Source organism: Salmo salar, chromosome ssa27, assembly GCF_905237065.1.
Source record: "Salmo salar chromosome ssa27, Ssal_v3.1, whole genome shotgun sequence".
NCBI lineage: Eukaryota > Metazoa > Chordata > Actinopteri > Salmoniformes > Salmonidae > Salmo > Salmo salar.
In genome coordinates this window covers 16,542,894-16,831,251 of record NC_059468.1, presented here as the reverse complement: position 1 = coordinate 16,831,251, position 288,358 = coordinate 16,542,894, and the positions used below count along the sequence as shown (strand labels likewise).

General features: G+C 43.1%; 6 protein-coding genes and 3 pseudogenes across 8 annotated transcripts in view; 2 read left to right on the top strand and 7 right to left on the bottom strand.

Annotated features, from left to right (window-relative positions):
- Positions 1 to 31,064, top strand: part of LOC106588593 (RNA polymerase II subunit A C-terminal domain phosphatase-like) — a 130,440-nt gene extending 99,376 nt beyond the window's left edge. The window contains 1 exon segment of the mRNA XM_014177744.2: positions 30,389 to 31,064. Coding sequence (XP_014033219.2) covers positions 30,389 to 30,533 — 145 coding nt within the window. The 3' untranslated portion in view covers positions 30,534 to 31,064.
- Positions 31,065 to 52,253: 21,189 nt separating this feature from the next.
- Positions 52,254 to 91,401, top strand: LOC106588589 (potassium voltage-gated channel subfamily G member 2). 2 transcript variants are annotated; one of them, XM_014177741.2, is made up of 5 exons: positions 52,254 to 52,813; positions 53,153 to 53,212; positions 67,428 to 67,743; positions 67,954 to 68,536; positions 86,387 to 91,401. In XM_014177741.2, the coding sequence occupies exons 3-5, from the start codon at positions 67,550 to 67,552 to the stop codon at positions 87,116 to 87,118; spliced, it is 1,509 nt and encodes a 502-aa protein (XP_014033216.1). In that variant the 5' UTR covers positions 52,254 to 52,813; positions 53,153 to 53,212; positions 67,428 to 67,549; the 3' UTR covers positions 87,119 to 91,401. The 2 variants fall into 2 exon arrangements, with proteins under 2 accessions (XP_014033216.1, XP_014033214.1); XM_014177739.2 differs by lacking the exon at positions 53,153 to 53,212 and having other exon boundaries at positions 52,256 to 52,813.
- A 9,670-nt stretch (positions 91,402 to 101,071) lies between these two features.
- LOC106588591 (solute carrier family 66 member 2-like) lies at positions 101,072 to 112,693 on the bottom strand (annotated as a pseudogene).
- Positions 112,694 to 115,479: 2,786 nt separating this feature from the next.
- On the bottom strand, positions 115,480 to 117,475 carry LOC106588575 (thioredoxin-like protein 4A; annotated as a pseudogene).
- A 10,446-nt stretch (positions 117,476 to 127,921) lies between these two features.
- On the bottom strand, positions 127,922 to 130,466 carry LOC106588588 (thioredoxin-like protein 4A). Its single transcript, XM_014177738.2, has 4 exons — positions 130,150 to 130,466; positions 129,672 to 129,853; positions 129,445 to 129,548; positions 127,922 to 129,208 (listed from the first exon to the last, which is right to left on the bottom strand). The coding sequence occupies exons 2-4, from the start codon at positions 129,822 to 129,824 to the stop codon at positions 129,037 to 129,039; spliced, it is 429 nt and encodes a 142-aa protein (XP_014033213.1). The 5' UTR covers positions 129,825 to 129,853; positions 130,150 to 130,466; the 3' UTR covers positions 127,922 to 129,036.
- Positions 130,467 to 131,083: 617 nt separating this feature from the next.
- Positions 131,084 to 144,953, bottom strand: LOC106588587 (activity-dependent neuroprotector homeobox protein 2). 2 transcript variants are annotated; one of them, XM_045709308.1, is made up of 5 exons: positions 144,557 to 144,953; positions 143,434 to 143,488; positions 143,008 to 143,129; positions 142,593 to 142,697; positions 131,084 to 135,137 (listed from the first exon to the last, which is right to left on the bottom strand). In XM_045709308.1, exons 3-5 carry the CDS (start codon positions 143,113 to 143,115, stop codon positions 132,474 to 132,476), a joined length of 2,877 nt encoding a protein of 958 aa, XP_045565264.1. In that variant the 5' UTR covers positions 143,116 to 143,129; positions 143,434 to 143,488; positions 144,557 to 144,953; the 3' UTR covers positions 131,084 to 132,473. The 2 variants fall into 2 exon arrangements, with proteins under 2 accessions (XP_045565264.1, XP_014033212.1); XM_014177737.2 differs by lacking the exon at positions 143,434 to 143,488 and having other exon boundaries at positions 144,557 to 144,952.
- A 2,839-nt stretch (positions 144,954 to 147,792) lies between these two features.
- Positions 147,793 to 155,384, bottom strand: LOC106588586 (nuclear transport factor 2). Its single transcript, XM_014177736.2, has 5 exons — positions 155,290 to 155,384; positions 154,752 to 154,872; positions 153,888 to 153,959; positions 153,689 to 153,787; positions 147,793 to 148,158 (listed from the first exon to the last, which is right to left on the bottom strand). Exons 2-5 carry the CDS (start codon positions 154,848 to 154,850, stop codon positions 148,042 to 148,044), a joined length of 387 nt encoding a protein of 128 aa, XP_014033211.1. The 5' UTR covers positions 154,851 to 154,872; positions 155,290 to 155,384; the 3' UTR covers positions 147,793 to 148,041.
- A 698-nt stretch (positions 155,385 to 156,082) lies between these two features.
- LOC106588585 (biogenesis of lysosome-related organelles complex 1 subunit 4) lies at positions 156,083 to 160,529 on the bottom strand. The gene is made up of 5 exons (XM_014177735.2): positions 160,149 to 160,529; positions 159,915 to 159,986; positions 158,922 to 159,023; positions 158,632 to 158,766; positions 156,083 to 156,780 (listed from the first exon to the last, which is right to left on the bottom strand). The coding sequence occupies exons 1-5, from the start codon at positions 160,446 to 160,448 to the stop codon at positions 156,691 to 156,693; spliced, it is 699 nt and encodes a 232-aa protein (XP_014033210.1). The 5' UTR covers positions 160,449 to 160,529; the 3' UTR covers positions 156,083 to 156,690.
- Positions 160,530 to 162,413: 1,884 nt separating this feature from the next.
- LOC106588584 (partitioning defective 6 homolog gamma-like) lies at positions 162,414 to 209,277 on the bottom strand (annotated as a pseudogene).
- Positions 209,278 to 288,358: the final 79,081 nt, after the last annotated feature.

Sequence of the window (288,358 nt, the reverse complement as noted above, 5' to 3'; positions counted from 1 at the left end):
ATTTTAAAAGCACCAATGACTTCTCAGTATGTTGATATAATGTAGACACATCAGAACACAATGAGCTGCTTTCTGCCTTCCACTGCATATTTTAGTCTTTAATTCATCCTGCATTAATTGACTAGCATTATGCAAAACCAAGCTAAGTGTTAATATAGATGTAAGATAAGTCAAACTGGGACACAGATCTCTGACTTAAAACACTACGTACTCATCGTACTGTTGCCAAAGCTTTTCTCTTGATAAATAGGTATACAGATTTGGGGTTTTAGTATTGTGAGTTCCTGTTGAAAGGTAGTAGTGAACCAGAAGGAATGAAACATTAGATATGTGGTTAATTTTTCTCTACAGGATCAGGACAGTACGGTTAGTAAGAACGAGTGGGTTTGGGTTTTGCAGGAATCATGCAACATTTGTATATTTTTAAATGTATGCTCTCAGAATAGTTTAGACTTTGGCGTCAACAGAATAGCTAGCTCATGAATTGTTTTGAGAACTTCTGTGTAAACGTTGCTGTAAAAAGTCACAAACCACACCTTGCTTGGACTGTATTTTATTTGGGTGTTTTTCCTGTATCGTCACTGCCTTCCTTTCCTTCCCAGCCATCTCTGCCCTCAGGAGTGGAGGGGGTTTGTTTTGTAATGTAATGCAGTATTTAGGTTACAGGTGCTGCATACACTACTTCGCTACTGTATTCCTCTTCAATGTATCTGCGTCCGTCAGGATGGTCGCGCTATCTGCGTCCATCAGGATGGTCACAGTTTAGTCTGAGCCAGAGCATATTAAAAGTACTTACAGTTGAAGTCAGAGTTATTTCAGCTTTCATCACATTCCCAGTGGATCAGAAGTTTACATGCACTCAATTAGTATTTGGTAGCATTGCCTTTACATTGTTTAACTTGGGTCAAATGTTTTGGGTAGCCTTCCACAAGCTTCCCACAATAAGTTGGGTTAATTTTGGCCCATTCCTCCTAACAGAGCTGGTGTAATTGTCAGGTTTGTCGGCCTCCTTGCTTGCACACGCCTTTTCAGTTCTGTCCACAAATTTTCTATAGGATTGAGGACAGGGCTTTGTGATGGCCGCTCCAATACCTTGACTTTGTTGTTCTTAAGCCATTTTGCCACAACTTTGGAAGTATGCTTGGGGTCATTGTCTATTTGGAATAACCATTTGCGACCAAGCTTTAACTTCCTGACTGATGTCTTGAGATGTTGCTTCAATATATCCACATCATTTTCCCTCCTCATGATGTCATCTATTTTGTGAAATGCACCAGTCCCTCCTGCAGCAAAGCACCCCCACAACATGGTGCTGCCACCCCCGTGCTTCACGGTTGGGATGGTGTTCTTCGGCTTGCAAGCATCCCCCTTTTTCCTCCAAACATAACAATGGTCATTATGGCCAAACAGTTCTATTTTTGTTTCATCAGACCAGAGGACATTTCTCCAAAAGTATGATTTTTGTCCCCATGTGCAGTTGCAAACCGAAATCTGGCTTTTTTTTATGGTGGTTTTGGAGCAGTGGCTTCTTCCTTGCTGAGTGGCCTTTCAGGTTATGTCGATATCGGACTCATTTTACTGTGGATATAGATAGTTTTGTACCTGTTTCCTCCAGCATCTTCACAAGGTCCTTTGCTGTTGTTCTGGGATTGATTTGCACTTTTCGCACTAAAGTACGTTCATCTCTAGGAGACAGAACGTGTCTCCTTCCTGAGCGGTATGACGGCTGCATGGTCCCATGATGTACATACTTGTGTACTATTGTTTGTACAGATGAACGTGGTACCTTCAGGCGTTTGGAAATTGCTCCCAAGGATGAAGCAGACTTGTGGAGGTGTACAATTTTATTTTCTGAGGTCTTGGCTGATTTCTTTTGATTTCCCCGAGATGTCAAGCAAAGAGGCAATGAGTTTGAAGGTAGGCCTTGAAATACATCCACAGGTACACCTCCAATTGACTCAAATGATGTCGATTAGCCTATCTGAAGCTTCTAAAGCCATGACGACATTTTCTGTAATTTTCCAAGCTGTTTAAAGGCACAGTCAACTTAGTTTATGTAAACTTCTGACCCACTGGAATTGTGATACAGTGAATTATAAGTGAAATAATCTGTCTGTAAAAGTTTTGGGAAAAATTACTTGTGTCATGCATGAAGTAGATGTCCTAACCGACTTGCCAAAACGATAGTTTGTTAACAACAAATTTATGGAGTGGTTGAAAAATTTGTTTTAATCACTCCAACCTAAGTGTATGTAAACTTCCGACTTCAACTGTATACAGAGAATCATTCTGAACATATTTAACAGAACATACAGGACCAGAAACAGTTTGAACACGTACTCATTCAAGGGTTTTTCTTTGTTTGTACTATTTTCTACATTGTAGAATAGTAGTGAAGACATTAAAAACTATAAAATAACACATCAAATCATGAAGTAGCCAAAAAAGTGTTAAACAAATCTAAGATTCTTTGAGGTTCTTCAGTTGCTACCCTTTGCCTTGATGACAGCTATGCACACTCTTGGCATTCTTTCAGCCAGCTTCATGAGGAATGCTTTTCCAACTGTCTTGAAGGAGTTCCCACATATGCTAAGCACTTGTTGGCTGCTTTTCCAACAGTCTGCGGTCCAACTCATCCCAAACCATCTCAATTGTGTTGAAGTGGGGTGATTGTGGAGGCCAGGTCATCTGATGCAGCATGCCGTCACTTTCCTTCTTGGTCAAATTGCCCTTACACAGCCTGGATGTATGTTGGGTCATTGTCCTGTTGCAAAACAAATTATAGTCCCACTAAGAGCAAACCAAATGGGATGGCGTATCGCTGCAGAATCCTGTGGTAGCCATGCTGGTTAAGTGTGCCTTGAATTCGAAATAAATCGCTGACAGTGTCACCAGCAAAGCACCATAACACCACCTCCTCCATGCTTCACGGTGGGAACCACACATGCTGAGATCATTCGTTCACCTAGTCTGCGTCTCACAAAGACACGGTGGCTGTAACCAAAAATCTAAAATTTGGACTCACCATTCCAAAGGACAGATTTTCACCGGTCTAATGTCCATTGCTCGTGCTTCTTGGCCCAGGCAAGTCTCTTCTCCTTATTGGTGTCCTTTAATAGTGGTTTCTTTGCAGCAATTCGACCTTGAAGTCCTCATTCATGCAGTCTCCTCTGAACAGTTGATGTTGAGATGTCTGTTACTTGAACTCTGTGAATTTATTTGGGCTGCAATTTCTGAGGCTGGTAAATCTAATGAACTTATCCTCTGCAGCAGAGGTAACTCTGGGTCTTCCTTTCCTGTGGTGGTCCTTGTGAGAGCCAGTTTCATCATAGCTCTTGATGGTTTTTGCGACTGCACTTGAAGAAACTTAAAACATTTCACAAATTTAACTTTTAACAAGGCACACCTGTTAATTAAAATACATTCCAGGTGACTACCTCATGAAGCTGGTTGAGAGAATGCCAAGAGTGTGCAAAGCTGTCATCAAGGCAAAGGGTGGCTGCTTTGAAGAATCTCAAATATAAAATATATTTTGATTTGTTTAACACTGGTTACTTTTGGTTATTACGTGATTGCATATGTTATTTCATAGTTTTGATGTCTTCTATTATTCTACGATGTAGAAAATAGTAAAAAATAAAGAAAAACCCATGAATGAGTAGGTGTCCAAACGTCTGACTTGTACTGTATAGACTGGATTGTAATCAACACATTATCAGAATTTATATACAGTGAATGATAATCAACCAAGCAAAATTATTAATACAGCGTCAATCAGAGTTTTCATAATGATAAACATGTTGGGCATTTATGCCTTTTTTCTTTTGGGTAAAAGAAGACTACAGAGACTGTGGATTATTTCAATCTTGCTGCTGCTTTGGGCTTTTTCACTCTGCTCAGTGCAGAACTAAAACACAGAGACAGGCTGTCATCAGCCTTCGCTGCCTATTGTCAAATTTGTTCCTTTGACGGGAATGGAAAGACGAGGCATAAGTATCGCAGCAACATGCTTTGGCTGTTTTCTCGAACTCTTTTTCTCTTTCTTTCTGTGGTTGTGCGGCAGGTAGCCTAGAGGTTAAGGGCGTCGGGCCAGTAACCGGGCAAGGCTCTTAATAACCCTATTGGCTCGTGTAAGTTGCTCTGTATAAGAGACTAAAACATATTTTGTCCTTCTCTTTCTTTTGCCTCTCCCCCATCCTCCCTCACTCTCTCTTCTCTTCCTCCCTCCCTAAACTGTAGCTAGAGAGATGTGTATGTCTGGCACGCTGCCCTTTTGTACAGGGGATTGACTAAACACCTAATTTCCATGTTGTCGTGAAATATAGAATTTCAAACTGGAATGTTCCTTTCATTTACATATTTTCTTCTCTGCCAAATTATTTTTATTCCATCCAAAGTGAAAAGCGGATTCCCTCAGGGGTTTCTATGCGGTGTTATATAATTGGTGGGATAGCTGCTGGTATAATCTGTTTTTATAGTTTTATTCCCTTTGCTTCTTGAGCCGTCTCTCTCCATCCTGCTGCTGCATGCCGCTAACTACACCAGACCCTGTCCACTGTCACATAAGGAGAGGAGTCAGGAGCACTCCCTTGCCGTTCACTCTGCATAGTCAGATGATGCAACAATGTTAGTGACGTGCTGCTTTCAAAAAAAATTCTATAGCTTACACTATTCGCTTGGGTATCATACTGTATGCAAACTACTGTTTGTCAGTGTTACTAAAATAATGAGTGTTAGCCGCTAATGCTAATCGGTAGTTAGCTGGCTAGCTAGCTTGCTAAATGTACTAACATCTAATTGGGGTCACCTGGAAACACTGACTAACTTTGGTACCTACCCTGTAAATAATTCCTCACTGGCTTATTCATTTGTTGTCATGTCAAACAACAATGTATTCAAGGTGCTGCCCACTATATTCCAACTCTAGAATTAGAATAATCACCCAACAGTTCAATTAACTAGGCCTAGATGTTTTTGCCCATATCATGCTGCGTGGCACAGTGTGGAAATGATAAAAGTGCAGGGAATGCAGAAATTGATAGATGTGTAAAATATTTTTGTTTGGAGTTGGATTGAACAGTATAAATGGAGAAAGCCCCATTTGAAAGTACTTAGTAATTTGTGTTGGCACCCCTATGGTCATGAACTACTTAAAAAGCATATTTAGAACTTTTATTATTCAAAAACATAAAATACCATCATACCGTGAAAAATATAGTGATGTGATATTTTGTCCGTATCGCCCAGCCCTACCCACCTGTGGAGGGAGAAGGGAAGATTAAGAGTGTGACACGTGTTTGACTGCCTTCCTTCCTGCCCCACTGCCTCTGTAGAGATACTGAGACTGCGTTCCAAATAGAACTCTCTTCCCTATGTAGTGCACTTCTTTTGACCAGCGCCCTATAGGGAATAGGGTACCATTTGGAACACTACCTGAGCCTACTGAGCCCTGCACTGTGCTGGTGCTGCCGTCTCTAGCAGACAGCAGAGACGTGACAGGCTTCTTTCAGCAGAGCAGACCAGGGCAGTCCAGCAGGAATATGTAGTATAGCGCTAGCCAACCTGTCCAGAGTTATTCACACTTCCAGCCAGGCTCTGCTTCTCTCCACCTCAGTTGTTGCTGTGGGATGAACAGAGCGGTGTGTGAGGGAGGAGAGAGAGCGGAGGCAGACTGACTGTGAGAAATGGGAATGCTTACTCAGGCTTTTCACAAATACTAAAAAGGAAGAGACGAAAATGCACGAAGAAAAAAACTGCAAGTAATCTGACCTAGTTTCCAGTTCCCTTCTCTCTCTGTTCTAAGCCAGTGGTGCAGGAAGCATTTTTCTTTTTATCCTCTTAACCCTATCAGTCACAAGAACCCAGCAAATAAGCTTTACATTTATCTGACTTTCATTTATCTGCATTTTCAGCCTTTTATATTTAGCCTCACAATGAAGTGTTTTACCATTTTATTTTCAGGACAACCATGGCTACAATCTGACAGTTGCAAAACCTGATTTAAAAATTAATTTATATGAATGCTGTAAGTACAGAAATGGTTTTCTCGATGGGAAATGAATATCCAACTAGTCAGTTGCAACTGTGTGGAGTTTTGAGTTTGTGACAGCAGCTTTGAGCTTATTACAGTATTATAGACACTGTCCTGGATTTCCAATGATCTATGTAGAATAACACCTTACCTTCTAACAGCTCTTGCGTAGCTTGTGAGCGTCATATAGCAAAAGATGTTGCACGTGCGAGTTCATGATCGTCTCAACTTGTCATAGACAGCTTGTAATAGAATGGTTTGAGCTACAAATTATTTTTTTTATGACCTGGCCCGGGCCCCTTCGGGATCTGCCCTTGTCTCATAAACACCGCTCTGGCTCAGCCTCCGTTAAACACACACATTCACGTCCTAAATCACGCCGCCGCGATGGTGGGACTCATCGGGTTAATGTGATTCATCTGCCGGTTCAAACCCGGATCCCATGTGTGCCACAGGACTGTGTTAGCCCGCTAAGCCTTCAGGTGTCAGGCCAGGTTACTCATTACACACGTGTGATTCGCCGAACCACCTCGAGTAGATATGATTGGGCCACGTATCAAGGAAGGACGGTGTGTGATTCTCCTTCCTCTACACTCAGTGGGATCTTGCCATTAGTATGACTGGTGGCTCCATGGTTACTGTAGGGGAGGACTGTCTGATACCATGATGCAGAGCGTGTCAGAGAGCCCATTAGGAATGACGCATCACACGGGGCCGAACAGGGCAATTAGTTGTCAGACGAAGTACATGAAGGGGGCGAGGTGGTGTTGGAGTAGGAGGGTGGTGGTGGTGGGAGTCGTCATGTTCTTGGCTGAGTGGTGTTATAGGCTGCTGGTAGAAAGGTGGGTGGTTACCACTCCGACTGTACCTTCATTATCTCTACAAGCCAAGTCTTACGTCTGAGAATATACCGTTTTCCCATCGCCGACAGTCGTTCTGGTTTTCCCATGTTTACTTTCAGCTTTTTTGAAGTCCTCTTTGTAATCTGTGCAGCTTTCTGTTGAAGGTGCATTATTTTGTCTTGTGCCAATTTCACCACCTGGGAGAGTTAATGAGTAGTTGAAGTTGAAAGAACTCTTTCAAGTCGGCGTCTGAGAAGGAGTTCCAGGTATCTCTGTTAGTTCCTGTTCTCTCCGAGCTGTTGATTTGAAGCAGCTGCTGACTTGGACACCAGGATAAAAGTTAATTTAAAAAACACACAACTCTGCAAGGTCTGTACGTCCTGCTGCTTTTTCTCCATCATCCTGGCTTGCTGGGCCTTTTTCCTCTCATCTGCCGAGAGTTAAGATGAGACCATTATTCTATGTCTCGTGGAATCTGTTTTCTGTCTCTGTGTTAGCTCTGCAACCCAGCATGCAGTCTGCTGCAAGTGACAGGATAAGACTCCTAAGTATGTGTTCTGCTACAGGTCACAGGGTCAGACTAATAATGGTGCCGGAGGAGATGGCTGCCATTTTACAGGCTCCTAACCAATTGTGCTATTCTGTGTGTTTTTTTGTGTTATTTGTAATTTATTTTGTACATAATGTTTCTGCCACCGTCTTATGACTGAAAAGAGCTTCTGGATATCAGAACAAGTGGGTAACCCGCCTCTAGCATCAGTCCTATTAGCCAAAGCGTAATCGTTGGATAATAAACTGGATGAGATCCGATCAAGACTATCCTACCAACGGGACATTAAAAACTGTAATATCTTGTTTCACCGAGTCATGGCTGAACGATGACATGGATAACATACAGCTGGCTGGGTTTTCAGTCCATCGGCAATATAGAACAGCTGCCTGCGGTAAGACAAGGGATAGCGGTCAGTGTCTATTTGTCATTAACAGCTGGTGCATGAAATCTAATATTAATTAAGTCTCGAGGTTTTGCTTGCCTGAGGTAGAGTATCTCATGATAAGCTGTAGACCACACTATTTATCAAGAGGTTTCAGCTATATTTTTCAAAGCTGTTGATTTACCACCACTAACCGATGCCGGAACGAAGGCCGCACTCAACGAGCTGTATAAGGGCATAAGCAAACAAATAAATACTCGTCCAGAGGTGGCACACGTAGTGGCCGGGGACTTTAATGCAGGGAAACTTAAATCCGTTTTACCTCATTTTTACCAGCATGTGCAACCAGAGAGGAAAAAAACTCTAGACCAGATTTACTCCACACACAGAGACGCGTACAAAGCTCTCCCTCACCCTCCATTTGGCAAATATGACCATAACTCTATCCTCCTGCTTACAAGCAAAAACTAAAGCAGGAAGTACCAGTGACTCGCTCAATACAGAAATGGTCTGATGGCGCAGATGCTAAGATACATGACTGTTTTGCTAGCACAGACTGGAATACGTTCCGGGATTCATCTAATGGCGTTGAGGAGTACACCACATTACTCACGGGCTTCATCAATAAGTGACATCGGCCCCACAGTGACCGCACGTACACACCCCAACCAGAAGCCATGGATTACAGGCAATATCCGCACTGAGCTAAAGGGTAGAGCTGCCGCTTGAATGGAGCGGGACTCTAACCCGGACGCTTATAAGAAATCCAGCTATAGACTAAATGACTTATTTGCGGATAAGATTTTGTCATTTGAGCAGATGGTCGAGAAATATCAACTCCCAAAGCAGGACCTTTTCCGTTTCCTACAAGTAAGACATTATATTCTGAAGAGCACCACCTTAATTGGCAACCCTGATATGTCTGTCATTGAAAGAATGCTTTTCTTCCCACAAAGGAAAATGTCTGTAAGTCTGTTTTATGGTGCTTTAAGGTCCTTTTCTGCTGTCGACACACAGAGGGTGAAACGTGTGGGAGAAAGAACTGTCTGTTACTATTGACGAAGAGATGTGGGAGGACATTTGAAAATATGCAAAAACAATATCTATGTAATCGTACTAGAGCAATTCAATTAAGAATAATACACAGATTGCATATATCCCCAAATCGCAGACATGCTTTTAGCCCCTCTTCCACTTCTCCTCAGTGTCTTAAATGTAAAACTGATACAGGCACCCTAACACATTGTTTATGGTCATGTACCAAAATACAAAGATATTGGTCTGGTGTTCTGCAAGAAATTGAAAAGATCCTAGGGGTCGATCTAGAATTGGACCCAGTCTCTCTACTGTTAGGTCTCTCTAGTAGGCATGTCACTTCTGTGGGTAAGAGGAGGCTTTACAACATCCTCACCTTCGCACCGAGGAAAAACATACTTTTACAGTGGATTAGTGATAAGGTTCCCTCTATTAAAGATTGGCATAAGATACTATTTGAATGGGTGCCCCTGGAAAATCTGACATGTACATTGCATTCTAAGACAGATCAGTTCTACAAAGTATGGGAACCTTACCTAAATTACCTAGAACCTGAAGTATCAGCTATTATGCTGCGAGGATTCTCTTAGAATGGTGATCTATGTATTTCAGAATTACACTGTGGGGAACCCAACTTCTTGGTTTAAACTGAGCTTTTTTTACATTTATTTATTTATTTTTAAATTTCTGTTTATGTTTGTTTAAAATGTATGTATTGAGAGACGCAATGAGGGGGATGGGGTGAGAGAAGCGCTGAGCGGGGAGAGGAAAATGGTGTGTGTGTACGTGCGTGCATACATACGGATATGTGTAAGTGAGTGCTGTTTTTTTTTGCCTTGTCTTTGTTGTTGTATCTCTTAATATGGGTGAAAATTGTGAAACTCCAATAAAAATACTGTTACAAAAAAAAAGAAATCCAGCTATGCCCTCCAACAAACCATCAAACAGGCAAAGCGTCAGTACAGGATTAAGATCAAATTGTCCTACACCGGCTCTGACGCTCGTCGGATGTGGCAGGGCCTGCAAACTATTACAGACTACAAAGGGAAGCACAGCCACGAGCTACCCAGTGACACTTCTATGCCCGATTCGGGTCAAGCAACACTGATGCGTGCATGAGAGCACCAGCTGTTCCGGACGACTGTGTGATCATGCTCTCCGTAGCCGATGTAAGACCTTTAAACAGGTCAACATTCACAAGGCCGCAGGGCCAAACGGATTACCAGGACCTGTACTCAAAGCATGCGCTGACCAACTGGCAAGTGTCTTCACTGACATTTTCAACCTGTCCCTGACCGAGTCTGTAATACCAACATGTTTCAAGCAAATGACCATAGTCCCTGTGCCCAAGAACACTAAGGTAACCTGCCTAAATGACTACCGAACCGTAGCACTCATGTCTGTAGCCATGAAGTGCTTTGAAAGGCTGGTCATGGCTCACATCAACACAATTATCCCAGAAACCCTAGACCCACTCCAATTTGCATACCACCCCAACAGATCCACAAATGAAGCACGCAATCTCTGTTGCACTCCACACTGCCCTTTCCCACCTGGACAATAGGAACACCTATGTGATAATGCTATTCACTGACTACAGCTCAGCGTTCAACACCATAGTGCCCCCAAAGCTCATCAATAAGGTCAGGACCCTGGGATTAAACACCTCCCTCTGCAACTAGATCCTGGACTTCCTGATGGGCTGCCCCCAGGTGGTGAGGGTAGGTAGCAACACATCTGCCACGCTAATCCTCAACACAGGGACCCCTCAGGGGTGCGTGCTCAGTCCCCTCCTGTACTCCCTGTTCACCCATGACTGCATGGCCAAGCACGACTCCAACACCATCATTAAGTTTGCAGACAACACAACAGTGGTAGGCCTGATCACTGACAACGATGAGACAGCCTATAGGGAGAAGGTCAGAGACCTGGCAGTGTGGTGCCAGGATAGCAACCTCTCCCTCAACGTGATCAAGACTAAGGAGATGATCGTGGACTACAAGAAAAGGCGGGCCGAGCACACCCCCCATTCTCATCAATGGGGCTGTAATGGAGCGGGTTGAGAGCTTCAAGTTCCTTGGTGCCACATCACCAACGGACTGTCATGGTCCAAACACACCAAGACAGTCGTGAAGAGGGCACGACAAAACCTATTCCCCCTCAGGAGACTGAAAAGATTTTGGCATGGGTCTTCAGATCCTCAAAAGGTTCTACAACTGCATCATCGAGAGCATCCTGACTGGTTGCATCACTGCCTGGTATGGCAACTGTTCGGCCTCCGACCGCAAGGCACTACAGAGGGTAGTGCGTACGACCCAGTACATCACTGGGGCTAAGCTTCCTGCGATCCAGGACCTCTATACCAGGCGGTGTCAGGGGAAGGCCCTAAAAAAAGACCCCAGCCACCCTAGTCATAGACTGTTCTCTCTGCTGCTGCGCGGAAAGCAGTACCGGAGTGCAAAATCTAGGTCCAAAAGGCTTAATAGCTTCTACCCCCCAAGCCATATGACTCCTGAACAGGAGGCTACCGTACTATTTGTGTTGCTGCTACTCTATCTATGCATAGTCACTTTACCTCTACGTACATATTACCTCAACTAACCGGTGCCCCCGCACATTGACTCTGTACCGGTACCCCCTGTATATAGTCTCGTTACTCTAATTTTGTTGTTGCTCTTTAATTATTTGTTATTTTACTATTTTCTTTCATTTTTGTTTACTTCGGTTTATTTAGTAAATACTTTCTTAACACTTATTTTTTCTTAACTGCATTGTTGGTTAAGGGCTTGTTAGTAAGCATTTCACTGTAAGGTTATATTCGGTGCATGTGACAAAATATTTGATTTGTCTGTGTACTAGTCTGCTGCTTTTCGAAAATGTCACATCTGCTCTCCGTCTGCTCTGCACTGTATCCTCCTATATAATAATGTCATACTGTGTTACCGCTCCATAGCTTTAGAAATGAATCTGGTTTTCTCTTTGAAGAAATTGAGTTGTTCCAGAGGTAGTGGTGGTTTGGTGTTTATCTCCAGACGAAGCTAGCGAATGGAATACTTATTTTCTTTATCTTTGATAATCCTGTTTATATTGATACTTTTATCCCTGTGGTTTATCCCTCGATCTTCACCTCATCTATATTTTGGTGGTGCCTCGTCATCCATTGATGCGTTTCCTAGTAGTATTTGGAGTATTAGTAGTAGTATTTATTTGGATAGTCTGGATTTTTCATCTGTAGACGGTCTACAGATGGTCATATCTATCTGTTGATAAGCAACTGCTTGCTATGGATACGGCTAGGGTAAGGGTTAAGTGTTAGGTTAGGGTTGGTAGATTCGGTAGGTAGTTGAAATGTTACTGATGGTCTGTAGAGCATCTACAGATGTTCTATCCAAATAAAGTGTTACCTTACTCGGAAGCCTGTTGCCATTAGATGGCCTAATGAAACCTGATAACCTGTAAAACCTTATGGCCTGTGATGTTGTGGCCAAGTGTGAACCCATTACAGCCGTGTTAATAGCGTCATTACGGAGCAGAATCAAACGGGCCCAGGTCAAAACGGCTTATTGAGTTACAGACCGGAGACAATAAAGAAGTATTAGTTTAATTACCCTCCATCTTGAAGCTGGGATTGGTCCTCAGGGAAGCCTGATGCTCGGATTGGTCGGTCCTCAGAGAACCAAGCGGAGTCGAGTGTGAAGTGAAACATCTGTGCTATTGAAAACAAACGACTTGAAAGCATGCAGCACGTGTTGCATTGAAATGGATTACGTTGTGTCCTGAGCTGTTGTCAGTGATGTTGTTGCTCATAAAAGACACTGCTGAACGCTTAAATGTTTTTATTATGCCTGTAAAAAAAAATGAAGATGCAAATAAGGTCATGGTTGAGGTTCCAGTCAGATTCTGTTCCCCCATGGGATCTTGGTTAGAATGCTGATTGTTTGTGGCAGGCATCTAGCTTTGAATGCCTACTCATAATTGGTTAAAATCACAGGATGCATACCGATGATGACATTGGGAACACATTATCTTCCTCAATATGTTTTACTACAAAACATAGAAACGCACCATTTTCACACATGTTGATGTTGGGGTGGTGCTGGACATGATTCATATAAAGTTGGTTAAAAAACAAAAGGTCAATTGAAATAGGCTATGCAGTAAGGCCAGGGTAATACAGTAGTATGCATTTGTGCTTCTATATTTTTGGAACGTGAACTAGATTACCTCCAGAGACCAAAATCCCCAAATCCCAAACTAATCTTTAATATGTTCAGGAAGATGTGAAGAGGCTGAGCTGATAAATAAATTAGCAAGGTTTGGCACGGTCAAATTCCATGACTAAATAATGAGTCATCACGGATAAGGAAGCTGACTTGGTACTGAAACGTGTTAGACCTGCGTCGAGGTGTCGTGTAATCCTCTGGGCTCAGCTCCCAGGGTGCGTTCCAACGGCACCCTATTCCCTAGTGTACTACTTTTGGCTGTTGCATTTTGGACACAACCCAGTGAGAAACCACCTCCAATTGTCACAGAAGTCCGTGACAGTCCTGCCAGAGGTGTGTCTGTGTCTTCAGGGGGAACAGAGAAAACCGTTGACTCGTATGAAAGGAAGCCCGGACCCTTTAATCTGGTTGTGATGGACGTGGGAGGGCCAAGGGACTGTGTGGACCGGTGAGGACTCACTGGTGAATCCACACACTCGGCTCTCATGTCCAGCTGAGACTGAGATGGCTTTGCTTTGGGAACCTCAGCAGTTTTGCACTGTGTTCGTTCTGTGTTGGTCATTGATGACACAACTTTGTGTGAAAGGAGAAAGAGAACGTTATTTATAATGTGGGTGCGTGTTGTCGTGCTGTTTTGCATTTCTGTATTTTTCATTCCCCTGCTCTTCTTTGAAACAGTGATTTGTGGTTTCAGCATGGCTAAGCAAAGCTCCCTAACACATCCCTCACAACTTGTCCCCTCCTTTTCCTCACCAAATGCCGTTCTTTCATCTTCCTCTGTTTGGATCTTTAATTAGGTTACAGAAGAACCAGGCTGTGCCCCAAATGCCACCCTATTTCATATATATACTTTTGACCAGAGCTCTATGGACATGGGCAAAAGTTGTGCACTATAAAGTGAATAGGGTGCCATTTTTAATGTTTTTTATTTCACCTTTATTTAACCAGGTAGGCCAGTTGAGAACAAGTTCTCATTTACAACTGCGACGTGGCCAAGATAAAGCAAATCAGTGCGACACAAACAACAGAGTTACACATGGAATAAACAAAACGTACAGTCAATAACACCATAGAAAAGCCTATATACAGTGTGTGCAAATGAGGTAAGGTTAGGGAGGTAAGGCAATAAATAGGCCATAGTGGCGAAATAATTACAATTTAGCAATTAAACACTGGAGTGATAGATGTGCAGAAGATGAATGTGCAAGTAGGGATACTGGGGTGCAAAGGAGAAGAAGGAAAAAATAGGTAGTTGGGTGTGCTATTTACAGATGGGCTGTGTACAGGTGCAATGATCTGTAAGCTGCTCTGACAGCTGATGCTTAAAGTTAGAGAGATATGTCTCCAGCTTCAGTGATTTTTGCAATTCGTTCCAGTCATTGGCAGCAGAGAACTGGAAGGAAAGGCAGCCAAAGCAGGAGTTGGCTTTAAGGGTGACCAGTGAAATACACCTAAGGGTGACCAGTGAGCTGAGATAAGGCGGCGCTTTACCTAGCAAAGACTTATAGATGACCTGGAGCCAGTGGGTTTGGCGACGAATATGAAGCGAAGGCCAGCCAACGAGAGCATACAGGTCGCAGTGGTGGGTAGTATATGGGGACACAGTGTTAATAGAAAAAGTATTTCTGTAGTATTATGGTGTTTTTAATCAGCTGTTCATATGGTGACTACAGCTGCCCATATGGGAACTGCTGGTGCACCGTGATAAGTTCTGTACTCTGCATTCTCTGTTTGCACTCGCAATACACCTTAGCAGAAGGAAAGCCCCCCTTTAATCTCTTTAGTGTACTTGAAAAGTTTCACTCTCTTTCTCCTCTTCCTCTATGTATTAAGTCATACCTCTTTCTTTTTCCCCTTTTTTCTGTCTCTCTCTCGCTCTCACAACCACTCTGTCTCTCTCCGTCTCTCGCTCTCTCACTCTCTCTCTCTCTCTGCCTCAAAGCGGTGTGTAACTCTAAGCTGTCAGATGTGTTCTCAAGAACAGCTCAGAGCTGCTTCAAGTCTCTTCTGCCGTGTCAGGGCTTCCACCACACTTCCTTCTACTCTTTCTCTCTGTCTCTCTGTTGCTCTCTCTTCCCTCCATTCTCTCTCACACACACCCCTCTCCTTCTGTCCCATCATCACCACCTCTTCCTCTGTATTGCATAACCTGAATTTGCTTTGAAGAGACCCGACGCACCAAGAGAGGAAAAAAATAGATGTGTTTTGAGTTATTTAGCCTAGTCATTTGGCGCTCACCTCTTCTCCTCAGGTGAACTGCACTACTCTTCTCCCTTCTTCCCTCCCCCATTCTTCTCTGCTGGTGTTACCCTTTAGCGTCTCCCTAGGACACAGGACTCCCACAGAGCTGTTACTGCTTCTAACAGTTCTGCTACAAGACCATGGTGCTTGCCTACGGAGCTGAGGGGAACGGCACCTCCGTACCTTCAGGCTCTGATCAGGCCCTACACCCAAAGAAGGGCACTGCGTTCATCCACCACCACCTTCCGTAGACACCTGAAACCCCACCTCTTTAAGGAATACCTGGGATAGGATATAGTAATCCTTCTAACCCCCCCCCCCCAAAAAAAATGATATAGATGTACTATTGTAAAGTGGTTGCTCCACTGGATATCATAAGGTGAATGCACCAATTTGTAAGTCGCTCTGGATAAGAGCGTCTGCTAAATGACGTAAATGTAACTAGTGGCTGTCCTGTCCTGCTCTTATCTGTGGGGAACGTTAACTCCCAGATACTGGGTTGGGTACTGCTGCATTTCCTGCAATGCAATGCCCCACCTCGCTCTCCCAGACCCCCTGTATCCTGTGTTATAGTTGTGTGATTAAAATACTGCTGCAGAACGCCAGCTTCTGCAATACCTTTCACTGCCCAGTTCATCTTGTCATATCCTCAGGCTGTGTTATTGTTGCCTGGACTGTCTTGTGTGACTAAAATACACAGCTCTGAGACAGGAGCGCTTCAGGTCATCTTTATCCTCCCAATCCTGTTTTCTCTCATCAGTATGTGCCATTTACATCAGTTACCATCAGACTAATAACGTTGTGTGGAGCTGGACTGGCCTGGTGAGGCCCACGGCTGTTAGATCACCATCACTAGGGCAGGTGGCTGGGGAGCATGTTCTATCCATGCCCTGAACATAATCACACACACACACACACACACTCTCTGCCTCCGCAAACACACACACACACTTATTAGTCACAGCGCGCGCACACACTGCCTCAGGACACACACCGCCTCACCACAGCACACACAGCCTCGTCACAGCTCACAGATAATAGCATTAGGAAGTGATTTGAGATGCGCCTTGTGTAAAAAGAGAAAGCTGTTTGTCTTCTGTTCTGAATCATCCATGTGTGAAGCGGTCTCTGACTGTGTTTAATTACATCAACCAGACCGTAATGTTATTGACATGTGGGACAGACCCAGGCACACTAGATCACATTTAGATGAATGCACCAATCTCATTTTAAAGATAACTTGAGCTTTTGATTACTTTTTAAAAAGTTAGCTTTCTCGACCTGACAGTGGTAATTTAAAGATGCAGAATGAGTTGTTAATAAATCTGTAAGTTACCATGGTAACAGCCAGTAACTATTTCTACTGAAGTGTTCGTTTGACAGTCTGGTCCTGTGGTCTCTCCATGTCCATTACAGAAGCTTTGTATGTTGAACTCAAGGACATGTAAGGAACCCATTTTGTGTCCCTATTGGGCCGCGCTACTATTACATTGCGTAGTGATTTCTAGGAGTTGTATAGTGTTGTTTCTCACTCTGTCTCTTCCTTCCCTCGCTGAGTGGTTCAGAAGCACGTTAGTGGTGCTCTGTCATTGGCTGATCTCAGAGGTTATAATGAGGAAATGCAAATGAAGGAGCTATTTCAGAGGGTTCCATCATCTTCGTGTTGTAACAGAGTCTAGCAGCGCCTGGGAGGAGTAATGGGGAAGTGTCCATTTAGAGAGTTAGGTAACCCTGCTGCAGCAGAGCAGGTTGTGGGACTGGACAGACATACACAGAAGAGTGACAAGTAAACAGATCTATCCTCCATCTTTTCTCTCCCTTCTCTTTCTCCCCCGCCCCCCCTCTCGCTCTAGAGTTTGCTTCTCTGTCTCTCCTTCTCCACTCCTCCCCCCTTTCCCTCCATCTCTCTCTCACCCTCTCTATCTGAATAGAAACCCAGGGGTCTCTTTTTAATAGAATCATGCTGATTGGTCTTCTCCCTAAATTGATATACTCTATGTAATACAGAGGAAAGAGACATTTGGATATAGATCTGGCGTTATTCTCTGTGTTAAACTGAATTGAACTCTGATGGGCTCTGTCCCTCCCTCTGCCTGGACTGAATCCTCAGAGGAACTAGAGTTAGACTTTGGCCCCTGACCTTTCTGTGCAGACCTTCAGATGAATAGATTACTGGAGCTTTAACCATAGCCAAGCCACCATTACTCAATACGCAGCAGGTTGTTAGAGAGCGGAGTACCACATTGTTTGGGCTAGTTAAGGAGTACTTTAAGGGCAGAGCCCTGAGCGCCTTGCTAATTTGAGATGCTGATGATGAGAAAGGGATAGGGAGGAAAGGGAGAGGAGGAATTGGGGAAGGGAGAGAAAGATGAACAGTAGGTAGAAAATGCAAAACTGTCTAATGAAACGTAAAGTTGTTTCCTGATTTTTAAAAACCTGTTGTTTAATTGATGGGGAGTTGGTTTGAAAGGGTGAGGTGTTGCTTGAGTGTGTGTTGGATTAGTAGCCATGACGCTTGTGTCTGAGATGGATGGTAGTCATGTGGAAAGGAGAGCAGTAAAGGAACTCCCCCTGCTGATATACACACAGTGGCTTCGGAAAGTATTCAGACACCTTGACTTTTTCCTCGTTTTGTTAGGTTACAGCATTATTCAAAAAAATTTGCTAATTTCTATTTTTTTAAACCATGAAATATCACATTTACATAAGTATTCAGACCCTTTACTCAGTACTTTGTTGATGCACCTTTGGCAGCGATTACAGTCTCGAGTCTTGGGGATGACGCTACAAGCTTGGCACACCTGTATTTGGGGAGTTTCTCACCTTCTGCTCTGCAGATCTTCTCAAGCTCTATCAGTTTGGATGGGGAATGTTGCTGCACAGCTATTTTCAGGTCTCTTCAGAGATGTTCGATCGGGTTCAAGTCTGGTCTCTGGCTGGGCCACTCAAGGACAATCAGACACTTGTCCCGAAGCCACTCCTGCATGGTCTTCGCTGTGTGCTTAGGGTCGTTGTCCTGTTGGAAGGTGAACCTCAGTCTGAAAACCTGCTCCAGAGCCATCAGGACTTCATCAAGGATCTCTCTGTTCCGTTCATCTTTCCCTTGATCCTGACTAGTCTCCCAGTCGCTGCTGCTGAAAAACATCCCCAGAGCATGATGCTGCCACCACCATGTTTCACCGTAGGGATGGTGCCAGGTTTCCTCCAGACGTGACGCTTGGCACTCAGGCCAAATTGTTTTATCTTGTTTTTATCAGACCAGAGAATCTTGTTTCTCATGGTCTGAGAGTCCTTTAGGTGCCTTTTAACTCCAAGCGGGCTGTCATGACTTTTACTGAGGAGTGGCTGCCGTCTGGCCACTCTACCATAAAGTCCTGATTGGTGGAGTGCTGCAGAGATGGTTGTCCTTCTGGAAGGTTTTCCCATCTCCACAGAGGAACTCTAGAGCTCTATCAAAGTGACCATCGGGTTCCTGGTCACCTCCCTGACCAAGGCCCTTCCCCCCCGATTGCTCAGTTTGATGCTCTAGGAGAGTCTTGGTGGTTCCAAACTTCTTCCATTTTTAAGAATGATGGAGGCCTCTGTGTTCTTGGGGACCTTAAATCTTTGAGATATTTCTACAATATAAACAGGATGCACCTGAGCACAATTTCAAGTCTCATAGCAAAGGGTCTGAATACCTACGTAAATAAAGCTGTTTTCGCTTTGTCATTATGGGTATTGTGTGTAGATTGAAGATTTGATTTTATCGATTTTAGATTAAGGCTGTAACTAGTGATGCACCGATATGACATTTTTGGCCGATACTGATATCCGATATTTTCCCTGCCAAAAGAATTATACCGATATTTAAACTTTTAGCAGCCTTTTAACCATTCTAGTGCAGTTAAATAGTTAACACACACACATGGACGCAGCGGTCTAAGGCACGGCATCTCAGCATGAGGCGCCCTGGTTCAGTCCAAGCTGTATGACATCTGGCTGTGATTGGGAGTCCCATAGGGCGGCGCACAATTGGCCCAGCGTCGTCCGGGTTTGGCAGGGGTAGGATGTCATTATAAATAAGATTTTGTTCTTAACATACTTGCCAAGTTAAATATAGGTTACACACACACACCATACTGACCAATAGGTTATTTTGTTGGCATTTACATATGTCCCAATTACCAGTAAAACATAATCAAAACCTATTTCTTTCACTTACTTGATGTGCTGTTTCATTGTTCAGTCATTTCATTCTCAACCAGGATTTATATGGAACGCCGTTTGGGTCTTTGCATGTCAAAAAATAAAACAATGACCAGTAGATAACACTATTTGACGTGTCAGATTAGCTTGTTGACCAATCAGGACCTGATCACATAATAATTTAACACGTTCATACATTTTTTACATAGTGTAACCAATGTGCAATAACTATCACTTGTATTGCATGTCACAACGATTCATCGATACGTATGCTATGATGCTGGTAAAGTTGTCTCGCGCACCTACAGTGCTGGTCATAAAAACCGCTACCTAGCTCATGGATGTGAACAATGTTCTTCCCCAAAAAGAGCAAAACTACAATCTGTTTCAGAAGCTAAAGTTAGATGTCATCATCTAAAATAACCCTAATTTATAAGACAGTTCTTAATTGATTAATGGTGGTCGGACCCATCTATGTGAAGCTAGCCACAATAAGGATTAGCCACAATAGTGGACTTTGCTGTTAGCTTTCAAAATAAAAGTATGGCATAATTCTACTCTTTGTATTAATTTGCATCACTGTCAATGACATACTTTTATTTTGAAGGCAAACCGCAAATTCTGCTATTGTGCCTAATCCTTATTGTGGCTAGCTTCACAACACATAACCAAGTCCGGTCGAGCCTCACTAGCCAGATGAAGCTAGTTGGCTGCTTATAACGTTAGCTTTGGGCAACAGGGCTAAGTAGCTGGCTAGCTATTTATTTTTATGAACTGAAGTTCAATTTCAATAGGCGAACAGATAGTGGCAACCTAGCTAATACTTACTCACAAGGATTCCTAAATCATTGCTAAGAATAATGAAAATGACTGCAGTTTCTTCTGGTCATTGTTTTCAGGCTGGTTGTATTGGTGCTAGCTAGGTACCAAGCTAAAGCTAGCTACCCCAGATGTTGCGGTCGAACAAATTGTTTTTTTTACCAACGCGGTATTGTAAACACATCGTTCGTGGCCGGTGTTTGCAGACTTTTTTGTACAGCTTTGACAGTGTTACTGTATCTTTTTTGACACGCAAAGACCCAAACGACGTTCCATAGTATGTATGTCTTGAAGCTAATAGTAGTGACGCTATTACTGTGTAACTCCTATAGGGCAACATCTGAAAAATAGCTCACTTGGTAGTGTGTACCGGTGCTCGACCAGTCGGCGAAAGCCAACATCACCCACGACAGAACGGTTGATTGTCAATGAATTCCACTATCTTGGCTTTAATGGATTTCGCCTTTTGAGTTGTCTCGCTGAAATGTTCTTACACTTTCAAATAACTGCTCGATCCACACAGCAGACATTGTGGGCTAGGTTATGAATGCTGTGGCACGTGTAGCGCAAAATTCTACGTGGCGTCATTTTGGCATGTACCTTCGTTATATAAACTCAGCAGAAAAAAAAACATCCTCACTGTGAACTGCGTTTATTTTCAGCAAACTTAACATGTGTAAATATTTGTATGAACATAACTATATTCAACAACTGAGACATAAATTGAACAAGTTCAACAGACGTGACTAACAGAAATGGAATAATGTGTCCCTGAACAAAGGGGGGGTCAAAATCAAAACCATCAGTCAGTATCTGGTGTGGCCACCAGCTGCATTAAGTACTGCAGTGCATCTCCTCCTCATGGACTGCACCAGATTTGCCAGTTCTTGCTGTGAGATGTTACCCCACTCTTCCGCCAAGGCACCTGCAAGTTCCCAGACATTTCTGGTCGGAATGGCCCTAGCCCTCACCCTCCGATCCAACAGGTCCCAGACGTGCTCAATGGGATTGAGATCCGGGCTCTTCGCTGGCCATGGCAGAACACTGACATTCCTGTCTTGCAGGAAATCACAAGCAGTATGGCTGGTGGCATTGTCATGCTGGAGGGTCATGTGAGGAGGAGCCTGCAGGAAGGGCACCACATGAGGGAGGAGGATGTCTTCCCTGTAACGCACAGCGTTGAGATCGCCTGCAATGACAACAAGCTCAGTCCAATGATGCTGTGATACACCGCCCCAGACCATGACAGACCCTCCACCTCCAAATCGATCCCGCTACAAAGTACAGTAAACGCGAATCCGACCATCACCCCTGGTGAGACAAAACCGCGACTCGTCAGTGAAGAGCACTTTTTGCCAGTCCTGTCTTGTCCAGCGACGGTTGGTTTGTGCCCATAGGCGACGTTGTTGCCGGTGATGTCTGGTCAGGACCTGCCTTACAACAGGCCTACAAGCCCTCAGTCCAGCCTCTCTCAGCCTATTGTGGACAGTCTGAGCACTGATGGAGGGATTGTGCGTTCCTGGTGTAACTCGGGCAGTTGTTGTTGCCATCCTGTATCTGTCCCGCAGTTGTGATGTTCGGATGTACTGATCCTGTGCAGGTGTTGTTACACGTGGTCTGCCACTGTGAGGACAATCAGCTGTCCATCCTGTCTCCCTGTAGCGCTGTCTTAGGCGTCTCACAGTACGGACATTGCAATTTATTGCCCTGGCCACATCTGCAGTCCTTATGCCTCCTTGCAGCATGCCTAAGGCACGTTCACGCAGATGAATAGGGACCCTGGGCATCTTTCTTTTGGTGTTTTTCAGAGTCAGTAGAAAGATGTCTTTAGTGTCCTAAGTTTCATACTTAACTGTTACCTTAATTGCCTACCGTCTGTAAGCTGTTAGTGTCATAACGACCGTTCCACAGGTGCATGTTCATGAATTGTTTATGGTTCATGGAACAAGCATGGGAAACAGTGTTTAAACCCTTTACAATGAAGATCTTTGAAGTTATTTGGATTTTTACAAATTATCTTTGAAAGACAGGGTCCTGAAAAGGGGACGTTTCTTTTTTTGCTGAGTTTAGGTATGCACTTTGCATCGATATTGCACATTAGCGTTGAACTACACATCGGCCGATACAGATGTTGGCATTTTTAGCTAATATCGTCCGATTCCAATATGTTCAACGAGATATCGTGCATCCGTAGCTGTAACGTAACAAAATGTGGAAAAAGTGAAGGAGTCTGATGGCACTGTATACACACACACACACACACATACACACACACACACACACACACACACACACACACACACACACAGACAGACACACAGACAGACAGACAGACAGACTCCCCCCTGAGTCTGCCTATTAATGTCTGAAGGTAGAGCGGTTACACAAATAAACACACACATTTCGCTGTCAGCAGCCAGCCTTCCCTGATGGGATCAGTTTGATTACCCTACTGCTCAGATGACAGCCTGCTGAGTTGGCCCTGTTTTGATAAGATGACAATAATAAAACCTCATGTAACTGCTGTGATAAAACAACTATAATACTAGACATCATTAAACTCTGTTCACCACATGACCTTACTAAAACATCAGCATGTAATACATTTTATAAATTGTATTTGTAGATTCGATTATTAGTAGTAAGTAATAGAAACCAGTAACGGCTTCTTTTCACAAAGCAAGAAGAATATCAACCCTCAAGCGCGCACAGTCAAATAATTTGCCGTAAACATAATCACCAACACTTGATAAATAATGTAAAAGATTAATTGTATGAAGAAACCTTTGTGGAAATATATCCTTGATATTATATAGAAAGAAGAGTCAATTATAGATGTACAGTAGTTGTTTTTATATGCATGTACAGTAGACTATGGATACGTTTTGTATTTGCCTACTCTACAGGCCTAAAATGTGTTTTTGTTTCTCTCGCAATGAAAACACCACAATGTAATACATTTGATAAATGTTAATTGTAGATTTGATTCGTTGTAGGGTAGTTGGGCCGTAACCCTGGTATAAGGTATATATGGTAATCTGGAAAAAGCCTGGGGATGTTTTTTTTAAGTAAATACCTGCAGTCAACTTCTGCAATACGTTAGGAGATAAAGTAAATTGCATTCTTGATTTCACCTCTCGCAAAATTCTTCATTATGAAGCTTTCCGGTAGTCCCCATTCACATGGAGTTTGTTTACATAACACAATGACGAGTCCGAAGCCTTTTGAGTTACTCAAATGATCTAATTTCAGTAGGGAATTCATAACTAAATGTTTGCCACCTAGATATGACTATTAAGTTAACTGTCTAAAATGTGCTAAATGCTCTGCAGTTGTACATTTGTTTTGCTAATTTAGTAGTTAGCTATCTAGCTAAGTGGTTAGCTTCTTCCAAAATCAAGCATTCGCTTGTTAACAGCAGAGAATCCATTCCTGAATCAAGAGCCTTGCTGGCTAATATTTTTTTCCGTGCTTACCGCAAACTGTGAGTAGTATTTTTGAGTTACTTGTATAGTTTAGGTCATATTTGTGATGTGCTCGTCGTTAGCATTTAGGTAGCATTCTCTATGAGATTTTACATGTATTTGTTAGCATTGCTAACCTTCGTATTACAGACTGTCAGTGGGGTTGGAAAACCGTGGCCATTGTGTTCAGTGCCGGTATTACAGAATATCCCGGTATGGCACAAGGTCTGTATGAAGGTATGACAATCTGGATACCGCCCAAGCCTAGCCAGTACTGTTATTCCAATGTGCAGGGGTACTGGAGGGATTGAGGAAGGAATGTACATGTAAACAAGTGTAAAAGTGTATTTTAGCTGGATAAATACAAATGTAAATGTGTTCCGTCTGACCACAAGTCAGAGACCACTATGATGACACACCAAATGCGTTCGATGGATCCTTTTTGTCCTCTTCTAATGCCTCTTAAGGAGAAAGTAATCCAAAAGTTACCTGTCCAAGATTGTAATAAGTATGGTAACTAACATATTACATTTAGAAAGTAACCTACCCAACCATGAGTAAGTAATACAGTCCAGTAACAGCTTCTTTTGATGAATTATAAAGAAAAGAGTCATATCAACCCGCAAGGCGTGCGGTCAAATGATTTGCCGTAAACATGAGCATCACCACTTGTGCTTATGGTGAACAACAAAATCAAACGGCAGTGGGGGTTAGTGGGACAAACTGACAGAAGACCACTAATGAGAGAGCCACCTTCTCTCTCTCTGGAGGTCTGTGTGGTGTAATCCTACTGTACACATGCCCCTACCTGCCTCATTAGCATCATGCTAACAAGCCCTCTGCTGAAGAGGTGTCACTGGGTGGAAAGGGGAGATGCCACAGAGCGAGGAGGGGAGAGGGGGGCATGTTTAACCCTTCACCCCCCTGGAGGGATCTCTGTGGGCAGAGAGAGGAGAGTCCCTCGGTCTTGAATATACATGGTATCCTCGCACTCTGTTTGGTTTCACCCCACCCACTCTGGCTTTATTGGCATGGGAAACATAAGTTAACATTGCCAAAGCAAGTGAAATAGATAATAAACAAAAGTGAAATAAACAATAAATGTACAGTAAACATTACACTCAAGTTTCAAAGGAATACACACATTTTAAATGTTATTATGGTTATGTACAGTTATAATGATGTGCAAATAGTTAAAGTACAGAAGGAAAAACAAGTAAAGAAATATGGGTCGTATTTACAATGGTGTTTTGTTCTTCACTGGTTGCCCTTTTTTTGTGGCAACAGGTCACAAAGATTGCTGCTGTGATTTCACACTGACATTTCACGCAATAGATATGGGAGTTTATCAAAATTGCATTTGTTTTAAAATTCTTTGGGTCTGTGTAATCTGAGGTAAACACAGTTGAAGTCGGAAGTTTGCATACAAACCTGACTCCGTTACACCAGCTCTGTCAGGAGAAATGGGCCAAAATTCACCCAACTTATTGTGGGAAGCTTGTGGAAGGCTACCCGAAACGTTTGACCCAGTTAAACAATTTAAAGGCAATGCTACCAAATACTAATTGAGTGTATGTAAACTTCTGACCCACTGGGAATGTGATGAAAGAAATAAAAGCTGAAATAAATCATTCTCTCCACTATTATTCTGACATTTCACGTTCTTAAAATGGCCAAAATATATATTGCACCTGGGCTGGAATAATACATTATGGCCTTTCTCTTGCATTTCAAAGATGATGGTACAAAATAATACAAAATAACGTTTTTTTTTCTTTGTATTATCTTTTACCAGATCTATTGTGTTATGTTCTCCTACATTCCTTTCACATTTCCACAAACTTCAAAGAGTTTCCTTTCAAATGGTACCAAGAATATGCATATCCTTGCTTTAGGACCTGAGCTACAGGAAGTTAGATTTGGGTATGTCATTTTAGGCGAAATTGTAAAAAAAAAAAATGGGCGGATCCTTAAGAGGTTGTAGAATTTGATTGCTTTTTACTGTATTTTGATAATTAGCGGGTATCGGGCTAATTCTGCTCTGCATGCATTATTTGGTGTTTTACGTAGCACACGGGGGAAGTTATTTTTTAAAATTTATTTATTTACTCCTTTTCTCCCCAATTTTGTTGTATCCAATTGGTAGTTACACTCTTTTGCCATCGCTGCAACTCCCGTACAGACTCGGGAGAGGCGAAGGCCGAGAGCCGTGCGTCCTCTGAAACGCAACCCAGCCAAGCCACATCGCTTCTTGACACAACGCCCGCTTAATCCGGAAGCCAACCGCACCAATATGTCAGATGAAACACCATACACGTGGCGACCGTGTCAGCGTGCATTGTGTCCGGCCCTCCACAGGAGATGCTAGTGCGCAATGGGACAGGAACATCCCTGCCGGCCAAACCCTCCCCTAACCCGGACGATGCTGGGCCAATTGTGCGCCACCCCATGGGTCTCCCGGTCGCGGCCGACTGCGACAGAGCCTGGACTCGAACCAGGATCTCTAGTGGCACAGCTATCACTGTGATGCAGTGCCTTAGACCACTGCGGCACTCGGGATGCCCACACGGAGGATATTTTTGCAGAATCTCAATTTGGTGTTTGTCCCATTTTGTGAATTCTTGGTTGGTGAGTGTACCCCAGACCTTACAACCATAAATGGCAATGGGTTCTATAACTGATTAAAGTATTTTTAGCCAGATCCTAATTTGGATATCGAAGTTTATGTTCCTTTTGATGGTGTAGAATGCCCTTCTTGCCTTGTCTCAGATCGTTTACAGCTTTGTGGAAGTTACCTGTGGTGCTGGTGTTTAGGCCTAGGTAGGTATAGTTTTTGTGTGCTCTAGGGCAACGGTGTCTAGATGGAATTTGTATTTGTGCTTCTGGGAACTGGACCTTTTTTGGAACACCATTGTTTTTGTCTTACTGAGATTTACTCTCAGGGCCCAGGTCTGACAGAATCTGTGCAGAAGATCTAGGTGCTGCTGTAGGCCGTCCATGGTTGGGAACAGAAGCACCAGATCATCAGCAAACAGTAGATATTTGACTTTAGGTCCTAGTAGGGTGATGCCGGGTGCTTCAGACTGTTGTAGTGCCCTCGCCAATTCATTGATATTAACAGTGCCTTGACTTATTCCAAATGCTGTTACATTACTGCCTTATTCTGAAATGTATGAAATAGAAAAAAACCTATCTACACACAATACCCCATAATGACAAAGCAAAAACAGGTTTTTAGACATTTTAGCAAATTTATATATACTAAAAAACTTAAATAAATAAATTAAAATTTGATTAGTCACATGTGCCAAATACAACCTTACAGTGAAATGCTTACTTACAAGCCCCTAACCAACAATAAACTTAAAAAAATATGAATAAGAAATAAAAGTAACAAGTAGTTAAAGAGCAGCAGTAAAATAACAGTAGTGAGACTATATACAGGGGGTACCGGTACAGAGTCAATGTGCGGGAGCACCGGTTAGTCTGGTAATATGTACATATAGGTAGAGTTATTAAAGTAACTATACATAGATCATAACAGAGTTGCAGCATCATAAAAGAGCGGGAGGGGGACAATGCAAATAGTCTGGGTAGCCATTTGATTAGATGTTCAGGAGTCTTATGCCTTGGGGGTGGAAGCCTCTTGGACCTAGACTTGGTGCTCTGGTACCGCTTGCCGTGCGGTAGCAGAGAGCACAATCTATGACATAGGTGGCTGTGGAGTCTTTGACAATTTTTAGGGCCTTCCTCTGACACCGCCTGGTATAGAGGTCCTGGATGGCAGGAAGCTTAGCCCCCGTGATGTACTGGGCCGTACGCACCAACCTCTGTAGTGCCTTTAGGTCAGAGGCTGAACAGTTGCCATACCAGGCAGTGATGCAACCAGTCAGGATGCTCTCGATGGTGCAGCTGTAGAACCTTTTGAGGATCTGAGGACCCATGCCACATCTTTTCAGACTCCTGAGGGGAAATATGTTTTGTCGTGCCCTCTTCACGACTGTCTTGGTGTGCTTGGACCATGTTAGTTTGTTGATGATGTGGACACCAAGGAACTTGAAGCTCTCAACCTGCTCCACTACAGCCCTGTCGATGAGAATGGGGGTGTGCTCAGCCCTCCTTTTCCTGTATATCAAATTTACCTAAGTATTTAGACCCTTTATTCAGTACTTTTGTTGAAGCATCTTTGGCAGCGATTACAGCATTGTCTTCTTGGGTATGACGCTACAAGCTTGGCACACCTGTATTTGGGGAGTTTCTCCCATTCTTCTCTGCAGATCCTCTCAAGCTCTGTCAGGTTGGATGAGGAGCGTTGCTGCACAGCTATTTTCAGGTCTCTCCAGAGATGTTCGATCGGGTTCTAGTACAGGCTCTGGCTGAGCCACTCAAGGACATTCAGACACTTGTCCCAAAGCCACTCCTGCGTTGTCTTGGCTGTGTGCTTAGGGTCGTTGTCTTGTTGGAAGGTGAACCTTTCCCCAGTCTGAAGTCCTGAGCGCTCTGGAGCAGGTTTTCATCAAGGATCTCTCTGTACTTTGCTCTGTTCATCTTTTCCTCTATCCTGACTAGTGTCCCTGCCGCTGAAAAACATCCCCACAGCATGATGCTGCCACCACCATGCTTCACCATAGGGATGGTGCCAGGTTTCCTCCAGACGAGACGCTTGGCATTCAGGCCAAAGAGTTCAATCTTGGTTTCAATAGACCAGAGGATCTTGTTTCTCATGGTCAGAGTCTTTAGGTGCCTTTTGGCAAACTCCAAGTGTGCTGTCATGTGCGTTTTACTGAGGAGTGGCGTCCGTCTGGCCGCTCCACCATAAAGGCCTGATTGGTGGAGTGATGCAGAGATGGTTGTCCTTCTGGAAGGTTCTCCCATTTGTCATTTTTTAAAATGTTCTTACGTTGTCTGCTTGAAATGTTTAGATTTGATAGGGAAGCTGAAAGGTCAAATATACTGTTTAAGGCTTTCAACTGCCAAGTTTATATCTCCACTATTTCAGTGAAATGTTTTGTCCACGAAGTTGAGATTGAATTTGTTGTTACCTAATAGTTTTTTGGTACGTTTCTACACTACTTTCCTTCCATCTATAGCATTTCTTAATGTTGTGCAGTTCCTTTGGCGTTGATGGCTCATGGTTGAGTATTGTTTCGTTCAGGTAGACTGTGATTTTGCTGTGATCTGATAGGGGTGTCAGTGGGCTGACTGTGAACACTGAGAGACTCTGGGTTGAGGTCAGTGATAAAGTAATTGACAGTACTACAGCCAGTGGATGAGCTATAGGTGTACCTACCATAGGAGTCTCCTCGAAGCCCACCATTAACTATGTACAGAGCTGCAGGAGTTGTGACCCGTTTTTGTCATAGTTGTGTCTATGGGGGCATATTTGGGAGGGAATACTGTCACCTCCAGGTTGCTGTCCCCCTGTGTGCTGAAGAAGTATCAGGTTCTTGTCCAGTTCTGGCATTTAGGTCGCCACAGACTAGTACATGTCCCTGGGCCTGGAAGTGTTTGATCTCCCCCTCTAGGATGGAGAAGCTGTCATCGTTAAAGTATGGGGATTCTATTGGGGTGATATAGGTAGCACACATGAAGACATTTTTCTCTGAGATAATTTCCTTCTTAATTTTGAGCCAAATGTACCTGTTTTGACTAATTTAATAGAGTGGGTTAGGTCTGCTCTATACCAAATTAGCATACCTCCTGAGTCTCTTCCCTGTTTCACACCTGGTAGTTTGGTGGATGGGACTACCAGCTCTCTGTAACCTAGAGGGCAACCAGTGGGTCCGTCTCCTCTATACCATGTTTTTTGTAGGATGGCAATGTCTGTATTTCCAATTTCTTTGAAGTCTGGGTTCCTGCTTTTTAGGCCAAAGGCAGATAACCTCAGACCTCGTATATTCCAGGATGAGATAGTAAAAGCTTTGTGTTCCATAGTGTCTAGTGCTCTTTCTCTCTTCCTGTATCACGCACACGGAGTGTTCTGTATGTGTGACTTTCTATTACGGCCTCTGTCTCTCTCCTTTGTTCTCTGTCCGTCATCACCACAGCACAGTTTGGTTCTTTTAACATAACCGAGGCTTCACATCTCCTAGCAGTTGTCTTTTTCTTTCTTAGCCTATTGTGAGTGGCGTCGGCCGGGGGAGAATGGAACCACGGCAGCAGTAACTAGACAGCTCCAGTAGAATAAAACTACTCTCTCATTACATCAGACGTGTTACTGTTAGAGCAGTCTTATGTGGATCAAGGCAAATTATTTATGTAGCGATGAATCCTTTTCATGTTGGAAAGGGAGCTATGCGGTTTGGTACATCAGTAACTCCCTGTTCTGTCTGAATATTGTTGCGATAAGATCTTGCATGCAATAGTTACCGAAGACCAACACAATACTGTTCAGTCTTCAAGTCTGTTTGTTTCCTCAACATTGTTGCCTTTGTGTTTTGCTGTGTTGCTCTTTCTGCTAATGGCTAAATGACATGCCTTCAGTATGATCTATACACATGATAACATCATGCATATTAGTAGAAAATTCCATTTGTAACAATAGCCGTATGTGAGTGTCAAGACATAAGGTTTTACTCATCAATCAACCAATCTCTCCCTCTTTCTCCAGGGGACAGAAGCGCAAGCTTGAGGAGGAAGAGGGGGAGTCGGCAGACGAGTCCACCAAGGATTCTAACGAGGAAGAGGAAGGAAGCAGCTCAGAGGCTGATGAGATGGCCGCCGCCCTGGATGCGGAGCTTAACGACTTCATGTGACAACGCTGAATTTGATTTGGACAAATGAACTGGATGTTTGATTTGGACGTTTGTGAACAATGACTCACAGAAGCACTCCCCCGAGTTATCCCTGCAGCTTTTCAGCTACGTGGTACCTGAGAATCATTCTGTCTCTACGCTGTGTGTGTGCTTGTGTTTTAACGAGGTGAATGTGTTGTACAGAATGAAACGCTAGGTTAGTACAGTAGGAAAACGTTGGTGTGTAAATATAGTTGTAGATCATTTTTAGGGTTAATATAGGAACTTTCGACAAACACATTTGTGGTGTTTTATTGTGAAATATAAATAGGATGTTTTACTTGAGTTTCTTTTTCTATTAAGACTTTTTTATATAAATTCAACAAATTATTAACTTTATTCATTGGTCATATGATGCCAAAGAGTTTGAACTAGGCCAATCAGAGCCTGCAGCTAAACATTTTACTCTTGACGTCACATTCTGTGATCCTATTTCCTGTTGTTTTTTTTAGGGGTTGATCATTAAAACGTTGTTACCGGCAGAAAGACTAAGATGCCTGAATGTGTCCCATTGGATCTTTTCCTCTGTTCTTCTCTACCTTGGCGCTGGTACCAGAGACATATATAGAGATCGATATGCATGTATGACACCTTATAAAGTCAACTGAGCTATCTGAGACAAACACCCAGGATGCACTGCAATATCAACATCTTCATCATACCACCATTAGTTATCAGCAGTCTATCTTTTGACTGACCTGGCTGAAAGCTCAAAGCAGGAAGTATAGGAGTTGCACTGTGGCAGTCATCCTGGCTCCACCAATGAGATTTGCCGGTCCTCCTGGCTCTACCAATCAGCGGTGCCGGTCCACCTGGCTCCAACAATGGTCTTGATCAACATTTCCAACACCAACTAATATGTGTTTTACTTCGAAGGGTTAGCTGGTCTAGACCATAGATGACTCTAGTGCCCAAAAGCCCATTTTAACATGGGCAGCGTCATTGACGACTTTCACCGTTTTGAACTAGTCAACTAGGTTGGACTTTCTATGGGTTAAGGAAGGATCACATAATTCCATCCAGGTCATCAGCCAATGAATTATACTCGTAAGCGAGCATTCCATAACTCAGGTGGCAGTAAATGGGCAACCGTGGCTTTATATCTGTTCAAACAACACACTCCAGGTGGCAGTATGCACCCTTTCAGTTAGTTTGCCAACTTATAGAAATGGTAGTAGAAGAAAATGGACTACTTGAAAATGGACTCAATGGCACTGCAGGTTTTCTCAGACGCAATAATGGGACAGATACAGTGATGCCATGTCTATCTAAGTCTATGGTCGAGACCCAATTACCTGTCAAAAGGTTATATGGTCAAGACCCACCAACCAGGTCACTGCCACCACCTCCCCTCACTGGAGCCTGTGATGGTGGATGCATTTTGTTGTTTTGCTTTATGCCATTCTTATTAGGTCTTACAGCTACTTCTATCAGGTGATTTATGTTTTAGTCAGTTGCGGAGTGATATGCTAACGGCTACATTTCAGCCAGGTTATGGAGTTCACCAAGTGTCGTAGTGTCAGCTGCTCTTAGTAGGGACATCCAACGTTCAGGCTGCTGCACAGACACTACGGATGCTCTAGTCTAGGGCGCCTGGTTAAATTGTGTTTGAGAGCATTTTTTAACTCTCTAAATTGTTAAATGTGTAAGAAATAGATGCAATTGTTGCAATAGTTTGTGAGTAGGAAACATAACACTGAGTATATAAAACATTAAGGACACCTGCTCTTTCCATAACATGGTGAAAGCTATGATCCCTTATTGATGTCACTTGATAAATCCAATCAATCAGTGTAGATCAAGGGGAAAAGACAGGTTAAAGAATGATTTTTAATCCTTGAGACGATTGAGACATAGATTGTGTATGTGTGCCATTCAGAAGGTGAATGGGCAAGACAAAATATTTAAGTGCCTTTGAACGGGGTATGGCAGTAGGTGCCAGACGCACCAGTTTTATTGTGTCAAGAACTGCAACGCTGCCAGGTTTTTCATGCTCAACAGTTTCCTGTGTGTATCAACAATGGTCCACCACCTAAAGGGTGGGAAGCACTGGAGTCAACATGGGCCAGCATCCCTGTGGAACGCTTTCAACACCTTGTAGAGTCCATGCCCCAACGAACTGAGGCTGTTCTGAGGGCAAAAGGGGGGAGTGCCTCAGTGTTAGGAAGGAGTTCCTAATGTTTGGTATACTCAGTGTATATATCATCTTAAATTGACATGTTGAATTATTTTGCCATATTATTTTATTTTCCTCTAATTTCCCTAATGTGGACACTTGCTGTTACTACCTTACACAAGCTTGCATTTACACCCCATAAAATCTCTATTAAAGTCGTTGGCCACACACCAATATACGGATTTGACAGTCCGACTATCACCCAAATAGCAGCCAACCGTTGTCACTGTCGATATCCTATGCCGCATCGTGATTCGTTGAAGTTAACTAACAGAAAAAGTGGTTTGTTCCCTTTTCCGTGATGGCAGCCTCCTGAAATGAACATCCGATATTCCAAAATATAGATATAAGCCTTCTACAAGTCTTCATCTAACCAACCATGTACAGTGCCTTCAGAAAGTATTCACACCCCTTTTTCAAAATGTCATTGGTCTAGACACACTGTACCCCATAAAGTCAAAGTGGAATTATGTTTTACAAATGTAATTAAAAATGAATAAATTCAGGAGTAAAAATGTGCTCGCATAATAAGTTGCATGGAATCACTCTGTGTTCAATAAGTGTTTTAACATGATTCTTGAATGACTACCTCCTCCCTGTACCCCACACATACAATTATCTGTAAGGTCACTCAGTCGAGCTGTGAATTTCAAACACAGATTCAACCACAAAGACCAAGGAGGTTTTCCAATGCCTCATAAAGAAGGGCACCTATTGGTAGATGGGTAAAAATATTTTAAAAAGCAGACGTTAAAAATCCCTTTGAGCATGGTGAAGTTATGAATTACACTTTGGATGGTTTATCAATATACCCAGTCACTACAAAGATACAGGCATCCTTCCTAACTCAGTTGCCGGAGAGGAAGGAAACCACTCAGGGATTTCACCAAGAGGCCAATGGTGACGTTAAAACAGTTACAGAGTTTAATGGCTGTCATGGGAGAGAACTGAGGATGGATCAACAACATTGTAGATACTCCACAATACTAACCTAAATGACAGAGTGAAAAGAAGGAAGCCTGTACAGAAAAAAAAATATTCCAAAACATGCATCTTGTTTGCAACAAGGCACTAAGTAATACTGCAATAAATGTGCTAAATCAATTTACTTTTAGTCCTGAATACAAAGTGTTATGTTTGGGGCAAATACAATACAACACATTACTGAGTAACACTCTCCATATTTTCAAACACAGTGGTGGCTGCATCATGTTATGGGTATGCTTGTAATCGTTAAGGACTGGGGAGTTTTTCAGCGTAAAAAAACAATGGTGCTAAGCAGAGGCAAAATCCTAGAGGAAAACCAAGTTCAGTCTGCTTTCCACCAGATGCTGGGAGATGAATTCACCTTATCAGAGAACAATAACCTAAAACGCAAGGCCAAATCTACACTGGAGTGGCTTACCAATTTACAGTTTTAACTTAAATCTACTTGAAAATCTATGGCAAGACTTAAATGGTTGTCTAGCAGTGATCAACATCCAGTTTGACAGAGCTTGAAGAATTTAGAATAAATATTAATGGGCAAATGTTTTACAATCCAGGTGTGGAAAGCTCTTAGACTTAGACCCAGAATCACTCACAGCTGGAATCACCGACAAAGGTGCTTCTACAAAGTAGTGACTGTCAATACTTATGTAAATTAGATGTATGTATTTCATTTTCAATGGATTTGCTACAATTTCTAAAAACATGTTTTCACTTTGTCATTATGGGGTAAGTGTGTAGCTGGGTAAGATAAAAAATATATATATATACGTAATCCATTTTGAATTCAGGCTGTAACACAACAAAATGTGGAATAAGTCAAGGGGTATGAATGATTTCTGAAGGCACTGTATAGGTTATTCCAAGTTTCCGTGTGGTCTTTGAGTAGTGTTAGTTTAATCAGCGCTATAGCATGAACGTTTGCCCCGTCTATTGATTTCGGAGTGATATGGAAGTGATTAACAAAAGGTGTGTTGCGTTACACTTACCACGTTGGCGACCCACTTGATTCAAAATGCAACACTTCAAAATGGAGCTGGCTGTCTTCTACATGTTCTCCTCTAACCAGTGATGTACACATTATAGCCTGATTCAGTGTGGTTTTTCAGCTGTTTTAACAGGATGTGCAACCTCATCTCACCTCTCTCGTGCAATTGTGTTCTCCAGGTTGTCCTCTAACCAGTGGTGTAAAAATATCTCCATACCCCCACAGATCTATGAGTGATTTATTGCTACAGTACTTGTCAAAACAAATACAAGTCATATGATTACTATTGTTGTAGATGGTACATTTTGTGTTAGGTTTTCAAAATCACAAACTGCATATCGGTTATTGATTTTGGCTCTTTAATAGTGTTTTGACTTTGGGCTATTTATCAAAATGTCTTGTCAACAGAAAGCAGTGACAGCATGATGTTCAATTGAACTTTCAACGTTAATTTCCAATGGCATTGTACTTAATCAGGTAAAAACTGCTGAATGAGTCCAATAACGTGCTGTGATTGATTTATTTTGATGAGACCGTGCATTCGTAAACTATTCAGACCCTTTACTCAGTACTTTGTTGAAGCAGTGATTACAGTCTCGAGTCTTGGGTATGACGCTACAAGCTTGGCACACCTGTATTTGGGGAGTTTCTCCCATTCTTCTCTGCAGATCCTCTCAAGCTCTGTCAGGTTGGATGGGGGAGCCTCACTGCACAGATATTTTCAGGTCTCTCCAGAGATGTTCGATCGGGTTCAAGTCCAGGATCTGGTGGGCCACTCAAGGATATTCAGAGACTCTTCCCAAAGCCACTCTTGTGTTGTCTTGGCTGTGTGCTTAGTGTCGTTGTCCTGTTGGAAAGTGAACCCCAGTCTGAGGTCCTGAGCGCTCTGGATCAGGTTTTCATCAAGGAACTCTCTGTACTTTGCTCTGTTTAACTTTCCCTCGTTCCTGACTAGTCTCCCAGTCCCTGCCGCTGGAAAAACATCCCCACAGCATAATGCTGCCACCACCATGCGTCACCGTAGGGATGGTGCCAGGTTTCCTCCAGACGTGACGATTGGCTTTCAAGAGTTCAATCTTGGTTTCATCAGACCAGAGAATGTTGTTTGTCATGGTCTGAGAGTCCTTTAGGACTCCAAGCGGGCTGTCATGTGCCTTTTACTGACTGAGGAGTGGCTTCTGTCTGGCTTGATTTGGGAGAGGGCTGTTGTCCTTCTGGAAGGTTGTCCCATCTCCACAGAGGAACTCTGATGCTATGTCAGAGTGACCATTGGGATCTTGGTCACCTCCCTGACCAAGGCCCTTCTCCCCCGATTGCTCAGTTTGGCCGGGCGGCCAGCTCTAGGAAGAGTCTTGCTGGTTCCACATTTCTTCCATTTAAGAACGATGGAGGTTCTTGGGGACCTTTAATTCTGCAGACATTTTTTTTGGTACCCTTTCCCAGATCTGTGCCTCGAAACAATCCTGTCTCGGACCTCTAGGCCAATTCCTTCGACCTCATGGCTTGGTTTTTGCTCTGACATGCGCTGTCAGCTGTGGAACCTTATATAGACAGGTGTGTGCCTTTCCAAATCATGTCCAATCAATTGAATTTACCAATCAAGTAATAGAAACATCTCAAGGATGATCAATGGGAACAGGATGCACCTGAGCTCAATTACGAGTCTCATGGAAAAGGGTCTGAATACTTATGTAAATAAGGTATGTTTTTTTATTTTGTATAAATTAGCAAACATTTCTAAAAACATGTTTTCACTTTGTCATTATGGGGTATTGTGTGTAGATTGATAAGGATTTTAGAATAAGGCTAACGTAACAATGTGGAAAAAGTCAATGGGTCTGAATACTTTCGGAATGCACTGTATACCAGAAATCACCAAAACGGGTTTGCCCTGCCTGCTCTTAGGTCATTTTAGAATCCAGGGCTGCGATTGTTCAAGGGTGAGAGGTCATGGGTCAGGAGTTAAAGCTGTGATGCTGGGTTCTCACCCAGAACATTAACTGCCACTTCATTATTAACCTGATTAGATAGATAAAGATGAAATAGTTATTTTTTCATTGTGTTTAAGCCATTCACCCCACCCTTGCTTGTTTTTCTCTATTCTGTTTTGGTTTGTTATTATTTTCAATGAAAAGACTGATGTGTAAAAGTATTTGTATATTCTATTTCATACTTGACCTGACAGAAAATATACTTTTCGTTTAATAAATATTTGTTGTTTTTTTAAATTGTCTTTGAAGTGTGTCTATCTCAATCTCTGTGTGTGTGTCTGTGTTGAGAAAAATAACAAATAGCGAGTTCCCAGAGGTAAATCTGTTTGGTGCTGAGCTCAGTGGTGGCATTGAGCAGCAGTGGATAGAGATTTGTTTAGCCAGTCAGACTAACAAACTTTACGAACAATGTCTCTGTTGGAGGAAAAGCAGGCAGTCCATTACCTCTGGATGAACTGCTGCTGGCCCAGATATGGAGCGTGCACATACCATACACACACTATACTCACCACACACACACACACACACACACACTAGTGTTGTTTTACTTCACATCTCTGGGCCTCATTCCCCCCCCCCCCCCCCACCATGTCACAGGAAAAAAAGGATTACTTCAACATATGGTCATAAGAGTGAGTTGATAGACTGGCAGTGAGCCACCGCATGTGACTTTATGATAAGATGATTGGATATGAACTGAGACTTTGTTGTTGTGGCTTCTTAGGTTGTGAATTAATTATCCCTAGCTTCAGTCAATATGTCTACTGAAGCTCTGTGGAGTCTGACAGACTGACGTCGATCTACCTACATGGTACTGAAAAATGCCTTGACAGCAAACTACTTTTTTCCTCATTTTTCTGAAGTTCGGCTGATTATGAGTATTGATTTGGGACATTTTTTACGAGTAATATTAAAATTCAATCTGTTTTTGAAATGCTTACTCACTAATAGACCTGTACTCACACGATTTTAATTGCACCTTTTGACATTGTTGATCAATGGAAAATGGATTGAATCTGAAGAAATCCATTCCCAGCGACCATTAGGCCCTGTGCCAGACATCCCTCTCACACGACTTATTGATACATGTGTAATGATGTGTAACGAATGGAGTTTATTGAACCTATGCTTCTCAAATGGCACCCTATTCCCTACATATAGTGCATTACTAGTGCACTAAATAGGGAGTAGGGTGCCGTTGGAGACCATTCTAATGTATGGAACCTGAAATGCACCTCTGGGTTTCTCATCATCACAGAGACAGTCTCATTATCTGAATGTACATTACACAGCAGGAGTCATCATGTAGAAGTTGATTAGTAGTGTGGAATGATGGGGAGGGGGTGGAGACCAAGGGACTGTAACTGGGGAGAAAAACATGAGACTTCCAAAGCATTTTCATTCTCATTTTCTTTTTAACCATACTCTTACTCTCCAGACAAAGAGCCTAGAATATAACGTAGCGTTTTGTTGTAGCTGATCTTCTTCAGAGATGGTCTCATTGATCTCATTTACGCAAATGTTTTATTCAGTGTGACATTAGTTTTCCATTAGGTGTAATGTAAAATACAATCTATAAGTCTCTGTACAAGTATGCTATATACAGGCTTTACAGTTGTCTGTTTAATGCCGTTAAATAATTTAAATGGGTGTTAGTTCAAGGGAGGCACGTTTGCTACATGAGCTGTAGCCTCTCTGGGTTCCGAGATTACATGAGCTGTCAACTATGATGTGTTTAGCTTCTGTAAGAACAGGGTATCTCTACTCTTTTCATAGTACCTTGTCCTCTTCTCTTTAAAGGTAGCAGTTTCCCCTGTGAACTTTAACCTTTCCTGAAGGTAAAGACATATTGTTGGTGAGCAAGTCAGCCATCCTACAGATCTCCTATGTCCCACAGCTCTCTCCACATCCCAAGATACCACCCTTAAACAGGGTTGTTAGAGTGTCAGGCTTTGCTCTCCTGTATGTAGGCCAGGAAGAGGAAACCAAACCGGCTGGTAGTGGAAAGGTGTTCAAGCAGAAAGGTTCTGTTAACGGGAGATTGAGGATGAATGAGCACCCTGAGTTCACCAATATAGCAGCATGAGCATCAAAGTTATTACTCAAATCCATTACAATCAATGTGGTTTGTCATGAGAATATATGTGGGGTTGTGTGGCATATACTTTTGAATAAAGCGTCATTCTTCTTTATTGTCAATTATCGAAACTGCAAGAAATCGACGATTTATTGCATAAATTGGTTGGGCTGGCAGGGGTGCGTGAGGGTACCACAGTAAATCAACTCTGAGTGTTGCTCCCTTAACACAGCAGATGATGGAGGGATGCTGCTCAGACGCATGACAGAACACATTCAATCATCATGCAATAGTGTTCAAACCGCCCGGCCGGGCTTTACTGTCATCGATCAGTAACATACTGCCGCCTTGCAAGTTTCTCAAGTTCTGTTTGAATGTTTTTTTCAAGTTAACATCAGGATTAGACTAGTTTCTGAGTGAACCTCCAGCTGCCTCTCACAGGGGCTGTGTATGCTTCCCAAATGGCACCCTATTCCCTATATAGTGGGACCCCTATGGGCCCTGGCCAAAAGTCATGTGAACTTTAAAGGGAATAAGGTGTCATTGGAGACGGCCCGTGTCCTGGTTGTCCTGCTTGCAGACTGAGTAAAACCAACTTTTGAAAACATGTTTTTTAAGCTATTGAGTGCTTCCCAGTCTTAGCTTCCCAAAATAACTGCTGGACTGTATTTCAATAGCTGCAGTGTAAATCAGATCATGTGTTTAGTGCTGCTGGTAATAACTGGGTCAGTTCAACAAGACAAGACAGCAGCTCATGTGTGTTTGTTTGTGTGTGTGTGTCTGTGTGCTGGTTCAGGAGCAACTATTCCGTGCCAGCGGTGCTACTGTCAAAGTGAATGAAAAATGACTTCGTTATTTTTGCTCTGTAACTCAGTCATGTCCCTCTCACATGCTTATTACATATCCCTCTTTGTCTGTCAGCCTGTGACTCTGTCCCTTGTGTCAGCCGTAGTGACAGGGCATATTATTCAGAATCCCAGACCTCAACAGCCAATTTCTGCTCCTCCAGTCATACAGCGGTGGGTTGTTAATGCTGTGGGTATTTTTGTCCAACGGCAGAGTAGCGTTTTAGCAGCTGCTTATTTTAAATATTAAAGTGGAGTACATTATGGCAGCATGCTCCTATTTGACTTTATAAATCCATGAATTGACAATGTAATGGAGGCTTTAAAATAAAATAACGTCACCAGAGCTCACAAAGCGGTAGAAAGCCTGAGTGGACCCCTTGTGACATCACAGATGGAACTGGGAATAAAACTATGTGTTGCATTAGAAATGTTTCATCTGAACTATACTGGGTTCAGTAAGAAATAGTTGGACTTGGAGATTTGACAGTGCTGTGCAGATACCATTCTTCTCTTTATCTCTGAGACATTACCTTCATTATTACCTTCTAGGAACATTGGATTTCTTTATTGTAGCTATGTATATTTTCAACCGAAATGTTCTTGATTATTTGTGCTGCAATTTCCCTCTCACTGTGCAAAATCCATCGAAATTGCCTTGAGTCTTTGCACAATTCACTATTCCCTTTAAAGTAAGATGAACCTTCAACCAAAATACCAGGAACCCTGTATTTTAGGTAACACCTGCAGCCATGTCTTTGATGACCCTTCTGAACTTGACCTTTAGAATCATGAAGTTTATCTCAAAGCAAAACCAGAGGTCTGAGGGGTCCTGTAAATGTCCTGATGTCCATTTCCATGTTCCACCACACAGTCACCAATCACCATACTTCCCTAGGTCGCTTCACAAGGATTCTGACAGAGCTAACAAGCTACACAACAACCTTCCCTTTAAATATCCTCTCTCTCAGATGGCTTCTGTGTTTTTATCCGCTAGCTGTTACAAGGCTAGCTCATCATACACAGACAGTCAATGAAGATCATCAGATTGGCTTATACATTTTTTCAAGAATCCCTACAGTATAAATTATTAGTGGGAATAATCATATTTTCATTGATGGTGAGATATTATACATTGAGGGAATTTGTATTTTGGGAGTTTCTCCCATTCTTCTCTTCAGATCCTCTCAACCTCTGTCAGGTTGGATGGGGAGCGTTGCTGCACAGCTATTTTCAGGTCTCTCCAGAGATGTTCGAACAGGTTCAAGTCCGGGCTCTGGCTGTGGCAATCAAGGACATTCTGAGACTTTTCCCAAAGCCACTCCTGCGTTATCTTGACTGTGTGCTTAAGCTCGTTGTCCTGTTTGAAGGTGAACCTTTGCCCCATTCTGAGGTCCTAATCGCTCTGGAGCAGGTTTTCATCAAGGATCTCTCTGTACTTTGCGCAGTTCATCTTTGCCTCAATCCTGACTAGTCTCCCAGTCCCTGTCACTGAAAACATCCCCACGGCAGGATGCTGCCGCCACTATGCTTCACCGTAAGGATGGTGCCAGGTTTCCTCCAGACGTGACGCCTGGGATTCAGGCCAAAGAATTCAATCGTCATTAGACCAGAGAATCTTGTTTCTCATGGTCTGAGAGTCCTGTAGGTGCCTTTTGGCAAACTCCAAGCGGGCTGTCATGTGCGTTTTACTGAACAGTGGCTTCTGTCTGGCCACTCTACCATAAAGGCATGATTGGTGGAGTGCTGCAAAGATGGTTGTCCTTCTGGAAGGTTCTCCCATCTCCACAAAGGAACTCTAGAGCTCTGTCTTAGTGACCATCTGGTTTTTGGTCACCTCCCTGACCAAGGCCCTTCTCCCCCGATCGGGTGGCCAGATCTAGGAAGAGTCTTGGTGGTTCCAAACTTCTTCCATTTAAGAATGATGGAGGCCACTGTGTTCTTGGGGACCTTCAATGCTGCGTAAATTTTTGGTGCCCTTCCCCAGATCTGTGCCTGGGGAAGGATAACACAATCCTGTCTCGGAGCTCTACGCACAATTTCTTCGACCTCATGGCTTGGTTTTTGCTCTGACATGCACTGTCAACTGTGGGACCTTATATTGACAGGTGTGTGCCTTTCCAAATCATGTCCAATCAATTGAATTTACCACAGGTGGACTCCAATCATCTCAAGGATGAAGGTTGAAACCGGGATTCCTCCATGAAGAGCACACTTCTCCAGCATGCCAGTGGTCATTGAAGATGATCATTTGCCCACTGAAGTTGGTGAGGACGACGAGCACGCAGATGACCTTCCCTGAGACGGTTTATGACAGTTTGCGCAGAAATTATTATTTGGTTGTGCAAACACACAGTTTAATCAGCTGTCCGGGTGGCTGGTCTCAGACGATCCCACAGATGAAGAAGCTGAATGTGGAGGTCCTGGGCTGGCGTGGTTACACGTGGTCTGCAGATGTGAGGCCTGTTGGACATACTACCAAACTCTCTAAAACAACATTGGGAGGCGGCTTATGGTAGAGAAATGAAGATTAAATTCTCTGGCAACAGCTCTGGTGGACATTCCTGCAGTCAGCATGCCAATTGCACGCTCCCTCAAAACTGCACATTTTACAGTGGCCTTTTATTGTCCCCAGCACAAGATGCACCTAAGAAATGATCATTCTGTTTAATCAGCTTCTTGATATGCCACACCTGTCAGGTGGATGGATTATCTTGGCAAAGGAGAAATGCTCACTTCCTGGGAGGTAATACGTTTTTTGTGCATATGGGAAATGTCTGGGATCTTTCATTTCAGCTTATGATACATGGGATCAATACTTTAGATGGTGCGTTTATATATTTGTTCAGTGTAGCTTTCCTAGTGTAATGGAACCAATGGCATAGTCCCCAAAGTGCAAAACACTCCAGACCGGCTCAATTGATGAGAAGCTTCTAGGGTAGAATAGCGCCTGGAGATATTTAGAGAGACTTTGAGGCTTTACTGTTTGGATATGAGGGATCATCATGGTTTTCCTTTTCAAGTGCTGTGTAGCCTCTTAATTAATGTTGGCTTCCCCAGCTTCTTGGAAACTTACACAGTATGTGCTTGAATAGTTGAGCCTCACGGAAAAACTAGCAGTGCACAGTGCTGAGGTCTCGGATGCTGTTGTCGTCACACTGTGATACATGATTCCAATCGCCTTCCATACATTCCAGGACCTTATAATAGGTGGGCTGACAAAAAGACAAACTCTCTAACATCTGCAGCATAAGACATTTCGTAAGAACCATGACAGTAGCTGTAGTATACAGTATACTGTTTGGCGGTTAAATGTGAGGTGGAGAAAGATGATGAGGAGGAGGAGGATGACGCCCACAGCAGCAGCCTACCAAAAAGTCTGGGTCCTTTACTGTGATGTTGTCTTTTTGTAGAAGGTGGAGGGTCAGAACTACCTCTTGTAAAAACTGCCTCTCAGCAGCAGGCTACTGTAGTGGCATGAGTTGTAAATAAAGTTGATTTATTTCATTGTAAATACTTTACTGTGAATATATTTGGGTGAGTGAATTTCCTTTTTAGCTGGACATGTGTCACGATTCATCTCAGGAATATAATTTATTTGTCCGCCACAGAGAGAGCTTGTTCTTAATGTGATATCAAATGCCATCAAAGGAGTTACTATACTGATAGACATACAGTATACCTTCACCTTCATATACATACTGTACATCCTGGTAAACTTTTACTATACTGATACTATACTATATTACTATACTGATAGACATACAGTATACCTTCACCTTCATATACATACTGTACATCCTGGTAAACTTTTACTATACTATACTATATTACTATACTGATAGACATACAGTATACCTTCACCTTCATATACATACTGTACATCCTGGTAAACTTTTACTATACTGATACTATACTATATTACTATACTGATAGACATACAGTATACCTTCACCTTCATATACATACTGTACATCCTGGTAAACTTTTGTTTTACATACTTCACATGTACAGTAGGCCTACCTACTAATTACCGGGGTTCTTCTCTTTCACTCTCCTCTCTTCAGTCGTTGTCTTACGTCAGATGACATCACTCCTGCGTGATACTCGTCCCTCAGTGCAGGCAACGCTCTTCAGTATTACACAACACAAGTCTCCCTTTCAGAAAGGACCAATCAGAAGATGAAGGGTTCTGACATCACACGGATGCTCTCAGTAAGATGATGCATTATTGAATCTCTTCTGCACCTTCATGTCTACTTTACCAACTACACACACACTTTTCTCTGAGATGTGCCACAAAACTACACACACACACACTCCTCCCAGAGACATGCCACAGTTCCCCCTCTCATCTCTCTCTTTCGCTCTTCTCTCCTCTTCTGTTCTCTTTTCTTGCTCTCCAACTCTCAACGCTCCAGTAAAACAAACACACTCTCCGTAGCGTCTCAGTAGTCCTGCAGCGATGGCCCCCCGTGGTCAGGTGTGTTTACATCGTCGTCTTTGAAGAGGTCACAGATAAAGAGGTTCTGAGAATTGAAGCTGAGATTATAGGAAGAGATGACATTATTGTGCTCCTTGTCCTGTAAACGAGGGTTGTGCAGGCAATTCAGTTATCTAGTTAGGAAATACTGAGACACTTAATAATAACATTTGAGGAACATAGATCTTTAGCTGCCATATACCTGTTCATTTCTACTATACATTTACACTTCTATTCTTAGGTTTGACAATATAGAATCTATACATGGTACCATGTTTGTGAAATTGTGTTTGAATGTGTTTGCCTAATTTTAATCTAATTTCATCTAATCAATTAAAGTTTCATGGAACTGGATTGAGTGCATTTTTTATGAGGCATATTTACAAGGGTTATGGATTTATATGCAAAGCTGATCTCTGTTAGTGGTTGGTGCCTGTTGGGTCTTTATCAATATAACCAGAGAAGCAGAGGCGAAGCCAGAGATTTCACTCTCGCCAACATCTGTCCAAAATAAGACCAATGCGTTCCTATGAGCTTAAATTGGACCTAAGCTTGTCGACCTGCCTTCCCGCCTTTGGGACAATGACTCCTATTGTTAGGGCGGAGACATGAGCATCTCGTCGTTATATTCAGATCTCAGATATCTCCCACGGGGGATCCCTTCTAAGACCTGTATAGTAGCCTGGTTGCCAGTCTCTATTACCTAACACTCCACTCCTTCTACTTCGTGTCAGAATACACTAAGAATATATATTGACAGAATACAAGGAATGACAACCAGTCTTCCTGTTTATCCCAACGGTATGTCATTGGATTTGATCTTAGTTGAGCTCCAACCTCACAGCAGGCTATGAAAGGAAAGACATCCTATCGTGTATACATCCCTCTCTTCTCTCTCTTCTCCGCTGTAGGGATGCGAGGGTTCATATGACTAATACAGCTGACTCAGAACCTGTCAATCACATTAGCTGTTCTCTCAGCACCCTTTAATTTCTCTCTGATGGACGGAGAACTTAAAGAGCAGGAGTGAACATTTCTCGCCTCAACTCAGATCCAGTCAGCTCTCTCCTCTAAGGTCTGTCTATGACGGATCCCTGCTGAATGCACTCCCAGCTCCAAGTCATTACGCAAGTAACATTTCAAAGTAGAGCAATTGAAAATGAGATATTATCTATGATTCAGACTTACATTATCCAAATGGGCACTTTATTCAAATGGTTGTGACTATTAATTTTTATTAGCTTGTTATAATTCATTTGAATGCTGCCTTTAAGTGATAGTTTCTCTCCATGCTTTTCTCGGCGAAGTAGAAGGCAATAAGGTTGAAAGCTTAGCCAGAATAAAAGGCAGATTTGGTAATAAATGTTATTTCGAATAGAGATTTGTACTTTACGTTTGTGTTGGTGTCGGTATATTTGTGTGAATATTTATCATTATTATGTGTGCCCATGAAATGCATTTGTGAAATATTGAGTGTGCGTGTGTGTGTGTGTGTGTGTGTGTGTGTGTGTGTGTGTGTGTGTGTGTGTGTGTGTGTGTGTGTGTGTGTGTGTGTGTGTGTGTGTGTGTGTGTGTGTGTGTGTGTGTGTGTGTGTGTGTACAGTACCACTCAAAAGTTTGGACACACCTACTCATTCAAGGGTTTTTCTTTATTTTTACTTTTTCCTACATTGTAGAATAATAGTGAAGACATCAAAACTATGAAATAACACATATGGAATCATGTAGTAACCAAAAATGTGTTAAACAAATCAAAATATATTTTATATTTGAGATTCTTCAAAGTAGCCCACCTTTGCCTTGATGACAACTTTGCACACTCTATGCATTCTCTCAACCAGCTTCATGAGGTAGTCACCTGGAATGTATTTCAATTAACAGGTGTGCCTTGTTAAAAGTTAATTTGTGGAATTTCTTTCCTTCTTAATGCATTTGAGCCAATCAGTTGTGTTGTGAGAAGGTAGGGGTGGTATACAGAAGATAGCCATATTTGGTAAAAGTCCAAGTCATTACTTTAAGACATAAAGGTCAGTCAATCTGGAAAATTTCAAGAACTTTTACAATTTCTTCAAGTGCAGTCGCAAAAACCATCAAGCTCTATGATGAAACTGTCTCTCATGATGACCGTCACAGGAAAGGAAGACCCAGAGTTACCAGCCTGAGATTGCAGCCCAAATAAATGCTTCACAGACTTCAAGTAACAGACACATCTCAACATCAACTGTTTAGAGGAGACTGCGTGAATCAGGCCTTCGTGGTTGAATTGCCACAAAGAAATCACTACTAAAGGGCACCAATGAGAAGAAGAGACTTGCTTGGGCCAAGAAACACGAGCAATGGACATTAGACAGATGTCCATTGGTCTGATGAGTCCAAATGTAAGATTTTTAGTTCCAACCACCATGTCTTCGTGAGACGCAGAGTCGGTGAACGGATGATCTCCGCATGTGTGGTTCCCACCGTGAAGCATGGAGGAGGAGGTGTGATGGTGCTTTGCTGGTGACAATGTCAGTGATTTATTTAGAATTCAAGGCATACTTAACCAGCATGGCTACTACAGCATTCTGCAGCGATACACCATCCCATTTGGTTTGTGCTTAGTGGGATTATAATTAGTTTTTCATCAGGACAATGACCCAACACACCTCCAGGCTGTGTAAGGGCTATTTGACCAAGAAGGGGAGTGATGGAGTGCTGCATCAGTTGACCTGGCCTCAACAATCACCCAACCTAAACCCAATTGAGATGGTTTGGGATGAGTTTGACCGCAGAGTGAAGGAAAAGGAGCCAACAAGTGCTCAGTGTGCAAAGCTGTCGTCAAGGCAAATGGTGGCTACTTTGAAGAATCTCAAATATATAATATATTTTGATTTGTTTAACACTTTTTTGGTTACTACATGATTGCATATGTTATTTCCTAGTTTTGATGTCTTGTAAATTGTAAAAAATGAAGAAAAACCCTTGAATGAATAGGTGTGTCCAAACTTTTGACTGGTACTGTGTGTGTGTGTGCGTGCGTGCGTGCGTGCGTGCGTGCGCATGTGTGTGTGTGTACAGTATGTGTACATAGAGAATAAAGCAACCCAATAATACAAACTAATCTAAACATAATGCATGTCGGCACTGTTCTGGAGCTAATTATGATTGTGTCAATTTAATATGGGTCAAGAGTGCCACAATTACTGTGAAAATGTGGTCATCGTGTTCGTGCCTCTCCATTTGCACAGAGCAGAACTGAAGAAGTGTCACGATTGTTTTAGGAGTGGACCAAGGCGCAGCGTTTGTATCGTTCCACATTTTTATTTCAACTGTGAAACTATGCAAGACATACAAATAAACTAATAAACAAAACAACAAACCGTGACGAAGCGGTGCAACATACACTTACTCAAAATAATCTCCCACAAACCTAGTGGGAAAAACAACAACTTAAATATGATCCCCAATTAGAGACAATGATGACCAGCTGCCTCTAATTGGAGATCATTCAAAAAAACAACAACATAGAAATACAGAAACTAGAACCCCACATAGAAATACATAAACTAGACAAAACCCCCAACATAGAAAGAATAAACTAGAACCAACATAGACATAAATAACCTAGACAAAACCCCCTGTCACGCCCTGACCTACTCTACCATAGAAAATACAAGCTTTCTATGGTCAGGACGTGACAAGAAGTGATATTTTGACATACTACTAATGAGGGCATGGTTTGTCCAAACATAATCTCTTGTGGATAGACTACGTAAACATCTGACATCTGGATTAACTGGGATTAGTCCAAACAGCAAGGGAGGGTGACCCAAGCTTTTATGATTTGCCCGTGACCTGAACACTTGCGTTATCTCACCAAGCTAATGCTTCGTCTATAGTATTTTCCTTGATTATTCCTAATTAGGAGATGTTTCCAGTGTGGTTGGCCAGCATGACATTGTAGGAGAGCCTGCTGTGGTAGTTCCATTCTAAAGGTTTAAACTCCCCTCATCCTGTGTATCATTGATCCGTAATGGCTGGGAACAGCCTAGTCTGGTTAATCAATACCTGATACTGAGAGCAGCATCATTAGGAGTCATTAGTTCAGAACAAACAGAACTGCATGTTTAACCTCAGTGGAAACACACTGGTTTAAATGGCACTCTATTCCCTATTGTGGACTTCTTTTGACTGGCCATCTGGTCAAAAGTAATACACTATATTAGGAATAGGGTGCCATTTTGGTACTCACAACAGACTATAAATGAAAAGGTAGGCAGCATAGCGGTTAGAGCGATGTGCCAGTAACCGAAAGGTTGTTTGTTCGAATGCCTGAACCGACAAGGTGAAAATTCTGCCGATGTGCCCTAGAGCAAGGCACTTAACCCTAATTGCTCCAGGGTCGCCGTTGATGGCAGACCATGGCCATGACCCCACTCTCTGGGATATGCAAAAAAGCACTATTCCAAATCACACCTGTGTATTAATACACACGTGTACATGTGAAAATAGGAAGAAATTCTATTTTACCTTTATTTAAATAGGCAAGTCAGTTAAGATCAAATTTGTATTTACAATGACGGTCTACACCAGCCAAACCCCGGACGATGCTGGGCCAATTGTGCGCCACCCTATGGGTCTCCCAATCATGGCCGGTTGTGATACAGCCTGGATTTGAACCAGGGTGTCTGTAGTGACGCCTCTAGCACTGAGATGCTGAGCCTTAGATCGCTGCGCCACTCGGGAGCCCAAATACTGTATATGGTGACCAAAATAATAATTATAATTATACAGTGGGGCAAAAAAAGTATTTAGTCAGCCACAAATTGTGCAAGTTCTCCCACTTAAAAAGATGAGAGGCGCCTGTAATGTTCATCATAGGTACACTTCAACTATGACAGACAAAACGAGAAAAAAAAATCCAGAAAATCACATTGTAGGATTTCTTATGAATTTATTTGCAAATTATGGTGGAAAATAAGTATTTGGTCAATAACAAAAGTTTATCTCAATACTTTGTTATATACCCTTTGTTGGCAATGACACAGGTCAAACGTTTTCTGTAAGTCTTCACAAGGTTTTCACACACTGTTGCTGGTATTTTGGCCCATTCCTCCATGCAGATCTCCTCTAGAGCAGTGATGTTTTGGGGCTGTCGCTGGGCAACACGGACTTTCAACTCCCTCCAAAGATTTTCTATGGGGTTGAGATCTGGAGACTGGCTAGGCCACTCCAGGACCTTGAAATGCTTCTTATGAAGCCACTCCTTCGTTGCCCGGGCGGTGTGTTTGGGATCATTGTCATGCTGAAAGACCCAGCCACGTTTCATCTTCAATGCCCTTGCTGATGGAATGTGGTTTTCACTCAAAATCTCCCGATACATGGCCCCATTCATTCTTTCCTTTACACGGATAAGTCATCCTGGTCCCTTTGCAGAAAAACAACCCCAACGCATGATGTTTCCAACCCCATGCTTCACAGTAGGTATGGTGTTCTTTGGATGCAACTCAGCATTCTTTGTCCTCCAAACACGACGAGTTGAGTTTTTACCAAAAAGTTATATTTTGGTTTCATCTGACCATATGTCATTCTCCCAATCCTCTTCTGGATCATCCAAATGCTCTCTAGCAAACTTCAGACGGGCCTGGACATGTACTGGCTTAAGCAGGGGGACACGTCTGGCACTGCAGGATTTGAGTCCCTGGCGGCGTATTGTGTTACTGATGGTAGGCTTTGTTACTTTGGTCCCAGCTCTCTGCAGGTCATTCACTAGGTCATCCAAACGGGGGGTGTGGTTCTGGGATTTTTGCTCACCGTTCAAATACTTATTTTCCACCATAATTTGCAAATAATTTCATTAAAAATCCTACAATGTGATTTTCTTGATTTTTTTTCTTCTCATTTTGTCTGTCATAGTTGACGTGTACCTATGATGAAAATTACAGGCCTCTCTCATCTTTTTAAGTGGAAGAACTTGCACAATTGGTGGCTGACTAAATACTTTTTTGCCCCACTGTGTATACCACGTAGCAGACACTTTTATCCAAATGGACCTACAGTCATTGGTGGATGCATTTTACGTATGTGTGGTCCTAGAAATCAAACCCACAATCCTGGCGTTCCGAGCGCCATGCTCTACCAACTGAGCCATACAGGACCACTGTATTCCACTCAGACTGAGTCTTCATCTCTTCTATACTTTATGTCTATGGCTTTCCCTCATCTTACTTTCCCCTCTCTGCCTCTTCATCCTCTTCCATCCCTCCATCCTAAACCTCCGACACAACCCTGAGAGTGTGTAAACATAATCATGGTTTTAAAAACTCCCAACGAGCCACATGGAGTCAGCAGATTGTCCCTAAAAGGGGTTGGTTGGACAGGAGGAGTGGTGACAGAGAGCGTGGAACCAGAGTTGATGCTGTAGCTCCTCCCAAGCTGGTGTTGCACATTCTAAACCCCGTAATTCATCAATTTCACAAACCGTAGGGGCCGTTTAATAGTGCTATAACGTAATTCACATTTACTCATTTTAATGGAATCTAGTTTCTGCTGATTTGTTGCTTTCTTGTACAGGGTGGTAGGAAGAGGTAAACCTGTAATGTGCACTCAGAAAACCTCCTGAGGACATAAAAGCCTTTAGAAGTAATTAACAATCAATCAATAGACTATAACTCTTTCTAACACAACTTCATCTCTTCCCATTTCATATAGTTCAAGGTTAATCTTGTCTACAAGTCGGCTTTCTCTCAGCAATTTGAGGCTGGGGACAAGGTTAGCTCCAGGCAAACCCCCCAAAAATGTTTATTTTAGGGAACAGTCTCTAAAACTTTATCTTTTCCACCAAAGTTGAGACATTTTGGTATCACCATAAAGTTACAGAGACATTTAAATGTCTGAGGGACATTACGAATCAAGCCTAGACAAAAGGAGGCATTTGCTCCAGATCTTATCTAACTACTTATTATCTCTTGCTCGATACTTCTGAGGAATGTTTTCTTTGAGATGAGACTTTGTGATGTCCCAATGTAGAAAATCCAATTAACTTTATCCTCAACAAAGTTTTTCAGTTTAATCAGTAAAATTATTCCACTGGGGCTCACATCTTCAGGTGAAGCTGAATTACATCATAACCTGAGTCATCCTTCACCACAAAATGATTTTATTTCATTGATATGCCATAGTGGTAACGGCTAATTAACACTTTTAATCAAATCACTGAACAGTAGGATAGACTTCTCTGTCTCCCTCTAGAGGTGAGGGACTAGGACCTGTCAGCTGACTGATGACTTTACAGTGAAAGGTACCAATGCTCAAGCTCTCATAGTTAGACCTCATCATAACTAGGGTCCAGAGTTACCGGGTCAGGAAAAACTCCTGGCCCCAACTCTCTATTTCTATATTTGTATTTACTGTAATATTTCTTGAGAGGCTAACTCAATCCAGTCACCACTGAGTGTGGCAATTATTCATTCCAGCCAATGGTGTGCTTGCTGGTGAATAGGCCTAACAGTATCAGTGTAAAAATGCCAGGTCATCACCTTCCCTGTGTCAACCCTCATCTGTTTCCAGGCTGTCCATCTACAGAGGTCCATCCTTCAGACATTCATTAGTGATGTAATGATTATCCGGGTTTGCTTCGTTTCTTCATCCATCAAACACATTAAGCAATTACAGCCTTGTGACACAGATGTGTCCTATAGTATTGATATATGTTGTAACAGACTCACGCACTGAAATGAACAGGCAAATGATGTATTTCTGTCCCTGGCTGCTACCTGCTTTGTAAGATAGGCATCGATCATCACACCTATCAATCAAGGAGGACGTCCTCACCAGCCTCACCATCCTTCACTTCCCCTCTTCTATTAGGGATTCCTCAATTTTGGTGGACTATCACTCTAAACCATTTATTTCATAGGCCTACACCATAGTCGACGGTAGTCCTACACCATTATAGGACAATGAGGAGGCTATAACCATGTAATAATGCAATAACATAACTGCAGTAGTCCTAGCTGTGTTTATCCCGTCGATATTTTATAACTCACAGAAAGTTCCAAACTCGAATTATGCATAACCTATATTTTATTTGTACGCACACAATTCACTTGTGCGCATTTAATCATTTGCATGCCTCATGATTTTTTTACATTTTTTATTCTGCAATCACAGAGTGAGCTACTTGAATTGGCTGTTGGAAGCAGAAGTCAATTCAGGGAAGAAGCGAAGCAGAGCAGTGCGCGATTTTGTAGCGTGAGCAGAACAGAGTGTCCGACTCCAAGACAGTCAGAGAAGAGACGTAAAATTGGAATTATCTCAGAGCAGCAACACCCATTCATTGACGCTGGGCTCTTCTCAAATCCGCGGCGTCTTTTCTAACTGTTCTATCGTGAGTCTCGTCCGGTTGAGTGGGTTATTTTGTTCATTTCAGTCCCTTCGATTTAAAACAATCAAAGTAGTTTTCAGTATTTTCATTCTTCTATGCGGGTGTGCAGCAAGTTTACCAAACCTTCAAACCTGCTCCTAATGGTTCGGAAGTTACCTGGGATTGAGTGCACCTGCCCTGGTATAAAGTCAAATACCAAGTTAGGACCATTTATTCAGAGGACGGAGTAGATTGGACCATGTGTTTTATGTTGACCAATATGCGCTTTCTTAACTGATATCGAAATGTGGGGAAGTTCTCTGCCAATGGACACAAGCCGAACACAGCGGGTAGGTGTGATAATCATGAATGATATTTCAATGTTTGTACAGACACTTACAAAAATGAATGCTGAATAAATATTTGTCTAAGTGTTGGCGTGCGCGGCGAATTTGGGCTACCCGGCTATTGTCGGCTATGCTGTAATGTCCATCCATATTATAGGCTAGCTAGCCTAATGTTTATTTACGGTGCATGTTGTGTGGATTTTAAAAAATCATTTTAAACTCTTACAATGAATTACTTGTCCAACGCCCCCCCCCCCCTCTCTCTCTCTCTCTCTCTCTCTCTCTCTCTCTCTCTCTCTCTCTCTCTCTCTCTCTCTCTCTCTCTCTCTCTCATATCCCTAGGCACGGTAGGCTACGGCAGCGGCTCTTTTTTGCAAGATGGGCAAAATCTGACAGAGACAGGTTGAAAGTTGTCTCCTATATAAAATGAATCTCTAGATTATTTCAAATATAGGCTTTTAAACCGGAGTATTCGGGGTTTGATCAACTTGGCTCAGTGCAAGCATTCTGGATGCCAATAATTGTATAACCCCAAAACAAATGGGGCTATAACTGTATATAACGCAATAGAAAGGATGTTTCTATTGTAGGCGTCTAAATGTTACCCTCTGGGCTAAACTCTGTCTTGAACCTATCATGTACCCTTATCAGGGGATCCACCATACAGACTATTTGTTTTTACAGTCAATACCTGGGAGATTGAGTTATTTTCAAGTCAATGGGTTATACACCCTTTGAAAACAGCTCCTACCCTCTCGAAGGGCTCTCCTTTTACTGCCTGTATGGATTATCTATATATTATACACTCCTCCCGCATTTCATTAACTTGTTGAGGTGTGGACTGGACTGGGGGTCGGGTTAGGGTGGAAGTATAGGGATGTGGACTGGGGGTCGGGTTAGGGTGGAAGTATAGGGATGTGGACTGGGGGTCGGGTTAGGGTGGAAGTATAGGAATGTGGACTGGGGGTCGGGTTAGGGTGGAAGTATAGGGATGTGGACTGGGGGTCGGGTTAGGGTGGAAGTATAGGGATGTGGACTGGGGGTCGGGTTAGGGTGGAAGTGTAGGGATGTGGACTGGGGGTCGGGTTAGGGTGGAAGTATAGGGATGTGGACTGGGGGTCGGGTTAGGGTGGAAGTATAGGGATGTGGACTGGGGGTCGGGTTAGGGTGGAAGTATAGGGATGTGGACTGGGGGTCGGGTTAGGGTGGAAGTATAGGGATGTGGACTGGGGGTCGGGTTAGGGTGGAAGTATAGGGATGTGGACTGGGGGTCGGGTTAGGGTGGAAGTATAGGGATGTGGACTGGGTGTCGGGAGGCTGGTACACATGACACTTCTCCCATTTGTCCTATACGTTTCCCAGAACCACATAGACAGACCATGTAATACGTGAGGATTTACAGGGAGAGATGATTACCTTCAAGACCGATGCTATAGGTGAGATCAACTTTATTGCCCTCAAGGAGGAAATTAGTCTTAGTTGAGCTACGATGTCCGTCTCTAAACTACATGATACAGCCACCATAGACCACCTGCATTTCATACATCACATTCTACCAATAGAAAAACAACCACTGTTTTGTGTGGTTGTGTAAAGATGCAAATGTGTGGAAAAATAGAGAGACTCGCCTGAAAGTGTTATTGTTGATGGACTTCTCATACCGGTGCCTGTACAGAAACCAGTGCTCTACTGTGCATCTCAGTGGCATCAAACAGCGTCTCTAAGTCTTTACCTTGAGGTTATTTATCTGATACTGTACCTTGGATTCTCTCTAAAGCCCTTTGCAAATTAACAAAGTATCACATTTTTAATAACAAAACTACCCAACTACTAAGATTCCATTCCTTTCTGTTTGAATAGATCATCTGAGTATTGGTCCACTAGATAGCTCACATCTGATACATGTCACATTTTTTGAATATCTACTTTCACCTGGTGCAGTTTATAATTGCTTTCATTAATGGTGTGTTCATAAATTCAATCTGTAGTGCTATAGTGCGCTCAGTGTGCTCTGGGCATTCGTAAATTCAGAGCGTTTTCACTTTGTCCATTCTTAAATTCAGAGCCTTTAGCTCTAGGATTGAAAGATGGCGCCGACAGACATGGTCGCCTCGCTTCGAGTCCTTAGGAAACTATGCAGTATTTAGTTTTTTTATGTATTTCTTACTGTTACCCCAGGAAATCTTAAGTGTTATTACATACAGCCGGGAAGAACTATTGTAAATAAGAGCGACGTCAACTTACCAATATTATGACCAGGAATGCGACTTTCCCGAAGCGGATCCTCTGTTTGGACCACCACCCAGGACAATGGACATAATCCCAGAAGCCGACCCAAAACAACGGTGCCGCAGAAGGGGCAGACGGATCGGCCTCCTAGTCAGGCTCCGTAGACGTGCACATCGCCCACTGCTCCCGAGTATACTACTCGCCAATGTCCAGTCTCTTGACAACAAGGTAGATGAAATTTGAGCAAGGGTTGCCTTCCAGAGAGACATTAGAGATTCTAACATTCTCTGTTTCACGGAAACATGGCTCTCTCGGGATATGTTGTTGGAATCGGTTCAGCAACCGGGCTTCTCCATGCATCGCGCAGACAGAGATAAACTCATCTCTGGGAAGAGGAAGGGCGGGGGTGTATGCTTCATAATTAATGACTCATGGTGTAATCATAACAACATACAGGAACACAAGTCCTTTTACTCACCCGACCTAGAATTCCTTACAATCAAATGCCGGCCATATTATCTCCCAAGAGAATTCTCGTCAGTTATCGCCACAGCGGTGTACATTCCCCCTCAAGCAGACACCAAGACGGCCCTCAAGGAACTTCACTGGACTCTATGTAAACTGGAAACCATATATCCTGAGGCTGCATTTACTGTAGCTGAGGATTTTAACAAAGCAAATTTGAGAACAAAGCTACCTAAATTCTATCAGCATATAGATTGCACTATGCGCAGGTGTAATACACTCGATCACTGCTACTCTAACTTCCGCAATGCATACAATGTAGAGGTTGACCCGATTATGATTTTTCAACGCCAATATCAATACCGATTATTGGAGGACCAACATTTTTTTATATATATATTTGTAATAATGACAATTATAACAATACTGAATGAACACGTATTTTAACTTAATATAATAAATAAATAAAAATCTATTTAGTCTCAAATAAATAATGAAACATGTTCAATTTAGTTTAAATAATACAAAAACACAGTGTTGGAGAAGAAAGTAAAACTGCAATATGTGCCATGTAAAAAAGCTAACGTTTAAGTTCCTTGCTCAGAACATGAGAACATATGAAAGCTGGTGGTTCCTTTTAACATGAGTCTTCGATATTCTCAGTTAAGAAGTTTTAGGTTGTAGTAATTATAGGACTATTTCTCTCTATACCATTTGTATTTCACCTGCGCATCTCTATACCATTTGTATTTCACCTTTGACTATTGGATGTTCTTATAGGCACTATAGTATTGCCAGCCTAATCTCGGGAGTTGATAGGCTTGAAGTCATGAACAGCGCTGTGCTTCAAGCATTGCGAAGAGCTGCTGGCAAACGCAGGAAAGTGCTGTTTGAATGAATGCTTACGAGCCTGCTGCTGCCTACCACTGCTCAGTCAGACTGCTCTATCAAATATCAAATCATAGACTTAATTATAATATAATAAACACACAGAAATAAGAGCCTTAGGTCATTAATATGGTGAAATCCGGAAACTATAGTTTCGAAAACAAAACGTTTTATTCTTTCAGTTTTATCGAACGGGTGGCATCCATAAGTCTAAATATTGCACAACCTTCAATGTTATGTCATAATTATGTATAATTCTGGCAAATGAATTACGGTATTTGTTAGGAAGAAATGGTCTTAACACAGTTCGCAACAAGCCAGGTGGCCAAACTGCTGCATATACCCTGACTCTGCTTGCACAGAATGCAAGAGAAGTGACACAATTTCCCTAGCTAATAATGCCTGCTAACATGAATTTATTTTAACTAAATATGCAGGTTTAAGAAAATATACTTGTGTATTGATTTTAAGAAAGGCATTGATGTTTAGTGGTAGGTATGTTGGTGCAATGACAGTGCTTTTTTTGCGAATGCGCTTGTTAAATCATCACCCATTTGGCGAAGTAGGCTGTGATTCGATGATAAATTAACAGGCACCGCATTGATTATTTGCAACGCTAGTTAAACAAGCTAGTTAAACTAGTAATATCATCAACCATGTGTAGTTAACTAGTGATTATGTATGTTTTTTATAAGATACGTTTAATGCTAGCTAGCAACTTACCTTGGCTCCTTGCTGCACTCGCTTAACAGGTGGTCAGCCTGCCACGCAGTCTCCTCATGGAGTGCAATGTAATCGGCCATAATCAGCGTAAAAAAATGCAGATTACCGATTGTTGTGAAAACTTGAAATCGGCCCTAATTAATCGGCCATGCCGATTAATACAAAGCCCTCCCCCGCCCTCCCTTGGGCAAATCCGACCATGACACCATCTTGCTCCTATCGTCTTATAGGCAGAAATTCAAACAGGATGTACCAGTGACTAGAACCATTCAACGCTGGTCTGACCAATCGGAATCCACGCTTCAAGATTGTTTTGATCACGCAGACTGGGATATGTTCCAGTCAGCCTCAGATAACAACATAGATCTATCCACTGACTCGGTGAGTGAGTTTATAAAGAAGTGCATTGGAGATGTTGTACCCACTGTGACTATTAAAACCTAACCCTAACCAGAAACCGTGGATGGATGGCGGCATTCGCGCAAAACTGAAAGCGCGAACCACCGCATTTAACCATGGAAAGAGGTCTGGGAATATGGCTGAATATAAACAGTGTAGTTATTCCCTTCGCAAGGCAATCAAACAAGCAAAATACCGGTACAGGGACAAGGTGGAGTTGCAATTCAACGGCTCAGACATGAGACATAGGTGGCAGGGTCTACAGGAAATCACGAACTACAAAAAGAAAACCAGCCATGTCACGGACACTGACGTCACGCTTCCAGACAAACTAAACACCTTCTTTGCCCGCTTTGAGGATAATACAGTGCCACCGACCTCGCCCCTCCCCCTTCTTCGTGGCCAATGTGAGTAAAATATTAAAACGTGTTAACTCTCGCAAGGCTGCTGGCACAGACGGCACCCTAGCCGCGTCTTCAGAGCATGCGCAGACCAGCTGGCTGGTGTGTTTACAGACATTCAATCGCTCCCTATCCCAGTCTGCTGTCCCCACATGCTTCAAGATGGCCACCATTGTTCCTGTACCCAAGAAGGCAAAGGTAACTGAACTAAATTACTACCGCCCCGTAGCACTCACTTCTGTCATCATGAAGTGCTTTGAGAGACTAGTCAAGGAACATATCACCTCCACCTTACCGGCCATTCTAGACCCACTTCAGTTTGCACACCGCCACAACAGGTCCACAGATGATGCAATCGCCTGCACACTGCCCTATCCCATCTGGACAAGAGGAATACCTATGTAAGAATGCTGTTCATTGACTACAGCTCAGCATTCTACACCATGGTATTCTCCAAGCTCATCATCAAGCCGGAGGCCCTGGGTCTCAACTCCGCCCTGTGCAATTGGGTCCTGGACTTTCTGGCAGGCTGCCCCCAGGTGGTGAAGGTAGGAAACAACATCTCCACTTCGCTGACCCTCAACACTGGGGCCCCACAAGGGTATGTGCTCAGCCCCCTCCTGTACTTCCTGTTGACCCTCGACTGCGTGGCCATGCACGCCTCCAACTCAATCATCAAGTTTGCAGATGACACAACAGTAGTGGGCTTGATTACCAACAACGACGAGACAGCCTACAGGGAGGAGGTGAGGGCACTCAGAGTGTGGTGTCAGGAAAACAACCTCTCATTCAACGTCAACAAAACAAAGGAGATGATCGTGGACTTCAGGAAACAGCAGAGGGAGCACCCCCCTATCCACATCGAAGGGATAGCAGTGGAGAAGGTGGAAAGTGTTAAGTTCTTCGGCATACACATCACGGACAACCTAAAATGGTACACCCACACAAACAGTGTGGTGAAGAAGGCGCAACAGCACCTCTTCAACCTCAGGAGGCTGAAGAAATTTGGCTTGTCACCCAAAACCCTGACAAACTTTTACAGATGCACAATCGAGAGCATCCTGTCGGGCTGTATCACCGCCTGGTACGGCAACTGCACCGCCCTCAACCGCAGGGCTCTCCAGAGGGTGGTGTGGTCTGCAGAACGCATCACTGGGGGCAAACTACTTGCCCTCCATGACATCTATAGCACCCAATGTCACAGGAAGGCCGAAAAGATCTTCAAGGACAACAACTGAAAAACAACTTCTATCTCAAGGCCATCAGACTGCTAAACAGCAATCACTAATTCAGAGAGGCTTTAAGACCCAATCACTGGCCACTTTAATAAATGGATCACTAGTCACTTTAAACAATGCCACTTTAGATAATGCCACTTTAATAATGTTTACATATCTTACATTTTTATTTTTTTATTTATTTATTTTACCTTTATTTAACCAGGTAGGCAAGTTGAAAACAAGTTCTCATTTACAATTGCGACCTGGCCAAGATAAAGCAAAGCAGTTCGACAACATACAACAACACAGAGTTACACATGGAGTAAAAACAAACATACAGTCAATAATACAGTAGAAAAATAAGTCTATATACAATGTGAGCAAATGAGGTGAGATAAGGGAGGTAAAGGCAAAAAGGCCATGGTGGCAAAGTAAATACAATATAGCAAGTAAAATACTGGAATGGTAGATTTGTAATAGAAGAAAGTGCAAAGTAGAAATAGAAATAATGGGGTGCAAAGGAGCAAAATAAATAAATAAATACAGTAGGGGAAGAGGTAGTTGTTTGGGCTAAATTATAGATGGGCTATGTACAGGTGCAGTGATCTGTGAGCTGTTCTGACAGCTCACAGATCACTGCACCTGTACATAGCCCATCTATAATTTAGCCCAAACATTACTCATATCATATGTATATACTGTATTTTATACCATCTGTTGCACCTTGCCTATGCCGCACGGCCATCGCTCATCCATATATTTATATGTACATATTCCCATTCACCCCTTTAGATTTGTGTTTATTAGGTAGTTGTTGGGAAATTGTTAGAATACTTGTTAGATATTACTGCACTGTCGGAACTAGAAGCACAAGCATTTTGCTACACTCACATTAACATCTGCTAACCATGTGTATGTGACCAATAAAATGTTATTTGATAGGAGCATTCAGAGCGCACACTGGACGCTCTGGCCGAGGAGTAGGGTTGATCCGAGAGTTCTGACCTCACAACAGTAGTCAAGCACCCACGCTAACTGGCTAATGTTGGCTAGCTTGCTAGCTACTTCCAGACACAAATGAGAGAACACTTCACTCTGACCATTTTACTCACCCTAACAGAGCTGGTTAGGCTGTTTTCATGTTCTCCAGAGCGTTGGGGACTGCAACTGTGTTGCTGACAACAATTTAATTATGCTTTTTTGCCGACATTTACTGACACCGGCCATATTCAACGGGTGTTGAGCGTTCATAAATTCATCAGTTATTCTGCGCTCTGGCACGCTCAGACGAGAGTGTTATGAAATCGGAGTAGATAGCCAGAGTGAATTTACGAACACACCCTAAAGGGCTGCCTAAATAGGCCACAATTATCATGCATCCAAGGAAATGAGTGACACAAACTCATTTCTATAACCCCCCGGGGCAAGAGATGGACTTTAGAAAATACGTTTTATAACCTGCAAACTTTTATTTGAAGTGAATTCATTAGAATGGATTTTTTGGTTTTGTAATTTTCATTACCCCATCTTGGGCTTTCAGAATGTTTATGGTAAATGTGTATTTGTGAAAGTGGTTAGTGAAGCAGGATTATGCTTCCATGTTTCAGTTGTTCAGTCAAACACCAGCAGCACTAAGAAAGAAATAATCAATTCCACAATGTTACAACAGCCAGGACTGAAAGAGCAGCGCAGCAGCTCTCTGTTATCTCTGCAGATAAACGTTTAGTCCTTCAAATATGGATATTGGCTTATTCCCCAAACCATCAGAGCACTGTCACAGACACTATCACAGATTAAGTTGGAAGCCCAAATCACTCTAGTATGGCAGGATATGTAGAGTAGACATGTTGCTATGATACAATATCTTACTACAGAGACTACACGGGACTCCTTTTTGAGAAGGATGGTGTAGTCCCTCCAGCGGTCACAACTGGTGAGCACTACCTGAGTGAGGCTACTTATAGCTTGCCATCAGTGCAAAGTCACAGAGGACTAACTTGTGTTTCACATCTCTCAGTAGTTCTGTATGTAGGACCAAGCATTGTACTACCCTCAGATTGATGATCTGTCTAACTAGCAAGACGGCACAAACGGATCTGGGACCAGGCTACTGTCTCAGCATTCATTATTATGTTGACTACTAGTCAAAGGTCCTATATGTATGAATACATGGTCCATCATAAAGATGTAGGATCTTCATTTTACCAGTATTGTCGTAGCAAAATAATCCTGCAGCAACAGCATTTTAACGTTTAGTCTATACTGTTGCTTGATCGGTGGTTAGGCTATTAGCTGGACAAAAGTAGGCTACATGAAAAGTGCAATTCTGTTAATATAACCATATGTTAGTGCAAGTTTTCAGTTAGTTTATGTAAATCACTGAGTTAATCTGCATTTCCTGCAGTACAGGAAAATTGTCAGCAGTAAGAGTGATCAAATTTAAGATGTTACACCTGTAAGTGACGACAATGTATGGTCTATGGCCTTTAGATCTCCTGGGTGTTATGTCACGCTCCATAACCTTCTCCTCTCAGCGGTGGTGTTCTGTGCATTTATGGACCTGTCATTTTCTGAGAGAGAGAGAGATAGAGAGGGGGCCAGTTTGACTGACATTGCTAACCAATTACATTTGTGTACCCTACACAGAATACTTTTTACATGTAGTTACATGTAATCTGATTACATAACGAGTAATTATAATCAGTTAAGTTACCCGGAGAAATATTGTAAGCAGATTACAGATACTTTTGAAAAACTAGAGTATTACTTCTTGGATTACTTTTAAATTCAGAAAGGACGTTTGCAAAAGAGTACATGATGACACCTTTCTGTTTTGTCAATGATATTCAATTCATCATTGAAAAAAGGCATAACTGTAAGTTTGTTCCATATGAGCGAGTCTGACCACAAGTCAGAGACCACTATGATGACAGGTAACGAGTAAATGTATCAAATTAGAAAGTAACCTACCCAACTCTGGACAAACACACTCAATTATCTGCACTTGACCCTGAATCCATTCCCATTTTTGTGCCCCTTTTGCCCATTGTAAAATAAAACAAAGAGCATGTGGTAAATACATTAGGACACATAAGGCTTCAGCAGAAGACGTGACATTTTATCTGGGGCCTATTTTCCCCTTGGTTGTCACATCAGTACGTGTGAAAGGAGCGTTACTGAGCCAATCCACCCAGGCACTGGAGCGCACTGACACGTTTCACTGTGTTTAATCAGCAGGTGATGGATACTCCTGGCTCAACCTTGTTTTTTTCTGGACTTTCTAAATCTGCAGTTGTCTTTCATGCATACACATTACAGCATTAATACATATATTCTGTCCTGCTGTCACCTTGTCTGTCTTTCTCTCTGTTTCTCTTTCTCTCCCTCTATCTGTTTCTCTCCCTCTGTTTCTCTCTCTTTCTCCCTGTCTCTCAGTCATTAGTGTAGCAGCTTTCACCGCTCTACATTTTTTTTACATTGTAGAATGATAGTGAAGTATGAAATAACACAAATGGAATCATGTAGTAACTAAAAAAGTGTTAAACAAATTAAAATATGTTATATTTGAGATTCTTCAAAGTAGCCACCCTTTGCCTTGATGACAGATTTGCACACTCTTGGCATTCTCTCAACCAGCTTCATGATCTATTCCCCTGGAATGCATTTAAATTAACAGGTGTGCCTTGTTCATTTGTGAAATTTCTTTCCTTCTTAATGCGTTTTAGCCAATAATTTGTGTTGTGACAAGGTAGGGGTGGTATACAGAAGATAGCCCTATTTGGTAAAAGACCAAGTCCATATTATGGCATGAACAGCACAAATATGCAAAGAGAAACGACAGTCCATCATTACTTTAAGACATGAAGGTCAGGTAATCCGGAAAATTTCCACAGGAAAGGAAGACCCAGAGTTACCTCTGCTGCAGAGGATAAGTTCATTAGAGTTACCAGCCTCAGAAATTGCACCCCAAATAAATGCTTCAGAGTTCAAGTAACAGACACATTTCAACATCAACTGTTCAGAGACTGCGTGAATCAGGCATTCATGGTCGAATTGCTACAAAGAAACCACTACAAAAGGACCCCAATAAGGAGAGACTTGCTTTGGCCTAGAAACACGAGCAATGGACATTACACCGGTGGAAATTTGTCTTTTGGCCTGATGAGTCCAAATTTCGCGATTTTTGGTTCCAACCGCCGTGTCTTTGTGAAACGCATAGTCGGTGAACGGATGATCTCCGCATGTGTGGTTCCCACCGTGAAGCATGGAGGAGGATGTGCCTTGCTGGTGACACTGTCAGTGATTTATTTAGAGTTCAAGGCACACTTTAACAGCATGGGTACCACAGCATTCTGCAGCAATACGCCATCCCATCTGGTTTGCGCTTAGTCCCACTATCATTTGTTTTTCAACAGGACAATGACCCAACACACCTCCAGGCTGTTTAAGGGCTATTTGACCAAGAAGGAGAGTGATGGAGTGCTGCATCAGTTGACCTGGCCTCCACAATCACCCGGCCTCAACCCAATTGAGATGGTTTGGGATGAGTTGGACCGCAGAGTGAAGGAAAAGCAGCCAACAAGTGCTCAGCATACAGTATGTGGGAACTCCTTCAAGACTGTTGAAAAAGCATTCCAGGTGAAGCTGGTTGAGAGAATGCCAAGAATGTGCAAAGCTGTCATCAAGGCAAAGGGTGGCTTTTGACTGGTAGTGTGTGTTTGTGTATATAGTCCTCAACTGGCAGCTTCATTAAATAGTACCCGCAAAACACCAGTCTCAACATCAACAGTGAAGAGGCGACTCCGGGATGCTGGCCTTCTAGGCAGAGTTGCAAAGAAAAAGGCTGATCTCAAACTGGCCAATAAAAAGAAAAGATTAAGATGGGCAAAAGAACACAGACACTGGACAGAGGAAGGCCAGCATCCCAGAGTCGCCTCTTCACTGTTGATGTTGAGACTGGTGTTTTGTGGGTACTATTTAATGAAGCTGCCAGTTGAGGACTATATACACACATACACAAACACACACTACCAGTCAAAAGCCACCCTTTGCCTTGATGACAGCTTTGCACACGCTTGGCATTCTCTCAACCAGCTTCACCTGGAATGCTTTTCCAACAGTCTTGCCAGTTGAGGACTTGTGAGGCGTCTGTTTCTCAAACTAGACACTCGAAGGTACTTCTTGCTCAGTTGTGCACCGGTGCCTCCCACTACTCTTTCTATTCTGGTTAGAGCTAATTTGCGCTGTTCTGTGAAGGGAGTAGTACACAGCGTTGTACGAGATCTTCAGTTTCTTGGCAATTTCTCGCATGGAATAGCCTTCATTTCTCAGAACAAGAATAGACTGACGAGTTTCAGAAGAAAGGTCTTTGTTTCTGGCCATTTTGTGCCTGTAGTCTAACCCACAAATGCTGATGCTCCAGATACTCAACTAGTCTAAAAAAAGGCCAGTTTTATAACTTCTTTAATCAGCACAACAGTTTTCAGCTGTGCTAACATAATTACAAAGGGGTTTTCTAATGATCAATTAGCCTTTTAAAATGATAAACTTGGATTAGCTAACACAACGTGCCATTGGAACACAGGAGTGATGGTTGCTGATAATGGGCCTCTGTACGCCTATGTAGATATCCCATAAAAAAATCTGCCGTTTCCAGCTACAATAGTCATTTACTACATTAACAATGTCTAAACTGTATTTCCGATCAATTTGACATTATTTTAATGGGCAAAAAAATAGCTTTTCTTTCAAAAACAAGGACATTTCAAAGTGACCCCAAACTTTTGAACGGTTGTGTGTGTGTGTGTGTGTGTGTGTGTGTGTGTGTGTGTGTGTGTGTGTGTGTGTGTGTGTGTGTGTGTGTGTGTATGAGTTTCTCAAAAGATTTTGGAAAAGTTTTAATGTTTTCCTCTTATCCACCAACAGTCACAATGTGTCCTGTTTTGAGGTTCAGAACATTGGCAGCTTCATTAAATAGTACCCGCAAAACACCAGTCTCAACATCAACAGTGAAGAGGCGACTCCGGGATGAAATGAAACTGATGAAAGTTTTAGTGTGATGCTGCATCATGAGGAAGAGTTTTGTGGCTGACAGTAGTTCATTGTGATCTAATTTGGTTTCGTATGAATCATTTAACCCTCGCTACACAGAGCTGCATTCTGTCAGTCTTAAGACTGGAGGGTGCCATTGGAAAGTGCCACATTTTAGGGGTTTGTTTCATCAGCTGTGGTTATACTGATGTAAAAATCTATGTTGGAATAAGAAGATTAAAACAAGACATTATTGCTGCAGAATTAATTGCACTTTTTCTGTTGTCATAAACAAAGTCAATGGCCCATGAAAGATTAATCACCGGAAGTTTTACGAAGTATATCCAACCTGTTTGTTCTTTTCTTTGTCGACATTCCACAGCTAATTGCTCTGTATTTATTTTAATTTAGTGAACCTTGATAAACAATCCTTTAAAGAGAAGCATCTCATTTAGGGCCTCAGCGATGCGTTAAATACCACAACAATTTAACGAATTTCTCTCTCTGCATCGGGGTTCCTGCTGATGCAAAACTTGTTGGTGTGATGAGAGAGAGAAAAAAGGAGCCTGAAGAGTGACTTGTACAGTGAGGGAAAAAAGTATTTGATCCCCTGCTGATTTTGTACATTTGCCCACTGACAAAGAAATGATCAGTCTATAATTTTAATGGTAGGTTTATTTGAACAGTGAGAGACAGAATAACAACAAAAATATCCAGAAAAACGCATGTCAAAAATGTTATAAATTGATTTGCATTTTAATGATGGAAATAAGTATTTGACCCCCTCTCAATCAGAAAGATTTCTGGCTCCCAGGTGTCTTCTATACAGGTAACGAGCTGAGATTAGGAGCACACTCTTAAAGGGAGTGCTCCTAATCTCAGTTTGTTACCTGTATAAAAGACACCTGTCCACAGAAGCAATCAATCAATCAGATTCCAAACTCTCCACCATGGCCAAGACCAAAGAGCTCTACAAGGATGTCAGGGACAAGATTGTAGACCTACACAAGGCTGGAATGGGCTACAAGACCATCGCCAAGCAGCTTGATGAGAAGGTGACAACAGTTGGTGCGATTATTCGCAAATGGAAGAAACACAAAAGAACTGTCAATCTCCCTTGGCCTGGGGCTCCATGCAAGATCTCACCTTGTGGAGTTGCAATGATCATGAGAATGGTGAGGAATCAGCCCAGAACTACACGGGAGGATCTTGTCAATGATCTCAAGGCAGCTGGGACAATAGTCACCAAGAAAACAATTGGTAACACACAACGCCGTGAAGGACTGAAATCCTGCAGCGCCCGCAAGGTCCCCCTGCTCAAGAAAGCACATATGCATGCCCGTCTGAAGTTTGCCAATGAACATCTGAATGATTCAGAGGACAACTGGGTGAAAGTGTTGTGGTCAGATGAGACCAAAATGGAGCTCTTTGGTATCAACTCAACTCACCGTGTTTGGAGGAGGAGGAATGCTGCCTATGACCCCAAGAACACCATCCCACCGTCAAACATGGAGGTGGAAACATTATGCTTTGGGGGTGTTTTTCTGCTAAGGGGACAGGACAACTTCACCGCATCAAAGGGATGATGGACGGGGCCATGTACCGTCAAATCTTGGGTGAGAACCTCCTTCCCTCAGCCAGGGCATTGAAAATGGGCCGTGTATGGGTATTCCAGCATGACAATGACCCAAAACACACGGCTAAGGCAACAAAGGAGTGGCTCAAGAAGAAGCACATTAAGGTCCTGGAGTGGCCTAGACAGAAAATCTGTGGAGGGAGCTGAAGGTTTGAGTTGCCAAACGTCAGCGTCGAAACCTTAATGACTTGGAGAAGATCTGCAAAGAGGAGTGGGACAAAATCCCTCCTGAGATGTGTGCAAACCTGGTGGCCAACTACAAGAAACTACAACTACAAGAAACCCAACAAGGGTTTTGCCACCAAGTACTAAGTCATGTTTTGCAGAGGGGTCAAATACTTATTTCCCTCATTTAAAATGCAAATCAATTTATAACATTTTTGACATGCGTTATTCTGGATTTTTTTGTTGTTATTCTGTCTCTCACTGTTCAAATGAACCTACCATTAAAATTATAGACGGATCATTTCTTTGTCAGTGGGCAAACGTACAAATTCAGCAGGGGATCAAATACTTTTTTTCCCTCACTGTATCTGGTTCATCCTGAGATTCTGAAGCAATTCGTCCCAATCAACCGGTGGAAGTCATTTCTAACAAACTTTCTTTCATCTGCTTTGTTTCCATAGAGCCCAGCCCTGCTCCTGGATGGGTGAGGTCCCTGCCAACCCAGTCGGCCACTGAAACCCCCTTCCCCCCACCTCTCGCCTCCCAACCAGGACCCTCTAGGTCCTCCGGAGGAGCAGCAGGGATGTATCAGGAGGTGGCCTTCCTAGCGGGCAGCACGGAGAAAGAGTTCACGCCCTTCCACTTCCCCATTGAGAACCAGCAGGAGGTGGTAACCAAGAAGGGTGTGTTCTTCAAGCGGCAACGGCTGCTGCGGAGGCCCAATGATGGGCAGGAGGAGAACGACCTATCAGCCGTCATCAACGTGGGCGGGATCAGGTACAATACCAACAGAGTCAAGAGTTCCTGTGTTCATCTCGATAATCAATAGTCCATAATCAGAAGATTTTGGGTGCAAGATTTAAAAGGCATATAATCCAGGCATTGGTCTTGCTGCTGCTAAAGAGCATTATAACTTGACGAGTATTTCAGTGACTATTGTGCAAAGTCGTTGTGCAGCGGTAACATTGTGTGTTTTCCTCTCACCAGGTACCGTATCCCCTGGTCCGTTCTGGAGGAGTTCCCTCTGACGCGGCTGGGCCGGCTGAGGGGCTGCAGCTCATTGGATGAGATCATGGAGGTGTGTGACGACTACGACGACGGGTGCCAGGAGTACTTCTTTGACCGCAGCCCATCTGCGTTCCGCACCATCGTGACGTTCCTAGCAGCAGGGCGGCTGCGGCTGCTGAGGGAGATGTGTGCCCTGTCCTTCCAGGAGGAGCTGGTCTACTGGGGCGTGGAGGACACCAGGCTGGAGTGGTGCTGCCTCCGAAAGTTACGCATCAGGCAGGAGGAGCTCAAGGAGCAGCTGAGGATGGAGGAGGCAGAGCTCACCACAACCCTGACCCCCCAGAGCTGTGAGGATGGGCAGGGGCACGCCGGAGAGGGAGGGGGGGAGGAGGAGGAGAGCCGCATGGCGGGGTGTATGCGCAGGCTGCACGACATGGTAGAGAACCCTCAATCTGGACTACCTGGGAAGATCTTTGCCTTTTTGTCGGTGGTGTTTGTGGCCATCACCGCAGTAACGCTCTGCATCAGTACCATGCCCGACCTCAGGGAGGAGGAGGAGAGGGTGAGTTCACTTCCTGTTTACTCCCTACTCACAGGGTTTTACTTCTGGGTCACACTCGGGTGGGTTATACATAGGGCCAGGAGTTTGACCTAACTGAGTTACAGACCTGGAAACTCTGGGCACATCCATATCTACATTCTGCTCTTAGTTGGATGATGTTTGAGGGACAATCTCCACATAGTGAGTCTTCCCCCTAATAGTAACTAATCTTCACAGAGGCAACGTGATGGCTCAGGGATGTTGTCAGGGACGACTGCCACACTACAACTCCAATCACATTAATACCAGATTATTCCATTTGTCAGATCACTGCTGCTGCTGTTAAGGCACTCTCGTCTTGCTCTTATTCAGGCAATAAAGGAATAATTAACCGAGAATATACAGTGCCTTCAGAAATTATTCATACCTCTGGACATATTCTATTTTTTTTACAGCCTGAAATATTAGCTAATGTATTGAAAATGAAATACAGAAATCTCTCATTTGCATAAGTATTCACACCCCTGAGTCAATACATGTTAGAATCATCTTTGGCAGCGATTACAGCTGTGAAACTTTCTTGGTAAGCCTTTAAGAGCTTTGCACACCTGGATTGTACAATATTTGCACATTCTTTTAACAATTCTTTATGCTCTGTGAAATTGGTTGTTGATCATTGCTAGACAGATATTTTCAAGTTTTGCCATAGATTTTCAAACCAATTTTAAGTCAACTGTAACTAGGCCACTCGGGAACATTCAATGTAATCTTGGTAAGTAACTCCAGTGTATATTTGGTCTTGTGTTTTATGTTATTGTCCTGCTGAAAGGTGAATTTGTCTCCCAATGTCTGGTGGAAAGCAGACTGAACCAGGTTTTCCACTAGGATTTTGCCTGTGCTTAGCTCTATTCCGTGTATTTTTATCATAAAAACAGTCATAGTCTTTGCCGATGACAAGGACGCCCATAACATAATGTGTTGTGTTGGATTTGCTCCAAACATAACGCTTTGTACTTAAAACTAAGTTAATTTCTTAGACCAATTTGTTTTGTAGTTTTACTTTAGTGCCTTATTGCAAACAGGATGCATGTTTTGGAATATTTCTATTCTGTACAGGCTTCCTTCTTTTAATTTAGTTTAGTATTGTGGAGTAACTACAATGTTGTTGATCCATCCCCAGTTTCTCCTGTCACAGCCAGGAACTCGAACCGTTTTAAAGTCACAATTGGCGTCAAGGTCTATATCCCTGAGTGATTTCCTTTATAGTGACTGGGTATATTGAAGTGTTAATAATAACTTCACCATGCTCAAAGGGATATTCAATGTCTGCTTAAATTATTTTTCATCTACCAATAGGTGCCCTTCTTTGTGAAGCATTGGAAAACCTCCCTGGTCTTTGTTGTTGAATCTGTGTTTGAAATTCACTGCTCGACCAAGGGACAGATAGTTGTATGTGTGGGGTACAAAGATGAGGTTGTCAATAAAAAATAATGTTAAACACTATTATTGCACACAGAGTGAGTCCATGCAACTTATAAAGCTCCACAGTGGACGTGTCATAATATCCATACAATCTAGCGGTCAAACAGGGAAATGGTTCCGATCGTTTTTCCACCATTCATTTTTCCCATAGGAGATTTTAGAAATACTTAAAATAAGGGCTGTGGTTTGTGTAGGCTTACCCTTGCGTGACATTTTGATAACCGTGTAAATCTCTCTCCAACAAGATGACTATTATCAATATATTTGGCTCTTTTTCGAAAATGCTAATTAGCATCAAAGTAGACATCATGCAAGACTACAAATCCCTGAAAGCCTCTGCACATCATCTTTAGCTAACACCTTTACTAACAGGTATTGTGTAAATTTAGCCAATTTATTCATTACTACATTTAGTTAGTTAATCCAAACTGTACCTCTATTCAGCAGTGTCATCCAGATCATGGCATTTGTAGTTCTATTAGATATCCACAGTAGCAGCTAATTAGCATTTTATTTTGGGAGCTAAATACAGGCAAATATATTGATTTTAAAAATCACCTTGTCCGAGAGAGATTTACGTGGTTATCAAAACGGGTAAATGTGGGCTTACATGCAACACAGCCCTTATTTTAAGTGTTTCTAAAATCCACTATGGGAAAAATGTATGGTGTAAAAACAATTAGAACCATTTCCCTGTTTGACCGCTAGGTTTTATGGGTATTCTGACACATACTGTGGTACTCTGTGTGACTTGTTTAGCACTTTTTTTACTCCTGAACTTTATTTAGGCTTGCCATTGCAAAGGGGTTGAATACTTATTGATTCAAGACATTTCAGCTTTTCATTTTTACTTATTTTGTAAATATTTCTAAAAACATAATTCCACTTTGACAGTGTGTGTGTGTGTAGGCCCGCGACAAGGGGTCAAGGGGTATGAATACTTTCTGAAGGCACTGTAGATTAATAATCAGTACATTACGCCAGAGGTTGTCCTCTTGTGGTCCCCAGGGGTCCCATAGGGCTTAGAACTTGGCCAGTGGCCACCTAATGTTACTGCACCAATTTCACTGAGCGAGATGAGTAATTATATTATCTTCTTCTTCTGGGTGTTTCATGTCTAGTAGTTGTGCCTCTGAGACCTCAGTGTTCCTGCTGGAGTGTCTGTGGGGCAACACAGTCAACCTCCTGAATGACATCAATAAAGCTTTAGAATGATTTAAAGAGAACCTCCACAGGCTTCTCCCGCTACCAAAGAGACCTCTGCGTAGGGGTGAGAGGAGGGTGGAGAGGGGGTGAGGGGGCTGAGGATGTGCTATATCTTCAAAGAGGAAATCAGAGTGCAAGGAGGGTTAACAAGCGAGCTACAAGGAGGGTTAGCGAGCTAACTACAAGGAGGGTTAGTGTTAGCGAGCTAACTCCCCAAACAATACCTTCTCTTGGAGCGCTCATCTCCTATTAGGTGAGGTTACTGGATGAGCTTTAAAAGAGTAAATACTGTAAGTTATTGAGGGAGACAGAGGTCAGGCAAGGATATATACAAATGCTGTGTTACAATGAGAGGGAGAGAGACTTGACAAACGGCCAAGAATACTCTGTACTTGTTGATAGGGAGCAGTATCTATGGAATGTTCTCTGTTTATTCTCATGTCCATGTTTGAAGGTTAAGGAGGGTTGTCTAGGCCCATGTTGTAGGTGACGCTATGGGCTGTATTTTTGTATGTGTTAATGTAAAGCAGAGCAATATTGTGACTTAACACTTCATAGAAATCCAAATCAACTATCTTCATTAGTGAGAGCTAATAACCTGAGCTGTTTGAATGGAGTCCGCCCACCAGCCTCCTCCATTAGTTTAGCTAATATTCATTAACAGGAGGAGGCTTTGATGGTGATCAGCATAGATCTTCCCACTATGGATGTAAATGTAATGAAATCCCTAGGACGCTGCCTTTATTGAGGTGTATGCTGAACAAAAACATAAACACAACATGTGAAGTGTTGTTCCCATGTTTCATGAGCTGAAATCAAAGATCCCAGAAATGTTCCATATGCACAAAAAGCTTATTTCTCTCATTTTGTGAACAAATTTGTTTACATCCCTGTTAGTGAGCATTTCTCCTTTGTGAAGATAATCCATCCACCTGACAGGAGTGGCATATCAAGAAGCTAATTAAACAGCATGCTCATTACACGAGTGCACCTTGTGCTGGGGACAATAAAAGGCCACTGTAAAAGGTGCAGTTTTGTCACACAACACGATGCCACAGATGTCTCAAGTTTTGAGGGAGTGTGCAATTGGCATGCTGACTGCAGGAATGCCCACCAAAGCTGTTGCCAGATAATTAAATGTTAATTTCTCTACCATAAGCCGCCTCCAACGTCATTTTAGAGCATGGCAGTATGTCCAACCAGCCTCACAACTGCAGACCACGTGTAAGCACACCAACCCAGGACCTCCACATACAGATTCTTCAGCTGTGGGATCGTCTAAAACCAGCTACCCGAATAGCTGATGAAACTGTGGATTTGCACAACTGAAGAATTTCTGCACAAACTGTCATAAACCGTCTCAGGGAAGCTCATCTGCGTGCTCGTCGTCCTCACCATGGTCTTGACCTGATTTCAGTTGGGTTTTGTTCTCACCTTCAATGGCCACTGACACGCTGGATAGGTGTGCTCTTCACAGATGAATCCCGGTTTCAAATGCTATGTATGGCATCATGTGGGTGAGCGATTTGCTGATGTCAACGTTGTGAATAGAGTGCCCTATGGTGGCACTGGGGTTATGGTATGGGCAGGCATAAGCTACGGACAACAAACACAATGTAATTTTATCGATGGCAATTTGAATGCACAGAGATACCGTCACGAGATCCTGAGGCCCATTGTCGTGCCATTCATCAGCCGCCAACATCTCATGTTTCAGCATAATAATGCACGACCCCATGTCGCAAGGATCTGTTACACATATCCTGGAAGCTGAAAATATCCCAGATTTTCCAAGGCCTGCATACTCACCAGACACGCTGCCCATTTCTCTGGATCTACGTGTACGACAACGTGTTCAATTTCCAGACAATATCCAGCAACTTCGCACAGCCATTGAAGAGGAGTGGGATAACATTCCAGGCCACAATCAACAGCCTGATCAACTCTATGCGAAGGAAATGTGTCACTGCATGAGGCAAATGGTGGTCACACCAGACACTGACTGGTTTTCTGATCAACGCCCCTACCTTTTTTTTAAGGTACAGTATCTTTGACCAACAGATGCATATTTGTATTCCTAGTCATGTGAAATCAATAAATTAGGCCATAATCTATGTATTTTAATTCACTCATTTCCTTATGAACTGTCACTCAGTAAACATTTTGAAATTGTTGCATGATGTGTTTATTTTTGCTCAGTGTAGATTCAGATGCAGTTTATCATGATATGTTTCAGCTATAGGCTAAACTCATGAACGAACTAGACCAGCAGGATAATAATCTAATACATTTGTAGTCTTACAGTAAGAGTTGGCGTCCTCAACCATGTTAAATGTTACGTTCTGTTTATGAATTTAGCTTTTTGTTCCTCCGTCCAGAGGGCAGGCTTGTCTCACCTGCTCAGAGATGTTCTGACAACCCTTGTCTTCCAGACTCAGTTAGACTCTAACCTTCATATCCCTTTGCCTGTGTGCAGTTGTGGATCCATTAAAACTGAAAAAAAGTTGTGGTTTTTGTAAAAGCATCAGAGGACAAAACCAAGGTGGTGTTGGTGATGGAAAGCACTTAGCTTGTCTGTTCTAATACAGCTCAGTGATTCAGGCCCACATAACAGCTGCACATACACATATGAAGAGTTTTATGGGTGTGCTTATTGCCTCTATCTGGATGAATAGAGGATTAAAGTGTGTGTGTGTCCCCTCAGAGTAGAGTGTTTCCCAAACTCGGTCCTGGGACCCCAAGGGGTGCACGTTTTGGTTTTTGCCCAAGCACTACACAGCTGATTCAGATAACCAACTTTATCATCCAGCTTTGATTCTTTGAATCATCTGTGTAGTGCTAGGACAAAAACCAAAACGTGCACCACTTGGGGTCCCAGGACCGAGTTTGGGAAACGTTGCTATAAGTAGTGTGTCCTCTGAGTTTGTGTGTCAATTTCAGTCTTTTCACACCTCAATGTCAAAATGGCTTATTTCTCCCCCTGTAAACATCTGTGGAAATGTAGGACTTGTTTTATCCGTTTTCTTCTCTCTGATAAATACAGTGCATTTGGAAAGTATTCAGACCCCTTGACTTTCCACATTATGTTACGTTACAGCCTTATTCTAAAATTGATTAAATAAAAAATGGTCCTCATCAATCTACACACAATATGATCAATAATGACGGTTTATAAAAAAATAAAAATAAAAACAGAAATACCTTATTTACGTAAGTATTCAGACCCTTGCTATGAGACTCAATTGAGTTCAGCTGCATCCTTTTTCCATTGATCATCCTTGAGATGTTTCTACAACTTTATTGGAGTCCACCTGTGGTAAATTCAATTGGTTGGACATGATTTGGAAAGGCACACACTTGTCTAAGGTTCCACAGTTGACAGCGCATGTTAGAGCATAAACCAAGCCATGAGGTCGACGGAATTGTACGTAGAGCTCCGAGACAGGATTGTGTCGAGGCACCGATACCAAAATAATTCTGCAGCATTGAAGGTCCCCAAGAATCTCTCTTGACAGGCAACAAGACCGCCTGGGTTCAGGCCAGCGTACGTCTGCTGTAATGTAATTTATTGCCAGTGTGAACTATGGGAATTATTCCAGTGAGTTATTTCAGTCTAGTGAGAAACAAATACATATAACAAACATAATATATTTTTTAAATAACTGGAAAAGAAGCCAGGAAAATAGATGATTTAATATGGGAGATTAAACTTCTCTCACTCAAATGAAAAATATCAATGACTTCGAAAGTCTAAAGAAATGTCCTACTGTGGAGAAAGTCTGTTCCTCAGTCATTGTATTGGATTAGTGTGTTAGTCATCATATGGGGAACGCTTTGCCAAAAACAAAATCATCCAAGACGAGGCTTCCACAGAAACAGGCACACCCTTTGGAGAGGAATGAGACAGCTACTATCACTCTGCTCTGATCATACACCAGGATCCTGAGGCCATCTAGCCTCAAGCATTTTCTCTCACACGTACACACACAGCATGGCTGGCGGGCAGCACCTTGATCCTCTGGATCTCCTGCTGTCTCTAACAGCATCTCTGTGAGTTGAGTGCCCCTACTGCCTCTTTAGGCAGCTTTATTTAACCAGGTAGGCCTGGCCAAGATAAAGCAAAGCAGTGCGACAAAAACCACAACACAGGGTTACACATTAACAAATGTACAGTCGTGGCCAATTTTCACAAAGTCTGCTGCCTCAGTTTGTATGATGACAATTTGCATATACTCCAGAATGTTATGAAGAGTGATCAGATGAATTGCAATTAATTGCAAAGTCCCTCTTTGCCATGCAAATGAACTGAATCCCCCAAAACATTTCCACTGCATTTCAGCCCTGCCACAAAAGACCAGCTGACATCATGTCAGTGATGTGATTCTCTCATTAACACAGGTGTGAGTGTTGACGAGGACAAAGCTGGAGATCACTGTCATGCTGATTGAGTTTGAATAACAGACTGGAAGCTTCAAAAGGAGGGTGGTGCTTGGAATCACTGTTCTTCCTCTGTCAATCATGGTTACCTGTAAGGAAACATGTGCCGTCATCATTGCTTTGCACAAAAAGGGCTTCACAGGCAAGGATATTGCTGCCAGTAAGATTGCACCTAAATCAACCATTTATTGGTTCATCAAGAACTTCAAGGAGAGCGGTTCAATTGTTGTGAAGAAGGCTTCAGGACGCCCAAGAAAGTACAGCAAGCGCCAGGACCATCTCCTAAAGTTGATTCAACTGCGGAATCAATACAGAGCTTGCTCAGGAATGGCAGCAGGCAGGTGTGAGTGCATCTGCACGCACAGTGAGGCAAAGACTTTTGGAGGATGGCCTGGTGTCAAGAAGGGCAGCAAAGAAGCCACTTCTCTCCAGGAAAAACATCAGGGACAGACTGATATTCTGAAAAAGGTACAGGGATTGGACTGCTGAGGACTGGGGTAAAGTCATTTTCTCTGATGAATCCCCTTTCCGATTGTTTGGGGCATCCGGAAAAAGCTTGTCCGGAGAGGACAAGGTCAGTGTTACCATCAGTCCTGTGTCATGCCAACAGTAAAGCATCCTGAGACCATTCATGTGTGCTTCTCAGCCAAGGGAGTGGCCTCACTCACAATTTTGCCTAAGAACACAGCCATGAATAAAGAATGATACCAACACATCCTCCGAGAGCAACTTCTCCCAACCATCCAGGAACAGTTTGGTGACAAATAATGCCTTTTCCAGCATGATGGAGCACCTTGCCATAAGGCAAAAGTGATAACTAAGTGGCTCGGGGAACAAAACATCGATATTTTGGGTTCATGGCCAGGAAACTCCCCAGACCTTACTCCCATTGAGAACTTGTGGTCAATCCTCAAGAGGCGGGTGGACAAAAAAAAAAAAAAACATTCTGACAAACTCCAAGCATTGATTATGCAAGAATGGGTTGCCTTGAGTCAGGATGTGGCTCAGAAGTTAATTGACAGCATGCCAAGGCTGATTGCAGAGGTCTTGAAAAAGAAGGGTCAACACTGCAAATATTGACTCTTTGCATCAACTTCATGTAATTGTCAATAAAAGCCTTTGACACTTATGAAATGCTTGTAATTATACTTCAATATTCCATAGTAACATCTGACAAAAATATCTAAAGACACTGAAGCAGCAAACTTTGTGAAAATATATATTTGTGTCATTCTCAAAACTTTTGGCCTCGACTGTACAGTCAATAACACAAAATAAAATAAAAATAGAAAAATCTATGTACAGTGTGTGCAAATGTAGAAGAGTAGGGAGGTAGGCAATAAATAGGCTCTAGAGGCGAAAATAATTACAATTTAGCATTAATACTGGAGTGATAGATGTGCAGACGATGATGTGCAGGTAGAGATACTGGGGTGCAAAAGAGCAAGAGGGTAAGTAATAATATGGGGAAGAGGTAGTCGGGTGTGCTATTTACAGATGGGCTGTGTACAGGTACAGTGATCGGTAAGCTGCTCTGACAGCTGATGCTTAAAATTAGAGAGGGAGATATAAGACTCCAGCTTCAGAGATTTCTACAATTTGTTCCAGTCATTGGCAGCAGGGGGTGCTGAGATGTTGGTCAGGGTAGGGGTAGCCAGGTGGACAGCATGGCCAGCCGTGGAAAAATGCTTATTGAAATTATCAATATACTACCAGGTGTCAGAGTATGTGAACAGAGTGGAGCTGGATCGTGCCCAATTTGACTGGAGTGTGGAGCGAGTTTCCCAAAATTTGGAGCTTTGGCCTTCTAGTCCGCTCCAATTTCGCTCCAGTAGCGCTCACTTCACGAGCTCAGGGCTTGACCGCCCCAGCATGCATTTGTAGTCTACTTGTGTGCTGCTATAGCTCCTTGCTTTAGCTACTGTCATCAAGTATCCTAAATATTTTCATAAAGAAACTAATAAAACACACAGGTGATAAATCAAGGTGACTTACCAATATGAGGAGGACCAAGAGCAAGAGACGAAGTGTGGTGATGTAGTGTCCACAACTAAAGAATCATTGTGGAACTCGAAAAGACACATATCCCAAAGGCAGGATAGTGTACTTACTATGTCCACATGCTAACAGAAAGGAATGAGGTGGGTAGCTAGCTAAATGTGTCATTGTAGCAAAATATTTATGAACAAAAATCTGACCTCTATACAATAGGCCATCATAGATTTTGGCCCAATAGTCCTGGCATATTACCTCTTTCAAGGAGCTTTACATTTTGATCGGGTTATTTTACCTAAAATCTTTTGGACTTACCTACAGAAAAAAAAACTACGCATCCTGCCCAGCCTGGCAAGAGTAGTCCGAAGGGTGATTAGCATCCCCAGTGGCTCTGCAAGCTCAGAGAGGATATTCTCCACTGCTGGCCTGCTCTCCAGGCACCGTCACATGAGCCTGAAGCCACAGAATCTAGTCAAACTCGTGTTTCTAAAAATTAATTCAAAGACACTGTAGACTGAGCCTAATAAGGCATTCTTTGTTTAATTTGTATTTAATTTTAAGCAAGTCAGCCTATATGAACAATTTATAGACTATAATGATTTAATACAACGAAATGTTGTTTAAATGCTGAGTGCTTAATATCTCTGCTAGCCTAGTGTGTCACACTCACAAATGCTACAAAATACATTTCTTTGTAGACTAAAACCTTGAAATAATTTAAATAGTATAGCCTATTTAATTAGGCTACCTGTCTGGCTATTGACTTATTTAATGTTTATATGCTGTTTAGTACATTCATGTAGCCTATTTGAAATGATGAGCGCTTCTTAGTCACCTTTTCATTCAAATACTTTCAATACTTCAAAACCGAATGGTAGGTCCAGGTAGTTACAAAAATAGTGTGTTGGTTAGGGCTGTGGCGGTCATGAAGTTTCGTCAGACGGTAATAGTCAAGCAAATAACTGTCTCACGGTAATTGACCGTTAATTAACATAAACACATTTTGCATGTCCTGGCTTCTACACATGGATTACAAGCCACTGATGCAGACCTTTTGGAACATCTATATCTATAATAAATCCATGTAATATAGCCTACACCTTCACAATAAATCCATTATTTATATTAGACAGGTCTAAAGAAGCATGACATGTAGTCTATTTCAGAAGAACAGAATAGCATACTCTGAGTTGTCCCTATGTTAGGTCCTGATCTGGCTGTGCCAAATGGCAGTGGGCTACACTAGTTCATTTAGCAGACAAGATTTGCTTAGAATTCCGTGACATTATTTTACATTATTTGATAGTATGAAGAATACTAAAATGAATACAACTGAACAAAGCTGAATAAAATAGAAAGGATATTTTCTCCACAAACGATTTGAGGGAGTGCGCACATGCGGCTATTCTGTATTGAGCGGTTAACAAAGAAATAGGTACTCCTATATGCTTAATTTAGAGTTCTTAATTTGACTTTAGTTGTTCTACAAACATTAGGCTATATGCTTTGATTTTTAATATGTTGTACAGCTGCATGATGTGACTCTAATGATGATTTGAAAATAGCGGCTTGAAAGGCATGAGCTCTGCTTTGTTTTTTTGCGCAGGCTGTACACACTACATCAGTCTCTCATTCACAATTTGACAAGCATTTGATAATGCCTAGAATTTCACGGCACATCCCATTTGTGTGTCCGTAATGCACCCAAATTAATACAACCACTAGCATCCCAAAAACGTTTTTTATGCAATGTAACAGATTAGAACGTTTAGCTTAAAATGTTGATAAACTATTAAGCTATTTCTTCACATTATAAGCGCAGCAATGCGCACATGGCAGTAGGCTATAAGCGCAAATGTTCCATTAGCGGAAAACACCATTATCAAAAGTTACCGCAAATGCAATTATGCATGTAATGCTTTTATTATAAAGGTGCTTTTTTATGGTGAAAATTATCTTCCCCAAACTTGAAACTCACACGCAGTTAGGCTCTACACCCCTTGTAAAGCGGGTAATGTGCTTAATTTTAAGAAGTTATTTGGCCACTTTAGTTGTAATACAAACCGTATAAAAACATATAGGCCTATGGGCTAGGCTACATGAGATGTGCAACTATGATTAGAAAAAGTCACAAAATAAATACGTTGTTTCTTATGCTGGGCATAATTCACGTGATAATATATAATTCACAAGTGAGAGGATAATATTGTCAGCCATCAGACTATTCTTGATTTAATCTTGACTTTACATATATTATTTAGTATATGTGTGAAATTTGTTTTGATTTAGAATGGACCATTATCATGCACCTGTATCGAAACCGGGTCAGCGGGGAAAATACATGTCATCTATGCACTTAAATAGTGAATGGAGGATGCTTTTCCCCATGGTTTATTCTCATGCCAGCCATGTAGGCTATACTCCTGTTGTAAATATAAGCAATGTGCTTAATATTAGGAAAGTTGAGAAACAAATATAGTAGGCCTATCCTATAGAAAACTGAGCCTCCTATTTTTAGTAGAGGCCATCCCTCTGTTTTCTCACGCCTATTGAAACGTTGTGCAACATGAGCTCATGGGCTCTCATGAAGTGTTTGATTAGAGGGACAATAGAGTGCTGAGTACAATGCAGTCTACAAATCCGGTGTGTCAGCCCACAGTCTGAAATTGAGCAAACAGTGTAGAATTTAAGCAACCAGGAAATGACAGAGCAATTTCCACTAGATAATACAGCCACAAATTCAGAACAGCTTTCCCATTTTGACAACAGTTGCTGCTCCGGCGGTAGAAATCAATAGGTGAATATCACAGCCATTCACAACACTGGTGGGCAAGTAATACTGTGAAACACTGGTCAAAGGTTTGGACACACCTACTCATTCAAGGGTTTTTCTTTATTTTTACTATTTTCTATATTGTAGAATAATTGTAAAGACATCAAAACTATCTCTGAGTAGGTGTGTCCAAACTTTTGATTGGTACTGTATATTATGGACATTTTCAGAAATTACAATGCAAAAATTTAAAAAATCCTACGTGTAGCACCTTTAACATCTTAACATTAAGCCACAGCAGCCTTCAGAATCACAAGGTGCAGGCTCTTCTGTTCACTGAGTGTGAGATAGCTGGCCAGTTCCCTTCTCACATTGATGAGAAGGAGATTATCATTTTATAATAAATAAGTTATTTTTATTAACTTGCATGACATACCAGCAGTAACCTTCACACACTGAACACCATTTCCCATTTAAAGGAACTGCAGCGCTTGAGGGAGTAGGCCACAGGTGTGTGCAATTAGATCATTAGCAAAGCTTGCAAGCTGTCAGCTGACAATTAAAGGGACATCCCACTGGGCAAAAACTTGTTAAATCAACATTGTTTCAATGTAATTTCTCAATGTATTGTGATGTGGAATCTAAGGGGAAAATGTTGGATTTGAAAAAAGTCTAAACTATTGTTTTGAGGGTGAGATTTCCATCACATGATTATGTAATCATGGTAACTCAATTTCAACAGAGAAACCTTGTAGAAAAATATGTTGAATTTTTTACCTTTTAAACCAATGTCAGGTCTTCACCAGTATATCCACTATCAGGAAAAACAACAATAGGCTGGGCAGCACCACCTACTGGAGAATTGATCTATGGCAACCCTTTTGTCTCCCATCCAGGGTTTTAACGAAGCCCAGCCCTGCTTAGCTATAATATTGTCGCTAACTATTACCAATGTGCTATTATGAGAATGATTGTTAATAGATCTCCATATAAAAATGAAATAGATTCACTATCAAAGTCATTCCAAAGGGTAGGTTTAACAGAGCAAATGAAACATAACCATACTTTATCACTCATATACTATCAATGATGCTATATAGACCTATATAACAACAGCTATTGTTTTAATATAACCCATAATTCAACAAAATAGACAATAAAATAGACCTATGATTTCAAGCTCTAGTTGATTTGAAATTGTATGATATTTAGCAATGTTGAATTGTTTGGTTGTCAACGCAACCAAATATCAACATTTGAAGGAGACTCATCTTCTGCTTGGATAGTTCCATCTGTGCCATGAGCTTAGTCTGGCTTGAATTCCAGTTTGTCTAAAAATGTATAATTCATATGTTGGATTCACGTCTCTATCTCAACCAAAAATAAAAGTGAAAGAATAGGACTAAATCAAATAAAACATTATTTAAAGCACATTTAAAGTTAGATTTGATCTAGTCCTAATGTATAACTTCAATTTTTGGTTGAGATGGAAATATGAATCACCTTTGAAATACAATAAATAGCCTATTAACTTGTTGTCAAGTTAACAAATTATATGTTGAATTCACATCTCAAACAAAATAAAAGTTAAAGAATGGGATTAAGCCAGTGGCTCAGATGGAAATATCCAAGCAGTAGATACATCTCCTTTAAATATTGATATTTGGTTGCATTGTCAACCAAACACAATTCAGTATTACTTTTGTAATACGTAAGTAGCCTATCTTTCAAACTAATGTAACGTTCAACCTTAAAATAGCCACATTGAGGTTACTGTAACTATACATTTCTACTTATGTAATCATATAAAGGTGGTGGTTTAAATGGTTGAAAGAGCAGTGATAGACATTTGGATGACAACTAAACCGAAAATTAGACATTGTTTTTCCATTGGAATTTGGTTGTGCTTTTAGATGGTTGAAAGCATAGTGATAACACACTGGAAATTCAACTAACTTTTGGCTGTCTTTTTGAATGGGTGAATATAGGTTGTAATCATTAATCAACGTCTCAACCAAATATTATCCACGTTGAAATGACGTGGTGTGCTCAGCGGGATTCCACTCAATCTAACATTGAAACAAACAGGAAAAGGTTGAGCTGATTGGAAAAGATCAATTAACTGGATTTACATGTGATAATGAATTGACATTTTAGGATCCTAGCTATATAAACACACAATAAATACATTTATAGAAATGAGAGTGAAGGCTACTCCTTCACAGAGAATGTACCATAGCTCTAACAACAATTCCATGAAACAACTAACAGATGATTATCTACCACATTCTACACTGCTGACAAGTCGTGGTGTGTTGTTATTGTGGTTCTGCAACAAATATATAATACCAGTTGGAGAATCTAGACCAAAGAAATGGGTGTTCTCGTATGGGGAACTCTTGAAATGTAATATGGCCATGTTCTGTAGCTCCTATATTCACACACTCCTCTCCCAGCCCCGCCCAGTGAGGTGAATGAGATGAGTGTTATAAGGGCTGAGGTAAACAAATTGACTAAAGCCATTTAAAAAACGGTGTGTGTGTTCATAATAGCAGCCAGCTCAGCATTATGCTAAGTCTGTTTTTGAAATCATGCCCACTTACACACACCTTGGGGACCAAAGGTCGTCCTCCTCCTGCGGTGATTGGCCGTGTTGTTTAGTTAACACGCGACATGGCTGCTACACACCTGTCTGGAGCTCTGATATGGTCAGAGTAGCGTGTTTGCTGAATCTGATTACTGTGTGTGTGTTCATTTGATCCACTGTAGCCATGTGCCTTCAGAAAGTATTCATACCACTTGAATTACAGTACTCCACATTTTGTTGTCTTACTGCCTGAATTTAAGTGATAAATATTTGCACATTATTCTTTTGAAAATTCTTCAAGCTCTGTCAAGTTGGTTGTTGATCATTGCTTGTCTTTCCACAGCCATTTTCAAGTCTTTCCATACATTTTCAAGCGGATGTAAGTCAAAACTGTAACTAGGCCACTCAGGAACATTCAATGTCGTCTTGGTAAGCAACTCTAGTGTAGAATTGGCCTTGTGTAAGGTTATTGTCCTGCTGAAAGGTGAATTTGTCTCTGTTGGAAATCAGACTGAACCAGGTTTTTCTCTAGGATTTAGCCTGTGCTTAGCTCTATTCCATTTATTTTTATCCCTAGTCCTTGCCGATGACAAGCATACCCATAACATGATGCAGCCACCACCATGCTGGAAATATGAAGAGTGGTACTCAGTGATGTGTTGTGTTGATTTGCCCCAAGCATAACACTTTGTATTCAGGACATAAAGTTAAAATCTTTGCCACATTTTTATACATTTTACAGGATGCATGTTTTGGAATATTTTTATTCTGTACAGGCTTCCTTCTTTTCACTCTGTCATTGTAGTTACTCCACAATACTAACTTAAATGTTGTTAATCCATCATCAATTTTCTCCTATCACAGCCATTACACTCTGTAACTGAGTGGTTTTCTTCCTCTCCGGCAACTGAGTTAGGAAGGATGCCTGTATCTTTGGGTGTATTGATACACCATCCAAAGTGTAATTATTAACTTCACCATGCTCAAAGGGATATTCAATGTCTGCTTTTTTTATTTATTTTGACACGTCTACCAATAGGTGCCCTTCTTTGTGAGGCATTGGAAAACCTCCCTGGTCTTTGTGGTTGAATCTGTGTTTGAAATTCACTGCTCGACTGAGGGACCTTTACAGCTAATTGTATGTGTGGAGTACAGAGATGAGGAAGTCCTTCAAAAATCATGTTAAACACTATTATTGCACAGAGTGAGTCCATGCGACGCATTATGTGACTTGTTAAGCAAACTTTTACTTCTGAACTTATTTAGCCTTGTCATAACAAAGGGGTTGAATACTTATTGACTCAACCCATCAAAGGACATTTCCACAACAACAACTGGCCAAATTGTGCATTTATTTTACATGCACACACACACACACTCGCAAGCACTTACATACACACTTCCCTCTGGGGGAAAAACTGGTTGATTCAACGTTGTTCCACGTTATTTCAACAAAAAAATCTATGTGATGACATTGAATCAACGTGGAAAACTGATTGGATTTGCAAAGTCATCAAGGGATTTTCCTATTTTATTTTTTTAACTTTTAGCCTAAATCCAATGACATGGTGACATCTTTTGTTGATTTCACGTTAGTTGGTAACTCAACCAAATGTAATTCAAAACTAGATGTTGAAATGACGTCTGGGCCCAGTGGGTTTATTGTTGTGCTCTGTGAATAACCAAGCATAGTGAAGCGGATTGCATGTTGTTTGGATTAGTAAACGTGGAAGAAAGGTTTACGTTCCTCTGGGATTATATTTTTGAATGCTGATTTCTGTGCTGCCTTTTGCCTTTCAGATACAGCTTTTGCTTTGATTAAAGTATATTTACTGGAATAATGAGAGGCTAAAAGTCACCCAGCCCGGTTCTTACACTCCCTCCTCACTCCACTACTTTGCATGTCTCCAAGGATACACTGGAGTGGTTTTTAAGATGCATATTCTCTTCCTTGTTTTTTCTTAAGCACCTCTAGCATCTTAATCACAAGTGATGATTCTCTAACAGGTTAGAGCTCAACCGCTGGTCAAAAACACGTGTTTCCTAATAACATTTAAGGAGTAATTGAGGAGACTATGATGGAACGGAAGGATGTACTAACTGGAGGAAAGTTACTAAAAGTTGGCAAAAGTAATTAAGACATTATTTCATGCTCACTTCTTCCTAAACATGTTGAGGAAGCGTAGCTAGGTTCCCCAGAGCGAGAGCACATTAAAAGGAGAGACCGACAGCTTGGCTTCTTTCTTTCGTACAAACAAATTATTATAGATGTTTGTACAGTATAAACCTTTACACATACACCCCATCTCCACCCCCACCTCCCCCTTGCTCCTCATTCTCCTTCTGGGTCTGTTTCCATAATCACATGTAAATACAGTTATATAATATTTATGGACTCATTTAGAGCAGACGGAAAATTGATTACGCTACAGGAAGTAAGGATATTTCATCATGCCAGAAGTAAATTAAAGTATTTATAATGTAGTCAAGGTTGGCTTTAGCTTAGTCCCCGCTGATCCCAGGAAGGAAATTAATTTCCTTTAATGAAGTTGCATTAATAACAGTCAGATTGGAGAGAGAGGAGGAAAGGGAAGGAATCAATGGTTTCTCCTCAGCTTCACGTTGCTGTTGACATTGTGGCTGCATGAGTTCTATGGATCTATCTCATGGCACACTTGTATGACTTTATTTATTGTGGATGGACACCAGTAATTCATTTTTTGGGTACAAAGATTCTGAATGTATGACCAGATATTGCTACCAGGGTGATTTGTCTAAAGGAGTTGACACTCTACAAACAGAGCCTATAATAATATAAATACATTGGGCTATACAGTACAGCTTAGCCTTCCCAATTTAAGGAAGGAATTTCTGACATCATCAAAGCCTCTCCTCTCAGTTTTATAAATCATGTAAAGTACTGCTGACAGACTGCCTGTCTATTTTATAATACACAGGAAGAAAAAAACATATCCCTCTGGCTGTTTGATCAAAGTTACTCGTCTCTTTTCCTTATGATCCCAATCAACTAACAGGGATGTTCAGACGGTTTATGTGCTGCTCCAAAACCCTCTCCAGCTCTCCCTCGAAACATTGCTCTGGGACCCTCCCTCTACTCCGGGGGGGGTGATGGGGCAGAGATTTGGGGAGGAGAGGAGTCTGACGCCACTGGTGGCTGTTGAACTGGTCCTTCGAGCCGGATAGGAACAACTGACTTGTGTGATTAGGAAACAGTTATCCAGAATGTTTTATAATAGTGAATGTATTGTAATTTCCTACCAATGTCTTGCATTTTAATTGTTGCTCGCCTTAACACTGTTAACCCTTAACACTGTGTTCACTCTCTTCTACTGTGAGTTTTTCATAACACTATGTTTCCTCTGTCTTACAGGGTGAGTGTTCTCAGAGGTGCTACAATATCTTTGTCCTGGAGACTGTGTGTGTGGCCTGGTTCTCTCTGGAGTTCCTGCTGCGCTTCATCCAGACGCCGAGTAAGTGTGTGTTCCTGAAGACGCCCCTCAACATCATCGACGTGGTGGCCATCCTGCCATACTACATCACTGTGATCGTAGACTCTCTGTCTGAGGGAGGGGAGAAGCCCAGCGGCGGGAACAACTACCTGGAGAAGGTGGGCCTGGTGCTGCGGGTACTTCGGGCCCTGAGGATCTTCTATGTGATGCGTCTGGCGCGCCACTCCCTGGGGCTGCAGACCTTAGGCCTGACGGTCCGACGCTGCACCCGCGAGTTCGGCCTGCTCCTCCTGTTCCTGTGTGTTGCCATGGCACTGTTCTCCCCGCTGGTGTTCCTGGCAGAGAGCGAGATGGGCGCCAAGTATGACTTCACCAGCATCCCCGGCACCTACTGGTGGGCGGTGATCTCCATGACAACGGTGGGGTACGGGGACATGGTGCCGCGGAGCATCCCGGGTCAGGTGGTGGCGCTCAGCAGCATCCTCAGTGGGATCCTCCTCATGGCGTTCCCCGTCACCTCCATCTTCCACACGTTCTCTCGGTCCTACCTGGAGCTGAAGGAGGAGCAGAACAGAACGCTGAGACAGAAACCAGACTTCCATGACTCCAGCAAGTCTCAGAACAGCGAGGACTCGGCCGAGACGGACAGTTAACATGGCATCACTGAAGTCGCCACCTCTGCTTTACGCAGGAAGTCCATTGCCCTTGCGTCACAGAGGAGGGCCATGCAGACTCAAGACTGAGTGTGTGTGCAACATGAGAGCCTGGGGGTATGGAGTGCACTGTGGGAAACTCGTACTAAAGCTGGAGGATCTAAACAGGGATGGGCCATTTTTCTCAAGCTTAAGAAGAAAAGGAGCTCCAACATTTTGTGAGCCTCCATAGCTCTGTCCATCAGAGCGTGTTCAAGAGTTTCTAAGATTTTACAAGATAGCTGCAGAAGTCTTTCTGCTGACATTACTGGTGTAGAGCTGACCACAATATAAAAACACAAGTTATCTGTGGTCAAAGGACACTTCACCCAGGAGTATAGAAGCCCTACAACACAGGAGTATAGCCCTACAGCACAGCATGGGGAGAAAGCTTCTCTCTCACATATTCAGTATGAAAAAGCTATTATTTTAAGGGAAAAAACACCTAAAATATTATAATTTTGGTATATATTTAGGATAAGAAATATTGCAACAAGATATAAGTGTAATAACAAAGATTTGACTATAAACACATTTACAGATTTCAGAATGCTTAGTTTGCATCTATTTAGACTAAGGATCTGCATATTTTAATAAATGTAAGAAAACCATGACCTCGGCTGATGCAATGTAGGATTCTACACTTTATTAAATTAATTTCATCCCATGATTCTGTCTGGAGGTTTTCCTCCAATTTCACATCTCCTCTGAATAATAATGGCCTTGGCTCCAGACATGTTATATTAAATCTAATCAGGGGCCCAACTTTGGTTTTCGAAGTGGGGGGGACATAATTATTATAATTTTTTATCCAGTCGGATAAACACTCCAAAGAGCCTACCCGATCGCTCAGAGGTGTCTGCATGGTCATGAAGCACACCATTGCCTTGTTTTGTATCACATTCAAATGATAATATATCGGGGGACAAAAATGCAATTTCAGAATGTGGAGGGGACATGTCCCCCCTGTCCCCCGTCCCAGTGAAAGTTGCGCCCCTGCATCTAATAAGTATCGAAAGGATGACGAATAATTGTATGGCTTAGATCATGGAAACCCATGGGAATCAATATGGACTGAACAGACCGACTAAAGAGATTAGAAACAAATTAAAACAATCTTGATCAGATCTAGAGAATCACGTGTTAATTTAAGGTGTAATAAGGGCTATAAATAGACCTTTTTTGAGGAAGGGCACGGGCAAGGTTAGAACCTGTGACCTTCTGGTCCCTATCTCAGTGCCTAGTCCACTGTGCTAGTAGGGGTGGGCATCACCATTGTTATTTCCACATACATAAAGCTGTTAAAATCAGTAATTTGGAATGTCAGTAGATGAGAAATGTGATAGTTAAAGGGCAGCTGAACTCACTGATTCCACATGTTTTTCTGCTGCTCATTAAAAAAATATGATTTGCGTCTTGGGGGTGTGATTGGATGAGGGTGTGTTATGTTCGCTATATCGTACCCACAGTTATTGTTTTGTCCCTCTTGAGTCCCGGTAGAAACCTTTCGACCTCTGAATATGATAATTCAAGAAATCTGTCATTTGGACGTTTTTGCAGAGGTCTTTGTCACGCAATTTTACATCTAGCTAAGGTGTTTGGTGCATTACTTCAAGTAAAACAATGTGCATGAATACTAGTAGTGCACTGCAGACAGTATCGAGTCAGCTGCTGCTGCGCTCACTACTGATTTCTCACTACTGATGTCTACAACTTCATCAGCAAGCTGTCAAAATATCGTAAATAAAGCAAAGCTACATGCTGTTTATCAGTGCCCTAAATTACTTCTTAGCTAGCTAAGTTCCATCTCTGTGTTTGTCAATGTAGCTAGCTAGTAGCTAGCAGGCACATTTAGCAGGCAGGCCACATTGGCTCAATCAGCTTAACAGGTCACTGGCGAGTGGCAAAGTACTTTGGTGCCACTTAGTTTTTACAACTTGCTCACTACGTATTACCGGAGTAAGTCCGTCTGGCAGTGTTTCATAGCGAATCATGTCACGAAACAGTTCACGGCGTTACACGATGCTAGAGAAATGGGTTTTGAATTTTTTTAAGATTATCAAGTGACAGTTGGGATGGAAGTGCACATCGTCTCAATTCTCATTTTTCCCAAGTTTAATTAAAATAATACATTGACGATGTGCTGTCTTATGTAAACAAGACCGAGGCGCTGCGTAATGTGGACAGTTCTGTTTCACTGGCTGTAGGTTTTGCCATATGATTGAATAGAGCGTAACCAGCACAGCTGATTGATAGTTTGGGTTAGTGTTCCCACTCAGCCATATCTCCATGTTACAGCACTTGTTTATGGAAAAACAGACAGAAGACGAGGCGATGACCTGTGCTAATTAGCATGCTTTGAACAACTGTGCTAATTAGCTATCTAGCATGCTTTGAACACCTGTGCTAATTAGCTATCTAGCATGCTTTGAACACCTGTGCTAATTAGCTATCTAGCATGCTTTGAACACCTGTGTGTAAGCTTAACTCAGGAAATGGAGCTAAGAACATAACAGCTTCCCTATATCTCTCAAATATCCATTTTACTGACCAAAATTATGCTATTTACACTCAGTAGTACATCTTTACACTATAATCAATGTTTCTGAGTAATATCGATGTAACAGGCCATTTTCAACCAGATAAGTTACTTGAGTTCAGCTGCCCTTTAATATGTTGAGTAAATTTGGAAAATGAAAAGGTGCATTGGGATTCGAACTGGCGACCTTGTGTGTTTAATCAAAAGTGCATTTAAAGTTTGATTTTATTTAGTCCTCTTCAAAAATGTAGATTTTTTGTTGAGATGGAGACGGGAATACAATTTATTAATTTGTAGACAACCTGGAATTAAAGCCAGACTAAGTCAGTGGCACAGATGGAACTATCCAAGCAGAAGATACATCTCCTTCAAATGTTGATAAATAGCCAATTAACTTGTCAACAAATGATATGAATCAACATATCTCCAACTCAACCAAAAATAAATGGGATTAAGCCAGTTGCTCATGTGGAACTATCAAAGCAGTAGATACAGATGTAGGATCTTAATTTGAGCCAGTTTGCTACAGCAGGAAAATTATAATCCTGTAGCAACAGGAATGGATTTATGTGGATTACAATTAATGGAAATGTTTGTAAGGGTTTATACATTTTCCTAAGAGAAAATCAAAGCCTAGATTCAAAAATAAATCAGATCAAGCGTTAACTGACGATAGCAGACACCCGCATAGCAGATGCTTTGGTGGTGGAAATGCATTGGCGCTGTCAAATCGGTGAGCAGCTGTTCTTGCAATCATTGTGACAAGAATCGACGAGTTGTGCGTTCCGTGGTGCCGTTCTGCGCCACTTTTTGCAGCTTCGCCTGTTAGCTTGCACGATTCTCGCCATTCTCCTTCGACCTCTCATCAATGAGCTGTTTTCGCCCAAAGGACTGCAGCTGACTGGATGTTTTGTTTGTCGCACCATTCTCGGTAAACCCTAAACACTCTCGTGCGTGGAAAAGCCCAGGAGACTGACATTTTCTGAGATACTGGAACCAGTGCGCCTGGCACCGTCGATCATACCACGCTCAAAGTCGCTTAGGTCACTCATTTTGCCCATTCTAATGTTAAATCTAACAGTTACTGAATGCCTGTCTGCCTGCCTTATATAGCAAGCCATGGCCACGTGACTCACTGACTGTGGGAGCTAACCATTTTCGTGAACGGAGTGGCGCACCTAATTAAACTGTCCACTGAGTGTATTTATCCTGTCTTGAATGAAAAGGTCATTTTGCAATCTCCCAAAATAAATGCAATCTCTGACAAGAGACAGGCATTACAAACACTACACTTGTCCATTCAGTAGCGGGGCAAGACTCTGAAGATTACATACTGCGCAATGCTCTAGAAAGTGGCCCGAGGTCCCGACTTGGCTGACCATTCAAAACATGTTTCCCAATTTGAAATGTCTAAATGGAAATTACAAACTTCAGAAGCCTTTTTAAATCTCAAATACACTACAAGTTTTGAATGTCCTGCAACAAGGTGATCAAATTAAGATCCAACATCTGTAAATCATCACAGGTCTGTTGAGAGCTTCACAATTGTGGTAATAATCTGTGCAGAATCTCAAATGGCATTGATCACTTGCACCATGTACTTTTAATGTAATCTCAACTGCAATTTAATTTGGTTCTGCTATTAAATGAAGCACAGTGAATTCACATTAATATGCTGTATAAATAAACAAAATATCACATTGTATTCCCATTTGAACTTTGGTTGTGCTTTTAGATGGTTGAAAGCGCAGTGATAACACACAGTTGAATTTCTTTTTGAGTGGGTGACTATAGGTTCTAATCTTGTTGATCGGTTTAAACCAAATATGACCCAATTATCCACGTTGACCTGACCCAGTGGGTTCTGTACACTAATTGAAATCATCCTCCTCCCCTCAAAAAAAAGTTTATTTAATTTGCATGTTTACTAGAATTTATAATTAGGACTGCGCGGTACAATGCTGTGTTTATAACCAAGTGGGAAGGTGGTAATTACCGGTTGTTTAGTCGTAAATACGAGTTGGGTGCATCTACATTTGAATACCATCAAACATGGAGGTCATTAGAAGGCTTGTGATTGTGTTGCTCTTTTTTGCCCTTAAAGTATATCCAGAGATGTTCACTTTCTAAATCAAAAGGAAGATTAATACAATTCATTGTCTATCAACAATTAGTATTTTGTTCTTACCATAAACAACTGCTGAAGATGCCACCATGCTTGCCCTCTTTGTTGTAGACAAATGACGTCAGCAGTGCATTGGAGGGGCGTTCAAGCGGATTTTTCCCAGTCGTATGCTGGTATTTACGAAATTACAAGATGTGATCGCAGCATTAGTCCATTCGTCCTCTGATTAGATTGGACTAATGCTACGATCACATCTCGCAATTTAGTAAATACCAGGATACGACTGGGAAAAATGTTCCCTTGCACCGCTGACATCGTGTCTAAAAAAAAAGATGTTTTATTGTTTTAAAAGGGCAAGCATGGCGGCATCTTCAGCAGCACTTTTGTTCCTCCCAGTTTTCCAAAGGGGACACCTTATCCTATACAGTGCACTACTTATGACCAGGGCCCATAGGACTTTGCTCAAAGGTAGTGTACTACTACTGTATGTAGGTAATAGGGTGCCATTTGGAACTGACACCGAGTATAATTTCCCCTGGACTAGTTCTGCTGCGGCTGGCCGACACATTCCTGTTTGTTTAGAATACGCTTTACGTAAATCATTTTGACTAATGTTGGTATAGTGTGGTCAACACACTGCTTGTTGTGAAGACACAGCGAAGGTGCATTACCATGTATGTTGTTGATAGCCGTGGAGGCCACATGCCTCCACATGCCTGGAGCCCAAACATGGACCGTGGTCGGTGAGCCAGTAGTTCCTCTGACAGAAGATGCTAACCAGGTCTCCATTGTTGATGGAATAGTATTGTCAGGACAGTGCTAATAGACCTGCGTCAGAAATGGTACCCTATTCCCTGTATTGCACACTACTTTTCCCCAGGGCTCTAGTTCAAATGAGTGTACCATTTAGGGAATAGTGTCATTTCAGATACACCCTTCATGCAAACGTCACCAGCATAATACACGTTTTTTCATTGGTCTTTAAAATGACAGCGCCACAGAGCTTTCATGAATATTGGCTTTTTAACATTATTACCCCATATTGGCTAACGACAACAATTAACAGTATAAGACGGCCCATAGTGAGGTTGATTTACAGGTCATTCGGAAAGTATACAGACCCCTTGACTTTTTCCCCATTTTGTTACGTTACAGCCTTATTCTAAAATGGATTAAATAAATGTTTTTCCTCATCAATCTACACACAATATCCCATAATGACAAAGCAAAAACAGGCTTTATAAATGTTTGCAAATAACAAACAGAAATACCTTATTTACATAAGTATTCAGAACATTTGCTATGCAAAGTCGAAATTGAGCAGTTGCATCCTGTTTCATTGATCAATCTTATTATTATAATCATTTTTTTTACTTTTTTTCTCCCCAATTTTGTGGTATCCAATTAGTAGTTACAGTCTTGTCTCATCGCTGCAACTCCCATACGGGAGAGGCGAAGGACGAGAGCCGTGCGTCCTCCGAAACACAAAACAACAAAGCTGCACTGCTTCTTAAGGAATCGGGGGAGAAGGGCCTTGGTCAGGGAGATGACCAAGAACCTGATGGTCACTCTGACAGAGCTCCAGAATTCCTCTGTGGAGATGGGAGAACCTTCCAGAAGGAAAACCATCTCTGCAGCATTCCACCAATTAGGCCTTTATGGTAGAATGGCCAGACGGAAGCCACTCCTCAGTAAAAGGCACATGACTAGCCCGCATGGAGTTTGCCAAAAGGCACCTAAAAGACTCTCAGACCATGAGAAACAAGATTCTCTTGTCTTATGAAACCAAGATGGAACTATTTGGCCTGAATGCCAAGCGTCACATCTGGAGGAAACCTGGCACCATCCCTACGGTGACGCAATGTGGTGGCAGCATCATGCTATGGGGATGTTTTTCAGCGACAGTGACTGGGAGACTAGTCAGGATTGAAGGAAAGATAAATGGAGCAAAGTACAGAGAGATCCTTGATGAAGAGCGCTCAGGACCTCAGACTGGGGCGAAGGTTCACCTTCCAACTGGACAACGACCCTAAGCACACAGCCAAGACAATGCAGGAGTGGCTTCGGGACAAGTCTCAATGTCCTTGAGTGGCCAAAGCCCGGACTTGAAGCCTGATCGAACATCTCTGAAGAGACCTGAAAATAGCTGTATCGCGATGCTCCCCATCCGACTTGACAGAGCTTGAGAGGATTTGCAAAGAAGAGTGGGAGAAACTCCCCAAATACAGGTGTGCCAAGCTTGTAGCGTCATACCCAAGAAGACGCAAGGCTGTAATCGCTGCCAAAGGTGCTTCAACAAAGTACTGACTAAAGGGTCTGAATACTTATGTAAATTTGCTAACATTTCTAAAAAACAGTTTTGCTTTGTCATTATGGGGTATTGTGTGTAAATTGATGAGGGGAACAAAACAATGTAATACATTTTAGACTAAGGCTGTAACTTAACAAAATGTGGAAAAAGTCAAAGGGTCTGAATACTTTCCGCATGCACTGTAAATGTGTCTATTGATGAAGAACTGGCAATTCTATAGAAAGAACTGGCCATTCCATGGAAAAAATTTTTGGTAATGTACTGTGTACAAAAACAAAACGGACACATAACTTTGTAAAAAATAAATAAAGAATCAAATATAAAAATGCAAATTTTTTCATAACACAAAAGGGTTTGATAAACATACATTTTTGATAATCATACCAAAAACATATTTTTGGTACATAAACTGAGGCTTTGATTCAGTACAAGGTGCCTTCCAGAGCACTGCACTGTGCAGCCGACAATGCGTATTTAAAAGGGAATTTCCCCCGCGTTCGCAGGACAGCAGTCATGGTATGCACTGCGAATGTCGGCTTAAGTGTCAATTGCCTTTAAAAGGGTCATTGTCGGCTGTCCATTGCGCGGCACTATAACATGCCTTAGCGTGTAAACCTAGAGGAAGGTAGCTCTCCAGGAACAGGGTTGGAGTGAAAACCTACAGGACAGTAGCTCTCCAGGAACAGGGTTGGAGCAAAAACCTACAGGACGGTAGCTCTACAGGAACAGTGTTGGAGTGAAAACCTACAGGACAGTAGCTCTCCAGGAACAGTGCTGGAGTGAAAACCTACAGGACGGTAGCTCTACAGGAACACTGTTGGAGAGCCCTACTTTAGGGTGAGATGTGGTCCCTCCTCTCGGTGTCACTGAGCGGATAGGGAAGTAAAACACTAATAGTTACAGTAGAAGGGTGGTACAGCAGGAGGCCTCTCTATGCATGTTGTCTACTGTACAAACACAGCTTTGAAAACCCCCTTCTTAGATGAAGAAAACAGCATTGCTTATTATAATGGGTAAATGTAAAGTTTCATGGCAAGCTGGGTTCGCAGGATCTCTGCTCTACTCAGAGTTCGTTTTTAAAACGAGAAAAGCCTTGACAGAGTGTTGGTGATTATGGATGAAGCACAATAGACTGAGTCTCCCCAGCTACTCCTCTTCCACCCTCCCTCTCTCCTCTTTGTTTGTCACCCCAGGCTTCAACTGAAGACAAGGACGGAAGGTAAACGCTGACAAGGTTAGGACTGAGGCACAAACACAGTTATCTAACAGCATTCAGCCTTCAGAAGTGTTTACAATAACTGCCTACCACGACAACACTCCCACAACAACACTCCTTTCTGAAAGCAGAGGCATCCTTCATCTGCTCTTCTTAATACAACCTGCCTTTTGTCGTGTCGTGACATTTTGGAGTAGGGACCTCTGCTCTGAGTGCCAGGGCCGAACCTGACATGTCAGGACTTTCTATTACTGTGTAGACCACAGGAGTTTTCATAAATCAACAGATAGAACGCTAATCTGAATATAAACGCATTCATTAAAGGGTGAGGGAGATGGAGAGGCTGAGGGGGGAAGCCTAATCTAATTGGTGTCAAGGGAAGACCTGGGTAGGGTGTTGTATGGTTGCAGTGTACGTTTAAAATGAAAAACTAATTATTCCGACAAAACATTTCTAGGCGTTACAGGGAATGGATTTCTGCCCTAACCAAATACACTGATGCCATATTTCATCATGGTATGCAGTACTAGGCCTAATAAATGGATCCATAATAAATCAAATATGCATCCTATGAATATTATACTGATTGGGCCATAACCATACATTAATGTCTAGTATTGACTAGACTAATTGTTCAACATCAGTGCCCGACCTCACTAATGCTCTTGTGGCTGAATGGAAGCAAGTCCCCACAGCAATGTTCCAACATCTAGTGGAAAGACTTCCCAGAAGAGTGGACGCTGTTTTTCCCCCTTTTGTATCCCAAAGTGTAATGGATTTATACTATAGTTCAGTTGGGAGCTGTAATGCAACATTGGATGCCAGACGATGAAGAACACGAAGACCGTGTGAGTGACTCACTGTTGTGCAGCATGCACCAGGTGACCTAGTTACAGTATGGAATTCACAACTACATGTTTACCAGTTAGATATCTTATAACTATCAATTTAATTGTCTAAAAATGTGCTTTTGTTTTATAATTTACAAGCTAGTTAGCTATCTAGCTAAGTGGTTAGCAATTCTTCCAAAATCCAGCATTTGGTTGTTAACAGCAGAAGATCCCCTCCTGTTTTGTGTGTGCAGCAAACCGTGAGAAGCATTTTTGAGTTACAAGTATAGTTTAGGTCAGAAACTGTATAAAATGTTTGCAATGTGCTCGTTAGCATTCTCTATGGGATTTTACATGTACTTGTTAGCCTTCCAGGAAACGTCCAGTATTATATGGAGCTCCAATCCATCTTATACAGCGCAAGTGAACAGCAAACCTGGTTTCAAAAAACAAATAAAGCAACACCTCGCGGCACATCTCTCCCCCATGTGCCCTACTGGTTGTGTGTATGTATTGACATGTATGTGTAACTGATAGATGCACACACACACACACATTTAAAAACATTAACATGTAGTGAATGTAAATTGGAGTCTTTTTCGTTATGTGTCGGACCCAAGTAAGACTAGCTGTCTCCATTGGCGTCGGCTAATGGGGATCCTTTAAATCAAATCATTGCTAACCTTCGGATTTAAGTGGGGTTTGAAAACAGCTCCCCTTGTGTTCAGTGCTAGTATTACAGAATATCCCTGTACGGCACAAGGTCGGTATGAAGGTATGACAATCTGGATACCGCCCACGCCCTGTATTGACTACACTGCCAATACTTCTAATATGGTACCACTCTCCCAATGTAATTTGTCTGACCCTTTATCAATGTTATTGGCAAGGTAACATGTTCAATGATTCATACAAGTGAAATGAATTGATGAAGATTTGATGCATTGAGGCCACAATGGTGGCTTCAAAGTAAGAAGACTATTGCCTAGCAGAAGCCACTCAGCAGATATTCAGAAGGGTTTGGAGGTAATTATCTTCAGGCTCATTACAGGGTACAGGTTCACCCCTCAACCCAAACACAGCCCCCATCGCAGGCTGTCTAATAGCTAGCACCTACAGGATGAGGGGAGGAGGAGTGGGACCTGTCAAATCTTCTACATTATTCATGTCGCCATCTTCACCTCCCTCCACCTAGCTCCCATTTAGCCCTTTCAGTTGTAACAAACTTTTTAATAACTTTACCCTGCATCTACTCATACGCTCTCCCTCCCTGCCTCTCCTTGCATCCGTCTCTCCCTCCATCTTCCCCCTCCATCCTCCTCCTCTCCCTCCAAGGTACAAAGCTTGTTAGTCCTGGGGAAGAGGAGCAACATCTCTGTATTTTCTCTCAGAGTGCTGACATTCAGTTTGGGCCAGCCCAGTGTGTAATGATGTGAAAGCAGGTTTGAGGGGTTTTATCAGTCCTCCTGCTGACTGTCTACGTCCCAAAGGGCACCCTATGTAGTGCACTACTTTTGAACAAAGCCCATCTATATAGGGAATAGGGTGCCATTTGGGACACGCACAGAGAGAATGCTGGGAGGTCGGGGACGGAGTCAGAACATGCCTGGGAGATGATTCTAGAAGTCCCCAGCCACTTAAAAATAAGCCTGTATGTATTGGATGTGGTGGAGGATGAAAGATGCTCTGCATTTCATCAGGTAATCAGCAGGTCCAAAGCCAAGGGGGGGGTATGTTTCTGCTTAGACAAGTTGTCGTAGACTAGTCTGACAAGGTAGTGATGTAGTGTTGTTGAATGCAGACAGAGACTTGTATACTGAATTGATTTAATGGTCAAACAACAGTCAGACGGCAGGCTAAATAAGGAAGTCTCTCAGAGTGCCATCTGTCCTTGTGAAACAGCTTATACAGAGAGGACTTATAAGGGCAGTCAGTCAGTAGGTGGTCTGCAGAACCTGTCCCTCCATGTTTCATTACCTTTATCTCAGGCCAGGGGCCCAGACACCAGCACCCCAGTCTCCACCGCCTCGCTCCCCCCACCCCAGTCTCCACCGCCTCGCTCCCCCCACCCCAGTCTCCCCCGCCTCGCTCCCCCACACCCCAGTCTCCACCGCCTCGCTCCCCCACACCCCAGTCTCCCCCGCCTCGCTCCCCCACACCCCAGTCTCCCCCGCCTCGCTCCCCCACACCCCAGTCTCCCCCGCCTCGCTCCCCCACACCCCAGTCTCCCCGCCTCGCTCCCCCACACCCCAGTCTCCACCGCCTCGCTCCCCCACACCCCAGTCTCCACCGCCTCGCTCCCCCACACCCCAGTCTCCACCGCCTCGCTCCCCCACACCCCAGTCTGGACCAGTCTTTCAACATACCAAAACACACTCTGTTCTACTCATAGACATTAACATCATCAGTTCGACTTCTCCCGTCGGTTTGTGTTCATTGCTGCCCTGCTACACACAGACACATGCACACCCACACACCGCTGGAGACTGGCGTTACGCCAGCACACCTAGAACTAAGTGCCATCAATTCTACACACAGAGAGGCTGAGAGGTGCAGCCATACACACACTACATACATCTGTCTCCAAAACCACTGGTCAAACCAACCCCACGCTAAATCCCCACACCAGGAAATATTCACAACATAATACCTCTCATCTAAAGTGACCACAGGGGATACATGCAGCAGGATTATCATTATGAGTTTCGTAATTTACTGTGGAACAGAGTTTCATCTTCAAACAGCCCTGTAGTTAAGCCTCAAATTCATTCATTGTCTTAGACCATGGAGCTTGTTTTGACCTTGGAGCTTAGTTTGACAATGGAGCTTCAGAACAAACATTTCCTCCTCGAGGTCGTTCAGCTAATCAGAACTCTTGTTCATCCCCTTAAAACAAATACAGGACGGAGTGCAGAGGTAAAGTAACCTAGCAACAGCCTACCATAAACCCCGGCCCATAAACTGGCTGAACAGGTACAAAACAGTGGGAGAGAGAGCAGGCAGAGAGAGAGAGAGAGAGAGAGAGAGAGAGAGAGAGAGAGAGAGAGAGAGAGGAGAGAGAGAGAGAGAGAGAGAGAGAGAGAGAGAGAGAGAGAGAGAGAGAGAGAGAGAGAGAGAGAGCAGGACAGAACATGGCAGAGAGAGAGAGAGAGAGGGAGCAGGACAGAACATGCAGAGAGAGAGAGAGAGAGAGAGAGAGAGAGAGGGAGCAGGACAGAACATGCAGAGAGCGAGAGAGAGAGAGGGAGCAGGACAGGCAGAGAGAGAGAGAGAGAGAGAGGGAGCAGGACAGGCAGAGAGAGAGCGAGAGAGAGAGAGAGAGAGGGAGCAGGACAGGCAGAGAGAGAGAGAGAGAGAGAGAGAGGGAGCAGGACAGAACAGGCAGAGAGAGAGAGAGAGAGAGAGAGAGAGAGAGAGAGAGAGAGAGAGAGAGAGAGAGAGAGAGAGAGAGAGAGAGAGCAGAGAGAGAGAGGAGAGACAGCAGAGAGAGGGAGCAAGGCAGAGAGAGAGAGAGAGAGGGAGCAGGACAGAACAGGCAGAGAGAGAGAGGGAGCAGGACAGAACAGGCAGAGAGAGAGAGGGAGCAGGACAGAACAGGAAGAGCCACTGCTGAGCAGATAACGTCACACTGAGATCTGCTCTTCACGGAGTCTGTTTGTACTGGGGACAGGACACGGAGCCAGGCACAGACACGGAGCCAGGCACAGACACGGAGCCAGGCACAGACACGAAGCCAGGCACAGACACGGAGCCAGGCACAGACTCGGAGCCAGGCACAGACACGGAGCCAGGCACAGACACGGAGCCAGGCACAGACACGGAGCCAGGCACAGACACAGAGCCAGGCACAGACACAGAGCCAGGCAGAGACACAGAGCCAGGCACAGACACAGAGCCAGGCACAGACACAGGCCAGGCACAGACACAGAGCCAGGCACAGACACAGAGCCAGGCACAGACACAGAGCCAGGCACAGACACAGAGCCAGGCACAGACACAGAGCCAGGCACAGGTGTGTGCACACACAGCATAAATGGGGTTGACTTGACAGCCTTTAAGTAAATACATGATTTGAAGCTGTACTGTAGCTATAGAAATGGAGGACTATATTTACATCAAGTTTGAACTTCATTTCCCATCAAATCATGACAAGACAGATCAGCATTCACTTCCTGTAGATCAGCCTCCCCTATCATCTCTTCCCCCAGCCAACATCCACCATTATAGCAGCCATGTTGGGTCACCCATGGCCCCCAGTCGCCCTCCTCTTTGTGTTGTAGTAATGATCTGTTTGGTATCTGTCTGCTAGAGGGGTCTTGCGCCTGGCTCTGACAGGTAGTGATGGAAAAGCAGATGCATGCCTATAGCATCATTAGCATCAGTTGTCACAAATGGCACCCTTTTCCCTAATGAGCCCTGGTCAAAAGTAGTGCACGATATAGGGAATAGGGTGCAATTTGGGATGCAGTCCTGTTGTCATTAACCATCTCTGGACCTGACTGGCATGGCATGTTCTGAGGTTTGGCTTAAGCCATCGATTCTTTTATAAAAGGTCTATTTCTTATTATGTGTCCTTGAATCATCAATATGGTAACGAGCCACTCAATCTTTCTAGTTTTTGTGATTTATTATTTCGCCCATATTAGTCTGATGCGTGATCATTCAGAGACTATTTCAATTGCGTGTGTACGTGTGTGTGTGTGTGTATAGGTGTACATGTGTGAGTGTGTGTTGGTCATGACTAGTCACTACTGCATGACTCACAATAAGAACTCGGGGAACAGATCCACAAAACTAAACGATGATGACAGCAACGGCACTAAAGCTTGCATTATTGAACATCTTCATAATCATTATGATGACAGCATAAGAATGGAGCATTAACAATGAAGGTTCATGTTTTAAATGTATTTAATTGTCTCAGTGTGAATCCTGCCTCAGGATTTAATCGCTGGGGGAATGAAGGCAGTAAAAAGCCAATAAGTTGTTCAATTAAAGACACATCTAAGGAGGCTTCCTGTTCAAAACAAAGTCATCAGTTTAAATCATATAAACCAAACAATATCTTCACTTCTAGTAGAAAATCCTTTCACTGAATGAACTAAATTCAGTACCAGGCGGGTCTGTGAATTACATACCCAAGTGTTTAAGTGTTCCATAAATAAGAGAGAATTTATACACAGGTCTGCAAATTAAAATGAAAAGACCAATTTGAAGCAATAGATCTCATATTATAAACTGGGTGGTTCGAGCCCTGAATGCTGATTGGCTGAAAGCTGTGGTATATCAGACCGTATACCATAGGTATGACAAAACATTTATTTTCACTGCTCCAATTACGTTGGTAACCAGTTTATTTAAGAAATAAAGGCACCTCGGGGGTTTGTGATATATGGGCAATATACCACGGCTAAGGGCTGTGTCTAGGCACTCCGCGTTGCGCATAAGAACAGCCCTTAGCCGTGGTATATTGGCCATATACCACACCTCCTCGGGCCTTATTGCTTAAACTAACCACTGAAGCTCAGCAGCTGGGATATGAAGAGTAAGGAAGCAAGAGATGGGATGAAAGACGGTGAATATCAAGTGAGAGAAAGGGAAGACAACTGAATGGCGGCTGTAGTGTGCGTTTCGTCCTCACCTCGTCCCCTCAGTACTGTTGTTCTGGTAGTTACAGTAGAGCTGCGGCGTCCCCAGCATGGCCTCAGTGAAGACAGCCAGGAAGCCCAGGGTCTCTATGAACACAGAGGAGTCCAGCAGCAGGTAGGTGATGTAGGCCACCAGCAGGAGGAACGGTTCCATTCAAAGTCTGAGGCAGACAGACACGTGCAGAGAGGAGACAAGTAATACACTACGAACAGTGTTAAAACTAACAGTTCTTACCCTTTTTATCTCCATAATAATACACTGGCTTGAGAAGATCATAATAAAAGCCTCGCATGTGACGTGAGACAAGGACACATAGCTGCATGGAAAATGCATTTGGAATACATTTGGGAAACCCTGAATGATTTACTCTAAAATGTTTCTGCCTCACCAAAATGTTTCCTTAAGTTCGTTTTTGCTTTGTTCCCTTTTCATCGGGGGAATAAACAACAAAAACACTGACAAAGTTCAGTTTAAGTCATGAATTCAACATGAAGATTATACAACTGCAGGCCTCCAATAGAATCTATAGTGACATCTCAGCTCGGAGACTGGCACCACCACAACACATTGTGCTGCCTCAACCTTTCACCTCTAACCTATACGAGTACCCAAAGACAACCGTAAACACGATCAGTGAACGGATAAGAAGGTTAGCGATGAGGATGCATCCTTGTTTGGTGTGCTGAGGATTATGCTATGTCAAAATGTCATACGTTATTGTCTTCATTGAGGCCTTCCCTGCCGTTATATCTGGGAGGTCAACACTGAGCTGCACCTAACGCATTTTAATATTTCTCGGAGCCTGACCCTGCTCTAAACAGCGTTAGAGGAGAGAAGAATACACCGAGGAAATGAAGTTGTCGCTGAGAAGAGGTGGAGAGAGGGGGGGAATCCACTGTGCAGTATCTTCAATAGGATTTTTTACAACCCTCTACCTCAATGATGAAATGAGATTCTACTGATCTAAAAGACAAGCTCCTTGATATTCCGACTCCAACACACCTAAACTAAATAAAAGTGAGCAATTTGAACAAACTCGTACAGTTTGCACCTCTCTGATTCAGAGGGGTTGGGTTAAATGCGGGGGACACATTTCAGGTGAACGCGTTCAGTTGTACAACTGACTAGATATCCCCCTTTCATCTAAAATGACATGGTTGATTTGGTTTCCTACCCTTTTCCATAATCACATTGCCTTCTGACACACACGAAGAGGTACGACACCTTACATTACCCGTCCTGCTGACGTACTGAGACTAAAGTGGAACAACTGCTAGGTTTGACATTTCAATTGAACGCATTTTATTGAAATACTGACGATAAACGGTGATTTAGATGGGATTTCTGACTAATGCGCATGGCAGACAGGTGTATTTGTGTGTATGTGAGAGTCAGGCGGTGCGTGATCGATCATTTCTGCAACTCAAAAAAAAAAATCACCCAATCAGGGTGACGCTAGCAGTCTGACCTGTTCGTACAGGATCTAAAAGGAAATGTATGCCCAGAGATGAGTGTACTGGGGATAACATAAAGGGGTTGTCTGTCAGAGTACTAAAACCCATCCTCCGCAGACACGCCACAGAACAGAAATGTTCCTTCCATAAATACAGTTCCTGGTTCCCAACGTGAGAGAAATGAAAAGGGAAATGGCTTATTGTAGTGGTAGAAGAGAATTGTTTCAGGTGTAAACAGCTGTACCTTAGCGTGCGACACCCAACTGTGCCACCCATCTACCCTGGGGTGCTCTCGTTCCCCTCCTCCTCTCATCCCTCTGTTTACTCCAACATGGTGCCACTGTGTGTGTGTTGTCCCCACCACGGGGACAGTGTGGGGGAGAGAGCTGGCTTCATGTACCCCCTGCTGCCCGTGCACAACACGCGCACGCACACACACACACACACACACACACACACACACACACACACACACGCTTTCTGCTCACTGAACAATGGTAAATGTGTAAGCAGGCAGGCATGTGCCAGAGCTAGATATTGTTTTGCAGTAGTTTATCTCCCCAGGACATTAGTTAGAGGGTGTCGTTTAGCCTGCCAGGTCTATACTTCCCATAATCACGTTGTCAATCAAGTAATTCATAGTCCATAATCATGCAGGGAAAACAGCTACCTAAAAAAATTGTCTAGAAAAAAAAAATAACCTGCTTTTTGGGGCAAAGTCAAAGCGAGGTGTGTGAGGAGAGTAGGACGTGAATCTGAATGGTTCCAATGAATCACACCATACAGGAGAGACTGATGACTAATAAGCATCAAGAGAAGATTATATACGTAGACTTTTCTCAATGCCCTGTTCGCTGCCCCTGACTGTCCCCGTCCTCCCCGACTGTCCCCGTCCTCCCCGACTGTCCCCGTCCTCCCCGACTGTCCCTGTCCTCCCCGACTGTCCCTGTCCTCCCCGACTGTCCCCGTCCTCCCCGACTGTCCCCGTCCTCCCCGACTGTCCCTGTCCTCCCCGACTGTTCCTTTACCAGTACACAGGTCTAATAACCAACTCCCCTCACATCTCTGGTAGTGCCAAATACTGCTCAATGCTCCTATTCGCTGGTCCAACTGTCAACAAAGACATCCTAAAAGGGAACAGAATAGAAGACAAACAATAGCATGTGATTTGAATTACAATTTTGACGCAGAGTGAAACAAAATGTAGCCCATCCCTGGATCTGTAGAACACTACAACAAAGCTGAGAAAGATGATCTAAACTAGACCGTCATTTGAGCAGCTTGATACATTTGACTTCCACCTGGGTAGGTAATCCGTAGGTTTATTTATACACCTAAACGGCGTGCTCTCTTAATCATCTCTTTAAAGTCATCCTTCCCTTCGGCCTGATAGCCGTCTCATAAACCAGATTACGATCCTATCATAACCAGTCACTAACTTCATAATAACAGAACTACCATATCTACCTTGAGGATTTTCAACAACAGATACGCTGAGATCTAGGGTACAGTATGCATGCTTGCGTGCACGATACACAAACACACAGTACCAAACGACAGGGGCGGAGACAGAGACATAATTGTCTTGTGAAGTCGTTACCCTAAATTCACAGCCAATTTAACCCAGAACAGGTTCCAAACTAACAAACAGTCCACTGACGCAGGGAGGGAGGAAAGAGTTTGCTCTTGGTTTGAACTCACAGGGAGCTTAATGCACTTCTCCAGAGTGATTGGGACATAATCGTTTTTGATTGGACAACCTGCCATGATAATGGAGCCTGGAGAGAGAGCCACAGAGGGAAGCTAGCTCTGTACACCACAGTACGAACAGAGAACAAACAGTTCAATACAAGCACAGAACACACAACAACGTTAGGAATATACAGAAATATACTGGTTCAACGGGTCCGCATTACACTTCATGTAATGTGTCAGAATACTGTTCCGTCTGTCTCAGTTTGACACTCACATTTACAAACTTCAGTGAAAGCAGGTGAAGATAGAAAGATAAGGAGACGTCAGAACTATCTGTTACTCCCAAACTACATTGGGACAGTCGCCCTTTAGGAAGTTCGCCAGAGAGTTGTTGCCTGAGGAATTCCTCTTTCCTCTCTCATCAATAGTGGATTACAACATGCCTCTCCTTCATATCTCCTCCTGGATTAATCAATAGATGAACAGACCCATACGTGTATAGCAGACAGACAAGCAACAGTTCTGTCAATGCTAATCAAGGTTGGCAGAGAGAGGTGATGGATTGCCAGAGAGACAGCGAGAGGCCAGGAAGACGGCTGAGAGAGGCCGCACAGGCCAAGGAGGTAGAGGCAGGGGCAAAGAGAGAGGCAGAACCAGAGAAGAGGAAGAAGGTCTGGGAGACAGAGAGCCCGGAAAGCAGAGAGGCTGAGCTCCAGATTCAGTCCTGGGCATGCCAAAGCCAGGCAGAGGCCAAGGAGAACACAGCCTGGCTCTGGTTCCAGCTCCACTGCCAACAAACGTGCCAACTAAACTCTGGTTCCAATGCCAAGGGCCAACTGCTTCATGTACAGTCCAGAACCATGATCATGTGGCACACGAAACGGCAGCTTTTAAAATGTGTTTATTTAACCAGCCAAGTCAGTGAAGAACTAATTCTTATTTACAATGGAAGGCCAACCCCTCCCCTAACCCGGATAACACTGGGCCAATTGTGGGCCACCATATGGGACTCCCGATCACGGCCTGTTGTGATACAGCCCGGGACGCCTCCAGGACTTCGACGCAGTGCCTTAGACCGCTGCGCACTCGGGATCCCCTTTTGACGAGGTAAGTTGAAGCCAGAATTAAGCTTTTTCTACTGCGATGAGAAGAAAGTCAGCTTACCATACCACTGGAGTTAAGCTGTAGAACAACATCATGCTGGGTGGAAACAATTTGATAAGTTGTAAGAAGTTGGCAGCAACTCCGCCAATCAACTCCTAGTTCCCAATCACACAAACACACAACTCCAAACACAGAGGCTGAATAAAGGGTGAAAAATAATTTGGGATTGCTGAAATTAATATCTCAGACAGTCTGCAGCTTTCTCTGCCACTATCATTGGATTCTACAATGCACAATCAATCAAAGAGAGAAGACGAGTGAACCCAATAAAGCGTGATGGATAGCAGTTCTGAGAAGGTAAATGACATCACTGTCAGTGAGGACTCTGGCCAATATACAACACAGAGCATTACTGCATCTTCACAGGCACTGTCTGCATTAGTTATTTCCCAGCACCACCTACTGTTCACACAGAGGATAGCAACTGCTCCCCAAGAACAAAGCAGCAGTGTTAACTAGAACTAAACACAACATTGAGATCCATTGTTAGTAAATCCATATTTATGATGGGCTACTCACATGAACACAGTTCTCAGCACAATGAAACAGGCACAATTGATCGATTGAAAGGTTGTGAGACTCCATTGTCTCAACATTATAGCAGCTGGTCCTCCGCCCCTCTCAGCTGCCTGAGTGAGGGAGCAGTACAGTAACAAGAGGGAGTTGAAACAAAGGGCAAAGATAGAGGTAGAATAACAAGGACAGAGTTAGGAAGACTACAGTCTCATAAACTGTCCCATCGGAGTTGTTTGTGCCTCTTCAGCAAGCTGGTGTGAATCCAAGTCATCATCATTGCTGTTTTACCAGACAGGACTACAGAGGAGAGGCCGTGGGTAGTGCACATTAGCTTTCACATGCAGCATTTAATACAATTGTTGTTGTAACGCTATCAACAACAACAAAAAACACTGAGCATAGTTCATTTCAAACCAAGAAACAGTCAAGTCATGACTTCTCTAGCCACAAAATAGCCAAGCAGTTAGTCTCTCAAGGTCAATAACATTAAGTAAACAGCAACAATCAGTCTTAATACATATGGCTAATCAATATATAGGAGTCTAGAACGCATGCATGTTAATGTTCATCACAATCAGACATCTCAACGAACTGAAGCAAAATTCAATTTCCATGAACAATCACTGCAATACATATACGCATGCTATAGTAAACTAAAATCAGAAGCATAAAAAGTGTTTTACACACCAACACACTTCAAGCTATTGACTATAGCTAACATGCATTGTGAACTTCCATGCGAACACTATAACAACTATATTGGTTCTTTATGAATCACAAATGGAGATGTGACAAGGAAGGATCACATGCGATGCAGGAGGATGCATGCCAGGTTAATGCAGGAGGATGCATGCCAGGTTAATGCAGGAGGATGCATGCCAGGTTAATGCAGGAGGATGCATGCCAGGTTAATGCAGGAGGATGCATGCCAGGTTAATGCAGGATGATGCATGCCAGGTTAATGCAGGAGGATGCATGCCAGGTTAATGCAGGAGGATGCATGCCAGGTTAATGCAGGAGGATGCATGCCAGGTTAATGCAGGAGGATGCATGCCAGGATAATGCAGGAGGATGCATGCCAGGTTAATGCAGGATGATGCTGATGAGTTAGCAGCAGTTAGTACTGTAAACGGAGCAATAACAGAGGGAGTGCCACACAAGACCATGTGGTAAGAACAGAGAGAGCGAGATTAAGGAGGAAGGCAGATGAATGACTGGATGGCAGAGAGAAACAGACGATACCTACCCAGAAAGAACTTCTTAGGGACTTTGATCTCCTCCTTAGTGACTGTTACTACAGACAAAACTAAATATGAGGAAAGGGAGAAAAGAGAGCTCGGTTTCCCTAAAGAGAGAGAGCTCGGTTTCCCTAAAGAGAGAGAGCTCGGTTTCCCTAAAGAGAGAGAGCTCGGTTTCCCTATAGAGAGAGAGCTCGGTTTCCCTAAAGAGAGAGAGCTCGGTTTCCCTATAGAGAGAGAGCTCGGTTTCCCTAAAGAGAGAGAGCTCGGTTTCCCTAAAGAGAGAGAGCTCGGTTTCCCTAAAGAGAGAGAGCTCGGTTTCCCTATAGAGAGAGAGCTCGGTTTCCCTAAAGAGAGAGAGCACGGTTTCCCTAAAGAGAGAGAGCTCGGTTTCCCTAAAGAGAGAGAGCTCGGTTTCCCTAAAGAGAGAGAGCTCGGTTTCCCTAAAGAGAGAGAGCTCGGTTTCCCTATAGAGAGAGCTCGGTTTCCCTATAGAGAGAGAGCTCGGTTTCCCTAAAGAGAGAGCTCGGTTTCCCTAAAGAGAGAGAGCTCGGTTTCCCTATAGAGAGAGAGCTCGGTTTCCCTAAAGAGAGAGCTCGGTTTCCCTAAAGAGAGAGAGCTCGGTTTCCCTAAAGAGAGAGAGCTCGGTTTCCCTAAAGAGAGAGAGCTCGGTTTCCCTATAGAGAGAGAGCTCGGTTTCCCTATAGAGAGAGAGCTCGGTTTCCCTAAAGAGAGAGAGCTCGGTTTCCCTATAGAGAGAGAGCTCGGTTTCCCTAAAGAGAGAGAGCTCGGTTTCCCTACAGAGAGAGAGCTCGGTTTCCCTAAAGAGAGAGAGCTCGGTTTCCCTATAGAGAGAGCTCGGTTTCCCTAAAGAGAGAGAGCTCGGTTTCCCTATAGAGAGAGAGCTCGGTTTCCCTAAAGAGAGAGAGCTCGGTTTCCCTAAAGAGAGAGAGCTCGGTTTCCCTAAAGAGAGAGCTCGGTTTCCCTAAAGAGAGAGAGCTCGGTTTCCCTAAAGAGAGAGAGCTCGGTTTCCCTAAAGAGAGAGAGCTCGGTTTCCCTAAAGAGAGAGCTCGGTTTCCCTAAAGAGAGAGAGCTCGGTTTCCCTATAGAGAGAGAGCTCGGTTTCCCTAAAGAGAGAGAGCTCGGTTTCCCTAAAGAGAGAGAGCTCGGTTTCCCTAAAGAGAGAGCTCGGTTTCCCTAAAGAGAGAGAGCTCGGTTTCCCTATAGAGAGAGAGCTCGGTTTCCCTATAGAGAGAGAGCTCGGTTTCCCTAAAGAGAGAGAGCTCGGTTTCCCTATAGAGAGAGAGCTCGGTTTCCCTAAAGAGAGAGAGCTCGGTTTCCCTATAGAGAGAGAGCTCGGTTTCCCTAAAGAGAGAGAGCTCGGTTTCCCTAAAGAGAGAGAGCTCGGTTTCCCTAAAGAGAGAGAGCTCGGTTTCCCTAAAGAGAGAGAGCTCGGTTTCCCTATAGAGAGAGAGCTCGGTTTCCCTATAGAGAGAGAGCTCGGTTTCCCTATAGAGAGAGAGACCGGTTTCCCTAAAGAGAGAGAGCTCGGTTTCCCTAAAGAGAGAGAGCTCGGTTTCCCTATAGAGAGAGAGACCGGTTTCCCTAAAGAGAGAGAGCTCGGTTTCCCTAAAGAGAGAGAGCTTGGTTTCCCTAAAGAGAGAGAGCTCGGTTTCCCTATAGAGAGAGAGCTTGGTTTCCCTAAAGAGAGAGAGCTCGGTTTCCCTATAGAGAGAGAGCTTGGTTTCCCTAAAGAGAGAGAGCTCGGTTTCCCTATAGAGAGAGAGCTCGGTTTCCCTAAAGAGAGAGAGCTCGGTTTCCCTATAGAGAGCTTGGTTTCACCTTGTGCTACAGACCAGAACTGTCCCACAGTGTCAAGTGAGGAGAGGTTTCTTCTTGACATATGGTTAGTGATTTCAAAAGGACAACCCCCATAACTTCCCTGTAGGAATTAACAGAGTAGAAACCTCAACGTTTGGATCTGACAGAGTTGAAACCTCAGCTGTTGACCAGAGTTGAAACTTCAACATTTCTTTTACATCTGACAGAGTTGAAACCGCTACGTTTGTTTAAGAGTTTGACTGATCTCAAACTAACTGACCCACCTCCCATGATCCTGCCAACTTGATTGGTTACCAAACTCTGGATTGAGGTCCCATGAGTGCAGCACTGAGCGTTTAATGTTGTAATATTGCACTGGCAGAGAAACACAGGTGTAGGTCAGTCAGTCAGTGTATATAGCCAACAGGCTGAGGGAGGGCGTTATGAACCAGATACAGCAGCCAGCGCCCTCTAGTTCCACAACAGATGATCAACATCCTGTTATTATGACTAATGGCAATATTTAAGATGAAGAATGTTAATGTTTAGCATTTTATATCTTCCCTTTCTGTAATACACATGAATCTGCCAGTGTTCTGTTTGTGCAAGGTGCGGGGCAATTTTATTTTTCACCAGATTAGTCTCATTGAGATTAACAATCTATTTTACAAGACAGACCTGGCCGAAAATAGCAGCACAAAAAGTTGCAGGCACATTTTCAACATAAAACACACAGCAATACAATAAAAAAAACATCCATTTACATATTGAACAGCAAGATGGTTCTGGAAAGTGTGGTGCAACTAGGGGTCAAAAGACAGACAGCCCCCTGCTTCATCAGTGTGAATATTCTGAATTGTTCTCATCTCTCTGTTGATTGTATTTGACACCAGACTGGAGGTGCAAGGGCCCGAGGACACACTGATTATCACTGCATTCTGTGACACTGTGATTCTGCAGCAGCTAACAAATCAATGCCTTTTTGTTTTCCTCCAAGCCTCTCGGGCTGGTGTTTACAGAACATGTGGTGCTGTCTGATTAGGATATTAAGGGCCTGTCTCCAAGAGGAGAGTTAGATATTTCTCTGCTCCTGTTTCTGTTCTCCATTTCGCAAACTTGTAATAAAGTGGATCGATTTTTTTATTGACTTTATCTGCGACTGCTCTTCTCTTTTGTTCACCTGGAAATTCCTATTACAAAGACGAACTAGAGGTGTACAGTACAAAGCCACATTCAGTAGGCAAATGGCTTCAAACATTGCAGATAGAAAACGTCACGAAGAGCCAACATGTGACATAATATGTTTCACTGCTTAAACAAACCACTTAAATCTAACTGCACACAACCTCACAGAGACAAACACCCAGCTTATTCTACATGTCAGAGGCATGTTTGATCTACAGGTTGGTGATAAAACCAAGCGTTATCAGTAGTTCACACCATGACGCGAACAGAGGTTATAAACTGATTATAAAGCCCCAAAGAGGAGCTAGGAAGCGGGAGGTTAAAGACACGTGTGAAGAGGTGAGTAGGGACAGGCCAGGGAGGAGGATAGTGACCTGTGAATGAACGTCGCTTAGTCGGTGGCCACGCGGACGTTGGTACACAGGTCGAGCATGATCAACATGGTGGCGATCATGACGATGCTCTGCCACAGGAGTGGCGTCTCAAAGTAGCGCCCAAACCTGGAAAGAGAAGACCGGGAGGGAGGGAAGGAAGAAAGTAGTTTGGCTCAAGGGCAGTAATAATGTTCTGCTTGGAGACAATAGGCATTTGTTGACACCAAACCAGAACTGTGCTATTCAAACTAATATGACTATTCAGTGAGAGGCTGTAAATTCTGAAGGGACAAATAGCTGACGTCTGTCTGTTCTTTAAAATGCACTTAGTCTACAGCCTTCACATGCATCAATGCACATTTGGAATAATATGCAACAAGTGTACCACACCTGTGGCAAAACTTACGTGAACAGTATGAGTAGAATGTTGGCCACCAGTAGGACGAGAATCCCTCTGCTTTCTGTGTCGGTCTGATGTCCCTGTACTGGGGGATGTAAGGTACCACTCCACCAAACACCATGGCCCCCGCAGTGATCCATGTCACCAGTTGGTTCAGGACATACATGAGCTGCTCAAACATCTCATCTTCCATGTTCTCTCTCTGTTATCTAGTCTACCAGGGCACAGCAAAACATGGAAAGTGCCAAAGGGCTGTGCAAAGTTCTAGTGAACTGCACTTGCCTTTCAATAAAGTGGTGTAGCCTAGTCAGAGAATGTGGATAGAGTGGTGCCTTTGGATGCTTATTTACAGTCAACTACTGGATCAATAACCAGTGAAGGGGACATAATGATGCGTCCCTGACATTGAAAGAAAGTCCCTTATTTCAAACCGGATGTAAAGCAGGAAGAACGATGTCCATTCTATTGAACAGTTTAGCGTAACATCCAGAGGGTCTACCTTAGCAGAAATAGAGTTGAAATGACGAGTTGATCGTGTATCAGTAAACATTCACGTGGCGCTACTGATACTACTGTAAATATATGAGAGGTTAGAATAGCACAATGTAACAAGTTGAATGTTACAATTGAGCACATCGTCGGCCAGAGAACTCAAACTTACAGCAGGTCGGTCGACCAATCAAATGAATGCAGTATTATTTATAAGCAGCTTCAATTTACTGGCTTTATCACGATTTGTAAAGAAAACTAAAATAGTCGACGCTCGAAATTTCCTTTCCAGTTGCCCCTAGGCTAGTCGAAGCGACTCAAATCCCCCAGTGCTCTGGATGGGTTTGTAGTTTGAACTGGACGGCAGCAGGAATCCATGCAGCACATGACTGTTATTTACAAACAAATCCCTTTTATCTGGAAAATGTCATTCCAGCTAAAATCGAGAGAGCATGAATTGACCCGAAAGTGCTAAAACACCTGCGTCCACCGCCTCTCTCCCAGCCCTACAAACCGAAAGCTCGAGCAGCGCTTCCTTGTACGTCAATATCGTCACTCCCTGTTTTGCCAATATCTGAGTTTGGTTTCATTGTCCTAGACAGAATTAATTTGGAAGGGGACATCGACCACTTCTTAGCATATGTGTAGCCTATTGTACTTGTCCTATTTTGAGACGTTGGCCTATATTTATTTATTTGTACTTTTCTTACATAATTTTCATGATGAGAATAAGGGATGATTGCAGTGAGCCCGGATTAAGAAGCTTTTGTTGAGTTTACATAATGGTGGATGACTGTCATCTGTCAGAGAATAACATTCTAAATGGATGGTCTCTTATATAAAAAACTGGCATGGAGAGTCCCAAAGGATCTGAAATATCCATTGAGATCAACACAGAGAGGTGCACCTAAGGGTATTAACTTGGTGTCATGAGAGAAATGCCTAAATGTCATCACTCATCACAAAGCTGGAACATCTTGGTAAAAGTCAGAAAAGTCAGCAACAGAAATGAATTGGTGTTTAAAACGAGACTGAAACCAAAAAGTTAGTTGAGTCTACCGTTCTGTAGTCCATTCTTCTTAAACTTGGTTTCAGTTTGACTACCAACCATTCTGTGCTGTATAACCACGCCTAGTAGGCCACAATGCATTAACTATACTGAACAAAAATACAAATGCAACATGCAACAATTTCAACGGTTTTACTGAGTTACAGTTCATAGGAAATCAGTCAATTGAAATAAATAGGCCGTAATCTATGGACTTCACATGACTGAACAAGGGTGCAGTCATGGTGAAGTAGCAGGTGAAGAAGCCGGTTGAGGAGGTCCTGGACTGGCGTGGTTACATGTGATCTCTGGCAACAGCTCTGGTGGACATTTCTGCGGTCAGCATGCCAATTCCAAGCTCCCTTAGACATCTGTGGCACTGTGTTGTGTGACAAAACGGCACATTTTAGAGTGGCCTTTTATTGTTCCCAGCACAAAGTGCACCTGTGTAATGATCATGCTGTTTAATCAGCTTCTTGATATGCCACACCTGTCAGGTGGATGGATTATCTTGGCAAAGGAGAAACGCTCAATAACAGGGATGTAAACAAATTGGTGCACAACATTTGAGAGAAATAATATTTTTGTGCGTATGAAACATTTCTATGATCTTTTTTTTCAGCTCATGAAAGATGGGACCAACACTTTACATGTTGCGTTTATATTTTTGTTCACTATCATTTTCTGAATTAGACATGTCTTTTGTTGAAAAACATCTGATTGTTAGCCTACTTAATGATTTATGAAAAGGTACACACTCTATAGATTTGATGGAGACTACACACACACTCTTTAGTCAAGGTCTCCCAAAGGAATGTTTAACTCCCGGCTGTGCATTTCAGTTGAAACATTGTTGCCAAGAATGACACGCAGGGACAGGGACGCACAACTTCATAGACAAATCCCATTGGCTTTGAAACCACAGCTGAATCAGGATGTCCGAATCCAACTCAAAAGCCACAAATGAATTGACAGTTTCTTATCTGTATAGCGTTTTTCTTACGCCGATGAAAATTGGTATCTAAGAAATTATTGTTTGTGTTGTCTCTCCCACAGATGGAAGCGACGATGCAGAACCTTCACAATACATTTCAAAGCATCTCTGACCAGATTGTTTCTAAAAATATAATTTTAATCATACCCTACTACTAGCAACTGTTGTATAGAATGACTCTCTGCTATTGAAGAACAGCATCTAAAAGCTGCCGTTGAGCTTATAGTGCATACAGATAATAGGATATTCAAGCAATAGACCTAATCTCAAAATTGCAGCTGTTTTTTAATCAGAGATTAAAAAGAGGTTTATGAAAATCCAGTGGTTTTTCAGAGAATAAAATATGCATTTAATTTATTTTCTCTGTTAAGAAATACTGTTTCATGTACAACCTAACTATGCACAGTGTATTATAATAATAATGTAATTACATATATTGCGAGACTGCCCTTAACCAACCCACTGGATGACGTGGGGACTCGAATTGATGACCTGGAGAAGAACGTTGCTGACCTGATGACCCAGGCTGGTATGGAGGAGCAGCAGACTTCTAAGTGACCAAGCCCTCGGGTTAACACATCAGATCGGCTAACTTCACCTGATTTCTGGGACAGAAGATATGCCATGACAAAGGGCTACACAGAGGCTAGTTATTACTGATCTATTGTTGTGTAACATCAGCCTACGGCATTTGCTTAGGTGCTTAGGCATTCACTTTGGTGGATTTTACCATGTAAACAATTGTCACATGGACACAATTCATAATTTTTTCTATAATACAATAAATGTGTATTCACATTTTTTAAAACAATATGATGGGGTTGGATAATTCCAAGTCTTCCCTCTATCTTCCTGTCATCACATCACAACCCATAGCATTTCAGGAGAAACAGGTCACATAGACATACAGATTAAACATAAGGGCCAATTTTCCAGGCCCAGATTAAGTCTAGTCCTGAACTATAACACACTTTCAATGGAGATTCTTCATTGAAAATTATTATTATTAAATCGAGGACTAGCCTCAATCTGGGTCCAAGAATACGGACTGTGAAGTGACAACTATCAATACGAACATGACATTTATTACATAAAGAAGAAACCAAATGATGTTTTTTATAATGGCTGTTGGAAGAAAGAAAAGGTGACTTGGCTATAACATAAAAAAGAGAGCAGGGCCCCTAGATCAGAGCCTGTCTGTAATCCAGTTGTCCAGAATATCTCATACTGAAGGACACAGATTTGCTGCCATCAGGCTCCACACAAAGTACTGGAAAGAGAAGAACCAATCAGTATCTGTATTTTGTGGTAGTCTTTAGGAGATACGACCAGACCTCGTCCCTTTCTCGCCCCTCGGTAAACGGTCTCAACAATGTCAATCATCTCCTGCTTGTCCTCCATGGTCCAGTTGATCTTGTTGTTGTTACCTGTCCCCAGATCTATCATGATGTGCTTGTTCCTGGAACAGTGCCGAGAAGAAATGTTTCAGTTTCACAGAATCATGCAGGACAACAACAACAAAAAGTTGTAGAGCGCTCAGTTAATTGAAGCAGCTTGGGTCTGTTGTACTAAAGGAGAATTGTTCTATTTCTGAAGTAAATCTCTATTTTTGATGGCATGTTTAAATGGCATGCGATTCACTTCCTCATTGCTCATTGTTTAATATCAGGGCATGCAAAAGACACAAACAAAAGCCCCAAAAACACACAAATGTATCCTTTAAGAAACTAACACATTCCCAGTATAGTGATGTAGGGCTTTAGATTTTGTACACATTAAATTGTCATTCTGAAATTGTCAACGTTATATTCCCTTTTGTTCGACTCAAGCTGTTTTTTTGCGACTCAAGCCGTGTCTTTTGCGTGCCCTGATACTGCACAATTGTCACATCCTGACCCTTGTAAGAGGTCATTTTCCATAGTAGAGTGGTCAGGGCGTGACAGGTGGGTGTTTTGGGTGGTTGTGGTTTTCTGTTTCATTGTGGGGTTTTCTAGATTTCTATTTCTATGTTTTTGTTTTATATGTTTTGGCCAGGTATGGTTTCCAATCAGAGGCAGCTGTCTATCGTTGTCTCTGATTGGAAGCCATACTTAGGCAGCCTGTTTTTCATGTGTGGGTGTGGGTAGTTGTTTTCCATTTAGTCAAGTGTACCTTACGGAACTGTTGTCGGTTGTTGTTTTGTTGTTGAAGTGTTTTTCCATTAAATAAAAGAATGAGCACTATACACTCTGCACCTTGGTCTCCTTTAGACGACCCCTGTTACGACAATGAGGAAGTGAATCGCGGCTGGGGTAGGTTTCTCAAAAACAAGCCAAATCACCAAAAAAGTGTCTGGAGCCTTCTACAACATGCCATTTACAAAAATTAATTCTGATTTGTCAATGTGTAGTTCAGACATGTATAATCTATGAACAGAACAACAGTCTTAGCACAATTAGCCATGAAATTCCAAGTTTAAAAGCAACTGTTTACTGGAAGATGTGCGACGCTATTTCCCCAACATTTTCCCACGTGGGCCAACCAACAAGCAACTCCAGTGAGCTTCAGCCGCTCATCATTCGAGTGACAGCTAGCAAGATGCGCACACACAGCAGAGCGAGAGAAAGCAATGACGTGGTGGACATACGCGACTTAGTATGCAATTTTTGGGGACCACTTTTGGCTCGAGGACTACTTTCAGAACTACTGGCTAAATAGTATACAAAAGTACCAGAGAATCTCTAAGACTGAGCATCCCTTTGCTTTCCCCAGCTAGGCTACATGGCATGAGGCCCTGTGTTCTCTAAACCCATTTGCGGAGCCTAGTGAATGTTTCCATCAATTTAGCAAGTCAAAACTAGAGATTGGTTTTCAGGGCTTTGAAGTGAAGGCGGACATGATAACTTGAAACTCACCTGAAGAAGAACATGACAGTGCAAGGGTCATACAACTCGTACATCTTGTTGAAGTCCGGCACCTCTGTGATGTCCACCAAATAGATGACTGCAAAGTTTTTCACCTGTAGGGAGGAATAGTGATGTTTGTACTGTGAAAATAGTAACGTTCAATGAAATGTACTCAAATGTGAAATACAAACATCAACATTGGTACAAAAACATACATTTTATCTTTTCAGCTATGCTGTACAACACCTCGTCCATTTTCATACATGTTGGGTCCCAATCGTGTCCAAACCTAATAACCAGGGCTCTGTCCTCCTCGGATAGAATGGCTTGGTCGACCTGCCAGCCGTTGTGGAGATGCGGCAGCATGTACGACATCTTGCTGCTGCAGTGTCAACACATAACCTGGTAGAGTAAATATTGGGAAATAACATGTTTAGTTAATTGGCAAAAGACTTGATAGATGTGGTAGAGGTCAATGGAAAGCAGACCGTGGGGATAGAAGAACTCCAGATTGGCGCACATGCCCGAACTCTGATCTAAGTGGATACTTGTCAAATCCGTCAAGATTGATGTATTGTAACAGGCCCACAATGTGATTACAAAAAGTCAAATTTTTATACATTTAGAAGTAGTCCCTTTTAAGGTTTAGAAGAAATTACTGCTAAATGCTAACTCCCATTCATATAAGCTGGTAGCATAGCTAGCATAGAGAAATTGGTAGTCAGTCGTTTTTAATTGTAATACAGTTGATTGGTGACGATGACATGTATTGGGATTGACATTAACCTCTATGGGCTATGTGGGACGCAAGCGTCCCACCCCTGGTACACCCAATCAACAACAGGTGAAATATCAAGAGCGCCAAATTTGAAAACAATTAAATGTCATAATTCAAATTTCTCAAACATACAACTATCTTACACCCTTTGAAAGATAAACATCTCCTTAATCTAACCACGTTGTCCGATTTCAAAAAGGCTTTACGGCAAAAGCATAAAGTTAGATTATGTTAGGAGAGTACATTGACAATAGCTGTGTGTAATGTTTTGTCAATTCAAAGACAGGCGTCACCAAAAGCAGAAAACCAGCTAAAATGATGCACTAACCTTTGACAATCTCCATCAGATGACACTCCTAGGACATTATGTTAGACAATGCATGCATTTTTTGTTCTATCAAGTTCATATTTATATCCAAAAACAGCGTTTTACTATGGCGTTGATGTTGAGGAAAGCGTTTCCCTCCAATAACCGCCAGTCAAGCAGCACAACAAATTAAATAATTACTATTCGAAAACATTGGTAAAATATTATATTGTCATTCAAAGAATTATGGATTTACATCTCTTGAACGCAACCGGATTGCCAGATTTAAAAATAACCTTACTGGGAAATCACACTTTGCAATAATCTGAGCACTGCGCCCAGAAAAATACGCTTTGCGATACAGACTAACCGCCATGTTGGAGAGATCTAAAATCGAAAATACTATGTAAATAATCCATTACCTTTGATTCTCTTCATCAGATGTCACTTCCAGGAATCCCAGGTCCATAACAAATGTAGTTTTGTTCGAAAAAGCTCATAATTTATGTCCAAAAAGCTCCGTGTTGTTAGCACATGATCTATGCCAGCCGGACTTCTCGTCATGAACGAGGGGAAAAAAAATATTTACTTTCGTTCAAACATGTCAAACGTTGTATAGCATAAATCATTAGTGCCTTTTTTAACCAGAACATGAATAATATTCAAGGCGGACGTTTATGCATTCTCTTTTAAAACGTTTTGGAACGAGAGTACCCAACATGAACTCGCACGCCAGAGTCTAATCGGCCACCACCGTTCCAAGGCTCTTGTTCGTTCAGTTCTCACAGTATAAGACTCAAAACACTTTCTAAAGACTGGTGACATCTAGTGGAAGCCATAGGAAGTGCTCAACAATTAATAAGCCCCTGTGTGTTTCAATGGCATAGGCTTAAAGGTAATTCAACACATCAGGTATCCACTTCCTGTCAGAATTTGTCTCAGGGTTTTGACTGCCATATGAGTTCTGTTATACTTACAGACACCATTCAAACAGTTTTAGAAAATTCAGAGTGTTTTCTATCCAAACCTGAACAATAATATGCATATTCTAGCTTCTGAGTTGGTGTAGGAGGCAGTTAAAAATAGGCACATATTTTTTCCCCAAATTCTCAATACTGCCCCCTAGCCCCAAGAGGCTGACCACATTTAGTCGACTGGTCACCCACTCATTCAAGGGTTTTTCTTTATTTTTTTAATTATTTTCTACATTGTAGTGAAGACATTGAAACTATGTAATAACACATATAGAATCATGTACATTTTATTTTTTCAAAGTAACCACCCTTTGCCTTGATGACAGCTTTGCACACTCTTGGCATTCTCTCAACCAGCTTCACCTGGAATGTTTTTCCAACAGTCTTGAAGAAGTTCCCACATATGCTAAGCACTTGTTGGCTGATTTTCCTTTGCTCTGTAGTCCAACTCATCCCAAACCATCTCAATTGGGTAGAGGTCAGGTGATTGTGGAGGCCAGGTCATATGATGCAGCACTCCATCACTCTCCTTCTTGGTCAAATAACCCTTACACAGCCTGGAGGTGTGTTGGGTCATTGTCCTGTTGAAAAACAAATGATAGTCCCACTAAGCCCAAACCAGATGGGATTGCGTATTGCTGCAGAATGCTGTGGTAGCCATACTGGTTAAGTGTGCCTTGAACTCTAAATAAATCACTGACAGTGTCACCAGCAAAGCACCCCCAAAACCATCACATCGCCTCCTCCATGCTTCACAGTGGGAACCACACATGCTGAGATCATCCGTTCAGCTACTCTGCGTCTCACAAAAACACGGCGGTTGGAATCAAAAATCTCAAATTTGAACTCATCAGGTCAAAGCACAGATTTCCACCGGTCTAATGTCCATTGCTCATGTTTCTTGACCCAAGTAAGTCTCTTCTTCTTGTTGGTGTCCTTTAGTAGTGGTTTCTTTGCAGTAATTCAACCACGAAGGCCTGATTCACACAGTCTCCTCTGAACAGTTGATGTTGAGATGTGTCTGTTACTTGAACTCTGTGAAGCATTTATTTGGGCTGCAATCTGAGGTGCAGTTAAATCTAATGAACTTATCCTCTGCAGTAACAGTAACTCTGGGTCTTCCTTTCCTGTGGCCGTCCTCATGAGAGACAGTTTCATCATAGTGCTTGATGGTTTTTGTGACTGCACTTGAAGAAACTTTCAAAGTTCTTGAAATTTTCCAGATTGACTGACTTTCATTTCTTAAAGTAATGATGGACTGTCGTTTCTCTTAGCTTATTTGAGCTGTTCTTGCCATAATGTGGACTTGGTCTTTTACCAAATAGGACTATTCCTTCTCTGTACGTTCCTAGTCTGGGATTGTGTCTTGTAAAAAAAAATTAAAGACTAACGTTTACGGTGTACAGCGTAGTAGCTAGCTAACAGAGGAACATTTTCTTTACCACCCAGTTACTCTACCATGCACCTTAGAGGCTACGGCCCTATGCACATCGTCATGGAACACCAGTCATTTTAATAGTGTTTATATACTGTTTTACCCACTTCATATGAACAGTATATATCGTATTCTAGTCAAGGCCTATCCTATTTAACTACTGCCGTAGCTACATATTCTAACCATATTGTCTATACATCTCATCACACACATACTGTCACGTCCTGACCAGTAGAGGGAGTATTAGTTATTGTAGTTTGGTCAGGACGTGGCAGAGGGTATTTGTTTTATGTGGTTCGGGGGTTATGTGTATAGTAGAGGGGTGTTTTATTTATGTGTTCCGGGGTTTTGGTGTATGTTCTGGTTTTTGTATTCTAGGGTTTTTCTAGTGGTTATATTTCTTTGTGGTCTGTGTGGCTCTCGATCAGGAACAGCTGTTCATCGTTGTTCCTGATTGAGAGTCATATTTAAAGAGCTTGTTTTCACTTGTTTGTTTGTGGGTAGTTGTTTTAGCACTGCTTTTAGTTAGCCTGCTAAACTGTTCCTGTCGTTCTTTATTGTTTTTTCGGGTTCACTTTAATAAATAAGTATGAGTATTCACGTACCCGCTGCGCCTTGGTCTCATCTATACGACAGCCCAAAATGACAAAGTGAAAACATGTTCTTAGGAATGTTTGCAAATTCATTAAAAATAAAAGTATTCAGACCTTTGCTATGAGACTCAAAGTTGAGCTCAGGTGCATCCTGTTTCCATCAGTGATGTAAAGTACTTAAGTAAAAATACTTGAAAGAACTAATTAAGTAGTTGTTTTCGGTATCTGTACTTTATTTTATTTTACTTCACTTCATTCCTAAAGAAAATACGTGTACTTTTTACTCAATACATTTTCCCTGACACCCACATTTAAATGTTAAATGCTTAGCAGTACAGAAAATGGTCCAATTGTTTGTAAATGATGTCTGAGTGATGGGAGTGTGTCCCTGGCAATTGTGCCGTCTGGTTTGCTTAATATAAGGAATTTTTAATTATTTGTACTTTTACTTTTTATACTTAAGTATAGTTGAGCAATTACATTTACTTTTGATACTTAAGTACATTGAAAACCAAATACTTCTACTCAAGTAGTATTTTACTGGGTAACTTTTACTTGAGTCATTTTCTATTAGGGTATCTTTACTTTTACTCAAGTATGACAATTGGGTACCTTTTCCACCACTGGTTTCCATTGATCATCCTTGAGATGTTTCTACAACTTCATTGGAGTCCACCTGTGGTAAATTCAATTGCTTGGACATGATTTGGAAAGGCATAGTCCTGTCTATATTAAAGTCCCACAGTTGACAGTGCATGTCAGAGTAAAAACCAAGCCATGATGTCGAAGGAATTGCCTGTGGAGCTCCGAGACAGGATTGTGTCGAGGCTCAGATCTGGGGAAGGGAACCAAAAAATAGCTGCAGCATTGAAGGTCCCCAACAACACAGTGGCCTCCATCATTCTTAAATGGAAGAAGTTTGGAGCCACCAAGACTCTTCCTAGAGCTGGCCACCCGGCCAAACTGAGCAATCGGGGGAGAAGGGCCTTGGTTAGGGAGGTGACTAAGAACCCGATGGTCACTCTGACAGAGCTCCAGAGTTCCTCTGTAGAGATGGGAGAACCTTCCAGATGGACAATCGTCTCTGCAGCACTCCACCAATCAGGCCTTTATGGTAGTGTGGCCAGACGGAAGCCACCCCTCAGTAAAAGGCACATGACAGCCAGCTTGGTATTTGCCAAAAGGCACCTAAAGGACTCAGACCATGAAAAACAAGATAGAAACCAGCTTCTCTGGTCTGATGAAACCAAGATTGAACTCTTTGGCCTGAATGCCAAGCCTCACTTCTGGAAGAAACCTGGCACCATCCTGGCCTCCTCCCTAAGTTTTTTTTTTCTCACCGCTTTAGCACACTCCGCCAAGATGTCCTAGCCGTGTCTGAATCCTGGCTTAGGAAGGGCACCAACAATTGTGAAATTTCCATCCCCAACTACGTTTTCCACCAAGATAGAACTGCCAAAGGGGGTGGAGTTGCAATTTACAACAGAGACAGCCTGCAGAGTTCTGTCATGCTATCCAGGTCTGTGCCTAAACAGTTCGAGCTTCTACTTTTAAAAATCCACCTTTCCAGAAATAAGTCTCTCACTGTTCCCGCTTGTTATAGACCCCCCTCAGCCCCCAGCTGTGCCCTGGACCCCATATGTGAATTAATCGCCCCCCATTTATCTTCAGAGTTTATACTGTTAGGTGACATAAACTGGGATATGCTTAACACCCCGGCCGTCCTACAATCTAAGCCAGATGCCCTCAATCTCACACAAATTATCATGGAACCTACCAGGTACAACCCTAAATCCGTAAACACGGGCACCCTCATAGATATCATCCTGACCAACCTGCCCTCTAAATACACCTCTGCTGTCTTCAACCAGGATCTCAGCGATCACTGCCTCATTGCCTGCATCCGTAAATGGGTCCTGGAACGAATTGCAAAAATCACTGAAGCTGGAGACATATCTCCCTCACTAACTTTAAGCATCAGCTGTCAGAGCAGCTTACAGATCACTGCACCTGTACATAGCCCGTCTATAATTTAGCCCATACAACTCCCTCTTCCCCTACTGTATTTATTTATTTTGCTCCTTTGCACCCCATTATTTCTATTTCTACTTTGCACTTTCTTCCACTGCAAATCTACCATTCCAGTGTTTTACTTGCTATATTGTATTTACTTTGCCACCATGGCCTTTTTTTGCCTTTACCTCCCTTATCTCACCTCATTTGCTCACATTGTATATAGACTTATTTTTCTACTGTATTATTGACTGTATGTTTGTTTTACTCCATGTGTAACTCTGTGTTGTTGTATGTGTCGAACTGCTTTGTTTTATCTTGGCCAGGTCGCAATTGTAAATGAGAACTTGTTCTCAACTTGCCTACCTGGTTAAATAAGGGAGTTAAGGCAATAAATAGGCCATGGTGGTGAAGTAATTACAATATAGCAATTAAACACTGGAATAGTAGATGTGCAGAAAATGAATGTGCAAGTAGAGATACTTGGGTGCAAAGGAGCAAGATAAATAAATAAATACAGTATGGGGATGAGGTAGATAGATGGGCTGTTTACAGATGGGCTATGTACAGGTGCAGTGATCTGTGAGCTGCTCTGACAGCTGGTGCTTAAAGCTAGTGAGGGAGATATGAGTCTCCAGCTTCAGTGATTTTTGCAGTTCGTTCCAGTCATTGGCAGCAGAGAACTGGAAGGAAAGGCGACCAAAGGAGGAATTGGCTTTGGGGGTGACCAGTGAGATATACCTGCTGGAGTGCGTGCTACGAGTGGGTGCTGCTATGGTGACCAGTGAGCTGAGATACGGCGGGGCTTTACCTAGCAGAGACTTGTAGATAACCTGTAGCCAGTGGGTTTGGCGACGAGTATGAAGCGAGGGCCACCCAACGAGAGCGTACAGGTCGCAGTGGTGGGTAGTGTATGGGGCTTTAGTGACAAAACGGATGGCACTGTGATAGACTGCATCAAATTCGTTGAGTAGAGTGTTGGAGGCTATTTTATAGATGACATTGCCAAAGTCGAGGATCGGTAGGATGGTGAGTTTTACGAGGGTATGTTTGGCAGCATGAGTGAAGGATGCGTTGTTGCGATATAGGAAGCTGATTCTAGATTTAATTTTGGATTGGAGATGCTTAATGTGAGTTTGGAAGGAGAGTTTACAGTCTAACCAGACACCTAGGTATTTGTAGTTGTCCACATATTCTAAGTCAGAGCCGTCCAGAGTAGTGATGCTGGACGGGCGGGCAGTGATCGATTGAATAGCATGCATTTAGTTTTACTTGCATTTAAGAGCAGTTGGAGGCCACGGAAGGAGAGTTGTATGGCATTGAAGCTCGTCTGGAGGTTAGTTAACACAGTGTCCAAAGAGGGGCCAGAAGTATACAGAATGGTGTCGTCTGCGTATTTGACACACTGAACTCTATCAGAGTAGTTGGTAAACCAGGCGAGGCAATCATTTGAGAAACCAGCTGAACATACATCTACCATGCCACCACGCCAATGAAAATTTAGCATGCTGAATATACACTGCTCAAAAAAATAAAGGGAACACTTAAACAACACAATGTAACTCCAAGTCAATCACACTTCTGTGAAATCATACTGTCCACTTAGGAAGCAACACTGATTGACAATAAATTTCACATGCTGTTGTGCAAATGGAATAGACAACAGGTGGAAATTATAGGCAATTAGCAAGACACCCCCAATAAAGGAGTGGTTTTGCAGGTGGGGACCACAGACCACTTCTCAGTTCCTATGCTTCCTGGCTGATGTTTTGGTCACTTTTGAATGCTGGCGGTGCTTTCACTCTAGTGGTAGCATGAGACAGAGTCTACAACCCACACAAGTGGCTCAGGTAGTGCAGCTCATCCAGGATGGCACATCAATGCGAGCTGTGGCAAGAAGGTTTGCTGTGTCTGTCAGCGTAGTGTCCAGAGCATGGAGGCGCTACCAGGAGACAGGCCAGTACATCAGGAGACGTGGAGGAGGCCGTAGGAGGGCAACAACCCAGCAGCAGGACCGCTACCTCCGCCTTTGTGCAAGGAGGAGCAGGAGAAGCACTGCCAGAGCCCTGCAAAATGACCTCCAGCAGGCCACAAATGTGCATGTGTCTGCTCAGACGGTCAGAAACAGACTCCATGAGGGTGGTATGAGGGCCCGACGTCCACAGGTGGGGGTTGTGCTTACAGCCCAACACCGTGCAGGACGTTTGGCATTTGCCAGAGAACACCAAGATTGGCAAATTCGCCACTTGCGCCCTGTGCTCTTCACAGATGAAAGCAGGTTCACACTGAGCACGTGACAGACGTGACAGAGTCTGGAGACGCCGTGGGGAACGTTCTGCTGCGTGCAACATCCTCCAGCATGACCGGTTTGGCGGTGGGTCAGTCATGGTGTGGGGTGGCATTTCTTTGGGGGGGCCGCACAGCCCTCCATGTGCTCGCCAGAGGTAGCCTGACTGCCATTAGGTACCGAGATGAGATCCTCAGACCCCTTGTGAGACCATATGCTGGTGCGGTTGGCCCTGGGTTCCTCCTAATGCAAGACAATGCTAGACCTCATTTGGCTGGAGTGTGTCAGCAGTTCCTGCAAGAGGAAGGCATTGATGCTATGGACTGGCCCGCCCGTTCCCCAGACCTGAATCCAATTGAGCACATCTGGGACATCATGTCTCGCTCCATCCACCAACGCCACGTTGCACCACAGACTGTCCAGGAGTTGGCGGATGCTTTAGTCCAGGTCTGGGAGGAGATCCCTCAGGAGACCATCCGCCACTTCATCAGGAGCATGCCCAGGCGTTGTAGGGAGGTCATACAGGCACGTGGAGGCCACACACACTACTGAGCCTCATTTTGACTTGTTTTAAGGACATTACATCAAAGTTGGATCAGCCTGTAGTGTGGTTTTCCACTTTAATTTTGAGTGACTCCAAATCCAGACCTCCATGGGTTAATAAATTGGATTTCCATTGATTATTTTTGTGTGATTTTGTTGTCAGCACATTCAACTATGTAAAGAAAAAAGTATTTAATAAGATTATTTATTTCATTCAGATCTAGGATGTGTTGTTTAAGTGTTCCCTTTATTTTTTTGAGCAGTATATATTTATCATTGTCACAGTTAAAAATATGCATTATGTTTTCATTGTTTCATTCACACTTGCACTTCTGGATTCCGGAGCTTAAGAATTTCACTGTACACTGCAACTACATCTGTGACCCTGTGCATGTGACTAAATACAAATCTAATCTAATACTTTCAATCTAGACTGCCACTTTGTTGAAGTGACATCAAAATGAGGAGTGTTTGTACAAAACAAGGTCATCGGTTTCTGGGACCAATCAGAACGGCTAGAATGAGTTCTAGAAATCGTCGAGGAGGCACTCAGATCCAGACTCATTGCGGAGAAAAAAAATGAACGTCCATGGGCGTGGAGTAGCAAGAAGTTTGGATAGCCAGGGGTGAGTTCAGTTCGCTTGAACGTTTGCTACGTTTCGGAACAGTTTGTACTGACCAACACCTTTTCCCAAAATGTTCTTATACGTTCTTGAACAGACTTCGACATAAGTTTGCTCCATTGGGTGTGTGTGCCTTGGTATGGCTTCAAGCAATGAATTACGTATTTAAAGCGCAGCTGTGCATTTTGAACCCACAACCCAACCCTTCCACATTTTTCAACTGTCCATTCAGTACAGCACCATTTCCGTTCACTTGAATCTTCTATTACCTTTTAATGTATGCAGCCCAGGCAAATTTTTACACTCCTCAGAGGGGCGTTTCTCCATCCCACTGGGGTCCAATGGCAGCTGAATAGAGGGGTCTAGCTAAATCTCAGACTGGGCAGCAGTTTAGGCCTGTGCTAGAGCTGCCTGCTCTCATTACTTATGGAAGGCTGCCCGGGCCTCCCACTCTTTGTTAGCCTCCACGGCCACATTAAAGGCCACCTCAAGCGTCATCTTGCTCTGCAGCGCTGTAGATGGATTATCTTTTATTTTTTAATTTAACCTTCATTTTATAAAACATGGGGAGACTTCAGGGGTGTGTGCTTAGTCCCCTCTTGTACTCCCTATTCACCCATGCACGACTTCAATGCCAAGTTTGCTGATGACACGACGGTAGTAGGCCTGATCACTGACGATGAGGCAGCCTATAGGGAGCAGGTCAGACCTGGCATAGGCCCTCAGATCCTCAAAAAGTTGTACAGTTGCACCATTTTGACTGGCTGCTTCCCCACTTGGTACGGCACCCGACTGCAAGGCACTACAGTGCCAAGTATGGTACAGTACATTACTGGGGCCGAGCTCCCTGTCATCCAGGACAACTATACCAGGTGGTGTCAGAAGAAGGCCCCAAAAATTGTCAAAGACTCCAGCCACCCAAGCCATAGACTGTTCTCTATGTCTGGAACCAACAGGACCCTGAACAGCTTCCCCTAAGCAGTTCTACCCAACCTTTTCCGTTTACTGTACCACCAACAGAATTTTGCTCTACCCGGAGTACCACTGCCCTAAGCCTGCTAAACTTTAATGCTAAATAGCTAATTAAATGGCTACCCGGACTACCTGCATTGACCCTTTTTTGCAGTCTACGCACACACATTGGACTCTACCCACACATACTTGCACCCCAACACACATATTTACCTAACTCAGTACACAGAAGGAATTTCCAGTTAGCCTTTGCTGAGACCGGGTGTCGTAAATGTCTTAAGGTTAGTAATGATGTTCGGTACAGGGTGAGTTTTTGGAAAAGGGCTTTATAAATGAAAACACAGCAATGTATCGATGTACATGATATCAAAGGGGGGCAAAAAAATACATTCTGGTAGAGAATGCTAAAATGAGTACAAAACCTGCTGCCCCGATGCAGTTCATCCAACAGCTTTAATGAAGTGGCAGCTGCGCTCATATAGAGTAGCCACTCTCTGCGTGGTCTTGCCTGTGTAGATGCCGTTGCAGTAAATACATTTAAATGTTGTGGTCTTGAGGATGGCGTGGACAGGATGCAGTGCTTCCCACTCAGATGGGCCTGGTAGCTCTCCACTGTGACACACTTCTCTTCACTGAAGGGGCAGTCATTTTACTGGAGTTCAAACACACTTCCTGTTTACGACCAGGCTGCATCTTGAGGAAGATCAGGTCCAGGGAGTTGGTAACCACTGCAAGTTTCAGCTCTGCGTCTCCTAGGATGTCTTTGGGGGCCATGGTGTTGATGTCAAAGTTGGGGAACAGAAGGTTACTGCTGTCATCTGTGTAGAGTCTATACTCCAACCTCACAAAGTCACAGTTGGCCTTCTGTGTGTGGTTGTCTTGTGTGTTCAATCAGTTGTTGGGTGGAGTAGAACATCCCAGCACAGTAGAGACAAGTTGAGCCCATGCAGCAGGTTTTCAAAGAGGCCCTTCTCAGACAGGAGGATCTTACAACACATTTGACAGTCATCTTCCTGAGGAAGGGAGCGCGACGCAGCCAGGCACATCACTACCCAAATCACATATACACCACAGATTAAACATATGTGCTAATTTTCCAGATTAAGCCACCCTGAACTGAAACACTTTCAATTGAGATTAATTGTGAATGATTAAAAAATATATATATATTAAATCGAGGACTAGCCTTAATCTGAGTCTGGGAATACAGGCTGTGAAGTGATAGCTAAATGGCAGTATCAAATATGAACACCACATTAAATACAAAAATAACAAATGGTTTTAATAACTGCGATGGAAAAAAGGTGACTTGTCTGTAACATAATGAGAGCCTGTCTGAAGTCCAGCTGTTCAGAAAGTCTAATATTGAAAAGACAGATTTGCTCCCATTGGGCATCACACAAAGCAATGCGAAGAACCAATCAGTATCTGTATTTTGTGGAGTAGTCCTTCGGAGATACGACCAGACCTCGTCCCTTTCTCGCCCCTCGGTAAACGGTCTCAACAATGTCAATCATCTCCTGCTTGTCCTCCATGGTCCAGTTGATCTTGTTGTTGTTACCTGTCCCCAGATCTATCATGATGTGCTTGTTCCTGGAACAGCGCAGAAGTCGAGAGAAGGAATATTTTAGTTTCACAGTCATGCAAGACTAAAACAGCAGCGTGGGACTGTTAAAGCTGAGCATACCTTTGCTTTTCACAACTTGCCTATATGGCCTGTGTTCACAACACCCATTTTTGTTGAACATTTGCATTAATTTAGCAAGTCATAACTAGAGATTGGTTGCAGGGCTCTGAAGTGAAGGCGGACATGATAACTTGAAACTCACCTGAAGAAGAACATGACAGTGCAAGGATCATACAACTCGTACATCTTGTTGAAGTCCGGCACCTCTGTGATGTCCACCAAATAGATGACTGCAAAGTTTTTCACCTGTAGGGAGGAATAGTGATGTTTGTACTGTAAAAATAGCAACGTTCAATGAAACGTTGAAAAAATTGATTTCAAAAATGTGAAATACAAACATCAACTTTGGTACAATAACATATATTTTACCTTTTCAGCTATGCTGTACAACACCTCGTCCATTTTCATACATGTTGGGTCCCAATCGTGTCCAAACCTAATAACCAGGGCTCTGTCCTCCTCGGATAGAATGGCTTGGTCGACCTGCCAGCCGTTGTGGAGATGCGGTAGCATGTACGACATCTTGCTGCTGCAGTGTTAGCACGTATCTCCTGGAAGAGGCATGTTGGAAAGTAACACGTTTAACGTTAAAATGACTTAGTTTTTCGGAGAAATATAAAAATGTTGTTACTAACTATATTTGACAGCGGAACACCCGTTTCTTTAGATAGAAATTAGATAACTGAGGCTAAAAGCGAGAAAGCACTATTGCCACGGTTGGAAGCCTAGCTAGATAACGTTAGCTAGCACTGGCATGGAAATTTCCAGAAAGTCAAAGTTGAAAGAACTCAAGTAAAATTACAGCATTGAAAATATAGAAGTACTAAGGTTTCAAAAACACGCTTACCGTATGAAATTATTCAAGCCCCAAAGCGTGAATTGAAACAAACCGGTAGTCTGGGTCTGTCAGTGAAAAGACGAACAAAAAAAAGAAAGTGGCTTCTATTTTGGTCGTGTAGTTATAACAGCCAAAGTCATAAACCCCGCCTATTTCTACAATTTATCTTTTTAACATTTGATTTTAACCGTCACCTTAACCACACTGCTAAGCCTAACCTTAAATTACGACCAAAAGCGACTTTATTTTTTCCAGGGATTTTTACGATATAGAAAATGTTAACTTTGTAACTATAGTGGAAATCCTGTTGATTACGTCACTAATAAACGACAATATGAATGCACGGCGCATACCAGACGAGTCAGTAAATGCATAGAACAATGAGACAGATATTTCACCGGATGTATAAATGTGAAGCATCCGCTTGGCGTTTCCACTCTCTACTAAATATGGTGTCCGGCAGTGGGAGAGGATGGACCAACACGGATTTTGGCCGTTTTTCTGTACATTTTCTCATCAAATCAACATTTGATCTCAATACAGTTTCTGTTCCCGAAACTGCAATCTGTTACGAACAGATTGGACTACATTTGTAGACTTTACTCTTTGCCGAAGTTGTTGGGTTATTTAGGATTGCAAAGGCGAATTGATATATTGCACACGCGCACTTCAGCTACTCTGAACGAAAATATGCTAGAACGCGCCAATAGGATCTCTAGCTCGTGCTTGTGCTGCCCACTATGACTCGTTTGTTCCCATTTGAAACGACGGGCTGTGGTGTATCTTGGTGAAGTTATCCATGGTACTTGTCAGACAATTAATGGCTACACAGAAATAAAAGCTAGCCATTATTTGATTTTACAATATCCCACTTTGGATAGAGACCAACTTTCTCAGATGGACAGCCATTCATGAGAAATAAGTTGCAGGAGTAAAATACATATTTATTTGGAAAAAGTTTTTATTCTGCACAATTCTGCCACAATGCATCAGCAGGTTCAAACCTTCAAGACTAAATACATTTTTTGCTTCGCAAGGACTGAAACCATAGAAAACCCAACAGGTATACAGTACATACACCTAACAATCAATTGCAAATGAGACAGGAAGAAGTAGAAACAAAGAACAAAATCATAGCACATTAGTCAAACTTCTTCCAAGGAGGGCCGAGTGTATGCAAGTTTTCGCTCCCCCTTGTACTTGATTGATGAATTAAGGTCACTAATTAGTAAGGAGCTCACCTCACTTGGTTGTCTTGGTCCTAAATGAAAAAAAAATACAAAAAAAAAAACCAGCAGACTATTCTAGGTCCTCCATGGAATGAGTTTGACATCCTTGCCATAGATGAATTAACATGTGAAAATAATGGTAAAAACACCAGGTGAGGTATTCTGTTTTCCCAAAATAATAACATTCAACAAAATGAGTGGACAAAACAGCAAATGAACAAGGGTGAGCAAAGCAAAGTTGAAAGTGATGGAGGCTATGGAAAAAAATTCAGTATCTGAGCGAACTCATGACGTAGTTTCAAGAAAGGGAAGAATAGCATACCTGTTGATACACATTCTGAAAAGAAAAAAGCTAGACAGAATCTTACAGTTATGATTATACTCAGTCTCATCTAGTCAATGGACTCATAACCACATAATAGATTTGAGTTTCTATTGAGAACGATGGCCAGTAACTATCATACAAAATGACATCACTAACAGAAAAAAGGTATTCTGATAAACATTTACACATACTGTTCATTATATTTTGAACAGGAGAGTTAATAGTTTAGTTGCTTAAAAAGTCTAATCAATTATCCCAGTTTGTATAGTATGAGTATTCCATAATACTAAATACAGGTATAGCTTTAACAGTTAAGACTGTATTTCAAAACAAGCAGCAAGTAAAATATCTTTCAAACTGAATCATGTTCAATGGGCTGAAAAACATCTCTAAAAGATGCCCCCTAGAAAGAAATGGTGGATTTAACCATGCGTTGGTTGTATGTAACACAGCTCTCGCAACAAACCCTTGAAAACGGAGTGTCACTCAGAATCAATACCCTTCGTTGAACTAATAAAATCCTGGCTTTATATTTTTTACACTAATACAGAGGTTTGTTCTAACATGTAGCCTGTGAGAATGTCAACATTTGAATTACAGTTCTACGAAAAGGAGAATAATAAGTAAACACCTAAAATTAAGTTGACATTTAATCTGGACAACACTAGCAGGCAGATCAACATCAATATAAAAGTATACATTTCAGGGCACTGCAATCTGCTGCAGTCAGCCAGGTAAAGGGATCTATATACACTGTACATGTACTCTGAAGTGACAACTCAGACAGCCATCGGCTCTGGTTCTAAAGGATCCATCTCTGGAACATCCTTCTGATGTGGTTCTAAAGGATCTTCTTCTGGAAGAGACATTTCTGGTTCAGCTGGTTCCCCTTCTGAGGAACCTGCCTGTTCTGGTTCCACTTCCAGGTCAGCCATCTTCTCAGGTTCTGCAGGTTCCACAGGTTCCACGTCTGGGATGAGGAGGTCGTGCTTAAGTTTCTTCAGCTCAGTCATGTTGAAACCCATGAAGATGGTAGGGCTGTTCTTCTGAATGGCCTTCATGCACTTGGTGCGCTTCATTCCAAACAGGGTGGACACCTCAGTCCGGGTCAACCACAGTCTCTTGGAGAGCTCCTCAGACTCCTTCTTTGTGGGATACGGCTTAGTGTGAAAGTATCTGGTGAGGAAGTCTTTCCGCTCCTCAGAGGGGCGTTTCTCCATCCCACTGGGGTCCAGTGCTAGCTGAATAGAGGGGTCTGTCAGGGGTCCCTGCTCTCGTTTCTCCTTCTCTCGTTGCTTACGGAAGGCTGCCCGCGCATCCCTCTCTTTCTTGTTGGCCTCCATGGCCTCCCTGAAGGCCGCCTCCAGCCTCAGCTTGCTCTGCAGCTCAGCAGGAGACTCGGAGGGCTGGGGGACGGGGACGGAGGCCTGCGCTGCCATGGGGACGGGAGGGAGCTGGGCAGAGTACAGACCTGGCACCTGGATCATCTGGTTAAAGGCCATGACCTGCTGCTGGCGTCCGTTGGTGGGGGTGGACTGGAGACTGTCTGCATCTTTAGGGGTCCTGGGTGCACGGCGGCATCGCTGTAGATGGATGACTATAGCTTTCTGTGTGGTCTTGCCTGTGTAAACGCCGTTGCAGTAGATGCATTTGAACGCTGCGGTCTTGAGGATGGCATGGACGGTGGGCGCGATGCAGTGCTTCCCACTCAGATGGGCCTGGTAGTTCTCCACTGTGACACACTTCTCTTCACAGAAGGGGCAGTCGGTCCGCGTCGTTTTACTGGGGTTCCGACACACTTCCTGTTTACCACCAGGCTGCATCTTGAGGAAGATCAGGTCCAGGGAGTTTGTGACCAGAGCTAGTTTCAGTTCTGCGTCTCCTAGGATCTCTTTGGGGGCCGTGGTGTTAATGTCAAAGTAGGGGAACAGAAGGTTACCGCTGTCGTCTGTGTACAGTCTATACTCCCGCCTCATGAAGTCACAGTTGGCCTTCTGTGTGGGGTTGTGTTGTGTGTTTGTGTGCTCAACCAGTTGTTGGATGGAGTAGAACATCCCAGGACAGTAGAGACAGTTGAGCCCGTGCAGCAGGTGTTCAAAAAGGCCCTTCTCAGACAGCAGGATCTTACACTTCAAACACTTGACTGTCTTGTCAGGCATCTTCCTGAGGAAGGGAGCGCGGGCAGCCAAGCCCTGCTGCTTGGCTGTTCTGGGCTGGGCCTTGTGGGCAGCCTGTTGGTGAGCCTCATAGACATTGGAGGGGAGCAGTTCATTACAGATGGGACAGGTGATCCACTTCTTGGCTTTGGCGTTGAGAGCGGGGTTACCTGCTGGTTTGATGGGTTGAGGAGCCTTGCTGATCAGCTGGACGTTATTTGTCTGGCCGGGCATGCCCACCGGCGTGGCGAAAGTGTAGGTGGGCATGCCGTTGACCTTGTTGCCCGTGGGGATGAGGTGGCTGAGGAGGGACTGGGAGGTCAGCATGGTGCCCTGAGGGGTGCTCTGGAGCATGGTACCCTGGGGGGTCCCGTGATTCAGGGGGAGGCGCTGAGTCATCATGAGGGACTGGGACATCCCTGGAATGCTGATCTGCACCCTCGGGGGCAGGAAGACCTGCTGGGGCTGCTGTTGACCTTGGACCCCTATGGTGAAAGGCACCTGGTTGTGAGGAGCACCAGGTAGTGAGGTGCTAGAGGGCAGTCTGACCATGGTCTGGCCGATGGGCATGGTGGCTGAGATGGCCCCCTGTGGCATAGCACTCTGCAGGTTGACAGTAGCACCAGGCTGGAGGAGGCCTTTAGCCTCAGCACTGGCCAGCTGAACCAGGGTTGAAGCCTGTGGGGGGAGGAAGCTCTGTTTGGCCCCGGCCAGCTGCTCAGGACTGGATACCTGTGGCAGCTGGTTTTTAGGGGCCAGTGTTTGGTAATTTGTGTTCTCTAAGATCCAGGTCCTTATCTGAGCGCAGGCCCACTGGTGAGTGGGAGAGGACAGGATGTGGTGCAGCATGTGCTCCGTGCTTTCGATGACCATCTTACACACCTTACAGAACTGCCTGGAGGCTGTATGGGGGAACTTAGTGTCTGGTATCCGTCCTGAGAAGTGGTGCCACAGCTTCTCCAGGTGGTTCAGCATGACGTGCTTCTTCATTGAGAACAGGTTTGAGTCCACATATCGGCACTTACGACACTTAAACCGGTCCCCTTTCTTGGTAGTTGAATGCAGAGACTCTGCATCTTGGTCCACGTTCGGAGAGCCATGGAAGAGTAGGAGGTGCTTCTTGAGGACTCGGGGGTGGGCGACGAAGGAGCAGATCTGGCAGGGAGCCAGGACACACAGTTTCCTCTCATACTCATGGTTCCGCTGCAGATGACTCTTGTAGGAGTACCAGTTCCGGGTAGAGTACTTACAGAGGGTGCAGCACAACAGCCGCGTGCGGTATGGCCACTGGGGAAGTAAATGCACAGACAACAAGTGTGATTAGCAAAAGAAGATTGTTCGTTTTTTTTTTGTCCGAAAAGTGTGTGCCCTACATAGTGCACCACTTTTGTCAGAGGCCTAGGGTGGGAATTTGGGGAATAGGCATCCATTTCAGATGATTCAGTAAGAAGTGAATCAACATTTTTTTTTAAACACACGTGGCTATCCATTTTGACAGACCCCAGAAATATTGGCACATTTAACTCTTTAGGGATAGGGGCTGCATTGGGAAGTTTGGATGAAAAGCGTGCTCAGAGTAAACTGCCTGTTACTCAGGCCCAGAAGCTAGAATATGCATATAATTAGTAGATTTGGATAGAAAACTCTAAAGTTTGCAAAACTGTTGACTTCTATGGGCTACGTGGGACGCTAGCGTCCCACCTGCGGGACACAGCCAGTGAAATATCAGAGCGGCAAATTCAAAAACAAAATGTCATAATTCAACTTTCTCAAACATACAACTATTTTACACCATTTTAAAGATACACTTCTCCTTGATGTAACCACATTGTCCGATTTCAAAAAGGCTTTACAGCGAAAGCAAAACATTAGATTATGTTAGGAGAGTACATAGACAAAAATAATCACACAGCCATTTTCCAAGCAAGGACATGTGTCAATAACACCCAAAACACAGCTAAATGAAGCACTAACCTTTGACGATCTTCATCAGATGACACTCCTAGGACATTATGTCACACAATACATGTATGTTTTGTTCGATAAAGTTCATATTTATATTGAAAAACAGCATTTTACATTGGCGCGTGATGTTCAGAAAATGTATTCCCACCAAATGTCCGGTGAAAGTGCACATCAATTTACAAAAATACTCATAAACGTTGACAAAATATATAACAATTATTTAAAGAATTATAGATAGACTACTGCTTTATGCAACCGCTGTGTCAGATTTTAAAATAGCTTTACGGAGAAAGCATATTTTTCAATATTCTGAGTACATAGCTCAGCCATCACAGAGAGCTATACAGACACCCGCCAAGTTCGGGGAAACCTAAACTCAGAATTAGTATCAGAAATATTCTCTTACCTTTCCTGATCTTTGTCAGAATGCCCTCCCAGGACTGCTACTTCCACAAGAAATGTTGTTTTTGTTCTAAATACTCCATATTTATGTCCAAATACCTCAGTTTTGTTCGTGCGTTCAGAGCACTATCCAAAGGCATAACGCGCGAGCGCGGTACCAGAGACGAAAAGTGAAAATGTTCCATTACCGTAGTTAGAAGCATGTCAAACGCTGTTTAAAATCAATCTTTATGGTATTTTTAACCTGTTGGGTCTAGGGGGCAGCATTTGCACGTCTGGATAAAAAAAATGTACCCGATTTAATCTGGTTACTAATCCTACCCAGTAACTAGAATATGCATATACTTATTATATATGGATAGAAAACACTCTAAAGTTTCCAAAACTGTTTGAATGGTGTCTGTGAGTATAACAGAACTCATTTGGCAGGCAAAACCCTGAGACATTTTCTGACAGGAAGTGGATACCTGATGTGTTGTATTGACTTTAAACCTATCCCATTGAAAAACACAGGGGTTTAGGAATATTTTGGCACTTCCTATTGCTTCCACTAGATGTCACCAGCCTTTACAAAGTGTTTTGAGTCTTCTGGAGGGAGATCTGACCGAACAAGAGCCATGGAACGGTGATGTCCCATTAGACACCTGGCGCTACTTCATGTTGGGTACCCTCGTTCCAATACGTTATAAAAGACTATGCATTCGTCCACCTTGAATATTATTCATGTTCTGGTTAAAAAAGGCCCTAATGATTTATGCTATACAACGTTTGACATGTTTGAACGAACGGAAATATATTTTTTCCCCTCGTTCATGACGAGAAGTCCGGCTGGCTTACATCATGTGCTAACGAGACGGAGATTTTTGGACATAAATGATGAGCTTTTTTGAACAAAACTACATTCGTTATGGACCTGTGATACCTGGAAGTGACATCTGATGAAGAGAATCAAAGGTAATGGATTATTTACATAGTATTTTCGATTTTAGATCTCCCCAACATGACGTCTAGTCTGTATCGCAACGCGTATTTTTCTGGGCACAGTGCTCAGATTATTGCAAAGTGTGATTTCCCAGTAAGGTTATTTTTAAATCTGGCAAGTTGATTGCGTTCAAAAGATGTAAATCTATAATTCTTTAAATGACAATATAATATTTTACCAATGTTTTCTAATTTTAATTATTTAATTTGTGACGCTGACTTGACTGCCGGTTATTGGAGGGAAACGATTTCCTCAACATCAATGCCATAGTAAAACGCTGTTTTTGGATATAAATATCAACTTGATAGAACTAAAAATGCATGCATTGTCTAACATAATGTCCTAGGAGTGTCATCTGATGGAGATTGTAAAAGGTTAGTGTATCATTTTAGCTGGTTTTATGGTTTTGGTGACCCTGTCTTTGACTTGACAAAACATTACACACAACTCTTGTAAATGTACTGTCCTAACATACTCTAAATTTATGCTTTCGCCGTAAAACCTTTTTGAAATCGTAAAACGTGGTTAGATTAAGGAGATGTTTATCTTTCAAATGGTGTAACATAGTTGTATTTTTGAAAAATTTGAATTTTGACATTTATTTGGATTCAAATTTGCCGCTCTTGAAATGCACCTGCTGTTGATGGAGTGCACCACGGGTGGCACGCTAGCGTCCCACCTAGCCCCAAGAGGTTAACGTAAAATTGCGATAATATTCCAACCGGACAATTGCGTATTCATTCAAGGAGAAAAAGAAGGAGGGGCGCGCTCGTGGGATCGAGCATATCCAATCCCTTTGTTGCCAGGCAGTCCACTCAGAAACTGAGCTCCTATTATCTGCCCAGTGACAGGAGAATGCTCAAACCACTTTCTGAAGGCTTTTGACAGCCAATGGAAGCCTTAGGAAGTGCAACGTAACCCCACAGATACTATAGTTTCGAAAGGGACTAGAAAGAAGAACTACAATTCTCAGATCCTCCACTTCCTGGTTGACTTTTTCTCAGGTTTTTGAATGCCATATGAGTTCTGTTATACTCACAGACACCATTCAAACCGTTTTAGAAACTTCAGTGTGTTTTCTATCCAAATCTACTAATAATATGCATATTCTAGTTTCTGGGCCAGAGTAGTAACCTGTTAAAATTGGGTACGTTTTTCATCCGGCCATGAAAATACTGCCCCCTAGCCCAGACAGGTTAAAATAATGTCTGTGAGTATAACAGAACTCATATGGCAGGCGAAAACCTGAGAAAAATCCAACCAGGAAGTGGGAATTCTGAGGCTTGTAGTTTTCAAGTGAATGCCTATCAAATATCCAGTGTCTGTGGGGGTCAGATTGCACTTCCTAGGGCTTCCACTAGATGTCAACAGTCTATAGAAGTTGTTTCAGGCTTCTATTGTGAAAGGGGAGCGAATAAGAGCACTAAGCAGATGGCCCAGGTTTAGTCACGCGCGTGAGCACGAGCTCTGTTCCCTTTCCTTTCTAATGAAAACAGTATTGTCCGGTTGAAACATTATTGAATATTTATGATAAAAACACCCTAAGAATTGATTAGAAACATCATTTGACATGTTTCTACAAACTCAAATGAAACTTTTTTGACTTTTCGTCTAGACTTTGTGCATTTGGATTACTGGACTAAATGCGAACAAAAAGGAGGTATTTGGACATAAAGATGAACTTTATCGAACATTTGTCTAACATGGAGACCTGGGAGTGTCATTAGATTAAGATCAAAGGTAAGTGAATAATTGTAATGCTATTTCTGACTTTTGTGATCTCTCCTTGGTTGGAAAATGGCTGTATGGTTTTTGTGGCTAGGCGCTGACCTAACACAATCGCATGGTGTGCTTTCACCGTAAAGCCTTTTGGAATTTGGACACAGCGGCTGGATTAACAAGAAGTGCATCTTTAATCGTATGTGTAACACTTGTATCTCATATCAATGTTTATGATGAGTATTTCTGTAATTTGATGTGGCTCTGCATTTTCACCAGATGTTTGTTTGAGACAATGCATTTCTGAACATAACACGCCAAATTCAAATGAGGTTTTTGGACATAAAGATTAACTTTATCGAACAAAACAAACATTTGTCTAACATGGAGTACTGGGAGTGCCACCAGATGAAGATCAAAGGTTAGTGATTAATTTTAACGCCATTTCTGACTTTTGTGACACCTCTCCTTCTTTGGAAAATGGCTGTATGGTTTTTTTGTGGCTAGGCGCTGACCTAACATAATCGCATGGTGTGCTTTCATTGTTTCGCCTTTTTGAAAATCGGACACAGCGGCTGGATTAACGAGAAGTTTCTTTAAAATAGTGTATAATACTTGTATGTTTTAGAAATTTTAATTCTGAGATTTCTGTTGTTTTACCTCTATGGGTTAGGTGGGACTGTCCCACTCTATTCAACAGCCAGTGGAACAGCGTGGCGCGAAATACAAAAACCTCAAATGCAATAATTTCAATTTCAAACATAGGACTATTTTACACCATTTTAAAGATAAGACTCTCGTTAATCTAACCACATTGTCCAATTTCAAAAAGGCTTTACAGCGAAAGCAAAACAGATTGTTAGGAGAGTACATAGACCAAAATAATCACAGCCATTTTTCAAGCAAGCATATGTCACAAAAACCCAAAACACAGCTAAATGAAGCACTAACCTTTGATCTTCATCAGATGACACTCCTAGGACATTATGTTATACAATACATGTATGTTTTGTTAACCTCTTGACGGTCGCCTAGGATAGGGGGCGCCACAGCGCATTTTGAAAAAAATTCATGCCCATTTTAAACGGCCTACTACTCAAACTCAGAAGCTAGGATATACATATAATTAATACTTGTGGATAGAAAACACCCTAAAGTTTCTAAAACTGTTTGAATGGTGTCTGCGAGTATAACAGAACTCATATGGCAGTCAAAACCCTGAGACATATCGAAACAGGAAGTGGAATTCTGAATTGCGGACTCAACTTCATCACGTTGCCTATTAATCACACCGTGAGCTATGGTTCACTGAGCACTTCCTATTGCTTCCACTAGATGTCCCCAGTCTTTACAAAGTGATTTGAGTCTCCTACTGTGAAAACTGACAGAATGACACGCTGTGGAACGTGGTCACACGGAGAGAGCCATCACCATTATGACGCCGGCGCCCCTAGCTACCCTCCCCTTTCGAAACGTTTTGAAATGCAATGCAATCGTCCCCCTCAAATCTTATTGGAGCTCTGGTTGAAAAAGGCCCTAAAGATTTATGTTATACAACGTTTGACAAGTTTGAACGAACCTAAATAAGAAAAAAATGCATTTTGTTGAAAGAGTAGCCCCGCACACGTCGGAACTTTTGGTGCAGCCTTCAGAACGCGCTAACAAGAACAAGCTATTGGGACGTAAAGGATTAACTTTTTCGAACGAAAATACATTTGTTGTGGACCTGGGATTCCTGGAAGTGCCTAAGGATGAAGATAATCAAAGGTAAGGGATTATTGACAATAGTATACAAGACTAGATTTGATATGCGATTGTTCCAAGATGGCGCTGACCTGTATTGCTAGCCTATTGTTCTGAGTATCGCATCCCCTTTTATCGCAAAGTGTGATTACCCAGTAAAGTTATTTTTAAATCTGGCATTACAGGTGCTTTCAAGAGATATTCATCTATAAATCTTAGAATGACAATATTACATTTTAAAAATGTTTTCGAATAGTAATTTAGTAAATTGTAGCGCTGTTTCATCGGATGCATTTGAGGGAAAATAGTTAGTCAACGTTACGCACCGATGTAAAATGCTGTTTTTATATATAAATATGAACTTTATCGAACAAAGGAATGCATGCATTGTGTAACATGATGTCCTAGGTGTGTCATCTGATGAAGATTGTCAAAGGTTAGTGCTGCATTTAGCTGTTTTTTGGTTATTTGTGATGCATGTGGTTGGTCGGAAAATGGCTATGTGGCTACTTTTACGATATACTCCTAACATAATCTAATGTTTTGCTTTGCTGTAAAGCCTTTTTGAAATCGGACAACGTGGTTCGATTCAGGAGAGGTGCATCTATAAAACTATATAATTTGAAAAAAAAAATATTACATTTTGTTATGCTAATGGCGATAGGATTTTTCGCTGGATGTCCGAGGGCGCACAGGGGTTAAATCAAGTTCATATTTATATCCAAAAACAGCTTTTTACATTGGCGTGTGATGTTCAGAACGTGCATTCCCACCAAAAACTTCCAGTGAATTTACTAAATTACTCATCATAAAACATTGACAAAATACATAACAATTATTTTAAGAATTATAGATACACAACTCCTTTATGCAATCGCTATGTCAGATTTTAAAATAGGTTTTCGGAGAAAGCACATTTTTCAATAATCTGAGTACATAGCTCAGCCATCACGGCTAGCCATTTTGACACCTGCCAAGTTCGGTGCACATTAAACTCAGAATTAATATTAGAAATATTGTATTACCTTTGCTGATCTTCGTCAGAATGCACTCCCAGGACTGCTACTTCAACAAGAAATTAATTTTTTGTTCCAAATAATCCATAGTTATGTCCAAATACCTCCCGTTTTGTTCTTGCGTTCAGAGCACTATCCAAAGGGTAACGCGCAAGCGCATTTCGAGACAAAAAAATTCAGAATGTTCCATTACCGTACTTAGAAGCATGTCAAACGCTGTTTAAAATCAATTTATTGGATTTTTCTCGTAAAATAGCGATAATATTCCAACCGGACAGTAGTGTATTCATTCAAAGAGGAAAACAAAAAACAGCGCGCTCGCGTATATCCAATCTCTGTCACCAGGCAGACCACTGAGAAACTGAGCTACTACACTCTGCCCAGAGACGGGAGACGCCTCAATCCGCTTTCTCAAGGCTTTAGAGAGCCAATGGAAGCCTTAGAAAGTGCAACGTAACCCCACAGATACTGTAGTTTCGCTAGAGAATCAAAAGAAGAACTACAAATTCTCAGACAGGCCACTTCCTGCTTGGAATTTTCTCAGGTTTTTGCCTGCCATATGAGTTCTGTTATACTCACAGACACCATTCAAACGGTTTTAGAAACTTCAGAGTGTTTTCTATCCAAATCTACTAATAATATGCATATTCCCATTTCTGGGCAAGAGTAGTAACCAGTTTAAATCGGGTATGTTTTTTTATCCAGCCCGTGAAAATACTGCCCCCTAGCCCAGACAGGTTAAATGTGGTGCCCTGCCATTTCACTGGCTGTAGGCCAGGTGTTCCGCTAGCGGAACCCCCTTCCCAGAAAGGTTAATCAATCAGTTGAACTATAAACTATTCTGTTTCAATTTAAAACACTTGCTTGGTTTGTTGACATCCCCAGACTAGCTAATCTTTCCAGGTGCTATTTTACCTTTTTCTTTCTCTTGCCTGGAAAGGGCTCACTGAGGTCCACCCACTCGGTCTCCTGAAACGCCTCATCAGAATCAGAGTTTTTCTCCTTCTCCTTCTGCAGCTCCTGGAAGATGGTGACAGACAACATAGAGCTAAGTATCACAGGAAGAAAACACTGATCAATGATCTCTGATCGTTCACTGTTGTGCATCCCAAATGGCATCTTATCCCCTTTATAGTACACTACTATATAGCCCATAGGGAACAAGGTGCCATATGGGACACAGAATCTTTAAAAGTTGTGGGAAAAGTACAATCATGACTCTAAACAATGGGTAAAATGGCAATAATTAGGCATTAATCTAGCCGCCAAACAATAGTTGCTACACGGATCTGATAGTTTTAAACATAAAAATTGCACAACAAATACATACTTCCAGAAGGACTTTACAATTCTCCAGTCCAAAGTCACTCAAAATATGTTTAACTTTTCTCCTTGTTTTTCTGATGTTTTCCAAGTTTCCAACAGGGACTTGATACATTGCTCCTCAGCTTCCTAAAAGAGAGAGGCATCTTGTTAGGCCAGGTAATATAACCTACAGTACACTTTACACTTATTAACTCAGTTATCCCAGATCTGTTAGCCTATTAGTTCATCATAAACTGTGCATAAAAGTACCATAACAATAAGCCTGGGGACATGGTTAGTATAACAACCTGGGTCCATTTCAAATTGTTAACATGGATAGGCCTAAATGAAAATACACTACCCATGAATGTAGCCTATGGCCCATATAACCTAGTGACATAATTGTAAGAATTGTAAATGCATTCATGAAGCTAGATAACGTTACACTCACCCAGCATCATCCTTTAGCTAATATAGCTGCTCTCCAAATCAAAACACACAACACACTGCAAGATAACATGAAAAATTGGGTAGCTGCCATATGGCCAAAACAAAAGTGAAAAAATAATGTCTAAACAACTGGCCAACTTAAATGTTTAGTTTATATCCAATTTCATGTATTGGTGCCTTGAATGTGTCATCTGGTGTGACATTACAATACATGTTAATATAAAAAAGTCGAATGATTCCCAAATAGACAAAATAATTGTTACTATTTAGTTACTTCTGTCTTTAAAATCGGTAATCATAATCTGGCATTTCAATTGAAAAACAAATTCCTTGTATTCTTGCTATTACATTTTGGGTAAGATTCATAGTAATTTCACTAAACCGTGATAAAGTTACCCGCCTCATACTTAATTATTTTTTATTTTGCTTTCATTATTTGGCGTGAACCAATTTGGACATTGTCACACGGATACACAACTGGCAATCAAATGTTACTTTTGAAACATAAATGTACATTTATGACCACTAAGAATTACTCTAAACATCAGTTCTAAGAATCAGTAATGGATCCTCATTCAAGTATTTTATGTGTACTCATTCCAATTACAGGAACTCCAAAAGGTCCAGTATTGCTATTTTCATCACTAGCTGGCTAACGTGAGTTACTTGCCTCCCTGACTCGGGAGTTGATCATTTGCGTTCCTGGTGCTTTCCCTGGATGTGCTAGACGTTTTCCAGACTCCCTCTCCGGAATTAAATCCTGATTCACAGCTACCCGTGGTCACCAAGTAGGTAGGCATAGAAACTACCATGGAAGTTGAAAGGGCAACTACCATTCGAATGGGACGTCTGTGCCATTAACAGTAATCAAAAGCGGCCGGGGGACCGGAGAACAAAAATATAACTAAACCCATTTTATTGTACGCATTGGCGGGAATAAAAACACATTAGCTAAAATGCTAGCTAGTTGTCTTGAACGCAATGATAAATCATTGGTTGAACTGCATACACACATGCCTGGTTGGCTGATTTGTGACAGCGGATCTGCGCAACTGTTGACAATGGCTACAATAGGTGTAGATTTGTGATGAACTGTTGAGGATGCTCACATGACATAAAATTACCTTTGCTTTGGCGTCTCCGGTTATAAAAGGATGGCTGTCGCGTCTTTTTTTCCCCCTATCTGGATAGTTTCACCAATCCGCAAGCGCTTCAGTCTCGGTGTCACGGAAGTGTGCAATCAATCCACCTGGACAATGCTCTGCGACTTACCTCTCCAGACAACATGCAGCCACCAAAGTTAATTCAGGAAAAAATGATTTACATTAAAGTGATATAATTGATGTATTATGCTGTTTCACCCTCCTCCTGAAGTATAAAAAAAAAAATGGCGCTGTGTTCAGGACATGACGTTTGGGTCCTAATTAGCATATACGGAAGATGACCAATGGGATTGAAGTTAGCTGTGGACTAAATTGAGGAATGTTCCAAACACAGTTGAAGTTTCGTGGAGATTTAATTCCATTTCACGCTTAATTGATTAGTTAATTGGGCTAATAAACATTTATATTAGAGCACTGAAGAGATGTGGGAGTGGCTACAGACAAAATGAAGGCTCTGGAAAAAGCTAGCTAGTCACATGGTACAATTCAAAACAACCAATAGGCTGTCCTGAAATTGAGGCAAAGGGGAGGGCCAAAGTGAGTATGGTGACGTCATATCATGCCACTGTTCATCAGCCAATGGTAGACGACTCTTCCAGTCCATTATTTGAAGAAAATGTTTTTGTAAGAACGTGAGTACATAGCTATATTTATTAGAATGAAGTAATGTGTGTTGTCTAAAATAAAATTGCAATGGTATTTGAAAGGTAAAAATCAAGAATAACAATAATTTTCTTATTATGGTTATATTTTGTATGTTACGCAAAAAATGATAAATCCAAAGTTCTAGCCCCAGTGAAATTTGGCTCGCCATGTAAAGCTATTCAATCACCACCATTCTGTAAAACTATATTTGGTAACGAGACATAAACACAGATTTACAAATTGTTAATTGGTTCATCATATATGCTTGTAAATGTCTTGATTGGTGCCCTAGCGCCATAGTCACTCGCCAGTCACTAGGCGACCATCTCTTGAAGGCCCTTAAAACAACCTTATCAACTATTTTTGCGCATAGGCCTTTCATTTGCACAAATCAAACATATTTAAACACTTCAACCCAATTGGTTAACATGTTGCTGATACATTTTGTAAAGTTGAACTTTCCTCAACTTTCACTCTTATAGTCAGGGTTCTATTGTCAACAGTTGCATAGCCACAATGTCTCTTCAAATCGCCATCTTCAGTTGAAAATAAATAACTTCTGGCCAACTGTGATCGCCCCCTGGAGGCCAACACTAATATTGCTGACCTAGCCCAAAATTGTTACAGGCTACTGTTATCTCCTCAAATAAAAACTCAGCATTCTTTACGTATTATTGTACTCCTCATGATGGAAATGTATTTTCAAGAGCAATACTCAGCACAATGGCCTTGAGTGTGAAATTACTCAATATGCGTCATATGTGAACAAGGGGCCAGTCAAGGTAGCGAGATGACAGTGTACATTGTGTCAAACTCATTCCACGGTGGGCCGAGTGTCTGCGGGTTTTCGCTTCTCCCTTGTACTTGATTGATGACCAGGTGAGGAACTCCTCTCACCTGGTTGTCTAGGTCTTAATTGAAAGGAAACAACTAAAATCCTAAGACACTAGGCCCTCCGCGGAATGAGTTGGACACCCCTGGTGTATATTGTTTCAGAAGTGACAAACTAAGTACTGTAGCAGAATGCATTCACAAAGTTTTGCTCATCTTCCTGTCAGAGGATTTGGTGTCTGGGTTGCATTTACTACCAGGGTCAATAGGTCATCTGGGCCTATGTCTTGGTCTTAAGCTAGAGCCTGCCGTCATAATTTGCTTGACTGCATCTGAAATGGCACCCTAATTCCCTATATAGGACACTACTTGCCCTGGTCAAAAATATTGCACCATATAGGAGGTATATACGGTGCCATTTCAGAAGCAGACATTTGTTTTGCGTTGCAGGACAACATACGCATAGCCTGGTCAACTTATAGGAGTTTACATGATGGTTGACATGCATTACTATAAAAGTGTATAAGGTTGTGGGTCAAGGGATCTTCATAACACAAAAAGGAAACTGAAAACAGTGAGGATGAAGCTGGCTAGCCTTCATTTGAGCATGTGCTTCACATGATCAGCATCAAACCCGAGTGGCGCAGCGGTCTAAGGCACTGCATCTCAGTGCAAGAGGCGTCACTACAGTCCCTGGTTTGAATCCAGGCTGTATCACATCCGGCCGTGATTGGGAGTACCATAGGGTGGCGCACAATTGGCCCAGCGTCGTCCAAGTTTGGCCGGGGTAGGCAGTCATTGTAAGAATTCGTTCTTAACCGACTTGCCTAGTTACATTTTTTTATTTTTGGTATTTTTTTATTTCACCTTTATTTAACCAGGTAGGCCAGTTGAGAACAAGTTCTCATTTACAACTGCGACCTGGCCAAGATAAAGCAAAGCAGTGCGACAAAAACAGCACAGAGTTACACATGGGATAAACAATCGTAGTCAATAACACAATAGAAAAATCTGTATACAGTGTGCGCAAATGAAGTAAGGAGGTAAGGCAATAAATAGGCCAATAGTGGCGAGGTAATTATAATTTAGCAATTTACACTGGAGAGATATGTGCAGATGAGGATGTGCAAGTAGGTATACTGGTGTGCAAAAGAGCAGAAAAACCAAAACAAATATGGGGATGAGGTAGGTAGTTGGTTGGGCTATTTACAGATGGGCTGTGTATGGGCTGCATGTAGGAGGCAGTTTATACCTTTGCAGGAGACTATGGGAAGATCAATTGCATAATCCTCACATCCTCTACTAGTCTCCTTCTCAACCCATTGGAGGTCAGAGGGGAGGGACCTCTGGCTTTCTCATCTAATTGGTTTTGAGATGAGAGGACGCGAGGAGTATCCAATTGAGATCTTTCCTAGTTAAACTGCATCTGAAATGGCACCCTATACTTTATAGCAGGGATACTCGACTCTTACCCTACGAGGCCCAGAGCCTCCTGGTTTTCTGTTCTACCTGAATTACTCATGCCTGGTGTCCCAGGTCTACATCAGTCGCTGATTATAAAGGAACAATGAAAAAATGAAGTGGAACTCGCGTCGAGGTCCAAAGTTGAGTTTGAGCGTTTTATAGGGTGCCATTTCCTAATAACAAGGCATGTATGGATGAAATGTTATCCAATATTGGGAACTAATAGGTATAGTTTGAATGATAACAGAATAAGGCAATTCGTATTTGGGAATGAATTTATTATGTTGTATTCCTATGCACCATGTCCGGACATCACAAGTCACTGTAACAGTATGCAGTTAACTGTCCAGAACACATTTGTCTCAATTTCCTCCTAATACAGAATAACTGGTTAATGAGTTTATTGAAGACAAGAATCTGACAATCATTCTCTCACACACACATGTAAAGTTCAAAAGTAATATAAAAAGCTAACTCTGGAAGGTACGTGATCCTTCTATTTCCTCCTATGCTCCAAAATTATGTAGTGCCAATCTGAACATGTCATTTGTACAGATCCATTTGTTGTCCACGTTCTTCAGCAGGAACGTTTGTTGAAAACCCATCACCTGGTCCGTGTCAGCCTTTTAAAGAAAAGAGAACAGATGAGTAAACTATATTTGTAGAGGACAACGCTCATCTATCATTATTAGGGTTGCAAAGGGTCTGAAACTTTCTGGAACATTTCTGCAAATGTTCAGGAAATTTTCCATGTGAAGTTAAGACCGGGAATTTGGCTTACATTCATCAAAAAGTTAGCTTATAACAGTAAACCTTTTGTGGTATACATGTAAGGCAATTCTAGGTCTTGTAGCATATTTTGGTTAAACTGTCCCAAATACAATGGAACTGCAACCCTCTGCATGCACAGTGCATTCTTCCATCACATGTGCAGCTGATTCTCAAGATCTTGCACACTAATGAGATGCTATTGAGTCCACAGTGCTACACTGTCTGAGCCAAAGACTACATGCTTTCTGGTAAGTTTTGATTACAATACTGGGTGGGATGAATATATTTTATGACATACATGATTTTTTTGTTAACTAGTAAATAGTAGCCTACAGCAAAGTGTGTTTAAATCATTTCTAACTTGTTAACAATTTCTGCTAGTAGTTTTTGCTGCCATGTGGGTTTTAGCTCGCTTGAGCCTGCTAACTGAGGAGTGTTAATTCACCTGTTTCCATACATGTTTCATTTTAAAACTAATCTTACAAAGGAGTTGTTTAATTTCCTTAACTATTTATCTGTACATGGAATTGTGTGTGTTTTTTAAACTATTCTTTACAGGAAAATGCCATTGGTACTATCTGATGTGTGGAGACATTTCACTACAGCTCATATAGAAGGAAAAGCTGTGTACATTAGCAAATACTGTGCCAAATCATATGTGAAGAACTTGACAAAGATGCAGAATCATCTGGCCAAGTGCATAAAGTTCCCTCAGCGCTCACAACAAGCAAACTCTGACAAAAGTCCCTCTACTTCTGTTCGAGGTGAAAATGATGAATCAGACACCTTATCAATAGCAACAGCTCATGGTCCTCCTGGAATCAAAGTTTTTTTGACTCACTGGAGGAACGTAGTCAGAGAAATGCTGATGAATGTCTTGCTCGAGCTGTGTATGCAGCTGGTTCACCTCTGATGCTCACAGGCAATAAGGTATTGGAAGAGATTTCTGAATGTTTTTTTACCCAGCATACACCCCTCCAACCAGACATGCTTTATCTACTCATTTGCTGGATGCAGAATTCAAGAGTTCAAGTGAAGGTCAAGCAAATCATAGAGAAAGCAGACTGTATTGCAATCATCTCTGATGGGTGGTCGAATATTCGTGGGCAAGGAATAATTAACCAAATCATCTCCACCCCTCAACCAGTATTCTACAAGAGCACAGACACAGCAGTCTCTACATTGCAGATGAGCTGAAGGCAGTCATCAATGATGCTGCGAACATGAAGGCTGCTTGGTCTAAAGTGCAGGAGTCCTACTCTCACATCACACCCATTGGCTGTGCTGCTCATATATTGAATCTGCTCCACAGGGACATCATGGCACTGAAAACAATGCATACACTCTACAAGAGAGCCAAGGAAATGGTCAGGTATGTGAAGGGTCATCAAGTTATGGCAGCAATCTACCTCATCAAGCAAAGTGTGAAGAATAAGAGCAACACATTGAAATTGCCCTGCAACACCCGTTGGGGTGGTGTTGTCATCATGTTTGACAGTCTCCTGGAGGGGGAAGAGTCCCCAACAATTGGCCATATCACAGTCTGCCGATATGAACAGCCCAACAAGAGGATCCTCCTGGATGATGCATTTTGGGAGAGAGTGGTAAGCAGCCTGAAACCTATAGCAGTAGCCATTGCACTGATTGAGGGAGACAATGCCACCCTGTCTGATGTTTAGACGCTGCTTGCAGATGTAGGAGAAGAAATCCGTACTGTCTTGCCCTCTTCACTGTTGCTCCAAGCAGAGAAATCTGCAGTTCTGAAATACATCAAAAAGCATGAAGACTTCTGCCTGAAGCCAATACACACCGCAGCGTACATGTTGGTATGCTGGCAAGATCATCCTGTCTGGTGCAGAGATCAACAAGGCCTATGGTGTCATTACTACCGTGTCTCGCCACCTTGGCCTGGATGGAGGGCAAGGTTCTTGGCAGTCTGGCAAAGTTTTTATTTCACCTTTATTTAACCAGGTAGGCCAGTTGAGAACAAGTTCTCATTTACATCTGCAACCTGACCAAGATAAAGCAAAGCAGTGCGACAAAAACAACAAAGTTACACATAAACAAACATTCAGTCAATAACACAATAGAAAAATCTATGTACACTGTGTGCAAATGTAGAAGAGTAGGGAGGTAAGGCAATAAACAGGCCATGGAGGCAAAATACACTGCTCAAAAAAATAAAGGGAACACTAAAATAACACATCCTAGATCTGAATAAATGAAATAATCTTATTAAATACTTTTTTCTTTACATAGTTGAATGTGCTGACAACAAAATCACAAAAATAATCAATGGAAATCCAATTTATCAACCCATGGAGGTCTGGATTTGGAGTCACACTCAAAATTAAAGTGGAAAACCACACTACAGGCTGATCCAACTTTGATGTAATGTCCTTAAAACAAGTCAAAATGAGGCTCAGTAGTGTGTGTGGCCTCCACGTGCCTGTATGACCTCCCTACAACGCCTGGGCATGCTCCTGATGAGGTGGCGGATGGTCTCCTGAGGGATCTCCTCACAGATCTGGACTAAAGCATCCGCCAACTCCTGGACAGTCTGTGGTGCAACGTGGCGTTGGTGGATGGAGCGAGACATGATGTCCCAGATGTGCTCAATTGGACTCAGGTCTGGGGAACGGGCGGGCCAGTCCATAGCATCAATGCTTTCCTCTTGCAGGAACTGCTGACACACTCCAGCCACATGAGGTCTAGCATGGTCTTGCATTAGGAGGAACCCAGAGCCAACCGCACCAGCATATGGTCTCACAAGGGGTCTGAGGATCTCATCTCGGTACCTAATGGTAGTCAGGCTACCTCTGGCGAGCACATGGAGGGCTGTGCGGCCCCCCAAAGAAATGCCAGCCCACACCATGACTGAACCACCCCCAAACCGGTCATGCTGGAGGATGTTGCAGGCAGCAGAACGTTCTCCACGGCGTCTCCAGACTCTGTCACGTCTGTCACGTGCTCAGTGTGAACCTGCTTTCATCTGTGAAGAGCACAGGGCGCCAGTGGCGAATTTGCCAATCTTGGTGTTCTCTGGCAAATGCCAAACGTCCTGCACGGTGTTGGGCTGTAAGCACAACCCCCACCTGTGGACGTCAGGCCCTCATACCACCCTCATGGAGTCTGTTTCTGACCGTTTGAGCAGACACATGCACATTTGTGGCCTGCTGGAGGTCATTTTGCAGGGCTCTGGCAGTGCTCCTCCTGCTCCTCCTTGCACAAAGGCGGAGGTAGCGGTCCTGCTGCTGGGTTGTTGCCGTCCTACGGCCTCCTCCACGTCTCCTGATGTACTGGCCTGTCTCCTGGTAGCGCTTCCATGCTCTGGACAATACGCTGACACACACAGCAAACCTTCTTGCCACAGCTCGCATTGATGTGCCATCCTGGATGAGCTGCACTACCTGAGCCACTTGTGTGGGTTGTAGACTTCGTCTCATGCTACCACTAGAGTGAAAGCACCGCCAGCATTCAAAAGTGACCAAAACATCAGCCAGGAAGCATAGGAACTGAGAAGTGGTCTGTGGTCACCACCTGCAGAACCACTCCTTTATTGGGGGTGTCTTGCTAATTGCCTATAATTTCCACCTGTTGTCTATTCCATTTGCACAACAGCATGTGAAATTTATTGTCAATCAGTGTTGCTTCCTAAGTGGACAGTTTGATTTCACAGAAGTGTGATTGACTTGGAGTTACATTGTGTTGTTTAAGTGTTCCCTTTATTTTTTTGAGCAGTGTAATTACAATTTAGCATTAACACTGGACTGATAGATGTGCAGATGATGATGGGCAAGTAGATATACTGGGTGCAAAAGAGAGAGGATCAGTAAGCATATGGGGATAAGGTAGTCGGGTGTGCTATTTACAGTTTGGCTGTGTACAGGTACAGTGATCGGTAAGTTGCCGACCACTGAAGTACACTTCCAAGCAAGGGCTTTGGGATGGAGATGCAATATGGCAGTCATGCCAACATATCTCATCAGCCACGTGGTGGAAGGAACTTTGTGGATCTGAGACTCTTTCCCGTTGCCTCCATCATCCTCCAAATCCCACCAACATCAGCCACCTCAGAGCGCAACTGGTCCTTGTTTGGGAGCACACACACACACACCAAAGCACGCAACAGGCTGAACAATACAAGGGTTGAAAAATTGGTGGCCATCCGGGCAAATTTGAGGCTTTTTGAGCCTGACAACGAGCCATTCTCAACAAGGTTGGAAAGTGACAGTGAAGATGAGGCCTCAGAGTCTGATGTTCAAGAGATCGACATTGAGGAGGTCCAGAGAGAACTCATGGAAGCTTGAGAGGAAGACAACCAAAGCTTTAGTTTCTAGACTACCATTTTACAGATTTATGTTGAAAATGTTTTTGGGAGATGTGATGGATCATTGAGGATCATTCAATATTCCTTTTCTCGTTCAGGGAAATCCTCCCATGTGAAGAGTCAACTCATTTAATTCAAGTTAAATTCGTAACTAAATTGTTTATTTCTATTGGAAGGATTTAATCATTTGCAAGTATGTCTACTTAAGGTAAAAATGTGTCTCTCCATATGACATGGTAAATATCCAATGCAAAAAAAACATCTACATTTAAATGGTATTAATGATTAATTTGCATATATTTCCGTTAATTCCCATATTCCACAGAAAGTTTCCACCTCTGAATATTCCCCAAGATGTGCAACCCTAATCATTACATACAGTAGAAATTAACCACAATAAGAAGATTTGATTTTAAAATTGATTACAGTTAAGCTCAACAAGTGTCTTTAGGTTCTATTAAAATGAAAACAGGAGCAGCTCCTTCCATGTTCAGCGGTGAAATAAAGACACTGATGAATGTTCCTGCAATTTATTGTGCAACGTTTCAGCCCAAGTGTGCAGATATCCATCTTTATTTCATGACATTTTTTGTACCCAGGTTCACCGGCGTCACTATGCTAGCTTAGCAGCTTCATTCCCTCCCTCAACTTGCCTTTGACTGGGCTTAAAGTAGGGTCATTTCAAGCAGTTGGTGAGTTTGTGGTTCGATGTCACTCAGTTACTCTCGCCCCTCTAAACTTGCACTAGTGACCCCATCCGTTGATCTAAGCTTAACTGTGAATCCGGGTCACGGCACCACTGTAACCCGGGTCACTGTGTTAGCTTAGCTTTTTCTCTCAACTCGCCTCTGACTTGGTTTGACTACAATCCTCTGCTTCACAAATAGTTAACACACGTGACTGCCAACTTGACAATATATACACCAGTTGTGCCACTGAAAAGGATGCAAATCACTGGCGCCACCTCAAGCTGTGGGTGAGTTTCTGGTATGATCTCCCTGTTACACCAGCAAGTCACCCAACGTGCGTCCACTACTTTTGAAATGACCTACCTTGAGCTGTCCCATCACCATGCTCATTACACAGCTGTCTGGCGTGGGCTGGTGGTCCTGTGCGGTGATGCTGTGCTGAATTGACTGGAACGGTAAGCTCTGCAGTAAGGGAGAGAAGAGGTCTTATGTCTGTACCATGTTAAAATACTTAGGCTATACATTATAATTACTTTGAAGTTTAAATGAAGACGTCACTTACAGTGATCTTCTCCATAATGGCTTTATGCCCCTGGAAACCAACTCCTTCCCATGTTAAACATGACGCATCAGTCTGGACACACAAACATTAATAATTTATTAAGACAGTGAGATCTCACATCAGTTACACACTGAACAACATGAGCAGCTGTGTATTCATTAGTCAGATTCCGTTGCAAGACGCTTTGCAGAATGGGAGGGACCTACCTGAATTTGACCAATAGAAATTCTTGTTTTCGTGGTGTAAAATGTTTTCCGCTTGGAGTAAACGGTTACCAACCCAAACGTTTTGCAACGGAATCTGACCAATGAATACACCCCAGGGGTCCATCTCAAAAGTCTTTCCTCGACTCTTCTATCCTCTCCATTCATGCCACTTTCTCAAAGCACTTTGGAGGATAGCCCTTGAACACGACTCAATTCCAATCCATTACACATAAGTCATTGTACGAAGGCGTCTTCTGTACAGGGGAGTTGTTAAGTCTTAACACTCAATCTGAACATTAACACGCATCGCTTGCGGTACCCATAGCTGTATGGATCTTGCAAAATTGCAACAGTAAGTGTATCCTTTTTATTTTAAGGATTATTTCTCGATGATGAAATGAGCTTACCGGCCATATGTTTCGAAAGCCATATTGTAAGCAATGGTTGACGTTTCTAAACGTTAAAACACAGCGTTGGGATTGTGGTTCACATGAGCGAAGCTAAAAGCTGAAAACTGTAGGGTTATTTGAAAGAGAGAGTCCAGGTGAAGGAGGCAAGAAATGAAGAGAGGAGAAGTCACCCCAGGTTTCCAGATGACAAGGTTGGTCCATGAAACACCATTACACATCTCTAACTGTGTTGAAATGTAAATACTCACATAGAGATCAGCGAGTTTGGTTCTATCAGAATCAAACTGTTGGTAATAATGTTGCACAAATCCTGCACCTATCTGCTCCCACACCGGTTTGCTTGCCATGATTCAAAGTGCAGGTTGGAATCTGGAGAGGAAAAAGCGACTTGAATATGACGTAGCCAACAGCGCATCCCTGATGAGCACATTCCACGTGTTGCAGAATCATTCTGAATTATTGGAATTGCAATGAATGGAAAGGATAAAACTTCACAGTTTGTCATCATGTACTTATCCACTTATCAAGAGAACATGAGCACGAGAATGGCTATCTAGATCTCAAAACTGGAAACACTAGCTAACGTCAGTTAACGGAATGAATACTGCGTTACATAGCGAACTAGTTATATACAGTAGCAAGCTAGCTCGCGAACTAACTAGTTTAATGTCAGAACATCATTCCACTCAGAAAAATACAGTTTAACTTTTACTTTGTGTTGCAAATAATTATTTCCCCTATAAACTACATGTTGAATGGTTGTTTAAAACTTAATATGAAACTTACCTTAATATGCAACTAGCTAGTAATCCAATGTGGATGCACAACAGGTCTCTCCCGCTTCGTCCAGAGAAAAAAAACTTGTGTTGTCATATACTGGGGCTAAACAACCAATAGATGCGCTCTTCGGTTTGATTGACGGGTACCTACCAGCGTGAATGGCATCCAAATGGGCGTTTCCATCAAAATGATATGGGAGAAATGCCAAAGTGCAACCAACCTTGGTAGCTCAATTATATTCAGCCCATTGATAATGAAATGTATATTATATGTTACGTTTAATGAAAATGTATACTTTTCTATAACATTGAGAATCTTTTTTATTTAACCAGGCAAGTCAGTTAAGAACAAATTCCTACATGGACAACTGTGAGTTAATGGATATGACAATGTATACTTTTGTATAGCATTGAGAATCAGATTTTTTTAATTTAGCCTTTATTTAACTAGGCAAGTCAGTTAAGAACAAATTCTTATTTAGTTAATTTGTTATTTTACACATGAGCTCTTTGTAGCCAAGAGAAAGTGACATAAAATAGTTTAGTTTTCAACAAGTGCTTTATGTAGCAGCTAGCTGTGTATTCCTCTGATATATTTTGATATCTGTGGTGGTGTGAAACTCAATAACATCTTTCCAGATGAGGGTTTACTAATAAAGTCAATAGTGACAAAAGTATCAAATAACATACAACTATGACAAAATATGTTCAACAAATAAATGTTGCTTGGTGCAGTGTGTTGAGAATTACAAAGTGCCAATTCCACTCCAGTATTAGGCCATACAAACAGGAAACAATAGCATTATAAAAACGTCATGTTATGGTTTACTCAAGCTTGAACATCATATACTTCAAATCATACTATTGGTGAGAGTACAAGTGTGATGATTAATAACATTTTCCTTATAGCAATTTAATTAAACAGGTGATCACGCAATAAAATAAAGGGAAACACTCAGAGGCACTTGAAAAACAGAGTCTTGAAGAAGAAAAGTCTTTAGATCAATAACACAATTTTCCTTTTTCAGGTGTCCGCATCCAGTCTGATTTCTTCAGCGTCTTCACAGCCACTTGATAGTGAGAGAGAGCCAACACTATATTGCTTGTTGAAACTGTTGTACTGTCAGATCCTCCAGTCCAGAGGACACTAGTATTATTGTCTGTAGTCAGGTCCAGAGCCGTATCCATCTATGGTTCTGGTCCAGTCAAGACAGCCATGCAGACTGAGGTCACCTGACCTAGAGGAGTCAGGCTGACCATTGCATGTGTGATGTGTGGCAGCTGCAGGTATCTGTTTCAAGTAGCCTCCTAAAATGGCACCTTATTCCCTATATAGTGCACTATTGATGACCAGAAAACAATGGGTAATACAATATGTAAGGAATAGGGTGCCATTTGAGACAAACTTTCAGTGTCCTGGGTGTGGGGTGAAATAATCATCTGTTCTCAACACTGGGGGAAGCTCCTGATGCTGCTGCCTTCTGGGGCTGGCTGGTTTCTGCAGAGACAAAAGTTATGGATTTAAATAAAATAAAATGTTGTCACATGCGCTGAATACAACAGTTGTAGACCTTACTGTGAAATGCTTACTTACAAGCCCTTAACTAACAATGCAGTTCTGAAAATACAAATACATCCACTGAGAGCAATGTATAGGTCAGGACAACTACCATTTAACAATAATAAAAATTAAAAAAAGCAATTATGGGGCCTCCCGAGTGGCGCAGCAGTCTAAGGCACTGCATTGCAGTGCTAGAGGCATCACTACACACCCGGGTTCGATCTCAGGCTGTGTCGCAGCCAACGACGACTGGGAGACCCATGAGGCGGCGCACAATTGGGCCAGCATCGTCCGGGTTAGGGGAGGGTTTGGCCGGCAGGGATGTTTTTGTCCCATCGCGCTCTAGCGACTACTTGTGGCGGGCCAGGGGCATGCACGCTGACTTCAGTTGCCAGTTGTACGGTGTGCCCTGACACATTGGTCCGGCTGGCTTCCGGGCTAAGCAAGCAGTGTGTCAAGAAGCAGTGCGGCTTGGCAGGGTCGTGTTTCGGAGGACGCACGGAGGACCTTCGCCTCTGCCGAGTCCGTACGGGAATTGCAGCGATGGGACAAGATTAACTACAAATTGGATATCACGAAATTGGGGTAGAAAAATGGGAAAAAAGTTCAACAAATATTTTAAAAGATATATTGTAATTAGGGGGAGATATGAACCAGTATCTGTGCGTTAGAGACTTCTATAAAGCCCAGAAAGATTTGATTCAAACTCCCATTCACCAGCTCTGCAAGTGTTATGTCAAAATACGTTTGTTGATCACCGAATATGGAGTTTTGCTGAGCAACCATCTTTGTGATGATAGTTGCCCAGTACAGCACTGGGGCCAAGCTTCCTGACATCCAGGACCTCAATGCCAGGCGGTGTCAGAGAAAGGCCCTAAAAATTGCCAAAGACTCCAGCCACCCTAGTGAACGACTGTTCTCTCTGCTACCACACGGCAAGTGGTACCAGAGCGCAAGTCTAGGTCCAAAAGGCTTCTTAACAGCTTCTACCCCCAATTAATCAAATGGCCACCCGGACTATTTACAACGACAGATATTTACCTTGTCAGCTCGGGGATTCGATCTTGCAACCTTTCGGTTACTAGTCCAACGCTCTAACCACTAGGCTACCTGCCACCCCCATGTGACAAATAACATTTGATTTTGATGTACTCCCGTTATGGACATTTTTTGTAAGAAACTGAAAAAAATGTCTCTTCGGCACCTTCAATGTTTGAGCTGTTGTAGACTTCCGACCTGTGCGTGGCAATAATGAGTGATTGGAGGTGCCAAGTAGGCTTTTTTCAGATGCTTGTACATTTTTATTTATAGCTTTTTTTGGAAGTACATACCGGCCGTAACGGGAGCAAATGAAGATAGTTGCTCAGCGAAACTCCACATTTGGTGATCAGCGAACGTATTTTGACTTAACGCTTGCAGAGCTGGTGAATGACAGTTTGAGTCGGAGCTTCTTGGGCGTTAGAGAAGACTTTGCTAGAGGCGTCACTACAGACCCTGGTTCGATTCCAGGCTGTATCACAACCGGTCGTGATTGGGAGTCCCATAGGGCGGCGCACAATTGGCCCAGCATGGTCCGGATTAGGGTTTGGCCAGGGTAAGCCGTCACTGTAAATAAGAATATGTTCTTAACTGACTTGCCTAGTTAAATAAAGGTTAAATAAAATAAAAAACATAGAGATACTGGCTCAGGGGGAATAGTGATTAAGTATAGGAATACAGCATTTACATTCCAAATGGATATTGCCTTAATGGTTGACTGAGATGTGCATTGATTGATTGAATCCTCACATTTAGAAAGCTCGGGACACTAATGGTACGGAAGATCTTTCTGAAGGCGCCCGGCAGGGTTCCTTGTTCCTTCTCTGCCTGAGTGACATGCTCCTCCATGACATTCACATTGGCACCCACCATCTTCACAAACACCTGGACACAACACCAGGGAACAGGGTCAGATACAGAACTACCATATCTGTGCCCCAAATATAGAGAATAGGGTGCCATTTGGTACACAGATCATGTCAGGATTTCAATGACATCATCCTGGTCATTAACAATAACGTTAAGTAAATCACACTTACATCCAACTTGTCAATCTTTCTGTATATTTGCCTCATCTCTTCTGACTTTCTGTGTATTTGAGGTAGGTTCTCGTTGACAATCTGCGATGTGTCGTTGCGGATCTATAACCAGAGGAAGAAAATTACATTTCTCACCCACTTTCACAGACAAAGACATGAGCAGCACATATAGGGATGCGCACAAATGGCAATATACCATCAAAAACTATGTATCAAACTACAAAATACAGAAATACATTTCCAAGTAGTCGGCGCGAACAGCAACAACATTCTCAGTAAGTAACGGTTACAGAAACATTTGACTTGCTCTAATTGTAATATGTTGTTTATCTACATTAGTTGAATGCACTGACTGTTAGTCACTCTGGATAAGCGTCTGTTAAATGACCGAAATGTAAATATGAAAATGAACATACCAAAATGAACTGCAAAGCACACTGGGTATTATTGGCCAAGTGTCAGTCAGAACTCATTACAATAATACTCAGCATGCTTTGCAAATGTCAATTTCTACATATACAATTATATTTAGTTAATTTAGCACAGGGGTGTCCAGCCCTGTTCCTGGAGAGGTACCTTGTATGTTTTGGCTCCAACCACAGTTGTAACTAACCTGGTTCAGTTTATCAACCAGCTAATTATTACAATCGGGTGTGCTAGATTAGGGTTGGAGTGAAAACCTACAGGATGGTAGTTCTCCAGGAACAGGGTTGGACAGCCCTGATTTCACAGATTCTCTTATCACACCATAGTGCCATCAGACTTCTGATACCAATGCAGGGTGAGAGGGGCCCACAAAACTGCGAACCGCTATAAAAAATAAATGGTATAGAAAAGGATTTTAGTATTTTGAAAATACAAAATTACAAAATTACAGCTCCTGAAAGTATCTTGTTAAAAAATACAATAGAGTGCAGTTCAGCCTTGTGTAATACAAATTACTCAAGTAAACGAAATACATATTTCAAATACTGCCGATCTCTGAGCACGTACCATGTCAAGCATTCCAACAAATTCATCCACCCTAGTAAGCATTTCCTCCAGACTTTTCTCCAAACCCAGGATCTGTGGGGTAAACAAAGCAGGACATGGTTATAACCAGTCAAGCGACATTTCTCTTGTCACGCGTATCCAGTTCTAGCTTAGCTTTGGCTAGCGCTATTGCACCTCCCAGCATAGACAGGATGATATATTTGACATCCATCGGAAAGGTTGATTAATTCTAACCTCGTCTCCAGCAGTATCTCTGATGTAAGAGGAGTAACTGAGGGCAGTGTGTCTCAGTATCTCATCCTCCTCGTTGTGGTCTGGGTCCGTGTCTCTTTCCTCGGAGTTGAAGCTCGGACTCCGCAACACTGCTGCGTCGAAGCTGGGGCTTTGCGACACGGTACCATTGCTTAGGGCCTCGCTCAACATGGATAAACTGCTCACACTCTGCGACACGATGCCACTGTCCCGACTCACCTCGGCACTGGACTCCTCCAGCGGGGAGAGAATATCTACCCTATTTTCCATCCTAGGCTCCATCTTTTTTTCCCCCTTTTGTTTATTTTTGTTTTCAGCTACCGTGTTACGATTGTCAGCTGATTAAGTCACGTGGTTGAATCTGTTGATGGCGGCTCACAAGGATCAAGTAGAACTAAGCGAAAAGGCGCTATTTTAAATCAGGGCTCTTTCTCACTAATTTCCTCTGAAGTTGAATACTGAAATCTGATGACTCAATCGCCATTAAACGTGTAGAAACACAGCAAACCACGAGTCAACTTTCTACAATAGAAAATGGGAATGAAAAACTGGACAGCAAGTGCATTTTAAACCTTTATTTCAAAATGTATCTCCCAAAACGTACAAAAAAACAGTAAGAAAATATAAAACACAATATTCACAATACAATTCAAATTAATTGCATTAAGAGTTTAAATTTCAACTGTGGAAATTAGTTGAAGTGATACTTATGGTTTACTATGTTGAAAGAGCACCTAGGCCTACTAAATATTGATTGAGCAATTACAGATCAAGCCCTAATATCCATTCAATTGTTGTTTACATTTGAGTGCTCAGTACATATCTGGACTAAAATGAATTAAAAGGCACAAAGTGTTTACAAACCTTTCCTCCAATATGTGTGGAGAATGTATATCAATGTCTGTACAGCATCATCATCATCATCTCATAGAATAAAACCAGTCCAGTTTACATCATATGCTGAAATATTCCCCATCATAATCATCCTCGTACCATAATACCGCATGGAATTATTTGTTCATTTGTCATTGTTTTTCCCTTGTAAAAATCTATTATAAAATCCTTATGTACATTAAGAGAGAAAGTAAAACAATAGACATTATTCCAGAAAAATCTAGACGTTTCTGTAATAAATATAAAACCTGTAATATTTCCTTGGCGTGAATATGTGGGCTCACACTGAGTCGATGGTACAGGGTACTACCAGTAGGGGGAAGTGACCAACACAGTATAGCACTACTCAATAGGGTTGAACTGACTGTGCATAGTAAAGATATGCATGGAATAACATCACTATGGTCATAAGAACAGTGTCAAGGTAACCAAAGCAGCCTATGGGGAGAGAAAAAGGAAAGAGTAACAAAAATTACATATGTGAACCAAAATAGGTTGATAATCCAATGTTAATCCTGGTACTAACATGGAGATTTAAAGTTGAAACAACAATAAGACTGTAAAAAATAAAAAAAATTAAAAAAACTACTTTGCAAACCAGCTTAAAAACCTTGAACTACAATGTGAATAATGGTGAGAAGAATCCCATACAAAAATCAAACCACCGATGGATGGCTTAGTGTCCCACAGAATCCATGTACTCTATGAAAGTTAACCATACCATGGATGGATAGATTGCACTTGTAAACCAAAGTACCACTGGATCCGTACTTGGATCTCAATGTGTGTGCCCAACACAGTGTAGGAAAGTGAATGAGTGAGGTTAAGCAGATGCAGATTCAGATGTTATCACCTTCACCTCTTAGCAGTCCTGCCTGCTGTAACAGGGTTCACATCCCCCTGCCTGCTGTAACTAACAGGGTTCACAGCCAAGCAGATGAGTTGAGTAAACAGTAAAGATAAGGATTCATTAGCGGTGAAGTGAGAGGGGTGCTAGTCGGCTAGTGGCTTTTTTTTCCAGAGAGCATGTTGCATTCCTGGAGCTCCAAAAACAGACAACCAGTGGAGAAGACGAAACAGGATATAGACTATGTTCAGTGTAGGAAGTATTGCTTGATAGCAGTTCAAAATGTACCAGGTATAAATGACTGCTGGTAAGGGAAGTAAGAGTTTTAGTACATGTGATGATCCAACACTTCTCCTTATTAAAGCTTTGAATAATTTATTGGAGAAGATAAATAAATCATCTGTGAATACACAGGTAAAATACAGAGATAGAGAATCAGTAGACAGGCAGCATTATACAGAAACATAGAATTGTTCTTAAAAACAAAAGCTCAAAGTTGGTCCCAAAAAGGAGATAGAGGTTCAGATTAAAAGTGGCCACTAAAGGATAGCAGGTGAATCCCATCAGGCCTACACATTAGTGGCCTAAAATGCTCATTTACAAGACATAGGAAACCTTAAAACTCAAACAACACAGAATAAACTGTCCTTATTTGTTTTATAAAAAATTTAAAAAATTAGTAGGAGGTTTGAAGAACAACGTTCATTCTCATGGTGGGTATACCGGGCAGGGGATGCTCCAGCTCACGTCCAATGTGTGTGTGTATTATTAGTGTTGGTGTGTGTATTATAGGGTGATGACGGTGCCATCCTCTTCCACCCCTCCCCGGGGCAGGGCCAGACTGTGTCGAGGGTCCGTCCTCATGGTGCTGAGGATTTTGTGCAGGCTGCTGTTGCTCTCCCGGAGGGCTGGGTTGCTGCTGTGGTGCTGGGTTTGGTGATGCTGGGGGGGTCTGTAACTGGGGGTGCTGGAGGTTCAGGTCCCTGTGCAGCATGTAGCTAAGGCTGCCGTGGTGGGAGAGGCCATTGAGGCTGGGCTGGGAGTGGGAGGAGGGCTGGGAGTGGGAGGAGGTGGAAACCACAGAGAGGGGTCGGATCGGGGGGGTTGGTGGGTTCCACGGGGGCCTGGGGAGGGGCTTGGGTATGGGAGCGTGACGTTCTTGAAGCCACGGACACCATTGACGCGCTGGAGCGCCTCGACGGCCGCTTGAGGCTGCTCTCGATGACGATGTCTGACTCCTCATCGCTTTCCAGCTCGTCGGGGTAGCCGTGGGCACCGGTCGCCATTGCTGCGGTGGACAGGCTGGGGTAGCCGGTGGAACCGCTGCTGTCTGACGACTGACCGGAGCTGCCGGAAATCCGGCTGGCTCGCACCACATTGTTCCGCTGGTTCACCGGCTTCACTGTGACAATCAGGTTGTGACTGTTGGCGATCATCATGTCCGTTACCTGGTCTAGCGTCTTCCCAGTCACCTCAATGCCGTTGACCTCCAGGACCTCGTCATTGACGGCCAGCAGGCCCGTGCTCTCAGCCAGGCCCCCAGGCACCATGCGGGAGATAAAAATCCCAGGCACCTTCTCCAGGCCATGGGGCGTCACCCGTACGCTTGTCCCATCCCGGATGTAGAACCCCAGGGGTTTGTCAGAACCATGGCGGTAGAGACGAACGCGGCGGTGGGACTCTGGCAAGATGTCCACATCGATGATGGAGGAGACTGGCCGGAAGTCCTGCGGCATACCAATGCGGATGTGAGGTCGCTTCCTGTTGACGTCGTTCCGCAGCGCCACCACAGCCTTCTTCTTTCGGGTCAGCGAGTGAGTCCCATAGCTGCTGTAGTCGACCTCCTCTGAAAAACAACAGGAGAAATAGTACTGGTTAGAACCTTTTCTGAAACCCAGAACAGAACTGCTAAGAACTGAAACACAGAAAATATAGAACCCCTTAAGGCCTCTGGAAGACAGGAGAAAACAACTGCTCAGAACTCTGTCTGAAACACGGAACAGAACTACTTAGCTCTCAGGAACACTTCACTTGAAGCATATGAGCCTCAAATGGTGAGCAGATGTTTTCCTTTGAAAGAACACAATACATAAAGGTTTTATTTGTAGCGAGAAATGTACGCAGCGCTCATTACCATACACATCAACAGGTTTTAGTCCAAACTCCTCTAACTCTACCCCTGGGTAAAGCAAGCATCAACCCTTCATGTTTTTAAAATGGACAAATGACCAAAACACACATAAAACTGCAAGATGACAACATGAACACAGATTAACTTTATTCCAGACTTGGGACATCGACACAACAGAATAGTGAAGCTGCCAATACATTCCAGATTGCAGTCCTAGGGTCATTAATAAAACGCTGAGAGGGCTGAGCAGAGCTGACAGTGTGGGGGTGTGTCTGTGGGGTGTTCCTGTCTGTGCTGACAGTGCTGTCCCGCTTTACTGGTACTGCTTAGACAGCTGCTGTTGGGGAGGCCCTGCCTGCCTGCCAAGCCAAACCATGGCCAAAATGGGACCAGAGTCACAGCGTACTGACTGTTTACCAGTCCCACTCTAAAGAAACACCCACACAAGGAGTTGAGGACAATGGGAAGTGTATCATTAAAACTCCTCAGCTTGTTTACTGTGAAATCCTTTCCCTCCACTTCAGAACAAAGCTTTAACTGGGCTGAACTTGTGGCAGACCCTGTTGCACTCTGGGCCATAGAGAAAGCCTGACGAGTGCTGTGCTGGTCTGGTGTAGCTCTGCAGTCAGTGGGGTGGAACAACAGAGCCACGGGAAGAACAGTTGTAATCAAACCAAACACCAGGATGGGATTACAGTTGGAATACCGATCATTCTGATCATCAGTTGTACACGACTCACTGTCTGCAAGCAAGGGCAACGGAGTGTGTTCACGCAAAACTATTTTCACAGTTCAAAAAAATATATAAAAAGATTTCAACCAACCCAATATGTCTAGGCTTAGGCTATATACGATATACTGGGGTATTTGGGGGGGAAAAAACAGGATGGTTTTTCAATACAGTCAAAACTACTCCTTTGAGGTTGTTCAATACATTTGAATATTTCTAGCAACTTTTTAAGTTAATACCTACAGTCAACTTGTGCAATACGTTAGGAGACAAAACAGATTGCCCCTTTTCATTCCACCCCTCACATTATGAACAGTTGAGCCAGACACGTGTTTGTTTGTAAATAGCACAACATGAGAAAGCGGGAGCTGGTGAGTCCATAGCGTTGTATATCTATCGGCAAGTCTCTGTTGTGCAGCACACATGAGGTGATGAAGTTACACCTGTATGCAATTCACTACTACATTTTTGCCATCAGATATCTTGTGTCTTTCTGCCGTGTTTGAGAAGTCAAAAAGCTCTGGATGAGTTCTGTACAGCTGCCATTTTTTCCCTGTGCTTCCTACTAGCGTTTTTTTATTCTCCCCCTCTGCTCCTTGTACACATAATGCTCTTCCTTCAGAAAAGCATTCATCACAACTTTGTTCATTTGCACAATTTCTCTCGTTCACTTCCGATGGTAAAATGTCCTCACTCACTGAAAATGACATTAGGTAGCTACTATCTATCCAACTTGACAATGACAGGAAGATAAATAGAGACATGGAGAGACAGAGAATGCCAGAAACAGAGATACAGTATGATAGTGAGAGGACTGCTCAGGCATAATAAACTCATCCTGTGACCTTCCTCTAGGACATGTCTGTACTGCTAGATGTGTTGATCCAGATCCAAGGAGGAAGTTTGTCCGGACGGTGTGAAGAACAGTGCTGCAGGAACAGGAACTAGAGGTCCTACGGGGGGGACGGGGGACGGGGGGGCGGACATCCACCACTTCCATGGCAATGGGCCACGAGTCATAGTCCCTACTGGGGTGGACACTTGCCTGGGTGTATGTGTTTGACGTTATAGCATATGCAAGTGGGATAACCATATGGTCACATGGTATAGATGTGTTCCCTCTGCTGGAAAAGTGTGTTACTTCCTATGCTGAAGTATTTTTTGTGGACAATTCTCTGTGCTAATAGTTTCAGTGGGAGTATTTTGTGCACCACTGTACTGCACCATAACTCCCAGGCTGACTAATGACTTTCTGCATCTCCTCCCCACTAATGAAGGAATCTAATGACAGGACACAATACACTGTTTTAATAACACTGTTCTGAAAGCAAACTGCTGCACTCGTTGCTACAGATACAGATGGCCACAGCTAGGTTTGCAAAGGGTCGGTAACTTTCCGGTAAATTTGTAGAATTTTTCCAGAAATTTTCCATGGGACTTTAAGCCCGGGAATTTGGGTAATTTTGCTTAAATTCATCAAAAAAAAGTTAGCTTATAACAGTGAACCTTTTTTGTGGGATACATATAAGGCAATTCTAGGTCTTGTGGCATATTTTGGTTAAACTATCCCCAATTCAATGGAATTGCAACCCTCCGCATGCACAGTGCATTCTTCCATCACATGTGCAGCTGATTCTCAAGATCTTGCACATTAATGAGATGCTATTGAGCCCACACTACTACACTGTCTGAGCCAAGGACAACATGCTTTCTGGTAAGTTTTGATTACAATACTGGGTGGGATGAATATATTTTATATGCCATACATGATTTTTTGTTAACTAGTAAATAGTAGCCTACAGCAAAGTGTGTTTAAATCATTTCTAACTTGTTAACAATTTCTGCTAGTTAGTTCTTGCTACCATGTGGGTTTTTAGCTTGCTTGAGCCTGCTAACTGAGGAGTGTTAATTCACCTGTTTCCATACATGTTTAATTTTAAAACATTTATCTTACAAAGGAGTTTAATCAAATTTGCTTAACCTGTTGGGGGTAGATGGCAGTATTTGCACGGCCGGATAAAAAACGTACCCGATTTAATCTGGTTATTACTACTGCCCAGAAACTAGAATATGCATATAATTATTGGCTTTGGATAGAAAACACCCTAAAGTTTCTAAAACTGTTTGAATGGTGTCTGAGTATAACAGAACTCATATGGCAGGCCAAAACCTGAGAAGATTCTGAACAGGAAGTGGCCTGTCTGACAAGTTGTTGTTCATCTTGGCTCTTTTTATTGAAGACTGAGGATCTTTGCTGTAACGTGACACTTCCTACGGCTCCCATAGGCTCTCAGAGCCCGGGAAAAAGCTGAATGATATCGAGGCAGCCTCTGGATGAAACACATTATCGTGTTTGGCAAGTGGCCGATCAGAGGACAATGGGCTTAGGCGCGTGCACGAGTTGACCCCGTGCTTTATTTTCTTTCCTCTTTTTACCTAAACGCAGATTCCCGGTCGGAATATTATCGCTTTTTTACGAGAAAAATTGCATAAAAATTGATTTTAAACAGTGGTTGACATGCTTCGAAGTACGGTAATGGAATATTTAGATTTTTTTTGTCACGAAATGCGCCATGCTCGTCACCCTTATTTACCCTTTCGGATAGTGTCTTGAACGCACGAACAAAACGCCGCTATTTGGATATAACAATGGATTATTTGGGACCAAACCAACATTTGTTATTGAAGTAGAAGTCCTGGGAGTGCATTCTGACGAAGAACAGCAAAGGTAATAACATTTTTCTTATAGTAAATCTGACTTTGGTGAGTGCTAAACTTGCTGGGTGTCTAAATAGCTAGCCCTGTGATGCCGGGCTATCTACTGAGAATATTGCAAAATGTGCTTTCACCGAAAAGCTATTTTAAAAATCGGACATATCGAGTGCATAGAGGAGTTCTGTATCTATAATTCTTAAAATAATTGTTATGTTTTTTGTGAACGTTTATCGTGAGTAATTTAGTAAATTCACCGGCAGTGTTCGGTGGGAATGCTAGTCACATGCTAATGTAAAAAGCTGGTTTTTGATATAAATATGACATTGATTGAACAAAACATGCATGTATTGTATAACATAATGTCCTAGGGTTGTCATCTGATGAAGATCATCAAAGGTTAGTGCTACATTTAGCTGTGGTTTGGGTTTATGTGACATTATATGCTAGCTTGAAAAATGGGTGTCTGATTATTTCTGGCTGGGTACTCTGCTGACATAATCTAATGTTTTGCTTTCGTTGTAAAGCCTTTTTGAAATCGGACAGTGTGGTTAGATTAACGAGAGTCTCGTCTTTAAAATGGTGTAAAATAGTCATATGTTTGAAAAATTGAAGTTTTTGCATTTTTGAGGTATTTGAATATCGCGCCACGGGATTACACTGGCTGTTGAGTAGGTGGGACGCAAGCATCCCACCTAGCCCATAGAGGTTAACTATTTATCTGTACATGGAATTGTATATATTTGTTTTACTCATTTTTGTTTAATCTTTACAGGAAAATGCCACGGGTACTATCTGATGTGTTGAGACATTTCACTGCAGCTAAGGTAGAAGGAAAAGCTGTGTACATTTTCAAATACTGTGCCAAATCATATGTGAAGAATGCAACAAAGATGCAGAATCATCTGGCCAAGTGCATAAAGTTCCCTCAGCGCTCACAACAAGCAACCTCTGACAAAAGTCCCTCTACTTCTATTCGAGGTGAAAATGATGAATCACACACCTTATCGATAGCAACAGCTCATGTTCCTCCTGGAATATATATTTTTTTGACTCAATGGAGGAACGTAGTCAGAGAAATGCGGATTAATGTCTTGCTTGAGCTGTGTATGCAGCTGGTTCACCTCGGATGCTCACAGGCAATGTGTATTGGAAGAGATTTCTGAATGTTCTTCGCCCAGCATACACCCCTCCAACCAGACATGCTTCATCTACTCATTTGCTGGATGCAGAGTTCAAGTGAAGGTCAAGCAAATCATATGAAAGCAGACTGTATTGCAATCATCTCTGATGGGTGGTCAAATGTTCATGGACAAGGAATAATTAACTACATCTCCTACAAGAGCACAGACACAAGGGACAACAGACACACCGGTCTCTACATTGCAGATGAGCTGAAAGCAGTCATCAATGACCTTGGACCACAGAAGGTATTTGCACTGGTGACAGACAATGCTGCAAACATGAAGGCTGCTTGGTCTAAAGTGGAGGAGTCCTACCCTCACATCACAGCCTTTGGCTGTGCTGCTCATGCATTGAATCTGCTCCTCAAGGACATCATGGCACTGAAAACAATGCATACACTTTACAAGAGAGCCAAGGAAATGGTTAGGTATGTGAAGGGTCATCAAGTTATATCAGCAATCTATCTCACCAAGCAAAGTGAGAAGAATAAGAGCACCAAATTAAAGCTGCCCAGCAGCACCCGTTGGGATGGTGTTGTCATCATGTTTGACAGTCTCCTGGAGGGGAAGGAGTCTCTCCAAGAAAATGGCCATATCACAGTCTGCCGATATGGACAGCCCAACAAGAGGATCCTCCTGGATGATGTATTTTGGGAGAGAGTGGTAAGCAGCCTGAAACCTACAGCAATAGCCATTACACGGATTGAGGGAGACAATGCCATCCTGTCTGATGTTTAGACTCTGCTTGCAGATGTAAGAGAAGAAATCCATACTGCCCTGCCCACTTCACTGTTGCTCCAAGCAGAGGAAACTGCAGTTCTGAAATACATTAAAAAGCGTGAAGATTTCTGCCTGAAGCCCATACACACCGCAGCGTACATGTTGGACCCCAAGTATGCTGGCAAGAGCATCCTGTCTGGTGCAGAGATCAGCAAGGCCTATGGTGTCATTACTACTGTGTCTCGCTACCTTGGCCTGGATGAGGGCAAGGTTCTTGGCAGTCTGGCAAAGTACACTTCCAAGCAAGGGCTTTGGGATGGAGATGCAATATGGCACTCGTGCCAACATATCTCATCAGCCACCTGGTGGAACTTTGTGGATCTGAGGCTCTTTCCCGTTTCCTCCATCATCTTCCAAATCCCACAAACATCAGCCGCCTCAGAGCGCAACTGGTCCTTGTTTGGGAACACACACACCAAAGCTGACCAATACAAGAGTTGAAAAATTGGTGGCCATCCGGGCAAATTTGAGGCTTTTTGAGCCTGACAACAAGCCATCCTCAACAAGGTTGGAAAGTGACAGGGAAGATGAGCCCTCAGTCTGATGTTCAAGAGGTGGACATTGAGGAGGGAGAAGACATGTAAGCCTGAGAGGAAGACAACCAAAGCTTTAGCTCAATCATTTTACAGATGTATGTTGAAAATGTTTTTGGGAGATGCGACGGATCATTGAATATTCCCTTTCTTTTGTTGTTCATTGAAATCATCCCATGTGAAGAGTCAACTTATTTAAAGTTCAATTCGTAACTAAATTGCTTTTTTTTAATTTCTATTGGAAGGATTTAATCATTTTCAATTATGTCTACTTATGATTAGGTTAAAAGGTTTATGTTTGTCTCCATATAATATGGTAAATATACCCAATGCAAAAAAAGATCAACATTTAAACGATATTAATATGAATTTGCATATATTTCCGTTAATACCCATATATTCCCAAGGAAAGTTTCCACCTCTGAATATTCCCCAAAATGTGCAACTCTAGCCACAGCTATCAAATGTACAGAACCACAAGCCACAGAACCCAGTCTGGCCAGCTCTACTGTGGATTTTCATATAGAACCCACCCTGCCAGCTCCAGCTCCTGCCCTGCCCACCCTGCCAGCTCCAGCCCTGCCCACCCTGCCAGCTCTAGCCCACCCTGCCAGCTCCTGCCCTGCCCACCCTGCCAGCTCCAGCTCCTGCCCTGCCCACCCTGACAGCTCCAGCTCCTGCCCTGCCCACCCTGCCAGCTCCAGCCCTGCCCACCCTGCCAGCTCTAGCCCACCCTGCCAGCTCCTGCCCTGCCCACCCTGCCAGCTCCAGCTCCTGCCCTGCCCACCCTGACAGCTCCTGCCCACCCTGTCAGCTCCAGCTCCTGCCCTGCCCACCCTGCCAGCTCCTGCCCTGCCCACCCTGTCAGCTCCAGCTCCTGCCCACCCTGCCAGCTCCAGCTCCTGCCCACCCTGCCAGCTCCAGCCCGCCCACCCTGCCAGTTCCAGCCCCGGCCCACCCTGCCAGCTCCAGCCCACCCTGCCAGTTCCAGCCCACCCTGCCAGTTCCAGCCCTGCCCACCCTGCCAGCTCCAGCTCCTGCCCACCCTGCCAGCTCCAGCTCCTGCCCGGCCCACCCTGCCAGCTCCAGCTCCTGCCCACCCTGCCAGCTCCAGCCCTGCCCACCCTGCCAGTTCCAGCCCTGCCCACCCTGCCAGCTCCAGCCCTGCCCACCCTGCCAGCTCCAGCCCTGCCCACCCTGCCAGCTCCAGCCCTGCCCACCCTGCCAGCTCCAGCCCTGCCCACCCTGCCAGCTCCAGCCCTGCCCACCCTGCCAGCTCCAGCCCTGCCCACCCTGCCAGTTCCAGCTCCTGCCCACCCTGCCAGCTCCAGCTCCTGCCCACCCTGCCAGCTCCAGCTCCTGCCCACCCTGCCAGCTCCAGCTCCTGCCCACCCTGCCAGCTCCAGCTCCTGCCCGGCCCACCCTGCCAGTTCCAGCTCCTGCCCACCCTGCCAGTTCCAGCCCTGCCCACCCTGCCAGTTCCAGCCCTGCCCACCCTGCCAGTTCCAGCTCCTGCCCACCCTGCCAGTTCCAGCCCTGCCCACCCTGCCAGCTCCAGCCCTGCCCACCCTGCCAGTTCCAGCCCTGCCCACCCTGCCAGCTCCAGCTCCTGCCCGGCCCACCCTGTCAGAGAGAGGCTGGAAAATACCTGTAGACACCCTTTTCTGTTTCACTGCTGCTTTCAACTCGTGTTTTTAAGAATGCTTCCCAAAGCTTCTGAATATCATCAAAGTAGGGTGCAGAAATTATTCTTAGTTGTCGGTCGAGGCAGCAGGAAGTATAATTATTTAGATTAAAGCCAGACAGGCTTTTATTATGGGGAGGAATTTATGCCACAAGTGCAAGTCTGCTGATGGGAAACACATTGAGGCTGTACTGCTCCATCTCATTAATAAGGTGGACTGGTGTGCCAACACTTCCCTCCACTGTCCCGCCTTTAGTCCCAAAACCCCAGGCACGCGACACACTGATGAAACTGAACAACGTATCTCCCCCCCCCCCCCAACTGAGTCCCAAAGTCCTTTCCAAACTAACAAAGTTGAGTGAAAAAGGGTGGCATCTCACCAAGATCCAGGCCACATGAACAGACTGCTGACTAGAATGGAAAGAGAATTTATACCAACAAATAATTGGATGGTAAGATGGAAGGACAATTAGCCCAGTAATGTAAGAGCTGCAACCCTATTGGATAAATGAGAATGATCATCAGAGAATGATGATGTGGCTTCTAGAGCATCGGGGGGAAAAGGAATTTAGAAAAGGTCTGAATGCTTCCAGAGTCAAAAGCTTCAGCCTGATGTTGACTGACGCAGCACAAAACAAGACATGTAATAAAGGTACTAATGCGGAGCCAAGGGAATACAGCTAAATAGTTTGGCATGGAACTGAAAACACTGACATGAACCAAATAAACTTTAACATCTTCCCCAAGAGAACTAATCTGAAAACTAACTAGGTGGCACCCGAAATGGCATCCCCATAGTCTCTGGTCAAAAGTACTGTACCATTTAGGGAATAGGGTGCCATTTCAGATGGTGTCACAGTAAATTAAGTTCTAAGGTACAACAACAATAAACCACCCTCAAACAAGTCATGTGATGCTGGCCAGTCACCTGACCTGGCTCTCCCATCCCAGTATGGGTCAGGGTTTAGGGATTAAAGGTGAAGTGCCTAAATTCCTCTGTTTGTAAGAGGGCCGAGCGGGCCTCCCACCCACAATCCGGTCAGACTGTCAGGCTGGCTCTGGAGGGTTTCACCGGTCAGGAATGTGGTGCTTGATGGATATGGAGATATCTCTGGACAGGTACTTAACTCAGTTTCTGTAGCTGTGGCTACTCTAGCCTTGCCTAGTCCTAATCCTGCATCCCCTTTAGGCTGGGCTAGGTCTGAAATGGTATCCTATTCCCTAGAGTGCTCTCCTCTCCTCCTTGTTAACTGTACCTGTGAAAAAGAGCCTCCTTTCAAGTCCAATAAAGGGTTTTATGATCAGTCATTAGGCCTCCCCATGTGCTTTGTTCTCAAAAACACTTTGTTGTACGTTTAGTGTTGAATGTATGTATTCGCCAGCAAGCGGAATGTGTTGGCCAGAAAGCTGAATGTAGCCTACTGGCCAGCACAGAGTACAACGATAAACACAAAGTAGAAAATGAAACGTTATATATTTTGAGCCACTATTTCTGAGCCCATTTGTTCAGTTCAAATCTAAGAACAGTGCATATTGTTGTGATGTAGTGTTGACGTGATAATAAGTTCACGTTGATGGGGAAACTAACATGCATTAGTTTAGACTAATCTGTCGGCTCTGTATAATGTTGCGGCTGGTAGCCTAGCAGTTAGAGCGTTGGGCCAGTAACCGAAAGGTTGCTAGATCGAACCCCGAGCTGACAAGGTAAAAATCTGTCGTTCTGCCCCTGAACAAGGCAGTTAACCCACTGTTCCTAGGCCATCATTGTAAATAAGAATTTGTTCTTAACTGACTTGCCTAGTTAAATAATGGTAAAAAAATGAACATGTAAAAAATAAACTCTGCATAACAAAGACTGGTACCGATGACAGAAAGACTGGTTTATAAATGTTAACATTCTACACCTCTGTGACAAACCAATCATAAGCCTGGCTTTACAGAACGTTAATAAACACCAAACACTAGCTTTACAGAATGATAATAAGCAACATAACTCACATGTTGACTTGTTCCGTTGCGTAACCTGTTTAGTAATTAGTTTGACGTGAGCCTAACGATCTGAGCTGAGGGAACATTCAGGGTCTTTGTTGGTGTTTGTGATGGACGACAACACGTGGCATATTACACCTCCGTTACGCAATAGTTATGATGCAGAGATGTCTGGGAATCTCAGTACCTCTCTGTTCACCAGGTATACTGTAGGCATCTAGGATCCCCTCTCTTCACCAGGTATACTGTAGGCATCTAGGATCCCCTCTGCTCACCAGGTATACTGTAGGCATCTAGGATCCCCTCTGTTCACCAGGTATACTGTAGGCATCTAGGATCCCCTCTGTTCACCAGGTATACTGTAGGCATCTAGGATCCCCTCTGCTCACCAGGTATACTGTAGGCATCTAGGATCCCCTCTGTTCACCAGGTATACTGTAGGCATCTAGGATCCCCTCTGCTCACCAGGTATACTGTAGGCATCTAGGATCCCCTCTGCTCACCAGGTATACTGTAGGCATCTAGGATCCCCGCTGCTCACCAGGTATACTGTAGGCATCTAGGATCCCCTCTGCTCACCAGGTATACTGTAGGCATCTAGGATCCCCTCTGTTCACCAGGTATACTGTAGGCATCTAGGATCCCCTCTGTTCACCAGGTATACTGTAGGCATCTAGGATCCCCTCTGTTCACCGGGTGTAGCCTACGGGAACTAGACCCTGAATGTTCCTTCAGTTTGAGTACGTTACTAAACAGAGACTCCTCAGAACCATGTTGGTCAGCGAGCAGTAGCCAGAGAGGAACAAACCAGCAGGTTTCTGCCAGGCTGGTGTGAGAGATCGGAGGTTAGAGGTCAGGGAGAGAGAGGGGTGAGAACATCCTCCTCCCAGGCCAGGCTTGGGTTAGCCACTGGGAGTGACCCCTGGAAGAGATGTTAGTATTTAGACGTGACCCTGCTACAGACCCCTGCTAGGCCTGAACAGCCAGCTCACTTGAAGAACACATGACCTCAAAGATCAAGAGCCTCCTTTAAAAACAGCATGGGCAACCAATACTCTGGGCCAACAAACTACTCTGGCTGTACTCTGGCTTACGCAAACACCACTCATACAACACAGCTAGGCTATCCATCTTCCATAGAGACAATAAAAAGGGTCTTTCCTCCACCACCACATGAACAAAGTGACTACCCACGAACTAAACAGTGACTAAGTGCTCTTACTGCCAGTATAGACCAGGGGTGTCAAACTCATTCCATGGACCTAGACAACCAGGTGAGGGGAGTTCTTTAGTGACCTTAATTCAATCAATCAAGTGCAAGGGAGGAGCGAAAACCCGATGTGGAATGAGTTTGACACGTGGTAAAGACCATAATCACCACAGAGAGGTGTATAGAGGGTATGCAGGGCAAGGGACACAGCTGCCTTTCCCATTAGGTCACTGGCTGCCGTGGCTAGCCTGGCCCTGGCCAGAGAGTACTGGAGAAATTCCCCATCCACTCATCTCCACACCAGCCACCAGAGGTGTTGCATCACCTGCAGGGAAAGGGTCAGTTAGAGGTTCTATAACCTGTGTGATCACGTCTGTCTGTCCAGCATCAGGGAGGTCTGAGTTGCAGCAGGAAGACTGCTGCCAAGGCATCCCTTATTCCTGTAACACTAACTTGGAAAAAGGGAATCGCCTAGAATTTAAAATAAGCCAACATGCTTCCCACGGTAGCAGGGTCAGGGGGGAATGTTTAGGGGCCTAAGCACATACATAGTAGATGACAGCTAGAGTGGCCGTTGAGGGAGGAAGTTATTTAAGTTCCAGCTCCACCATAACCACAGAAATATCCTGTCGTCTCGCTCGTCACACACAAAATTCAAAGAATCCGAGCAAGAACTATTAGTCTGACCCCTTCCAGCCACTGCTCCTCCATAACTGGGAGCAGAGCTAGAGGCTGGAGACAGGGGAAGACAGAGGAAAGCCTCTGGAGATTTGACTTTACTCAAATACTCTCAAGAGACAGACGGGGCGAGGGAGGAGCTCGTGCTCCCTGAGAGTGCACAGTCAGCAGCACGGCCCTCCCCCTTCCTCCTCTCCCCCCTGCCTGTTACCACCAGACATCTGGGACCAGTTAGGGGGCTGCTGCTGAAGAGATCAGGGTGGAGAATAGGAATGGCAACACTACGAGGGAGGATTAGCCTTCTCTCCTCCTCTTTTTCAGACGCATCACATTTTTTAACACAGGTCATAGTTGCCGACTTGTCTAGTGGTTGGGGGGGTTAAATGATAAATGGTCTCCACCCAGAGAAGTCAGAACACGTGTTGGCGGTTAATGTTGATGGTTTTCTTACCACTGTCCACAAGTTCCACAAGTATGGAAGGCAAGGCTTTTAGCAGTAAATTGGGAGTTCAGGGCCCATATTTGACATCGCAGTTTGCCATTTAGATCAAAATGAATAGGGGGGGACCTCATCCTAGATCTCAGGTGATCTGTGAATACCGGCTAAAAGCATTGTTATTTTGTCCACTTCACATTTACAGCAGCAGCCAAACACAGCAGAATTTAGAAAACAGAGGAGGTTGTGGGACAGATTTTGGCAGCGTATCGGAGCAGGGTGACTTAAATTACAGTGGCATGCTGGGAGTCAGGGCCACCTGTCTGTTTACAAATAAGAGAGAGACTGGAAGGAGAGACAGGAGAGAGAGAGAAAACGCAGGAATACATCTCTCCTAATAGGCATCGGAGTCTGGACCTCGCCAGGGAGGGAGTCCAACGGCCTCCTACTTTCCAAACATGGGGAAAAAATTGATTTCTAAAAGCTTCCAAAAAGGATGTCCAAAAATCTTCTTTATAAAAAATGACATATTTAGAGCTCATGGCCATCTTAGTCCACTAGAGCGTGAGAGTGAGGGGAGACATGGTGCATTGGGGACAGATGTTATTTGAACCACAACAGCAGGAGACTGCTGCCGTTTCTAGCCTGCTACAATAGAGCTTTTAGCTTTAGGAATAGAGGCAGCACTACAGAGCAGGAAGGGACAGACAGAGACAGCACTATAGAGTAGGAGTCAGACAAAGCACACTGACAGAGGACAGCTAAATTAGCGAGAGCTTCAGACTCTTTAGTCCTTTAATAATGTTTAACCAGCTCTGGATTGAAAGATTAGATTTCTATTTGATCTGGTTCACACTGTTCATTACGAGAGAACATGTATGTGTCCTTAGTGGATACATTAGAAGTAATTTACACTGATCCAGGCTGAAGAGGAGTAACCTAATAAACTAGACTCACAGAGCTGTATTAGTCATAGACAGCCTCATTTAGACTGTAAATTAACGGCATCATTGGATGTTCCAGTAATGATATCAGAATGATTTATTAGTTCAGGGGAGGGGGTGAGAGGGCGTGCCATTTGATTAAAGTGCCCAATAATGGAGTTTCCTAAACTCCAAAGAGAAGTCTTTCTACCACTGTCCCAGTGAGACATCTGCCTGGGCAGCAGGGGAGGGAAGAGGGCCCACTGATAAACTCAGTGTGGGGGTCAATGAGGGTGTACCGATGATCCCATCTCTGCCTGGACACTAGATACAGCCTCTCCCTGGCCTGGTCTGGTATGGCCCAGCCTGACCTCTCTCCACCCCCTCACCAGCCTGGCGGTCTCTGTCAGTGAACAGAGCCAGACCTCCTAAACCTAACCTCCTCATAACCCTCTCTGTAATCTCCCCAGGTTCTGGGTAACAACTAACAGGTCCTGAGAGAAGTTAGGATAAGGACGGTACTAGAGGTTGACGGATTAATCGGAATTGCCGATTAATTAGGGCCGATTTCAAGTTTTCATAACAAAATCGGTATTTTTGGCCACCGATTAAATTTTTTATTTTTTTATTTAACTAGGCAAGTCAGATTAAGAACACATTCTTATTTTCAATGACGGCCTAGGAACGGGGGTTAACTGCCTTGTTCAGGGGGGATTCGTTTTTGCAACCTTCCGGTTACTAGTCCAACGCTCTAACCACCTGCCTTACATTGCACTCCACGAGGAGTTTGCATGGCAGGCTGACTACCTGTTACGCGAGGGCAGCAAGAAGCCAAGGTAAGTTTCTAGCTGGCATTAAAACTTATCTTATAAAAAAATATCAATCTTAACATAATCACTAGTTAACTACACATGGTTGATGATATTACTAGTTTATCTAACGTGTCCTGCGTTGCATATAATCGATGCGGTGCCTGTTAAATTTCTCATCGAATCACAGTCTACTTCGACAAACGGGTGATGATTTAACAAGCGCATTTGCGAAAAAAGCACTGTCGTTGCACCAATGTACCTAACCATAAACATCAATGCCTTTCTTTAAAATCAATACACAAGTATATATTTTTAAACCTGCATATTTAGTTAATATTGCCTGCTAACATGAATTTGTGTCACTTCTCTAGCATTCCGTGCAAGCAGTCAGGGTATATACAGCAGTTTGGGCCACCTGGCTCATTGCGGACTGTGTGAAGTCCATTTATTCCTAACAAAGGCCGTAATTAATTTGCCAGAATTGTACATAATTATGACATAGTATTGAAGGTTGTGCAATGTAACAGGAATATTTAGACTTAGGGATGCCCCCCGTTAGATAAAATGCGAAACGGTTCCGTATTTCACTGAAATAATAAACGTTTCGTTTTCGAAATGATAGTTTCCGGATTTGACCATATTAATGACCAAAGGCTCGTATTTCTGTGTGTTATTATGTTATAATTAAGTCTATGATTTGATAGAGCAGTCCGACTGAGCGATGGTAGGCACCAGCAGGCTCGTAGGCATTCATTCAAACAGCACCTTCGTGCGTTTTGCCAGCAGCTCTTCGCAATTCTTCAAGCATTGCGCTGTTTATGACTTCAAGCCTATCAACTCCCAAGATTAGGCTGGTGTAACCGATGTGAAATGGCTAGCTAGTTAGCGGGTGCGCGCTAATAGCGTTTCAAACGTCACTCGCTCTGAGACTTGGAGTAGTTGTTCCCCTTGCTCTGCATGGGTAACGCTGCTTCGAGGGTGGCTGTTGTCGATATGTTCCTGGTTCGAGCCCAGGTAGGAGCGAGGAGAGGGACGGAAGCTATACTGTTACACTGGCAATACTAAAGTGCCTATAAGAACATCCAATAGTCAAAGGTATATGAAATACAAATCGAATAGAGAAAAATAGTCCTATAATAACTACAACCTAAAACTTCTTACTTAGGAATATTGACGACTCATGTTAAGAGGAACCACCAGCTTTCATATGTTCTCATGTTCTGAGCAAGGAACTTAAACGTTAGCTTTTTTACATGGCACATATTGCACTTTTACTTTCTTCTCCAACACTTTGTTTTTGCATTATTTAAACCAAATTGAACATGTTTCATTATTTATTTGAGGCTAAATTGATAGTATTTATGCATTATTTTAATTTAATATAATGCATAAATACTAAGTGTTCATTCAGTATTGTTGTAATTGTCTTATTAAAAATAAATAAATAATTTAAAAAACGTCCGATTAAAATCGGTAGCGCCTTTTTTGGGGTCCTCCAATAATCGGCACCGAAAAATCATAAATCGGCCGACTGTACCCCCCACCGACAGACCCTCCATCTCTCTCTATCCCCATCCAACATCTCCTCCTGACCCCACTTCTCCCCCTCATCAGAGAGGATCTGGGGAGTCTGACTAACATGCCACATGGTGCTCTATACCCAGTAGCGATGAATATTTTGCCCGAAAATCTACCATGTTTTAATACCGGGAATAATTCATTTATCCCGAGAGTCCCGGGAAATTTAAAGGGTTTAAAACCAAAATATGGTCACTATGCTAGGGTTCTCCCAAAATAAGGATTGGCTGTGCCACTATGTGAATATTTCAGCATAAATTAAACTGATGTTTAGTAATGATAGAGTAACTACCTTTGAACACCAATGACATTGTTGTGAATTGCCAAGCAGACCTTTATCATGTTCCTCAATTCATTCAGCAGTCAATTATCTCAACCCAGAGAGCGCTCAGGGCGCACCCCGAGTAAGCCTATAGCGTTATAGAATCACACACACACTGGGCAAATTACCAAAGTTGCTGAACTTGCTAGAGAACCTCCTTCAAATGAATGAGCCCATGAATAAACAGTGAGATGAAGGGTGGAAATCGTTTAAATAGCAAGCTCTCTTAACGGTGACCAACTGCGTTTTAAAAATTCATAACTACTCTCATACCGTTTGTTGATCACATGCATAGGTGAGAGACATGCTTTGATAATGCAACCTATGGATTACAGAATAAAGTTAGGAATTTTCACGCAAGACAGGAGTCATGATTTTGGGTTTCAGTGGCATTGGGACTGGATAGAAAAACAGCCTAGGTTCTAGGACAATAGCATTTTCATTGATGTCTCTCTGAATCGTTAACAGTAGTGTACTGTGTGTAGGCCGATCACATTTGTGACTGTCTGAAGAGTCACAACGACAGATCAGAGGAACACATTTTATTGGCTATACTGTAGGGGTTTCTTGTAGGGTTTTATTAACTGCATTTGGGTCATGTGTGTAGTCGGCAGTGTCAATTAACCGTGCGCTTTGAATTTATGGCGGCTTTGTGGCTTCCATGCTACAACCTGTTTGGATAATGTGTTCTTTTATTGTTTTGCTAATCTGCTACTGCACGTGTATTTTGGGGAATTGCATTAGTGTGACATAGGGGGGGAAAATGGTTCCCGGGTCTTGTAATGTATTTTCTTCTGAAAATGTGGAGTTGTTACCGGGACAGGATCCTGGTTACTGATGTTAATCCTAATACTCAGCCTGTCCAAGCACAACAATCCAGGTTGACATTCACATTCCAGCTCTATCAATTTACACTGGCAAACACACACACACACACGACTCACACTGGCAAACACAAACTCACGTACTAGTGAGAATTACACCAGCGGCCAACTGGAGTTGGGACTTCACCCGCAGCCTATTAACGTGTGGTTTTCATGTCAGGCACAGAGAGAAGTGAACTAGTACGTATCATTAAAACGATGGTGGAACGGGAAAGAAGGGATTTGGATGGATAATTGCAGTCTAACGGTAGCAAAGCTTCATGTTTCATCCACCATTAAAGAAAGACAAAGCACACACACACACACACACACACACACACACACACACACACACACACACACACACACACACACACACACACACACACACACACACACACACACAGTAAGCTAATGCTGATTAGGGGTTAATTCAACCACAGTAAAACTGCTTTCACTATGATTCCCTCTCAGAGACAGGTGCATCTTATTCGGTGGTTGACAAGAATATGAAATTCAATTTACTGTATGTAAATCACATCTCCATAACAACGTGAGATAATCTGATAATATCCTGCGTATGTTAAGTCCTACGGTGCAGAGCATATATTTCATTATGTTCCTTAGCCATAATACTGTATCACATTGTGAAATTCCCCTGTTTACATTGTGTAAGACACAGAGGCTGGTACTGTCCGCACGGGGCAGTGTCAGCCTCTCTCCTCCCCTGTTGAGGCTCACGTTCCCTGGGTGTTGTTGGGTAACCGTTAGGCAGGCTGCATGCTGGGACAGGCCCGTCTTGAACTACACCTGAAACAACAACAGGACTGGTCTGGAGCTCTGCTGCTACACCTGAACCATCCACACCTTTGTACACAACCAGATTGCTTCCTGTGTGCTTCTGAAGTGTCAGGTTCTCCACTCCTGCCTACCTCCTGCCAGGCTCCACTGACTCTGTTTGCAGACGATGACACACACTAACGAGATCCTACCCTGCCCACATTTCAATTTCTCCAACAAAGCAAAAAAGTGAAATACAACTATTTTCCTACAATGGGCCCCCTGAGATAATATCCAAAGAGTTTAGAGTAGTGGTCGTCACGGATCCACCTGTACCCGAATACCTAAGACCTGATTTTGGACCAGTGAAGGCCTCTACTTTAAATGTCAGGGCTGCTTACAACAGTGATAAGACAGGAACACAAACTGAACTCAATAAATGGAGGTATTATAATGTAGCATCAGAACTTCCACAGATTGCTGAGCCAAACCTCTGTATGATCAACAGAAGTGCTTCTATTCTAGCTGTCAGTATCTATCGTCTACAAATCTAAACGATTCATATTGTCTACAAGTCTAGTCTCCACGAGTCACCTGAGAAGAGTTGGAGCTCCTTTCTCCTCCTCCCGCCATCCCACTGCCCTGAACGGTTGAACTGCTGAGCTGGCCTGATTGGCCAAAAGCCCAGATGTTTGTAAAGGGGCCGTCTCCTCCATCCTTTCTTCCTTCCCTCCCTTTCTCCCTCTGTGTGTCTGTCTGCTGTCAGTTATTGGGGTGCAGTCACACTCTAAAACATCATTTCTGCAATATGACTAAGAGGTTGGGCATCATTGTTTTATTTCAAAAGTTCATGCTCAGGTCTGTTGCCTGCCTGCATGTCCCAGCTCAGCCAATCAGCAAAAATAATTTTGTGATTGACAGCTCTCCTGATCCACTGCAGCCAATCAAACATGTGCCTCCCTGGTCCTGTTGGGGTGGGGGAGGTTAGAGTTAAGAGGGGGGGGTATGGCATAGCAGGCTGTCTCATTGTTTTACAGCACGATGACCTATATATGCCTCTTCTTTGAACACATTCTAAACTCAGCTTAATTGTTCCTTCAATTCCCCTTCAGCGGATTCAGCACACACATACACACACCCCCCCCCAACCACCACACCCCAACTACCACCCCCAAACACCAACTGTGGACTGGAAGCCCATACTACAGTCCAAAGAGTGTTGTTTTAGCCTGTTCATATTTAATCTATACATCACACCATTTGGAGATCAGAGAAACAAGGACAAACATAGAATCAGAATGTAACATGCCATCGCCAAGGTGATCCAGAATAAAGCAGATGAACAATCCCCCTCCCACTCTAAACAACAAATGTCTGATTCAGTGGGGTTCTCTCACAGGGGGAACAACAGAGTATATAAACAATAGTGAAAACACCCTGTAGAACACCCCATCTGACTGCAAGTCACAACTGAACCTTTGTAGGACAAACATGTGTAGTGAGAGCCCCCCCAGCAGGGCTTGATCAGGCAAAGTGAATTTGGGACCATGCGGATATGTTTTTGTTCATTGCTTCATGGACTAGATATTGACTGTCGCCAACATGTACACAGGGTGGCTGGTCTTGTGGATGAAGATGTGATGGCTTTCAGGTGACGGGATATGCAGATCCCTACATACTAGGTATCGGGCAATACTGCAACGAATACATGTGGACGTCCCGAAATAATAAAATCTAAGCTTCCTAGAGCAATTCTGTTCTTCTAATTCCTTGTTTCATGGTCCATAGCATATCTCTGCTTCCCAGACAGACCAGTGTGTTGCTGGGTGTTTGGTGTTGTGAGTAGAGGAGGAGGAGAGGCCCTCCTTAGTAATTATGTCCTCCAGAAAGAAAAACGGTGGCAGAGGAGGCAGTGGCGATGTTTCGAACACAACAACTCTCCCTGCACCGCTCCGTTGACACTCACACCACTTTTTCCTCACAGCTCAAACCCCTGGACAAGGCAGTTAACCCACTGTTCCCTGGTAGGCCGTCTGCGTAAATAAGAATTTGCTCTTAACTGACTTGCCTAGTTAAATAAAAGGTTACATTAAAAAACCTTTTTTTGTGTGTTTGTGTTCACAAGCTGTTGGGACTGTTATAGGGCCTGGACACTGTAGCACATGTAGCTGTGCTGCCTGAGAGAGAGATGGGGCTGATTACGACTGCTACAGAACTCATCTCTCCGTTGCCCGGTCATCAAACACCACCGGATTCTACAGGGACAGAGATATTCATGTTTACAGCATTCCAGACCCATTTTTTTGTGAAAGACAAGAAAAATGCTGAAAGCAAAAGTTAACCTTAATATAGTCTTACCACGATGTACGAGACAGTAAAACTAACAGAAATAGACTCCATGGTTAAAGAAAATGTGAGAACTAGAATAAAAGGACGTCATCTCAGTACAGCACTCGACAGGAGACGAGGCATGTCTGTGCCAATTTACAGTGAATGCAGCAAGCAGCGAGACTTTCTAACAAGATAGAGAAGGAACTAGGTTAAGGGCACCATAATCCCCACACAAGCACGCACTTTTGTTCTCAGCTGTGACGGCGCGCACACACACACACACACACACACACGGCCTTGTCCTACAGTAGATCAGTAATTAGAGGAACTAGAGAGAGCTGGTCTCTGGTTTGCATAGATACACTGCCTGCTCCCATCCTAACCTCTCCCTCTGCTCAAATAGCCCGCAGACAAAGTACACTAAATGCTTCCCTCCCCGACCAGCACCCACAATGAACCTCTTCCAGGGTTCGCCCAGCACAGGGATAGTTCTCTCCTAAACCACATGTGACTGGGTCGGGTCCAGAATCCACTAAACACAGCCTGGCTGGGGCTATAAACAACGATAGCCTCGCTCTAGGCTTAACCTCCCCTCCTTTACCCAGTGTAAAAACATACACTCACGGTTGAAGCTGCTGCAGGATTGAAAGGAATAGGTAGACAGATGTATTTACAGCGCTGACAGCTGGCAGAAAGGGTTTGGTGGTAGTTGTTACACTGTGAGTCTCTGGAGAACTACAGCCATAACAGGTCGTATAGGCTAACATGTACTGGTACAGAAACAGTCTCAGATTATGTGGGAGAGAAACTCACACAGGAATCATGGCAGTGTGTCTGGAAACATAGGTTGTGGGAGCTGACACAGCGAGGCCTTTTCAAAGCAGGTCGTTAAACAAAACGAAACAGGGAGAGAGAGAAAAAAACAATCCAAGTTTGCCAAATATAACAAACGTTTAGAGTTTAATTAAAGTGAACACACTCCTCCCTCCACTCTAGTTTAGGGATCAGAGAGAGAGGATGGGAAGGAGTGTGTGTGTGATCTCAGGAGCAGACAGAGGAGAGAGGCGACCAGGAAGTAGGAATCCAAGGAGGGGGGGAAGATGAACAAAGGAAGGAGTGCAGATTCCTCTCACCAATCCTCCACACGTCTGCTCTCATCCCAACCATCCCTGCTCCTGTGAAACTCCTAAACAACAACAAGCAGCTGCTGTGTTGTTGTTGCCATGAACGTATAATGACTAACTCCACAAACAACCATTAAACTACAAAACACCAACAAACACCAAGACACGTCAAAGTAAAGCCATGGGGGGGGAAAAAACTTGCCTGGGTAAACTAAACCAAACTATTTGGCCCCCTGTTGATGGGAAGAGCAGGGGTGGAGAAGGGGGTGGTGTGGCATGACTGAGACCCTAACAAGTGGGTTGACTTAGGGCCCCATCTAAACTGTCGATAATGGTCCTGCTACAACAGAGCATGCAGCCGGAGGCAGACAGAGAGGGCCTGTCCCAGTCAGGCATGGTGCTAACTAGAGGTCGACCGATTAATCGGAATGGTTGATTAATTAGGGCCGATTTCAAGTTTTCATAACAATCGGTAATGGGTATTTTTTGGCCACCGATTCGCCGATTTAATATTTTTATTATTTTTATTATTTTTACACCATTATTTAACTAGGCAAGTCAGATTAAGAACACATTAAAAATGCAAATCATTTTATAACATTTTTGACATGCGTTTTTCTGGATTTCTTTTGTTGTTATTCTGTCTCTCACTGTTGAAATAAACCTACTATTAAAATTATAGACGGATCATTTCTTTGTAAGTGGGCAAACGTACAAAATCAGCAGGGGATCAAATACTTTTTTCCCCCCCACTGTATACTGTTACACTGACAAGACTTAAGTGCCTATAAGAACATCCAATAGTCAAAAGGTATATGAAATACAAATCGTATAGAGAGAAATAGTCCTATAATTCCTACAATAACTACAACCTAAAACTTCTTACCTGGGAATATTGAAGACTCATGTTAAGAGGAACCACCAGCTTTCATATGTTCTCGTGTTCTGAGCAAGGAACTTAAACGTTAGCTTTTTTACATGGCACATATTGCACTTTTACATTCCTCTCCAACACTTTGTTTTTGCATTATTTAAACCAAATTGAACATGTTTCATTATTTATTTGAGGCTAAATTGATAGTATTTATGTATTATATTAAGTTAAAATAAGTGTTCATTCAGTATTGTTGTAATTGTCATTATTACAAACAAATAAATAAATAAATAAATAAATAAATAATTGCCACCTTAGCATAGATACACTTGACATGGTCCAGGAACACACAAAGGACAGCCTACTACGAGAAGCAGGCAGGATAACCAAATATACTGTAGAGGTAAGCCAAATACAGACCTGCTATAAAACATATAAGAAGGTAGAAGGTATTTCAATGAACAGCATGTTGGTCTGTTCATCTGCAGCCAGCCAGTGCCCCCCCTCTCTGGGAGTTATTTGTCCAGCATGGTGTTGTGATGCTCAGACTGTCTCCCCTCTGGATATGACTGGGATTACCAATGACCCAGACAGGGCTGTCTGATGTCTGACAGAGGAATAACAGAACCACAGCAGACTGGACTAGCCTAAACCTGTAGAGGCCATTCTCTCCCTTTCGGTTCACCCTCTTTCAGACTTTCTCTGAACAGTCATACTGTCAGCTTCAGCACTTTCACCAAAGTGAGAGGAAAGAAACCTAATGCTGGGGAGTGGGGGAGGGGCACATGGGGTGGAGGGGCTACTGACAGCTGGTTCTCTTCCTCCCCTTTCAAGAGCAACATGTGGACCAGCTCATACATATGGACCCATTTCATAACCACTCTATTCCAAACAGAACCAGGCTTTTATCCCTGCAGAGCATTCAGACATCGGAAATGCATTAACTGTAGGGATGCACGAGATATATAAAAAATAAAGAAAAAAAATACATCGATGAACATATCGAAATTGGACAACATTAGCTAAAAATGCCAACATCGGTATCGGCCCGATGTCTAGTTTAACACCGATGTAAAAGCTACCGTGCATACCTATATAATGTAGGTACATGACGTAATGACGCCACGTAAAATGTTGCGCTACACGTGCAACACAGCATTCCTAACCTAGCCTACAATGTCTGCTGTGTGGATCGAGCAGTCAACAAGTCTAGCAGTCATTTGAAAGTGTAAGAACATTTCAGCGTGACAACTCAAATGCGAAATCCATCAAAGCCAAGATAATGGAATTCATTGCCATTGACAATCAACTGTTCTCCGTCGTGGGTAATGTTGGCTTCCGATGACTGGTCGAGCACCGGTACACACTACCAAGGGTGCTATTTTTCAGATGTTGCCCTACCGGAGTTACACAGTAATAGCGTCAATGCTATTAGCTTCACGACATACATACTATGGAACGCCGTTTGAGTCTTTGCGTGTCATAAAATATACAGTAACACTGTCAAAGATGTACAAAACAAAGTCTGCAAACAAGCAAACACAGGCCACGAATGATGTGTTTACAATACCGCATTGGTAATAAAGCATCATTTCTTCGACCGCAACATCTGGGGTGCTAGCTTTAGCTTGGTACCTAGCTAGCACCAATACAACCAGCCTGAAAACAATGACCAGTAGAAACTGCAGTCATTTTCATTATACTTAGCAATGACTTAGGAATCCTTGTGAGTAAGTATTATCTAGGTTGCTACTTGTTGTTCGCCTATTGAAATTGAACTTCAGTTCATAAAAATTAATAGCTAGCCAGCTACTTAACCCTGCTGCCCAAAGCTAACATTATAAGCAGCCAACTACCTTCATCTGGCTAGTGATGCTCGACCGGACCTGGTTATGTGTTGTGAAGCTAGCCACAATAAGGATTAGGCACAATAGTGGAATTTGCGGTTTGCCTTCAAAATAAAAGTATGTCATTGACAGTGAATACAAATAGTAGAATTATGCCATACTTTTATTTTGAAGGCTAACAGCAAAGTCCACTATTGTGGCTAATCCTTATTGTGGCTAGCTTCACATAGATGGGTCCAACCACCATTAATCAAATAAGAACTGTCTTATAAATTAGGGTTATTTTAGATGACACCAAGCTGTATAGTTAGCTCGCTAACTATAGCTACTGAAACAGATGATGTCGTGTTATTTGATGTGTATCTTTTTTGACACGCAAAAGACCCAAACAGCGTTCCATAGAAATCCTGGTTGAGAATGAAACGACTGAACAACGAAACAGCACAGCAAGTAAGTGAAAGAAATAGGTTTTGATTATGTTTTACTGGTAATGGGGACATACGTAAAATGCCAACAAAATATTTTTGGGGTCAGTGTGGTGTTTATGTAACCTTTATTTAACTAGGCAAGACAGTTAAGAACAAATTCTTATTTACAATGACAGCCCGGACGACGCTGGGCCAATTGTGCGGCACCCTATGGGACTCCCTACCACAGCCGGATGTGATACAGCCTGGATTCGAACCAGAGACTATAGTGACGCCTCTTGCACTGAGATACAGCGCCTTAGACCGCTGCGTCCGTGTGTGTGTGTGTGTGTTAACTATTTAAACTGTACTAGAATGCTTAAAAGGCCGCAAAAATGTAAAAATAAAATCTTTTTTTTTGGCAAGGAAAATCTTGGATATCGGTATCAGTCAAAAATGTCATATCGGTGCATCACTAATTAACTGTGCAGTAGACTTGTCTCATTGTCCATCTCTTGCTCAGATTCTTTTTTATTTCAAGTCAACGTGGCCCTGACAGCAGGCCTCCACTTTCACGCTGTAGCCGTTCTTTTGTCCTCTGGAAGGGAGCCATGGCCGATAATACAAGGGTTGCTGTAGTCCTCTCCTCTGGCCAGGCAGCATGTGAGTTGCATAATCCAGTAGCACACTTACATAAGGCCTGGAGAGGAGGAGAAAGGCAGAACTCTCGCATGAATAAATACTACATTAAACTAATCAGACATCTAATCCAAGCTCAGCACAGGAGTGACATCCCTAACCCTGCTCTGCTGTCACTGGTCTGACTGGGGGGGATAAAGGGCTAATGCTATATGACTCTACACCCTGGTTCAAAACGCTCAGAGGGCACAGCTTTGTACACTACACTGGTGGAGAGGTGAAAACACAGCTGTCAGGTGTGCGTCTCTTCAGGAGGAGTCTCCAGTACAATGACGGTGGTAACAAATCGTGGTCCTGTTCCAGGGAGCGTTCTCGGAAGCCCCGTCGTCGTGAAGGGTCTGGGTCTGGGTAGACCAGATGTTCAGACAGTACCCCGTGGTTGGCTGCTGTGGTAGACAGACACAAATAACACCCAGCCTTCATAGGAGGGATGCATTGACAGACTAATGGCGCAGTGAAGCTACAGGCAAGTCTTCAGGAATTTGGGAGGGGGGCTACACCTGGGGGAAAGGAGACGTGTTGCTAACAGAGGCGTGCTAAATGCCAAAAGGACTCTCCTCCAACAATAACACATTATCATGATGAGAAGGAGAAACTTATGGATCTAAGAAAAACAACGTCACGGAAGATTAACTATGGATAAAATTAAAATCTAAAATGGCAATAACAATTTTACTTCCATCTCGTTACAAGTTCGACCCATTTAGATCTCATCTGGGCCTTCTCTATGTTTCTAGCTGGCCAATACAGTCTGCAGTCTTGGCTCTCCATCTTAGACCTCTGTTGGGACTTCAGACACTGGTCTGGAGTCACATCCTCTCTGGGGAATTAAATTATACTTACAGGAGAGGGATGTTTGTTTCGAACACTTTGTAAAGCACCACCACACTTTGATTAGCAATTACAGAAATATAACAAAGCAGCTGGTTCACTCAGTCCAGTCACTGCCCCACAGCAGGGTTCTGTTGCAGTGTGTATGACATGCCTCTATTCAGACCATGCCAATTTACATTCCTCAACAACCGATTTATGCTTGAAATAGAGTCTATACACTGAGTATACATTCGTCAGGGCATGGACTCTACAAGGTGTTGAAAACGTTCCACAGGGATGCTGGCCCTTGTTGACTCTAATGTGTCCCACTGGTGTGTCAAGTTGGCTGGACGTCCTTTGAGTGGTGGACCATTCTTGATACACACAGGAAACTGTTGAGTGAAAAACCCAGCAGCGTTGCCGTTCTTGACACAAACCGGTGTGCCCGGCACTTACTACCATACCCCATTCAAAAGGCACTTATATTTTTTGTCTTGCCCATTCACCCTCTGAATGGCACACAAACACAATCCATGTCTCAAGGCTTAAAACATCCTTCTTTAACCTGTCTCCTCCCATTCATCTACGCTGATTGAAGTGGATTTAACAAGTGACATCAATAAGGGATCATAGCTTCCACCTGGATCCACCTGGTCAGTCTATGTCATTGAAAGAGCAGGTGTTCTTAATGTTTTGCACCCTCAGTGTAATTAGAATAATACTTTCCCTGAATGTCTGCTGTGCAAACAACTCAATACACGTTTGAGTCTAAAAGCAGCAAAAACAATAGTAACAATTGGTTCACTATGATGGACTGAATTTTAGTTCTCCTTGCCACATTAAAACTGCAATAGATATATTTTTGGGCGACCTGACCAAACCCACATAGAAATGTGTGTGTGTGTGTGTGTTATAGATCTGTCATTCTCATTTAAAGCAAGTCTAAAAAGCGGTAGATATGTTCTATGTGCGCTAGTTCTATGATTCCGGTTCCTAAGTTTAGTTTTTGTGTCTTTTACTTTTGGTTTTGTACACCAGCTTCAAAACAGATGAAAATACAATATTTTTGGTTATGGAAAATATATTTCACAGCGGTTTGGATAGTACAATGATTCTCTACACTATCCTTGCTTGCTTTGTCACAAACTGAAATTCAGAGAACTATTAGAATTTTTGCAACCAGGAAATGGCGAAGAGATTTCTACAATAGCTCATCCACATTTAACGCTTCAAGATGCACTAAGAGTTCAACTTAAATGTTGATAAAGCAGTTTCCTTCTGACAGCTAGTACTGTGCATTTGTACTAAAACAAGAGAGACACTGTTTTGCTAACACTATTATCAGTCTAGTGTCCCAGGTGGGTTTCCAGAAGGTTAATCAGGTTATGTACCCATAACACCACATGTTAAACAAGCTACACTGCCACCGAGACGACCTTGGCCTATATCACCGACCTCCTCGTTCCCAACTTCCCAGTATTTATTTCAACTGTGGGTTTTGCGAAAGAGATGCTCTTGACGTCTGTTTAAAGTTTAGTCTGTTCAGCGCTGGCATTGTCTTAAAAAACATTTTCCCCAAAACCAAAGCAAAAACATATTTTGCTTGAAGGCAGGAAGTCCACTACATTAGTGTAGTTGTAGGTAGGATTATGACTGGCACACACTCAACATTAACTTTAGAAGTCTACATAAGTGTTTTTGTCTTGTTTTTATTCATTCATTGCTTGTAGTGGAGGGGATTCAGGTACGTCAAACAAGCAGTGCTTTGAGCCAGAAGAAAAACAGTTAACTGTACCTGACAATGGAAGCCAATAAGATCCTTAAGGAAAACTTATGTTGACTGTAGGCACCTCAGTAACATGTTAAGTCCATCTTAAGAATGAAACATTAGTTGTGTTGTTACGTGTTAATAACATTAAGACTATGTCACCCAGCAGGCTATGCGAGGGTGGGGGAGTTGTGTAGCCATGCAAGGCATACTTCAAGGACATTTCCAGCTGAAGTATCTGTTTATTAAAAAGTAGTTAAACCTACGCTCCGGTTTGTCATCATACGAAGAACAGGGGCTGCATTGGAATATATTGATGAGCAAGTTGATGAGCAACTAACGGAAGAGAAATTGAAACTGTACCTGTTTCCCGGTCATGGATAGGCTTAGTCCTCCTACTCCTGTGCAGTTAACAGGAAATCTAGCCGACAAATGGAAATGTTTCAAGCTGAAATCCATTATCTACATAGCAACCAGTGGAGCGAGGGGAGATAAATGGAAGCTTTCAATTTTTCAGCATGTTATTGTTGGGGATGCATTGGACATTTACAATAGCTTTCAGCTAGATGAGGCAAACTTGACATTGACAGGGCTCATGGCTAAATTTGAGGAGTACTTTGTATCAAGCCAGAACATTACGTTTGAGAGATAAAAGTTGATCTAATGATCAGAAACAGGGAGTCAGTTGACCAGTACTTGGCTGAGCTGAACACACGGAGCAAAACATGTGTCTTTCAGATTTTCAAATTCACTAGTGAAAGACAGGATTGTCTGTGCCATACTTGATAATTGACTCAAGGAGAGATTACATCTTGCTCACGCAGCAACTTTGGATAAAGTAGTGAATGTGTCGAGCAGCTGAAACCACCAGAGCACAAGCTAAAGAGCTGCGCAGGGATGAGACGTCAGTGTATGCAATACAAAGAGAGGAGCCACACACACACACACACACACACACACACACACACACACACACACACACACACACACACAAAACAACCAAAAGAGAAAAATCGAAACACCACATGTGGAAAATGTGGAGTTATCCACAAGCCAAAAAAATTGCCCTGCATATGGCAAATTATATAACTACAAAAACTGAATGGATTGTGCCATTGAATGCGAATTAAACTACAATACCATCCAAGCTCGATACTGGAGCGCAGGTAAACCTGTTGTCGCTGGATGACTACAAAACACTGAATATGAAGAGCAAAATACACCCAATGAAAATCGAGGTTACTAGTTATACTGGGGAGAACGTAGCAGTCAAAGGAAGCTACATAGTAACTTTACAGCACAAAGGAAAAACATTTCAAAGCACAGCTGCTGAACGTGGAAAAGAGTGTACAGCTTATCCTAGGAATCAGTGCTTGTGAAAAGCTACATTTGGTGAAAAGAGTATGTAGTGACAGACTGAAAATGACCAAGAATCACTACTGACTGAGTACGAGGACGTGTTTTAGGGTCTCAGATGTTAACCCGGAAAACACAAAATATGTATCGATGACAAAAATACTACAGTTGTGCATGAAAAAAGCTCAAGGAGGACCTCGGACGCATGGAAAAGATGGACATCATCACAAACATGGATGAACCTACAGATTGGGTAAGCTCACTGGTTATTGTGATAAAAAAGAACGGCGATCTCAGGATATGTTTAGACCCGAGAGATCTCAAAAAAGCTATCAAGCGAGAGCATTTCAAGTTGCCAACCAGAGAAGAGATAATGTTGTAGTTTGCTGGAGCAAAGTGGTTCAGTAAGCTTGATGCCTCATCAGGATTCTGGCAAATGATGCTAGATGATGCAAGCTCAAGGCTAGGCACATTCAACACACCTGAGGGCAGGTACACATTTCTTTGTCTGCCATATGGGATTCTCTCAGCGCCAGAGGCCTACCACAAGACAATCTATGAGCACATTCCAGGACTAGAGACCATGATAGACAATATCATCGTCTGGGGGTCCACAAAAGAAGAACATGACGTGAGAGTGAGACAAGTGCTGGACCTGACACGGAAAGGCAACCTGAAACTAAACAAGGACAGATGCGAGTTTGGTGTGAAAACACATACCTTTGTGGTAGACGTACTTTCAGAGGATCGAGTCAAACCAAACCCGAGGAAAATCATCAGCCATCAACAATATGGAGAACCCGAAGAACAAGGATGACGTCAGATGCTTCATGGGCACGAAGCGTCTGAAAAGTTTTGCAAAATTCATACCTCAACTGTCAGCACAGTCCACACCACTCGGATGTCTTCTGGAACAGACAAACAAATGGATATGGACTCATAAGCAGGAAAACTGCTTCAAAAACAACCTGAAGACAATCACAGAAGAGCCAGTGCTCAGGTTCTATGAGACAGAGAAAAGCACAAGGATTTCTGCATTCGTGTCACAGTTTGGCCTGTGAGAAGTTCTTCTGCAACAGCATGACGACACATGGCAACTCGTTGCTTATGCGTCCAGAGCCTTGACAGGCACAGAAACAAGGTATGCACAAATAGAGAAAGAACTACTGGCGAACATACGTTTGCAAAAGGTTTCACCAATAAGTCTACAGACAAGCCTTTGAAGTAGAAACTGACCACAAACCACTGGTGTCAATCATGTCTAAGCAACTGAATGATTGTCCAATGAGAATCCAGATCAGACTGCAAAAGTATGACGTGAAGATGATATACACCCCGTGAAAGTGAAATGTCTGCCGCTGACACTCTTTCTCGAGTAGTTGACAAGAAAGAGAGCGCCGACACACAGAAAATCAGATTCAGGCCTATGTCGATATGATCGTAGCATCACTTCCTGTGTCTTCTGAGAGAATGGAGCAGATCAAAAGAGAGAGACAGCAGCTGACCAAAGAATGACAGAGTTGAAAGAAACAGTACTGATAGGATTGCCCACACAGAAAAACAACTGTCCAAAGAAAATACAGGATTGCTGGATGTGCAGAGCAGAGCAGAGCTCACTGTTGTGGATGACAGTGTTCAAAGGCAACAAGATTGTCATTGCCATGACACTACGCAAAGCAATGCTACAGAAAACACACAAGGGCTACTTGGCTGAGGTAAAATGCAAACAACGAGCATGAGAAGTAATGTACTGGCCAAGAATGAACCAGGAAATCAGCCAGACCACTGCTTCATGGGAACTGTGTTTGACCTACAGGCCAAAGCAGCAAGCAGAGATGCTAATGCCTCCTCCAGCACCCAACAGACCCTACCACAAAGTTGGAGTTGACTTTTTTGACTGCAATGGCAAAAGTCACATTGTTGTTACCGATTACTACTCAAACTACCCTGAAGTAGCAACACTGCCAACTACCTCCAGCAAAGCTGTAATCACCTACCTGAAATCAGTCTTCGCAAGACATGGGGTTGCATCTGAACTGTATTCCGACAATGGCCCGCAGTTCTCAAGTTCCGAATTCCAATCATTCGCTACCGATTGGGGATTCAGACAACACCTACAGCCCCAACGGCTTAGCAGTGAGTTCAGTCAAAATTGGCAAAGGTCTGATGAAAAAGGCGCACGATGGAAAGGAGGATTTCCTGAAAAGTCTAATGATCTACCACAGCGCACTGCTGCAGAACAGACCTTCACCAGCGCAAATGTTGATGGGACGTCGCATCAGAACCAACCTACCCATCCATGAGGACATGCTAACACCCAGAGATGCTCAAAGTCAAACTCGCAAAGGAAAAAACAGAAAGACAAACAAAAACAGCTACACGACAAAAGTGCAAGACACTTACCTGACACGACCAAAAAGGTAACAGAATTTCACATTTAATCACTTAATTCATAAACAAACAAAAGTGATAGTAAAAACACTAAGTAATTTATATGTCTTGTTACTTCTGTGAACTTTCATTATCCTCCATGAGGAGAGAAATTTGAATTTATTTTAAAGATTTGGGTTTTGGTAATGGAATTTCAAGGCACAAGGCAATATTTATTAAAATTAAAGCAGGCAGAATAATATCTCCAAAACGAAATATAAGTGTTGATATTAGTTGGCAGGGGTCTTTACTTCAACATCACTATGCTTTGTATTTCTAATACCTTTAAGACTTTTTCTGGAAGATGTTTTCCGTTTGATCAGAAAGCAAAGCCTTTTGCTTAGTCCTAATTTTTAGGATGGAAATGGCTGAAAAATGAATATGCCTTAATTTCCCTGAAATATAGAGAATCTTAGCATTTATTTGACACCAAATTTGAAATGCTTCTGTGAACTTCACATGTTGGTGTTCATGGGTCTTTTTACATGAAAATGACCATATGAGAAATACATCAAAACACAAACATGAACGTAAAGAGCCATGCCGACTAATTTCAACACTTACATTTAGTTTTGTATAATTTTTTTAGCTTCTGTAAATGTAAGAAATATTTCCATGCGCCTTGTAATTCAATTATCAAAATCCCACTCATCTTTAAGATATTTTCTAATTTCTCTCCCTCATGAGAGAGGATAATGAAAGTCCACAAAAGTAACAAGTAATGGTCGACCTACCAATTACTTGTAGTGATTTAACTGATTTCAATTTTGTTTATTCATTATTAACTGATTAAAATTCAGAATAATAAAATAATTTTAAAACATTAGTATCACCAACTGACATTTACTCCTGAGGTACTGACCTGTTGCACCCTCTACAACCCCTGTGATTATTATTTGACCTTGCTGGTCATCTATGAACATTTGAACATCTTGAAGAACAATCTAGCATTAATGGCCATGTACTCTTATAATCTCCACCCAGCACAGCCAGCAGAGGACTGGCCACCCCTCAGAGTCTGGTTCCTCTCTAGGTTTCTGCCTTTCATTTTACATTACATTTTAGCAGATGCTCTTATCCAGAGCGACTTACAGTAGTGAATGCATACATTTCATACATTTTTTTCCCCCCCCGTACTGGTCCCCCGTGGGAATTGAACCCACAACCCTGGCGTTGCAAACACCATGCTCTACCAACTGAGCCACACAGGACTTTTCCTATCCACTGTGCTTCTACATCTGCATTGCTTGCTGTTTGGGGTTTTAGGCTGGGACCTGTATAGCACTTTGTGACATCTGCTGATGTAAAAAGGGCTTTATAAATAAATTAGATTATGTAACAGAATTACTACAAGTGAATTGGCAACAATGGGAAATAATAGTCACAAACCACAGTTGGGTCACCTGCTACTGTCCTCCATTCCACTGGCATACTTATGTTCAGCTCATAGCAGTTCTCTCTGTCTTTCTATTGTCCTTTGGTAAAACCAAGAGTGTTAAGAGTCTGGAGAATCTCTCTCACTCACCTACCCATGAGCCACCCCCTCTCTTTCCATTTACTGTAACCAGCATCCTCACCCACTGAGCACCGACCAACACCGGACATCCATGGACGTTGAAAAGTAGTTGAAATTTGGTCAGTCCCCCCTGGCCTTGCTGTTAAAGTCCACAGACGGACTGGACTAAATCTGAACCTATCATAGACGTATGTTTCACAAGTTTGGACAATACAGTACAATACAGTGAGCAGAGTACAGTCCAATACAGTAAAGAAAGAGTACAGTAAAGTATAATGTACTATACTCTGCTAGATTGTACTGCACGGAACCCTACTCTGTTCTGCTGCGCTGTCGAAACTTGTGAAACATGACATATGGATATGAATGATATTCTCCAAAATTATGCATTTCTGTGTAGTACAGATCAGGGACCCGGGATGTAATTCCATTACTGGGTGTAAATCCACTTCACTTACTGTAGTTCAATAACCAAAAACGATTTTTTTCTATGCGTCATGTTAATTTGGAGCAGATGCCTCCCGAGTGGCACAGTGGTCTAAGACACTGCATTGCAGTGCTAGCTATGCCACTAGAGAACCTGGTTCGAGTCCAGGCTCTGTCGCAGCCGGCCACAACCGGGAGGACCCATGGAGCGGCGCAGAATTGGCCCAGCGTCGTCCGGGTTAGGGGAGGGTTTGGCCGGCAGGGATGTCCTTGTCCCATCGTGCTCTAGCGACTCCTGTGCGGGCCGGGCGCAATGCACACTGACACGGTTGCCAGGTGTACGGTGTTTCCTCTGACACATTGGTGCGGCTGGCTTCCGGGTTAAGCAGGCATTGTGTCAAGTAGCAGTGTGGCTTGGCTGGGTTGTATTTCGGAGGATCCACAGCTCTCGACCTTCGCCTATCCCAAGTCCGTACGGGAGTTGCAGCGATGAGACGAGAGTAACTACCAATTGGATACCACGAAATTGGGGAGAAAAGGGGGTAAAAGTAAAATTCGGAGCAGATATCGAACAGAGTTCTTGGCAAACGTGGTCGCATTAAAACCTGAGGGAGATTTTACCAAAAATCTGTTACCAAAGTTTACATCAGCACAGCTCTTCCACTAAATTATTTTTAATACATTTTTCTGTGGAAATTGTTAAAAGTAGTCCTTGTGCATAGAGTTGAATGGTTTGTTAAACATTGAAATTCCATTCTTGTGGAATTGACCCAATGTAAAACAATAAAACCCATCTATCTATGCTTTGCATGTATACCAGTGGTTGCAACAGGTGGCCTGTCGCAAAAATCAGCCAGCTAGTCATTTATTTTGGTCCCCCCAAAGTTGTTTGTTTTTGTGTGTGTGTATAAAAAAAGCCAACTTTGAATATGACTTTGAGCATGGTGAAGTTATTAATTACACTTTGGATGGTGTATCAATACACCCAGTCACAACAAAGATACAGGCGTCCTTCCTAACTCAGTTCCCGGAGAGGAAGGAAACTGCTCAGGGATTTCACCATGAGGCTAATGGTGACTAAGTACAGTTAAAGAGTTTAATGGCTGTGATAGGAGAAAACTGAGGATGGATCAACAACATTCTAGTTATTCCACAATACTAACCTAAAGGACAGGGTGAAAAGAAGGAAGCCTGTAGCAAATAAAAATATTCCAAAACATGCATCCTGTTTGCAACAAGGCACTAAAGTAATACTGCAAAAACTTTTGCAAAGCAATTCACTGTGCTAATATTGGATTTGCCCCAAAAATATTACTGAGTACCACTCTCCATATTTTCAAGCATAGTGGTGGCTGCATCATGTTATGGGTACGATTGTATTTAAAAAATAAAGTTATTTAACTAGGCAAGTCAGTTAAAACTCTTTAGGGATAGGGGGTAGCATTGGGAAGTTTGGATGAAAATTTTGTGCCCAGAGTAAACTGCCTGTTACTCAGGCCCAGAAGCTAGAATATGCATATAATTGGTAGATTTGGATAGAAAACTCTAAAGTTTCCAAAACTGTTAAAATAATGTCTGTGAGTATAACAGAACTCATATGGCAGGCGAAAATCTGAGAAAAATCCAACCAGGGAGTGGAATTCTGAGGCTTGTAGTTTAAATGAATGCCTATCGAATATCCAGTGTCTGTGGGGTCCGATTGCACTTCCTTGGGCTTCCACTAGATGTCAACAGTCTATAGAAGTTGTTTCAGGCTTCTATTGTGAAAGGGGAGCGAATAAGAGCACTCTAAGCAGATGGCCCAGGTGAAAGCCTTTAGTTTAGTCATGCGCATGGCCGTGAGTGCGAGCTCTGTTCCCTTTCCTTTCTAATGAAAACAGTATTGTCCGGTTGAAACATTATTGAATATTTATGATAAAAACACCCTAAGGATTGATTAGAAACATCATTTGACATGTTTCTACGAACTCAAATGGAACTTTTTTGACTTTTCGTCTAGACTTTGTGCCCGCGCTTTGTGCATTTGGATTAGTGGAGATTAACTTTATCGAACAAAGCAAACATTTATTGTCCAACATGGAGACCTGGGAGTGCCATCAGATGAAGATCATCAAAGGTAAGTGATTCATTTTAATGCCATTTCTGACTTTTGTGACACCTCTCCTCGGTTGGGAAATGGCTGTATGGTTTCTGTGGCTAGGCGCTGACCTAACATAATCGCATGGTGTGCTTTCACCGTAAAGCCTTTTTGAAATTGGACACAGCGGCTGGATTAACAAGGAGTGTATCTTTAATCTTATGTATAACACTTGTATCTTATATCAATGTTTATGATGAGTATTTCTATAATATGATGTGGCTCTCTGCATTTTCACCAGATGTTTGTTTGAGACAATGTATTTCTGAACATAACACGCCAATTTCAAATGAGGTTTTTGGACATAAAGATTAACTTTATCGAACAAAACAAACATTTGTCTAACATGGAGTCCTGGGAGTGCCACCAGATGAAGATCAAAGGTTAGTGATTAATTTTAACGCTATTTCTGACTTTTGTGACACCTCTCCTTCTGTGGTTGGATTAACGAGAAGTTTATCTTTAAAATGGTGTATAATACATGTATGTTTGAGGAATTTTAATTATGAGATTTCTGTTTGAATTTGGTGCCCTGCAATTTCACTGGCTGTAGGCCAGGTGTTCCGCTAGCGGAACCCCCTTCCCAGAAAGGTTAAGACCAAATTCTTATTTACAATGACGTCCTACCCCGGCCAAACCCTCCCCTAACCCGGACGACGCTGGGCCAATTGTGCATCGCCCTATGGGGCTCTCGATTACGGCCGGTTGTGATACAGCTCAGGATCGAACTCAGGTCTGTAGTGCCCTAGACAGCTGCGCCAGTCGGGCCCCGTTAAACTCCCCATTACTTAATGATTTTCAGGATAAAAAATAAACGGAATGGAGCCAAGGGGCAAAATCCTAGAGGAAAACCTGGTTGTCTGCTTTCCACTAGACACTGGGAGATGAATTCCCCTTTCAGCAGTATAATAACCTAAAACACAAGCCCAAATCTACACTGGAGTTGTTTACCAAGACAGTGAATGCACCTGTGTGGCCGAGTTACAGATTACCTATATCTGCTTGAAAACGGTTGTCTAGTATTGATCAACAACCAATTTGACAGAGCAAGAAGTATTTTGTGTATAACATTTACAAAATAAATTACATTTTAATCCCACTTTGTAACACAGCAAAATGTGGAAAAGGGTTGTGAATACTTTGAAGGCACTGTATGAAATTGTTATTTTCAAATACAATTTATTTTTGGTCAATTTGCAGTGTACAAATTATTATAATAATGTTCCGGCCCCCACAACATTTCACTCTGACAAAAATCATCCCACAGCTGAATCTATTTGACTACCCCTGATACAGACCATGAGTGCCAGCTATTTCATTCTGTATTTATAATGCAATTTGAATCAATTTGCATTGTGGCAAAGATTTTTATTAAAAGTTACAACTCACAAGTTGAACCTTAACCCTATGCAGCAATTATCAGCTTGAGCTACATTAGAAGTGGTCATGCCAGAGCTTGTCTAAAGAGGAGGCCAGACTAAGGCCGCTTTCCACAATGGCTCCCTATAGGGCCCTGGTCAAAAGTAGTGAATTATATGGTGAATAGGGTGACATTTCAGAGACAACCTAAAGCTCCACCACTGCAGAACAAGGGAGGCCAGACAAAGCTCTACCCCTGCAGCTCTCTGACCCAGAGCTAATGTGAGTGACCAGCAGGCTCCACATGACTGGACAGCTACAATCACACCCACACATTGTCTCAGGCAGGGAGCCTGAATACAGGCATGCTTTCCACTACTCCTTTCCCCTCTGTTCTCATACTCATGCTGTATCTTCCAAAGCTCCCGAACTGTAACAGTTATACACTAGAATAGACTGTTCCAGAGTTCAACTGTCTCTGCTCTATACGTCTACAGGACAATCCTAATACTGTTCCCCCTCCGTAACCAGCTTACTAGTCGAGGCCACAGCTTCCCCATCTCTGCACTTTATTAATCATGATTATGCAAACAGATGTGGCTCCAGTAACAGGATTAGTAAATTATGCAAAGAAATGATTCCAATCTCCCTGGATCTCCCCGTTTAACTTCTCTAGGGTAGAGGGCAGTATTTTGACGTCCGGATAAAAGGCGTGCCCAAATTAAACTGCCTGCTACTCAGGCTCAGAAGGTAGGATATGCATATTATTAGTAGATTTGGAAACACTCTGAAGTTTCTAAAACTGTTTGAATTATGTCTGTGAGTATAACAGAACTCATATGGCAGGCAAAACCCTGAGAAAAATCCAACCAGGAAGTTGAAAATCTGAGGATTGTAGTTTTTTCAATTGATTCCCTATTCAAACTACAGTGACTTAGGGTTCATTTTGCACTTCCTAAGGCTTCCACTAGATGTCAACAGTCTTTAGAACGTTGTTTCATGCTTCTACTGTGAATTTGAAGCGAACAAGAGGGCCTGGAAGTAGATGAGTGAGGAAATGACATGAGCTCAGAGGCACGCGCTCACATGAGTTGTGTTCCTTTTCTTTTCTGAAGACATTGGAATTGTCCGGTTGGAATATTACTGAATATTTATGTTAAAAACATCCTAAAGATTGATGCTATACATCGTTTGACATAATTCTACGAACATAAATAGAACTTTGACTTTTCGGCGCACTTCCTGCATTTGGAGTAGTGGACTGAACGCACAAACAAAAAGGAGGTATTTGGACATAAATTATGGACTTTATCGAACAAAACAAACATGTATTGTGAACCTGGGATTCCTGGGAGTGCATTCTGATGAAGACCAAAGGTAAGTGAATATCTATAATATTATTTCTGAGTTATATTGACTCCACAAAATGGCGGGTTTGGTTTCGTGTCTGAACGCTGTACTCAGATTATTGCAAAGTGTGCTTTCGCTGTAAAGTTTTTTTGAAATCTGACACAGCGGTTGCATTAAGGAGAAGTGTATGTATAATTCTTTGAATTACAGTTTAATATTTTATCAACGTTTATGATGAGTATTTCTGTAAAATGACGTGCTCATTCACCGGAAGTTTTTGGAGGCAAAACATTTCTGAACATTACACGCCAATGTAAAAATTGGGTTTTTGGATATAAATATGAACTTTATCGAGCAAAACATACATGTATTGTGTAACATGAAGTCCTATGAGTGCCATCTGATGAAGATCATCAAAGGTTAGTGATTAATTTTAGCTGTATTTCTGTGGTTTTTCTTGTCAAGGCGATGTCCTAACATAATCTAATGCTCTGCTTTCGCCGTAAAGCCTTTTTGAAATCTGAAAAGAAAAGATCCTTAACCCGCTCTTCCTCAGTGTGATGTTGATTGTCCTACAACCTCATAACTCACTGAACAACAGAGAGCACAGGCAGGATGGGTGAAAGCCAGATGCAATGATGCATGTGGCTACTGACTGATCCATCGAAACTAACGACAGGCCTGGTTACCGGTCAGAGAGAGAGATAACCTTGTAAAAGCAGCAGCAAGGTCTCCACACTCACATGGGGGAGGGGGTTGGGGAAAGGTAGGGGGTGGGGTGGTGAGTTCAAATTAAACCAGGAGGAAGTGGGCCCTTTGTGGGGCTCTTCCAGGTTCAGTTCCCCCCTGTACTCAGATTAGTCATTACCCAGAGATCTGAGGGTCTTAGTGGGTCCCGGGCAGAGGGGAGAAGTGCACCTCTGCAGCAGCACATCAAATGGGTCCTTGTCATGGCAGTGGACCATGGAGGTGATCTAGTGACCACCCTACCCTGGCCCCAGGGGCCTCATCTGACTTTATGTCTCTACTCTGATTGGCTGGGTCCGAGGTCATGTGGTGGAAGAGAGAAGACTATAAATTGACAGACAGTGAGGGGTTCTGGAACTCCATTCAGGGACATTTACCTGCTCTGTTCAGTCTTATAAACCCATTCCAGAGTTTCACTCAGAGAGGGGGTGTTTTGCATAAGGAATTTCCTTACCAGCTTTCTCGCAAAACATAGAGAGGGACAATGTTTAAGACTGTTGCTGTTATGAGCAGTATTGTTGTCTCTGTGAGGTTAGGGTCTAGTTAAGTGTTTGTTCAGTCAGTCTGCGGGTCCAGACGACCCATACTGCATTAGAATAGGATCAGTGTGATCAGAGTGACAGAGTCGTGACGCTGAGTCAAACTAATGTCTCTATGTGAGGCCCTGACAGAGGGCAGTATTTCTAGCTACTGACCGTCTCTGACAGAGGCCTGGATTGTTCTCCGGGTGGTCAGGAGATGCTTGGACAGCGTGACTGTAGGCTTGTAGGTTGGTACTACCCAGCGCTACTCACCATTGGGGATTTTTACTCCCAGATACACAGGCAGGAATAGGCCTCAGTATGACTAGATGTTAGAACAATGGCCTCCAGTAAGGTTCAATACACAGCTCCAGAATGCTGACTCATTTCCAAAGAAACTACAGTGCGAATTCCTGTAAATAGTACTCACGCTTACACCATGAGTTCCAGTGCAATAAGTTCACCTTGCCCTGCTGCACACATATGAATACTTCACTATCATTACTTAACCCTTCACAAAAAAAAACACCTGATAAAACTAACTCTTTGTTAGGAGAGGCATTGTATAATCTTCCTTCCTACTGGAGCGGCATCCTTTCAACAGACAAATCCTTTGTGTCAGCAATGTGCCATGATAACACCCCACTTTGTTCAGTCTCTTGTATTAAAATCATTGGGAGTATTGTCATAAAACGAACTGTAGCAGTACGTTTCGGGACAGTACACCAGGAAACACAACACAGCCAATGACGTGAACATTCCACATGAAAGGTGATGGATGCATTTGTATGCTGGGGCCGGCTGCAGTCGACTTCCCATGCCCGGTCCCATGCCTGGTATACAGGGGGAAGAGCCCTTCGCAGGCCTTGTGTATATGGGGGAGGGATGCCGGCTCCCATTCAGTGTTTAGGAGCGGTGCCTTTGGATGAGCAGCGCTCAGTTCAGCCCTACATAGTGAGGAGCATATCATTCAAGCAGGGCTTTTGTTCAGTAATGTCTGGCATGAAAGAAGACGTTCCCATCGACCTCCTTTCGCCTGCAAGCATTTCCCTTTTAGTTAGCACACAGGACTGACCCATCACACACACCCACACATGGAGGACCAGCAGTACAGGACAGTAACCCCCCCCCAGTGTGAGGGAAACAAAAGGATCCTGACCGCTAGGTGAGAAAACAGTCCCTAATCATTACATAACCAATGACTACGTAGAAGAAAACGATTGTTTCCGATAGAGCAAACTGCAACACCATATATTAGTCTAGCTCATCCTCACCTTGTCTCTGTATGAAGACTCGGAGCAGCGGGTGGGCCGTAGACACCGCCTTGCAGAAGTTGTCGTCATTGTTGATTGGCAGCAGGTCTCCGTGGATGTCAGCGTAGCCAATCATGACCTCCATGTTGGCGATGCGGTGAACGTGCACGATGAGCTTATAGAAGTCCTCGAACTTCCCCGGCTTGACACGGTCCACGGAGAACCGTCGGAACTCTGCTCCGTACTGCAGGGACAACACGTAGGGATGGGTTAGCAAGACAGCTGCTTGGTGACAGAGCACAGCACTGAACACAATTTGAGCCAACCTTATACTTGAATCTCGATCGATATCGACCTGGCCTATAAACGTATAGTAAGACATAAAAGACCTCAGTGGGACAGAGTCCTAAAACGCTAAGTAATCACAGCGTCACAACTGTTTCACATTGTTCTCTAATCCACCACCGAGGTTAGACGATGTTCAGCCAAAACAGAATTGGCAGACAGACACAATGTTCCTTCAGGACGGCTAAAGAAGATGATTTTCCTGAACTTCACAGACAGTCTAACCACAATAAAACTATTTACACAATGTAACGCTCAAAACAAGCCACGACACAGGTAAAGAAAAGAGCCGTATTGCTATGTCCATGTCCTCCATTTATCCCACTGAAGCAAGGGGGAAGTGGAGGTTTAGGCTTGTCCTAAATGCACCCTTTTCCCTAAATACACAGTGAGCTCCAAAAGTATTGGGACAGTGACAATTTTTTTTTGGGGGGGGGGGGCTCTGTACTCCAGAACTTTGGATTTGAAATGATACAATGACTATGAGGTTAATTAGCTTTAATTTGAGAGTATTTTCATCCATATCGGGTGAACCGTTAAGAAATTACAGCACTTTTTGTACATGGTCCCCTAAAATGTTGGGACTAAAATTATTGGGACAAATTCACTTGTGTGTATTAAAGTAGTCAAAGGTTTAGCATTTGGTCCCGTACTCCTAGCACGAAATTATTACATCAAGCTTGTGACTCTACAAACTCGTTGGATGCATTTGCTGTTTATTTTGGTTGTGCTTCAGATCATTTCCTGTCCAATATAAATTAATAGTAAATAATGTAGTGTCATTTGAGTCACTTATTGTAAATAAGAATAGAATGTTTCTAAACACTTCTACATTAACGTGGATGCTACCCATGTACAAAAATGCTTTCATTTCTAAACGGTTCACCCGATACGGATGAAAATACCCCTCAAATTAAAGCTGACAGTCTGCAGTTTAACCTCCGTCATTGTATCATTTCCAATCAAAAGAGCTGGAGTACAGAGCCAAGACAACATTAACATTGTCACGGTCCCAATACTTTTGGAGCTCACTGTAGTCCAGTACTGTTGATCAAGGCCCCTGGTCAAAAGTAGTGCACTATATAGGGAGTAGGGTGCCATTTGGGAAGGAACCTGAAACAAAAGGAACAATGCAGGTGAATGAGTCAGCAGTAAACAAGCCTATCTGGATGAGATGACGCCAACAGACAAAACAGTTCGGGTCAGAACAACATTATATGGGGGTGGACGAACTGACTGAGCACGCACACACACACCAAGGTTTGCTCAGACAGGATGCCCAGAGGCGTGATTGTCTGTACTGGTGTGTGTGTGAGTGTGAGTGTGAGTGTGAGTGTGAGTGTGAGAGAGAGAGAGAGAGAGAGAGAGAGAGAGACTGGACCACCATGGAGAGCAGCTGGGGTGACCCAGGGGTCACAGCTCTGGTCATGTGACTGACATGGCCAGTAGAAACTCTATCACTGTATGCGTGGGCACTGGGCCTGCATAACACAAGCTAGGCTTTGTCTCTGACAATAGCAGTCACATTACAACAGTAGTCACTTGTGGATGGTGGCGCACTGTGCTGCAGTATGCTATGGTACGGTAATTATCTTCTCAGAGAGGAAGGCCTAGGTTAGACTGCTGGGAGGTTAGTGTTAGACTGGGCCTGTCATGCAGTTTGTCATTACAATGTGAAATATCATCTGAACATGTTGGTGAGGCAGTGTGATGCCAGGTGTGTTATCCAACTCATACTGATGCCAAACACACACACACACACACACACACACACACACACACACACACACACACACACACACACACACACACACACACACACACACCAAAATAAATCAAATGAAACCTACATTTAACAATAAGTGATGAGTTTGTGACAGACTGTTCTCGCTCAGCTTGTGGGCTGAGGTCTTGTGAAAACCACTGAGTCATGATATGATTTTATGAGGAAAAAAACCCCCGAAATAAAATGGATTCAAAAACAGAATCCTAAAAGTGCTAGATATGTTAGCTGTTGAAAAGTAGACGTCAGTGTACTTTTTCAGTTTCAGTATGTTACCGTGTCATCCGTGTGACTGAGCTGTTAAACCAGCCTGTGTTTAAAACATGAACACAGCCTAAAGGGAATCAGCCAGCTACAAGTCTGAACAAGATCATGAGCTAAATTTGAATCAGAACCTGAAAATAATACATCACACTAACAAAGAGCACCACCTCCTCTTTCACAGGAGAATGTTATCGGGTCCAGACAGGTACAGACTGACAGGCTGCGCTGCTCAAGCATTAGGCCGACACGCTGACTGACACGGATGGAGGCCAGACTAAGTTTGCTAATGTCTGTTTGCTCTGTCTTATCACGTTTCTTCCCCGTGTGACAATCTAAACTACCCAGCCGAGCTACGGACAGTTGTGTATGGAGATGCAAATTCCAGTGGTTGAGAGATGAACCGTGATGGGTGAGGGAGGGAGAGGGTGAGGTAGATACTGCTGGGTGAGTGAAGACATACTACAGTACCATCTTAAGACAGCTCTACAGAGATCACCTGGCGCTGAGACAAACCAGCCCGTTGCAACACAGCTCGTCTTTGAGAAGCCACGTTGTTCTAGTCTGGTGTTATCAGAACAACTCCTGAGAACAGGTTATCCTCCTGGGTCGGTGAAAAACAGGAACTAAACTCCTTTATGACATCACTAAGAGGCTGATACCGATTGACTCCCTCAGTGGGGAGAGATGGTGCCTGACTGAGGTCACACTCCAACAGGCCTGAATAGAGTGGTGATGGTGAGTTAGGTTGTTGTGTCACTAGAGGATGACACTGGTTGACTCACTACAACAGCCAATTAGTTCTGTGATGACACGTTTAGTCCTGCCCTACCTAGCCCAACCCAATACGGCTCTTGATGACAAGTTTCCTCTCCACCTGTCAGAGGTTGTTTCAAACACACAAACAAAACTTTAAACTGCTTGCTCCTTAAGGGCTTCCCAGGAGAGACAGGCCAGAAGGGGGCCCTAACCCTCTGATAGGGCTCCTGATAGAGGACCTCCTTTCACCACAGACAGAGAGACAGACAATGGGTCAGCAGCATTCCAGCCCCGGTATGAATTAGTGAGACTGAATATTAACTCTGAATTAGAGCTGAATACTCACTCAGCCCTCTGAAACAATAGAGGGGATCAGCTCTGCGGCGGGCAGGCACGGTGCAATGATGCACTTCACCAACGAGAGCCTTGAGCCTTCAAAACACTGCCAGCCACAATACTACACAAAGATTATACAACCTGCCTATGAAGCGTACAGGCTGTGAAATCCACCTGAGGATAAACTAAACATCAGCACCAGCTCCATCCTAAACCTTGTACGAGAGGAGGAAAGAGAGGAATGATGGAGGAACATTATCTGTTGCTCAGGTATCATAGTAGTAGAAGAATATACTATCAGTACAATATATTGACATGTCAGGATGGAGGAAGGACACGACATGGGCCAGTAGTAAGAGATCTAGTCGTCTGAACTGATCTATTCCACCAATGGTTTCAACGGCACATTTTCGTCTGATCCAACAGTGTCTGTTGGTTGGTAGGCAACTGGCACACACTCCAGACTTAGAGTGATGTTTACAGTGTAAGGGGAGAGTCAGACACCCAGCAGGTCAAGAGCTGCTTGTCCTAATAAATACAACATGTCTCGGTATCTAGCCCACATCCATAGACGATTACATTTTAGTTTTGCAACAATGAGAGACATTCTTTGTGTTAAAATATCTAAATAGCTCGGTGTTAGGTCTATTGGAATGTAACTTGGTTGAGAAAGCTCGGCTATAATCTTGTAAAGTCAGTCGGCGTATTGTTGTGTTGAAATCAACACGCTGTCAGTGTCAACTCTGTTAGTAGCAAAACAATCAAGTGTAGTTGCAACAAATGTTGCAAAAAATAACCATATCTCGACCGCTACTCTTGCGAATTACCAGGAGACTTTGTTTAGAATAATTAACATTTAATCGACCCTTCCTCAATGCAAAACCAGTTTTTCTAGAACATCTGCCATGGCATCAGGATTCGCATGAATAGTCCCAATCTTCAGCGGGTTTTCCACTAGAAATTTGAAAAAGTTGCCTTGTGAAAATCACAGTAGTTTACAACCAATTCATCAACTAACCAACTGTGGCTTAATTGTTGAGAGTTTGTGAGTTTTCCCATTGCATGTGGCAGGTCAAATCTAGACAAGTAGCAGTACGGTCTACTACCTCTTCCACCACAGCCGAGTCTATTTAGCCAGAAACCCCATTCCAGAGCATGTCAAGTAGCTTAGGCTAACTATTTAGCCTACTTCAAAGAAAATGATCATGATGGTGTCTAAATGTGTTCCATCGACAGGCCAGTCGGCTTACCTTGCTTTTCACTTCAACCGCGATGCAATCAAAATATTGCAGGGAAGATTGGGATTTATTAAAACTCCGATTCATTTTTGCGGTTCCAGTAAAAGTTCACGCGCTCGCCCACAGAAAAGGGGCTGTTCGGATCTATGTCCAGTCGCTAAATCCCTTAAATCCCACGTCGTTTAGACGGCAAAGTTTAGTTATCTGACTTCCTCGGTTTGTGCTGCGGTCCGCGACGCATTGGTGAAACTTCAGCGGGGAAATAAAACGAAGACAACAAATCGGTGCCTCTGACTTGGGGGAGTGAGTTCGCAGATGACATCATCGAGCTCCTGCATGAACGTTTTCAGCTTTCAACCCTCCCAAAACACCCGTCCTCCAAGACGCCAGGGGACGCGATGCCATGGCCAATATACCACGGCTAAGGACTGTTCTTGCTGAGTGCCTGGATACAGCCCTTAGCCGTGGTATATTGGCAATATACCACAAACCCCCGAGGTGTCATATTGCTATTATAAACTGGTTACCAAAGTAATTAGAGCAGCAAAAATACATGTTTTGTCATACCCGTGGTATACAGTCTGATATACCACGGCTGTCACCCAATCAGCATTCAGGGCTCGAACCACCCAGTTTATAATGCTTAGGACCCAAACTACCTGGTTTATAATAAGCATTATAATAAGCATTATAAACTGTGTGGTTCGAGCCCTGAATGCTGATTGGGTGACAGCAGTGGTATATCAGACCGTATACCACGGGTATGACAAAACATGTATTTTTACTGCTCTAACTCTGCGTTGCGTCGTGCATAAGAACAGCCCTTTGCCATGGTATATTGGCCATATACCACACCTCCTCTGGCCTTATTGCTTAAATATACCACACCCCCTCTGGCGTTATTACTTTATAGCCTAAGCATTTTGAAACGATTCAATCTGACTGAGAACAATAACCTAGTTTAAAAATCATGCATCATTCGCTCACTGAATAATACAAACTGGTTTACACCCCTTTGTCCTATTTTTTTGACTAGAAATAATTTCGAGAGATCCACATAATGTGCCAAGAAAGACAAGAGACACCAAGTTATTCAGGGACAGCCATGAGGATAGAGAATTCTGTAACTGTATAAAGCAGCATGGTCATGGTGTGTGTGTGTTTATGTATGTGTGTGTGTGCGCGCGCGCGTGTGTGTGCGTATGTATGTGTGAAGCTGTGTCTGCGGGTTTACTGTCTGCATTCTGGCGGCATGGAGACGCCTGCAGAACGGAACAGCTGCAGCCCAGCCCTCTGCTCCAAGCTGCGAGGCTACGGGAGCATCTCTTGACCTGCTGGGTGTCTGTTGACTCTGTGTGTGAAGCTACCTCCTCCCCTCACACTGTAAACATCATTCTAAACACTAATGTTTTTCTACTCTAGGCCTGTTGTGTTATTGTGTGTACTGTAAAGAAACCAAAAGTGAATATCATTTCATTCTGATTAAGGCCTCAAACAGAATGTGGGAGTTAGGCCTAAAGTTGGATCTGAAAAATATCCGTAACTTTAAGATATTACTATGTTATGTAGGATCTATAATAATTGTATTATTTGAGATCATAACAGTTTGGTCAAGATCAGAAGTGTCACTTTGATAGTAACAAAGTTTGTCAAAGTAATATTTAAAACATTAATCATTGTTACAAATTGACTATTATGGACTGACCAGAAATAAATAAATCAGATGTTAGGTAATGTAGTTCATATTGGTCTGGTATTGAACCAATTGACATACTACTAAACTAGACTATGCGTCAAAAACTACCTGTCTCAAGCTTAGACTGCAGTCCAGTGGAGTGTGGATGTCATTGCACATGTGCCCATATTTTTGGGATGTTGGCACGGTCGGCATGAGGACCCAGACAGACGTTGATAAAATAGCCTAACTCACAGTCAGTCTACAGATAGTATCAGTATGATACTATATATAGTATAAAGATGAATTTGCAGGAATATTTTATGACTTGTGTTTATAACAGAGTAGGTTATGTCCGTCTTTCAGTGGGCTCCAACCAGCAATCTTCTGGTCCCCGCAGCAACACCTGCAGTCGGGCAGACTCTAATTTTGGGTTCCAAGGATTATTACTAACACTGTCCATTTCTGTTCCCCATCAACTACCTGTGCCACACCCTTTATACACGTGTCTAAAGTAAAGTGAAAGAGCTAGACAATGTTGTTCGAAAGGAGCACTAAGTCACAGCTATCACCAGAGCAGGTATCTAGGCACAATACTACATTTAACTTAAACTAAAGATGGAGGTGTGAGCATTTTGTTACATCATTTCTGCTGCGTTAGTCTACTTTGTTTATGAACGTATTATTTGAAAGTGATACTGTAATGATGTAACCTTGTCGGTCAGGACCAGCACTTCCCTTGTTACTGGTTCAGAGGGGTTGGGTTAAATGTGGAAGACACATTTCAGTTGAATGCATTTAGTTGTAAAACTAACTAGGTATCCCCCTTTCCCTTTGAAAGAAAAACCTAAGAAATTCTAAATTGATGACCAGACCTGTAATCATCTAAACTGATAATGTTTGTCTCTTTATCTCTTGGTCTGTCTATTCAATTTCCGTTAATTTCTACTTCTGCTTGGCGTTTAGCTGACCTCTCCGCTCCTGTTTACCAATTGATCAATCAAATAAACAATCAGACTTATTGTTTGTCTGTCTGTGTATCTGAACATAGTCCAATAGTTTACTAAGGGAGAGCGCTCAACTAAATCAATGCTGAAAAGTTAAATAAAGTATTCTTTCTCCCCAGAAAATGCAACAAAGTTGCTCTCACCACTGGACTCTGGGGTATTACTTTGACAGCAGTGTCTGCTCTAGGTGTAATTGTGGCCTGTAGTAGCCTGTCGCCAGCACACCTGCCCCTAGCTTTAGGCGTTCGGATCCTTCCCAGCCGGAACAGTTTGGAACAGTTCCTGCATATATTATGATGACATTTTGTGACGTTTTTGTTCGTTTTGGTCTTCGGCAAGGGTTATTTAAGCAACCACGGTCTGTTCACCCCGCTATCATCCAGAAGGCGAGGTCAGTACATGTGCATCAAAGCTGGGACCGAGAGACTGAAAAACAGCTTCTATCTCAAGGCCATCAGAGACTGTTTAATAGCCATCACTAGCCGGCTACCACCTGGCTACTCAACCCTGCACCTTAGAGGCTGCTGCCCTATGTACATACTGTAGACACGGAATCACTAGTCACTTTAATAATGTTTACATACTGCTTTACTCATCTCATATGTATATACTGTAATCTATTCTAGTATATTTTAGTCAATGCCACTCCGACATTGTTCGTCCTAATATTTGTATATTTCTTAATTCCATTCTTTTACTTTCAGATTTGTGTATTGTACTGAATTGTTAGATACTACTGCACTGAGCTAGGAACACAAGCATTTTGCTACACCTACAATAACATCTGCTAAATATGTGTATGCGACCAATAACATTTGATTTGATTTATATGGCCAATATACCACGGCCAAGGGCCGGAGTGCCTGGCCACAGCCCTTAGCCGTGGTATATTGGCCATATCTCACAAACCCCCGAGGTGCCTTATTGCTATTATAAACTATTTATCAACGTAATTAAAGCAGTAAAAATAACTGTTTTGTCATACCCGTGGTATACGGTCTGATATACCAAACCTGTCAGCCAATCAGCATTAAGGGCTCAAACCACCCAGTTTATAATTAAGCATTATACAACGGATGGGTTTAATCCTGAATGCTGATTGGTTAAAACTGCATACCAGCCAGTGTCTTTTCCAGAAGTTACCAACGGCTAAATCTATGACATTAAAATGCCTATTTACTCTGTTCCATCTGACTGAGCAAACCACTGTCTCATCAGCCCAGCCAGGCAAGTTCTAAACTCCACTATAAAAAATCACTGAAGCTGGAGACTCATATTTCCCTCTCTAACTTTAAGCACCAGCTGTCAGAGCAGTTCACAAATCACTGCACCTGTACATAGCCCATCCAACTACCTCATCCCCATTTTGCTCCTTTGCACCCCAGTATCTCTACTTGCACATTCAACTTCTGCACATCTTTTGCTAAATTGTAATTATTTCGCCACTATGGCCTATTTATTTCCTTACCTCCCTTATCTTACCTCATTTGCACACACTGTATATAGAGTTTTTCTATTGTGTTATTGACTGTATGTTTGTTTATTCCATGTGTAACTCTGTGTTGTTGTTTTTGTCGTACTGCTTTGCTTTATCTTGGCCAGGTCTCAGTTGTAAATGAGAACTTGTTCTCAACTGGACTACCTGGTTAAATAAAGGTGAAATAAAATAAACAAAAAAAGCATCTAGATGTTATCTCACATGTCTTTTAGACTAACATTTAGTTTTCAACACCAGAGATTTGTATAAACCTTGCTTTCCGTCTCTCTGACATTTGCAACATTGTTTCAATATTCAAAGACATGAACATGTCAGAAGTCAGGACGAGACAGACAGGCAGGCAGCGTTTCTCAGCCAGTCGAAATCATGAAATCAGCTGGCATAATTTATATGGATACATACAGTTTTTCCTATTTTGTTGTATTACAACCTGTAATTTAAATTGATTTTAATTTGGATTTCATGTAATGGACATATTCAAAATAGTGCAAGTTGGTGAAATGAAATGAAAAAAAGTACTTTTTTCAAATAATTATAAAAAAATTTTATGGAAAAGGGTTGCATGCATATGTATTTGCGATGAAGCCCCTAAATAAGATCTGGTGCAACCAATTACCTTTAGAAGTCACATAATTAGTTAAATAAAGTCCACCTGTGTGCAATCTAAGTGTCACAGGATCTGTCACATGATCTCAGTATATATACACATGTTCTGAAAGGCCCCAGAGTCTGCAACACCACCAAGCAAGGTGCACCACCAAGCAAGCGGCACCATGAAGATCAAGTAGCTCTCCAAACAGGTCAGGGACAAAGTTGTGGAGAAGTACAGATCAGGGTTGGGTTATAAAAAAAATCTCCGTAACTTTGAACATCCCACGGAGCACCAATAAATCCATTATTAAAAAATGGAAAGAATATGGCACCACAACAAACCTGCCAAGAGAGGGCCGCCCACCAAAACTCACGGACCAGGCAAGGAGGGTTTTAATCAGTGAGGCAACAAAGAGACCAAAAGCTCCGCAGCGGAGATTGGAGTATTTGTCCACTTCAAGCCGTACACTCCACAGAGCTGGGCTTTACGGAAGAGTGGTGAGATAAAAGCAAACAGGTTTGGTGTTCGCCAAAAGGCATGTGGAAGAATCCCCAAATGTATGGAAGATGGTACTCTGGTCAGATGAGACTAAAATGTAGCTTTTTGGCCATCAAGGAAAACTTTATGTTTGGCGCAAACCCAACACCTCTCATCACCCTGAGAATACCATCCCCACAGTGAAGCATGGTGGTGGCAGCATCATGCTGTGGGGATGGTCATGCTGTGGGGACTAGGAAACTGGTCAGAATTGAAGGAATGATGGATGGTGCTAAATACAGGGAAATTCTTGAGGGAAACCTGTTTCAGTCTTCCAGAGATTTTAGACTGGGATGGAGGTTCACCTTCCAGCAGGACAATGACACTAAGCATACTGCTGAAGCAACACTAGAGTGGTTTAAGGGGAAACATTTAAATGTCTTGGAATGGCCTAGTCAAAGCCCAGACCTCAATCCAATTGAGAATTTGTGGTATGACTTAAAGATTGCTGTACACCTGCGGAACCCATCCAACTTGCAGGAGCTGGAGCAGTTTTGCATTGAAGAATGGGAAAAAATCCCAGTGGCTAGATGTGCCAAGCTTATAGAGACATACGCCAAGACACTTGCAGCTGTAATTTCTGCAAAAGGTGGCTCTGGGTCGCATCCATAGATACAGAACAAAAAGACTGAACTACCGGGTAGCGTCTCTAGTGACCAAACCGATAGAATGAACGACCGGTCGGCTAGCAACCCTAGATTTGTGTCGGGACTATATCTTGTGGAAGGATGAAATAGTATGAATAAACTCAACAAAATAACCTTTTTAATTAAAATATGCCAATCATTATTTGAACATGTGTGTAATCATTATTTGAACGTGTGTAACCTGTTGTATAAAATTGCTCGTTCGACTTTGTCTCGGGCCTAACAACCTCTGTGCCACTATATCCTCCAAACACCGGCTTCTCTGCATTATCATTTAAATAAGACCACAGGGGGTGTGGTATATGGCCAATATACCAGGGCTAAGGGCTGTTCTAGACCTGTTCTGAACTTCGGCTTGCCTCCAGAAAAAAATTGGTGTGCCCGAACAGCCGTAAAAAATAAAATAAAATAAAAAACATCAAAAGATTTCGTCGTAATATATGCACAAACTCTTCCGAACTGATTTGGCGGGGAAGCATGTGGGCGCCTTTAGGCACCAAGCAATGTGGATGCTACCATGATTACGGATAGTCCTGAATGAATCGTGAATAATGATAAATGAGAAAGTTAGACGCACAAATATCACACCCCTAAGACATGCTAACCTCTAACCATTACAATAACAGGGGAGGTTAGCATTTTATATCATACCACCAAGACATGCTAACCTCTAACCATTACAATAACAGGGGAGGTTAGCATTTTATATCATACCCCTAAGACATGCTAATCTCTAACCATTACAATAACAGGGGAGGTCAGCATTTTATATCATACCACCAAGACATGCTAACCTCTAACCATTACAATAACAGGGGAGGTTAGCATTTTATATCATACCCCTAAGACATGCTAACCTCTAACCATTACAATAACAGGGGAGGTTAGCATTTTTTGGGGGGGGGATGATATTTATTCACAATTTACTCAGGACTATCTGTAATCATGGTAGCATCCACATTAACGTAGAAGTGTTTAAAAACATATTCTATTCTTATTTACAATAAAAGTGACTCCAAAATGAAACAACACATTATTTATCATTCATTTCTATTGGGCACAAAATAATTGGAAACGCAACCAAAACAAACTGCAAATGCATCCAACAACCTTGAGGTAATCATTGTCTGATAGGAATATGGGACCAAATACTCAACTTTTGACTACTTTAATTAATGCACATAAGTGAATTTGTCCCAATACTTTTGGTCTATTAAAATGGTGGGACTATGTACAAAAAGTGCTATAATTTCTAAACAGTTCACCCGATATGGAAGAAAATACCCTAACATTTAAGCTGGTAGTCTGCACTTTAACCTTATAGTCATTGTATCATTTCAAATTCAGTGCTGGATTACAGAGACAAAACAACAAAACGTGTCACCGTCCCAATAGTTTTGGACCTCACTGTGTATGTGTATTGATTGCTGATGAATAATACCAACCCTGTTGTTGCAGAAAGGGGATTTTAAACAGCCTAACCTGCACGGGGATGAAGTCAGATCAACTGAAATGATGTTTCCAGCTCTCCTTTGAGACCTGGCAAAACTCAAGGCTCCACATGTTTGCCCTGATGCATTCAACAATTAATAAAGAGATTGGACTAAAACGAGTCATTTTTTTGTGTGTGTGTGTATTGTGGTTGTTGTTGTTGTTATTGTTATTGCACCTTTAAAAATACTAATAATTTTCTGAAATAGAAACACAAAAAATGTGATTTGACATAACTATAATATATCACATGGCCAGCAGAGGTCACTATAACCATGAGGGACAGGCCAAGGAAATAACCAGTTACAGTTCAGTCCAGCAACTTTTAATTGATTCATCACAAAGGATGCTGTCTAATTCCTGATTAAGTTCTAATAACACTTAGGGTTGAAGAGGAGAAAAATGAAATCTTGTTTTCCAGTACAGACACAGAAACAGACTGAGGTCATCAGCGAGGTCAGACTCATTTAAAGAGTTTCTGGCGCATGTCTCTGCCGGGCAAAACGGTCAAAACTCAAAGATTCTATTCTCTCTGCTTGGAGAATGTTAGTGTGACTGCAGCAGTGAGAGTGTTCTACTGTCTGACAGGACAATATTAGCGTAAAAACTCTCTTCTCTCCCCCTGACACTAGAAATCAGTAGTCCTAACAATGTTTCCATTCATGGGAGTGAGGCAGAGAACTACACAGAGATGTTGAGAGAGAGTGAGGGAGGGATGGAGAGAGTGAGAGAACGAGAGAGCAAGAGAGAGACGTAGCATTGCCTTGAGGTGTTTACAATCACAATAACATACTACAGGAGTAGCCTACATTATTACATAATTAACATAATAAAATATACAGTCCTGAAAAATAGAAAAAAACTGATCACACAACGGACAGTCAAATCAAATCAAATGTTATTTGTCACATGGGCCTAATTCAACCGGTGTAGACCTTACACTGAAATGTTTACTTACAGTTGAAGTCGGAAGTTTACATACACCTTAGCCAAATACATTTAAACTCAGTTTTTCACAATTCCTGACATTTAATCCTAGTAAAAATTCCCTGTCATAGGTCAGTTAGGATCACCACTTTATTTTAAGAATGTGAAATGTCAGAATTGTAGTAGAGAGAATGATTTATTTCAGAAGTTTACATACACTTAATTAGTATTTGGTATCATTGCCTTTAAATTGTTTAATAACCTGGGTCAAACGTTTCGAGGTAGCCTTCCACAAGCTTCCCACAATAAATTGGGTGAATTTTGGCCCATTCCTCCCTATCCTCCTGTAACTGAGTCAGGTTTGTAGGCCTCCTTGCTCGCGCATGCTTTTTCAGTTCTGACCACAAATTTTCTATAGGATTGAGGTCAGGGCTTTGTGATGGCCACTCCAATACCTTGACTTTGTTATCCTTAAGCCATTTATCCACAACTTTAGAAGTATGCTTGGGGTCATTGTTCATTTGGAAGACCCATTTGCGACCAAGCTTCAACTTCCTGACTGATGTCTTGAGATGTTGCTTCAAAATATCCACATCATTTTCCTTTTTCATGAAGCCATCTATTTGTGAAGTGCAACAGTCCCTCCTGCAGCAAAGCACCCCCACAACATGATGCTGCCAACCCGTGCTTCACAGTTGGGATGGTGTTCTTCGGCTTGCAAGCCTCCCCCTTTTCCTTCAAACATAATGATGGTCATTATGGCTAAACAGTTCTATTTTTGTTTCATCAGACCAGAGGACATTTCTCCCAAAAGTATGATCTTTGTCCTCATGTGCAGTTGCAAACCGTAGTCTGGCTTTTTTATGGCGGTTTTGGAGCAGTGGCTTCTTCCTTGCTGAGCGGCCTTTCAGGTTATGTCAATATAGGACTCGCTTTACTTTGGATATAGATATTTTTGTACCTGTTTCCTCCAGCATCTTCACCGGGTCCTTTGCTGTTGTTCTGGGATTGATTTGCTCTTTTCGCACCAAAGTACGTTCATCTCCAGGAGACAGAATGCGTCTCCTTCCTGAGTGGTATGACGGCTGCGTGGTCGCATGGTGTTTATACTTGCACACTATTGTTTCTAGAGATGAACGTGGTACCTTCAGCCGTTTGGAAATTGCTCCCAAGGATGAACCAGACATGTGGAGGTCTACAATTTTTTTCTGAGGTCTTGGCTGATTTCTTTTGATTTTCCCATGATGCCAAGCAAAGAGGCACTGAGTTTGAAGGTAGGCCTTGTAATACATTCACAGGTACACCTCCAATTGACTCAAATGATGTCAACTAGCCTATCAGAAGCTTCTAAAACCATGACATCATTTTCTGGAATTTTCCAATCTGTTTAAAGGCACAGTAAACTTAGTGTATGTAAACTTCTGACCCACTGGAATTGTGATACAGGGAATTATAAGTGAAATAATCTGTTTGTAAACAATTGTTGGAAAAATGACTTGCGTCATGCACAAAGTAGATGTTCTAACCGACTTGCCAAAACTATAGTTTGTTAACAAGAATTTTGTGGAGTGGTTGAAAAATGAGTTTTAATGACTCCAACATAAGTGTATGTAATCTTCTGACTTCAACTGCACAAGCCCTTAACTAACAATGCTTTAAGAAGTTAAGAAAAACAAGTTTAAAGTAATATGTATTTTTTCTTAAGTAAAAAATAATTGAACAGCAGCAGTAAAATAACAATAGCAATATGTTCAAGTAGGTGGAGTTAAAGTGACTATGCCTAGATAATAAACAGAGAGTAGCTGCAGCGTAAAAGAGGACTCTGGGTAGCCCTTTGATTAGCTGTTCAGGAGTTGTATGGCTTGGGGGGTAGAAGCTAATAAGAAGCCTTTTGGACCTAGATTTGGCCCTCCGGAACAGTCTATGACTAGGGTGGCTGGAGTCGGACAATTTTTAGAGCCTTACTCTGACAACGTCTGGCATAGAGGTCCTGGATGGCAGGAAGCTTGGCCCCAGTGATGTACTAGGCCGTACGCACTACCCTCTGTATTGCCTTGCGGTCGGACGCCAAGCAGTTGCCATACCAGGCAGTGATGCAACCAGTTAGGTTGCTCTCGATGGTGCACCTGTAGAACCTTTTGAGGATCTGAGGACCCATGCCAAATCTTTTCAGTCTCCTGAGGGGGAATAGGGGTTGTCGTGCCTTCTTCACGACTGTCTTGGTGTGTTTGGATCATGATAGTTTGTTGGTGACATGGACACCAAGGAACTTGAAGCTCTCAACCTGCTCCACTACAGCCCTGTCGATGAAACTGGGGGTGTGCTCGGCCCTCCTTTTCCTGTAGTCCACGATCACCTCCTTTGTCTTGATCACGTTGAGGGAGTGGTTGTTGTCCTGGCACCACACAGCCAGGTCGCTGACCTCCTCCCTATAGGCTGTCTCATAGTTGTCGGTAATCAGGCCTACCACTGCTGTGTCATCGGCAAACTTGATGATGGTGTTGGAGTCGTGCCTGGCCATGCAGTCATGAGTGAACAGGAAGTACAGAACGGGACTGAGTATGCACACCCGAGGAGCCCCCCTGTTGAGGATCAGCGTGGCGGATATGTTGCTACCCACCCTTACCACCTGGGGGCGGCCCGTCAGAAAGTCCAGGATCCAGTTTCAGAGGGAGGTGTTTAGTCCCAGGGTCCTTAGCTTAGTGAACGGCTTTGAGGGCACTATGGTGTTGAACACTGAGCTGTGGTCAATGAATAGCATTCTCATGTAGGTGTTCCTTTTGTCCAGGTGGGAAAGGGCAGTGTTGAGTGCAATAGAGATTGCATCTTCTGTGGATCTGTTGGTATGCAAGTGGGTATAGGGTTTCTGGGATAATGGTGTTGATGTGAGCCATGACCAGCCTTTCAAAGCACTTCATGGCTATGGATGTGAGTGCTACGGGTCGGTAGTTATTTAGGCAGGTTACCTTAGTGTCCTTGGGCACAGGGACTATGGTGGTCTGCTTGAAAAATGTTGGTATTACAGACTCAGTCGGGGACAGGGTGAAAATGTCAGTGAAGACACTTGCTAGTTGGTCAGCGCATGCTCGGAGTACACGTTCTGGTAATCCGTCTGGCTTTGTGGCCTTGTGGATGTCGACCTGTTTAAAGGTCTTACTCACATCGGCTACAGAGCTTGATCAACAGTCTGAGCCAAAGTCAGATAGTATCAGTATAATATTATATTTACAGTATAAAGATACATTTGCGGGAATACTTTGAGTTTTCCTCTATGTGTGTATAACAAGGAAGATTGTCTGTTCCTTTATGGGATTAAACAAACAATCTGCTGTTCCCTGCAGCAACCGCAGCAGTCCAACTATGGGACCAAGACACATAGCCCCAGTGTGACCTCTGTTCAACACCAGGTCACACCATAGACAAATGTATAGGAAAGAGAAACAGGTTTAGACACAATTGTTCAGAGGGATGCACTAAGTCAGAGCTATCACCAAGAACAACTATCGAGACACCAAACTATACTTAACTAAACTAAAGATTGACATGTGAATAATTTGTTTCATTATTTACTCTGCATTACCATCCTCTGTCTCTGAAATGATTATGTTACAGTGACTCTGTAATGATATGCCTCTGCCTGCTGTCAGTTCTGTCTATTGGTGAATTTGTACAACCTTAGCTGCCTTCCGTCTGTCTGCCGGTCTGAATACAGTCTGACAGTTTACTGATGGGTTACAAATGGAAAGTTTAGAAATGAATCAATATAATCAAGTATTTGTTTTTCTCCAGAAGATTTGTGTCTGTTGCAGTCGCTAGTGGTGCCGTTACAGCCGCAACTTGCTCTGTTACAGGCCCTGCTCTCGTTGCAATAACAGCAGTGGTTACTGTAGGTGCAATTGGGGTTATGATCTACAAAACTACCCCTGGCAGTAAATCCACTGTTGATTTGTTTCAGTATTGTATTTTATGAGCAAAAATAGACAGTACTTAATATATTTGTGTTCCGTGGGCACCAGTCATTCAGGGCCGGTGAGGCAGAGCCACCTGTTTTGAGCCTTACCTGTTTAGCAAACATATTTATGCGTATATATACACTGCTCAAAAAAATAAAGGGAACACTAAAATAACACATCCTAGATCTGAATGAATGAAATAATCTTATTAAATACTTTTTTCTTTACATAGTTGAATGTGCTGACAACAAAATCACACAAAAATAATCAATGGAAATCCAATTTATCAACCCATGGAGATCTGGATTTGGAGTCACACTCAAAATTAAAGTGGAAAACCACACTACAGGCTGATCCAACTTTGATGTAATGTCCTTCAAACAAGTCAAAATGAGGCTCAGTAGTGTGTGTGGCCTCCACGTGCCTGTATGACATCCCTACAATGCCTGGGCATGCTCCTGATGAGGTGAATCCAATTGAGCACATCTGGGACATCATGTCTCGCTCCATCCACCAACACCACGTTGCACCACAGACTGTCCAGGAGTTGGCGGATGCTTTAGTCCAGGTCTGGGAGGAGATCCCTCAGGAGACCATCCGCCACCTCATCAGGAGCATGCCCAGGCGTTGTAGGGAGGTCATACAGGCACGTGGAGGCCACACACACTACTGAGCCTCATTTTGACTTGTTTTAAGGACATTACATCAAAGTTGGATCAGCCTGTAGTGTGGTTTTCCACTTTAATTTTGAGTGTGACTCCAAATCCAGACGTCCATGGGTTGATAAATTGGATTTCCATTGATTATTTTTGTGTGATTTTGTTGTCAGCACATTCAACTATGTAATTTAGGCGCAGAGAGCAGAGGTAAGGAGATAATGTGTTTATTCCTTAACACAACAAAAACGGTCGACGCCAACACAACCGGCGTGAAAATGCGAGGTGCCCAAAAACAACAGGCGCACAGCACGCACATAAAACAACACTATACGATCAATGCACATCCAATAACAAACACACTGACGCAAATAATCCCGCACAAACCTGGGCGGGCTAAACAGGCTTAAATAACCATAAATCAAGAGAACCAAATGGGGAACAGGTGCAAACAATAAGACATACCAAACGAAAAGGAAAAAGGGATCAGCGGCGGCTAGTAGGCCGGTGACGACAACCGCCGAGCGCCGCCCGAGCAGGCAGGGGAGTCACCTTCGGTGGAATTCGTGACAGTACCCCCCTCCTAGCATTTACTGACACTAGGATGTGTTATTTTAGTGTTCCCTTTATTTTTTTTGAGCAGTATATTTGAAGTTAGTCCTTAAAAACATGATCCAAAATGCTAATTTCAAACAGTGCTGTTAGGGATATTTAAGACCAACCAAAAGCTGGTTTTAGCGGTAACACAGTTAGTTAAGGTACAAATGTTGACAGTGGAAACGCAGCCTATCCAGCCGTGACTTACACTGCCCATATGCTCATGGACCTAGAGTAGACTAATGTTCTTTTGGTGCCTGTATACTTTGTATTTAGAAACTTTGTATTTAGAAACCAATTCAGTATTATTTTATTAAAAACCAAGCATAACCTCCCCTCCTCTTAATGAAGGCTTTTTTGTCTGCCCATTGCAATCGCAAAGTAGTCAAGGCTGTCAATAAAGGGATTGGCTTCTGAGACCGCTTGTAAATACATCTTAATCACCAAAGCCTTATTAAAATATCAAGTTTGAGAGGAGGAAAATAGTGAGCTGTCATTCCATATTTATCTATGCAAGGTAGGCAGGCCCACATTATTTTAACCATGCAGGTCACGTTTTGGACGTGCTTAAAACCCCCTCCATGATATAGGCTATGTGTCCATGCACATCATGAAGATGAGAACCTTGGTGAATACCGGTGAACCTCATATTTAGAAGATATCTGTAACCTGTAAAAAATTGGTTATTTTCTGTTTGATATGTTCAAACCAAAGCCCTCCCTTAGGCCTACTATAATGGAGGCTGATCATTTTTATTATGCGATTTTATGATATCATTAAATTTTTCATGTATTTATTTATTGTTGTTGTTTTAAAATAACAACGGATTGCTTGTTTTTCATTTAATTTTATTACAACCAAACTTATTAGAATGATTCACCTTCCTGATTTTATTGTGACAACGTCCGTGGCTTCTGGAGATGTGTGAATGCGGTTTGATTATGTTCATAAAAAATAGGCCTTTTTGGGAGCAGTATAACAGTGAGTGGATATTCTCCCTTTCTATTTACAGTGACTTCGGAAAGTATTCAGATTTCTTCACTTTCTCCACTTTGTTACGTTTTACGGCCTTATTCTAAAATGGATTAAATAGTTTTTCCCCTAATCAATCTACACACAATACCGCATAAGGATGAAGCAAAAACAGTTTGTATTTTTTTCATACAAAAAAAGAAGAAAATGAAACATTTACATAAGTATTCAGAGCCTGTAATAAGTACTTTGTTGAATCACCTATGGAAGCGATTACAGCCTTGTGTTTTTTGGGGTATGATACTACAAGCTTTGCAAACGTGTATTTGGGGAGTTCCTACCATTCTTCTCTGCAGATCTTCTCAAGCTCTGTCAGGTTGGATATGGAGCGTTTCTGCAAAGCTATTTTCAGGTCTCCCCAGAGATGTTCGATCGGGTTCAAATTCGAGCTCTGGTGAGCCACTCAAGGACACTCAGAGATTGTTCCGAAGCTGCTACTGCGTTGTCTTGGCTGTGTGCTTAGGGCCATTGTCCTGTTGGAAGGTGAATCTTCACCCCAGTCTGAGGTCCTGAGCAGGTTTGAGGTCCTGAACCGCTCTGGTGCAGGTTTTCATCAAGGATCTCTCTGTGCTTTGCTCTGTTTATCTTTCCCTCGATCCTCACTAGTCTCCCAGTTCCTGCCGTTGAAAAACATCCCCACAGCATGATGCTGCACAGAGGAACTCTGGAGCTCTGTCAGAGTGACCATCAGGTTCTTGGTTACCTCCCTGACCAAGGCCCTTCTTCCCCAATTGCTCAGTTTGGCCGGGTGGCCAGCTCCAGGAAGAGTCTTGGTGGTTCCAAATTTCTTCCATTTAAGAATGGAGGCCACTGTGTTCTTGGGGACCTTCAATGCAGCAGAAAGTTTTTGGTACCCTTCCCCAGATCTGTGCCCCGACACAATCCTTTCTCTGAGCTTTACGGACAATTCCTTTGACCTCATTGCTTGGTTTTTGTTCTGACATGCACTCTCAACTGTGGGACGTTATAGACAGTTGTGTGCCTTTACAATTAATGTCCAATTAGTTAAAATTGACCACAGGTGGACTCCAATGAAGTTGTAGAAACATCAAGGATGATCAATGGAAACGGGATGCACCTGAGCTCAATTTCAAGTCTCAAAGCAAAGGGTTTGAATACTTATGTAAATAAGGTATGTGTTTATTTGGGGGGGGGATAATATAAAAACATGTTTTCGCTTTGTCATTTTGTGTAGATAGATGAGGAAAAAAATGTATTTGATCCATTTCAGAATAAGGTTGTGCCGTAACAAACTGTGGAAACCGTCAAGGGGTCTGAATACTTTCCGAATGCACTAATATATATGTCTCTGAAATACACCATAGGCTTAAAAAGATTCTCCAGTACTTCTGTATACCTTTTAGCCAGTAGTTCCCAAAGTAGCACTCATGACCCAAAAGCTGAATTTTGAGTCTCATGGCACAGGGTCTGAATACTTCAGTTTATACTTTCAGTTAAAAAAAAAAGAACATTTGCAAAAAATTTTGCTGTGTCATTATTGGGTATTGTGTGTAGATTGATGAGAAAAAATATATATTTAGTCAATTTTAGAATAAGGCCGTAACGTAGCAAAATGTGGTAAAAATGAAGGGGTCTGAATACTTTCCCGAATGCGCTGTATAGGCCTAAGGCCGAGACAATAAGAAGACACAGTGGCAGAATAACTTCAACCACACATTTGTTTCATTACAAAACCGGAGAGCAACATCTGTCCGGTGAAGTCCACAAAACATATGACATGTAACAAACAGTTACATGACCTAGAGCATGGTCAAGCAAGGTAATATTTCGGACATTTTCTGACTACTAAACTACTAATTTAGAACCACGGAGTTACCGCAAGTTGCAAAGAACACAGTAGCTGCCTCCACGTTTCCAGCACCATTTCAAATTCAACATAATCTATTCAACTATGCTTAGTCTAATACAGTGACAACTAAAAGATACCAACAACTATTTAGTCCAATCAACGTAGGCTAAATATGATGTGGCTGTCCATGTTACTGATTTATGTGTGTGTGTGTGTGAAGAAAATGTTGACTCACCCTACTTGTAGAGAAATGCCAATGCCATCCTCCTCTTTCATGTTGCCTAAATGGTCTATGACTCTTTCATACACTGCATGCTTGTTTTTGTTGTCCTAGGCTACCTGGCTAAAATACTTGGTTGCTAGCCTAACTTACTTTCATGGGCAATGATATGCTAGGCCAGCTAGTTAACATTAGCATGCTACATCTAGCTACATGTTGAACTTCCATCCTCTTAGGCCAGGGGTACAATGTATGAATTTGGGGTTGGATCAGAATTGCCGTTATAATCATTGGATAGTATGGAGAATTAAGAAAATCCCGATCTCCATTGATGGCTAATTTAGGAAAGGGATGATTTTAGCTAGCTAGCTAGCCAGTGGAGAACACTTAAACGAGATGCAACAATTCAAGTTTTTTTCTGTCAATAATGAATACTGGCCTGTGATGTGATTGGTCTGAAGCCAAATCCAAACTGGCTTCGCTTTGCATTTTCTTTTGGTGCGCCAGGACCATTCACAGCTGAGCTCACGAGTTTAGCTCAACGCTGATTGGCAACTAGTATTATTTTTGTATGATTAAGGGAGGCTTCCCTTGCATTCAATACTACAGGCGACAACAATGTCATACTGTTTTTGACCAGAGATAGAGACGATACACATACTGAGACAAAGGGCCACTGTTTTGTTTGCTCGGATGCTTTCTCCAGTGAGATACATTCAGCCTCTTGCGAATTGAAGGACATTTATGAAAAACAGAGAAGAAATAGACTTTATTTTAAAAGTTTTTTTCTTTTAATTTTTTTGGAGGAAGCCTGGCTTCCCTTGTCAGCCATGAATACATGCAACTGCATATAGGATCATCAGATCATGGTATTTGTCACGTCCTGACCAGCAGATGGAGCTATTGTATTAGTTTTGGGGTCAGGACGTGGCAGTTTTGTATGTGTGAATGTTTGTGTTGGTGATTGGGACTTCCAATTGAAGGCAGGTGTGTTGAGTTGCCTTTGATTGGGAGTCCTATATAGGTGTGTGTGTTTTTCTTTGGTGTTGTGGGTAGTTGTTCTTGCACTGCGTTTTTGTATGCCTGTAAGACTGTTCCTGTCGTGTGTATTGTTTTTCCAGTGGATACTTTACTCCTTTTTTTAAAATTAAAATATGAGCATCCATATTCCCGCTGCAGTTTGGTCTATTCAACACGGCTCTTTTTGTGACAGAACTACCCACCACCAAAGGACCAAGCAGCGGAAGAGGAGGAAGCCACAGGAGGACTATTGGAAGCAGCGCGCTCGGGAGGAGATGGATTCCTGGTCACTGGAAGTATTGGAGGAGAGGATTGACTGGACATGGGAGCAGTTGCGGGCCCACTGTGACAACCTGCCTGGGAGGCAGGTAGAACCCGAGAGGCAGCCCCAATAATTTTTTTGGGGGGCACAAGGGCTATTTGGCGGGGTGAGATTGGAGCCCCAGGCCAGCTCCCTGTACCCTTGTAGGGCAGACTGGACAGGTCCCGTGCTTTGGGGTTGGGGCTGTGGTGAAGCCTGGGATTTTCAGGCCGGTAGGCACAGTACCAGCGCCCCGCATGTGCCAGGGCGAAGTAGGCATCGAGCCGGAAGGGGTGATGCCAACCCTGCGCTCAAGACCGCCAGTGCGCCTCTACGGTCCGGTGTTTCCCGCCATACGCACTAGCATGGAGGTGCGTGTCTCCAGGCTGGCACGTCCAGTACCAGCCCCACGCATCAGGCGTCTAGTGCGTCAGCCCAGCCTCGCCAGTCAAGAGTCACCTGAGCTGCCCGCCAGTCGAGAGTAATCTGAGCTGCCCGCCAGTCGAGAGTCGCCTGAGCTGCCCGCCAGTCGAGAGTCGCCTGAGCTGCCCGCCAGTCGAGAGTCGCCTGAGCTGCCCGCCAGTCGAGAGTCGCCTGAGCTGCCCGCCAGTCGAGAGTCGCCTGAGCTGCCCGCCAGTCCAGAGTCGCCAGAGCTGCCCGCCAGTCAGGAGCTGCCAGAGCCGCCCGCTAGTCAGGAGCTGCCAGAGCGGCCTGCTAGTCAGGAGCTGCCAGAGTGGCCCGACTGCCCGGAGCTGCCTGAGTGGCCCGACTGCCCGGAGCTGCCAGAGTGGCCCGACTGCCCGGAGCTGCCAGAGTGGCCCGACTGCCCGGAGCTGCCAGAGTGGTCCGACTGCCCGGAGCTGCCAGAGTGGCCTGACTGCCCGGAGCTGCCAGAGTGGTCCGACTGCCCGGAGCTGCCAGAGTGGCCCGACTGCCCGGAGCTGCCAGAGTGGCCCGACTGCCCGGAGCTGCCAGAGTGGCCCGACTGTCCGGAGCTGCCAGAGTGGCCCGACTGCCCGGAGCTGCCAGAGTGGCCTGCATGTCCTCCGGCCCAGCCCGAGTGGCCCGCCTGTCCTCCGGCCCAGCCCGAGTGGCCCGCCTGTCCTCCGGCCCAGCCCGAGTGGCCCGCCTGTCCTCCGGCCTAGTCCGAGTGGCCCGCCTGTCCTCCGGCCCAGCCCGAGTGGCCCTCCTGTCCTCCGGCCCAGCCCGAGTGGCCCTCCTGTCCTCCGGCCCAGCCCGAGTGGTCCGTCTGCCAGGGTCAGCCCGAGTGGCCCGTCTGCCCGGCGCAGCTAGCGGCGCCACCGAAGTGGGCGACGCCGAAGGTGGAGCGAGGTCCACGTCCTGCACCTGAGCCACCTCCAGGATAGGTGGGTTGGGGAGGGAGGGTGTAGCACAGTGCAGTCGTTGACGGCAGCCACCCACCCTCCCTTCCCTCCCTTATTGTTTAGGGGTTATTGTTTAATGGGTTTTTGTTGGGGATTTTTTTGTTGTTGGTGTTTTCTGTTGGTAGGTGCATTCCGGGGTCTGCACCTTAAGGGGGGGTACTGTCACGTCCTGACCAGCAGATGAAGCTATTGTATTAGTTTTGGGGTCAGGACCTGGCAGTTTTGTATGTGTGAATGTTTGTGTTGGTGATTGGGACTTCCAATTGAAGGCAGGTGTGTTGAGTTGCCTTTGATTGGGAGTCCTATATAGGTGTGTGTGTTTTTCTTTGGGGTTGTGGGTAGTTGTTCTTGCACTGCGTTTTTGTATGCCTGTAAGACTGTTCCTGTCGTGTGTATTGTTTTTCCAGTGGATGCTTTACTCCTTTTTTTTAAATTAAAATATGAGCATCCATATTCCCGCTGCAGTTTGGTCTATTCAACACGGCTCTTTTTGTGACAGTATTTTGCTCTTTCACACTGACGAGGCTTAGTGATTATAGGTCTGGAGTGTTGGAAAGATTTTTCAAATACTGAGGAACTACAATTCACAATGGATGTTAAAAAAAAAGACTGTTTAAAATGTGTCAAGTGAAGAATAAATGACTGAGAAGCTCAGTTTATTAGTGGTGGACGTGGGGAGTTAAGACAATCAAAATCCGGCATTGCCAAATGGGCACTTTACAACATTTGCACGCAGCAGCCAGCATGCCAGGTACATGACTGTAATTAATACACTCATTAACAGAAATGAATGTAACCAATTGATGGGGGATTAACAAGGCGAGGATTATTTAAGATACTGTTTGAAGGTAGGGATTCAGATGTTTTTGGAAGATGGGCAGGAACTCTGCTTTCCTAACTTCAGGGGGAAGCTGGTTCCACCATTGCGGTGCCGGGACAGAGAAGAGCTTGGACTGGGCTGAGTGGGAGCTGCCGTCCTGTAAAGGTGGGAGGGCCAAGAGACCTGAGGTGGAAGACCGGAGTGCTCGGGTTGCGGTGTAGGGTTTGTGCATAGCCTGAAGGTAGGGAGGGGCAGTTCCTCTTGCTGTTTCATTGGTAAGCACCAGGGTCTTGTAGTCGATGCGAGCTTCGGCTGGAAGCCAGTGGAGTGTCTGGAGGAGCAGGGTGACATGAGAGAAGTTGGGAAGGTTGAAATCCAGGCGGGCTGCAGCATTCTGGATAAGTTGCAGGGGTTTGATGGCACAAGTGGGGTTCCCAGCCAACAGCGAGTTGCAGTATTTCACAGGGGAGAGGACAAGTGCTTGGATTAGGACCTGTGCCGCTTCCGGTCGTACTCTATGGACGTGGTAAAGCATGAACCTGCAGGAGCGGGTCACTGCTTTGATGTTTGCATAGAACAACAGGGTGTTGTCCAGGGTCACGCCAAGGTTCTTTGCACTCTGGGAGGGCGACACTGTAGAGTTGTTAACTGTGATGGAGAGGTTTTTGAGCATGCAGGCCTTCCCTGGGAGCAGTTTTGTCTTGTCGAGGTTGAGCTTGAGGTGGTGGGCAGACATCCAAGTTGAGATATCTGCCAGGCACGCAGGGATGCGTGTCGTCACCTGGGTTTCAGAAGGGGGAAGGAGAAAAGTAGTTGAGTGTCAACCGCATAGCAATGATAGGAGAGACCATGTGAGGATATGACGGAGTCGAGTGACTTGGTGCATAGACAGAAGAGGAGAGGGCTTAGAAGGAACCCTGGGGGGAACGAGTCGTGAGAGTGCCTCTCCATGTCACCTGGTAGGAGTGGCCAGCCAGGAAGGATGCAATCCAAGAGTGTGCAGAGCTTGAGATGCCCAGCCCTGAGAGGGTGGAAAGGAGGATCTGATGGTTCACATTGTCAAAGGCAGCGGATAGATCTAGGAGGATGAGAACAGAGGAGAGAAAGTCAGCTTTGGCAGTGCGGAGAGCCTTCGTGACACAGAGAAGAGCAGTGTCGGTTGATTGACCCGTCTTAAAGACTGACTGGTTAGGGTCAAGAAGATCGTTTTGAGAGAGATAACGAGAAAGTTGCTCAAAGAGAGCACACTGAAGTGTTTTGGAAAGAAAAGAAAGAAGGGACACAGGTCTATAGTTTTTGACGTGAGATGAGTTGAGTGTTGGTTTCTTGAGACGGGTAGCAACTCTGGCCATTTTGAAGTCATAGGGGACGCAGAGAGGGAGGAGGATTAAGGAGGGAGGAAGATTAAGGAGGGAGGAGGATTAAGGAGGGAGGAGAAGGTGGAAAATAGTTTCCTAGGGTTAGAGGCAGAAGCTTCTAATTTGGAGTGGTAGAAAGGGACTTTAGCAGTGAATACAGAGGAAGAGAAGGCAGAGAGGAGGAAGTGAAAGGATGATAGGTCCTCCGGAAGTTTAGTTTTCCTCCATTTTTGCTTAGCTGCCTGCAGCCCTGTTCTGTAAACCGCCCTGTTCTGTAAATCCAATGAGTCACTCAGACACGGAGGATGAGGGGAGGGCCGGGCGGGAGGAAAGGGGACAGTGTGAGTCATAGGATGTGGAAATGGAAAAGAGTAGGGTAGAATAGGCAGAATCAGGAGAGAGAAGGATTTAGCAGAAGGGAGAGATGATAGGATAGAAGAGGAGAGAGTAGTGGGAGAGAGAAAGCGAAGATTGCGATGGCACATTACCATCTGGGTAGGGGCTGAGTGGTTAGGATTGGAGGAAAGGGAGACTGAGAAGGAAACAAATTAGTGATCAGGTTGCAGTGAGCTTAGTAGGCGAGCAGCCTCTAGAATAGATGAGTTCATGCATATTGCCTGCCTTGTAAATTGGAGGGGATTGGGAACGGGTGAGGTCAAAAGAGGCAAGGAGGGGAAAGAGAGAGTTGGAAAGAAATGAATCGAAGGCAGATGTCGGGAGGTTGAAGTCGCCAAGTACAAAGAGTGGTGAGCCATTGTCAGGAAATGAGCTTATCAAGGTGTCAAGCTCATTGAGGAACTCTCCAAGGGCACCTGGTGGGTGATAGATGACAATAATGTTAAGCTTGAGTGGACAAGTGACAGTGACAGCATGGAATTCAAATGAGGAGATAGACAGGTGAGCAAAGGAGAAAAGAGAACATCTCCACTTAGGAGAAATGAGTAGACCTGTGCCACAACCTCGACGACCAGATGCTCTCGGACTATGAGAGAAAACATAGACAGATGAAGAAAGTGCAGCTGGAGTAGCAGTGTTCTCTGGGGTGATCCATTTCTCCATCAGGGCCAAGAAAATCAAGGAACTGAAGGGCAGCATAGGCTGAGGCAAGGCAATCAAACAAGCAAAGCGTCAGTATAGAGACAAAGTACAGTAGCAATTCAACGGCTCAAACACGAGACGTGTGTGGCAGGGTCTACAGTCAATCACGGATTACAAAAAGAAAACCAGCCCCGTCGCGGACATCGACGTCTTGCTCCCAGACAAATTAAACAACTTCTTTGCTCGCTTTGAGTACAATACTGTGCCCTTGACAACGTGAGTAAAACATTTAAACATGTTAACCCTCGCAAGGCTGCCAGCCCAGACGGCATCCCTAGCCGTGTCCTCAGAGCATGTGCAGACCAGCTGGCTGGTGTGTTAATGGACATATTCAATCAATCCCTATCCCAGTCTGTTGTCCCCACATGCTTAAAGATGGCCACCATTGTTCCTGTTCCCAAGAAAGCTAAGGTAACTGAACTAAATGACTATCGCCCCATTGCACTCACTTCTGTCATCATGAAATGCTTTGAGAGACTACTCAAGAATCATATCACCTCCACCCGATATCCTAGACCCACTACAATTTGCTTACATTTACATTTTAGTCATTTAGCAGATGCTTTTATCCAGAGCGACTTACAGTAGTGAATGCATACATTTCATACAATTTCATGCATTTGTTTTTGTACTGGCCCCACGTGGGAATCGAACCCACAACCCTGGCATTGCACACACCATACTGGCATTGCAAACACCATACTGGCATTGCAAACACCATGCTCTACCAACTGAGCCACAGGGAAGGCTTACCACCCAAATAGGTCCACTGACGATGCAATCGCCATTCCACTGCACACTGCCCTATCCCATCTGGACAAGAGGAATACCTATGTAAGAATGCTGTTCATTGATTACAGCTCAGCATTTAACACCATAGTACCCTCCAAACTCGTCCTTAAGCTCGAGACCCTGGGTCTCGACCCAGCCCTGTGCAACTGGGTCCTGGACTTTCTGACGGGCCACCTCCAGGTGCTGAAGGTAGGAAACAACATCTCCACCCCGCTGATCCTCAACACTGGGGCCCCACAAGGGTGCGTTCTCAGCCCTCTCCTGTACCCCCTGTTCACCCATGACTGCGTGGCCATGCACGCCTCCAACTCAATCATCAAGTTTGCAGACAACACTACAGTGGTAGGCCTGATTACCAACAACGACGAGACGGCCTACAGGGAGGAGGTGAGGGCCCTCGGAGTGTGGTGTCAGGAAAAGAACCTCTCACTCAACGTCAACAAAACAAAGGAGATGATCGTGGACTTCAGGAAACAGCAGAGGGAGCACCCCCCCATGCACTTCGACGGGACAGTAGTGGAGAAGGTGTAAAGTTTTAAATTCCTCGGCATACACATCACGGACAAACGGAAATGGTCCACCCACACAGACAGCGTGGTGAAGGAGAGGCAACAGCGCCTCTTCAACCTCAGGAGGCTGAAGAAATTTGGCTTGTCATCTAAAACACTCACAAACTTTTACAGATGCACAATTGAGAGCATCCTGTCGGGCTGTGTTAGAGTTTCACCTAGGGGTCATGATTGGGGCTGTACAAATGTTTGATGTATTAGAATAATTGATTATGCTTATGTTTTATTAATTAAAGGGGAGGGGTTATAAGACTCCTCCCTCCTTACATTTATAGGGTCCTAGACTACAGAATAACAATATATATTCATTATAGAGGTTTAGAAATGTTCCACAGTTGCTTTCTAGTTCTCTCTCTCTCTCTCTTATAAAGAGACCCCTCTGAGAAATGTGTGACTGAGACAGAACTCTGCAGGGGAGTGTAGGAGATAAGACTACTCAGACATTGCACTATAAATCAACTTGGACATTTACTGCTAAGATTTTAGATAACACTAAAAGCCTTGTTTATACAGCTTGGTAGGCATGGTTTTGGTCTCAGGAGTAAAAGGTAATGACGTAGGTAGTGACATCACTAAAGGCTGGACTTCGGGTTTGATAAAATAACATGGGACCTTTTCTTTGATGCAGAACTTACTCGGAAACATGCGTGCTATGTTCCCGACTGTCAACTTCTGTCTGCAATTGCATTAATAAAGGTTTTTGAATGATTTAATTAAAGATATTATCATAATGCTAATTTCACCAATGAGCCAATGATTGACAAGGAACAAGGAGGAACGAACCCCAACAGCTGTATCACCGCCTGGTACGGCAACTGCACCCCCCTCAACCTCAAGGCTCTCCAGAGGGTAGTGTGGTCTGCACAACGCACCACCGGGGGCAAACTACCTGCCCTCCAGGACACCTACAGAACCCGATGTCACAGGAAGGCTAAAAAGATCATCAAGGACAACAACCACCCGAGCCACTGCCTGTTCACCCCGCTATCATCCAGAAGGCGAGATCAGTACAGGCGCATCAAAGCTGGTGACCGAGAGACTGAAAAACAACTTCTATCTCAAGGCCATCAGACTGTTAAACAGCCATCACTAACATAGAGAGGCTGCTGCCAACATACAGACTCCAATCTCTGTCCACTTAAATAAATGGACTAAATAAAGGTATCATTAGTCACTTTAAATAATGCCACTATAATAATGTTTACATATCCAACATTACTCATCTCATATGTATATAGTGTATTCTATACCATCTACTGCATCTTGCCTATGCCGCAAGGCCATCGCTCATCCATACATTTATATGTCATCTCTTTATATTTGTGTGTATTAGGTAGTTGTTGTGAATTTGTTAGATTACTTGTTAGATATTACTGCATAGTCGGAACTAGAAGCACAAGCATTTCGCTACACTTGCATTAACATCTGCTAACCATGTGTATGTGACCATTGGTCTGCTCTGGGCTGGAGAGGTGGCGCGAGCCAGACCTGGGTTCAAATAGTATCTGAAACCTTTGCAATATTTCATTTGTGTTTATTTGGGCTTGCATGGTGCAATGGAACCAATGGCAGACTCCCGTAAGTGCAAAACCCCCACTCAGCTGACAGTCCAGGCAGGCTCAAGCAAACGCTCTTAGATTTGAAAGATGTTAAACACTGTTTGAACCCAGGTGGGTCGAGGGTCTGGCGTAGGTCTGGTAGAGCCTGGGATCAAATATGTGGCAGGTCAGGTCCCCCAGTCAGCCATGTGAGGCTCCAGTTAGTTCCTGCCCCGGTCTCAGTAATATAGATGTGGGGCTCAGTAACATGGGGCTCAGTCAGTAAAATGTGGAGCAGCTTTCAGTTGGCCTCCCGCTGCTCCTCGTCTGCAGGCCGAGCCGACCGCTGAGCGCCATCTGTAGACCATTACACCCTGTCCATCTTGAGACTGTCCATGTCGTCTACAGGACCACAACTATAACCGCATGGCGAAAAACAGCGTCCCCTCAATGTCATCCTTACCATACGTTATTTAATTAGAGTACACATTCCATAAACCCTGTTATTAACACTGTGTTATTATATTAACAACACTGTATGAACACACAACCTTGTAAATAAAGTGTCACCTCACCACCGCTTGGTCAGAGCTGGCTGACTGGCACTCACAGCAGAGAGAGGAGAAGAGAGGTGGAGAGGTAGAGAGCAGAAACTCTCCCAAGGCCACACGCAGTAGGATTAAGGATCACAGGTCTTGGGGGGGCTTGGTGTAACACCAATCAGAGCTAAATGGGACTTTTTCTAATAGTTAAAAATATCCAGACGATGACCTTCGAACCATGTGGTTCAGTGATGAGGAAGTCCCCCCTGGGGTCGAAGTCCTGAAACACCTCTGTTAATCTGCAGGATTAGTGAGTGGCTCAGAACACAGCAGCCTTTCTTTCTCCCCTAATATCGCTCTCTCTCTCTTTCTCTCCCTTTCTACATTCCTTGCTCCCTACAACTCTCTTTCCTTAAATTGACAGGGGCGAGGACATCGGTTTTAAGGATAGTGCATCTTTTTATTGTGGACACATTCGTGTTGTTATGGTATCTGCTGACAGTCAGTCAGACAGCAACATAATACCTCTGTTATATACATTTGATGCTGCTAATCTAGCAGCATCAAAGGGAGGTGAAATCATTCTGAGCCAGCCAGGCAGGCAGAAGCTCCTAAATATATAATACCGTTAAATCTAATTACAGTTCAGTGTTGCCGGAACAAAACCCAACGTGTGTCTCTGCATCGAGATAATTCAAGAGGAGTAAAGAGTAAGCAGAGATTAATTTGGGTTAAAATGATTCCTTCTAGATTGTTTCGACAAACATTTCCATCATTTTATTTAATTATATTCCAGTTTATACCAAGGCTCGGTGGAACATGACATCTTGGCAGTGTTGAGGTGTTGTTGAGGATATCATGCTTGTTTTATCTGGGTAAAGATATTTCTCTCATTTGTGTTGGCAGATGAATGATTGTACATGATGCCAGCCCCTGTGTCTGGCAGGGTGGCCTACTGTAACGTCTGCTCAGTTTCAGGAGGCACGGCTGGCTCACCTTATCTCTCTCCATCTCTCTTTCCCTCGCTCTGTCTCTCTATCCTAGCTCAGACATCTGTGTCTGTTTCTGGTCTGGGTGGCTCCGTGTTCACTTAAAATACACAAACAAAGATTCAAACAGACATCATGTAGGTATAGAGCATCATGTCGGCAGATGTGATGTGTGCGAACCTTTAAAATGTCATCAGTGAATAGCATTGACTAAGATGAATGCATGGCTGTAACAACTTTGCTCTTAGGACCACAGGACTCTCCATGGGCAAGGCTGTGTTGGGACTGGAGCTCGGACTGGGGCTGGGCTCTGGGCTGGTAATAGACCACTCCTGCTCTGTGGAAAACACAACTGGCACTGAAGTGAAATGCTTACCCCACAAGGCATTTCTCCACTTAAATGTGCTGCTATTTGTCCCACATGCCTATGCCTCTCAGCCCACAAGCCTCCAGCCCACCTTCTGTGACTTCCTCACCTTCTGGGTGGTCAACAACTCAAAATGTGACTCTGGATTTTATTTTTTATTTTAACCTTTATTTAACTAGGCAAGTCAGTTAAGAACAAATTCTTATTTACAAGGACGGCCTAGGAACAGTGGGTTCACTGTCTTGTTTATGGGCAGAACAGCAGATTTTTACTTTGTCAGCTCGGGGATTCAATCTAGCAACTGTTCGGTTACTGGCCCAATGCTCTAACCACTAGGCTACCTGCCACCCTGGATGACTCATGTGTGCTCCACATTCAGTCTTCAGAGCGAGGGAACAAGAGAAAGAGAAAAAGAAAGAAAGAGGTAGAGGCAGAAGGAGGAGAGAGACTTGAAACAGTATAGAACTGTCAGACATAATGACATTAGAGAGGAACATGACCTTGTAGTGACCTGTAGTACTCACTTCCTAATCTAGATTTCTCTGTTTCCTGCAGAAGCACATGGACATAATGTTTTTTCTTGCTGTAAATTTTGCAGGCAACTTAGACATGGTTCAGTATTGTACAGACTTGTATCGTACTGTATCATCAGACCCGCAGCCTGCGGACCACATAGCACATCAGGAGTGGCTGATCAAGATAAAAGCTGTGTAAAAAAAATGAGAAGAGCAGAGTTGCCTTCCAACTGCTCAGGGTAGTGAAGAGGCAGTACAATGCATTCAAACCAGGCGCTTCTTACAGACCACACACGCATATGCTCACATACACACACACACACACACACACCACTCACAGCATGGCTGCTATTTTATTACATCAGTGGGCGTTTTTTTTTTCTCAAATCATAGCGCTAAACCTCAGGAATGCTCAAACAATTCATTTGAGTAGAGTACAGCCAGCAGATCTATCGGAGACTCTCTTTGAAGTGCCTCATCCAAATTCCATGTCGCTCGCTGGAATGTTCCACACATGGAAGGGGGTTGGGTAACGGGAGGGGGGCTGAAGTCAGAGGAAAGGAAACAGAGGGGAGGGTAGGAGAGGAGGAGGAGTGGTGGAAGGAAGTTGAGGAGGATTGTAGGAGGACATTATATGGTTCTGGTTATTCTATTGATTTAGATCTTGAATTATGTGCCAATTAATGTTACTCATTTAATGTTACTCATTTAACCACTAGGACAGCTAACACTGTGCATGAGCTGACTACATTTGGATTAAGGTTTACATTGCTTTAAAGATTAGATTTAGATAAGCAGTCAAATCACACTTGACAGATCCAGGGCTGAATACCTACATCATTAATACCAACGCAAACCTTTTAAATAGCAAGTAAACACGACTAGGATACAGGGTTAGGGCTATATGGGCTCACAGCTGGGTAATGAGACTGTGTTGATCTGGGTTGAGCTGTAGGCTTTCAGGTTCAGGAAGCTCTGGTTAGGACTGGGAGAGGCCTGTAATGTGTAGGTCTGTAGGGTATATTAGGTTTAATAAAGATTACACGTGTCATTACATAAACCACTGACTGCTGTTCTACATTTAGTAATGTAGGGCAACATAAATATTACATTAGTTCTCACACATGGATACAGCGGCAGGTTTGACACTTAATTTAGCCATGGACAGATATAATTAGCTACTGTATGTCTAAAACAGGGGTGGGCAATTCCAGTCCCCGAGGGACGGATTGGTGTCACAGTTTTGCCCCAGCCCCAGCTAACACACCTGACTCCAATAATCACCTCATGATCTTCAGTTTAGAATGCAATTTGATGAATCAGCTGTGTATGATAGGGGATGGAGAAAAAGTGTGACACCAATCAGGACCTCGAGGACTGGAGTTGCCCACCCCTGGTCTAAAAGGTTAATTTGTCGGTGAGCACCGTCCTGTAGCTGTTCGTTCAAACCCCAATCTAGCCACCTGAGTCTAAGAATGAGTTGGTTGATAAGCTGGATTAGGTTCATTACAACTGGGGTTGGAGTGAAAATTTACAGGAGGGTATCTCTCCAGGAACAGGGTTGAAGTGATAACTTACAGGAGGGTATCTCTCCAGGAACAGGGTTGGAGTGATAACTTACAGGAGGGTATCTCTCCAGGAACAGGGTTAGAGTGAAAACTTACAGGAGGGTATCTCTCCAGGAACAGGGTTGGAGACACCAACATACCTAGTGTACATTCCTTTAGACAGAGACCCTGGTAAGATGCTAACCACACTCTGCACCCGTCCTGCCCAGCAACCAACACGCAGAAATCATGTGATAAATGTGTTGAATATTCTAAAGGAGGTTAAATGAACCAATTAATATCTGGGAAATAGGAAACAGTGTTGCTAATTTATGCAAATTTCAACAGATGTCGCACTTAGGGTGGGAAAGATAAAGAGTAAATGTGTTGTAACTGTATAATAATTATAGGAGGTGGAGGAATAATCAGTCTATTTGCGGTGCAGCTCTCTCTGGGATATGTGACGCTGGGATATATGACGCTAGCGTCCTACCTCAACAACAGCCAGTGAAATTGCAGTGCGCCAAATTCAAAACAACAGAAATCTCATAATTAAAATTCCATAAACATACAAGTATTATACACCATTTTAAAGCTTAACTTCTTGTTAATCCAGCCACAGTGTCTGATTTCAAAAAGGCTTTACGGTGAAAGCATACCAGATGATTATGTTAGGTCAGCGCCTAGTCACAAAAAAACATATAGCAATTTTCCAGCCAAAGAGAGGAGTCACAAAAATCAGAAATAGAGATAAAATGAATCACTAACCTTTGATGATCTTCATCAGATGGCACTCATAGTACTTCATGTTACACAATACATGTATGTTTTGTTTGATAAAGTTCATATTTATATCCAAAAATCTCAGTTTACATTGGTGCGTTATGTTCAGTAATGTTTTGCCTCCAAAACATCCAGTGATTTTGCAGGGAGCCACATCAATTTACAGAAATACTCATCATAAACGTTGATATAAGATACAAGTGTTTTACATAGAATTAAAGATACACTTCTCCTTAATGCAACCGCTGTGTCAGATTTCAAAAAAGCTTTACGACAAAAGCACACCATGCGATAATCTGAGTACAGTGCTCAGACACCAAAACAACCTATACAGATACCCGCCATGTTGTGGAGTCAACAAAAGTCAGAAATAGCATTATAAATATTCACTTACCTTTGATGATCTTCATCGGAATGCACTCCCAGGAATCCCAGTTCCACAATAAATGTTTGTTTTGTTTCGATAAAGTCCATATTTATGTCCAAATACCTCCTTTTTTTCGCACGTTCAGTTCACTATTCCAAATGCAGAAGGCGCATGCACTAAGTCCAGACGAAAAGTCAAAAAAGTTGCATTACAGTTTGTAGAAACATGTCAAACGATGTATAGAATCAATCTTTAGGATGTTTTTATCATAAATCCTCAATAATATTCCAACCAGACAATTCCTTTGTCTTCAGAAATGAAAAGGAACTCAACTCACTCTCACGGTTGTGCGCGTGACTGAGCTCATGGCATTTTTCCAGACACCTGGTGTCACGTCCTGACCAGTAAGGAGGTTATTTGTTATTGTAGTTTGGTCAGGACGTGGCAGGGGGTGTTTGTTTAATGTGTTTCGGGGTTTGTTGGGCAATGTTCTATGTTAGTCTATTTCTATGTCTGTGTCTAGTTTATCTATTTCTATGCTTAGTTTATTGGTTTGACCTTCAATTGGAGGCAGCTGTTTCTCGTTGCCTCTAATTGAAGGTCCTATTTAGTAGGGGTGTTTTTTCATGGGTTTTTGTGGGTAGTTGTTCCGTAAGTGTAGCTGTATGTCTCACAGGACTGTTTTCTCATCGTTGTTTTGTTTAAGTGTTTGTTTTGGTTTTTTTCATCTTAATAAAGAAGATGAGTATTCACATTCCCGCTGCGCCTTGGTCCCATCTTTACGACGAACATGACAGAACTACCCACCACCAACGGACCAAGCAGCGGGCCCAGGAGGAGCAAGGATCCTGGGCCAGGGAGAGAAGGGAGTGGAGGACATCATGGACATGGGAGGAGGTAATGGCAGGGGACAAGACCCTGCCATGGAAACAGGTGGAGACAGCGAGGGAGGAATGGCGACAGTATGAAGAGCGTGCCCAATGACGGAAGCACGAGAGGCAACCCCAATAATTTTTTGGGGGGGGCACACGGGGAGTGTGGCTAGGTCAGGCAATAGACCTGAGCCAAGTCCCCGTGCTTATTATGGGGAGCAGTGGATCAGAAGAGCGCCAGTCTATGCGGAAGTGCGCACGATCTCGCCCATGCGCATGCACAGTCCGGTGCGAGCGATTCCAGCCCCTCGCAAGTGCCGTGCTAGAGTGGGCATCCAGCCAGGTAGGACATCTGGCCACCGGTACGTCTCCTAGGCCCAGGCTACCCTGCGCCTGCTCTACGCACGGCAGCCATCAGGCCTCTGCACAGCCCAGTTCGCCCTGTGCCAGCACTCCGCCTGTGCAGGGCTACTGTTACCACCCAGCCAGGACGGGTTGTGCAGGCTGTGCGCTCCAGACCTCAAGTGCTTGTTCATGGCCCGGTGTATCCAGTCCCTGCTCCTCGCACTAGCCTTGAGGTGCGTGTCTCCAGTCTGGCACCTCCAAAGCCAGCACCACGTACCAGGCCTCCAGTGCGTCAGCCCAATCCAGTACGTCCTGTTCCTGCTCCTCGCACTAGCCTTGGGGTGCGTGTCTCCAGTCTGGTACCTCCAGTACCAGCCCCACGCACCAGGCCTCCAGTGCGTCAGCCCAGTCCAGTACGTCCTGTTCCTGCTCCTCGCATTGGCCCTGTGGTGCGTGTCCCTAGTCTGGCGCCTCCAAAGCCAGCCCCACGCATCAGGCCTGCAGTGCGCAGTCCCAGTCCAGAGCTTCCGACGACAGTACTCCGTCCAGAGCTTCCGACGACAGTTCCCCGTCTAGAGCTTCCGGCGACAGTTCCCTGTCCAGAGCTTCCGGCGACAGTTCCCCGTCCAGAGCTTCCGGCGATAGTGCCCCGTCTAGAGCTTCCTGCGACAGTTTCCCGTCCTGTGCTTCTGCCGATGTCCTACAGGCTGGAGCCTGCAAAGACGGCCCACAGTCCGGAGCCTGCAAAGACGGCCCACAGTCCGGAGCCTACAGAGACGGCCCACAGTGCCGAACCCTGCAGAGATGGCCTACAGTTCGGAACCGGCGCAGCCAGAGTTGCCCTACAGTCCGGAACCGATGCAGCCAGAGTCGCCCTTCAGTCCGGAACCGGCGCAGCCAGAGTCGCCCTCCAGTCCGGAGCTCCCAGAGTCGCCCTCCAGTCCGGAGCTCCCAGAGTCGCCCTCCAGTCCGGAGCTCCCAGAGTCGCTCTCCAGTCCGAGGTCTCCAGCGACGCGCATCAGCCCGAGGTCTCCAGCGACGCGCCTTAGCCCTGAGCCTTCAGCGGGGGTGGACAGGTTAGGTTGGGGACTAAGGCCGGAGCCTGAGCCACCTCCATAGTAGGAGGATGGGGGAGGGGGGGTGTAGCACAAGAACCGTTGGTGACGGTGGCCACCCTCCCTTCCCTCCCTTTAGTTTGGGATTATTTTAGTTTTGGGGTTTATTTTTGTGTTTATTTTTGTTTGTTTTTTGGATGAGGTGCATCCGGGATCTGCACCTTTGGGGGGGGGGTACTGTCACAACTCAACTCACTCTCACGGTTGTGTGCGTGACTGAGCTCATGGCATTTTTCCAGACACCTGGTGTCACGTCCTGACCAGTAAGGAGGTTATTTGTTATTGTAGTTTGGTCAGGACGTGGCAGGGGGTGTTTGTTTAATGTGTTTCGGGGTTTGTTGGGCAATGTTCTATGTTAGTCTATTTCTATGTCTGTGTCTAGTTTATCTATTTCTATGCTTAGTTTATTGGTTTGACCTTCAATTGGAGGCAGCTGTTTCTCGTTGCCTCTAATTGAAGGTCCTATTTAGTAGGGGTGTTTTTTCATGGGTTTTTGTGGGTAGTTGTTCCGTAAGTGTAGCTGTATGTCTCACAGGACTGTTTTCTCGTCGTTGTTTTGTTTAAGTGTTTGTTTTGTTTTTTTCATCTTAATAAAGAAGATGAGTATTCACATTCCCGCTGCGCCTTGGTCCCATCTTTACGACGAACATGACACCTGGTTCAAATAGTTCTTATTCTCTCCCCATTCACAGTAGAAGCCTGAAACAACGTTCTAAAGACTGTTGACATCTAGTGGAAGCCTTAGGAAGTGCAAAATGACCCCACAGACACTGTATATTGGATATGCAATCACTTGAAAAACTACAACCTCAGATTTCCCACTCCCTGGTTGGATTTTTCTCAGGTTTTTGCCTGCATATGAGTTCTGTTATACTCACAGACATCATTCAAACAGTTTTAGAAACCTCAGAGTGTTTTCTATCCAAATCTACTAATAATATGCATATCCTAGCTTCTGGGCCTGAGTAGCAGGCAGTTTACTCTGGGCACCTTATTCATCCAAGCTACTCAATACTGCCCCCAGATCCAAAAGAAGTTTTAAAGGAGCATCTGAAAGGTGATAGATTTTTGTGTGGTTACAGGGGCCAGACAGACACACAGCAGCATATGTTCTTGCAGAGGTAGAGTATTTTCTCAGCAAGTCATTGCCTGCTCTGCATTGACAGATAAATGTGTTTGTTTCATGACTGTTGCAGGTTTAGGCCTCTGGATAATACTGGTGTTGTTGTTGTTACGCAGGGTAATTACATGGCACTGTGATCAGTCACACATCTGTGTGTTTTGTAATGTGGAGCCGTGATGGTTTGACATTTATTTTCCAGAGCAATCACAAACACAGGAAGTGAGATGAGCAGTCTGTGTGTTTAAACTGTTCTAAAAAAACCTTCACCACTACAGTATCTATAGTATGGTTTACTTATGTATCTATATAAATCACACATATCCCAGACAGACTAATGAGGATGAATAGGCACCTTTGGAAGAACAGAAAGTTGAGAGAGTTTTTATGGGACCAAATTACTTACGTTTATACCATAATAACATATTAATTCCAGATCAACTGAGGGTATTAGGGATAAGCAACCTAAACTGTTGTCTTACTCTGTATGAAATGGGCTAATATAATGGACATATATTACAGGGCTAATTACATTTTAGTCATGTAGCAGACAGTCTTATCCAGAGCAACTAGGGTTAAGTGCCTTGCTGAAGGGCACATTGACAGAACCAGCAACCTTTTGGATACTGACCCAACACTCCTAACTGCTGGGCTACCTGCCGCCCACCTACCGAACCAACTGGTCCTAGACAAGATCAACCAGAATACAGGGCCCAAGTCACAGGACAATATGGCTGCGTTTATACAGGCAGCCCAACTCCGATTCTTTACAGTGACTAATGACGGCAAGGGAAATCATTGAGCCACAGAGCATAAAAATATGTTTTTAAATCAATTGTTGTATTATATGTTCAAGCAATAGGCAGAATAAATCATTGGACAAATATAAATTAGATTGTCAGAGCATGTACATTTATAACATATGCACAGACCTAGCAAGCAACAAAGACCAAATTAACGAAAATAGAAAAATAGCCATATATGAAACATACCCCATCCCATTCCACCCTCCCACCCTTTGGATTTATAAAGGAAAGAAAAATTGAAAGACAGAAGAGAAAGTAGTAGATAAGAGTGGGAATTAGTTGTTCAGGTAATTTCACTAGTCATATTAGAGGGAATCGTTTGTTATCTATTTCCATAGAGGCAGTCTAGGTCAACATCATGAAACAGTATGGGAGTCAAATCATGATGGAGAAAGCTAAATGTATTATAAGTGGTTGTTAAGTGGCAAACCATATTTGGACCAAAGATCTTTAAAACTGCAGAGGTCTTTGAAGCTTATCAAGCCTTTATTTTTCCAGATAGAAAACACAGAATCCAAAGTAGTCTGACCTCCATGATAATCTGAGTCTATTTATGTTTCTGGGCTGGAAAACAGGATTTTATTAAACAGTGGTTTTGCTTTATTCACTTTAATGTTCAATTAACTCTCCATGATGGTGTTTTTAGAAGTTAATCAGGACTGAGCCAGCACGCTTTGTGATGAATCAAAAAAGGTTGCTGGACTAAACTGAAACTGGGTATTTCCTTGGTGTAACGGTCATCGTACGTAGTGGACCAAGGCGCAGCGGGTTGAGTGCTCATAGTGACTTTATTTAACACTGAACAAACAAAACAAGAACAAGATCGAACGAACAGGATTGCAGGCTAAACACACAGCTATGCAACCACAACTTTCCACAAAGGGACAGGTGAAAACAGGCTAGCTAAGTATGACTCTCAATCAGCAACAACGATGTACAGCTGTTCCTGATTGCGAGCCATACCAGGCCAACAAAGAAATACACAACATAGACAGAGCATAGAAATACGAAATATAGAACATAACCCAAAAACCCCGGAATACTCTAACCAAACACCCCTCTACATAAACACATATACTAACAAACCCCGAACCACATAAAACAAATACCCCCCTGCCACGTCCTGACCAAACTACAATAACAAATAACCCCTTTACTGGTCAGAACGTGACACTTGGCCTGTTCTGTGTTGAGACCAGCTTTCATGTCTCATTATCTGTTGTTATAGTTACCGCTACTGGCCATGTGATATATTGTAGTTTCTTATATGTTTCTCTTTTTGTAGGACTGTAAATCTTTTTGTTTTGAAAAGGAAAAACAACAACACCATCACCAACAATAGCAATAAAATACTGTACCTTAATTACATAAAAAAACTAAAGCTAACACTTGAGACGATTTATTCTCAGAGTTAAGAAGTCGTCTTGAAGCTCATATTCAATTTGTCAATTCTAATTATTTATTTTTAAGACGTGAGTTTGGCATGTTCTCAAAGTGGAGCTGAAAACATTGTTTTAGTTGATCTGGCTTCATCCCCATGCAGGCCAGACTGGTCAAAATCCCCCTTCTGCAAGAACAGAGTTGATATTCATCAACAATCAATACACATAAGTACTTTAAAATGTTGCTCATAAAATGTTCTGGTATCCACTGCCTCTGAATATCACTGGTGAATGACAAAACAAGTATTCTGCAGATAATTCTGATATAATTTCATTTAAAGGTGCACTATGCAGAAATTGCTCCGCCATTTCCCGTCTTTTACTTTCGGTTTTGTATATCAGCTTCAAACAACAGAAAACACAATATTTTGAGATATTCCACAGAGGTTTAAATGGTACAATGATTCTCTATATGATAAATTTCTTGTTTTCATCACATAAATGGAAATTAGGCAGATTATTAGATTTCTTGCAACCAGGAAATGGTGGAGCAATTTCTGCATTTCTGCTGTACAGTATAGGCTGCATAGTGTACTGGCTACGCAAACTAGTTTAATACTGCAGTAAACAGTGAAGTGACTCGCAACATTTGAGAAGGCATTTGGCGATCACAAACACAGCTGCACCTACAGAAAAACCTCCTCCAAGTCCAAAGACACCAAGGAATGAAAGGCTTAAAGTTACTCCTGCCACAACAAGAGAGTAACCGTTCGGTCCCTTGATACGAGCTTCATCACATTTTCTGGGGAAAAAGAATACAGATGTAACTGTTGATTCAGTTGAGCACTTTCCCTTAGTAAGCTATCAGACAACTATCATGTTCAGATATGTAGATGGACAGACAGACAGTTAGGCAGATTGTTTGTTTGATTGATCAATAGATAACCAGGAGAGATCAGCTAAGAGTAGATAAAGCAAAAGTAGAAATCTATGGAAATAGAAAAGACAGACCAAGAGATAAAAATGCAAAGTTTATCCGTTTTTAAAATGTTGTTTTCAGCCAGTTGAATTATTACAGGTCTAGTTGTCAATTTGGAATTTAAGTAAATTATTGATAGAAAAATGTATCTGTACAAATTAAGGATTATTTCTGATGTAATGGTCTGATAACAGGTTTCCAACATGCATACAAAGAAGGGCATTCTGCGAGTACGGCCTTAGCACAAATGACAGATGATTGGTTAAAGAGTATGGATGACAGGAAGTTAGATTGTGCAGTGTTGCTAGATTTCAGTGCAGCTTTTGATGTAATTGATATTGAGCTGTTAATTGGTAAACTCAAATGTTTTGGTTTTAAGTCAGCAGCTCTATCCTGGATGGAAAGTTCTCTATCCAGGAAAAGGCAAAAAGTGTTCTTTCATGGTAGCTTTTCAAACAGTAAAGATATACACTGTGGTGTTCCTCAAGGAAGTTGCCTAGGCGCACTTCTCTACTCTATCTTTACTAATGATTTACCTTCAGTAATGAACAAAGCAAGAGTGGTCATGTATGCTGATGACTCTACAATGTATAGCACAGCATCAGAATGTAATGAGCTAACAGATGTACTGAGCAGTGAACTAAGAATGGTGTCTGAGTGGGTTTATATGAACAAATTGGTGTTGAACATTTCTAAAACTAAATGTATTGTATTTGGTTGAAGATATATGCTTGCTGATGATCCCCAGTTGAATGTGTTGATGAATAGAACACATGTAGAGCAAGTGAAAAAAACAAACTACAAGGTGTCATGTTGGATGCAGCTTTATCATGGTCAGAACACATAGATAATATTGTTATTAAGATGGGTAAGGGAATTACTGTTACAAGAAAATGTTCAGAGTATGTAACATCTAGCACACTGAATCAGGTGATTCAATCTCTGGTCCTATCACACTAAGAGTACTGTTCGGTTTTATGGTCATCCGCAGCAAAGAAAGATATAAAAAAGCTCAAAATTGCTCAAAACAGGGTTGCCAGATTAGCTCTTCATTGCTCTATCCATATCAATATTATCCAAATGCGTCAGATTCTCTCATGGCTTCACGTTAAAAACAAATTACTATCTAGTCTTCTGATTTTCTTTAGGAATGTTATATTTTTTTTAAAAACACAGTATTTTTCAGTCCAGTTAACACATACAGTGGGGCAAAAAAGTATTTAGTCAGCCACCAATTGTGCAAGTTCTCCCACTTAAAAAGATGAGAGAGGCCTGTAATTTTCGTCATAGGTACACTTCAACTATGACAGACAAAATGAGAAAAAGAAATCCAGAAAATCACATTGTAGGATTTTTAATGAATTTATTTGCAAATTATGGTGGAAAATAAGTATTTGGTCAATAACAAAAGTTTATCTCAATACTTTGTTATATACCCTTTGTTGGCAATGACACAGGTCAAATGTTTTCTGTAAGTCTTCACAAGGTTTTCACACACTGTTGCTGGTATTTTGGCCCATTCCTCCATGCAGATCTCCTCTAGAGCAGTGATGTTTTGGGGCTGTCGCTGGGCAACACGGACTTTCAACTCCCTCCAAAGATTTTCTATGGGGTTGAGATCTGGAGACTGGCTAGGCCACTCCAGGACCTTGAAATGTTTCTTACGAAGCCACTCCTTTGTTGCCCGGGCGGTGTGTTTGGGATCATTGTCATGCTGAAAGACCCAGCCACGTTTCATCTTCAATGCCCTTGCTGATGGAAGGAGGTTTTCACTCAAAATCTCATGATACATGGCCCCATTCATTCTTTCCTTTACTGGTCCCTTTGCAGAAAAACAGCCCCAAAGCATGATGTTTCCACCCCCATGCTTCACAGTAGGTATGGTGTTCTTTGGATGCAACTCAGCATTCTTTGTCCTCCAAACACGACGAGTTGAGTTTTTACCAAAAAGTTATATTTTGGTTTCATCTGACCTTATGACATTCTCCCAATCCTCTTCTGGATCATCCAAATGTTCTCTAGCAAACTTCAGACGGGCCTGGACATGTACTGGCTTAAGCAGGGGGACACGTCTGGCACTGCAGGATTTGAGTCCCTGGTGGTGTAGTGTGTTACTGATGGTAGGCTTTGTTACTTTGGCCCCAGCTCTCTGCAGGTCATTCACTAGGTCCCCCCGTGTGGTTCTGGGATTTTTGCTCACCGTTCTTGTGATCATTTTGACCCCAGGGGGTGAGATCTTGCGTGGAGCCCCAGATCGAGGGAGATTATCAGTGGTCTTGTATGTCTTCCATTTCCTAATAATTGCTCCCACAGTTGATTTCTTCAAACCAAGCTGCTTACCTATTGCAGATTCAGTCTTCCCAGCCTGGTGCAGGTCTACAATTTTGTTTCTGGTGTCCTTTGACAGCTCTTTGGTATTGGCCATAGTGGAGTTTGGAGTGTGACTGTTTGAGGTTGTGGACAGGTGTCTTTTATACTGATAACAAGTTCAAACAGGTGCCATTAATACAGGTAATGAGTGGAGGACAGAGGAGCCTCTTAAAGAAGAAGTTACAGGTCTGTGAGAGCCAGAAATCTTGCTTGTTTGTAGGTGACCAAATACTTATTTTCCACCATAATTTGCAAATAAATTCATAAAAAATCCTACAATGTGATTTTCTGGATTTTTTTTTCTCATTTTGTCTGTCATAGTTGACGTGTACCTATGATGAAAATTACAGGCCTCTCTCATCTTTTTATGTGGGAGAACTTGCACAATTGGTGGCTGACTAAATACTTTTTTGCCCCACTGTACTAGCAACATGCATAACCACCAAACCAGACAGGCAACATCAGGGCAGCGAAGACAACCCAAGCCAAGGACAAATCACCTTAAGTCTACAGTTTTATATAGAGCTATAGCTGAATGGAATTCTTTACCAATCCATATTTCTCAGGCAAAAAGTAAATTCACCTTAAAAATTTTTTTAAATAAACATCTAATGCGATAGACCATGTGACTGGACAGCAAATAGAAAGCATCAACTGAATGTTAAATGTGTTTCCTGTCAGGTATTTTAATTATCTGTATTGACTACTGTTGAATGTTTGTGAAGTCTTAATTGTGGTTGTTTGTCATGTCTTGTTAATTGGTGTTGGACCCCAGGAAGATAAGCTAGTGTTACGGCGTTAGCTAATGGGGATCCTAATTAAATTGACAAATGACAAATGACCTCAGGAAGCTGGTTGAGAGAATGCCAAGAGTGTGGAAAGCTGTCATCAAGGCAAACGGTGGCTACTTTAAGAATCTCAAATATAAAATATACTTTGATTTGTTGAACACTTTTTTGTTATTACATGATTCCCTATCTGTTATTTCATAGTTTGTATGTCTTCACAATTTTTTTACAATGTAGAAAATAGTAAAAATAAAGAAAAACCCTTGAATGAGAAGGTGTGTACAAACGTTTGACTGGTACATACATATATATATATATATATATATATATATATATATATATATTGCCTGTTTTGTATGTTATTTTGGCATTAATACATGTCACATATCAGTTTGGAAACAACGTAAAAAAAAGTATAATCTTTGAGTTAATAAAGCCGTATACAATACATTTTTTTCTTTCTTGAGTAAGGCAGCTCTAAAATGTTTCAGCCTGGCTCAGTGCTTTCTGTGGTGGTGGGGCAGCCAGAAGAAAATACGGAGCGTAGGGGTTGTTAATCTTCTCTAGTTGCACTGTAATTGGCTCATGACCTGCATGACCTTCTGTCAACACAGCATGACCTTTTCCGTGTTCAAAACAACTGGAAACTCAGAACAGGGAAATCTCAGACTTCAGTGAGTTCAAGACAAAGGTCATCCAACTCGGAATTCCAAGTCGGGAACTGGGGCCTATTTCTAGAGCTCCGACCTGAAGATTACTGAGGCCATGATTCGACCTTGTTTTGAAAGCACCATAAATGCAGAGAATGCCAGACTTTGATTACAAAGTTTGATGACAAAATTTGTCCACGAAGGAATGCTGCACCACCTTCCTGTTCAAGTGAGCACAGCACAACAAGGTGAGTCCAAAAATGTATTGTATGCAGCTGCATAAATTATGTATTATGCCAGGGAGATATGTATACTGTACTTAAGAAAGTAATACTAAGTGTATGTTGTGTAGTAAACTGCTAGTAGCCCATGTGCCTCACCCTAATCATTTTGTCCCTTGTTCGCTTATAATTTATAGCCTATAGCCTGTTTTAGAGAAATGTCATCATCGAATATTGTAAGAGCGTTCATTGTCTGCTTATATGCCCCCTTTATTTATCCTATGGTTCTGAATTGGTGTACAGGGAGAATACTGTAAGAAAGGCCCATGTTCTGAATTCTGTCACTGTACATTTCAAAAGTGCTGAACAAATAGTTATATTGACTACGTCCGTCCTAGCTCGAAATTACGGATTGCCTCTTATCCGTTCGTCGTCCCCTTATGCCATAGTTTGTACATCTCAATTGTCAGTAGACACCACGTTTGTTTAAGCAAGTCAGCCATATCAGCTATGCTTTTTTGATAGGCAGTAAATGAGGCTGAAGGAACTGTTTTCATGGGTATGCATGGGTGTTGGAGCTATGTGTTAGTAGTTCAAAAAGACAGCTTGGTGCATTCAACATGTCAATACCTCTTACAAAAACAAGTAGTGACAATGTCAATCTGTCCTCTACTTTGTGCCATGAGAGATTGACATGCATATTATTAATGTTAGCTCAACGTGTACAATTAAGGGCCAGCTGTGCTGCCCTGTTCTGGGACAGTTGTAATTTTCCCAAGTCCCTCTTTGTGGCACCTGACCACACAACTGGGCAGTAGTCCAGTTGCGATTAAACTAAGGCCTGTAGGACCTGCCTTGTTGATATTGATGTTAAGAAGGCAGAGTAGCGCTTTATTATGGACAGACCTCTCCCCATCTTAGCTACTGTTGCATCAATAGGTTTTGACCATGAGAGTTTACAATCCAGGGTTACTCCAAGCAGTTTAATCTCCTCAACTAAATTTCCACATTATTTATTACAAGATTTAGTTTGGGGTTCAGTGAATGATTTGTCCCAAATACAATGCTTTTAGATTTTGAAATATTTAGGACAAACTCATTTATTGCCACCCATTCTAAAATTGACTGCAGCTCTTTGTTAAGAGTTGCAGTGATTTCACTCGCTGTATAGTTTTGAGTCATCTGCATACATAGACACACAGGCTTTACTCAGAGCCAGTGGCAGGTCATTAGTAAAGATTGAAAAAAGTAAGGGGCCTAGACAGCTGCCCTGGGGAATGTCTTGTGTAAAGCCATAACATATACGTTTTTCCAGGAGCATACTGTGTGTAGCATACTGTTTGTCATCATGTTTACCATTGTGCTCAGCACTGTTTGCTCTGTGAGCCCACACCACCCTGTACAGTGCTGCTCAGACATCTTCCTCTCATCTGTGTCGGCTGTGATGTGCTCAGCAGGGTGGTGTTTGCTCTGCACTGTGTGTCTGCTCCTCTCAGGCTGCACACGCCGCCTTGAATGAGGGCGTCCGCTGAACAAAAGAGGCCTTAACAATAATGCCAATGATTGTTATGGGACGCAGAGAGAGAGGACGAGATAGATAACGTAGCTGAAGCAGGCAGGGAGCGGTTTCCAGGGTTAGAGAGCTGTAGAGGGAGAGGCAGGATCTCCCAGTCTGGTCGTAATTTACAGGAGAGCAGGAAGACAGACAATCAACCTCATTTCCTGATGATGTCCCTTCCTGATCATGTCAGAGCCTGCCCTCCGGAGTCATGAGTAGGAAGAGTAGGAAATTATCAACATAAAAAACACTCACAGGAGGAGCGAATGGACTCCTCTGTGCTTTTATGTTGCAGTTTTTCTTTTTCCCAACTCTGCAGTGTGTCATTAATGTTTAATGCCCACTCTGTTAGCAGACAGACTGCAGAGCTGTGGTCTCCGAGAGAGACACAGAGAGAGAGACAGACAGACAGAGAGGAGATGACAGAGCTCTCCTGAGTGGTGCCAGAACCATGAAGTCAGTAACTTCAGAGGGTTTCCATCCAACGGTGCAGAGAGCGGACATCTCACGCATTCTTGAGTCTCACACCACCATGCCTGCTCCCATTTAATCTCCGTCCTGACCAGGACACGGGAACCATAACACAGCGGTATAAAAGTAGACGGTGCAACTGTTTTCTCAATCACCGCCGGCTCTGGAGGAGGCCGTAAGGGTACAGCTTTGCTTTCATTGAGCAGCTCCACTCTGTCTCTCCCTCTATGAGATCATCCTCATGACTTCCACACAGAGACAGTGTCACATACGACAGCACTCCTTAATCATAGAAACAGATTCAGAGGGTAGAGGGATGGAGTGGTAGAGGGGATGATTTGGGAGGTTCCCCCTCCTCCTCCTCCTCCCCCCTCATTCTCATGACTAGCTGGCAGTGGAGTCGTCTAAATACTCTCTAAACATTTCCGGATGTTCCTTTGTGATTCAACATGGCTGGATTAGATCTCTTAATCTGCTGGGATCCAGTTTCACCCAGAGGACCACTGGACTCTGACATGTGGTCCAGAAATGGAGAGAAGAAAAGTGGCTTTAAGACTCAGATTGCTGTCTGCCTTCAGGGGTTTGTGTGTTTGTGTAACACTGAAACCAGTTAGAGGAAAGAAGAAGAAGAACAATGATCCTCTTCTAGGGAGTAAAAGAGAAAGTTACTGTACTGCTTTCAGGGAACTCAGATCCATTCTTTCCTGCAGCAGGACTGGCCTCCAGCTCCAGTAGCAGGAAATGATGTGTTTAGTCTTGGCCAGAACATTGTTGTTTTCTCTGCCTCAGTAAACAGACAGCTGGATAATGTGGATGATGTATGACATGTTTACTGTGTAATATTGGCTTTATCTGTTATCGGTTAGGGCACCTACAGAGCAAATAAATAATGTAGTTTAATAATGTTCTCATGTAATAATGTAGGCTAGTCCTGTAATATGTGATTGTAAACACCTCAGGGTCTCTCACTCTCACTCTCACTCTCACTCTCTCTCTCACTCACTCTCACTCACTCTCACTCACTCTCACTCACTCTCACTCTCACTCTCACTCTCACTCTCACTCACTCTCACTCTCACTCTCTCTCTCTCTCTCTCTCTCTCTCTCTCTCTCTCTCTCTCACTCTCTCTCAAAGTCTCTGTGTTTCTCAGCCTCACTCCCATAAATGTAAACATTGTTAGGGCTACTGATTTCGAGTGTCAAGGAGAGAGAAGAGAGTTGTTACACTAATGTTGTCCTGTCAGACAGTAAAATGCTCTCAGCAGCTGCTACAGTCATAGCAACATTGTCAGAACCAGAGAATACTATCTTTGAACTTTGACCGTTTGACCCAGCAGATGCGTGTGCATCCAGACCCTCTTTAAATTCATCTGACTTCCCTGATGATCTCAGTCTATTCATTTAACAGATGTTTTGTTTTTGCAACTTTAATACACATGTATTTGTCCCAATGCTTTTGGTCCCCTAAAATGGGGGGACTGTCTACAAAAAGTGTTGTAATTTCCAAACGGTTCAAGCCACGCTGCCCAAATTGTGGGCTTCCCAAATAGGCAAAGGCCTACACACTTGTGATTTGAAACAATCCACAGCAACACAAAAAAAGCTAACGATCCTCTCTGGCTCATGCTCTCTGGTGAAGTATATATTTTTTGTTTTTACTTAGACAGGAGCATTTATATAATTTGGGCAAAACTTACATATATTTTATGGGAAGCCAGCATGATAACAGTGCATTGCAAACCCCACCAATTCGCAAGAGGCTGAAACCAGATATTTGTATATAATGATGAGATGCTCATGTCTCAACCCTAACAATAGCGTGTCCCAAAGGCTGGAAGGCAGGCGACAAGTTTAGGGCTGGATATTATGCCCATGGAAATGCATTGGGCTTATTCTGGACAGGTTTTGGCGAGTGAGCCCTCGCGATAAGCCTCGTCCTCTGCTGAAACGCTCTCACCGGAGAAAGTCCCAAGTTCCACAGCTCAGGTCGAGTCAAGTCACAAGTCCCTAATTTTGGGTTTCGAATCCTCAAGTCAAAGATTAAGTGTTTTGCAATTGCAATGCATCAGTGATTTTGGACCCACATGTTTTACAAACTGCATCCTTTACACAGACGCTGCAATTGGACAAAAGAACTCACAGGGCTGAGCTTTCAGCATATAGGCCTATGCAACTGCAAGATAACTCACACAGTGGGTTAATTACCTTGCTCAGGGGCAGAACTACAGATTTTTACCTCATCAGCTCAGGGATTCGATTCAGCAACCTTTCGATTACTGGCCCAATGCTCTAACCACTAGGCTACCTGCCGCCACAATCAGTTTTGTGTCGTTTCATTCATGTCAGTTAAGAATTATGGATTGAAAAGGTCAAGGTAGCCTAGCTAGCCAACTCACATCTGAATATAGCCAAAATCAAATTTGATCACGTTCACATTTTTTTCCTAACACAAATAATTTGGCTATAAATAGGCTACATAACCCTGGCAAGAGGGCAAGAGGGGACAGGGTGCATTGTCTGTAGGATTTTCAACTGCTGGCTGTAGTTGTTATCAGTAGTCTAGTTGATCAGAAAGAAATCCTTTTGTTTTCTTCACATACAGTTTAGGTGTAGGCTGCTGCAACATTTCTGTGAAGAGTTCTTGCTTGTGTATGTCGGGAATGATGTGTTATCACGTTTGCTAAATAAATACCGGAGGACAGTGGAGCGGTGCGCACTTTGCTAGATAATGTGCTTTGTCCCTGACCTGCTCAACCAGTGATTAACGTAAATCTGGTTGGTCAAGACACAGAACAGAACACACAGAACCTGCAGCACTCCGATATAAAGGACAGATAGGCTTACATAGTGCACAAGATTACAAATAGAATCTCTCGAGTCATACAGCTCAAGTCCAAGTTAAGTCACGAGTCAGAGATGCTCAACTCAAAGTCTAGAGGCAAGTGTTTTTTCTCAAGTCGCAAAAGACGTTGCCTATGTGTAGAGTAAGATGATGAAAAGGTTTTGCAAATCAGCCTCAATAAACTGAAGACTTATATTCTTTCGATTTATCTTGAACGTGGAGTAATTTGTGGGAATCAAATGTCACATGAACATATTCAAACCCCCGGGATTTGTAAGAGATGGCCAACCCCCGTTGAGAGCAACACTACAAAAGTATGTGGACACCCCTTGAAATTAGTGTATTTGGCCAATTCAGCCATACCCGTTGCTGGCAAGTGTATAAAATCGAGCACACGGCAATGAAATCTCCATAGACAAACATTGGCAGTAGAATGGCCCGTATTGAAGAGCTCAGTGACTTAATCGTGGCACCATCATTAGATGCCACTTTTCCCAAAATTCAGCTCTTTAAATTTCTGCCCTGCTAGTGCTGCCCCGATCAACTGTAAGTGATGTTATTGTGAAGTGGAAATGTCTAGACGTCTCAGCCCAGAAGTGGTAGGCTACACAAGCTCACAGAACGGGACCGCAGAGTACTGAAGCGCATAAAAATCATCTGTTGCAACACTCACTACCAAGTTCCAAACTGCCTTTGGAAGCAACGTCAGCACAATAAATGTTCGTTATGAGCATCATGAAATGGGTTTCCATGGCTGAGCAGCCACACACAAGCCTAAGATCACCATGCGCAATGCCAAGCGTCGGATGGAGTGGTGTAACGCGCGCCACTATTGGACTCTGGATCAGTGGAAACACGATCTCTGAAGTGATGAATCACGCTTCACCATCTGGCAGTCCAATGGACGAATCTGGGTTTGGCGGATGCCAGGAGAATGCTATCTGTCCGAATGCATAGTGCCAACTATAAAGTTTGGTGGAGGAGGAATAATGGTCTGGGGCTGTTTTTCATGGTTCAGGCCCCTTAGTGCCAGTGAAGGGAAATCATAATGCTACAGCATACAATGACATTCTAGACGATTCTGTGCTTCAAACCTTGTGGCAACAGTTTTGGGAAGGCCCTTTCCTGTTTCAGCATGACAATGCCCCTGTGCACAAAGCCGACTGCGAGCCAGGCCTAGTCGCTCGACATCAGTGCCCAACATCCATCATGCTCTTGTGGCTGAATGGAAGGAAGTCCCCTCAGCAATGTTCCAACGTCTAGTGGAAAGCCTTCCCAGAAGAGTGGAGACAGTTATAGCAGCAAAGGGGGGACCTACTCCATATTAATGCCTATGATTTCGGAAAAACACAGCAGCCTTTCTTTCTCCCTTAACTCTCTCTCTCTCTCTCTCTCTCGCTCTCTCTCTCTCTCTCTCTCCCTTTCTCCATTTCTTGCTCCCTACAACTCTCTTTCCTTAAATTGACAGATTTTTATGGGAATCTTTTCAAATTTCGTGGGGGCGAGGACATCGACTCTAGGGGGTTTTAAGGATAGTGTATCGTTTTAGTGTGGACACATTCGTGTTGTTATGGTATCTGCTGACAGTCAGTCAGACAGCAACATAATACCTCTGTTATATACATTTGATGCTGCTAATCTAGCAGCATCAAAGGGAGCTGAAATCATTCTGAGCCAGCCAGGCAGGCAGAAGCTCCTAAATATATAATACCGTTAAATCTAATTAGAGTTCAGTGTTGCCGGAACAAAAACCCGACGTGTGTCTCTGCATCGAGATAATTCAAGAGGAGTAAAGAGTAAACAGAGATTAATTTGGGTTAAAATGATCCATTCTAGATTCTTTCGACAAACATTTCCATCATTTTATTTAATTATATTCCAGTTTATACCAAGGCTGGGTGGAACATGACATCTTGGCAGTGTTGAGGTGTCGAGGTGTCGAGGATATCACTCCTGTTTTATCTGGGTAAAGATATTTCTCTCATTTGTGTTGGCAGATGAATGATTGTACATGATGCCAGCCCCTGTGTCTGGCAGGGTGGCCTACTGTAACGTCTGCTCAGTTTCAGGAGGCACGGCTGGCCCACCTTATCTCTCTCCATCTCTCTTTCCCTCGCTCTGTCTCTCTATCCTAGCTCAGACATCTGTGTCTGTTTCTGGTCTGGGTGGCTCCGTATTCATTTAAAATACACAAACAAAGATTCAAACACACATCATGTCATACAGCATAAAACGCTCAATCCACATTCGGTGTGATGTGTGCGAACCTTCAAAATGTCATCAGTGAATAGCATTGACCAGGATGAATGCATGGCTTTAACAACTCTGCTCTTACGACCACAGGACTCCCCATGGGCAAGGCTGTGTTGGGGCTGGAGCTCGGACTGGGCTTGGTGGGCTTGGGCTAGGATTAGGAATAGAACTAAGACTGGGTTGGGGCTGGGGCTGGTAATAGACCCCTCCTGCTCTGTGGAAAACACAACTGACACTGAGACAAAATGCTTACCCCACAAGGCCATGCTCCAGTTAGATGTTGGATGTGTTGCTATTTGTCCCGCACGCCCAGGCCTCTCAGCCCACAAACCTCTAGCCCCAGCCCACCAGCACTGGTACCCAGCCCACCCCAGCCTGAGCCCATCCAGGTCTGCTGCCTGCTTTCTGTGGTTTCCCCTCCTTCTGGGTGGTCAACAACTCAAGATGTGACTCGGGATGACTCATGTGTGCTCCACATTCAATCTTCAGAGTGAGGGAACAATAGAAAGAGAAAAAAACAGAAAGACAGAGAGGTAGAAGGAGGGGAGAGAGACTTGAAACAGTATAGAACTGTCAGACATAATGACATTAGAGAGGAACATGACCTTGAAGTGACCTGTTGTACTCACTTCCTAATCTAGATTTCTCTGTTTCCTGCAGAAGCACATGGACATAATGTTTTTTCTTGCTGTCAGTTTTGCAGGCAACTTAGACATGGTTCAGTATTGTACAGACTTGTATCATCAGACCCGCAGCCTGCGGACCACATAGCACATCAGGAGTGGCTGATCAAGATAAAAGCTGTGTAAAAAAATGAGAAGAGCAGAGTTGCCTTCCAACTGCTCAGGGTAGTGAAGAGGCAGTACAATGCATTCAAACCAGGCGCTTCCTACAGACCACACACACACACACACACACACACACACACACACACACACACACACACACACACACACACACACACACACACACACACACACACAGTATGGTTATGTCAGTGTGTTAAGTGCAGACTGATTAGTAATAGGGTCTGAACAGCCTGAGGTTAATGACGATTAATTAACGTTGATACATATTAATTATCTGGGGGAGTGTTCCTCTCTAGGGGAGAAAGGGGGAGTGTTCATCTCTAGGAAAGAAGGGGGAGTGTTCCTCTCTAGGAGAGAAGGGGGGTGTTCCTCTCTAGGAGAGAAGGGGAGTGTTCCTCTCTTGGAGAGAAGGGGAGTGTTCCTCTCTTGGAGAGAAGGGGAGTGTTCCTCTCTTGGAGAGAAGGGGAGTGTTCCTCTCTAGGAGAGAAGGGGAAGTGTTCCTCTCTAGGTGAGAAAGTGGGAGTGTTCCTCTCTAGGAGAGAAAGTGGAAGTGTTCCTCTCTAGGAAAGAAGGGGGAGTGTTCCTCTCTAGGAGAGAAGGGGAAGTGTTCCACTCTAGGAGAGATGGGGAAGTGTTCCTCTCTAGGAGAGACGTGGGAGTGTTCCTCTCTAGGAGAGAAGGGGAAGTGTTCCTCTCTAGGAGAGAAGGCGGAGTGTTCCTCTCTAGGAGAGAAAGGGGGAGTTTCCTTCTCTAGGAGAGAAGGGGAGTGTTCCTCTCTAGTAGAGAAGGGGAGTGTTCCTCTCTAGGAGAGAAGGGGGAGTTTCCTTCTCTAGGAGAGAAGGGGAGTGTTCCTCTTTAGGAGAGAAGGGGAGTGTTCCTCTTTAGGAGAGAAGGGGGAGTGTTCCTCTCTAGGAGAGAAGGGGGTGTGTTCCTCTCTAGGAGAGAAGGGGAGTGTTCCTATCTAGGAGAGAAGGGGGGTGTTTCTCTCTAGAAGAGAAGGGGGAGTGTTCCTCTCTAGGAGAGAAGGGGAAGTGTTCCTCTCTAGGAGAGAAAGGGGGAGTGTTCCTCTCTAGGAAAGAAGGGGGAGTGTTCCTCTCTAGGAGAGAAGGGGAGTGTTCCTCTCTAGGAAAGAAGGGGGAGTGTTCTTCTCTAGGAGAAAGGGGGAGTGTTCCTCTCTAGGAGAGAAGGGGAAGTGTTCCTCTCTAGGAGAGAAGGGTAAGTGTTCCTCTCTAGGAGAGAAGGGGAGTGTTCCTTTCTCGAAGAGAAGGGGGAGTGTTCCTCTTTAGGAGAAAAGGGGGAGTGTTCCTCTATAGGAAAGAAGGGAGAGTGATCCTCTAGGTTTGAGGCCCCTCAGTATTTATTTCTATGTGTTGTTGGCCAAGTCTCCTACCAGCCCAGAGAAGATGCTTACAAATTATAAAATATTATTACAACCGGACCATGTGTGAATTAGACTGGGGGGACCTTGACCTCCTGTGCTAAGCCCTTTAAGTCACATGCGGTTTGTCAAGCTTTGTCAGGAATAGAGAAGAAGCGGAAAGTTGAGGGGTTATATGTTAAGTAGCGTCTCTTGTCTCCATGGTGATGATGTTAGTTAGGTAGAGAGGGCCTTGAGAGACGTGACAAAACAAGGACTGAGCTGTGTGTGTGTGTGTGTGCTTTATATAGCAAGCCATGGCCTCGTGACTCACTCACTGTCTGTAAGAGTGATCCATTTTCATGAACAAGGTGGTGAGTGTATCTTACAGGGCTAATTGAATTGTAGTGTAGGAATGCTTTTCTGCCTAGAGTAACTAACAATGACAAGTGAAGTCCTTAAGCCACAGTGCATAACATTTCATGTGTACAACATCTATTTTATTTTATTTCACCTTTATTTAACCAGGTAGGCCAGTTGAAAGCAAGTTCTCATTTACAACTGCGACCTGGCCAAGATAAAGCAAAGCAGTGTGACAAAACAACAACACAGAGTTACACATAAACAAATGTACAGCCAATAACACAATAGAAAAGTCTATGTACAGTGTGTGCAAATGTAGAAGATATGGGAGGTAAGGCAATAAATATGCCATAGAGACGAAATAACTACAATTTAGCTATCAAGGCGAGACACAAATGCAGACACAAGAGGCAGATGGTTGGAGTCTTACAATGTTTATTAATCCAAAGGGGGTAGGCAAGAGAATGGTTGTGGACAGGCAAAAGGTCAAAACCAGATCAGACTCCAGGAGGTACAGAGTGGCAGACAGGCTCGTGGTCAAGGCAGGCAGAATGGTCAGGCAAGCGGGTTCGAAGTCCAGAAACAGGCAAGGGTCAAAACCAGCAGGACTAGAAAAAGGAGAATGCAAAAAGCAGGAGAACAGGAAAACCGCTGGTTGAGTTGGAAACATACAATACGAACTGGCACTGAGAGACAGGAAACACAGGGATAAATACACTGTGGAAAATAAGCAACACCTGGAGGGGGTGGAGACAATCACAAGGACAGGTGAAACAGATCAGGGCGTGACATTAGCATTACCACTGGAGTGATAGATGTGCAAGTAGAGATACTGGGGTGCAAAAGAGCAAGAAGATAAATAACAATATGTGGCTGAGGTAGTTGGGTGTGCTATTTACAGATTGGTTGAGTACAGGTACAGTGATCGGTAAGCTGCTCTGACAGCTGATGCTTAAAGTTAGAGAGGGAGATATATCTCCAGCTTCAGTGATTTTTGCAGTTCGTTCCAGTCATTGGCAGCAGAGAACTGGAAGGAAAGGCGGCCAAAGGAAGTGTTGGCTTTGGGGGTGACCAGTGAAATATACTTGCTGGAGCACGTGCTACGGGTGGGTGTTGCTATGATTACCAGTGAGCTGAGATAAGGTGGGGATTTACCTACCAAAGACTTATAGATGACCTGAAGCCAGTGGGTTTGGCGACAAATATGTAGCGAGGGCCAGCCAACGAGTCCACAAAGGTCGCAGTGGTGGGTAGTATATGGGACTTTGGTGACAAAACGGATGGCACTGTGATAGACTGCATCCAGTTTGCTGAGTAGAGTGTTGGAGGCTATTTTGTAAATGACATTGCCAAAGTCAAGGATCGATAGGATAGTCAGTTTTACGAGGGTATGTTTGGCAGCATGAGTGAAGGAGGCTTTTTTGCAAAATAGGAAGCCAATTCTAGATTTAATTTTGGATTGGAGATGCTTAATGTGAATCTGGAAGGAGAGTTTACAGTCTAACCAGACACCTAGGTATGTGTAGTTGTCCACATATTCTAAGTCAGAACCGTCCAGAGTAGTGATGCGGGACGGGAGGGCAGGTGCGGGTAGCAATCGGTTGAAGAGCATGCATTTAGTTTTACTAGCATTTAAAAGCAGTTGGAGGCCACGGAAGGAGTGTTGTATGGCATTGAAGCTCGTTTGGAGGTTTGTTAACACAGTGTCCAAAGAAGGGCCAGATGTATACAGAATGGTGTCGTCTGCGTAGAGGTGGATCAGAGAATCACCAGCAGCAAGAGCGACATCATTGATATATACAGAGAAAAGAATCGGCCCAAGAATTGAACCCTGTGGCACCCCCATATAGACTGCCAGAGGTCCGAACAACAGGCCCTCCGATTTGACACACTGAACTATATCTGAGAAGTAGTTGGTGAACCAGGCGACGCAGTCATTTGAGAAACTAAGGGTATTGAGTCTGCCAATAAGAATGTGGTGATTGACAGTGTTGAAAGCCTTGGCCAGGTCGATGAAGACTGCTGCACAGTAATGTCTTTTATCGATGGCAGTTATGATATCGTTTAGGACCTTGAGCGTGTCTGAGGTGCACCCATGACCAGCTCGGAAACCAGATTGCATAGTGGAGAAGATACGGTGGGATTCGAAATGGTCGGTGATCTGTTTGTTAACTTGGCTTTAGAAGATTTTAGAAAGGCAGGGCAGGATGGATATAGGTCTACAGTGAGGGAAAAAAGTATTTGATCCCTGCTGATTTTGTACGTTTGCCCACTGACATTAAAATGCAAATCAATTTATAACATTTTTGACATGCATTTTTCTGGATTTTTTGTTGTTGTTATTCTGTCTCTCACTGTTCAAATAAACCTACCAATAAAATTATAGACTGATAATTTCTTTGTCAGTGGGCAAACATACAAAATCAGCAGGGGATCAAATACTTTTTTCCCTCACTGTAACAGTTTGGGTCTAGAGTGTCTCCCCCTTTGAAGAGGGGGATGACCGCGGCACCTTTCCAATCTTTGAGGATCTCAGATGATACGAAAGAGAGGTTGAACAGGCTGGTAATAGGGGTTGCAACAATTTCGACTGATAATTTTAGAAAGAGAGGGTCCAGATTGTCTAGCCCAGCTGATTTGTAGGGATCCAGATTTTGCAGTTCTTTCAGAACATCAGCTGCCTGGATTTGGGTGAAGTAGAAGCGGGGAGGGGGGGCTTGGGCAAGTTGCTGCAGGGGGTGCAGAGCTGTTGGCCGGGGTAGGGGTAGCCAGGTGGAAAGCATGGCCAGCCGAAGAAAAATGCTTATTGAAATCATCGATTATCGTTGATTTATTGGTGGTGACAGTGTTTCCTAGCCTCAGTGCAGTGGGCAGCTGGGAAGAGGTGCTCTTATTCTCCATGGACTTTACAGTGTCCCAAAACATTTTGGAATTAGTGCTACAGGATGCACATTTCTGTTTGGAAAAGCTAGCCTTAGCTTTCCTAACTGACTGTGTATATTGATTCCTGACTTCCCTGAAAAGTTGCATATTGCGGGGGCTATTCGATGCTAATGCAGAACGCCCCAGGATGTTTTTGTGCTGGTCAAGGGCAGTCAAGTCTGGGTTGAACCAAGGGCTAAATCTGTTCTTAGTTCTGCATTTTTTGAAAGGGGCATGCTTATTTAAGATGGTGAGGAAAGCACCTTTAAAGAGCAAACAAGCATCCTACTGATGGGATGAGGTCAATATCCTTCCAGGATACCCGGGCCAGGTCGATTAGAAAGGCCTGCTCGCTGAAGTGTTTTAGGGAGCGTTTGACAGTGATGAGGGGTGGTCGTTTGACTGCGGACCCATTACGGGACGCAGGCAATGAGGCAGTGATCGCTAAGATCCTGGTCGAAGACAGCAGAGGTGTATTTAGAGGGTAAGTTGGTCAGGATGATATCTAAGATGGTGCCCATTGTTACGGATTTAGGGTTGTGTGAGATTGAGGGCATCTAGCTTAGATTGTAGGACGGCCGGGGTGTTAAACATATCCCAGTTTAGGTCACCTAACAGTACGAACTCTGAAGATAGATGGGAGGCAATCAATTCACATATGGTGTCCAGGGCACAGCTGGGGGCTGAGGGGGGTCTACAGCAAGCAGCAACGGTGAGAGACTTGTTTCTGGAAAGGTTGATTTTTAAAAGTAGAAACTCAAATTCTTTGGGCACAGACCTGGATAGTATGACAGAACTCTGCAGGCTATCTTTGCAGTAGATTGCAACTCCGCCCCCTTTGGCAGTTCTATCTATTACTAAGCCAGGATTCAGACACGGCTAGGACATCAGGGTTGGTGGAATGTGCTGAAGCAGTGAATAAAACAAACTTAGGGAGGAGGCTTCTGATGTTAACATGCATGAAACCAAGGCTTTTACGGTTACAGAAGTCAAGAAATGAGAGCGCCTGGGGAATGGTAGTGGTGCTGGGGGCTGCAGGGGTTAACCTCTACATCACCAGAGGAACAGAGGAGGAGAAGGATAAGGGTATGGCTAAAGGCTATAAGAACTGGTCGTCTAGTAAGTTCAGAACATAGAGTAAAAGTAAAGGGAGCAGAGTCCTGCATCCCGAGAGCTTCTCCGTTTCTAAAAGGAAGTATTTGGGTGTTTTTGGACATTTTTTCATGTTTTCTCAGAGCCCCCATACTGCACAACGAGGATGAGGAAGTGAAATCGCTGGTTGGGGTATGTTTCTCAAAAACAAGTGAAAATGACCGAATCATTTCTGGACACTTCTATAACAGGTTGTAGAGGTTGAGCTGAGGAAGATGAATTAATGAGATATTTCACATTTATTATCCCCGGCCTAGTGCAGTGAGCGCACACACGTAGGAGGGTACAGAGTTGTGTTGGTAGGGGGGAGCAGGGAGGGAAGGAAGGGGGAGGAAGGACGGGGAGTAGTGACGGGGAGGGAATGAACAATACAGTTAAATCACATCCACAACAACAGCTCTAACTGGAGGCTTAGAACTAAGGGTCTTCATCTGTCTGGATCTTCGCTTATTTGTTTGCTTATGGTGTGTGTGTGTGTGTGTGTGTGTGTGTGTGTGTGTGTGTGTGTGTGTGTGTGTGTGTGTGTGTGTGTGTGTGTGTGTGTGTGTGTGTGTGTGTGTGCGTGCGTGCGTGCGCTCAGGCCTGGAATTGAACAGCCCTGCTCTAAAAAGTGTGACATAACAGTTCCCTCCATAGGGTGTATATCAGTAATCAGGTGGTCAGGGGAGACTCTCTCTATCATCACGTCCCTGTTTGATGATGTAACATAACTACGGGAAACCTGTCACAACCAATCAGTTGCCAGCAGTAACAGACACACTGTACTGTGATGAACGATCTTCTTTCATGTCAGACTTTTGGACAAAGGTATCAACTCTAAGAGTTTTTATTTCTTCTGAAGAAAGAGCCAAGCAAATATTGATCTCCCATTTTGGTCTCACTATAAATGCTGTATAGGGCTAAAGCAACACATTTAACAATCTCCTCCTCCTCCTGCTGCTCCTCCTCCTGCTGCTGCTCCTATTCCTCCACCTCTTCCTCTTCCCCCACCTCCTCCTCTTCCCCCACCTTCTCCCCCACCTTCCTCCACTCACCACTTGGGTCTGGAGTGAAGGGAACAGATGGACCCACAGGGAGAGAAAATTGTCTCACAATCCCGTTGTGCTCCCCCTCTCTCCTCTCCTCCCTCCCTCAGCCCAGACAGGGCAACACAGCGTGTCTCAGACACAGAACAGACATGTTAGACTCACTGAGGTGAAATAGAGGTGAACCCTGACTCAACTGTACAGAGACAGAGAAGCAGAGAGAAACCTAAAACCCAACACTGTTGAAACAACAGGTCAAACCAGAGGAGAATGAGAGGAGGGGCTGTGATTCTGTTTCTGCTTCTTACGCTGTAAATTCTACAGACTAGAATAGAGCAAATGAGGTGGTTACACTGTCAACTGAGATTGATCATGTTTGTTTTGACTTATCAGGAGCTGAGTGGAGTCAGAGAAAGCAGTCCGGTAGGGATACAGTATGGCTCTTAGTGGAGGAGGTTAAGAGAAGCACCATCACACCCCGATCACTGATAAAGACTGATGCAACCCAGCACTTAGAGGGCAGAGGGATCTGGCTCCAGCACAATGAATCACAGCTCCAACAGAACTGCCCTGGATCCTTTGTGCTCTTTGAAACAGACAGACTGGGAATCTGAATTCAGTTGTCAATCATTATGCCTGTGTGCTTGTCCACGTCCCATGATGCATTGTGAGATTCCTTCCACAGATAACCCTCCTTTCTTTCATTCTTTCTTTCTTTCTATCTTGTTTTCTATCTCATCCCAGGTCAGAGGAGGAATGTAGAAGGGTTATGGTAACAGTGTGGCTTGTGTAAATCCATTTACGTTTCCTATCCGGTATGATCTGTAGCGAAGTGATCTGTGGAGTGATCTCTTGCTGATAACAATAATTGAATAATTGCATTGAGAGTGCCGTCAAGGAGTATTATATTGTCATACAGATTAGTGGTGTGTGTCTGCTGTGTCTGCTGCCTGGTACATGGAATGATATATCCTGATGATTTGTCTCTGGCAGGCAGGAAACAGCTCTGATGGGTTGTTCCAGCAGCAGTGGTAGCATTGATTAAGCCTATTAACGAGATGATTGAATCACTTTATCAAGGGGAACACATTGGAACCGTTTCAAATTTTTATCACAACATCCTTAACATGCAAATATTGTCTTTATATAATCTTAGGAACTCATGGCAGGGTGAATGACAGGTGCAGATATCAGAGGAGAGCTGGGGGAACATATGGAAAACACTATATAAGCCACTACATGTAACCGAACAAGGGAATTTCAATTCAAAGTACCACATGTTTTTTTTATGAGCCCTGACAAACTTAATAAAATGAAAAAAGGAATATCCGCTATGTATTGGAGGCATTGTGGACAAATAGGTACTTTTTTGCATTTATTTTGGCAATGACTGAAAATCCTGACCGAAAATCCAGCCTTTTTGGTTTGAAATTCTCCATGTTATTCAGGACATCACAGGTATTATCATTCAACCAGACCCATGTCATCTCCTTCTAGGTATTGTTCCTGTGGATACATTCCAATTCTCTCCACTTAAATTGATAGATCATCTTTCAGCAGCAGCAGCAAGGAAATGTGTAACAAAATGCTGGAAAAATGAACTTGCACCCTCAAAAGATATGTGGTTAGGTCTATGAGGGTAACTTGCTGACATAGAAAGAATGACATCAGTCTTGCAACATAGACAGCAGAGGTATGAAGGTGTCTGGTCAGACTTCCTGACATATCGTACGGGTCTTATTCTGTCATTTATGGCCTTTTTGTTTGTTCCTGTTGTTTTTGTGTGGCTTAATCCAAATGGTATACTTATTAAAAAACAAATACAGAAAAACCTTATTTACATACAGTTGATGTCGGAAGTTTACATACACTTAGGTTGGAGTCATTAAAACTCATTTTCAACCACTCAAAAATGTATTGTTAACAAACTATAGTTTTGACAATTTGGTTAGGACATCTACTTTGTGCATGACACAAGTAATTTTTCCAACAATTGTTTACAAATAGATTATTTCACTTATAACTCAATGTATCACAATTCCAGTGGGTCAGAAGTTTACATACACTAAGTTGACTGTACCTTTAAACAACTAGGAAAAATCCAGAAAATTATGTCATGGCTTTCATAGCTTCTGATAGGCTAATTGACATAATTTGAGTCAATTGGAGGTGTACCTGTGGATGTTTTTCAAGGCCTATCTTCAAACTCTGTGCCTCTTTGCTTGACATCATGGGAAAATCAAAAGAAATCAGCCAAGACCTCAGAAAAAAATTGTAGACCTCCACAAGTCTGGTTCATCCTTGGGAGCAATTTCCAAACGCCTGAAGGTACCACGTTCATCTATACAAACAATAGTGCTGACATAGGCATCGCTGAACGGTGACCAAAATGCAGCGGGTATAGTGCTCATCTTTCCTCTTTATTTGAAAGAACACTCAAAACAAAATAAACAGACGGCGAAACAGTTCCATAAGGCACACAGGCTATACAGAAAATAACCACCCATAAAAACACAGGGAAAAACAGGCTGCCTAAGTATGGCCTCCAATCAGAGACAACAAAAGACACCTGCCTCTGATTGGAAGCCATACCTGGCCACACATAGAAAAAGAAACATAGAAATAGAAAACTAGAACCAAAATCCTCTAGAACCCAAAAAAACCAAAACACACAAAACAAACACCCCCTGACCATACTACAATTACAAATGACCCCTTTACTGGTCAGGATGTGACAAGTACGCAAGTATAAACACCATGGGACCACGCAGCCGTCATACTGCTCAGGAAGGAGACGCATTCTGTCTCTCAGAGATGAACGTACTTTGGTGCGAAAAGTGCAAATCAATCCCAGAACAACAGCAAAGGACCTTGTGAAGATGCTGGAGGAAACAGGTACAAAAGTATCTATATCCACAGTAAAACGAGTCCTATATCGACATCACCTGAAAGGCTGCTCAGCAAGGAAGAAGCCACCGCTCCAAAACGACCATAAAAAAGCCAGACTACGGTTTGCAACTGCACATGAGGACAAAGATTGTACTTTTTGGAGAAATGTCCTCTGGTCTGATGAAACAAAAATAGAACTGTTTGGCCATAATGACCATCGTTATGTTTGGAGGAAAAGGGTGAGGCTTGCAAGCCGAAGAACACCATCCCAACTGTGAAGCACGGGGATGGCAGCATCATGTTGTGGGGGTGCTTTGCTGCAGGAGGGACTGGCGTACTTCACAAAATAGATGGCATCATGACGGAGGAAAATGATGTGGATATATTTAAGCAACATCTCAAGACATCAGTCAGGAAGTTAAAGCTTGGTCATAAATGGGTCTTCCAAATGGACAATGACCCCAAGCACACTTCCAACGTTGTGGCAAAATGGCTTAAGGACAACAAAGTCAAGGTATTGGAGTGGCCATCTCAAAGCCCTAACCTCAATCCCAAAGAAAGTTTGTTGGCAGAATTGTGAAAGTGTGTGCAAGCAAGGAGGCCTACAAACCTGACTCAGTTACACCAGCTCTGTCAGGAGGAATGGGCCAAAATGCACCCAACTTGGGAAGCTTGTGGAAGGCTACCCGAAATGTTTGACCCAAGTTAAACAATTTATAGGCAATGTTACCAAATACTAATTGAGTGTATGTAAACTTCTGACCCACTGGGAATGTGATGAAAGAAATAAAAGCTGAAATATATCAATCATTCTCCCTACTATTATTCTGCCATTTCAAATTCTTAAAATAAAGTGGTGATCCTAACAGACCTAAGACAAGTCTGAGTTTAAATGTATTTTGCTAAGGTGTATGTAAACTTCCGACTTCAACTGTAAGTATTCAGACCCTTTGCTATGAGACACAAAAATTGAGCTCAGGTGCATCCTGTTTCCATTGATCATCCTTTAGATGTTTCTACAACTTGATTGGAGTCTACCTGTCGTAAATTCAAGTGATTGGACATGACATGGAAAGGCACACACCTGTCTATATAAGGTCCCACAGTTGGCGGTGCATGTCAGAACAAAAAAGGAATTGTCCGTAGAGTTCCGAGATAGGTTTGTGTCGAGACACAGATCTGGGGAAGGGTACCAGGTTCCAGCATTGAAAGGGTACCAGCATTGAAAGTCCCAAAGAACACAGTGGCCTCCATCATTCTTAAATGGAAGAAGTTTGGAACCACCAAGACTCTTCTTAGAGCTGGCCGCCCAGCCAAACTGAGCAATCGGGGGAGAAGGGTAGGCCATCATTGTAAATAAGAATTTGTTCTTAACTGACTTGCCTAGTTAAAGGTTAAATAAACAAATAACATAAAAGGGCCTTGGTCAGGGAGGTGACCAAGAACCTGATGGTCACTCTGTGTCGGTCATCGTAATAGATGGACCAAGGCGCAGCGGGTACGTGAATGCTCATTTTTATTAATCCAAAACAAAACACGGAAAAAACGATAAACGGACGACAAAAGTCTTGTAGGCAACACACAGCAATACAAGAAACAATCTCCCACAAACCCCAAAACAAACATACTCCTAATTATAGGACCTTCAATCGGAGGCAACGATAGACAGCTGCCTCCAACTGAAGGCCCCAACACCAATTAGCAAAATATAGAAATACAAACAACTAGACAGAACATAGACATAAACTAACATAGAACAATAACCAAAAACCCCGGAAGACATAACTCTAACACCCCTCTACATACACAACCACCCCGAACCATATAAAACAAATGACCCCTGCCACGTCCTGACCAAACTCAAATAACAAATAACCCCTTTACTGGTCAGGACGTGACTCTCTGACAGAGCACCAGAATTCCTCTGTGGAGATGGGAGAAACCTGTTTTTGCCTTTTCAGTATGGGGGATTGTGTCTAGACAGATGAGGAAAAATACAAGTGTAATGAAATTTAGAATAAGTCTGTAAAGTAACAAAATGTGGAAAAAGTCAAGGGGTCTAAATACTTTCCGATGGCACTGTAACTCTCAATCCACAGTATAGCAGGGGGTGTAGAGCCATAAGATACAGATTTTTCCAGCAGCATACTGTGTGTAGCCAATTGAGAAGATGGTCATCATGTTTACCATTGTGCTCAGAACTGTTTGCTCTGTGAGCCCACATCACCCTGTACAGTGCTGCTCAGACATCTTCCTCTCATCTGTGTCGGCTGTGATGTGCTCAGCAGGATGTGTTTGCTCTGCACTGTGTGTCCGCTGAACAAAGGAGGCCTTAACAATAGTGACAACGATTATTATGGGACTTAGAGCGAGAGGACGATATAGATAAACTACTTAAAGCAGGCAGGGAGCGGGTTCTAGGGTTAGAGAGCTGTAGAGGGAGAGGCAGGATCTCCCAGTCTGGTAGTAATTTACAGGAGAGCAGGTAGCAAACAATTAACCTCACTTCCTGATGATGTCACTTCCTGAGTAGGAAGAATAGGAAATTATCAACATAAAAAACACTCACAGGAGGAGAGAATGGACTCCTCTGTACTTTTATGTTGTTGTTTTTCTTCTCCCAACTCTGCAGTGTGTCGTTAATGTTTAATGCCCACTCTGTTAGCAGACAGACTGCAGAGCTGTGGTCTCCGAGAGAGACAGAGAGAGAGAGACAGACAGACAGAGAGGAGATGACAGAGCTCTCCTGAGTGGTGCCAGAACCATGGAGTCAGTAACTTCAGAGGGTTTCCATCCAACGGTGCAGAGAGCGGACATCTCACACCATCATGAGTATCGCGCCACCATGCCTGCTCCCATTTCATCTCCATCCCGACCAGGACAGTGGAACCAAAACACAGCGGTATAAAAGTTGACGTTGCAGCAATAGAAATGTGTTGTCAATCACCGCCGGCTCTGGAGGAGGCTGTAAAAGTACAGCTTTGCTTACACTGAGCAGCTCCACTCTGTCTCTCCCTTTATGAGATCATCATCATGACTTCCACACAGAGACAGTGTCACTTACGGCAGAACTCCTTAATCATAGAAACAGATTCAGAGGGTAGAGAGATGGAGTGGTAGAGGGGATGATTTGGGAGGTTCCCCCTCCTCCTCCTCCTCCTCCCCCCTCATTCTCATGACTAGCTGGCAGTGGAGTCGTCTAAATACTCTCTAAACATTTCCGGATGTTTCTTTGTGATTCAACATGGCTGGATTAGATCTCTTAATCTGCTGGGATCCAGTTTCACCCAGAGGACCACTGGACTCTGACATGTGGGCAGAAATGGAGAGAAGAAAAGTGGCTTTAAGACTCAGATTGCTGTCTGCCTTCAGGGGTTTGTGTGTTTGTGTAACAATGATCCTCTTCTAGGGAGTAAAAGGGAAAGTTACTGTACTGCTTTCAGGGAACTCAGATCCATTCTTTCCTGCAGCAGGACTGGCCACCAGCTCCAGTAGCAGGAAATTATGTGTTTAGTCTTGGCCAGAACATTGTTGTTTTCTCTGCCTCAGTAAACAGACAGCTGGATAATGTGGCTTTGTCTGTTATCGGTTAGGGCACCTACAGAGCAAATAAATAATGTAGTTTAATAATGTTCTCATGTAATAATGTAGGCTAGTCCTGTAATATGTGATTGGGATTGTAAACATCTCAGGGCGATGCTACTTCTCTCTTTCTTTCTCTCTCTCTCTCTCTTCCCATCCCTCCCTCACTCTCCCTCCCTCACTCTCTCTCAACATCACTATGTTTCTCTGCCTCTCTCCCATGAATGTAAACATTGTTAGGGCTACTGATTTCGAGTGTCAAGGAGAGAGAAGAGAGTTGTTACACTAATGTTGTCCTGTCAGACAGTAAAACGCTCTCAGCAGCAGCTACAGTCATAGCAACATTGTCAGAACCAGAGAATACTATCTTTGAACTTTGACCGTTTGACCCAGCAGATGCGTGTGCATCCAGACACTCTTTAAATTCATCTGACTTCCCTGATGATCTCAGTCTATTTATGTTTCTTGGCTGGGAAATATAATTTTATAAAAACAGCTGTTTTGTTTTGTTTTACTCCCTTTAACCTTCTGTGAACTCTCTATGATGGTGTAATTGGAGTCTAATTACAATAAAAGTGACTCTAAAGTTACACAATACATTTTTTACCATTAATTTCAATTGGTCACAAAATAATCTGAAACACAACCAAAACAAACAACAAATGCATCCAACAAGTCACAACCTTGATGTAGTCATTGAGTGCTATTAATATGGGCCCAAATACTTAACTTTTTACTACTTATAACAAATGTATTTGTCCCAATACTTTTGGTCCCCTAAAATGGGGGAACTATGTACAAAAAGTGCTGTAAATTCTAAACGGTTCACCCATGTAAAAAATACACATATGCATAAAGGGATTTTTTTAAATATAAAACAGACTGTAATAGTATTTTTTATATAAGTCACACATTGACTGTGTGATATTAGGTTGCTTCGTGTGTAAATATTTTCTGTCTGGATTTTAATGATTTAAAATCATTAAAAAATATATATATTTATTTTTGTAACTTTTTTTAAAGGAAAGAAAAATTGAAAGAGAAAAGATAAAGTAGTAGATAGGAGTGGGAATTAGTTGTTCAGGTAATCTCACTAGTCATATTCGAAGGAATCGTTTGTTATCTATTTCCATAGAGGCAGTCTAGGTCAACATCATGAAACAGTATGGGAATCAAATCATAAAGGAGCTAGATAAATGTAATTGCCTACTAATTTAAGTGTGGTGATTTTTCAATCAGTAGGAAGGGACGAGAGATCCTCAAAATATGAGATAAAGGGTTGCCAAAGGGAGTAGAATTGCCAAAGGTTGCCAAAGGTGAATTTTATATTTTCTAAATTAAGAAAAAATATAATGCATTTGAACCACACAGCTAGGAAGGGAGGGACTGAGGATTTCCAACTCAGCAGAATTCTGTGAAAAGAAAGAAGAGTTGTGAAAATCAATAATATCTGTGTTTGGATGATATGCGAGTGGGGTCTTCTACAGTTCCAAAAATAGCAACATGGAGTGATGGTTGAAGTTGAATAGCTCTGACCTGTGACAACATTTCAAAGATGGAATTCCAGAAGCTTATCAGTTAGAATCAAAACCAGAATGTGTGTGAGGTTAGCAGGAGAATGTGCGCAACGTTCACACTTGTTGTCTAAATCAGGGTATATGTCTGCTAGTCTGGGCTTGCTCATATGAACTGATGGAGCACCTTAAACTGGATAATTCCAAGTCAAGCACAGGAAGAAGATGAGTTTACTCTTTTTTTATAGCACTTTTCCACCAGTCCTCTGCAAATAAAGGTTAAAAAATAGTTATACGTTCAACTCAGCTTCCCACCTCTCCCTAGTTCTGTTAAAGGAGTGTTATCAAAACCCATAAAACACGAGTATGAGATTAACCCCTTCTGGTCAGGTAGATTTTTAAGCTGTTTGTTCCATGGCAATGACACTGGCAGGTTGGTAAAGGAAGGATATAGAGTACGAATGTGGTCCCTGACTTGGAATTAGCAACTGTGGTTATAGTGATCTCTGCTGGCCATGTGATGTATTGTAGTTATGTTCCTCTTTTTGTAATACCTTGAATCCTTTTCATTTTGAAAAAGAACAACAACAACACCAACAATAGAAACAAACTGTTGTACCAAATTACATTTAAAAAAACGAAATCTTACACTTAAGACAATTCAGTCTCAGAGTTAAGAAGTAGTCTTGAATATCATATTCAATTAGTCCATTTTCTTTATTTTTAGATACATCTTGGTCAATGTCTGGAGGCGTGAGTTTGGCATGTTCTAAAAGTGGAGCTGAAGCCATTGTTTTAGTTGATCTGGCTTCATCCCCATGCATGCCAGATTGGTCAAAATCCCCCTTCTGCAAGAACAGAGTTGATATTTTTCATCAACAATCAATACACATAAGTTCTTTAAAATGTTGCTCATAAAATGGTCTGGTATCCACTGCTTCTGAATATCACTGGTTAATTGGCAAAAAATTTAAAAATAAATTAAAGGTGCACTATGCAGAAATCACTCTGCTATTTCCTGTCTTTTACTTTGGGTTTTGTACAAACAGCAGAAAATACAATGTTTTGGGGTATTGAAAATACATTTCACAGCGGTTTAAATGGTAGAATGATTCTCTACACTATACATTTCTTGTTAACATCACATAAATGGAAATTAGGCAAACTATTAGAATTTTTGCAACCAGGAAAGCGATTTCTGAATTTTTTGTTATATAGTATAGGCTGCATAGTGTACTGGCTATGCAAACTAATTTAATACTGCAGTAAACAGCGGAGTGACTGACATAAATTGATAAGGCATTTGTAGATCACACACACAGTTCACTTGCAGAAAGCCCAGCTCCAAGTCCAAAGAGACCAAGGACTGTAATTGTGAAAGCTACTTCTGCCACATCAAGAGAATTACCTTTGGATCCATTGATGCAAACTTTTTGTTGTTGTTGTAATTTTACCCCCTTTTTAGTGATATCCAATTGGTAGTTACGATCTTGTCTCATCGCTGCAACTCCGCAACGGGCTCGGGAGAGGCGAAGGTCTAGTCATGTGTCCTCCAAAACATAAATGGAAAAAGACGCGCTGCTTCTTAATGCCCGCTCGCTTCACCCAGAAACACTGGTCAACTGAGGACTGAAGTCAGCTTGCAGGCGCCCAACCCGCCACAAGGGGTCACTAGAGTGCGATGAGCCAAGGAAAACCCTTCGACCAAACCCTCCCCTAATCCGTACGACGCTGGGCCAATTGTGCGCCGCCCTATGGGACTCTCAGTCATGGCCAGGTTGAACCCCAGGCTGTAGGGACGACTCAGCACTGCGATGCAGTGCCTAAGTCCTCTGCGCCACTCGGGAGGCCCATTGATGCAAACTTTGTCAATTTTTCTGGGGAGGAAGAATATAGATGTAACTTTTGATTCAGTTGAGCACTTTCTCTTACTAAGTTTTCTGTCAGCTATTGTGTTCAGATATATAGATGGGCATATAGAGAAGCATTTTGTAATTTATTTTTATTTTTATTATTAACAAGGGAGTGCTGGTCCTGAGAGGCAAGGTAATATCATTGCACTCACTGTTAAATAATACGTTCACAGACAAATGAATCAATTGTAGCAAAAGTAATGGAACAAAATACTCACCCTTCCTTTAGTTTAGTTTGAGTTTAGTTTAGCCTTGTGGTTAGATAAGCATTCTGGGTGATATGTCCTAACAAAGAAAAAGTGTTGAGCTCTGTTTCACTTTCCTTTAGAATTTTTTTTAGAGCGAAATAGTAATGGCGTCTGTTTGTACGCATTAACTCTGCCATGGTTCGTTGGACAAAGCCTATGTTGAAAGTGAATGGTGTATTTGGAAGGTTTTTAGATAAGCGCCAAAAATGATGTTTGTGGTAAACACAGGCTTAGGAGATTTTATATGTTTGTTCTATGAGATAATCGTCATCAGCGAATGTCACTTTTGTGAATTTGTAAGAATTTCTGAAAACCCCCCACAAATGCTTCATAATTCATAAAGGTCATGCTAACTGACTGCTATTATCTCATATAATAAAACATATAAGATCTCCTAAGACTGTGTTAACCTCAGTCTGTCACGCCCTGATCTGTTTCACCTGTCCTTGTGATTGTCTCCACCCTCTCCAGGTGTCACTTATTCTCCCCAGTGTATTTATCCCTGTGTTTCCTGTTTCTCTGTGCCAGTTGATCTTGTGTTAGTCAAGTCAACTAGCGTGTTTTTCCCATACTCCTTTTGCTATTCTCTTTATGATAGTCTTCCCGGTTTTGACCCCTGCCTGACTCTGGACTTCTTTCCCGCCTGCCTGATCATCCTGCCTGCCCTGACCTTGATTCTGCCTGTCCTTCGGTACCTTTTGGACTCTGAACTGTTTTTGACCCTTTTGCCTGTCCACGACCATTCTCTTGCCTTACCCTATTGGATTAATAAATATTGTAAGACTCCAACCATCTGTCTCCTGTGTCTGCGTCTGGGTCTCGCCTTGTGTCATGATACAGACCTTATTTTATGTGTTTATTCCAAAATCCTATTGTTCCCTCATTCATTTTTCCCATAGGGATGGTTGAACAAACCAGAGGTAACTAATTTTCAGGTTTTAGGACTACAAACTGGCGCTCTATAAAGGTTTTGCACATGTAGTCGACGGGGGAAAGAAATTGACAGTTATTAATCATCCTTGGACCCAAGGGTGGGAATAGTACTGAAATATCCTACTCAAGTAGAATAATTCTTATTTTCATTCAATTTTACTCAAGTACAAGTAAAACTACTGGTCGATGAGAGTCCCACTAAGCCCAATCCAGATAGGACGCAGAATGCTGCAGAATGCTGCTGTTGCCATCAGATGGGGGAAGACCCGTGACAAAGTCCAGGGAGATGTGAGACCCAGGATGGTAGGGGACAGAAAGAGGTTGAAGAAGACCAGCCAGAGCTTGCCAAGGAGTTTTGTTCTGTGCACAAACTGTGCAAGTGGCAACAAATGCAGACACGTTCGATGGGCACCCAGATGGCAGGCCAGCCTGGAGGAGTGGGCCCACTCCAGGACCGCTGAGCGGACAGTGTCGGGAACAAACATCCGGTTATCAGGGCACCCCTCGGGGGTTTGGCTGGGAATGCTGCGCCTCACGGACCTGCTTCCGTATTCCCCAACTGAGTGCCGTTGCCAGGCATGAGGTAGGAAGGATGGTCTTGGGTTCTGAGGTAGTAGTCATGGGGCAATAGCGGCAGGACAGTGCATCCGGCTTGACATTCTTGGATCCTGGCCGGTACGAGAGAGAGAAGTTGAACCGTGTCAACAGTAGGGCTCATCTGGCTTGCCTGGAGTTGAGGCACTTGGCGGTGCGGAGATACTCCAGGTTCTTGTGGTCAGTCCACACGATGAATGGATGTTCCGCCCCCTCCAGCCAGTGCCTTCATTCCTCCAACGCCAGCTCCCGATTCCAAACATCGTAGTTCCTTTCCATGGCGTTGAGGCGATGGGAGAAGAAGGTGAAGGGATGTAGCTTGAGGTCAAGGGCAGAATGCTGGGACAGGACAGCCCCCACCCCGACGTCCGAAGCATTGGCCTCCACCACGAACTGACGAGATGGATCCGGATGAACCAGGATGGGAGCAGTTGTGAAGCGATGTTTGAGGTCCCGGAATGCCCCGGTCAGCAGCTGGGGACCACGTGAACAGAACCTTGGGCGAGGTGAGTGCTGACAGGGGGAAGCCAGGGTGCTGTAACCCCGGATAAAGCGGCGATAGAAATTGGCAAACCCCAGGAAGCATTGCAGCTGCACCCTGGATGTAGGCTGAGGCCAATCCATCACAGCTCTCACCTTCCCGGGATCCATCTGGACACTCCCAGCAGAGATGATGTAACCCAGAAAGGGGAAAATGGAACTTGCATTTCTCCTCTTTCACAAAGTGATTCTCCAGAAGGCGATGAAGGACCTGCCGGACGTGGAGCACGTGTTCTTGAGGAGAGCGGGAGAAGACCAGGATGTCATCAATGTAGACAAAGACGAACCGGTTCAACATGTTGCGGACAACATCATTCACCAGAGTCTGGAACACAGCAGGGGTGTTGGTGAGGCCAAAGGGCATGACCAGATACTCGTAGTGGCCACTGGCCGTGTTGAAGGCGGTCTTTCACTCGTCCCCAACTCGTATCTGCACCAGGTGGTAGGCATTCCGTAGATCCAGCTTGGAAAACAGTGGCCCCCTGGAGCGGCTCGAAGGCCGAGGAGTTGAGTGGTAGTGGGTAATGGTTCTTAACCGTAATGTCATTGAGTCTCAGGTAGTCAATGCACGGGGCGCAGGGTCTTGTCCTTTTTCTCCATGAAGAAGAAGCCTGCGCTGGCGGGAGAGGAAGAGGGACGGATAAATCCAGCAGCTAGGGAGTCCCCAATGTAGGTATCCATAGTCTTGGTCTCCGGTCCCGATAGAGAGTACAGACGTCCCCGGGACTGCGTGATGCTAGGAAGAAGGTCAATCCCGCAGTCATAGGGTCGGTGAGGTGGAAGCGATGTGGCCCGGGCCTTGCTGAACACCTCCCAGAGGTCCTGGTACTCCGAGGGAATGGCGGAGAGGTCCAGGGCACCTTCCGAGCCCCCAGGAAGACGTCCCGGGGTAGGTTGTGCTGACTTCCGGCAATGGGCGTGGCAGAATGTTCTCCAGCCCATGATGGCACCAGTAGACCAGTTAATGAGGGGATTGTGTTGTAGGAGACAGGAGAATCCCAATACCACGGGAATCAGAGGGGACTTGATGGGCAGGAACTGGATCGCTGTGGTTCCCTAACACCCGTAGGTGGCTGGGAGTGGTGTTGTGGGTGAATCGGCCTATAGAGTGCCCGTCCGGCACTATAACGTCCATGGGAATGGAGAGGGGCTGAGTGGGGATGTTCAGCTCGGATGCCAGTGTAGCATCCAAAAAACTCTAGTCTGCCCCAGAGTCAATGAGAACCCAGAGAGATTTGGACTGGTCTCCCCACAGCAGAATGGCATGAAAAGGGGTGCAAGCAGGGGGAGCAGGAACATTCTCCATATGGCCCACCAGAGTCCTTGCTCCTACCGGTGAGCCGGTTCTCTTAAGAGGACAAGAGGACACGAAATGACCAAGAGTCCTTCTCTTCGTGTCGATCCTGTATTGCCGTTCCTCTGGCGACAGCCCAGTTCTGCCTAGTGGCATAGGCTCAGGAAGTGGTGACTCAGCTGTCTTCGGCAGCTGAGGCCGGGAAGCCTCGGGTCCTCTCGGCAACGAGACTGTCGGGAGCTTCTGGGTTGACTCGGAGGCAAGGTGGGATCCCTGGGCGTGCGAGCGAAATCGAATTCTCTCCCTCTGTCGTTCCCGTAGTCCCGCATCGATTCAGATGGTCAAAGCGATGAGGGAATCGAGATCCGTAGGTAACTCCCGAGCAGCAAGCTCATCCTTGACCTCCTCCTAGATGCCGTGCAGGAACATATCGAACAGTGCTTTGTGGTTCCAAGCACTCTCTGCTGCCAACGTGCAGAAATCCACTGCATAGTCAGCCACACTGCAGGAGCCCTGCTGAAGCTGGATTGGCCTCCGGGCAGCTTCTCTCCTGGAGAATGGGGCGTAAAAAACCTTCCTCACCTCTGCCACAAATCCCTCCAGACTAACGCATATGGCCGGCTGCTGTTCCCATACAACAGTAGCCCAGGTGAGAGCCCTCCCGGACATCAGCGTGATGAGATGGGCTATCTTGGAGCGATCCGAGGGGAAGGAGGAGGGCTGAAGCTCGAAAATGAGGGCGCACTGAGCTAGAAATCCCCGACAGGTGCTCGACTCTCCATTGAAGCGTTCCGGGGGGGTAAACGGGGCTCCCGAGAAGGTGGAGTGGCCGATGAGACGGTGGGGTTACCACCATGGTAGGCTGCCTCCCAGACAACCCGCAGAGTTGCTCCAGCAAACCGTCCAATACCCGGTCATGGCGTTCAGCCAATGTTTGGACCCCCTCCATTAGGCCACAAAGCAGTTCCTCGTGCCTCCCGATGGTGGCTCCTTGGGAGGAGATGGCGTCGCGCAGCTGGCCCATGTCTGCTGGGTCAGTCATGGCCAGTTCATGGCCAGGGGTGGAACCAATGACATTTATGGTAGAAAATCTCACTCCAAACTATCTTTGGAAGTTGGCAGCACTGTGCTAGCTAATTGTTTCACTGCACCTTTCAAATGTGAAATCAAAAAGGACTGTCACGGGTGTCGTAGGGTGTAGACCAAAACGCAGCGGGAAAATGTATACTCATCTTCTTTTTATTGAGTGAAGAAGGAAAAACACATACAACGTATACAAAAACAAATGAACTAGACAGTCTCGTCAGGCATACAGCTAAACAAGAAATAATCTCCCACAAAATCCCATGACAAACACATTCCTATTTATAGGACCTTCAATCAGAGGCAACGATAGACAGCTGCCTCCAACTGAAGGCCCCAACACCAATTAACTAAACATAGAAATACAAACGACTAGACTGAACATAGAATTAAACTAACATAGAACAATAACCAAAACCCTGGACTAATAAATCAAATACCCCTCTACATACATAACCATCCCGAACCATATAAACCAAATACCCCCTCTACATGAACACATACACAAACACACCCTGAACCACATAAAACAAATACCCCCTGCCACGTCCTGACCAAACTATAAGAACAAACAACCCCTTTACTGGTCAGGATGTGACAAGGACACTTACTCAAGCTGTTCCACTTTGCCCTCTTGGTTATAAAGGTAAGGTATCTAGCAATGTAAGCAATGTAAGTAAACTAATGACAACACCATCTATATTTCTCAATGACACTAATATCTCCCAATGCCTCAAACTGAGGAGAAAATAAAAGTTGATCAACTCAAGCAAACCGGGCATAATGCCAACCTGTGCACGAGAGGATGCCAAGATTGCAGAGTAGCCTATGCTAACATTTCAGCATAATAAAGGCTAGTTTTCATAATAACATGAAACTGGATTACTTCGTAACAACGACATCTTTCTCGTTGTAACGTGATATTTCTTGTAATAATGAGATCTTTCTCGTTATAGCGGTATCTTTCTCGTTGTAACGAGTTATTGAATAATTTCTTAACAACACGATCCTTCCTAAAAATAGTGTCTAGATCTGTTTAACTTTTCTTAGTATACATTGACTAAGATGTGGCACATGGCCCTGATGTGGACCCGAGGTCACATCAGTGCTACTTGACTCGGTCCTATAGTTTGTTGAGAAGAATCAGCTTGGGACTACATTTCCTGTGCAGCAGTGACAGGCTGAAAGAGGAAGCGCTTTGCAGTCACATTTACACACACACACGTAGCAGCCTGCGTTCACACACACACACACACACACACACACACACACACACACACACACACACACACACACACACACACACACACACATACACACAGTTACACGGACCGTGAACATTGACTCCAGAGGTGAGAGAAGGATGAGAAGTGAAATGGTACTGAGACTTGATTGAGTCAGAATAAATGTGACATGTTGATGTTGAATTGTGATTGAGATGATGTGGTTAAAGTTACAGCTCGGGATTTGAAGCACAACAAATTCGTAACATATTGTTCAAATTGGATTTGTAATCATACGAATTGCTAAACAAATATAAATACTACAAAACTATTTTCTTTTTGCAGGATGTGACATAAGGTATCATATGAAATGGATGATGTAGTATGCAAGATTGACTTGTTATTTCAATAGGCATAGGTCACAGGCTAAAATCGAATAGAATGTTACCATAGCTTGCTTGGATAAAGACAGGTAGCCTACAGCCCCTGATAGGCCTACATCTCATTTCAGATAGTCTACAGCAACCTAGACAAGATGTAGGCAAGATGTAAAATTAACGATTTAGCAGCTTGCTTAGTTCAAATGAACAGATTAATTTATTCAACATGAATAGCGAGGCGATTTCACAATAAGAAGTGCTTGTTTCCCCAATAACCTACTGGAATAGGCTACTGAGGGTCATAATTTAAATCACAGAATTAAAATAAAATCCAATCAAATCAAATTCTATTAGTCACATGCGTCGAACGCAACAGGTGAAATGCTTACCTTAGAGTGAAATGCTTACTTACAAGCCCCTAACCAACAATGCAGTTTAAAAAATACGAATAAGAATAAGAAATAAAAGTAACAAGTACAGTTGAAGTGGGAAGTTTACATACACCTTAGCCAAATACATTTAAACTCAGTTTTTCATAATTCCTGACATTTAATCCTAGTAAAAATTCCCTGTCTTAGGTCAGTTAGGATCATCACTTTATTTTAAGAATGTGAAATGTCAGAATAATAGTAGAAATAATTATTTATTTCAGCTTTTATTACTTTCATCACATTCCCAGTGGGTCAGAAGTTTACATACACTCAATTGGTATTCGGTAGCATTGCCTTTAAATTGTTTAACGGGTCAAACGTTTTGGGTCCCCTTCCACAAGCTTCCCACAATAAGTTGGGTGAATTTTGGCCCATTCCTCCTGACAGAGCTGGCGTAACTGAGTCAGGTTTGTAGGCCTCCTTGCTCACACACGCTTTTTCAGTTCTGCCTACAAATGTTCTATAGGATGAGGTCAGGGCTTGTGATGGCCACTCCAGTACCTTGACTTTGTTGTCCTTAAGCCATTTTTCACAACTTTGGAAGTATCCTTGGGGTCATTGTCCATTTGGAAGACCCATTTGTGACCAAGCTTTAACTTCCTAACTGATGTCTTGAGATGTTGCTTCAATATATCCACATAATTTCCCTCCCTCATGATGCCATCTATTCTGTGAAGTGCACCAGTCCCTCCTGCAGCAAAGCACCCCCACAACATGTTGCTGCCAACCCCGTGATTCACGGTTGGGATGGTGTTCCTCGGCTTGCAAGCCTCCCCCTTTTCCTCCAAACATAACAATGGTTATCATGGCCAAACAGTTCTATTTTTGGTACATCAGACCAAAGGATATTTCTCAAAAAAGTACGATCTTTGTCCCCATGTGCAGTTGCAAACCGTAGTCTGGCTTTTCTTATGGTGGTTTTGGAGCAGTGGCTTCTTCCTTGCTGAGCGGCCTTTCAGGTGATGTCGATATAGGACTCGTTTTACTGTGGATATAGATAGTCTTGTACCTGTTTCCTCCAGCATCTTCACAAGGTCCTTTGCTCTTGTTCTGGGATTGATTTGCACTTTTCGCACCAAAGTACGTTCATCTCTAGGAGACAGAATGCGTCTCCTTTCTGAGTGGTATGACGGCTGCGTGGTCCCATGGTGTTTATACTTGCGTACTATTGTTTCTACAGATGAACGTGGTACCTTCAGGTGTTTGGAAATTGTTCCCAAGGATGAACCAGAGTTGTGGAGATCTTGACTGATTTCTTTTGATTTTCCCATGATGTCAAGCAAAGAGGCACTGAGTTTGAAGGTAGGCCTTGAAATACATCCACAGGTACACCTCCAATTGACTCAAATGATGTCAATTAGCCTATCAGAAGCTTCTAAAGCCATGACATTGTTTTCTGGAATTTTCCAAGCTGTTTAAAGGCCCGGTCAACTTACTGTATGTGAACTTCTGACCCACTGGAATTGTGATACAGTGAATTATAAGTGAAATACTCTATCTGTAAACAATTGTTGGAAAAATGACTTGTGTCGTGCACAAAGTAGATGTCCTAACCGACTTGCCAAAACTATAGTTTGTTAACAAGAATTGTGTGGAGTGGTTGCAAATGAGTTGTAATGACTAACCTAAGTGTATGTAAACTTCCGACTTCAACTGTGTATAAACTGAATATGCTTGTCAACAGCAGCCATTTACTGGTTGTAAAAGTTCTAATAGTTTGCCTAATTTCCGTTTATGTGATTAATAACCATTGAAACCGCTGTGAAATATCTCAAAACATTTGGTTTCCTGCTCTTTGAAGCTGATGTACAAAACCGAAAATAAAAGATGGGAAATGCAGGATACTTTCTTTGTCAATTCACCAGTGATATTTAGGTACAGTAGTTTGTTGCTATTGTTGGTGTTATTGTTGTTGTTGTTTCTTTTCAAAATAGAAACATAACTACAATATATCACATGTCCAGCAGAGATCACTATAACCACAGATAATTCGGCATGAAAGCTGGTCTCAACACAGAACAGGCCAAGGAAATACCCAGTTACAGTTTAGTCCAGCAACATTTTTTGATTCATGACAAAGCGTGCAGGCTCAGTCCTGATTAAGTTCTAATAACACCATCATGGAGAGTTCACTGAACGTTAAAGTAAGTAAAGCAAAAATACTGTTTAATAAAATCCTGTTTTCCAGCCCAGAAACATAAATAGACTCAGATTATCATGGAGGTCAGACTACTTTGGATTCTGCCTTCTCTACCTGGAAAAATAGAGGCTTGATAAGCTTCAAAGACCTCTGCAGTTTTAAAGATCTTTGTTCCAAACATGGTTTGTCACTTAACAACCTCTTTTGCTACTTTCAAGTCAGGCACTGCATTCATACTCATTTTTAGGCTCACAAGTGGTGCAGCAGTCGAAGGCACTGCATTTCAGTGCTAGAGGCGTCACTACAGACCCTGGTTAGATTCCAGACTGTATCACAACTAGCTGTGATTGGGAATCCCATAGTGCAGCGCACAATTGGCCCAGCGTCATCCGGGTTTGGCCAGGGTAGGCTGTCATTGTAAATAAGAATTTGTTCTTAACTGAGTTGCCTAGTTAAATAAAGGTTAAATAAATAAAAAATATCCTTATTTTCCCAACCTGCCGGTGGCATTGCCATGGAACAAACAGCTTAAAAATCTACCTGGCCAGAAGGGGTTAATCTCATACTCGTGTTTTATGGGTTTTGATAACACTCCTTTAACAGAACTAGGGAGAGGTGGGAAGCTGAGTTGAACGTATAACTATTTTTGAACCTTTATTTGCAGAGGACTGGTGGAAAAGTGCTATAAAAAAAAGAGTAAACTCATCTTCTTCCTGTGCTTGACTTGGAATTATCCAGTTTAAGGTGCTCCATCAGTTCATATGAGCAAGCCCAGACTAGCAGACATATACCCTGATTTAGACAACAAGTGTGAACGGTGCGCACATTCTCCTGCTAACCTCACACACATTCTGGTTTTGATTCTAACTGATAAGCTTCTGGAATTCCATCTTTGAAATGTTGTCACGTGTCAGAGCTATTCAACTTCAACCATCACTCCATGTTGCTATTTTTGGAACTGTAGAAGACCCCACTCGCATATCATCCAAACACAGATATTATTGATTTTCACAACTCTTCTTTCTTTTCACAGAATTCTGCTGAGTTGGAAATCCTCAGTTCCTCCCTCCCTAGCTGTGTGGTTCAAATGCATTATATTTTTTCTTAAGTTAGAAAATATCAAATTCACCTTGAGAGGTTCACTTAAATTAGTAGACTATAGGCAATTACATTTATCTAGCTCCTTTATGATTTGATTCCCATACTGTTTCATGATGTTGACCTAGACTGCCTCTATGGAAATAGATAACAAACGATTCCCTCTAATATGACTAGTGAGATTACCTGAACAACTAGTTCCCACTCCTATCTACTACTTTATCTTCTCTCTTTCGATTTTTCTTTCCTTTAAAAAAAGTAAAAATGTATATTTTGTGTGTGTGCGTTTTTTGTTTTCCTTATATAAAAATACTATTACAGTCTGTTTTTTAACAATTTTACCCTTTAAACAATTTGACCCTTTATCTTTTACATGGGTGAACTGTTTAGAAATTACAGCACTTTTGTACATAGTCCCCCCCATTTTAGGGGACCAAAAGTATTGGGACAAATTCACTTAAATAAAGTATTCAAGTAGTAAAAAGTGAAGTATTTGGTCCCATATTCATAGCTCACAATGACTACATCAAGGTTATGACTATACAAACATTTTGGTGCATTTGCTTTGGTTGTTTCCGATTAATTTTTTAGCCCAATAGAAATTAATGGTAAGTAATGTATTGTGTCATTTTGGAGTCACTTTATTTGTAAATAAGAATAGAATATGTTTCTAAATGTGGACAAATGCACAAATATCATAACCCCCCAAAAAACAAAACAAATGCTAACCTCCCCTACTATTGGTAATGGTGAGAGGTTAGCATGCCTTGGGGGTTTGATCTTTTTGCCTCTGTAACGTTCTCACTTATCATTATTCACAATTCATTCATGATTATCCAGAATCATGGTAGCATCCACATTATTGTAAAAGTGACTCCAAAATGACACTATACATTATTTACCATTTATTTCTATTGGCACAATATAATCTAAAACACAACGAAAACTAATTACAAATGCATCCAGTCAGGTTTTCAGAGTCACAAGCTTGATATACAGTAGTCATTGCGTGCTAGGAAACGGGACCAAGTACTATACCTTTGACTACTTGAATACGCAAACAAGTGAATTGGTCCAAATACTTATAACACCTTCATATGGGGGACTAGATACATCAAGTGCTTTCATTTCAAAACAGTAAAACAGATATGTATGAAAATACACTCAAATAATAGGTGACACTGTACTGTTGCCTCATATAAAACATTTGACCTCAAATCCAAAATGCTGGAGTATAGAGCCAAATGAAAAGTTTCAGCTTCACTGTCTAAGTAAATACGCAGGGGAGTGCGTCTTCTGAGGTCATTGCACATGTGCACCACCGTTTTAATAGGTTGGCATAGGAAGCCCCAGCCCAGACATTGATACAGAATGCAGTACAGATGGTCTCATTTTATAATTTGGGTAAAGTTGGTATTTATGTTTTAGGGAACCTCACCCAGTGTCAGTACGGCCATGCAGTCTAAAAATAGTGCCTGGTAGATGATTACTAAATACTAGAGCTTGGTGGCAGTGGAAAACAAATGCCCAGGTATGGCATCAGGAAGGTTTGAAGTATTGCAAAACAACTAGTGTGGCACACCTTAGCTAGAGGTATCTGAACGAATGTGATATTCTAATCATAAGTAAATCTACGCCTACTCACCCAGAGCATGTATCTAGACACCAGTGGTGGAAAAAGGAGCCAGTTGTCATACTTGAGTTAAAGTAAAGATACCTTAGTAGAAAATGATTTAGGTAAAAGGGAAAGTCACCAGGTAACATATTACTTGAGTAAAAGTCTAAAAGTATTTTGTTTTAAATATATTTATGTATCAACAGTAAATGTAATTGCTAAAATATACTTAAGTATTAAAAGTACAAGTATAATTAGTTTAAATTAAGCAAACCAGACTGCACCATTATAATAATTATTTTTTACATTTACGGATTCAACACTCAGACATCATTTACAAATGAAGCATGTGTGTTTAATGAGTCCACCAGATCAGAGGCAGGGGATGACCAGGGATGTTCTCTGTTTAGTGAGTCCACCAGATCAGAGGCAGGGGATGACCAGGGATGTTCTCTGTTTAATGAGTCCACCAGATCAGAGGCAGGGGATGACCAGGGATGTTCTCTGTTTAGTGAGTCCACCACATCAGAGGCAGTAGGGATCAGAGGCAGTAGGGATGACCAGGGATGTTCTCTGTTTAGTGAGTCCACCAGATCAGAGGCAGTGGGGATCAGAGGCAGTAGGGATGACCAGGGATGTTCTCTGTTTAGTGAGTCCTCCAGATCAGAGGCAGTAGGGATGACCAGGGATGTTCTCTGTTTAGTGAGTCCACCAGATCAGAGGCAGTAGGGATCAGAGGCAGTAGGGATGACCAGGGATGTTCTGTTTATAAGCATTCAAAATGTAACGAGTACTTTTGGGTGTCAGGAAAATGTATGGAGTAAAAAGTACATTATTTTCTTTAGGAATGTAGTGAAGTAAAAGTAAAAAATGTCAAAAATATAAATAGTAAACTACAGATACTTTCAAGTATTTTTACTTAAGTGTTTTACACAACTGCTAGACACAAAACTAAACAGTAAAGGTGAGTATTTAATTCCACTATTTCTTCTGCATTAAGCCCGCTCTGTCTGTGCACTCTCTTGGTCGGTCTTACAGCGCCACACACGTCTGCCCTGTTGCATAAAAAAATACAGGAAATCAATTGACTAAAACTAGGTATTGCGGTTTGTTGTAGTAGTTTTTGCTGCACCTTTCAAAATGAAACATAACTACAATATATCACATGGCCAGCAGAGGTCACTACAACTATATAATACATGAAGGCTGGTCTGCATACAGAACAGACCATGGAAATACCCACTTTCAGTTTATTAATTAATCACAAAGCATGCTGGCCCAGTCCTGATTAGGCTCCAATACCATCATAGAGAGTTCACTGAAGGTTAATCACAAAGCATGCTGGGAGTAAAACAAAACATCTGTTTTTATAAAATTATATTTCCCAGCCAAGAAACATAAATAGACTGAGATCATCAGGGAAGTCAGATGAATTTAAAGAGTGTCTGGATGCACACGCATCTGCTGGGTCAAACGGTCAAAGTTCAAAGATAGTATTCTCTGGTTCTGACAATGTTGCTATGACTGTAGCTGCTGCTGAGAGCATTTTACTGTCTGACAGGACAACATTAGTGTAACAACTCTCTTCTCTCTCCCTGACACTCGAAATCAGTAGCCCTAACAATGTTTGCATTCATGGGAGAGAGGCAGAGAAACACAGTGATGTTGAGAGAGAGTGAGGGAGGGAGAGTGAGGGAGGGATGGGAAGAGAGAGAGAGAGAGAGAAAGAAAGAGAGAAGTAGCATCGCCCTGAGATGTTTACAATCCCAATCACATATTACAGGACTAGCCTACATTATTACATGAGAACATTATTAAACTACATTATTTATTTGCTCTGTAGGTGCCCTAACCGATAACAGACAAAGCCAATATTACACAGTAAACATGTTATACATCATCCACATTATCCAGCT

Bases quoted from the DNA above. Each gene is read 5' to 3' on its own strand.
- LOC106588588 (XM_014177738.2), bottom strand. From the start codon at position 129,824: ATGTCGTACATGCTACCGCATCTCCACAACGGCTGGCAGGTCGACCAA. The intron at 129,549-129,671 runs GTAAAATATATG...TCCTCCCTACAG, and splicing joins TGTACAGCATAGCTGAAAAG to GTGAAAAACTTTGCAGTCAT. The intron at 129,209-129,444 runs GTGAGTTTCAAG...GCGCTGTTCCAG, and splicing joins ACTGTCATGTTCTTCTTCAG to GAACAAGCACATCATGATAG.
- LOC106588589 (XM_014177741.2), top strand. From the start codon at position 67,550: ATGTATCAGGAGGTGGCCTTCCTAGCGGGCAGCACGGAGAAAGAGTTC. The intron at 67,744-67,953 runs GTACAATACCAA...TCCTCTCACCAG, and splicing joins ATCAACGTGGGCGGGATCAG to GTACCGTATCCCCTGGTCCG. The intron at 68,537-86,386 runs GTGAGTTCACTT...TCTGTCTTACAG, and splicing joins TCAGGGAGGAGGAGGAGAGG to GGTGAGTGTTCTCAGAGGTG.
- LOC106588586 (XM_014177736.2), bottom strand. From the start codon at position 154,850: ATGGCAAGCAAACCGGTGTGGGAGCAGATAGGTGCAGGATTTGTGCAA. The intron at 153,960-154,751 runs GTGAGTATTTAC...TTGTGTGTCCAG, and splicing joins CCAAACTCGCTGATCTCTAT to ACTGATGCGTCATGTTTAAC. The intron at 153,788-153,887 runs GTAAGTGACGTC...CCCTTACTGCAG, and splicing joins CCATTATGGAGAAGATCACT to AGCTTACCGTTCCAGTCAAT.
- LOC106588587 (XM_045709308.1), bottom strand. From the start codon at position 143,115: ATGTATCAAGTCCCTGTTGGAAACTTGGAAAACATCAGAAAAACAAGG. The intron at 142,698-143,007 runs GTATGTATTTGT...ACCATCTTCCAG, and splicing joins ATTGTAAAGTCCTTCTGGAA to GAGCTGCAGAAGGAGAAGGA. The intron at 135,138-142,592 runs GTAAAATAGCAC...TTACTTCCCCAG, and splicing joins CAGGCAAGAGAAAGAAAAAG to TGGCCATACCGCACGCGGCT.
- LOC106588585 (XM_014177735.2), bottom strand. From the start codon at position 160,448: ATGGAGCCTAGGATGGAAAATAGGGTAGATATTCTCTCCCCGCTGGAG. The intron at 159,024-159,914 runs GTACGTGCTCAG...CTCTGGTTATAG, and splicing joins TTGTTGGAATGCTTGACATG to ATCCGCAACGACACATCGCA. The intron at 158,767-158,921 runs GTAAGTGTGATT...TGTTGTGTCCAG, and splicing joins GAAAGATTGACAAGTTGGAT to GTGTTTGTGAAGATGGTGGG.